Here is a 288358-nt window from a genome sequence, read left to right as displayed (position 1 = left end):
CAACTTTATTGTTTTTTTGGCTTTTTGTTTTTCTTTTTTTAAGCAAAAGACTAACCATTCATCTTTGAGAATATAGCTTTGCAAATTCATTAAACAAAGAAAAAACTGGTGCTTTTAAATGCGTGAGCTGACATTTGGTGGACACTTTCTGTAAACTCTAGCACACTGTCAAGCTGGGTGACCTTTCATGAGCATTGATGCAAGATGGGCTTCTTCCATAAAAAGAAGGCTACTCAGTATATTTTTAAAAATTCTGTTTAAATATTGCCAGACTCAATTCAATTAAAATAGTTCTTAAAATTAGAAGCTATATTCCTTCAAAAGGCAGAACTTTAATATATTATTTGGATGATTCATGAGAACAACACTATTATATATAAATGCAGTAGTGAATCTTTTACAGCCTAATGTTCTTGACTGTTTTTTGAGATAATTGAGTTTGCAGTTAGCTTCAGTCTTGATCTCATTTGAAAAATTACCACAACTGTTCAGAACTAGTTAGATAAAAGGTATGTTAATTTTTTCATTTAAGTTTGCAATATTATCCAGAATATCTAAAAACCAGTAACAACATTCTTAAACGAAGTATCAAATTTCTTTTTTCTGCTATATTTTAAAACCATTTTTCCTGGTTTTGGTTTGAACATATTAAGAGATTAATTCCTCACCAATGATTCAGATGGAATGCTTCTGGAGTAAAAGAAGGCCAAAGAGGAAGGATGTATTTAGTTTGAACTTTAAGTGAACTGGACTGCTGGCCTTTAAAAACAAAAATCTTGCGAGTGAACTTTTAAACTGAAGATTGGGGAAAAGCTGAGATGTATAAAAGAGCATGTCTTTCACACAGAACACCAAACAAATTGTACGACTTGTGAAGGATAAGAAAGAGTCCATTAAGAAATGACAGCATGCCATTTAAATGGGATGCTCAGAGGACCAAAACATGATTTTACAGCACTGCTAAAAATCTAGGAATTAAAAAAGCAGAAAAGGAAAGCTGAAAATGAATAAGCATGCTGCAAACTTGGTGCAATAAAAACACTGTCACTCAGGAATAATCAAAGTACAAAAAATTGAGAGAGTGGTCTGTGCTAGTGATGGAACCCTGTATCTTTACAAGGCTGTTCCTATTATGACAGGACAGAGTGTATCTTTGTGCTGCTTTATACCTCTACTAACATCTGAGTTTAAAATGAGAGAAGGGCTACAAGATACAGAGTGGCTGCTGGAGGAGAAAGAAGTAAATTGGGACTCTTTAAATTGGACAAATAACAATTTTGCACAATCAGAAGAGGTAGGAAGCATGTAATAGGATGGGCCAACTGTTTGCGCCCTCTTCAAGGACAAGAACTGAGAGCTAGCAGCCAGGTTCAAACTAGCAGAAAGATTAAATTCTTCATGCAACAGGATGTTAGATAGAGAATATGTAGGCTCATATTCACAGAAATAAATTATTAATAGCTACTGCGTAGATACAGATTACAACAAGGTAATAATTCCAGATGCCTATTAAATGAAACAGGTCTGCCTAATCTTACTTTTCCTCTCTGAGATGCTCATGACCTCAGTTAGAATACACTGTTAGAGTATTCTGACAGTGGGAGGGAGGGACATGATTGTTTGGTGCAGTCTAGTAGAGCTATTTTTCCAAGTGTGATTTGAGGAATATTTTATTCACAATTAAGTACTTGCTATGTGTTCTTCATAATTCACTTCACAGAGGGTATTGCCTCTGCTTAGCAGATATGGTTCAAACTTGAAGGGGTAAAAAGTTAAACCCTATGAAGTCTGCTTTTAAGCTCCAATTCAAGTATGACCACAAATATATGTGCATACATTACTATAAGCAAAAAATTGGTCCCAGAAGGAACAGATGTGCCCACAATGAGAAAAGAAATAAGTTTGTACACCTCTGGCATGTGTATTTTTTTAAGAAAGCCTTATTCTTTTGACATTTTGATCTGTTTCTATTCCTCTGAAACCTACTCCATGACAGCAAAGAGGGTGAAAAATAAACCAATCAGAAATAAATGCCATTTTCATTTGTACTAAAATTAATTTATTATCACTTGATATAAGAAAACTGGAATATAGAACCAAGTGACTGTCTTTGTCTTCACTCTTCCTGAGCCTATTTAACCTACACCTGATTTAGCAAAATCAGTGTTTATTACACTATTGGGCATTCCACACAATAGCTCAGATCTTTGAAGGATATAAAGGAAATTTGATTCTCTGAAGGCTGCATGAATCAGAAGAAAGTTGTTAAAATCTTCTCTTTTTTACAAAAAAATAGTTGTAATCTATAAGGTTCATGCAAAATTATTTGTCTCTTATTTTAGGATTAAATACAGACATCAATGATACAACAATTATCCTGTCAGAGATTGATTGTTTAATTTTACTGACTATATAAGTGACTCCCATAAAGGAGCTGCTAAAAGAGACATCAAGCATGCTCTTTATAGTCTCTAGGTGCCATATATTTAGGTAAATAGTATTATCTATAAGACTTGCAGAAGCACTAAATATTGACACCAAATATTATTATGGTCACAAGCCAAAACAATGTTGTTGTTTAGCCCCACACAGCAACCAAGGCCCATTCAGCTGCTCACTCACTCCCCTACCAGTGGGACTGGGGAGACAATCAGAAAGTGAAAAGTTTGAGAACTTGTGGGTTGAGATAATGGCAGTGAACTGACAGATAACACAGATAACTAACAGTTTAATAGGGAAAGCAACATCCACACACAAGCAAAGCAAATCAAGGAATTCACTGCTTCCCATGAGTAGGCACATGTTCAATCATCTCTAGGAGAGCAGCAGCACATGCAATGCTTACTTAGGAAGACAAGATCACTCCAAATGTCTTCCTTTTTCCTTCTTCTTCCCCCCACTTTATATACTGAGCATGATGTCACATGATCTGGGATATCCCTTAGGTCAACTTGTGTCACCAGTCCTGGCTGTGTCTCCTCCCAACCTCCCATGCATCCATGCCAGCCCCCTCAACAGTGTGGCAGTACAAAAAGCAGAAAAGGCCTTGGCTCTGTCTAAGCCTTGTTCAGCAATAACAAAAACATCTCTTTATCATCAACCCTGTGTTCAGCAAAAATCCAAAACATAGCACCATACTAACCAGTGCAAAGAAAACTAACTCCATGACAGCCAAATCCAGCACAAACACAAGAATCTCAAGGATTAAAATGATCCAACTTGAAGACTGGCAGCTGAGGTTAGATAGATCCCCTCTCTTGCATTTCCTTTATATTACAAGATAGTCTTTGATGTAAGAGGGTGTGTAGTCACAAGCCACAAGGTGTCAACTTCAACCTATCAAGAAAATATGCACATGAAAATAAAAGCATTAGGTGGTCAAAGGGTGAAAGAAAGTGATATATCAACTTTTTGGTCCTGAAGCTCCACTTGGAAAGTCCATATCTGCCACAATCCTGAAAGGTGGAGGAAGACTGTAGAGTTTTGAAAGGGTCATTTGGAAATATCAAGTAACATGAGAAACATCCTCACTGCATGTATGTCTGATACTGTTCTGCTTCTTTGAGTTTGCAACACCAGCAAAGAAAATTCATTAGTCTCCCTGAGACACCTTGAGGTGTACTGGTGTTTCCTGAAGCATTAAAAAAAAAAAAAAAATACATCCTTCCACACCATGACTGCAGATACTTTGTGTCAAGTGTCTCATTTACATGAAAACCAAACTATAACCCCCATCTTCTTTTTAGTTTGACTCCATCAATATTTCCTGACTAACTAACTCCCCTCCATAGACAACTAACTTGCTTGTTAGTTTTCCTAGATGAATTTAAACTTCTACAATCACAGGGAAGAAGGGATACAATTATCCCACTTATTATTTTCTCAGACTTTTCCGGAGTCCTTCCTTACAGGCATCCTTAAATCTTCCTTTCATCTGCCATTCATAGTTATTTGCTACAATCATGATGCCCTTCTAAATTTTAAAGAAAAATAATAACTCCAGCACAGTAAGTGCCAAGCTTTCCATCACAGGTCCAGCTACCCATATACCCCTGGTATGTTTTGATCATCATAAACCATAGTTAGTGTTGGTTTAACATCTATTCCCCTAGAAAACTATTTCTGAAGACACACCTGAAAGCCAAGAGAAATTGGTAGAACACTACGAATAGGAGGATTAAGATGGGCACTGAAATATAAACTGTACTAATAATGATACAAATCAAAATAATGCAATGCTGGCTTTGACACTGAAGTATTAAAAGGAGTAAATTCCCTCTAAGTTGCTATAATGGGGCGAATGCATCAACATCATCTTGCTTCTACTGTACAATCACCCACAGAAATAACTGCAGACAATTTACTTCTCCAACTCTTCTAACTCCTCAGTATAAATGCCCTGTGTTTTCACCCTTTTCAGACTCGGTTCTTGACTGCTGTTCTACAGATGACTTATTCCCTCTCTTTCTGTAACACAATCTTTTATTTATATGCAAGAGACTCTATTACAACAACTTGGAACAAAGCCTGATTTTGTCAAGTAGTTGATTTAAAGGATTTGCATTTCTAAACATTCTGTATGCATTTTAATGCACTTAAATAAGAAAACCATCTGTGCATTTCTTTCTTTATTTGAAACTATGCTTGGCAAACAATCATTACAATTATAAGCAGCATACCATTAAGCATATGGTTAAATGACAACGTATTTGCTTATTTCAAGATCAACTCTCTTGAAAGCACTGCTTTGCTTAATATTGAAATTCATAAATCAGAGTTTTATAATAATAAAAGACATGCACCTATAAAATAATGCTGCTTTGCCTCGGGAGTAAATACATGACCATTGTGTCTGTATTTTAGAGGTTTAGAGTTGTACATAAAGTTAGGTTGTTGACACAGTTCAACATCCCACTTGGCCTCCTGCTTGAGAAAACATTTGTTAAATTCTGACAATCTCAGATACAGGGCTTGCACAATATTTACCACTTTTATATGAACTTAAGGAGACCTCATCTGAGCTGCAATATGTATTACTGCAGTTCTTGCCAGCCCATAATGAAATGTCACAGTCCCCAAAAGAAAGATACTGTATGAATATTTGCAATATCCCTCTGCCTCACAGTCATCTTGGACTCTCAGGATACAAGACAAATAAAAGATAGGAGATCAAGCCTTATTTAAAAAAATGAACTCATACACAAAATTAAGCAATTTAGAGGCGTAGGTCCCCTTTAACATTTATTCCTTCCCACTTTTGCCATGGAAGATGGTAAAGTTTGCCTATGAATGCCCACATAAAAAACATAATTGCACATTATCTCTCAAGTAGTGAAAAAAACCTACTTTAATTTGAATTCAAAATGTAATTCCATGAAGCTGTTTGACCTGCTTTATGAAAGAGGCTGGGATGTGACATTTAGACTACTTTTTTTCTTGCTCCAGTAGCAGTCCCAGACTAATACTGAAAAATTTGAATGAAAAACAGAAAGTTTCCAATACATTGTCTCAACAATACATTTACTCAACTGAATGAACATGGAAAAATAAGGAAGCAAGAGAGCAAAACGGATATATGACTGTCTGGTCTCAATTACATGTATAGGATAGTGTTGTATTTTCTTAATTGCACTCTTTACATGTAAAAATTAAATTAACAAAATTATAAGCAGACAGTGTTACCTTTGGACAGTGCTGAAGAAATTCCTCTGTAAAACAGCTCATTCTGTTTTACCAGTGAAGGTGTGTAGTCACAAACCACAAGGTGTCAGCTTCAACCTGGCAAGAAAATATTTACCTGAAAATAAAAACATTAGATGGTCAAAGAGTAATATATCTGAGTTTTTTAGTCCTCAAAAACTCCAGTTTGAACATATATACCTGCCACAATTCTGAAAGGTGTTGGAAGTCTGTGTAGGGTCGTCTGGAGACATCAAGTAACATGAGAAACATGAGTATTTGTTTATTAGTTGCTAGAAATAAAAGCAGATTGGGTCCTGTTCTCTCTTTGTATAATTTGCCACAGGATAATGAGCAGCTGATGTAAAGCAGAGGTAATGCTCTGAACATTTAGGATTTAAAATCTAGTGTGGTGAAGGATAGTTACAGTTTTCCATCAACTCGATGAACAGGAGCAACATAGGGCACAAAGAGATCTTCTCTCATGAGGAGGTGTTTTGTGCACAGAAAGCAAGAGAAAACATTTTCTAAGATCAATGTATGAGAGGTTAGGAGAGCCAACTCTGCTCCTTCAAGGTAATCATGCAGCTTTTTTCCTTTTACTTTTTCTCTCCATGCTTTTCATCAGAACAGGTATTTCGGTCCTCTTCATTCCTGCTCTGAGCAATCTTTTAAACTTACTCCATAAGGAAAATGGATTTTTTGTTTGTCACAGGATGAAGCCAGGATATTGACTAAATCTATTTGTCCTCTGAAAATGCATTTATTTTTATCAGTGGAATACTCTCAGTAGGAGAGCTCAAAAACCACCCTCAAACTTTGCTATAACTACCAGATTAGAGCCTTACTCTCACATGCAAACCATGGGTTCAGACTCCTTATCAAAATCCACTAGACATCCTAATTAAAACAGAACTCCAGTATGATGGATGTTTAGAGCTCTATCTTATTAACACCTGCAAAAGGACAATAAATTAATTCTAAAATATTTGGCCTGTTTTCCCTGTAATTTTTTTCTCTTAACCCACTGTAGCCTAACAATTGTTCTATGCTGCTTTTCACAGCCCTGTCCACTTTTTTACCATAGCCTCTTTCATAAAACCTTAGAAGAAATACCATCTTAGTTCTGAAGTCTTGAAGTTTTTCATTAGTACTAAATTACTAAATACTTCTGCCTCACTGGTCACAAAATCATTCACAGGACTGCATACACAAGTAGTGTCATATGGCATATTTTTCCTGATCTCTCAAGTACATACCATGTAATGGTATGCTTTATCATTCCTTGCATCTTTTCTAATTCACTCCTGTGATGTTTTAATTTCTTTCTTCAGTGAATTCTCAGGGCTTTTTCACCTAAAAAATAGTCTTGTCTATGTTTCTATAGGTCTAATTTTAGTTCTCTTCTAATGCATTCTTCTTTTTATAGCATTCAGTATTTTGCTTAAATTCTTTTCATGATTTATGTCTTCTGTTGTTGCTTACACTGTTCACATAGCTGTTGACTTTTATTCTTGTCTAAATCGGTCTAGTGATTTTATACTATATTTAGTCAGGATTTTTCTTATGCTGAATAGATATTTATATAAACTAGGATATTTATTACTGAGTCCTTCATATTTCACTCAAGTTCATTTCAGTCCAATAAGAACTTTCAGGTGCTTGTTATGTAAAGGAAGTAAAGGAAGAATACTAATGCTTTGAATCCAGCAAATTATCTAGAGGTCCCATCTTCCCCATCCCAATTCTGTTTTCTTAGTATTCATCATTTCACTTTCTACTCTAAACTAATTTAAAATTTTTTCAACATTTATTGTTTCATCATCTCCAAGAGGGATAAATAGCAATATTGTGCCCTTTGGATGAGCCAGGCAGGACAAGTAGCCTTGAGAACTGTCTCTGACATAAGCTCAACTCTCTAATATAGGATGCAGGGAGCAGGAGATTTGTAACAATTCAAATGTTTCTTCTGCCTTTTGTGCCACGGGTATGATTATGGGGAACTTGGAGCCAACAAAGATGCTCCATGTCTAGAATTATTCTCTGCACAGCCAGAATAAAAGGTTTTTAAATGAACAATGGATCAGGCCTTGAGGGAAGATTTTATGTAAACTGTAAATTATAACAGTTTAGACTCCTTTAGGCTAATATTTGATGTTGACCATTAGTCCTTTTCTGCTGTAATGTGAGCCATAATAGTTTCATTCACTTTGCTGTTTTAATTATACACATCTAATGAATATTATGAGGCTTTGTTTCCCTGCTGTATTCTGTCTTTTTGAAATATCGTGTGACCCAAACTTAAGACCTAAATTATGGATCTTTAATGATCTGTAGGTAATGACCCTCATAACTTCCTCTTGCCAAATAAGCTTTCATTTCAGGCAATTTTATTACTCCTTAGCAATATAAACACAAGTACACCTTTTTTGTTTATGAAAGCTTTCATTCTTGGTGTTTTATCCATCCGTCCCCCATTTAATTTCTACAGCTATCACAGATTTTGCAGTTTAAATAAATACCCAGCTAGGACATCCATTAGGATACCCTATACAAAGAACAATTGAACTGGCTACTCACTGCTGTCTCATGCAGGGTATTCAGAAGCAAAGGGTATGTGGAGGATGATTTAAAGTGCTTAAAATCATCTTGCATTGAAATGATCATGTCTTAGCCAGTGTAAGGGTTTCTCTGCTCCCGAAGAAGAGCAAGGAGGACCTTCATTTACCTCTGCACATTGTGCACTTCTAAAGGTCTTTGCATGTCTCAGGCTGGGAAAGGCTAGTACCCTACTAGGGTCTCCTTTTTGCAGTTAGTTTGTTCCCTTTCCCATCCAAAGCATACACTGGTAACACAGGTCTTGGGAAGTTGGCTTCACCCTATCACCTTCCATTAACTGGGAAAAATTTGTGATTAGAACAGGCAGAGTATAAAAAAAAAACAAACAGAAGTCTCCTGCTGAGCCTAAGGCTGAACTACAGAGAGAGGAGGAAACATCAAGCATTTCTGTTGATTGACAATTTTAGTTAAGGCTGATAGGTGTGTTGAATATTCAGCAGGAAATCAGTGCTCCAGCCACACTGTGAGTCATAGGGATCGATACCATTCTATATTTGCAACAAGACTCACTGAGGCTTTTAATGATGCCAGACATTGGATCCATGCATCAGAGTAGAATATGTGGGCTCCCAGAATCATAGAATATAATCATAGAATATAATCAAAGAATAGTCCAGGTTGGAAGAGACCTTTAAGATCATCAAGTCAAACCACCAACCCAGCACCAGCACCGTAACCCCTAAATCACTAAACCAAACATCCAGCACCTCAAATGCCTCTTAAACCAGGAACAGCAACTCCACCACCTACCTGGGAAACCTATTCCAATGCCTGACCACCTTAACAGTGATTTTTTTTTTTGAGAGGATGATTTTCTCTGTCATTTCAACATAAACTAATGACACAAATGCAATTTCTGGTCCCAGCTGCAATATTCCATCTCACCTGCCCCAGGACATTAGCTTTTGTGGTTAACTTGTCCCATAGTCAGCTATACTACTGACAAAATATAATATCCACACTAACAGAACTTAGAATTTTTCTTTGCAGCTATTCTCTGCTATCATGCAAAAGAATTACAGGGTATACTCATAGCTTCTTAAAAGGGCAGAGAAGGTAATGACCAGCTATCTCTCTAAGTTCTATAAACAGATCTTTGAAAACAATAAAAGTCTCCCACAGTTCAATTACAGAAACAATCTTCAGTGAATGTATCTGTCCACAGAAACCTAAGAAAAGACTCAAGAATATTTGCAACAGCCCCCACTCTCTTTTCAATGGAAGATTGCAGTACTGACTTTCCTGAGCTTCAATATATGAATAATACAAAAAAAAAAAAGGGAGCAAAAAATGTAGAAATACTGCTGACTTGCTATTGCCAGATGTCAGATTTGTTCTACTAGATAGGGAACAAAGAAAACAAGCAGAAAAATGTCTTTGATATATCTCGATTGCTTAACAGTTTGTTCCTGTCAGCAACCTCTTAGAAACTTCATTGCAGTGAAGAAGCTGTACCCCAGGGATAGATGGTAATATGTTTATTTGGTTGGGAATCACAAAGATTTTTGTGCTGTAGCTATGTGCTGTCATCCATTAGAGGAACTGCAGGACTGTCACAACCTACTGTTTGCTCTGATTACACCTGCAGCCCTGATTCCAAAATGCTCTGCAGTATCTCCAACACAGCCTTCTTTCATCTATGCTGCTGTAGGAAGGTATAGAAGCATGGTAAAAATTTACACCAAAAAATGTATCAATACCCAGGGTATTGGTACAATCTGATACCAATACTTAAACTACTATGCTACCTTTTCTCCACACCCCTCTTTACTGTCTACTGCTTAATAAAGAAGTTTAGTAAACAAGAAACTCATTCTTAGACATTTAGGTGAACAAGTTCCTGGAGATATCATCAATCCAGTCAGGTAACTACAAAAAAGTTTGTGCATACTTTTAACTGATTGGATGAGAACATCCTTTCCCTTATCTCCAACATCAGCAGTATCACTCCATTCCACCTTACTTTAGGAACACATACTGGAAGCTGAAGCAATAAACACATTTAATCATTTGAATTTAGAGTCACCTCTTCTAGCAGACTCCAACAATTCATATGGCTAGGAATCAGACTCAGCCAGTTCAACCTCAACCCATTCAAAAGCTTTGTAAATAAACCTGAGATATTTACTCTGGGACTTATCCTCTGTGCAAGGCAAACATACAACTGAATATCACCACTCTCCTGAAAACATTACTCCTGTAGATTTCACATGAATTTTTACATTGCATATCAATCCCTGGAAGTGCTCAATGACAAACTGGATGGGGCCTTGAGCAACCTGGTCTAGTGGAAGTTGTACCTGCCAAGAGCAGGGAGGGTGGAACAAGATGACCTTCTAGGTTGCTTCCCTTTCAGATATTTATAGACAAAGATTTAAGAGAGAATAGTCACCATCTCCATCATTCCTCATTTTGTACCTGATGTTAAATATGTAGGTGTCCAGACTTCTTTCATTCAGTACTCTCAAATCTGATTTCAAAGTATTTTACTTCAGAGCTGTGTGCCCTCTCCTACTACTTACAACAGGATTAGTACAGAAATATATGTCATCTTTTACCACTTATCCCTATGAAATTCCTTTTCTTTACTGAAAAGTATTACTGGCACTTTGTCATTCTAGGAGATTATTCTCAAACATCACTGTCAGATCTCAGTTAAACAAAATAACCTTTGCAATTTGTGCTACCACAAAAAAAAAGTATATTCTGACATATTTTTAGTGAGATAAAAATGCAATATAATTTTTATAGATGACACAAAAGAAAGAGATTTCATTTAAAAGTTAAAGAAAAAATAAAAACATAAAACCTGTAACATAAAACCTGAAAAATTGAACAGCAGTGTCTTCAAAAACATAAATCTGGAATTAACAATACTTTTATTTGATCTTTCCAATTCACTTTTATGACGAATTTTTGAACCAGCAACTAGTGAAGTACAACAACTACTCTGATTACTTGCAGACATCATCTACTGGGAGATGTAGTGATTTTAATGAATGTTGTCTCATATGGAAAAGAGCATTCTTTTGACTGAACAGCCTCCTGTGAAAATCTTATTAAAATTTCTTTTCAAGATAACCCACTAAAATAATTGAGTATCTTGTATGGATAAAAAGAACTTAAATTGTCTAGAAAAACATTTTTCAACTATTAGCTGAATTGTTTCTTGCACATGAAAGTAAAGCTCTGGCCTGGATAATTTTACAGAATCAGAGAATGTTAATAGGTTGGAAGGGATCTTAAAGATCATTTAGTCCCAAATTCCCTGCAATGGTCTGAGACACACTTACTGGACCAGTTTGGCCTTATCCAATCTGGTTTTGAACTCTGCCAGAGCTGGGACATTTACAACCAGGGTAACTTGTTCCAGTGTTCCACCACCCTCACAGTAAAAAAATTTCTTCTTTATCTAACCTAAATTTCTCCTCTTTTAATTTGTACCCATTACTCCCTGTCCTATCACTTCTGTTCCTGATGAAGTGTCTCTCTCCAACTTCCCTGCAGGCTCTCTTCAAATACTGAAAAATTGCTATGAGGTCTCCACAAAACCTTCTCTTCTCCAGGCTGAACACTTTCTCAACCTGTTTTCATAGTGGAGGTGCTCCAGTGCTCTGGTCAACTTCACGGCCCTTCTCTCAATCTCCTCCTGCAGTTCGATGTCCTTCTTATGTTGGGAGCATCTTTTCAACTTTTTTGACTTTACATAGAGAACCTTGCATTACCTTACATACCTTTTGATCAGTATTTTCATAACCTCTGTTATACAAACCACAAGGCACAAGTGACCAATTTAATATTTCTACTTTAATCACGTATGGGAGAACCATTCACATATTGCTGCTGCTAAAAATTCAGTGTTCAGTATGAGTTTCTAGGCCAGCACAACCTGACATTTACACCTGCAATAAGACAGTTCAAGACAGCTTGGACACTGAAGGGATTAGGAGCCAAAAAGGACATTAGCTTAAGAAGTATTTCTGCTGCTTCTATTGTAGTAAGCATTGAAAATCCAGGACTTCCCCATAACCTTTATCTGTGCTGTTTGACAGCCCTCAGAGGTTGTCTGCCTTAAATTAAGAAGCAGGTCATAAAGTTGCTGAAAGGAAGCCATTGCAAAGTGCTCACTCCCTCCCATGAGAAACCAAAGAATTGCAAAAGAAGCTTCTTAAATTCTCTTTTCAAGCTGTAGACAGCTACAATCAGACCTGCACATGGAGGACAGAGAATGCAACAAAACCCCCAACAAATTCCATGTAAATTCAGAAATCCTCAGATTCTATTCCACCAGAGGATACAAAAGAAAACCCTAGTGACATGAATCTGCTCAGCTGTGCATGGATTGGCATGCTCTCACTGAAAACAAAACAATGGTAGGGAAAAGATTAATAGCTACTGAAAACTTTCAAAGCACTTAAGTCAGATCTAGCTTCATGGAGATGTCAAACCGTCCAATTGAAAGAGATAGGGGCAAGTTGAAAACATGAGACATATTTAGCTGTCAGTTTTTAAGTAATAAAAGTGGAATTTTCTTTATGTGCCCTTGGGAAACTGCTGATAGTTATTGAAGCACATTTTCTTTCCTGTGTAACTCACTTATACAGAAACACAATATGTGAAAATGCTCTGACAAAACTCTACTGCTTCACCAACATCCTTTTAGATTTAAAAGTTTTGTTAATTCATCAAACTGAGGATGTCAAGTTCAAACTACCCTTCAAAATCTGAAAAACCAACAGTGACATTTGTTCCTGCTCAGAGTAAGCTACCCCTCTGGAGCAGCAATTCATCTCATGCCCATAAAGTCTATGTTAATAATGATCATAATTGCCAACAAGAAAGCACAAGGGCTGTGCATTACTGACTTTCAGGCTTGCAACTCTTCTTTTATGAAAGACTAAGGTGCTGTTCAAACTGTTTCTCTGTGTATAAATTATTCCACCCTCCCTTTTGATGTAGAGATTTGATTCTCCTTTGCTTTCACAATTTCAAAACTCAAAATTGAGTTTAGAGACACTCCAGACAACAATGGTGCAAATATTCAAGGCCATGAGCTCCACAGTCGACATAAACCAAGCAAAAATAAAAACTAGAGAAACCTGCAGTGAGCTGTTGAATGTATAATGGTTGCAGTTTGCTGATGCCCTTTAACCGCTTCATTGAAAGAAAGAAAAGTTCCTGTAAAAATGCAAATTGCACCTTTCTTTTTGTTTCTTAATGCACTGGAACATCTGTATCCAAGGTATCAGTCTACAAGCAAAGACTCAATTGAATAATAAAGTGTCAGATCAGGAACATAAACCTGAGATTATTTAGAAGGTTGTCAGACCTGTGCTATGTCCGAGTTCAAAACTGTTTTAGCAGCAGTGTTTATTACTGTGAAATTGAAGCAGGTGGTATCTTCAGACAGAGATAAAAATATACAAAAACTGTTGATATCTACAAATTGGAAAATATATTTGTCATATAACATCCCCTGTTACATGATCTCAAGAGACATGCAAGCCCAAAACTGTTTCAAAGGTAGTAATGGCATAAAACATCATCCTGAGAGATGATTAATCAGAACATCTGATTCCTGTTCTAAGTATCACTCGTTATTCCTGATTTCATCACCAATGGAGACATCCATGTTTCCTCTCTAACTGCATGGTCCTGGGATTTTCAATCTTTTTTAAAACACTAGGTTTTCTCTGGGTTTGGGTGGGTTTTTTTAAATGTCTGGTTTTCAAATTCCTGTATTCCTAATGTTTAGTGTATTATGCTTTCCCGTCCTTTTTAAGAAGGACTGCTACAGAAGGCAGTAGCTGCAGGAGGGCAGTCCTGCCTATGATTTGCATAATGACAGCCTACCAGTCTGATTTTGACTTGTTGCTTTTTGTTATGTTTAGGCACCAAACTCATACAGGTAGTAATATATGTTATAAAGTAATTCATGCTTAAGAGGAGAATGTATAAAATAAAAATCGTAAAAAGACTCCAACATCCAATGAGCCTCTGACCACGAGCAACCGGGAGACAGATGATGACATTGGAATTATGAAACTCCTGGTGGCAGCAGGAGCACAATGCCCCATTTGCTAATAAAAGACGTGGCCAGCAAGGAGATGCGCTTCCTCTGGAGCCATCAGGGAACACCGAAGGGTAATCATCGCTTGGTAGATACCATCAATCAAGATAACGAGCCAAGGAACATACATCTGAATAGGCAACTTCCCCTGACATGATCAGCACCTGCCACTGCTCAGGAAACAGCAATTGTCCAGCCCTGCACAGTGAAAGAAGCCTTCATACATATGCAGGGTGACAAAAGAAGTTAGGGCACCTCTGCCTTAGGCATAAAAAACTGTATAAAATAGCCTCCCTGGAGGCGGCCCTCATGAACAGAGGGAGGTCCAACGTGATAGAGGTCAGATGCAGGTTCAGCCAGCGCAGATCCTGGGCTCAACACTGGCTGTGATTTTGAGGACTGTATTTTGGTCACGAAAATAAAATTTTTCGCATTTTTTAATTTGGATTTCTGGCTGATCATTTATAACAAGGTTGAGTCTGACCACCCTGTCAATAAGAGTGCATCTGTCCTCTAGGCTGCCCAAGGGACTGCAGCCTGGGCATGTATAACACATCTGTACCCATAGATGTGCAGTTTTGGGTAAGGAAAGGACAGTGGTACAGCAGAGGCTATAAAGCCCTCCTGAAAAGCCATGCACCTGTATATTTAGGCAATCAGGCTAGGCCTCACTGCTTCTAAGTGCACTTTGCTGGCTCATGTCCAGCCTCTCATCCACCAGCAGCCCCAAGTCCTTCTCAGCAGGGCTGCTGTTGATGCCCTAGGAAACTTACTGATGCTTAGGAACTTATCCCCCACACATATCAGGAGGATCCTGGACTGCCTATAGCTCACCATGACATTTTTCCAGTGGATATCAGGATGGTTGGAGTCCCCCAGCAGGACAGGAGCCTGTGAGGGCAATGCCTCCTGCAGCTGGAGCAGGATGGCTTCGTCAATAGGTCCCCTTTATCAGGGAGCCTGCAGCAGACAACAGTCACAAGGTTCCCTTTGTTATATCAGTCCCTGATTCTTACCCACAAGCTTTCAGCCCATTCATGGCTAGTCTTCAGACACATCCTCCCAACTGCCCATGCCCAAAACTCAGAAGAAACTCATCAGTGTTTGTACTGGAATTTCATTAGTTGTCCCCTTTGTGCTTCAAAAGATAACACTAACGACACACTGATACTGCGCATTTTTGCTTGCTTTGAATTAAGTTGAGACAGATAGGAAATGTCTGATTTTGTTTTGGTTTTGTACCTTTTGTATTCAAAGAGTAAGAGGTGTCATTTTCAAGAATAGAAGCACAATGGGGATACAAATTCTATTTTAAAAATGACAAAAAACTCCCTTCTTTTATATCATTGTTTTGAACTTCTGGTTTAGGAAGTCAGCCTTGATGATGCAATAATAAACAAAGACTTCAAGCTTAAAAGTTGTCTTCATCTTGTGTTACACAAAGCACAAACTGAATTTTAAAACAAAAGAGATGGGGAAATACAGTTGTATTGGCAACAAATCTAATTTCCAAGCTGCCCTTTGGCATCAACGCCAAAAGAATATTTGAAAGGACTGTGCAGGGGATTATTGTTTGATCTCTGTTTCAAGCTCAGAATTTGCACTGTGCTCCATTCTCTGATGATGAATATCTCAGCTTTCGTAGGCAAAGCCAGGCACTTTGCCTCACAACTCCAAATGCCTTCCTGGAGATTAGGTGAGCTCGCAAGGAGCAGGATGCAGCTCAGAGGATGTCAAGCCATGGAAGGGAAACAAAGAACACTTTTGTGCTATGGTTTTTGGGGTTTTTGTTTTGTTTTGTTTTTGTTGGTTTTGGTTTGTTTTTTTGTTTTTTTTTTTTTTTTGTGGGAGGAGGGTTTGTAACTAACATTATTTCAGCCAGAAGTACCATGGAGTTGAACATGTAATGTGAGAACAATAGCAAATCAGTTTACCTAACTTTCCTGCATTTAAAAATAGGGCAAATTTACATTCAGGGAAGGAGTGTCCGAGATGCATTATACCTAACTCCATGTCTTTGGGAGCTATTCGCTTTTGTATATTTTCTACTGTTCATAATATATGTCTATTACTTCCATTATACCTTTCACCTCTCTTTTGTATTCATCAGGAAATGAAATATTTCCTCTCCAAAACTGGTACAAAGGGAAGGGGAAGAAGTGGGGAGCTGGTGATCTTTGCAACACATAACACTGTTTTGGTTTTTTTGTGTAGAGGATTCTTTTAGTACTTCAATTTCAAATATTAGGGGAGACAGTGAAAAACTTTACAATTTTCAGATCAATCCCATGACAATAATTTTCAGAGGAACACCATTAGTTACAGAAAAAATAGAACACTAATGAGAAGTTAGACCTGTATAATTTTCATACACTGTGCATAAGCAATTTTCCAGAAAACGCACAAATTATTTTCCTTTTTCCTGCTTATTTTTAACAGTGGTTCATCATGTTTGGGGTTTTATATATTTTAATTTTACACATAATTTTGCTTTACACGTTTGAGATCTAGATTTAAACAGTGCTACTTTTTTGCCTTAGGAATTAATCTTAACAAGAGTAATCAATTAATTATTTTTGGTTGATGATTAAACTTGTTTCTGTAGTTTACTCCAGTACTTACCTGTATTGCAATTTGAACTCAGACACCTATGGATATTAAATCAAGATTTCAGGACTTAACATTTAAGAATGATGAGAAAAAGAATCCAGTGAATAATTTTCACCTTCCATATTATGTTTAAAATGGAAGTATATTAATTGGCCAGAGATTACCAAAATTGTCCCTTGTTCAGAAAAATAAGTTATATTTCAGGTTATATTTCAGCATTGTGCCATGCTGAGTCAAAAACCTAAAGGTTGTCTGTTCTCCCTAGCAGTATACAAACATTTTTGATTTATGCACACAAGCGTGCACAGACATGCATACACCCATTGTGAGCTCTATTGCTAACTGGAAGACAGAAGGGGAAGTAAAGACTTTAAAGACTGTTCTCAACTTTCACTTTAAACAGAAAATTCTCTCAGCAGCTGTTGCTACTCATTGAAAAACACTATTCATAGCAGTGAAAAGAAGTGCTGTTCTTTACTGGACATTCAAGAGAAATTCTTTGTAGAATACAGAATTGGCTTGTGACAAAAGGAGAAAGCTTACAGTGAACAGAAATGGTGAAAGCACAAGCAGGGTCTCCAGTAGCTTTCAGAGGCTTTAATGATTTAAATTATTTAAAATGACACATACTTTCTTCTACCCAAGTGAGCTAGGCCCAATAATTCTATGCTTACTGAGAAGATAGGCTTCATATTTTCATATCGTCCAAGAACAAGATAGGATTCCTATAATAATCCAACTTCATGACATAGAGAGGAAAAAATAATAGTCTGGACAGAAAAAATTCCTATATAAAAGGACTTTCAAAGCTAACATAAGCCTGCCTACAACAGATACAAACTCCACTGGCAACTCGAGGTGACAGTCACTGTAATTGAAGAGACACAGGTTAGAATCAGATTGAACTTTAAAGTGCTAATCAGAGCTTTAGTGCTCATCGATTTTGAACAATTTTAACCCTACTTATCAAATTATCTGGACTGACAATTAAGTAAAATGTTAAAATAATGAGTTCAGGAAGAAAGACATGGTATTGATTGGAGACTGGAAGACAGAACACATGAATTTCAGAAATGTTTATTTCTTAGGTGATGGAAATACAAGTTCATTACTGCCTAAATATGGACAATAAACAAAAGCTTAATTAGAAAAAAAAGCTGTATTAAGTATAGATGAGTGCTGTAACGGAAGAGAGGCAATGGGTATTATTAATCCTGAATGATGTATTCAGAATTAATAAATGTTTCTGTCTGAACGTAAATTATCCAAGAAGAGTGCATTCATACAGACATTAGCTAGATATTTTTAGACTCAGAAGTCTTTAAAACTCTGCAGTGATATTTTCATGAGTTTTTTGATATCTTTGACCACCTGTAGTTCACTGATCCTATCGGGCAAACACCATGCTTCTCTGCAAAGAGAACTCTGAGGACCAAGATCTGTCCAGAAAAACGTACTGCCATTTTGCATTACTGAAGTAGCTCTAAGCAACTGCAACCATAAAGAGAGGGAATTGCCTTGACTTCCATACCCAAGGGAAAAGTGTAAGTATGTTAAGCAAACATCTATCAGAGACAATACAAACAAGTAATGACATCTGAATGCACATGGAGAGAAGCTTAAACTAGAACCACTGAAACTGTTCAAGTGGTGAATGTGCAGATTAGGACACTTTCTGTCAAACTGATGCATGTCCACTTAACACAATGCCCTGACTGATGTTGTCCTTTCAAACAATAGGCTGTGAATACAAATAATCCCTAAATAGCAGCAGGTCTGGATTCTGGCACAGATTCTAAGTGCTTGCAAACTTAAGAATGAGGTTTAAAAATATAGCCTTAAGCCCAAATTAACACCCATGAGTCATCCCTGTCTGTTACAGCTAAAAACAGAAGCCACCAGCAGCTTTGAGGAAAAGATTTTTGAAATCTGCAGCAGCACTACCACACCATATGAATTGCATCATCCTAATAAAACTCATTTTACAGATGACCAGACCAGCTATTTGTGAACAAACACCAACACAACTGCACTTTTGTCATCATATATGTGAGAAAGATAAGAGGGGAACAAATGGTCCAACAGGCTATACTCTGAATGTTTCCTCTTGTTGCAGCTTCAGACTCTTGACTGCAGCACATATTGCTCTTGTTTATCTCTCTGAAATACAAACAGGCTCCAAACCACTCAATGCTTCTTCCACTTTCAGCTCTATTTTTTGCTGGCTTTGTAGGATAAAGCTCTTCATGGGAATGACAGAGCCTTTAATACACGCATCAGTTATTCTCTGGCTGCATCAGTAGAATCATCCCTGACCTACTTTCCTTTATTTCTTTGCATCTGCACTTTTGATTATGTTCCTATTTACAGGACTGCCACTTGATGCCTTCCATTTCCTCTTTGAAAATGTCTCACATATGGGAACAATTCTCCACTACTGACCTTTCCAGATTTGATTACTTTGAGACTTCCCTACCTGTTATGACAAATAATCATGCTGCTTAGGCTAGTGATTAATAGCAAACCAGAACAGGACAGCCCCATAACAGACTATCAAACAGAAACAGAAAATATACAGCTGAAAAGTTTGAAGATTTAGATATCAAGGCACAATAGAAATCATTCCCTTTAATATCCTATTTCAAAAGGAGGGGATTATAGCTTAATCAAATTGAATACTGTGGGCAGTTGTTCAGTATACCTCTGATGGTGAGAAATGTTCTGAAGCATCTAAAAAGAGACATTAGCCTAAAGAGCAGGAACTAGGGCAGATGCTGAATGGTAGTTTTCATAAATTGATGGTAAATATGCTTTCAGAATGAATGCCTTGTTTTTCTTTTTTCTTTCCCATATCATTGCAATTTTAAACCACAGAGTTCCTTTTCCAGAGTTCAGAAAACTTAATAAGTGCTCAAAAAAAAAAAAAAAACAACCAAAAAACCATTTTACAAAGTCAATAAAGGTAGATAGTCACTACAGACAGAATTTGGTTAAGTCAGTTTTTGCTTTCCAGTCCAAATTAATCATTTAGGCTTCCTTTAGAGATGACAGAAACATTCTACACCTTTCCAGAGGTTGATTAATCCTCCCTGTTTTATGATGGGAAGCAGGCATCTAGAGATACAATTTACTACAGAGAAAAATAGTGTAACTAAAAGAATTTGCATATTCAGAAAATAAGGCAAATAAAAGGGAGAGATCCATAGATTATACTGGCTGAAACAACAAACACACAAAAAAAAAAGCCCCAATGCAACAACACCCATGGGAAAAATAAATAACTTTAAGAGTATTGTTGGAATATGGCATAGCCAATAACAACATCCCAATTTTTGTTTGCATATTCATTTAACACATAATGCAAAATCATCAGCTGTTATAAACTATCATTTTCCCATTAAAGTCAATAAGACTTCATTAATTTACACTAATAGGATGTTTGCTTAATAAAATTTACAATCAAAGGAAAAATTAGAGCAGATGGGAGACAGAAACTAAGGGATTTTAAAGAAAGTAGAGAATATGAAGATGTAATGTGTTTATTCTTTGGAAAATAAACAAATGGACCTCATTCAGAAAATATTGAAGGAGCAGGGACAAATGTTTCAACATCATTAGAAAACTGTCACATGAAAGAACTCAGGGTATAGACTGAAACCTAAGGAAGGGTATAGACTGAAACCTAAAATCAGAAAAGCATACTTTCCTTCAGGGAGCCATGCAGAATACAAGTACATACTTGAGCAAGTATATACAAGTATATTCTTCAGCTGATTACCATAACCCATAATGTCCCTGTCCTTTTTGAACCCTGACATGACTGCTACTGTACTTTCATGGGACACGCTGGAATTTTATGTTGCTGTTTCAATACCAGGAGTATTTATTGAAGAACAATTGTACACTTCAGTATGATGCCCCTTAAAACTGGAGGAAACAAAGTCCTACACTGCCAAATAATCTTTACAAGCAAATTACTGTGCAAACTTTCAGGCTCTCAACCTGTCTTTATAAAAATTTGTACAGTAGGAACTATTTTACTTAAAGAACATAAGAGAGTATGAATCTGTGTATCAGGAAATATAAATAGTCCCAGGGTCAGCTGTTGGCATTCTTGAAATACTTGTAACTGCATTTACAAGAATAAAGCATTGTCACCTATATTTACAACTAGCTGTGATTTTGTGTACTCTAACAAAGCTCTGTGTGAAAATTTGCTTTGAAAGGCATATAAGAAAGTTAAAATATTAAAAGTGCTTTGCTCCCCTGGGGACATAGTCTGTTCTTTTCCATCTTAGCTGTAAATTACAGCAGTCAGCTTGTCAAATATTCTTCAGATATACCAGCAAAGTTTTTATACAGCTATGCATATCTGACAAACAAGAAGTGTCTTTGTCATCAGCCTATTATACCAGACTTTTCAAGGGATCACTGAAATACTGAGGAGTTTTAGTGATATGCATGTATGTATGTCTGGGGCACAGATGTGGGCATAGTTACACAAGTACTTTTCTGGTCCAACTCTGAAAAACTCAATAGACTTGATATTTGAAATTAATTTTAGGTTTTCTGTTTGTTATTACTCAGAAATATTGCCGATGATGCTAAAATTAGATGGACTTAGGCTATGCTGTATTTATCAGCCTTTGAATTTAAGCCATTGTGGACCCTCTTATTAAATCCCACAATACAGAAGGTAAAGGTTTTTGCATATCTCTATGCTTTTTAAATATATAACAGAATCATAGAATAAGCTGATTTGAAATCACACGGATCATCAAGTCCAACTCCTGGTCCTGCACAGCACCATCTTCCAATGTCATACCATGTGCCCAAGGGCATTGTCCAAGTGTTTCTTGAACTCCATCAGGCTGGTGCTGTCCTCACTTCCCTGGAGAGCCTGTCCCAGTGCCCAACCACCCTCTGAGGGAAGAACCTTTTTCTAATATCCAATCTAAACCTCCCTTGACACATTTTCTGGACCTATTATATCTTCCCTCTTTCTCATGCTCATTACTTACGTAATGTGTAAATATGTGTGTGTATATATATATATATATATATATATGAAATTTACACAAAGGCTTCATATATACACTTCTCTCCTACAAAGAAAAGCCCCCAACCTACAGTACTGGTCACACTAAGCTCCCCATGGTGCATGGCAAGTCTTCCACCTAGAGAAAGAGAGGAGTGTTGACCTCTGCAGATCATGAAATGTGTCAGGAATGAGGAGCAAAGAGAAACAGCATTCTCAGACCATTCCCTTTTTAAGTTCCTGAAAAGTGGGTGTATTCTGTCTTTAGTTTTCTTTAAACATTCCCAAAGTAAAGATAGCAACATAGCAATAATCACTCAAAACTGGGTCTCAAACTGCTTTGCCTTCACAGGTTTTCTTTGGGTCTCGCTTCCTGCTATCAGTTCTGTCTTCCTGAGTCTTCACATCTTCTCTGTTTGTTTGGCAAACAAGACAAGACAATACCATGTTTGTCTCTGTGTACTGGATAAAAGCTTTCCACTTCCCCTTCTGCCCAATGGTGATGTTGCTGCTCAAAAGACACTTTTAAGATGAAAAGCCCATAGAAAGCCAGCACACACTACAGAATTTCTGTTCTGTTGCTGACTACAAAATATAAGGCATAGCAAGTAGCGAGCTGCATGCAGAAGCTCTGCAGTTACAGAGACAGTTTCCCTTGCCAGATCATCTACCACAATAGCATTTTGTGGATCTGATTAAATTCAGCCAATTATTGTATACTCGGAATGTGCCAACAGCCCTGTAATGTATTCTTTAAGTGTTCAGAATTAATTGCCACTCCTTTTTTCATATGCAAAGAATCAAACTTTATTAACTACCTTAAGTAGTATTCCACACTGACAAACAGAAAATCTGAAGTAGAAAATGTCTCTATGCCTAAGAATTACTCATAGATGAGGCCAAAAAGAACCCAATGCAGTAAAACCTGCCAGTTGTAGGATAGGATTGTATGCCATATGACAAAGAATTGAAGAAATGGTTTAAAAGAAGATAAAGGCTCTCATTATTTGTAGATAGACTTTTCATTGACTGCTAGAAAGATGTATAAGAGAAATAAAGGAGGATTCTTCTGTTACCTATAAGGTTTCTTGAGAATATATAAAAGCACCTAAACTGACAAGACAGCTAGCTGAATGTTTATCAATTTATGCATTTGTCAGAACAGCTTGCAGGAGAAATAGGATATTCATCCATATTCTACCTTATAACTTTGTGGCCCAACCTGATGTCACATGGTTTCTTCCCTCTCTTTCATGATGAACTCTCAAGTGGCCTTTCCAGAATCAGATGCTTAGGCAAAAAGGAATCAGCAATTTCCATTATAGGAGCATCCCTCTACATCAGTGGTAGCAAAAACAGAGAAATATTTCATTTTGCAGAAAAGTATGGAACGCAAGTACAGAATGAATTTACAAGTCTTTGTGACATCTCTTTCCTCACCTTAGTATTCTCATAGTTTCTAAATACACTATTGGCAATACTGGGATAAGGCCTAAAAGCATATTTAAAATAATAATTTATTTAACATCAGAATATAGAAAAAAAAAATAAAGAAAAGTTTCTTTCTCACATTGAATCACTTCAAGAGGAAGAAATTATACCATTTAATAGAGCAACTGAGAACTGAGGAGCACACAGGCAACCCTTAATGCCAGAGGCATATCTGCTGCCAGCAGAGTTCTAATGAAAACATTTCCTGAGATTTTTCACTCCTTAACATTAGAGTTTCTTTGACTTCATTTAAAGGAATAAATGAGGAAAATACAACTATGTCTCAGTGTCTCTTCCTTTCCTAAGTACAGCTGTAAAGAGAAAATAAAGAGCAATGTTCAAAATTAGCCCAGAGGGAGGATGATTAGCTGAGCGAAAAAAATTACCACCACTAAAGCTGAGCTGAACTCATTCAGTTTGAAATTAAGAGACTTTCTTTGTCATGTTGTGGGTATGTAGCCTGACACCACTGGTGCATTTTATGAGAAATATTATGCTTTCAAGCAGTGCTATGGAATTTGTTAAAATTTAGAATTTTTTAGGCTTATCTTGGAGTTCAGGTATAAAATACTAATAATGCCCAGTGGTAGCTACTTGCATGTTACCATCACAAATATTTTTGTGAAAAGCTATCCTATGTTCACAGGGGGACAGCTGTTTGCAGCATCTCTTGTGTTCTTCCAGTAAGGGATAACACAGGAATTCTGTTAAGAAGATAGCACTGCTGAAAAGACTACTACTAATCAAGTATACTTGCACTCTTGCAAACCCTGAAAATTGTGGGGGCTTATGCAAGGAGGATTAAGCATTTCTGTAGGGATTTGATTGTTTTTTTTACTATTTTTGGTCCAAGTAATTCAGAGATGTGCAGCAGCAAATAGAGGAACAGCATGTATATTAGATTAACTTGTGTTCTATGAAAGTATAGGGCAGGGTCAGATCTTGTTCTGTAAAAACCATTATTTTGTCTTTACATGACAAAAAAAGTTACTCTATACATAAATATCACACCTTACAGTATAGCTGTGGCTTAAACTAGCAAGAGGAGAAAGAGAACTGTTTGCTGTATTTCATTTAACAGTCCCACAAAAGCATACTGTATATGACATTTAACATGCTCTTGCATTCAAACAAGCTTTCTGTTTGAATTCCTTTTGAATTCAGAAACACAGCTTATCACGGCATTAGGAGAACTGGACAGGAAAAAGCAATGGAACCAAATTAGAGAAAAAACAGCTTGCATTAGGTTGGGAAAAATTCACTATTAGTAGTTGAGTAAAAAGATGCAGTATCTGAAAATGCAGGCATGGAGCTAACCTTATGAATTCTCTTCATGCTTTTCTGCATGAAGAGAATTCATTCTGTGTGGGATTTATCATAAACAGCTTAATACTGCTAGACTTTAATACATGTACCATCAATATCCTGAAAATAACAGCATTTCTGTACCTCAAAAAGATATGAGAGCTGAATGCTGGGTGATAATGTGCTGAATCCTGGATTTTCTTTTACATCTCCTGTTTCCTTTATTCCTACGTTTGAACAGACCTGTTCTGACTGTAATTACTTGTGAAACAAGTAACACCCAGAGACTGCAGTTAATATCAGCCTTGCCCTAATATGATAACAACAAGCATGAAAAGATGAGCACACATGCCAAAGATAACTTTGCCAGTTCAGGAGATGTTTGCACTCCACCTAAAGCCTTCTCATGTAAAACTTTTCTGCATGCAAGTGCTGTCATTTTCCCTTGCCTGGGGCAGGTTGTAAGACAATTTTCTTCTTGTGTAGGCCCCCTCTTAAAGCATTTCCCTCCAGTTTTATTCAATAGTCTTTTGTAATAAATATCTTACCTATTCCTTGCTGTCATTGGTTCCTGTATTAAATGGCCATGCAAATAGAAATTATATGCCTCTAAAAAGGGCCTATGTCTGAATAAATCTGGCTGTCTGCAGAACCAAACTATACCTGGAGGTCCATTGGTCCATCTTCAGTTGTTATCTTTGTTTACACTCAGCTCTGAAGACCAAAGCAAAGCAATGGGAAGCCAAGGAGATTTGCTGAATTTGGTGTGCTGAAGTGGGGGCTTTGGGGCTCCTGATATCACCTTTTGGCCAATCATAGCCATGCAATAGCTCTTGGTTTTGCACATTTTTGAAATTTATGAGCATTGAATGGCTTCCATCCAGAAATTCATTAAAATAACAGAAAATTTAAAGTTGCTGGATCAACCTTTTGCCTATCAAAATAGAACTCCCCCCACCACACTTCTTTCAAGAACACACTAAAAGGATTGGAAAAAAATCCTAAATTTTTCAAGGGTCTGAAAGTGGGTGAAATAATTTGTAAAAGTCTATTTGGAACAATGTTTGCCCAAGATTGGATGAAAACATGGACAGACACCTTTGCTTTAGTGAGACAGTAATGTAGGAGCCTAACTGTCCCAAACTCCATATATTAGCAACAGACAGACAAACAGAGATGGGCCAAATCATTCCTGGGATGTGCTTATCTCTTCATATTAATTGCAAGACACTCTGTGGTAACCACACCTCTAACTCAAGCTTTATAGCTGACTGTGTCAAATTAGATTAGGGGAATCTGTGGCAGAGTGGGGAATGATGTCAGGTTTTCTGATATCACCAGACTAGTACACAATCAAGAGGCAGGTAGAAATCCATATCAAATGTTTCTGATGTGTGTAGTCATGTGGAGCACAGTCTCTGCTCCTGGTAATGAGCATCCTTTTGGTCAAGTGATTTAAAGCTGTACCAGCTGTGGAATACATAAGCATGTGTAGGGTGAATTTACGCTTTTCTTTGCACTAAAGATTACACAAAACTCCTTGGTCATGTAGCGAAGAGAGCATGTCTTTTTAGGAATGTGTTAGCACACATTTTAAATCTAATTTGAAATAGCATATGAGAATCAAATTTAAACAACAGGGAGAAAAGAGAATATAAAACAAAAAGAAAGGATTACTTTATCAGTCAACAAAACAAAGCACATATTTACCTTACTGATGTGTCACACTGCTTTTTGCTCTTGCATTAGGCTATGCGGTCTCAAATTCATTATTCAAGGACTGAAAATTTCAGTAAAACAAAAAAAGACAGAAAAGGTAAACATGTAAAATTCTTTCAGGACTCCTGCTGAAATCATCTTGAAGGTTAGGTCAGGTTTGACCCTCAAGCTGTCTCTTACGTACTGAGCTAAAATCCCTTAGTCTTGAGTTTCAAGATACAGCTATCCTCCTAGCTATTATGCACTAAAGGCAGAGCTCTTTATGGTTAGCTCATAATGCCTTCCATATCATACAAACTTCAATTCAAGTGTGTTTAGGTGATAGCAGCTCCCAGGGCAAGACATCCTTCTTTATTATTGTTTGGCCTATGAGTTCTGTCTAAAAATCCAATGAAAGAAAAAATCCTGTCCTCAGTCTTAAACTATGATTAACTCAGAAAGACTTTGTATTAACAAACAAGCCCATTTCTACTTTACAGCTAGGAGCTGTTTCCACTGAAATAGCTGCTAAAACTCCCACTGACTTGAAATATTCAGTATCTTGTTCTTCACAGGAATAAAAATTGCCATCCAGTTTCACAGACTTGGTGGAAGGCCAACCCATTTCAAAAGGACCAGGTTCACCTTCATCATTACAGGTACACATTCTCATGCCTGTGAATGAGAAGGTGACTCAAAACAAGCAGCATGGATTTACTAAGTGTAAATGGCACCTTACCAGCCTGGTTGTCTTCTATGTTAAAATCGCTGCAGCCACCATTTAGTCAGACTGCAACCAACACTCTGACACCGACAGGGTGTCAAGTTGTATTCTGACTCTGTCAGTGTTTTTTGTAATGCTGCATTTTATTTTAATTTTCGCATTAAATTATAGTTCTAACTTAATATCTCCCACTGGTCTGCTTTCAAACCAGCAGAGTGAACTAGTGGATCAATAAAAAATGTCTGAGTGATCAGGCTTAGAGTGCCACCGTTAATGGATGATATGGAGCCAGAAAGCCAGACAAAAGTTGTCATGGTTAAGGAATCTCCCAATTTAGTGCTGCCACTGAAACTGCTTCAGCACTCACTCTTCATTTGCCCTACAGTTGGAAGCAAAAAGTTAAAGATCACAGGTGAAGATAAGAATTTACTGGGAATAGCAATGAGATGAGAGAACAAACAGTAACAGCAACAATACTAATAGCAAAAGTGTACAAAGAGAGGGTGATTTACATGCAAAATGCTCACCAATTGCAGAACAATAAAAATAATGATGGACAGACTCTCTGCACTCCATGCTTTCTCTTCAATGGGAAAGGGTCACCCTTTCTTTCTGGAAAATAAAGAATCCTTTTCCCTGTCCCTGGCAATGATGTAAGGATGGTATAGAATAACATCAGGGTATTGGTCATGTTCACACAGCTCTGGGCTGTGGCTATGGGATGTAGTGCTGAAAGGAAAGCAGTGAAAATGTGAATTGCCTGCAGTGCTGAACCGACAGCTCCTATACAGACACTGCCACGGGGAAAGGAACAGCTGGGAATGACACCAACCTGGACAAAACTGTGGATCCCAGTGGAAGGAAGCTCAGCTGAACCCAGCTGAACTGACCAAAAGGAGTGCAGCAGAATGGAAAGCAGCAACAGCAGGACTGACCTCCGGCACAGCAGAGCCATAGAAACAGCAGCTGAGGACCCTGTGGAGACTGGAGCCCAGAGGAGTGGTAATGGGATCCAATTGGATGATCAGCTTTTGTGGGGTTCGTTTGTCACTGATTTTTCAGTGGCTAGTGGGTGGGAAACACTATCCATGGAAGCACCCTTGCCATCTTGTCTTTTCTCTCTACTGTCACATGGGTGGCACATGGGAACAATCACCCTATTTTCTTTATCTGGGGAAACCACTGGACATGACCTGCAGTGACCGTACATCATCTCGTTTTTGTTCCCAGTGAGGAATACTTTTCTGGGGATAAAACACCTCTCTTTGCAAACTTTTGGTATTATTTTTGTTGTTATTGTACACTTCTTATTCCATTGGTTTTTGTTTTAGTAAATTTTTACCTCAACCCATAGTCTCTGTTTTTGTCCCTCCCATATCAGAAGGAAGGAAATAGGAAGCAGCTTACTTGGAGTTTAATTTCCTGTTGGTATTAAACCACCACCTGGCTTCAGTGAGGAGGATATCCCAGTATCTATAGGGAGGTCATCCAGGAAACAAACCCAGGCTCTTGATGACAGTGTGTACTGCAAGGAAAAGACACATCAGGCACAAATTTAAATAAGAAAGGCTAAAACTGCCCATAAGGAAAAGCTTTTTCACAGTGAGAACACTCAGATGTTAGAGCAGGGTGTACAGAGAGGCTTTTCAAACTTCATCCCTGGAGGTTTTCAAGTCCTGACCAAAACAGTCTTAAGTAACCTGGCCTGACCTACCTGGTTCTGCTTTGATCAGGAGATTGGGCTGGAGATGTCCTGAGGTCTTTTTCAACACAAATTAGGTCCTGAAATATGGATGCAGAAAAACAAGAATAGATGAAGCAGGATAGGAGGAATTGCATGTCAAAATAAAGCAAAGTTAGAGCAGTGAAAATATAGCCAAGAAGGCATTATTAGACATTCTTTAGAAGTCAGGCATACAAGTCTCATCTTCATAGGCCATGTTTCAAAGTTTTCTCTCTTGCACACATGAAAGGCTTCCCCCTCCCAAACCTTCCTTCTTCCACTACCAGGGATGCCCCCTTGACAATCAAAGGATTACAGAAAGCCTAACAGCTGTGATTCTTACTGACAAATTGTCTTCCTACTGATATGCACAAATCAGTAATTTTATCAAAAGTTAGGTTTCTCATTATAGTAGGAACTGTCTTTCCAAATATTTCATGACAAAATCCCTTGATAACTATTCTGCAAGATCCCTGCATAGGATAGGCAGCAAATCAATTACACATAAAGCTACTATAAGAAAAACAGCTTTAAGGCATTAGACCTGAACAGTGCTTCCAAGCCTTACCTTTTTGAGGTTTGATCTCTGTTAACTCAATTCATACATGCAAGTGAAATTGCTGTCACAAAGGAACTGTCCTTTAATTCCTTGGTGCTTTGCTTTGCAATCATAAAACTGCTTCAAATGTGGAAGATAAACAAAGTCACAGAATAAATCAGCTTGGAAAGGACCACAGTGAAATCTGTGGTCCAGCCTCCCTGCTGAAGCAGGTTCTTCCCAGCACACATGTCACAGAATTGCGTCCAGACAGTTCTTGAATCTCCAGTGAGGGAGACTCCACAACCTCTCTGGACAATCTGCGCCAGTGCTTGGTCATCTGCACAGTAAAAAAAGTTCTACTTTATCTTCAGGTGAAACTTCCTGTGCATCATTTTCTGCCTGTTGCCTCCTGTCCTATTGCTTGGCGCCACTGAGCAGAGCCTGGATCCACACTCTTGACATATCTACCCCTCAGATACTGACAGACACTGATGAGGTCCCCTCACAGTCATCTCTTCTTGGGACTGCACAGCCCAAGTTCCCTCAGGCTCTCCTCAGAAAAGGGATGCTCCAGTCCCCCATTCATCTTTGTAGTCCTCTGCTGGACCGATTCAATGAACTCCATGTCTCTCTTGTCCTGAGGAGCCCATAACTGGACACAGAACTCCATATGTGGCCTCGTGGGGGCTGAGAAGAGGGGAAGGATCATCGCTCTTTACCTGTGGGGAATGCTCTTCTTATTGCACCCCAGTTCTTGCAGAGCTGGACTCTGCTGGAGCCAGTGAAGGTCCCAAGTGAAGGGATGGCCCTTGGGATCATCCCTGCTCATGTCTGTCTCACACACTGGAGGACAGAAGGACAATGCTATCAGACTTAACCCTGCAAGGACTCATGCAGCATCAGTCAGGCTTCATAGAATTTTTGTGAGTGCCATCTCTCTTAAAATACTTTGCTTATAGAGAACAGCAATAACCCTCTTGAAATGGACACGCAAGAGTGCATCCATGCCTGTCAGAATCGGTACTTTTCAGAGCAGACAGAAAATTACTCTTTTCTTAGCCATCTTGTCCCATTATGGAGGCAAGATACTTGAAAAACACTTTGACAGGGAAAGCAATTTCATATCTTGCAACTATCTTCAAGTTATTGGATCTTTTTTGATATTATCCTGCATTTTCTCTTTCATATGCTGGGATGGTTTAATTTCTAGTCTTTCAAAAGTTTATTTCTTTATTTATTTTCAAATCACTTCTACATACAGACTCCTATAAAAAACTTCACAATATTCTGTTTACTATAGAAACAGATAATTTTTTAAATTGAAATTGTAATGTATTATCCAAAAAGTTCTTTCAAGCTCCCACTCCACCTTTCTTCAATTCATCTCAGTTTTTTCAATTATTCTGTCTTGAAATTATGATCAATAAAATTCTCTTATAAAAAGTTTGAATTGCACTTCTAAGGTTTCTTTTCTTTTACAATAACAACAAGAAAATTCTCTTAAAAGTAGAATAGTCCATTTGATCATCTCTGAGATCAGGTTGTTTTCTATGTTATGTTTCTATGTGTGTTGCAATACAGTTCACTTAGTTGCTCCTTTACTATGTCTGTATGATACCCTTCACAAAGACTTTAGAGATGCAGCAAAAATATCTTCATCATCTACACAGCATAAGTGTTAAAGTTTGATGGCAAAGTTTCACAAATTCCAGATAGCTGTTGCAAAATAAAAAAATCATGGGGGACTTCCACGCCAAATATTGTTGAGTAACTTTGGCACATTTCAGATTCTAAGATCTGAAATTTAAGATTTGAAGAGAAAAGGTAGGTGTTTGGATGGAGTATGTAGGTAGTCAGAATTCAAGTGTTTTTGTTGGAGGGAATTAACCCATCTGAATATTTCCACAATGTTGTAGAAGTTTTTCAAAACACTGCTAAACCCAGGAAGGTGTTTTTATTTCAAGACATATCTAGGCATGAGGATGACTATTCTCTGAAATAAAGGTAATAAAAGCAAAGGAACAGCTCATTCCTTTATCCAATTCACATATGGAAACATAAAAAAGAATTGTGTCCATAACTATTGCAGATTATTTAACAGAGGGATCAATTTACCTTTTAAAGGTGTGAAGTAATTTTTTTAATCTCTAAAACTCTAAGCACAGGCAAGCAAAAATAAGTAAGTGCAAGTTCATATTCATCTCTCCTATGTAGACCTGAATTCTTCATACCTGTTGATGCCTAAATGCACCAAAACCCTTAATTGTATAAATCCCTAACAGGTAAAGTAGTGAGCCAGAGAAAGCTTACAGAAGGAGAGCCAGGAATCTGGTCTTCTAATCTGCGCACTCCGTGGCACTTTTTAAAGGTTGATGGAAATCTGCAGTTATGTTTATATCTTCAGAATATGATTCTTGATGTTATAATCATCAGGGAGTGATTCTCAAAATCATCACTCCAGCACATCTGAAAAGCCTTTTCTGGGCACAGTCTGTAGGCAGCAAGTTGATACATGAGCATGTACTTGATTATCAAAATTCACATGTACTTGATCATCAAAATTCAAGATGCTCAGTTTAGCTTTAATTAAGTCCCACATTTCATTGTAGCAGATGCAAATGTGTTGCTACTGGTCAGTGAGGGCAGAAAGAATTTCAGATTTGCTCTGATATGCTGGTGAAAAACCAGGAAGGATTTACTTTTCTAGTTCCTCACATGCCTTCAGTGTAACTACTGCGACCCTTGCTAGAATAACTGGAGAGAGGAAAAAAGAGCGTAAGGGGAGCTCTGATCTGATTTACTAAACCACTGGGAAAAAAAAAAGAAAATATGGTTTCACTTTCTATTGGAGGGCTGTCCACTACAAACTATGGTAAAAATAAGAATAAAATCACATTCCAAGAACACTGATGTCACTTTAAGCTATCTACAAGCAGCAATACTATCACTTATTTTCTGCAAATTTATAAAATACTTCCTTTTTCAATCACAGCTCAGCTGATAATCAATTATATGCGAAGCAAACTTTTGCCTTCAACTATAATCTTAAGATTCCAGGCATCTTCTTTTTTGAGAAGCCTGTTTTTTAAAATCAAGCATGAAAATATTTTTAAAAAACCCTCACACTCTTGTGAGGGTTGTCATTTTCATTGCAATCATTAAAGTAAACTCAAATTATGCCAACTTGATGAGGCTTTGGAACTCTGTGATGAACATTAACAGATCGAAGGTATTGGCAACTATCTTTAGCAAAAGTGGAAAAAAACCCCATTAACAACCCTGGTAGAACTGAAACTTTTATTTTAGTAAAAACACTTCAGACTGTGCCTTATTTGATGTCAAAATCAGAGTTCAGGAAAAAATTGCTAGTTGCCTTTTTTGTCAAGGTAATTGGTACATATTGTTTACAAAATATTTATCAATGCTTCCATTGCTCAGTGTACCATCATGAGAGAGAGAAAATACAAAATATAATATACATTACCAGCAATTTCAAGGAGTTGTGTTGGCACTAGATAAATAATGGGCTATTACACAACAGCAAAAGTATAATATATCAAAATCCCTGCCTACACCTCCTAATCTTCATAGCTACTGGAAAAACACAGCACCCAGACCTGACTCACTCAGAGGTCCAGCTGGGGAGGTAAAGCTATTCTTTGTGCAGCTGAAACACTTCACTCCCACTTTGCAGAAACTTTTCACTGGGGTACGCCCATTTGCACTTGGGCCTTGAACATCTCATTCCACTTGGGCATGCTGGCAGAGCTTAGAGGCTAAAAAAATATATAAAACACCTGAAATGTGATCCAAATAAACCCAAAGCTCAACTGTTTCCTATGATAAATAGTACAAATCTGCAGTAATGAAATCGCATCTGAAAGCGAAGGTAGTTCCACGCTTTATAATGTGGGTATTGCGCAGACAAAATGTTCTTTTGGCACTTTGTGAACAGCTTAAACACTACAGCCCACATTATCCTGTGACTGGTACAGATGAGCCATGTATTTAATTTCCATGAGCTCAGCTGACCAGAGAGGTCTCTGCATTTCAAATGAGAAGCAAAGCTCTCTCTCCAGGGTGCTGTGTGCTGAACATCTCAGCCTCTCACTCACTTCCACTCACTCTCTTCATATATCAAAAAGAGGGACAGCAAGTAAAGTAAAATTTTTAAAAGATATGCTCAGCTATTGCCTCAAACAACAAGAGAGCACCTAGAATACTTACCTACAGGATCTTCCTTAAGTAAAAAGGTATCCATTTTCCAGCTTGTCAAAAGCAATTGCCAGAAGAAGGCACTATTTCTGACAGCAAATATTCAAGCAGAACTAAGTTAATCCTATCTACAGCTACCTATATGCATACCAAAGAAATCAAGAGCCAGTCCTTTCTCTTTCAATAAGTTAAAAGAAAGGGCACTGGGCTGAATCATTGAAGTTTGTTGCAAAACTTTATTCAATATCACATAGTGGTAAAAAGGCTGAGCATGTACTTTTTTTGACCACAGATGAATTGCCTGATTTTAGTAAGTGCTAAACACCTGCAACTTTTATATAAGTGGAGATTGTCTCTGACAATAGATGCATAATTATCAAAACAGCAGCATATCTGGCATATAAACATGATGAGCTAAAATACTGCCCAATTTTAAGAAGCCACATTCACTTAATCATTGCTCTGTAAGTACATAAAAGGATTACAAAAATCGAGATGTTATTTACCCAGTAGATCCACTTCACTTATTGCTTCTGTGGCTCCTTAGCCCAAGCAGAGAAACAATAAATTGAAGGCATGTGAGCAATTTCCACTACTTCCAATAAAAAAATTTCTTCTTCTCACAACAATTCTTCTTTTATTTTCAGACTTTTCCAGTCTTCAACTTTATGTAAATGCAGAATTACTCCAGAGTTAGTAGCTATGAGTTCATATCAGGATAACTGAAAACTTTTCTGTTTTTCTTTTATAATCAGAATATATGGAAGTAAAATGTAGTTCCTTTTTTCCTATATAAGAAATACATAATTTTAAAAGCCCTGCACTTATGAAAAAATATGCAATTAAAATTATAATGAAAATACATAAAGAAAATGTATTCTCTGGCTTTGAAAAAAGTATGAGAGTCTGTAAGTATATTCAAGTAAGATGCCATTCATTATTACCCTGGATAATACACAAATATTGAGACCTATTTCGTCTAAGGCTTCTCATGCACCGATTTCAATCATTTCATTCAGAAAACTTCTAGGAAGCTAAGATATATCTTCTAGCAAAAACATATGCAGTATACAAATATATATAGAGGCTGCCTCCTAGAATGGCTGGAATTTCAGAAACCTTCACAAAATGAAAAAGAAATTAAAATATTTCAAATGAAAATTCTTATCATTTTAGCTGCATCAAGATTGCTGCCTTCCATTCCAGAAAGAATGGAAGGCAGCAAAAACCCCCCCCAAACCAGCAGAAAAGTCTTGACACATTCAGAGCCTATGTTAAGCTGGTCATTTGAACACAGATGGTAATTCAAGATGGAGAGAGATCAACAGCTTGGCTGATCCTTTACTCCTAATCATGGGACAGTCAGACAGCTTCTTTAGCCTATGGCCTTCTCTGACTCAAAAAATTACTATGGGCTTGGGGTGAAAGTTGAGCTCTGACCTAGAGAAGCTAGATTATATGATCAGAACAGTCTAAAAAACAGCCCACAGACTATGAACCTGGGGCAGCTTTGATCTCTTACTCTGAGGAGAGATTGGCTTCAGAAGCAGACAAAGGATGGGGTTTAATGTCTCTAGAATCTTGCATCATTCAAGATAACCATCCAAAGATGGATTAAAGCCTTCCTCATTCACAGAAACATTTTAAGTACATGTTAAATTCCAGACATGCATGAAATTCTCATTGATCTCAATGAGATTTAAGATTATTATTCAATGTTACTTTCAGTACTGTCTTCAGAGGGACATTTTCCTAACCTGGGATATGAAGTGACCAAGTGTCCTGGTTCTGGCCAGGAGAGGATTCATTTTTTGCAGTAACCAGGATGGGGGCATGCCAACGACACAGGTGTTGTTCTGTCCTCCCTCACTCATTTTCCAGGAAGGGGGGAAAGGGTTCAGGACCACGTGGCAGAGCGAGTGGTCAGGTACTGCAGGTGGTTTCTGCAGAGTAAGAAATAATATTTCTTTTCTTATACACTCAGTCATGAGTATTGTTGCTGTTACTGTTCATTTTCTTATCTCATTGCTGTTTCCAGTAAATTGCTCTTACCTTTTGTGCCCCTAGTTTCCCTCTCCAGCCTGCCACAAGGGAGTGGAGTGGAGTGGAGCGGAGTGGAGTGGAGTGGAGGCATGAGGTGAGAGCAGTGTGTGGTTCAAAGTGGCTTCAGTGGGAGCACTAAATTGGAGAATACAGTTCCTAACACTAAGTTAATCTTTAGGGGCAACACTGTATTCCTAGATACACTGCAGAGGAATATGCTTCTGTACAAAACTTTTGTTAGGTGTTAACAGTAATGCACTTTGGATAAGTAGCAACAGTAATAATTCTGGCTTTATCTTCTCAGAAAAACAACCCTAATTCCAGAATAGTTCAATCCTCAAATTAAGCTTCAAAAGCCTTCTTGACACCTAACCTGCCACAGATACCACAGATTTGATTTTGGAATAAAGTTTTGTTTTTATAAATAAGGGTACTAAGAAATAAATATTGAAATGTTAGTACATGAAAGTTATTAAGGATGTCCACCAAAAGTCTGGGCATCAGGAAAAGTCGTGTAGACTGAATTTCCAGTTCAAGGGAAAAACTCTGTTTACAGGGATGGTCCTGTCACTATAGCAGCTCTCACTCTGCAGCAGGAGTCACTGAGCACATGTCTGCACCCTATTCAGTATATCACTGCTTCACCCAGTCCTGGGGTGAGCTACAGTAAAATCAGAGCACTGGTATAAATGGACCTATTTTTGTTTGTTGCAAAAACAATAGCAAAGAAAACTGGGATGTAGCAGAGATATCAGCAAATATAATCCAGAAATAAACTGAAATTTTTACAAAGGGTTGGCACATCTTTAATTGTCAAGGGAGAATATAATTGCAAGGCAGAAGATATTATAACAAAACTACAAAAAGTTCACAAATATTGAAGTAAAATGTGCTATATACATGGAAGAGGGAACTATTAAAGAAATCTCCACATCTCACTGCACACTGGTTTTTCATGCCACCATTGTACCTGCGGTTGGGAGGTGCCACTGCTGCCTGACATCTTGTTGGTATATTTAGAAGAAATATTGCAAGGCAAGGGCCAAAACAGTTAACATGGAATGGCTGATAGTGGAAGTCTTGAAGTGGCTATGCCTGCGTACATAGACCAGGTGAAAGAAAAGAGGCACTGAGTTTCTTCCCACTTCACCTTCAGAAGAAGCAACTGCATATTGGAACTTGCCCTGCCTCTTGCTGACAGTGTTTTAAAGCACAAATAAAGCCTCTCATGGCAAGCTGGGAGAGACAGAATTCGAGCTCTCTGTACTGGGAAGCTCCTGCTACACGTGCTCTGCCTCCAAGAGCATTCCTCTAGCAAGGGCTGCTGCCACCTGCCCATCCACAGCTCCCCCTAAGCCTTAGGGGCAGGTGTCACCTCACATTGTCCTCAGACTGTGCATGAGTTGGCAGATGTCCTAGGCCAAGCATTTCCAAAGTTATCCTGCTCTTATTTATACAAAGCAGTGCCTAAAGTTTCCAAGAAAGACAAAGGAGAGCAGGAAAGAGAGAATTTAAATTATTTACCACCATGATGCTTGTGGTGCCTCATGAAAAACAGGCTTTTTCAGCACTGTAGAATTGTATTTAAAATTCATTGTACTGGCATTGTTGTTCACAAATCCCAGGAGGAGTCAGCCAGTAATATCAAACACACTAAGATGAGAATATTCCCCTAAATGTCTTTGATTTTCCAAAGCTACTGGCAGATTATAATTGAGACAAACATGCAAGTGGGCTAATCCACTTGGGTAAAACATCTTTTTGGCTGGGGGTCAGTTCTGTGAATAACCAAAATGAAATGCTGTGCTCACCAGAATGCATTATTTTATTCTAGAAATAGTTAATATGGCTGGACAGGGGGGACACTAGGGAAAATATTCTCTTATCTGGTATAGTACTTATTGCATATAATTTCTTTTTTTAGTTTTCTTTTTATTTTTTTCCTTAGGACAGAAAGATTTAGGTCAGGAAATATTTTTCGTGGAAAACAACTAGTTCATTTACAAATCCTCCTTGGAAGGCACATGCTCTTGGCAGGTTAACGTTTGCCTAAAGGGGTCTCTGATGAGGAGAAACAAGGACTTCTGGTTCCGTCAGAGCCAGCCCTTAGCAGTAGCCTAGATCAACACACAGTCGGCATTCAGAGATATGAAAACAAAAGCATCCCCTCAAAACCAGAAACAAAAAGGGAAGGGGGTGGGGAGGAGAAGGAGAAGAATGACGTTAGCGTATGTATGTGGGAGTAAAAAACAATAATTGGACAAAACATTACAAACGAACAAAATTCCTAAAACCAATGAAAAATATCACTTCAGTTTTGATTATGGTTTGTGTTTTGTTGGGGTATTTTTAATGGTGTATTAGTTTTATTTACCTGCATGGTAGGGTAGACTTCTACCCTAAGGATTCAACCTCCGAGTAAGCAGTTGCATTTTTGAGAACTTTTACCTTCTTGCTCCCTCTAGTGCTCCAAGAAACCCTGCACAATTTTACATAGTTCTAACAAGATTTTCCTCATTATTTTCTTTTCTATTGCAAGCAACCAAAGTAACTTGATAGGAAAGGACCAAGACTGAATTTATTTTGGAAATAATTTTAAATATAAGCCTTCATTTGGCATGCTGCTATGTAATCCAAATTGTAGTGAGGTCCTTTCCACTGCTCAGATTATTATGGTTTATCATTTGTAGACAAAGCAATATTCAGATTTGAGGTAAGAAGTACAAATATGCACATCCCTACAATTGCTTTTGAACACTTTTTGATGTTGATGGCATAGACCCAAGCTGGTAAACTTTTTGCAATTAAACTTTCCTATTACCAAAAGGAAAAAAATTGTCTGCACGTTGTACTTAGGAACCTGTCTGCATCATGGTGCAGAGCCATAAAGCTAGCCACTCTCAGCTTCAAGCAAACAAGTGAAATAAGTTTCTATGCTTAAAGGAAAAGCCAACCTCTACTAGCTGTCACCATGAATATTTGCCACCCTACAGACTGCTAGAGCTGGCAACAAGGCTGAACTACTTAATTATACGTGAGAAGCAGCACTGCTACATTTGCTCAGGACAGCAGGTAGCAAATTCATCCTATTCCCCAAACACCACTGCTTCTACATTTTAAGAAGTTCACCTTTTTTATTTTTAAGAGAAGTTATAAACTTTGGATCTGAAACATGAGCACAGCACAACACACTTACTGCCCATAACTGCAATTGGCCTAAGACAATGCTGCTTCCAGGCACCTCAGTGCTGCAAGTTAAAGTCTGAAATGCCAAGTTAGCAAGACAAGACAGAGATAATTAGCTTCCCAAGGAGTAGAAGTACTTACAGTATAGGCATCTACACAATCTGTTGTGGAAAACATTGTTCTGTGATCTAGACATGGGCAGAGCCCAGAAAACTACTACTTGTAGTTTTTCCAGTCTGACTTTTGCCAGTGGCAAGCTAGAAATTTTCTCACGGCAATAAAGCATAATGAGACCAATCTTCTGCTGCACCAGCACAATCCTCCTGCCACTGTGTAAATTAGAGATGGGGAACCACAAAGCCCTGGATTCTCTTAGTTATTAAAGACATTTTTTAAAGCTATTTTGGCTACACACAGGAATAGAATGGATCAGAACAATATTAAAATAAAACATTTTCTTCCTTTTTCTAAGATCTACAGATTACTGTGTCAAGCTTGTCATAGATAGCAATGGTCTTAATATATAAATATTGTTTCAAGTTCCCAAGTCAAATAAACTGTCATATTCCTTAATGATACATCAAGAAGCCAACATATTTTGCTTGCGTGACTTCAGTTGAAATTCTGTGTTCTTGCAATGTATGCAATGTACCCAAGTCCTTGAAGGAAGACTTAAGCCAACTGCTATGTAGAAGGAAAAACTATAATATGAATGAATACTGGAGAAAGTTTTAGTTACATGTCTAATGCTGATACAATGGCAGATGCATTTAAGTATCTGCCACAGGTGTACTTTTTGAGAAATCAGCTCAAAACATTTTAAATGGTACATATAATTCAAAGTCATACTCCTTTCTTTAGAAAATCAATTCAATGTGAACCAAGAAAATGAGTCATCCTTGTTTCTTCTAAGTCTTTAATGTTTCTGGCTGCTCAGAGTTCGGTTTCAGATCAAAGCAAGATAAAAGTGAATTAAAGATTCTTCTAATCTGTTATTCATATCTGTTTAAAATATATTTCCTTTTTCCTATTGCATAATACGTCATATATTTTGTTTTACTGTGTTTTGGCAAGAAAATGGAATACGATATGTTTGAGGAAAATGAAGTTTTATTTAAATTAGGAAATCCTTTATCTGCACTTGTATCAAAACATATAAAATCTCTATAGAGGTAAGTAAATAAGTTAGAATAATCATTAACATATCTGCTACCAAAATAAATGTTTATACTTAGTTGATCAAGGTTTGTATGGTAAAAAATAATAAAATTTTCAAAAGAATCTAAGTGATTTAATGACATTTAGGAAGCTGAAAAAAGAAAAGTATAGGCTTAAGATAATTTTAAAAGATCTACTATTTAATTTGAAAAATTTCAGAGCCAGAAGTATTTTCTTCATCCACTTCTGCTCCTGGCTATTAACTTTTCCATATGAAAAAAAGAAGATTAAAAATTCTACATAAATATTACACAAAAGAAAACATTTTGCTACCACCCAATTAAAAAAAAAAACCAAACGAAACAATAAAAACCCACAAATCAAAACAAAACAAAATAAACAATAAAGAAAAGACACACACACACAAGAAACCTCAAAAAATGGAAAGAGGAATAGCAAGCAAAACCAAGAAGAATTACTTGTATTTCCCTGGTCTCTTATCAAAGACTATTTGCTATTCTTAGTAAAAGATAACTGTTGATGCTTTTGAGTAGATAAAATTCCACAATTGCAGACAAGATGTCCCTATAAAAAGAACTTACTTTAACAGATGGAAAGTCCACGTAAGGATTTTTTGTTTCCCCAAACCAAACAATAGGGAAAAAGCTCTGTTGTTTCCTCAGTTACAGTACTATCTTTGCAATGCTGCCCTTTGACATAAGTGCTTCTGCTGGAAGAAACTGGATGAAAGGCCAGGTCCTTGCTTTCTCATGCTCTCTGGTACACTGCCATTGTTCTCAGGCATTCCTCTGTCTATGCTACACCTACCAGAGTGGCTTTTCTGGGCAGGTATTGTCTTTGAGATGGCTCTTGCCATTGACTTTGCCTTCATAGCATAATTGACTTGGACTGCTGCACCTATTCTGGCCTTCATTAATGCCAAAGGGCAAGATGTAAACATACTATCTGCTTTTATGTCACTTTAAATTATTGTGATCTAAATCAGTGTCATAACTGTTTTCTATGTTTCTATGCTTCTTGGCAACAGAGGCAGGAACTTCAAAACTGGGGTCACCTTGCAGAATTTTGTACATGTCTCCATGTTCCATTCGGTTCAGAGGAAAGAGTGGACCTGAGGACACCAGTCAGAAGTCAGACTGGCAACTGCAGCCTCACTATACTGGTATCAGAAGATTCAAACATTGAACAGAAAAAAAAATTGTATTGATTTCTCAACTCAGTTTGGACCCACTGAAAAAGCCCTAAAACCTGACCATTGCTTTTGAGACAGTTTTACTATTTGGACCCTTGATTGTGTCAACAAGGATTGTGTCAACACTTTTCACCACTTTCAAAATGACATGAAGAATGTGGTACAGCTTTCTTCAGTGGACATGGTAGTCAAGCTGATATTTTTCTCTAGCGCATGAGACTAACTAAAACTCTAATTTGTAGAGTCAATGAAAATTAGTTGCCAAAAGCCTTCCATAACTTTCTGCAATTACTGAGGAAACATGCTCCAACCTGTTCAAAACTGATTAGGCACATAGAGAAAATCTCACTCTCACCCTTGAATAATGAATGTTGGCCCAAATAGAATAAAAAATGCTTTCTTGATTATTATCTAATGTTTTAAGCAGTTGTTCTTGTGAATACAGCTGCTAGGAAACATTCTTTAATACACAGACCCCCCACACACATATTTTTGTAAGGGGTACAGAGTGTCTGTTTTCCTTAAGGCCTTCTTGAACCAAGTATTTTTCACCTGACACCTACTGATACACTCTCTGATGGAGGACATGGACCAAGTCCAGAGGAGATCCACAAAGTTGTTTAAAGGACTAGAGAATCTCCCCTACAAAGACAAGCTGTTCAGACTGCAGGAGAGAAAGTTGTGTGAAGACCTCATAGCAACTTTCCAGTATCTGAAGGGGCCTACAAGGGGCTACTCTTCATCAGGAAGTGGAATGATGGACTAAGAGGGAATGGTTTCAGACTGAAAGAATAAGTTTAGTTTAGGTATTCAGAAGAAATTCTTTATAATGAGGGTGGTGAGGCACTGGAATAGATTGCCCAAAGAAGCCACAGATCCCATCAGGTGTTCAAGGCCAGATTGGATAGGGCACTGAGCCATCTGGTCTAGTGAAAGGTGTCCCTGTCCATGGCAGGGGGGCTGGAACTAGATGATATTTAAGGTCTCTTCCAAATCATTCTACGATTCTAAGATGCCAGGTAAGTGCAAGTGTGAGTTCTGGTATCAAGCAGAATAGAGGGAAGTCATTGTTGGTGTCTTTGAACTCTCTGAGAGTAGTACATTTATTTAGAGAAATTGCTCTGATATTTTAGCACAAGTGAAACAGAAAATTTCCCAGCTTTCCAGTACTCTCCAAAGTGACAGTTTTAGGGAAGTTTTTCACACCCAAGATCTGGCAACCAATATAGTGAGCAAAAGATAAAACATCTACCAAGGGAAACATTTTCCTCAGACGCTAATTTTTTTTCTGCTGGGGTCTATTTAAAGACCTGTATAACACCACAGTATCAAAAAACCCACAAAGTCAGCTGTCACTTTACAACATAGGGTAAAAGCCAAAGCCTGAAAACACTGATGGCTAACTAAGAACACTAAAATCTACTAAAAGAAGAATAATCTCGAGCAAAGTCATAGCAAATGGAACCTTGGTACAGACAAAACTCTCATCCTTCCTGAAAACTTGAGGCAGTTTCTCTGCTACATATAGATGGGATGGATGGATGTGCAGTCACAGGTATTTATAAGGAAGGAAGGCTTGCAACAGGAAGATTTTTCAGTTCTTCCTGCAGTGAATACCATGAAGTGGTTAAAAAGAGGGGTCTTCACACTTTGCAGAGACATGCACCCTCCACTTACAGAGTTACAGAGTCTGTGGTCAGTCTCCATCCCTTATTTCAGACACATAGTACATCTTCAGTGCTTCTGCTCTTCTCAGCTCAAGGTTGTGGGTTAAAGCTAAATCTATCCATTTCACAATTAGAAGCATATAATTATGGACACCTTTATTTGCACCTAGATTTAAAGTAGAAATCTATATCATATATGCAAAGAAAAACTCAATATTCTCAAACATTTCTGCAAAGACTCTTCTCAAAATTTACTTAACATTTTATATATAGAAATACTTAAATACTTCTATTTTACCCAGTTCCTGGACACTCGGAAAATCTATTTTTAATTGCACAGCTTGCAAAGGCCTCAGAATGTAATTTTATGCATTAAATTTAATTGCCAGTTAGTCTACAACATGCAGGTAGTAAAAAAAATGAGACTACTAATTGATCAGCATGTAAACAGCCTCAGCTTTGGGCCACAAATAAGCATTTTCAGTGTGTAGCTGGCCACGGACAAGTGCCACTTCTAATCACTTAGTTAACTTTGAAAGGGAAAATAAACCCCAACAATACAACACTTCAACATGCTGTGTATGACCTTGATTCTTACCTTTCACATACTGCAAATACTCTTTTAGCTAGATTCAATCTGTTTTGTATTCACACATTGCTAACAGAATTATTTATGATAGCAGACTTCTAAGAAAACAATTTCAGGTTCTTCTTATTAGACAATTATCATTAGCTACAAAGTACCAGGTGACTACAACTCCTCAGCAAGAGCATTGCATGCATATTCCATTTGCTTCAGCATAAATGTCACATGCTCCTTCACTCACACACTCAGCTATAATTATATAAGTTTTAAGGACAAGCTCTCAAAAAACCTAAGGTAAAAAACTCCACAAGCTTTCACATTTTGTGAAAGTTGAATCACATTTCAAAATATTTTAGTCTGAGGGAAGCACTGAAGTTTTTTGGGGGTCTGGTTATTGCATTTAGTAACATAAGTAGAACAGGAATTAAGAATGATTTAAAAATGATATATGGAATAAAGTTTGCATTTCCCTGTTTCAGCACACGCTAAGAACAAAAGTGTTTCTGATACTTTTCTCAAATTACATGCATTGCACTTAATTATTAACCAGCATTTATTGCCTCAATAAGAGGGTTAGAAGATTCCTGTTTGATCTTACCTTAGGGGATCCTACATTTTTCTGCTGGACACCTCAGGGGATCCTACATTTTTCTGCTGGGCACATTAGTGGATCTTACATTTTTCTGCTGAGCACCTCATAGCCCATTAATCCCTAGGCACTTTCTAAATTGCCCATGGCATGCACAGGCAGTAAAATTATGTATGTGTAGTGTTCTATAGCTGGAATTAGTTGCACATGGAAATCTCACCTATTGGTTTTGCTTATATAGCCTATAGTTCTTCTTTCTCCACTTCTTTATCAGAGAAAGCAGATATGAGCCATGGTGCTTTGATCAGCCTAAGCTAAAGATGTGCATACACCTCTACAGTGCAGACTCTGATCATGGCTTCTACAGGGCCATTGTGAAAGGAGCAGAATTTATCCCAGCACATAGCTCCATGTAGCTATAAGCATGAGAGCACTGCTAGAACAGTATTAGTATGTGATAGAAAAATTTAGTAAAGAAGAAAGATGCTTTGATTTGTTTCAGTGACCCATATCATTATTCAGCATGGAGAACTCATCTGCTAAAACATTCAGCAGTACCCGGCCCGTTGATAGCAGCAGATTGCAGCTTTCTGTGCAAGAATGAGACAGCTGTGATTTCTGCTCTGTACCTGCTGCCCACCCTCATTGCACCGGCAACAGCACCAGTTCTACTTGTGATGTAAGGATCTAATACACAACTCAGGAAACATTTTCTCTTTAGCTGTTGTAGGTCTGAGCTAGTCAGCCCTCAATCACTTTAAGTAAGATCTTTTTGCTGCTGGCTTTGATCTCCCTATTCTTAAAAAAGAAAAATTGAAGGTGCTGACATAAAAAGATTAGATCATATTAAACTGAATCAAAGAAAGTGTCAGCTTTACTACTTACTAGGAAAAGACCAGGAAAGCAATATCCATACCTAAATTGGTTTTAGACAGATCTAGAAGTTGAGCAGCTCCAGTAAGAGTTCGATTCTGCTTCCAAATGTATATGATTTCAGACCCCAGTGATTCAAATTTCACAAGGACAAGCAAGCTCAAAAGTCACTCAATTCCTTTGCTGAAAATCATGTTATATGTCTTTCACTACCCTGGGCAAAATTTATCATCCGTGGTCATGACTGAACCAAACCAGAGAAATAAGTTCTTTCTTTCCAGAAGAAAAAAAATCTGTAATTTTGTAAGAAGAAAAAAATTCTATAATCAGAAATTTAATATGCAGCCATATTCAAAGAGGTAATTTGTGAGTTTTGACACCCTGTCTACTAATACTATCACCCTTCCACCCCCACTGAATTTGTGATACTTTGAATTAAAGTTCAGACCTACTGTTTATTTTGGTCACATCATTCTATTACTGTATGAAAATAAAAAGAGGGCCTGAAACAACCTGCTCAAAGGTTGGCCAAAGCCCTTCTTTTGACTTGGGCTGTGGAACAGTCCCTTAAAAATATGACTATCATCTTCTCAGTTTTAGTGTTGAGTATTTCAGTTATTCAGTTGATTTCATAACTTTGAGTTTAATTCTAGTTTATTGCTCAGGTAGAAAGGCTTGCTTTCACAGTCAGAGAAATTTCCAGCTGAAATAAAATGAAACTTTCCTAACAAGAATCACACGAGAGAAGTATTGTTAAAATCCTCAGCTGAGTTTGATTCCAAATCCAGAGGTGTTACGAGATATTTCTTCATGAATTATGAATTCAAGGATTCTTTCATCATTAGTGTATAATTGACCTTTTCTGTCCAGACTCCTAGTTTAGTGATTTATTTTGATAAATAAATAAATTAATGAAACAAAAATCTTTGAAATACTTTTGTTGAAACTTGCATACATTAGGAATGCCACAAGTTAAAGAAAGGGAAAATATCCTCTGAGACAGAACCTGGTACAATGGCACTCAATTAGATTTTGACCTTCTTTACCCATAAAGGATTGGTAGACAGACATTGTTTGCTACTTGCCTGAATTAAATTGGGTCTCCTGAGATGCATATGAAGTAATTTAAAAAAAGAAAAACACTGTTAACTGAATTTACTCAACCATCAGTCTGAAGCAAACCTTATTTACTGTATTCATCTATTAAACTAATATAATCTTTCATATTTTAATCAGAAAAAAGTGACATTTAATTAGTGTTACACAGCTAAGACTTGAAGAAGCTCCCCTATCTGAGCATTCAGCTAGGCTATCATTTTTCAGTCTCACCACAGTGAGTCTTGTGCTTTTATGCTTCCCTTGGTCAAAGCAAACTGCAGGACTGTTTTATTAATTCAGCTGCCTGACACCCTTCCTCAGCAGGAATAAGTGCTCGTTTCACAATTTCATACAATTCACATATTTTGGCTCAACTGCCTTACACTGCAAGGATTGGAACCATCTACTTTCCCAAATCCTTAAATTTCCTTGAGTATATTTCATCATTTTTTCAGGGACTTGTGGTGGTTGAGACAGAGATATTAGTTTATTAAAAAAAACCAAAAAAAACAAACAAACCCAAAGCAAATCAATCAGTAATAATATCAGCAATCTACATGTCTAGACACACCAACAAAAATAAAAGAAAAAAGCCAAAAACCCTGTGCACGTAACTGCCATACTTTCCCTTCTACTTTTTTCAATTAAGAGCTACAGAAATGTTCTGTTGAGTGGCTTCAGACTATGGCTCAGAGATCCTTGCTGTTCCTTGAATGCTCAGTTTCTTCCATCCTGAGATGCTGAAAGCATCTCAGAAGCAGGCTACTTCAATGATGGCATATTTCTATTTCTGCCAAAATTTCCTGCATCTGCCTTCCTTTTCCTTTCATGTCCACTACTTCTCTCATGCTCTGCTTTGTAAAATTGACTGTTTTTTGTTCTAACTGGGGACCTTAGAAACCTTCCACTCCCAGCCTCATGAAGAAATTAAATATAACTGTTTTCACATCAAATACGGACATCCCATTGTGCTGTGGCACTTCTACCAGGGTGGTGGCCATTGGGGTTTAATGGCTCCTAGGTGCTTTGGGTCTTGAGTAGCTTGGCAGAGTTCTAAAATTATACCAATCCATTCTAATGATAAAGCACTTTCATAAGCTCACTCACTCTGACCCATAAGCACATGCAGAAAAAGCCTCTAAATCTTTAGGATTTTATTTGTTTTTCAAGGACCTAATTTCATCTTTTTAAATAGGCAACCTGAATTCCTGATTTTAAAAAAGCATAATGGGCCAAAGCAACACGAACAAATCAAGCCTCAATAAACAGTCTTCTGAGTCAGCTTGCAAAGCATAAAACACAAATATATATATTTTTAATATTTTATCATTGTACAGCATGGGATTATAGCAGCAGCTCTGCAATACTGGCCATTTAAAATCAAATTCTCCCATCTCAAAGTGAACTTCCCTCACCACTGCACACCCAAAATCATATTGCAGCAAATAACTTCTAAGTCACAGGTTCTACAATTTCGGCTATTTGACAGTGTAGTTCAATAAAATGGCATGAGCTAATTTCATAGAAGCTTCAAAGATTTGTTTTGGATGAGGCAGCTATTTACTAAAAAAAAAAAAAAAAATCACACTTTTTTTCTCCAAGCACAATATACAAGGAGTTTTATCCATTAAATGTTCACTTATTTTACACAAGTACCAGCTGAAGACTGTGGCCTTGTCTGAAGTATCTAGCATCATAATATATTTATTGAGAAGTTTATTGATCACAGTCTGAATTTTTATCTTATTTTCCTTTAACATTCCCATTTAACAGCATTTTGACATTCTTTTTGATGAAAAAGGAAACAAAAAAATGAGAAAAACAAACTAGGTCATTAAAAAGGTACTTGAGAATACTTCCAGCAGCAACCCGCAGGCTTAGGCTCATTGTCAAGTATGATTTAAGAAAACTTGTTAAATTTACTTAAGATAACTGGGAGGCAGACTAGGCTAGTACACTAATAACCTCTTTAACATAAAGCCTTATGGAATACAGTGTATCCTTTTTCAATAAAAAGGTTAATTTAGCTTGTCACAACACAGAACTGAATTAACAGGGAAATTGAAAGGCTCTCAATTTGTGTGATTAAATAAAAATACTGGGTGATAGCCAAGCTATTGCTACCATTCAATTGTTTTTCTTGCCTTATCATGTAAAAATTAGATATTAAGTGTGCATGCAAGAAAGTACAATAGTCAAATGAATGCAGAGCTATCACAAAAAAAAAATCTACTACACACTGACGTTTCAGATCAGCCTTTTTTTTCCTACATTAATTAGGCTAGCTGTATTTTAAAATTCCAGTTAAATTAAGAAAACCTAATTTTTGGCAGATTTTTTGTTCCACATAATCAGTTTCTTGCTTAACCAAGCACTGGTACCAATTCCTTTGGGCCTACAGATAAAAACTCACCTCTGCTTCTACTATTTGTTTCTCATACACAAATTGTTCACAGTTGAAAATTTATTGCATGTAGCTTGTGTGTACGTATATGCTGACACACACACACACTCATATGTTATGGTGAAGCTGTGTCCTGTTCCAAGCCTAGACTGGGAGATGATCATGATGAACAACAGGAGATCCTTGTGAAGAATGCGGGACTCCTTGTTGCTGTGTCGCAAAATTAATGAATACCTGTAAGACATGATAAAAAGCCGGATTTTCAAAATAAAATTACTTGAATTCAGACTTTGGGGATATAGGTGATGGCATTTCTTAGCTGCTCTCCTTAGCTTTTTTTGACAAAATAATTAATAACTCATGTTGAGGGAACACCTCTAAAAATATGTTTATAAACTCTAGAAATAATCCCTCTTCCCCACTCCAGCTAAGACAGGGGTTGATAAATTATAAAAATTATGATAAAATAAGTTACCAGGATTTGAAAAAGGCATTTTATGCACAAGTAAATATGAAACAATATTTTAATTGTCTTTGAATGACATACCTAAAGAATCTGAGTCTGTTGTTTCTGCCAATAAATATTGCTGAGGAGGGTGCAAATATTTCAAGGTGAAAGCACACTTCTGATTCAAAAACTAATGTGCCTCCTTGAATTGATTTGGGTTTTTTTAAACACAGATCTTACTACCTAAAGACTTGTTTCATTTTTAACCACACAAGTATTTCACAGTAAGGCATGTAGAGGGGAAAATGGCTCTTCTTTACTCAAATGATCCTCTTCATATGCAAGCAAACTTGGGGTGCATTTAAAGTATGTTTGTTACCGTGAAGGACTATTTTCCTGTTTAAAACTGACAGTCAGGGAGAGGAAGCGGTGGTAGGTGACTGAGGTGACGCATCACCAGGCAAAGCGGAGAGGAAGTAAACCTCAGTGAACAATGCCTGAAGAAACAGGCTGAAATTACCTTATATGCAGTCACTCACTGAATAGATCATTTACAAGTAGTCAGTAGACCAGCACAGAGGAGAATACTTCAATAATGATTTGCACATGGCAAAAAGGAACAAATTCACGCTATCAATCACAGAAAATGAATATTTTGACTAGATGTGCCTCTCAGTTTGCAGAATGAATAACAAGCAGCTGCCTATGAAGATGATGTGACACACCACAGTCACCCAGAAATCCCATGCTTGCCATCAATGTGCTCTTTTTGTCACAATAAGATTTCACAATCTTTAGCAGTTGGGTCTCTTCTGTCTGTTTGTGCATTTAAAATTCTCAGAAAGAATGTTCTGAAGGTCTAAGGTTTACCACAATTTACAGAGACCAATTCAGCCTTTTCAAGGACATTGGTAAGATCCCAACTTTTGGACTGTGGAAGTGGAAGTTCACAGTCCTATTTTGTTGTCCCACACAGCTCCAGATACATCTAAGCAAAGATTATGTTTGCACAAACTACAAGTATGTGGCTTGCTGTGATGCCCTTACTATGCTCACCTCCAGCATAAAAGCAGTGTGGGACATGGAATCCCTGTGTGACCTGAGATGGCCTGAAACTGCTGGAGTATTGCATACATTTGGGTGACCCAGCAAATGACAGAATATTCTACTACATCAATAACTACAATACACAGCACATTTAGGCAAAAAAAAAATGGGGCAGGGAAAGAGAAGAAAGAGAAATTATAAAATACCTGCTCTAATGTAGTTTGGCTAATGGAGTAGTGTTTGATTTGGAGAAAAGTTTTGTGATTCTCTAGGACTCTGAAGAGCTCTGCTAAGCATCCCTGACTTCTTGGTACATGGTACTCAAGCAGGTTAAGATGTTGTCCCTGAAAACAAGCAAAAATTATAAAAACACATAAAAATGAATGTACTTTGTGATGAACCTACACTTTCTTACAATCAGTCTACCTTCAACAGGTTCTTATTGCAGATTAATCTGGAAAATATGAGCTTTTAAAAAATATTTTGTCTAAATTCATAGAACAAAGAGCGGCTAATACTAAGAGTGCAGATTTTGTGAGGTGACAGCTTGTTAATCTCATAAAAGATATAAAACTTTAGAACAATTTGAATCTAACAGACTAGGGCTGTTACAATGCAGTCTGGGAAAAGGCTGAACACAGATGCACAGCTGTCTGAGCACAATACAGACTTATACCCACAAAGAGGTTCATATCTAAGATAGACGTTGTTTCCCATGATTCTTTTCCTAAACACAGGTAAAGTAAAAGCCTTTGAGAGTGTTTATTGAAATGTAATTGCTATAAGTCTTTTATAAGGCTTTTTATTAAATCAAAGAATTGCAGTAAAGGCTGAGACTTATCAACTCTGGGCTTTGAAAGCAATCAAAGCAAACACTCTTAGTGATAACACTGTAGTCCTACTTCAGGTGAACACAGATTTGAGTTCAACTTCAATAATAAAAGCAAAAGGAAATTTTCAGTGAGAGAAAAGGCCTTTTTATTTACATTGCCTGAATGCCTGTTTGGAGCTGATTCAACCAACATCACAAGTCGAATTTTTATGAATTTCTTAATAGAAAAATGAAAGGTATATTCATATGTACTTTTCCCAAGAAGATAAATATATCCAAACACTTAAATATTCAAACATGTACATACTGTTCTTACAAGCCCCAAATTAATCTTGCCATATACTACAACATGGAGTTTTATCTGTACCTTAAACTGTGTTCCAGGAAAATGCATTTGCAGACAGTCCAAAATCATTCTTCCATAACTTATTTCTTTGCTAAGCCAAACCTTGACAGAATAACCCTCTCCAAACCTGGGAATGAGACACAGAAACATAAATTCATGAAGACACCATGAAGACAAGGAGAACATTTTGTTCAACTGATTTTCCTACAATTATAACAAATATCATGCATGCTTATTGCATTATCACTGGGATTTTACTATACTGCTATTGAACAAGAGAACTTCAATGAGAAAGTTTTAAAATTAATAATAACAGAGACAATAAACATGTTATGCCAAATTTTACTAACTAATGTGTTTCACTACTTAATATACCTGAACATTCATTAAGTAAACTATGCTTTAATTGCTACATTGCTTTGAGTGGTCAGTATAAAACTATGAAGATTACCAATCACATACACAGAAAAAGAAAAAAAAATTCTTCAACTTTTCTGATGAGAAAAATGGGCATGTAGCACTATTTTTCAAATCTGTTAACAAAGTGCACCTTCAAAGAAGATTTCAGCAGTGTGAGTACAATACTCTTTTAAAGATATGCAAAGGCAAGAGCAGGGATATTTAGGGAGATGGTGAAGTTAACAAATTTTCTTTGACTTCTACTTCTATGACCATTCAATCTCTCTCAGAATAATTTAGGAAATTAACTTCTCTTTCTCAACACAAGTGTGATAAAAGTTAAGTACAGGCAATCTAACCAACACTATCTTTTTTATTAGCTTTACTCACTGCTGATGGTTATTTGGGAAAGTTGCAATAAACCAGTGAATATTGAAATGACAACTATGTTCTTATGCACATTTCTTAAGCAATAGAGGTTGTGTTGCACTAGTCCCCAGACTGGAGTGCACAGACAGAGCTCAGCAGAGACATGGGACACAAAGGTGCTGTGCTGCACCCTTTTCCTCCCTTGCAGCTAGATGTCCTCCTTCCTTTGGGTTCTCCTTCTTGGTAAATTGCTAGGGAAAAACACCAGCAGGAGGCACAGCAGAAGAGCTTTCCACTGCCACAGCTCTTCCCTGATGCCAGTGAGCAAGGGAAAGGCAGAGATGAAAGGGAGACAGGGAGCTTGTGCAGCACTGCCCATGTCTCCTCAGAAATCTGTCACTTCCACTCACCACTAGTCCCACACGCTTCATTCCAGCATAACTCCCTTTTCTTCCTTCTCCAGTGTGGCAATTGCTCACTGCCAAACCCTTTATTACAGTGATTTAGTTCCTAGTGATTACCTCTGTAACATGCCCTTGTGCCAAAACCCTCCTCTCTCGTGCCTTTCCTGTGCGCAGCTCATGACTCAGGGCAGCCGCTGGCTTAATTGGGTCTGACTGGTGAGAGGCACATTGTCATGCCATCAAAGCAGAGCATATATCACAGCACACTCTACAATGCTGCCCTATATCAATACATTAAAAAATGTCTACAGATTATCAATCAAAAGGTAAAAATGATAGAAAGAACTATTTTGAGATAAATGTCCAGTTTAACCAGTGCATGAATGATTCCCAGCAAAATACCCCACATGAAACACCACATGTTCCTCACCTATAATAAGTACACAGCAATGTAAGGGCTTTAACTTTTATTTTGCATTGGGTCAGAAACTCTGTTGTTATAAAGGAAAAATCAGCATTGATTTAAGAGCAATGCAAGTTTCCACAATGAAAAAAATAGACTGCAGATTTGATTCTATTAAGAATTTCACATGAATTCAAAATACAATTTCTAATGATCTAAAACAAAAATCCTAACTTTTTATGTAGCACCAAACAGTGGCAGGTTTTGCATAAAAATGAAAAACACCATCACAGATAAATGAGCATAGGTTTTTTTAGCCTTTGGTTGTTTGTGGGGGTTTTTTGTGGGTTGTTTTTTTGCTGTTGGGTTTTTTCTTTGGTTGGGTTAATTTCTTGGAGTAAGAAACATCCTGATGCAGTGTCCTGTCTTTTGGTTCCTGAAGGATGTTTCATGAACTAAATTGTATTGAATCCAGACAGCAGGGTACTAAATATTTACTGGAGAGTGTAGCCTGACAGACAAGCAGTGCTGATTCATCAGAGATCCAGAATTAGGTGGAATCCAAAGCGTTGTCTGGCAGATTTGCTTTCCAAAGATTTACTATGTTTTAAATAGATCTCTAATTAAATGTTTAAATGCATAGCATCATCCCTGAAAAAAATACATGCGACAATAAAAAAAGTTGTTACAAAGATGGATATAGTTAACAAGGGTATTCAATTTAGTTGACAGCTAACCTGAGGCAACATTTTACAAGAGATCATTGATTCTGATCAGTTTTTTTGGCATTTCTATACAATGACCATTGAATTACAGTTTGAAAAATGCTGGTTTATGGAGACAGTCAAAAGTCTCATAAAATGAAACTGCTGTATGCAATGAAGTTTCCAAAGAAAATGAATCAAAATTCTGATTAGCAAAGACAGAGGAGTCTGTGCAACTTTGGTTTAGTTCTAAATTGTAAATGGCATAAGTGCCAGCATAGCACCAATAAAAACTTTAAAAGATTTTCTTCTTTTGGCTAGTCGAGTTATGATGCCTCTATACCTTGATTTTATACTTCATTTTAGTATGAGAGTTCCCCATATAGAGTGAGCTGATCAGCAATAAACATTTCCCCCTGCTATAATCAGCAAGCTGCTTTTGGCAGTGCACTGAGGAAATGGAAATTGAGTTGACCATTTTGTTCACTCTGTTTTGCTCTCCGATTCCGACAATTCAATTAATTCAGAAACACAAAGTGCAATTACAGAGGAAACCATAATCTGGTTTGATTAGCACTGTTAGCATCAAACCTTTAGCACCTGAGAGCTCAAGACCTAAAGAGGAAGAGATAATCATTAGAATGGCCTAGGTTGAGCCAGGAGATTCATTCAGCAGCCATCTGCTGCAAAATATTCATTTCTTCAAAGCTACTCAACAGAGAATGCATCATGTTACTTTAACTACACCTGTACATCTATTTTTATATAAACAAACACAAAACCACATATACTAACAAAATAAAATATTTTTCTTCTCTCTATCCTTCCACTTATTCCTCAGTCAAACTCCTAGTTCATGCTCGACTTTCACCTCATTAGTAGTTCTGGGAGTACAACTTATTGAGTGGTTTTTCTGTTAAAATGCCAACATGAGACTGAAGCTAAAATACAAATTCTCAAATTGACTGTAAACTAATTAACTTGACTATTTAGAGACAGCATCAGCTGCAGAAGCAAGAGCTTAGCAAAAACTATACGTCCATGCTTTACATAGGTCCTCAAGGTATCTGAGCACTCAGATAACAAGGGAGCAAAAGGAACATAAAAAGGTAGCAAGAAATGGAACTATTTCCATGCCAGGAATTACTAAATGGGCTAAAACTTTTCATCATGAAAGAAAGATGACGAGGCAGTCAAAAGGTATTTTTATGGAGCCCAGAATCATGACAATGAAAATAAGAAATAACTCTTCACTCATGTGTTTCTCATGCAAGAGCAGGGGTCATAGAGTTAAATTATAGGAAAAGAAACACCAAGTCAGTAAGATGAAGTAATCTTCCTTACACTATGTAGAGAAACTGTACAACTCATTGACATGGGATGTGATAGATGTCAGAACTTTACATGAGTTGAATAAGAGACCAGAAAAATTCATGGTGGGGATCCACTAAAATCACTTCTGACTTAAGAACCAGAAACTGCTGAAGGTTGTTGAGTAATGTGGTAAAGTAACTTCCTGTGCTTATCTTGTTCCTGTACTTTTCCCTTTTGATCACTCTCAGAGAGAGAATACTGTGCTAGCAGGTGTATAATCTGATCTCAGGCTTCTTTTAGTATAAATATCCCCAAGAGGAGGTCAGCCTGGGTAAATCACCCGAATGGTTCCTCGGTTCTTGGAAGTTTTGCAGCCCCACAGCCACACTACCTGCAGTACAAAAATAGTTTATGTAAATCGACTTCATATATGTGTCTACACAAGCTCCAGTCACACACTGAAATGAAATGTAACCAAATCTATACTGAGGAAGTCCCCTGGATGCTTTCCTGATCCTCTTTTAACCTTGCAATGGTAACGGAAGTGGGTTTAGTGGCCCAAAGGTTGAAAGTTCTCACAAAGATCAAGGAAAGGAGCTGCCACTTGGGGCAGGGTAACTGTTCCCTTCTGCCCATTCCTTGGGGGTCCTGGTTCAGAGGTTTCAATGGGGACAAGAGTTCCCATTGAAACACAGCTGAGCATGTATTTGGTCACAAGGAGTCCCTAGAAATTAACCCAATAGCTTTTCTTAAGCTTGACCCATGAAAACCTGTTTTATGTGAAGGGTGAAAAAGAAAGTACGTTATCATCAGACTTCTATTTGATTTGCTTAAAAAATAAAAAATCTGTATTTTCATTTTAAAGGCTTAAGAGTTTGCTCAAATGAACAAAACCAAACTTTGAAACCACTGTTTTAAGTTACAGCAGGTCCAGCATAAACAGCTCATCAAATCACACTCTTCCCAAAGCCTATTTACCAACTCTTCTATCCCCCAGTAAAATTTGCTGAATGTAAACTCGGGAAATGAACAACATGGCCCCATTTTCTAAACTTTGAGGAATAAGAAGAGCATCTAATCACCCATATGCTTCTCTTCCCCACTAATCAAAGAGTACATTTCCTGGACAATGTTGTGTTATATTTATACATATATTCACATCAAAAAATTGCAGCTCACAGAAAGTTTACTGATTGAAATATAATGTGCATACTTTGTGTATGCGCTAGTTCAATCAAAGGACTGCTTCAAAATAACATTTTTGGATAAAAAAATAAAAATAGTAAAGAGAACATTGGCACTTAATGTCTGCTAGGAACTGCATCTTTTAGAATATGTGCCATAAATCAAAGAGAGGGAATAATATTCTACTGTGCTGTTTATCCCTCTGCTTTGGTTTAATTTATTTGCAGGCAGATATGGTTCTCCTTTCCCTATCACAGAATCGTTTAAGCTAAAATAAGACTCATCTAGGCAAGGTAACTTAGTTACACCAGTATAATTGCTGAAGCACGGGATACACATCCAGGTCATTCCTCTCACAGCTTTAGACACAAATACAATTTACAAACAGAACAAATCTTGAACAACATTGAAAACAAAGCATTTTGAAAAACATTGTGAAAAAAGAAAATAAAATTTAAATAAAATTATTAAAACAAATCAATCACACTTTAAGATAATTTTAAATCACACAATGTATTTAATTGCTTCATCTATTAAAAAACAAGCAAAGTCAATACCAAGGAAAAAAGGTAATTAATTTTTAAATACTTTTATTTTTTAATGCTAAAAATTGTATTTGCAATTGTATTTACAATACAATGCTAATACTTGTATTTTAAAATGCTAAAATCAAATGCAAATACCCTGTCACTTTTAAAATGGGATTTCCTTCTGCATTTATTCAGAACCTCAGCCTTGCTGAACAGATAAACCTGATTAGATGCAAACAAATAGACATAAATAAATTATAAAGTCTCTCTTCCATGTACTATTCATAGAGTTTGTTTCATCATTTTTAAGTAATCGTGACTTTTCCAGGGTAACAATAGAAACACAAAAACAGTTATTAAAATGATGACTAACACTTGTTCAGGTATATTGTACATGAACTATTTGTTTACACACACTCAGGCTTTCATATCAAACCATCTGAAGTTAATTTCTGTATTCAATATTATAATTGTCATAACAGTGACAGTCCCAGATTATGAGCAGTGCAGGGTGCAAATTTGCCTTGCTCTCTGTGTGCTTGTAAAATCTTAGATGTGATTTCCAAATATGTGGTGAAACCCTAAAAAATCTCGATAACTGTTTAAACAGGTGCACACATAAATATCTCTCCATATTTGTGCTTGTTTGTCTGCACATACTGCCAAGTATCAGGGATTTTTGTATACTTGCATTATTTATATATTTCACTCCCAGAGAAACAGGAGCAGCAGTGCTGTAATCCTTTGTTAGGCTGATGGTACAGCCTATAAAGGACCCAAACTGTTTCCTCAAATCACCTTATGGGGCTCAACAGTGAAAAAGGCAGGAGTAAGTAACATTATCATTGTGTTTCTATGACTGAGTTTGCATGTACTGATTTTTAATAGCATGATAATCATGATACTACACACTAAAACGTCTACTAAAAGACCTTATCAACACCTCAGGGTCAAATCTCAAGCTAAAGATTGTTTAATGGAGAAAGGATTTAAAATGAAAATTTAAACCACAGTTATATTTGCTTTATGTAATGAACATCAATTACATCATCACACAGCACCTTGTAATGAAATCCCTATTGTGAATGCCTTACATAATACACTGGATGTACCTGCTCAGACAAGTAACCTTATTTACTGCAATGCCTAGAAAATGTTGCAAATAAGACAGCAGATTGATGAGGGAAGGGACGAGAAAGGGAAGAGAGTGCTTCATGGTTCTGGAACACCCTGGGGAACCAAATCTTGCCCTTTCATCCTCATATACCTGTGTGGTGTGCGGTGACTCACTTAGACCACACCTTCCTTTAGTGCTTTCCTGTCTTCCTAAGGGCCTACCTGGAAACCAAGGGCTCCAGTTGGCAGGGGGAATTCACAGTGCCTTCTGGAACACCCACAGCTACAGCTGAAGTTAATTGGAGTTTTGCTTTGAATGCAATGTTGAACAAATGTAAAATATTTAGTCATAAACTTCTCAGATGGACTGCCGAAACCCTTTTAACTTTAGCACCAAACTGTGGTCACTCCTCTATAAAATGGGAGTAATTATTTCAAATCAAGTTTCTCAGAAGTGCTGTGGAAAACATTGTTGGTGTTTGTGATGCCCTGATCCAATAAATGCTGATAATACTGTATTTAAGAACAGGTTTGAAAAACTCCTAGTAAAACACATATTAGGGAAAAAAGAGAATATGAAATCTTAAGTAGCTGCTGCTGATTTAATGATTTATTTAGAGATACAATGCAGCATCCTGTGAAAAACAGTATAAAATGACAAAAAAAAAAACCAACAAAAAACATTCTAATGGACATGCACAGTAGGGCTGAATAAATATTGTACAAAGTTTTAGGAAGTCAAAAGATATTGTTCATTCCTGAAATCTTAATCTGTGTGGTTTTTAAGTTTTAAGAACTCTTTCCTTCAAACTTTCCTCTTGGAAGACAAACTAATAGCTATGTTACATGATTACACATCCACTGCCTTAATGCATTTTTCATGTACAAAATAAAGCTTTTTTTTGGTCAAGAAGAATGAAAATTATTTAATTTTTTTATATTTTATAGATGCACAGAAGCTTATTGCTAGTATGTCAATTAATAACACTGTGTCCACCCAAGGCTGAAATATTGATAGGAACTTTTATATATAAGAAAACTACATGTGTAGGTTTGAGGAGAGCAATAAAATATTCTCAATCAGCCTTTAAAAAAAAGGGTAAAATATGAATAGTCTGCCAACATATTTTCCATTCTAAGTCTTTAAGTGCACAGATAAGATTTGCAGACCTCTTTAATCCTCCCTTGGGTGAAGGAAAGGATTGAGTGAGAACAGTTAGAGGAACAACATAAAGATACCATCGTCAGTGAAGAAAAAGTCAAGTCCCATATAGGAGGGATGATGAGATGCCTTGACTTTGGGGCTGAAATTCTCATGTAAAGCTATGTAGAAGAGTGTAGCTGACACATCAGACTCTTTTCCCCTGTAACTCATTGAAAGTATGGGGAGATGAAGTGTTCAAATTGTAGATATGAGAAAAGGCATCTATGCTAAAGTAAGCAGATATTGATGTCGCTGTGATCCCAAGAGATGTTTGAACAGAGAGAGCAAGAAGAATGATGAATGGGGAAAGATCTCTGTTCTCAGAAATGAAGGTGATCTCAGAAATAGATAAAGAGAACCTTCACTCTTGAAGAGCTCATCTTTAAAACAGAACCCCATAAGCTGACAGGGCCCATAAATGCAGCTGTGGGAAAGCTGTGAAAGATGGGAGGATCTTCACAATTTCAGATTTCCATGTGGCTGCTATTCGTGGAAACTAAAAGCCATGAGAGAACTGTTTTCTTGTGGAGAAGTCTCCATAAATTGACAAGAGGGACTCCTCTCCCTCTTCACTTGGGACTCCAAGCTGAATAAAAACTATTCGAGAGATGATACACTTGACTGAATTTTTTCTGTACATCATTAGAGGGAAAGAAAGAAGTTGGGGGGCGGAAGGGGAGGGGAAGTGTTCTGAAGATTTCATTCTAATTTTAATTATTTCTGTTTCTGTTAATAAAGTTCTCTTTGTATCCTTTTAAAGTTTTGAGTCTGCTTTGCCTTCTTCCTAATCCTATCTCACAGCAGGAAATGAATAAGTGTATTCTAGTGAGTGCCCTGTTGTTTGGCCAGCACTGAACCCACCACATTAATTGGTGCATTGGCCAGGAAATCTCAAATTGGCAAATCAAAACCACTACACAGCTATAGCAAATGAATTAATTGTTGAGTAATTTAATCAGATGGCTTGCTGATAAAATTTGAGAAAAACTTGATGTCCACCACCTGACAAATTGGTATGGGTTTTACCGATATGAGAAGTCTGTCCAGATGGCCCTAGAATGAAGGATAATATTCAAAATGTTGTTCTCAGAGAGCTGGCCAGCTGTATGTCACATGAAAATGCTTTTGTGAATTTTTTAAAAAAGCATTAAGTATAATGGAGAATACTGAAGAGAGCATTTAAATGTAATCCATTCACAATTTAGAGTAATTGACTCTGTTGGCAGGAGTTGTCTGAAATTAGGCTTTAATGGGCACAACTGTTAACACATCAGTCTCAGACAAACTACATCTAGAACTAAGAAGCTAACTTTTGAAAATTGCCCTTCAGTTTGTTCTTCTACCCAATGCATTTCTTGATATTTTTTATAAATTTGCCACCTACAATAAAAAAGCTTTTATATAGAAGTTTTACCCTTATTATTCTGCTGATAAACATCTGTAGATAGTTTAAATCTGTTTAAACATATATAAATATAGTCAAGGTTCAGCAGCTGGGAGCAGAAACCCAAACATCGACATTTGTAGTGAGAAGATATTTTGGGAACAGCATTTTCTGACAGGCTTGCAGAAGGCCTGGAAAAATGGAACAAGTCTCACACGTTAGAAGCAGCATCACTTTTTATATCCCTACGAAGCATTTATGTCTCACATTAGCATCTTCCTGGAGTTCACCCATACCATACCCTTCATGGCAGAATTTTGTCCTGCCATCTGACAAAGCTGTACTCAGTCCACAATTATGATCATTCACATCTGCCAAGGGCTGAAAGTGTAGCCAGAGAGAAAGAGCTGAATCCTTGAACTCCCCAGCATAGCAAAGAAGCAAATTTAACAGGGCCCCAATGAAGAACCATTAAACCTTCATCACATATCCGTCAAAAAGGTGATCGTAATCTGGACTCTATAGGCTGGAGTGGTACTAAAGAATAAACAAACGAAACAATTTTGAGGACTTCCAGCAAGACAGAATTCAACAAGAAGGGAAGAAAGAATGTCATTTTAGTATATGTGCCTACATTTAGAAGAGGAAGAAATTTCTTGAGATATAGTAATGGAATCATGTGTAATATCAAAATATACTTCTGTTTCTTACAGTACAGGATTTAGTCTTTTATAAATAAAAGCTGAATCAAAGTTTTCTTTGGTTTAAGTATTAATATAGTGTTTACATGTATCTCCTTGCAATCTTCAAAGCCAGATCAGGACATGTGTTGATTTCAAAATATTTCTTCACTTTGATTTGTAGAAACAAATTGAAAACAGACTTCAGATGTCAAGAACTGCTTATAAATAAGAACAATTTTTAAAAAACAAGCCGTAAAATCTAACAAAGAAACCATGATAATCTACAACTCTCACCCCATTAATTTATTTTAGTACCATTCTTTCCTGTTAATATGAATATGTATATTACTAGCCTGATTCATTCACACACAGCACAAAAAAAACACCATCCAAAAATACAAGCTTTTAGAGTATTGGTAATTAAATTAAAACAGATGCAACAAAATCAGTTTTGTTTATGCTTTCTTTATATTATTTCATGGAACATTTTTTTTAAACAAAATATAAGAGGTAATGGGTTTTTTTTACTGTGAGATGGTGCATGGCACAAATATAATAGACAGTGCTAATTGCAGGAAAACACTGAAACACTAGGAAAAGTTTGGTGATTATATCAGTAGAGCTGGCTGTTAAGGAAAACATCCTTCCTTCCAGGTAGATATTTCCTAACAGCAGCTTAGATTTACTAATCCTTGTGGTCTATCACTTTAGAAGAAACAGTATTTTGGTCTGTAGGGCAATGAGAGTGAAAGGGCTATTAAATCATAGGAAGGAAGGAATCACTCAATACTCTTCCAAGTCCTGGAATCTTTTCAGGATGTTCACAGGTGGAGCAGAAAGTGAGAAAATGAAGATTTTAAAATTATTTAAAGCTTAATTGTTTCAATGGATTTCTTTGGAATTCTGCTTCTCTGCCCCTTCCCCACCTCATGTAGATACAGGAATCGTCCAATGGTACAAGGTAGCATACCAGGAAATGTCTTCAAGTAAGTTTGGAACTTTAAAAACATTGTAGATTCTGTGCAATTAATCTCCTAACAATTACTTTAAGTGTTAGGTGTGTGATAGCCTGGGTTTTATGAAATAGGATCATGTTGGCAAGTGTTGGAGGGATGTTTGGAAGCTAGACTAAGCCTACAAAATAACAGTAGTACAGGAACAGTCATTGACATCTTCCTAGCACTTGTCAAAAGATTTCCAAAGAAAAAACAGAACTGCCTTTTCTGAAAGCTTTAGCAGCTGTGTGTGTGATGCTTTAAGACTGTGCTCTCTATAGTGGTTTTGTTTTTCCAGCCAAGGAAATGTATCAGGAAGTCAGAGAAAATTTAGAAAACAGTATGATTTTAATTAAATCCTTGATAAAGCTCACGGCTATTTTTTCTTAATAAAGGGTTCTAAAGTTTTAAAAACATTCAATAGGTTCCTGAATAGTTAGCATGGAGAATTTGGAGACCAAGTCAATCAATAAGCTAGGAGTTAAAGGGAATTTAGTCCTGCCTTAAATGAAAAATCTTCGTGCAGCTTGAGCTACACAGTTTGTGTAGAAATTCTCAGCAATATTGATCTCAAGCGCACATATTTTCCCATGTGAAGGTCACTGATGGACATATATTAAAAAACTGCCATGGAACACAAACCTGCTGACAGTATGAAATATTCTTAATATAGAGAAGGTGTGCTTTTTACAGAGTTACAACAATTTAAAAAAAATAATTGCTATGAACATGACGGCCAAATATTTTTATTATGACCTTGCTTTAGAGAATTTGAAAGAGGCACTCATAAAGCCTTGATTCTGGAATGGCTGATCTGTGACTATCTCTACAGTAATAACAGTACCAGTATCATCTCAATAAGAAGTAATATGATGACACTTCCAGCAGGATACTTCTGCATTGATTTACTAACTGTGATCTGAAAGAAGTTTATCTACAGAGGCAGTGCAGCAAATCGAGAAATAACTGCCTTATTTATATGAATACGGTGCATACTTATGTGTATGGTTTTGATGTCTTGTTTCCATAAGAGGGAAGATAAAAAGATGCTGCTAAAGGAAACATCAGAAGTATAAAAAAAAATTACAAAGTCACTGATAAGATAAAGGGGAACGTTCGCCTTTGTGGACTGTCTGATTTTTCCCTCTCAAGGTCAAGATGACAAGACAGAGACGTGTACTCAATCCAGAGGATCTGAAACGTGAAAACTCACATTCATCCCAGCTAACTCACATAAAAAGTGAAGACTCACACTCATCCCAGCTAACTTTATACACTCAACTGAAATGCCTAAGTAATACTATTTTTCCTGAGTGGGGGGACACTCAACTTCAAAAAGCATTTTCACCTGTCTAAGATCTGCACTGTCCTCTACATACTGAGTTACACTGTCCTCTATGTATGATCTGTTTCTCATACAAAAGAAATAAAGGATGCTGCCACACTCACTAATCTACTCCAGCCAGTGAGATAACAGGCCATTCTATGCTATGAAATTTGGGAAGAGACAAGATGGCAAAGGCAAAGACATAGATATGAAAGAAGAACAAACTGCTGCCAATCAATTGACTTCTCATGCCTGCAGAAATTGAAGCAAATAGGCAATGAAAGGTGTGCAAAGATGAAAAGAAGGCTACAATCACACAGAATCATCAGAATTAGAGATGCAGACATCAATGTTTTTCCCACTATCTGGTTTGTAATATCTCTAACTGAAAGTTTACCTTAATGAAAAAACTTGTAGGGAGGGAGCTAGTGTGAGTCAGGCCCATCTTGCTAATGCAGCTGTGGAGCAAGGATCTATGGTTCTACCCAAAGGGAAGGCCAGAAAGCCAAAAGCACTTCTTGTGCTTCTTATCACAGCACAAGAAGTTGTCCAAAGCACATAACTTCTGCCTTATAAGCATGGCAGACAGCAATTCCAAAGCATTTCTGTAGAGTTTATTCCCAATATCACGTGCATCTGCACTTAAGACAACTAAGTGCTGAGCTAGTACAAAGCAGTGTAGCTTTGCGGCTTGTAAATGAGCTGTATCATCTTACACAGCTGACTGTCTGTGTGTCCTAACAATTACATTTACAACTGAATGCAAATGTTCTAGCTATAAGTTGCAGCAACTTTCCCCTCAGCTTCCGATCCTGTTTCCTTTATGGTGGTTTGAGCACATCCTCTGAATTAAACATTCTCATTAATAGATATTAAATTAACTCGTGAGCAGAGTTCAAACAGAAAAGAGGCTTATGCACACCAGGGAAAGGATGTAGAAAACAGCATAAATATCTGCAATTGTCAGTGAATCTGGTAGGGAGCAGAGAGAGTTCAAAGTAGATGTTCATACTGGTTGCTGACCTGCTAAAATGCTTCTTTCTACTATGCAAAACCCTCAGAAGGAACCAAATTGTATTTCATTGCCATGTCGTAGTCTCACAATGTATTCTTAAGATTATGTGCAGAAGTGCTTCATTTTGGATGCAGATCTGTCTCTTTCAATTACCAATGCAGACTACAAAGCATTTTAGCACTGTCACATGTCAATTTAGCTTGCAAAGTTATCCTAATTGGCTCTTTTTAACATTCAGTGACAGCAGGAAAAAGATGTTCTTAGCAGTCATAAGTGCTTATGCCTTGGCACTACTAAAGCATCTAGCCAGCTCTCAGATTGAATAAAGATGCAGAAGATTTGATGTTGATGCATAATACCTGTTTTTAATGTGCTGGGGAGAGCCAAGACACTTGAAAGCTCCATTGACCATAATAGCAAGCCTTGTGCAGAGAGCTTCACATTCTTCCATACTGCAAAATAAATCGAGGGGAAAAAACCAAATAATTAGTAGTGAAAACAGAGAACATTTTTTATACCTAACTTTAGTTAAAGTGGAAGAATCTGAACAGACGCAAAACAGGTACACAAAACCTTTGGCTTCAAAGGGTGATAGTCAAAGTTATAACCCTAATCGGTATGTACCAAAAGCTGTTACCACATGACAGCTAGAAGAGAGCCTTAAACCATCATTTATATTTTAGTCCATACCTTATTGGACAATTCTGGTCAGAATATAAAGGTATCATTACCACAGGCAAACGCCTCATAAGCAATCTCAGGAATGCCACTGATGGAGTCATGAACTCTGTTATTCTCTTAAATATGTGTTCATGGTTATTCTGAGCTAAAGGATAAAGGGAGAAGGAAAAGCTTGCTCAGCCTTTCTTTTGCATAGCACATGGCCTTGAAAAAAAGTTATCCTTAGCCTGATTGCAGGATAGAAGCCAATCCAAATCGCTACAATCCAAACAGAATTCAGGAAATGGAAATGCATCTGAATAGAAAAGCAGGGTCCTTCTAGATGTGACTGCTTCAGATGATAAATAATAGCTTTGACTTGTAAAACTTATGGCAGATGGGCTGCTACTCTTCATATTATGCAGAATTGTGTGAGCAGCTCTTTCACAGGAGCATTTTAGACATAAGGAACCAGTCAGGACACACCCACCATCTCAAAGAGGACTCAGAGATGCTTGGTGTTCCTACAATTCACTGTGTGCCCTCCCCAACCCTTCTGAGAGAGCTAAACAAGAGATGTCTTGTGTGCCTCAGCCACGGGCCAGTCCAAATCAAAGTGATTTGACTGAAAAAACATTGGCAATTAAGTTCTGCCCTAGAACAATTTCTTTATAATGTGACAGGGCTGTGGTGCAAACTGCCAAACTGCTGTGCCTGAGACAGACAGGGAGAGAGCTGACACATCTTCCCACAAATCAGGAAGTTCACTGAATAACTCCTAATGCTCCTCTTGGCATAATGCTTCCCAGCCGTAGCAAAATTACACAAATTTAGGGCTCTAGGGACAGTTGACAAAGCCTCACTCCTCCCAGTTAAAACAGAAGTTTTGTCTCAGATTTGTAAGTAAAAAAATTGTCTCAAAAAAGTAGGTGAACAGCCCTCAAAACCTGATTCTTACATAGCAAACCTTCTCCATACCTTACACATGTATTTGCTGACATGTATGAAAGTTCACTTCATATGTAAAATTCCTGTACTTATACAAGTAAATAATCTCAAAGCCCCAATGGCCTTCAGAAAATAGTAGAAATAGTATAATATAATTTCTCCTTCCTTCACCCTGGCCCAACAATGTGAACAGTAACACAGTACCTAATGTCTGCTTCAAGTCATTCATTTGTAGAGCTAAATGTGTACTTCGTACGATTTGATGGATTTTGTTTCTTTACATCATACTAGTAATGAGATCACAGGTCTCTTCTATTTGGCTGGTGTTTGACAACTAAAAGTTCTTATACTGGGCTGACAAGTCAAAGCATGTTTTTTCCTGAAAATCACTGAGCTGAATTCACAATGTATAACCCACTTTTCCTAAATGAGTGTGCTGGTAAACACTTGGCCATCAAACACAGGCACATGAATTTTAAAATTCAGCTTCCATAAATAAAACACTAAAAATTTTTTTGTGAATTTTTCCATCAATAATGGACTAGGACAACAAATACATCTTAAGAATATCTAAAAAAATCTGAAAATAGGAAACATTGCAGGAAGTATGGCCGCATTCCTTTATTAATTCATCTATACTTCCAATCTCATTTGGTCAAATGTTTCATTGCTGTCCTGATTATTGAATTTTGTCTTCTCTGGACATGTTTTCATGATCTTTCCCTGATTTAAAGGAATTTTATATATAATTATGCATACCATATATATATACATTACCTGAGGGAAGATTTAATTTATTTCATTTCACTATAGATGTTACAAAATAGTGTTGATGCTTCCTCCATTAAACCAATATGCCAGTGACCATATCAGAGAACTGACAAGGTATTTAATGCAGATGGACTCTTCTAAGAGGATGGGGTCTCTCCTACCATTTCCAGTAATGCATAAGAGAATAGCTGATGCATTCATCTTCAGGATGCCATGGCTTACTCGTTTCCCATACTGATGCAAATCAGAAAATTAATAAAATCAGAAGGCTTTTGACTCAGGCCTCCTTTTGCAAGGATTTTTAAGGTAGCCAAATACAAAAAGTAACCTGATGTTCCAAGCAAGGAGAGATACTACAACACTGAGTAAAAAGAGCATGGAAAAATAATTCATTACATCATCTTTGCTGTGCCTGCAGCCCCTTGAGCAATACTCTATTTTTTAAAATTTAACTATGAAAAATATTTGGGATTTAAATAGGTTTCTTTTTCATGAATAGGAAGGAATTACCATAAAATTTAAAGAATTAATCTATGTTTCACAACAGAGTGAGCATGTTTTCAAAATATACTCCTCTGCAGCACAGGAATATGTTGGCTACTGGGATAAGGGTCTCACCTGTGGGATGTCAGCACAACTGCACAGCCATCCTGAACTTCCTTCAGGATAGCTTTCCAAAGGTAGCGTTTAGAGCAGGGATCCATCCCAGAGCTGGGCTCATCCTACAGGAAACATGAAAATGACACAGCAGCATGGAAAAAGCATACCACAGGTTCTACCCAGTGTGAAGAATTAACACAATTCACAATAAAATATATTTTTCTCTTTAAATGTCACATTTTCAGAGGGCCACTTAAGTGACACCCTGATCAATGTTTTGCTTTAACACATACAGTTTAATACGTAAATTTATGGAAGACACATTTTAGTAAAGAAGTATATATATATAAACAATATTTAAATATATTCTATGTGTGCTTATAAATGCTTATCATGTATATAAATTTTTATATATAGTATATGTATAGCTATAAGTATTTATTATATCTGTTTAACTATATGCATATACTCTTTTTTGATAAGAGAGACTTGCAAGTGGTTCTTCTCATTTTCTGGAAGGATTTGGTGACTGTTTCTGATCTGCATACACATCTGCTATGAGCACAAACAACTGGAGAAGTCCTATAGTTCCCAGATGTCTACACTGCACATCCCACATCCAGGTGTTTGATAAGATGTTTGGATTTGACATCTTATACCAGTTACTCCCACTGCCCTTTTAAGAGGAATTTTCAATCACAGAGGAGAGAATTCACAGGATAAAATAACATTAACTCAGTGCAAAGAAACTGGCAAACCCATTTCCCACTCGGATGGCTTTCATGAGAAAGACATGCTGCTACAAAATCTACATTGTCCCTTCCTATCTATTCCTCCTTTCCTCCCTAAATCAAATTTTTAAATTCGTCCATTCATATAAATATAAGGAATTATATTTGATTGATAAATCCAGTCTCTGTCACTACAAAACTAGGAAGAAGGAAACTCTTCCAGTTGCTTTTTATCCAGCGGAATTCCATGGGGAGTGTCAGCACGTGTTAGACGAGTAGGGCTTTGCCCAGAGTATTTTCAGCAAGGAATCCAAGCTGAAACCTGGAAGCAAAGTTTTCAAGAAACAAAGCAAACAAAACATCCAGTTTAAAGCTAATTTTAGTGCTTCACTACCAATGTCAGAGGTTAAAGAATTAAGTTCAGTCTCCCATTATCTGTGGATTGCTAACAAAGAAAACATAAAACACAATAAACATAAAGCAACCTACAATGTTGCTCAAATTAATAGCTATGATCCTGGATGCAATTTAAAAGCAGATTCAGTAGTTTATATTGCTGTCTTTGCTTTCAGAGAAAATAATTTAAAAAACCCTCCTTTTAAAATATTGAAAAACTCCTTTAGCTTTCTAAAGCCAGCAAATGTTTTAAAGAATTTTACATGTTTAGATATCTTTCTTTCCTCTTTTCATTCTATATGCAACAGTCTGTGCCCTGCAGCAAGTAGGCTGAAATGGATACTTGCTGTAGTATACTGTCATAAAGACATTCAAAACCAGTTGGAGCATTTCCTAAGATCAGGAAAAAAACACTGATTTAAGATAATCTCCTCCTTTTATTAGCTGAACCAGGGCCAGTTAAAACATAAAATGCAAATAAAACGTCTTCTCTTAGAAGTGAGGAAACAATAGGCAGTTAGAAGCAGCAAAATATGTCTAATCTTCTGAAACACAAACCCTAGAGAACACCTATTTTATCTGGTTCTGGTTTACCTGCGATCTTTTCCTGGAAGCCCAGGAATCCCCCTGAACTCTGAGGAGCAGCTTTCCTACCCCTGACTGTTTTGAAAGGTTTATTGCACTGATTTAACTCTTCCTAGCCAAGTTTTAAGAAATTGAGGTTCAATATTCTCTAGTGAAACAATAGGCAATGGTATGAAAGAGAATGCAGTGTTGTAGTGATGCAGTTCCCAAAGCTTTGTAGCTCCCTGATTTTCAATACAGAAGGCATTGTTTATGCTGGAATGGCCAGTGTCCGGCCTAAATGGGCAGTAGTATGCAAGAACCAAAACAACCTGGGATAAGTAATTCAAATTAATATAATTCAGAACTATTGCTTGATTGGGCGACTCTTAAATGCAACAAAATGTAAGAACTAGCCAGATTTATGAAATAAATACAGCCTAGTAAGAATTAGGAGTATACTGAAAGAACACCGGGTCAATTAAACACGTATTTGGACCATGGAATACCTCAATTGTATTTGTGTTGATGGCTTTTGTTTTCTGCTCACCCAATTGCTCCAAGGAAGAAAAAAATAGGAAAAGAAAAACAGTTTTACTTTCTATTTTTGGGAGCACTGGAGAGTAAAATTAAAGCCATTAATACAGCAGAACAAAGAAGACAGTTGTACATCAATCACTCACCGACTGATCAGGAAAATACCTGATTTTCTTTAGAGCAACATACACGGCAACAAAATTCAATGTAGCCCATTTTTCATAACCACAATATTACTCACCAGTAAAAGTATTTGGGGTTTACCAACTAAAGCCACAGCAGTAGAGAGCTTCCTCTTTGTGCCAGCACTGTACGTTCTCACCAGTTTGTCAGCATGGGTGCTGAGGTGTAACCTGTTAACAAGGTCCTCTGCAACCTGTGGTTTGCAAATTTGAAGGCCAACAATGATGAGACAGATTAGATAGCATGTGTGCATAGATTAAAAGACCATTCTGTTCATGCATGTTAAGAAAATGTACATGTTGTTTCCTTTTTTAGCCACACTTGCTGCACATTATTATTTTTGAATCTTAAACACAGGCAAAAAACTGCTCTGGGCCCCCTTCGTTCTTCAAAAATGACATGGATTTTCTCATATAGAAGTCTGGCTTTGTCACTGCTCAGCACAGTCATTTGTATTTGGTTTGTGTTCATGGGTCAATGATCTAAAATGTCTCTCATTTCAACTTATTCTCTACTATTTATGTGATCAAATACCTGAGTAATTGAAAATTCAGGAAAAAAAAGATCTACATCAGCTACAAAAAAAGATGAAAATGTCAGAAAACCAAGTCGCAGTTGTGGATTTAGAGCATCTTTAAGACAAAATGAAACAGGATTAAATTAATATAACTTTTTAATAACTGGGAGGGGTAAATTGATCCTATCTGGATTGGTTTTAATTGCTTTAACAAGAATTTATGATCCGAGCAAGCTGCGAAGGCAAGTGAACACAGCTGGAGACAACACTACACTCACGCTGTCCCCTATGGCCTTTTTTTTACCGTGTCAGATACTAAAATACTGGTGCTAGAGAATATGAAATGTAGCAATAATCTTAATCCATCTATATCAGCTACTACTGCTAGATTGTCCATGGAGATACAGCTCAAAACCATGAGGGACACAGGAAAAACTGTTCTGCTTGCTGCTGCCAAATGCACCCTGCAAAGCAGGGGGCGTTTGGCATAGACTCCTGGGGGGCTGTGTCATCAAGGAGTGATCAACTTTGTAACAGAGCAAGTGCATCTTCTAGGACAGCTGGAAGATTCTTGTAAAACAAGGAGTTGCATGGTGCTGTTATTGCCCAACATTAACTCCCAGAGCACCCCTGGCAGTATGGTTCATTCTCTTTGCTTCCTCTACATTACCTTCAGCAAAAAGCAAGGAGGGACTTGAAAGCTTAATTATATCACATGGACAGTCTCCACTGAATTTAAAATTCCAATTGAAAAAAAATTCAAAAAACAATATTGTGAATTATTATTCACTATCCATCATAAACAAACTGCCACAAGCATAATAATTCTTTCTGTAGAAGATTTTTATGCAAGCACCTTTGGAAATGATCAAGATATTCATGACCCTTTTAGCAAGATTTTTCAAGTTATAAAAGTAAGAGACATCTCTGAGAGAAATTTGTCTGTAAGAAGGAACAATGCTGCAGTGGTGAGAATCTGCAATATTCTTGTGATGATCTTGGACTGGTATCCATAGTCACTGTGTTTGGGGTACCTGGATGTATAACCTGACAGTAGTGCATGTTCTCATACGAAACCCACATTTCAGAAATATTGCTCTGCCTACTTTAGATGCAGAGAGGTTTTAAAAAAAAAAATCATAACTGTTAAATTAGCCACAGGTAATATTATACTGAAAAGTTCAAGGCTTTTGCTGTATCAAAGTTAATTCACAGTAACTTACTTCCAATTAGAGGTTATAGCTGTGGCTTTAAAAATGGTTAATCACCTAAGTTATATTCTAAGTTAAGACAGCTGAGCTTTGTTTCATTATGTAGATTTTTTTCACATTATACACCAAAGCAACACACAAAGTGAAGTCTTCTAAAGCATGTGGTAGACACCTTATTCTGTCTACGAAATTGACTTGATGGCTACCATTGGGAATGCATGAATGTTAGTGACTAAAGGATTATCCTCCTACATATTCACCAACAGTCACACAAATTAGATGGAACATCTCATAAGAATTTAAGACCAGAAAGTGAAAAAAATATGCAGCCCCATGTTTACATCAAATATACATTTTAAATTACAATAAGCTTCAAGAGTAATTAAAAAATAATCAAGAGAGGACCATGCATAACAGCTGAATAGTTAAGACTATTCTTTAGCTATGACTAGAACCATTCTTTCTGACTGCTTTGAAGTGTCATCTAAAGTCGGCAAAATGCCTTTTTTTTTTTTTTTTGAAGAGACAATGAATGCTGCATGGGGAAGAATTTGGAGGGTCAAGGAATAGTGCCAGAGAGAGAAGAAAGTAACTATTCAAGTTAGATGGGCTTCTTGTAGTCTGCAGCCCCCAAGGAGACTCAATCATGTCAGGTATGAATATAAAGCTCTTTGTAGGGAGCAGCATTAAAAAGAACGAACTTTGCAAAATTTGTAATTCCTCACATTGAATTCTCCTCTCTCTGGTGTGTGCTAAAGCATTCAGCATGACTCCACAGTCTCCTGTTTCCTACAAGGAGGTAAAGCCTGGCAAGCATCCTGCTATAGAAATTTTCAAGACAAGGTTTAAAAGCTAAATAGGTAAAAGGAGAGGGGTGGGAATAATTTCATAGTACCCAATTTGTCACTGCTTTAAATGTGGAGAGCTTCCAAGATAAACCTTGCAGATCATCACAGTACACAGCACAGTCTGACCTGATATCTAGATACACTTCTTTGGTGCAAAACATATCAAATTAGAACTGATTTAGAACTGAATCACATCAGCAACAAAAAGGCAGAAGGAAGAGCGAACTTCCTTATTCCTTAATATTTCCCAGTTTCACCTAAAAAAGTCTCCTGTTCCTGTTACCTCCCTCAAATCTTATATTTCAAAAGAGCACTGCAGAATATGGTTCAGCAAATATAAGAATATAGAGCTCAATCTTCTTTCAAGAGATGACCCCAAGACTTTTTTCTTTAATGCATATTATAAGATTTCCAGTAATCTTTCAGCTTCATCAATAATACCTAAGCAACAACAAAACAGTAATATGAATAAAATTAGAAATATTACATATTAGCTATATTCTAGAGGAGCCTGAATATCTCCATTACAACTTCATTTGTCTGTATAGTCAGTGGTTTATATCATAGTACACTGTAAATACAAAAATCCCTCTTGAACTACTTTAAATTAAAGTCAGAATTGCGCATGTGATCAATCTGCAGAAACAGATACACATATTTATGCAAGAGAATTACAGTTCTAATGATTTCCTTCCTGTAGTGAATGTGAGATATATATGCAAGCACCTTCTCTCCCTCTTTGTCATATTCACCGTGATGCTCTATTTGAATGATATTTTCATTCATCTTCAGCAGCAAAGAGTGAGGAAATACATCAATTTATTTACTAAGCTAGTAAGATTGAGGACAAATCAAAAGCTACAGAGTTATATGCAAATATATATATTGTAAGCACACTTGAACCGTGAAAATATTTAATGTCTATTCATGGCTATAATAATGTATTTAAACTTTCTCCTTCCTTCCTCCCTACACTATCAGTAAAAATTATAACAGACTTCACATCTAGCAGCTAGCTATTTCCCTATTTTCCAATATTTCTTAAAACTATTTACTGTTTTTCTTATCAGTTCTAATATATTTAGCAAAAGATTTTCCCCAAAATTAATTTGAGCTATTCCACCTAGCTGCAGAACAGGCATTGGAATGAGCCCTTCAATCTGTAGCATCTTAACAAAATCCCCCAATACTTTGTGGAGTTCCTGAAGACAACATTCATTCCAGAAGAGGCAGTAAGATAACTTTTTACACACATGCCATTATCTGTGGATGTAAAGGTCAAAACAGGCATGGCCTCCTCCATTCACCAGGGAACTAAGAGATCCATTCCATTGAAAAGCAGTAGTTGTGTAACCACTAATGCCTATGGGCTTCCACTCCCTTTAAAAATTACCTCCAATAGTCACGTAAAATATTAAGTGGTGCTAAGGACTTTCAGTGTGTGTGTCTTCCAGAAAAATTGGGAGTTATCAATCTATCGAAAGACTACAATCAATCTATTCAAAGACTAGAAACATCATCATGTGTCTATCTTGACTTGAAAGTGTATTATTTTTCATAATTTCTGACACAATAAATAAAATGGATAACTTCTTGCTTTAGTTAAACAAATCCTTGTAAAGCAAATCTGATCCAATACTGAAAATGTGTATCATACCCAGTTGAAATGATAATAAACATGGATTGAATTTTAAAGTCATCTGAAAAATAACTTTACATGTCCAAAGCAGTAATCCAAAGTTTGAGGTTCTGAGTAAGTGGATACAGCATAGTTTGAACATCCTAAACAGCAATTATTCATCAATTCCACACAAAACAGTATTTATTTGGCTTTCAAGTAAACTTAGAGTTGTTTGATTTCTTATATTTGGAAAGTGCATATCCATGGTCAAGTTTCTGGGGAAGAGTATTTTTTATCCCAAAATCTCATAAAACTGTACACACTAATTCTGCTTGGGGTCTGAAAATAAGTAAACATACAAAGAATATATGAATTTACAGATTCCCATTTTCAGCCACCTATAGAATATAACATGTAAGGAAATCATTGCGATTCTAGAATCAGACCAAAATCTTCTTGGAGAGTTATGAAAAGAGAGACCATACTGGCACTCCAAAAAAGTTACCTCAGAAGACCCAATAAAGCTTCTTTTGAGATTTGCAACAGAAGTTTTAATGCTAATGAGGGATGCCATTTGATGCTATGCTAATAATTTAAATTTTTTAACAAGATGAGTACTGTATTTTGGAACAAACTGAGATCTAGGAAGTTGATATATTAAAGAAATAAAAATTAAAAGTACTATGCTTAATCAATATCCTTCTAAATAACCTACAAGTTTTACTCTAATTTTTCCAATTTTGAACAAAAAGAAACTTTCCGAGCAGATTTGTGAAGTATAAGAACTTCACATTACATGTGAAGCTTAACACTTATAGTAAATGACCCATTTTTCTCCTCCTTTCCCATTCATTTAATTACTGTTTTGGAACATTAAGTGCACTCAACTTTATGTCAGGCACTTAACTCCTGCTGCTGATAAATTTGTCTAGCAAAGGATTTGGTCCTTGACATTAGTGCTTCAATAGACAACTTCAGCAGCAGCACAACCTGTGAGTCACCTTCCTGCTCACCAATTTCTTAAAAAACAAAGTGAATATATGTTTCTTTCATTATCAAACCAATGTACTCTCTAGACTATATGTGTCTGTGCATATTAGTGTAATTAGTCACTGGTAAATATTCAGAGGCAGGCTTGGAGTGCTGTATCATAGGCAGGAGGGAATGATGAGAAAATAACAGCTTACGTTTCCATACAGCTGCTCCTCTAAAGCATTCCAAAGCCTTATTTTCTTTATAGGCAGCTAAAATGGTCACTTTCTCCAGGCACCAGCCATTTCTGAGTTGAAGCACAGCAGCTGTTGAGTGCTTGACAGACATGCCACGCCATCAGGAGGGCCCACTGACAAAAACATTTGTTTTCCTCTGAGATAGCTGCATTTCAGTTTTTGGTGGAGGAAAACCAGAGCAGCTAAATATTACTTGCAGGAGCGCTTTGATGCCTTGATCGCAAGCATATGGCAACAAAGTCTGCTCTGCAATCCATGCAGGCAAAAAATTAAGACAACTGAAAAGAAGGATGATCTTTCTTTCACAAATGGGATGCTAAGGCACAGAAAGCTGACTACAAAGAATAGTCTAAGCCTATACCTAGATCATCTGAGGTCCAGGAAGGTTAATGTTTGTCTTCTCTCAGTGCACACAGTAACATAACTCATACCTAAATGAATGATTTTCATCCATTTGAAGAGGGAAGTGTATTTGATGTACCATACCACTTCAGGAACTCTTCCCTAACTGCTATGGAGGAGCTGACACTTCATGGAGAAAACAGGTAATTAATTATATTTGAGGGCTTCAGTGCAATAACAGCCAGGCCTTAATATATTTCTTTTAGATCAAGGGAAATAGTTTCAATACTCTGCTAGTATTGTTATAAGTTACTTACTTATAACTTACTCTGCTAGGAAGTTATGAAGGGTAAACAATCAAACAGAAGACTGTATGATAATTTCTGAGCAGTCTGCAAGTAACCTGTTAAAACATGTAAAAGTCCAGGCTTTGTCCTGGACAATGGATACCGCCAAAGACAAGGGGCAAAGGCTTGCAAGAATTACTTATTTTCCCCAGAAATACCCAAATTATCAGCTTAAAACAGTAAAAATTCAAAATATTGCCTGTCCTGATAAATACTCAATGTCCCTTACAGGAATCCTACTTTTTTCTGAAGTATCACCTTTCTGCTGAGAAAAAGAAAACAGACTACAGAGAATCAGAAAGCAGCCCTCTCACATACAGACAAGGAACTGGTTGCAAACCACTTATTAGACCCTGAGGCAACAGCCAGAAATGCACTGAGTAGTAAGAAAAAAAAAAAAGCTATTTCAGTTCATGCAGTTTTACTCCTGAAAAAATGAAGAAACAACAGGCACTATTTTGAAGGTTACAAGGGCAGTGCTAGAGCAATATCTACTACTTGGGACCAATCTATACAGCAGAAATTGAAAGATACCAATTTCACGTCACGCTACATGTTTTCTCATGTTAATAGAGATGCAATTAAGCAGACAAGACTGAGCAGCTTAAGTCAGGTCATATTGTAAACTTCCATCTGCTGATACAGGAAAAAAACCCAATTTTACACAGTGAAGCAGTCCTGTTGGAGAAAGATTGTCCTTCTTGGATGCCCTGGCCAGCTATCCAGCACCACTAGCAGTATGGGGGCACTATCCCAATCTCTGTGGTTCGGGACAGCACCTAAGGCAAACGCTCTGTGCTATGACAGCAGCGTGACATTTGTGGTAGGACGTGGCTTGGCTTATGGCTACAGTCAGCAGAAATAGGAGAGTGCTCTCCAGTTGTGGTAATCCAAGTTTATTAGGTCCCTGGGGCACCGACAGCTGAAGACAACAAGGGAGGAGTTGCAACAGCTTATAAGGAGGGAGGGACACAGGGGAGGAGTCAGTCCTAGGGTTTCAGAGGGGAGTGGGATACAAAAGATTGACTTAGGGAGAACACCAATGGGGATAACTTGAGGGTAGGGGCCCCGGCCCCTGAGCCAATCACTCAATGCTCTAGCTGGAAGTTTCTAGAGAGTTCTAGAGAGAAGGGTGGGAGCACCGAGTGACGGACAGGGCACTGGGGAGGGATTTGAGAAAGGGTACATTGATCTCCAAGGCAACTGGGGAGGAGTTGGGATAACTGGCAGCACAAGGGAGGGAGGAGGGAACCAGGGCAGAACCACCGCATGATAAGGGGGAACAGAACAGTCCAACTTATACAGACGCAACACAACAACACAGTATCTGTTTCGTGCTTAATTTCTGTATCAGCTGACTTGTTGCCTCATTACAGAAAACGTTCAGTCTGCTGATCAGCACAGCTACACCTCTATCTGTAAATCCAAGCTCCCAGTGATATTCCTAGATATTGTCAACTTGTATGCTAGTAAGTTCTCAAAGCATTTTCTTTGGCCTGTTCTCCCTGGACAACCCAAGCTTTGTGTGGCAGCTAGAGCATTTAAGAGACTGCTCCCATCTTGAGAAGTTTAAGACAGCAGAATGCTGACAGCTTCTATCCCAGCACCCAGGTGTTTCATTTATTTATACAGAATCATACAACAATTTTTAGTTCCTTCAAAGTTAAATGGTATCTCTGAAGAAAAGAGTTTTTCAGAGGTACAAGACTCAAAGCGTGGTGTTCTCTAACAGTTCCTCATGTGGGATAGTGAAGGCATTGAACCATTCATAAATCTAATTTCTTTTAGGGGTTTTGTGCCCAAGATTTCATTTGCAATAATGTTATTTTACTATCTGCAGGGATGTTATTGTGTTTTGAACTGCCATAACAGACAGAAAAAAATCCAAATTATTTAAATAAAATTGTGGTAATGAAAAACCTTATTACTGAAGTTGTTAAGATGAAATATTAGACAGTTTCTCATGTTCAAAAGGTACAATTGTTCTATAAACCCCACAGTCTAGCCAGGCAATAGCTCCCCCTGCAAATCTGTTCTGGATAGTTACCTTATGGATGTCTTGCTTTGGAATTCCACGCAGTGTGCAGTAATAATAAAGATGCTCCCAACCTGTTAAAAGTTCATCCAGGGCATCTTGTTGTGGACAATATCCAATAAGAATACCTTCAGAGCTAGCAGAGAGTATATCCATTTCAGAACTGTTCAAAGAAAAAGAAAAAGATTTGAATGTTGTTGAACACATCCCATGGCCCTAGGTTCCACACTTGGGATACAAGACAAACACACATAACCTGAAGTCTGTAGATAAAGGAGTTTGAGTCTCTTTGCCATGGTTACTTAGCGCAGCACCACCCACACACAATGCACACCTTTTGTCCCTTTTGGGTTAGCACAGCCACCAGCATGTCCCTGTTGTGACAGCATGTGTATCAAGGTCAAGAGACCAACACATGAAGAAGAGACGTCCATGAGAACTAATGCTCACCAGTTTTACTTCTCTTATCTTTTTGGTAGTACCTGCTCTAAAGAGACACATTTAAAACCATGCATTGCTCGTATTGGATATTATACTATATACAATATTATATTCATATCAATCTCATTGAATATTGAAGAGGAAGGACTTGAGAGAGAGGGAAATTTTTCTGGGTATTCTTTGTGTGTCTATGACCACACATACGCATGCATGCATTTTCTAAACAACAATAGCAAAACAAAACACAGGATATTAAAGCCTAGTAACTTAAAAGACAATACAGGAAAAAGTATAAAATTATCCTGATTTAAGAGACTTTGGCCTTCACTTTGTAGCTCTACAGCATTACTTGAAATTACATTCATTGCTAAGAAGCAAGCTTGATTGCAAGGGTGTCTCATTACCCATAATGACACTAAATCTATCCTATTTATTCCAACATCTAATTCAACACTCAACGATGCTGATTTACATGTACAGAAAGACCTATCAAAATGAAGATACTTAATAATAAAAAAATTTGAGCTTTGAAGGAAAAAAGTTTTCAAAAGATTCTGAGTAACAGAATATTTTTCCTCTAAGTGGTTTTCTACATTTCTGATTAAAAGAACATAATATATGATTAATCATTTAGACACAAAGTAAATGCATTAACTGCAGGATCTACAAATACTAGCACTAGTGAAAATATAAATATGTATCTCCTGTTAACAAGATTCAGGAGTCTGAGGCGAAAAAAAATCTGCATTTTTCATAATGAACCACAGCATGAAAATATATTTTAATGCTGTCAAAAGATAAATTAACATGATTATGACAAACCTTGCCATAGACTAATTAGAATGGTCCTTTGCTGTTAATGGCAAACTTACAAAATCAAGGTATCTTGGCTGGTTTGGATGGTGCTACATAAGTTATCTGCCTATAGACACCTCTCTAAATAAAGAGTTAGCAAAAAATAGAAGGTTATAGGGGAAAGAGGATAATAGGAGTGTTCCTCATTAATTTATATCCATCTATAGGACATTTTCAATGGAGTATATTCAGAATTTTTACTGTCTCAGTTTCCAATAATACATATGGCAAATTAAACCCTTTTTCTACAGTCATCTTTACCATAAGATGTTGATTGAATAATGCTGATCTTATATAACTAGTCAGAAGCAGTGGATTCCTTATTTAATTAATTCTAACATAGTGAAATACTATTCACAGTGAACTGTTAACTAGATGCTGTTGAACATAGAGAGATGTATCTGAGGTTTGTTGTGCTAGGAAAATTCATACACAGGGTATTCTTTTGGTGCAGCTGCTGTCTTTTGAGAAAAATAGTCTGGGCTTTTGATAATATGCCAAGTCCAGTCAGAAGAGAACAAATCGCACTCAGGGGTAATTTCAGGGACATTTACTCAGCATGAACCCTGGAGCTGGATAGAAACATCTTGTCTGCAATGGGCCCCTACCATGAAGAACAAAAAGTTAAATATGGACAGCTGCAAAAAAACAACAGACATCTAATGTTCTTTAGCCAGAACTATACTAGAGCATCCTTACCCTGTTTGCATCAGGAAATAAAAAGTGTCCTCAGTGCTAATTGTACACACAGGATTCTAGTGCTCTGCCCATCTAATGCACCCAGTCTTAGGTGAACAGCATCCTAGCCACTGACCTTTAGCTTTCATAAAGTGAGGGCAAAGTGAGAAGGCATCATTAAATATTCTTACTCAGTTTAGTCCCTTATCTTGTAACTTTATCCATTAGTGCTGACCCTGAACACTTCAAGACTTCCCATTAGTGCAGAGATTCTACTGCATTCACTAAAGAACTCATGGACCTTTCCACCTCACTCCTCCCTCTCATCTCTGTATCTGTCAACTCAAAAATAATCCAGCCAGAATACAAAAAAAACCAAAACATATTAGGATACTTTTTTTTTTAGTGTGCACTATAATGCCTCATCTTCCCTCATCAACATCACAGAGTAGATTTCCAAATCAAAATTCTCGACATTATCATTCAGTTTTGTTTAGCCTGATCCTACATTTTTTCTGAAGGTATAAACAATATAAATTTAAAAATAGATGGAAGAAAAACACATTATCATTTTTAATTATAGTAGATACTGTATGACAGAAAACAGCTCCTGTCTTAGCAAATTGATTTTCCTTGAAATTCAGTTAATCTCTCAGATTTCATTTTTATGGGTCTAAATTAAATGAACATTTCAAGTAGTGATGGCTTGATACCAGAAAATCTTCTCAGTAAATGATATACTGTAAATATTTTTCCCTTTTCTAAAAAATCTCTTATTCTATTCATTAAACTAATTATAATCTTCTTCCTTAACAAACATCATGATATATGCTATTATCAGAATCAAATTCAAAAGATATATTTTTAATATTTTCTAAAACATAGATTTGCATGCAGCAAAATGCTGATTCTTTTTATTCTCAAGCCAGAGAAAAACAGCCATTTTTTTCTGCCCTATTATTATCAGGATGCCATAATTTTTCACTAAACTATTCACATTAAAAACAAGACATACAGGAGGAAAAAATCAGCTCGTTTTATAAATATAGAAAAAGAACATGTAAGCATGAAATTCCAGCCCCTCTCAGGCTTTTGTCCATAGTACAGTAGACACAATGAAATCTAGTGTAATATCTAAAACTATGGGTAGTAAAACACTTTTACACTAAGCTTTTACACTACTACACAACTTTCTGTATCTTTATAATAACACAGCGTACTTGTTATCTCTAAATTCTGTTAGTAATTTTGATTATATCATCTGATCAAGATATAAAACACATTTTCTTCATTTTTCTACTTCATTTTTAGACTACATCCTTATGCTCAGTCAATACTTCCCCTCATTAGTTAAGCTTTCCTTTAGAGTGAACAGCTGCAACAAATGACATCACCGGAATATTTCCAGAAATCTTTATATTTTAAATATAGTTTTAAAGTTGCAGAATTGCATTTCTAGATCTCCTTTAGAAATGGTCAACAGAACATCTGGCATCTTCAAGAAAAATAGTGGAGTCTAGCACTTGAAGCATGGAAGATTTTCTATTCTATCCCTGTCTTAAGTATTTTGGTGAGAATCATGATATTTTGGTGCAAGACATCCTGAGAAAATATCCTGAACTCAATGAGACTTTCCTCACCATGGAGTGTTCACCTTATAGGTTTATACTATTGAGGAAATACATTTGCCAGATTTTCAAGATACTGAGATCATAAACCAAAATCAGAGTATAGAAAATTTTAGATTCAAAATTTTTCCTCCACAGACCATTGCAAGGCTTTTTACATTGATCTATTTATTCTGAGTACTTAAAGAAAGCCATGCAACCTGATTACAGATTATATGGGGGTGGCATGGGGCACTCCAGTCAGAAAGCCTTTGCTGACACTGAAAAGAGTCATAACCACTGGGATGAGTGACTATGATCTTGGACAAAACCTGTTTCCTTCCCCTGTATAAACAGGACCTGCAGTTTCCAGAAGGCAGGAGTGGCTATTGTAGAACTAGATTTGATCTTGTTTTTTACAATGGTTACTATCAACATTGCTTATAGGCGGTTGTGCGCTGTAATTCAAAGGTAAGCCTCAGTGCTGGGTTTCCAGAGACAACGCAGTCTCTGAAATCAGTCTTATGACTGGTTTTGGGAAAATTCTTTCGCTTTTGGCTCTGCTGTGCACTTTGTTTCACTTTTATATGCTTTTTCTGCAGTTTTTCAATGCAATAAAAAGCAGTGATATATTTGGTACTTACAATACCACATATATATATCTGCTTCTACAGAGTGATAAATTCCATTAATTAGTCAAAATGAAATATAAATTTACAAATTGCAAAAGTACTTAGACATTTCATTGTACTCATAACTGCACATTCAATTCAGTGCATACTAATGCGCAATTAACATTACAAAGAAATCAAGGTTAAAATATAATTAATGTAACTATAACTTCATTATAATTAGACTAATTATACTGATATACAGTGTAAAAACAGCCATTTCAGCCATTATATTTATGTAAATTTATTCTTCCTTTCAAGTTAAGCTATTTGAACTACATTTTAATTATTTATCAAGCTGAATATCATACCTATCAAAGAGTTGAAGTTCTAGCTATAAAGAAATATTTTACTTTTCCCTCTTTGTAGAGCAGTTCTTTGCTCCTATGACTTTGTAATACAACAGCTGAGATGACTGACACAATCCAAATAGGATGGGGAATTGCTGTCATGGAGGATCTCTGTGCAGAAGGAAGATGGAAATTCATGGGAGATAAATTAATTACACAAAGAAGACTGCCAAATGCTTCAGTCTTTGGTGGGGCAACTTATTCATAAGATGTTACCTGGTTTATGTACTTTTTTGCATAAGCATACCACTCTAAGTATGAAGTTAAAGTCATCTCTATTCAGCAAAGTACCACAGAAAAGATTGCAAAATAGAGGGCACCAAAAAGGCAAACAAACCACCAGTCACACTATTCATTATTTTACATTGACCTTGCCACAGCACTTCAAAGGATTTTGACACTTTCTCTTCAAAGCTGTGCTTAGTGCTCTTCACTTTAGAGAGGTTTTATGACACAGTCACTAAGGAGGGTTTAAACACAAGTATAGAAAGGGAAAGAAAACAAAGCTTGGCCAAATACACAAACACAAAAAAGTGGAACAGATGTACAGTATCTGCTGATACATTAGCCCAGCAGACATTCAAAGACTACGAAGACTCACTTTGTTCTCCTTTGTTATACCACTTTGTTAAGTGTCAGCTTTTCTTTGTACATATTTAATGCAGACCTTACTTCTTCAAGCTGTTTGACAGAAAAAGTAACTACAAAAATGTTTACAGTTTCATTCACTACCTTTCATTTAGACAGTTCCCACACTGGTGGCAATCTACTTATGGCAGTAGAGCCAAGCATGAGATAATTTTAGTGCATTTTTACTCTTGTAGAGCAACAGCTGTGCTACAGAGAACACAAAGAACTCTTCTAATTGTCAGGCAGATCATGCAGTTAATTATTAAACATATTTAAGCTTTGCAACTCTTTAAAAGCCTGTCAGTCTCTTAATGTCTTATAAAACCATACTTACTAAGTAGAAGTAAACAAATCTTATTCAAATATTCTACTGTCTTGTAGTTAGTGGTTTTGCTTTTGATATTTCCGTCCTTTATGAGAGATACTCCTGATACTTTGCTATCATTATTTTGTTTCCAAGCCTTCTGAAGTAACTGTTTCAATGCTGCTTGTTTCTTTGTCACTCTTCAATATTGAGGTGGCAAATATCCCTAATATGGAGACACACTCTCTAGAAGCTATTTTTCTGTTTCTTTTGCACAGATATGTCACTGATAACAGTGATATTAATGAGGTACACAAAACAATTAAAAAGTAAAATCCCCTGTGAAAGGCATTATATTCACATGATTGGCTGTGGTTGGTCATAAATTCCTATTACTTCTCTGACTATTTTAATCACATAACACTAACAACTAGAATGGGCCTACAAAGGTTATATAAGTTGCCTAAAACATTTTCTGCAGAGGGATATGAAAATTAGAAAAAAACAGGTTTTTTGTAGACTGCTCAGCTTGTATATTATAAATGTGCATTGGTCACACAAATTGTAAGATACACAGCTCAGGCATATAATGCATTTAAAATATCTACTTAATTTGTAGTGTGTCAAAAAGAGAAAACCCCAATTAAAACCGATCAGAAGCCTTCCCTCCCCCAAAATCATTTCCCCACCAAAGAAGTCTGTAAAAACCAATATGCAGAAAAGATTAAGTTGGCTTTAGTTTTTCACAAATATTCCCACTTAATGACACTCTGACTTATGAATCCCAGTGATACTGAAAATAACATACATAATACCTATCTTCTATGGATTTTATTAGCTTTTGTTATGAAAACAGACATAGATCTCTCTCAGATTCTTAGGAATAAGCTTTTTTTTTTTTGTTGGTATTAAGCATTCAGCAAACAACCAACCTAGCGGACAACAAATCTTTAAAAGTACTTGAAGATGTTGTGAATCTGCTCTTATGTCCTGTTAAAAAGGAAGTTATTTCTCAGAAGCATATTTTAAAAATTTCTTTGAGACTGTAGCAGAAGGTCCTTGAATACAAGTTGATTATTGGTGTTTGAGGCTTTTTCTCTATAAACCCCCGCACTTCTAAGATGTTTTAGGTCGACCTTTCAAAAATTCTTCTTTGTTTTCAACTTATACCTTTCAAAAATCCCATCTTCTATTTCTAGAATTCATGTTCTTCCAAGGTGCAATGGCTGTCTAATAAAATTCAAGGTCATTATCAGTGCACTGCCTCAAAAAGACACTCCTGACTTCATTTCAAATGCTGTATCAAGCAGGAAAAGGTATGCATGGATTTGTTTGGTTTTTTGTTTGGTTTCTTTGTTTTTTAATTTCTTTTTAAATCAAAAACTTTGAAGCATAGCTATTCAAGGAAATGGAATCTGTTATGAATTAAGGATTTTCTGCATGGAATAAAATTAGTTACGTTCTCCAATGTTTATAATAGTAATTTTACATACTCATTTAATTATTTGATCATGAAGAATACATCATCAAGGTAGGGTTAAATTAGATGTTAGCAAGAAATTCTTTACTATGAGGATGGTGAGTCACAGGAACAGGCTGCCCTGGGAAGCTGTGGATGCCGCATCCCTGGAACTGTTCAAGGTTAGATGTAGCTTTGATTAAGCGGGTCTAGTGAAAAGTGTCCCTACCCACAGAGAGGGGTTGGCACTATATGATCTTAAATGTCCCTTCCAAACCATTTTATGATTCTGTGAAGGATCCATCAAAGTACAATGTCTTGTCCTTTCACAGTGACAGAGGACAAAAGATGTATTCTTTCCAGTCAAACCCAAAAGAGGTGGGATCTATATCTATATTCATCAGGAATAGGTATCAGAGATAATGTTTTTATGAAATCTCCTTCATGACGTAAATTTTAAGCAAAAAATCTAATTCTGCTGACCAAGAAATGTTCTGCAGCTGCTTTCTTCTGCTGACTGTCGTCTCTGTGCCAGGAACACCAGACTTCTGAGTATACTTCCAGAATAAGAAAAGAAGCTTTCTTACCATACCTTCCTTCATTTATCTGAGTCATAAATGAAAATAAATTCACCTAAAATTCCCTGCAATCAGTAATTTTGGTCATTCTTAGCTGCTGAGGAATGGCTCTCCAGACCTGTTGTGGTTACCATCACACCTCTGGAAGAGCCAGCAAACTTGCCTCTTAGTGATTTTCAGGGGTACAGCAACACATTGCACCATGATCTGCTCAACAGCAGTTTCCAAAATAATGAAGCAAGGAACAAAGTCAGGAGGGACATACATTTCTTCTCACAGCCTCAAATCATTTGTTTCTCTAAGTTTAGCTACTGTGTAATAGCAGCTCTTACTGAAGGTTGCCTCCTTGAATTAGCATTAAGTTTTGAAATCTTGGGAATATGGGATTTACACTCACTTCAGCCCCTGCAAACACAAAAAATCCATAAACTCGATTGACACCACCATAATACAAGGCGATAATTAATGTTGTCAAGGGTATTTTGTACACTGAAATTCAATTGTCTAAGGCTTTCTCTCAAGCCTCCTAAAGTGTGTCAAATTTCATTACCTTTGATTTAGTATATGGTAAATAACATTGCATCTTAATATATGCTTTCATGTTGGATTTATAAAACACAATATGGGAAATGAAAGTGACACACACAATGTCCAGGGACAGCATTTAGCCTATTGTCAAAAGCCAGTAGCTGGCTAGTTAACCTCAGAAGAATTTTTAGCCATTTAACCACAGGTACATAGCAACACAACTGATAAAAGGAATCCAGGCATTGGTGAATTGCTTTGTAATTTTTTAAAATTATTTTAGGGGGTTCTAAAAAAACATGTAGCAGTCAGCAAACATACTGTAAGTGTCAATATATATAATAATGAATTGTATTCTTATAACTTTATATTTGCTTTCAAGTAGATGTTAAAATTTTGCAATTTTCCCACTGCATCAAATCGTTTGCCCAAATACAGACCTGAAACAACATTGCACAGGGATAGTCATATGTGATCCATGAATGCACAGGTGAGACCCAAGACAAGTCCTATTAAAATCTACAGCAAAATACTGCTCAGAATCAAAACAAAACATGGGAGCTTAAATATCCTGATGCCCTAATGGAGAAATTTTATTTTAAAAAAATATATTACAGATAATTTCATTTTTCCAAATCTCAAATCCTCTTCAGACTCATGCTATAAACTCCTGGCTTCCATCATATCATGTACCAGGAGGTAAAATGCTATTCCATCAGTTCCAAAGAATAACAAATGTTGATTTTTATCCAATTTTTAATCACTTCTCTTATTTTTAATTTTGATCAATATCTGAAAAATTTTGTCTTCTGTTTAAGACAAAAAATTATTTTAAAAATTCTGGAAAATTGTAAGTGAAAACAACCATCTAAAAGTCTCTCTAACCATTTTAAAGTCTTGCTCACACCACTTCTTCTCTTAAGAATACTTTTTTCAAAATCCGTTTTTAAAAATGTTTTTTAAAAATCATTTCTGCTTTATGATCTACATTTTGTATAATTTGCTATGAAAGATAATGAGAAAATACTTTGAATTTCAATTATGTTAATATTGGTGATATTGTCCATTTCAAAAGTGCAAATTTTCCAGAAAACTGAATTTTGCAATGACTGAAGCTACTTATCTTTGAAGTTAGATCTGATGATCATTATCTCCATAAAGAAGTAAGGAAACACTGACCTATGAAAGCATTTGATTTCTAGGCCAAAGAAATGTAACTTGCCATTTTGAAAATTCAAAAATGCATCCTTTAAAAATTTCTTAATGAAACTCTTGACCTGTCCTTGTCCAAAAAAGATTTTGAAATTTACATCATTTAGGAAAAGAAAAGAGCCCAAAAGCCATTTACGTATGTGTATATGCATATTTTCTACTTACTGAAAAAAATAACTTTCTTTTCCTTTCAATTTTGCTGGGAAAAATTAAAATTATTGGTTACATCTGACTTAAAGTCCATTATTCATTATCAGTCCATCAGAATGATAAATCTCACCAACACTACCTCTTATCCTAATACATTGCATATTGATCAAGTAATTAACTAATGACTCTGAAGTACATTAGTGTAAGAAAATATTTTAAAATTACCCACTTGAAGCACTGCTCATCTACCTAAGCCTGGAAAACTCTCAGTGCAGAACTTTTAGGGAGATATATGTCCATGCATTTTAATATATGTTAAGCTTTTTGAAAGGATGTATATTAAGTCTTCTTAGAGTTTCTCTTTTGCTAGTAGACAACTTTATTCTCAATTAACACAGCTGTCAAACAGAATTAAATAATGCTAAAAAGCTTTTCCACAGAGATTTAACAGCAACAAAGCAATATACATTTAAAAGAGAACAAAATAGATCCCTAGAGTACAGGATAAAGGACTGAAGACATGCTGAGTCTTTGATCATGTGCATTATCAATTAGCACTATTCTGATCAAACCCTGTGTTATTTACCCAGTAGGAGTCCTGATAACAGCACGTCCTGCAGATGGGATGATGTCTCCTGTCAGCATCTTGAATGTTGTGCTTTTCCCAGCTCCATTTGTTCCCAGGAGTCCAAAACACTATCAGAGGTATTGGGAAAAAAAAATCAATATGCTATACTGAAAAAATAAATATTACTTCTTCAAATTTCTCCCCTTTCCATGTTTCCTATTATATATCTATAAGAAACTATATATGGGTACAATGTGTGTGCTAATTACCAGAAGTGACTTATTTATCATTCTAGCCCTCCTCTTAAAACCCTGCCCAACAAATCAAACCCATTATTTATCCATATTATCAGTAAATGCTACATTTGAACAGGAGGATTTTAGGTCCTGCTTCCACACCCTGGATATCAGTCCATAGAGTGAATATTTCCAAGCTTGTCATGAGCTGCTTCATTGTGTATGTCTGAATACCAGACATCCAAGAGACACATTCATTTTGAACACTTATTTCAGGCCCCTAGCTGCAATAACTTAATGCTTAATCTAGGATAGGATTCATAATAAGTCTACACATAGCCCTTTATGATTTCTAAATACTTTTTTCATGAACTTTCTTACTGATTTATAGGCTTTAATCAACAATAATATCCTCCTGGTTACCTCAGTTACCCAACAGCTGATCAGTAAGTAGCAGGAACATCACTGCAGTCCATAGTTTGCTATTGAGTTGGGTATTTTGTTTTCTCTTTGAACACTAAACTGCTATGCTACCTTACTTATGTTAGCCTAAAGTAGAGTAATTTGGTAAAGATAAGTAAGAAGTAAAAAATTAAGACTCTGATGAATGTTTAACCAAAAAATAAATGAACAGTTCTTCTTCAGCACCACCAGAGTTTCTGCTTTTATCCAGTTTCCAATTTTCCAATTTCAAAAATTACTACAACTGAATCAACTGAATTTTTTCTGCTGCTATCTACAGGCCCTTCACTGTAGACACACTGAGTATGTCTCAACAATTGCTCAGAATAAAGTGATACTTTATAGAAGGGGAAAAAAAAAGACTCTTTTACCTCTCCCCTTGGTATGCCCAAGCTTATGTTTTCCACAGCTGTGTTCTTCTTACTGAAACCTCCATAACACTTCCTGAGGTTGTACAGAAGTAGGACATCATTACCAGTTCTTCCACCAAAGAGTCTCTGTCGCTCCATTTCTACATCAACATCTTCTGAAGGGCTGTCCATGCTGTTAACTGAGCAATGACCCCTACAACAGAGGATGATAATGAGTGATACATGGAAAATTGGTCATAATTTGCTGCATTCTGTATAACTCTTATTTTCCTGGTTGTAATCCCTTAGCACTTGGTGATCAATTCTCATCAGAACTCAAGGGGAAAACCACTACTTGTATTTTTTCTGTAGTTTACATCAATTCAGGTACACCATGTTATAAGAAGTATTTGTCTTCAGTTGTTTAAAGGAACGCACCATTTTCTTTCTCCAAAAATAAGTTCAGTGCCCACTGTGGCAGAATACAAATGATAACAAACCTTGATTTCCAGAGGAGATCCCAATGAAGGAAAAGACGTAGCAGAAGTAGTAGTGTTCCCTGGAGGGACATTGCCACAAAAATCCAGCCCAGGAAATCCATCTCAAAGGGGCTCACGTAAGAATCTATTCCAAAGTTCCTGGTCAGGTCAAACTTGATCTGATTGTATGAAAGCTCTATTAAGCCCTGGCCTAGGCAGAATTGTGGGAATATGATGAATGCCCATTTGAGGATATTGTAGATGTTGTGAAAACTCTGTATTAAGACATGGGAAGGATGAAGGAGAATAAAGATAAAAGGGAAAAAAAAATTAGTTTTCTCCAACAGCCTAATGAGCAGACTTGCAAAACTGGATACTGCATTCAAATCTCATTTGTGGTAAACTGAATTCTAAAGTGAACATATTGTGAACTATTTTGGGGTTCAGGGTTATATAACAGTGCATTTTAGACTTTCTACAGCCATGGCATTCTGATCTTAGTTGAAGTTCATAGACAGTATCAAAACACATGTAACCATGATTCTTCTATTTCCTTAACATTTCAATATTTGAATAATATCAAATTTAAATCATGAACTTAAACCCAAGTGAATACTGAATTTGCTTACATGCTTGCATGACAGATTATCCAGATTTGACTTTAAGCATCAAGTTTTTGACCTGTACATGAATAGAGTCATACTCATTCTGGAAGTCCTTTCCATCAAGTTGTTTAAATACTGTTATGACTAACTAAAAATACATACATGGAGTGAGAATGTGCTGTATAAATTACTATTCATACATTTCATTAGTGATCCTAGGAATATGCAGCTTATCTCTTATGTCAATATTATTCAAACACATTTTACAATGCATATAATCTATTTAATCGACCAGAACAGCTCCCATTATGTGCCAATTACAACTTAATGGTCTAGAAAATGTCAAAGTTTCAATTAACACTGTTTTTTTCATTATTACAGCATGCTTTTTTGGGTTATAGACAAGTTAAAATTTAAGATGGTAACAGTCAATATAGAAAAATCATGAATATATAAGAACCGCATGTTTTTCTTCAGGAGAAATATAATCTGTATAAATATATAAACACACATGAACATTCTCAAATACATATATATGCATGTATGTGTGTGTATACATGTCAGTTTTGAAAAAGGTAAAACAAAGATTTGATACTGACCTGCACTTTGGAAATTATAGCTAACAAGCGAGGTAAGAGAGTCACCAGCATGGTACACAGGCCAAACACAAAATTTAAGGAGATGTAGGAAATAAAAGCTACATCTGAACTTGAGAAGAATCTGGATGCAAGATACATCCAAGGTAAAGTTGCATATCTGAAAGTTTAAAGAAACAAAACTGTCACAAATAAGTTATTCTTTTGATCCCCAAAAAGTCAGTTATCACACTAGAAAAAAATCGTAACTACTGTTCCTTATTTTTAAGGCAGGCAAACAACTCTTCAGAACAAGTGATTTAAAAAAGGGACAAATTTGGGATACATATTCTTTAAAAAACTAGCTTATACTTCCATAGATATACACATATTTACTGCCATGTTATGTGTAGATATGATCCATTTCTGCATATATGAAGTGTAGATATTTACTTTGACTGTTCCAGACAGCTCACAATCCTGATTTCTGGATGATTGAAAATCCATGCATCTGACCAAGCCTCTAACACAGATATAGAATTAAAACCAAATATTTAAAGTTTAAATCGTGGATGCTGAGCAGTTATTTTTCTGAGAGGCTTTCATAGGAAGGAAAAAATAAAAGGAGATAGTCAGCAAAGAAAGAGAAGAAAAATAAGTAAAAACCAATAATTTCTGAATTGGAACTAGTGTTTGTGCTGGTGATATGTGAGAATTAAAAAATCCTGCGGACCATGTTATTACATTAAGCAGGTTGTCAGTAGAGTAATAGCAGTCAAAAATGAGTGCATATGAGGATAAGACAGCATGTCCATGATTACATCATCTTCAATCTTTAACGGAAGGAGGAAGGCACCTCCATCATGACAAATCAAACTATGCCTATCCAGAATGGAGCACACACACACACTTTTTATTTATAAAGAGATGTTTATAAAGGTTAAAATAAGGCCCAGGCAATCAGCATGTGCATGCCATGTAAAGAAAACTTATTTTCCATTCAACATAGTGCAAGATATATCTGTCAAACAAGCAGTACATAGACTGCAGGAGCATATGTATCAGCATACACTATTGTACATCAATAAGTATATATGTAATGTATATATAAATACTTCCTGTATAATATTAATATGTAAGTGGTTTAATAGTGAGCTCATTGCAAGAGCAACTAGCCAAAAGTCTGTGAATTCACTTCTTCATTGCCCTAAAGTGTAGTTTAGATTACTAAACTAAGTCATAAAAGTCATTTTGGTTAATGACTTTAGAATACTAAACTAAGTCATTCCCTTTTCGATTCAGTATTCTGTACTTTATAGATGAATCTTTTGCATTGAAGAATGCCAAAATCCTTTACCTTAAAAAACAAACTTGCAAACTCTGCTGGGAAGTAATATAAATGTTATCTTCAGTTTACAGGAAGATAAAGGTTAAATGACTCAATGTTTGTGTCTCAAATGAAATTGTAAGTATTCAAGATCCCACAATACTTTTCAGCATCCTTTTGCCAGTCTTAATCACACTATCTTTCCTTCCCTTGATGCACATACCAAAATCACTGTTCTCAGAATAACAATATCATAAATACAAGTCCATCCTTGGAAACAGTTCAGGAAAGAGACGATTTACAGTGCTACTGCTCTGCTGTAAATGAAAGCAAAATTTGATTTTTTTTGCTTATAACTGCTAAGAAATGAGTAAGACTTTCAGATTCCTAAAGTTATATGATGTTCAAATGCAGTCTTTAAAGTTGGGGCCAGTTACACCTACATTTCTGTCCTCTTTCTCTTCCCTCAGCTGCAGTTGCAATTTAGTATTTTCTAAGTATAAAAGACAGAACAGTTTGGACTGCTTAAGCATTTAGACTAGAAAACACCTCTGCAATCATCTAAAAGAGAAAAAGATGCAGTTTAGTTTTATTTTTAAAGAAAGTCACTTTTAAAGTAGCACACTAAGAAACTTGATTATTCTTTCGAACACACCCTCTTCTCTTTAACTTTTTTGTATAACTGGGCTATTTTTATCTTTGTTCTAGATCCAAAAATCCACACAAGTGTATCCTGAAGGGAAAAATAAAATTTTAAAGGAAAAAAACACAGATGGTGATGGCATGCAGATGAAAGAGGATTATATGCACAGTATTGGGGAAGAATAAAATGGCCACAATAGGCTTCATCATATTTTTGGTGTAGTTAGGCTGAATAAAGGGTAGATTAGGAAGAGTGGAAACTGTGAAGTTTATCAATGTCCTTGAGACACATTAAACTTACAGACAGCTATTGGATCTTTAATATATGTTAATACACAGTGAATACACAGATTTTCTTGTTAAAAATCACTGCAACATCTGTTATGTCAGCCAATGCCGAACAGTACAGTAGGGATTATATTGAGCTGATTAAGCTGCATCTGCAGCCAACAAAATAAGACCCATTTTCATTCACTGACTTTTTTTTTCTGAAATATTCAAAGTTTAACTCAACTCTTTGGTTAAAACAATGCCAATATAACTGGCACTTGATACAGTGCCGCAGTACACTGTGGGCAGGGCCAAAGCCCATGGCACACCAGAAAAAACCCTGTCATGACTTCAGTAGACATACAGCTCTGTACTGTGTGCTTCAATTGCTGCTTGGCTAAGGTTTCTATAGAAGCCTATGCCTCACTATATGACAGCAACTGGATCACAAGAGGATTCAGTGGTTGTAAAGCTAATAAAAAAAAGGTGTGAGAATTCAAAGTGTAAAATCTTTGCACTAAGACTGGTTAGAATTTGTGCCCTTAACTTGAAGGAATCACTTGATGGAAGTGCAGAAGAAGGGAAATGAGGGTGGTACACAAGAAAGATTCAGAGAGGAGAAAATTATGAACTTTGGATGTTTCATACAAGTTATTTACAAAATCCTAGCATCATGACCTCTAGAATAGTTCATGCTGGTTTGGCTATTCACATCCAGGAAATAGGAGCTCAAACGGGAATTATAAGGAAAAATGATAAATAGAATATGCAAGGAATTGGAGGTTTTAAGGTTTTACAAGAGAGGATTTGGCTTGTTTTGGCTTGAGAAAGGCATTTGATGAAGGACAATTATGAAGTATGGTTCTGAATAAACTTAGGCTAGAATTTCCAAGAAAAAAAATCCAGATTTGAGGATACCTAAACAGTTTCTAAAAAATGAGTTTCTGGAGGCACAAAACCTTGAAAACAGTTTTCAAGGAGCAATATAGTAAATTGGGGGGTTTTTTGAAGGGTTTTTCTGAGACTCTTCTGGAATAGAACATGACATGATCTCGTAGAAGGTCCTTTCTTCTTTCCTTGCCTACCATTCTCTCATTCAGATATTTCATTATCTAAACATCTGTCCTGTAAGATATGCACTCACCCCTACAAGGGTAGCAACAATTAGTTGCTTGAAATAAGTAATAAAATTCTGAGAAGCCTTTTCCTTTAACAATTCATCTTCAGCATTTCTAACATCACCTAAGTCAGCACATGGGAAGAGTTGTGAGTCCCACTATGAGTTGAGTTCCAGTATGTTTCAACAGACCTGGGGCTTCTGTGTTTATATAAATAAATAACTTCAAAATCAAACTCTGTCAGAAATCTTACCCTGAAATCATGGTGTATTACAGAAGCTGTACATGTACAGCAAAACAACTTTAATTCTGCCCCTCAAGTGACACAACAGAACACAGTGTTAATATAATTGATCCCAGGGCTGAACAGACTTACTTTTATAGAGATATCAATTCTTTATTGAAACAGCTATTTTAACCTTCTATTACAGGATTGCTTTTGGTTGGTTTTTTTTGGTATTGTTTTTGTTTTCCCCTGTTTGTTGCTTGGGGGTTTTTAAGGGTTTGATTTTTTGTTTTTTGGGGGTTTTTGTGGGTTTTTTGGTTGTTTTCTGTTGAGTTTGGTGGGTTTTGTGGTTTTTTTGTTGGGGTTTTTTGGTTTGGTTTTTTTTGTGGTTTTTTTTTGTTGCTGTTTTTTTTGTTTGGTTGGGTTTTTTTTGTTGCTGTTGTTTTTCACAGGAAACTAAGCAGGAGTGTAGCATGGTAGAACTTTCCTCTCTCACAGTACTATTGGGAGACAAAACTCCATCCACCCCAGTACTTCACATTAGACAGACTTCTCATTGGAAATATAAACTCCTGGAGCTATGTTGAATTACAGAAAATTGTTAGAGCTGTAATAAAACTGTTTCTTACCTTCTTGATGATATTCTGCACAGCTAAGCACTGAAATTCTGACCTATGTTAATATTCCCTCATTTTCTGGAAGATAACATACAATCAGTTTCTAACAGTAAACTACTGTTATACAGGCTGAGTATCTTCTAAGATGTCTGCACTCCTTTTTTTTTTTTTTAATGTGTGAGTAAGTCTCCCTCCACTTTTTTTGTTTAATTTTCAAACTCGCATTTCAGCCTGTTTTCTCACTATGCTTTGGTGAATGATAATCAGTTACAAAGTCAGAAAACCATGCATCCAGCAGCAGGTGCAAGCTACATCTAAAGATTTATGTTTGTTTCTTGGAACCTGTAATTCCATAGTAGCATTTCCAATCACATACCCAAAGAGTATCAGCAGGAGAACAGTGGCTGCCAAGTTCTTTCGGAAAGTGAAGGCTGATAGCTGGAAGGCACTAATAACACCAATACACAGAGTGACTGGAATCATGTAAAACAGCTAGAAACAGAAGGAAAAAAATTGAGCAGGTGAGCATCTCTTACTGGTCTTACCAAAATTGCATAGGAGGGTTTTACAAATTAACTTCTCCATACTTTCAATACAATTGTACAATTGGAGATTTGATAGTCTGCACTTGCTGTGAAACTGCCCTCTACACATGAAACAACCTGACAAGATAAAATCTGACTACAGAATATCCCCCTTAATCCTATTTTTATTGACCTTTCCAATACATCCATTTAACAAGCTAACTCTTCCAGATAATGAGTCCGTGTGGGGCCATTGCTCCAAAACATCAAATTACACTGTGAATACATAGGCTTGGTTTCAGAAATAGCAGTTTCACTGACTGGTGCTACATTCATGTGGGAGAATAATAATGATGCAATTTTAAAAGAGATTTTAATGAAGGACCATGTGTGCTGATGAAGCAAATTACATATTTTATTGGGAATGTTAAAAATATGTAAAAGCATTACAGCCATTAGGCAACAGGGAAAGCAGTTTCTCTCTTTAGTCTCTTGAAGTAATGGCAACCAATTCTTAGGGGTGGCAAGTAGGGATTGGTACAGGAGATTCATTTCCAAGTATTCAAGAGAGAGGGGTTCTGCTTGCAAATAGCAATGTCAGGATGTGAAGACCTGTTCTCAGCTCCATTTTCAGTGTCTGCCTGCTCTGTGCACTGAACCTGAGCTCACTAGGTGCTGACTGCCTCCATCTCTGCTTATGTAATATTTAGCTTTATAGATTTAACCTAATAGAACTAAGATTCTGAGATACAACTGCAATAGAGGCAACAAATCAAGGTCTAGCTAAATATTCAGTGTAGAAGAACAACATACTATTAAAATTAGACTTTCATACTGAAGTTCAGGGAAAACCTGTTCCAAATTAAACCAGAGACCATCATGTCTTTGCTACTGGGAGAACATACTTTTTTTTAAGAGAAGGAAATGGAATAAAATGTAGATGGATGCAATGTTCTCATTCACAGTGTACCTTTTCTTTGCCATAAACAAGTATCACAGCATACCACCCATAGATATATGTTTCAGTTATCCTGAAGCTGTTTAAAAATATTTTAGAGAGGTCAAAATGGATTTGAGTCCCAGTATTTTTCAATAGGCCTGGGGCTTCTGTCGAGAAATAACTCAATAACTTTAAAATCAAATTCTATTGGAAATCTTACCCTGAAATCATGGTATATTACAGAAGTTGTGCATGTACAACAAAACAGCTTTAAACAGCATTAATTTTGCCCCTCTAGTGACACAAGCTTAATCTGAACAAAATGTCTTTATTTCTCTTTACATTTTCCTAGCACTTACACTTTTTCCATTTGTTGAACATAGTAATGAATATCATTCATGCCTATAAAGACAGTAAGAACAGCCTTCTTCCCATGAGAGCAATTTCATAAATCAAATACTTCTGCAGACCTAGTAAAGATTCTGCTACCAGTAATACAGGACACAGCCTGTAATATTTAAAATACGTAGAGGGATTTAAAATTTGACAGTTCATATATTCATGTGTTCAGTGTCCCTAAATGATCTGTAGCACAATTAGCATTTAAAGCAGTGTCTATTCTTTCCCACATCATGATTGATCATGCAGTACTGTCTTGAATTTGTGAGAACATTTTGAGAGATTGGCAGAAAATAATGAGGAGTTGACTTTGCTCACAAGGAGAAACCAAATGATGGACTGTTTTTAACCAAGCCTTCTTATCTGAAGCAGCAGCAAAACGAAATACCAAGACTGACTGCCCAAGTAAATAACATTTGGAAAAATGTGCTCTTACCACAAGGTTGCTCAAGTGTGAAAATTCTGATTTCAAGCATGTATGGGTGAAGATCTAATGTTTCAGAATTAGAACAGTCGAAATGAAAACAGTGTTCCAAAAAAAGGACCTTAAGAACATCAGGTCCAGCCATTAATCCAGCACTGCCAAGTCCACCACTAAATCATGTCTCTCAGTGCCATATCTACATGGCTTTTAAATGCCTCCAGTGATGGTGACTCCACCACTTCCTTGAGCTGCCTCTTCCAGTGTTTGACAAAAATAAAAGGTACTAATCATAAGTATCTCTCATATTATCCACAACAACACATAACACAATTATGCCTTGAAGTAGCTGACTACTGTTTTCAGTTTTCTCCACTAATTTGTCAGGTTTTGCCAGTGCAAGGCAAAATTCAAAGCATAGAAATTCCTGCTATGAGCTGCTATGTGGAAGATTCTTTCTGTCTAGGCTGATTAGCCAATTTCCTTTTATTTGTATAATAGTGCACATAGCTAAAGCTAGCAAATAATTTACAATTCAATTTTGGGAAGCAAGGAACACAATCCCTGCTCACCTTAAAGTAGGAATGGTGACTTAATGTTTGTTAGCATGTCAGCCAAGAGCTATCACTGTGCAATTCAAATCTCATTCATTATCCTGTGACTCCTTTTGCTCATTTATAAGAAACTAGCCTAAAGTGCATACCTGAGCACATGCTGCCTCACCCAATACATACCATATCACAGCAGAAGTTAGCAAGCCAGTAAGTTTTGTAACCCAGGCCTGTGATGTGTTGCAAGCGTTTTGTCCCAGATACTCTGTCCTTCACTATGGCAGTTCCAATGGATGCAGTAAGGATGGAGAAACCCAGCATGACACACAGTGCTACCCCACACTGACGAACATTCTCCATTCTAGGGTAAAAAGCAAATAGTGCACTGAAAACATAATGGGGGAAAACCCCTCAAATGCTAGCATTTTTCAGGCCAACCTCTCACCAAAACACTAGACAATAGGACCTTAATCCTGATTGCAAACACCATAGAATCACAGAGTGGTATGGATTGGAAGGGACCTTAAAGGTCATCTAGTTCTAACACCCTGCAATGAGCAGGGACACAATGTCTCTTCACTGTCAACATCTCAATAAAGAACAGGAACAAGATGCGTTAAGTTACAAAACTGTAGGTGAGTTACAGAGCACAGCATGTGTCTGAGTTGTCAAGTGAAGCTTACGCAAATATTTCCCCTTTACAGAAAACTAAAATTTAAACCCTCAAAATCATTTGAAACAGTAACCCTGTTTAAAACTTATGACACAACCAGCATAAATTCAGTATTTTTCTTTACAAAATACTGCAACTATTTTTGGTATAAACAGTGGACTTTACAGACCGACCACACTAAAAAATTCTTCCCTCAGTAGAACTGAATTGTGTCTTTCAATTCACAACATCTATTCCAGGTAACATATATTCTTATTTAATTGATAGTTTTGATTGTCTGCTGATTGCTGCTGTGAAACTTTTTAAGAGTTTGCTCACATTTTGTCCTCATCCAACAAGGCTCCTCCATATGGTTGGCTGTAGAGTGTTATCCCTGTGAAAAGAAAAATAAATCATGAAATAGTAAATCTTATTAAGGACTTCAAATTCTGGAGTACACTGTTAACACTTGTTACATGTATGAATAAAAAGGCTAAATATTTAGTAATCAACAGAAAGAGGTCAAATACCAGTCTGCAAAACCAAACACTGTCTCCCATGGAGTGATTTCCAGAGTCTGGAACCACTAAAAACTAATGAATAAACAGAAGTAGTAGTGCTTTCCTGTGTTCTGAAGCTGAGAAATTTGTTCAACAGTGTTGTATATTGCTACAGAATCTACACCACAGAAGAGACCAAATACAAAACCTAAAGTAGAATTTGTTCATATACCTAATCTTCTGGGGTAGGGTAGATTATTACTGCAATTTATACACTTGGTTTAGATTTTAGATTAGATCTTTCAGCAATTTTTAGATTACTGATGTTTTGCTGAGAAAAACTGTTAAGCTAAACTCACAAAAGGGAAAAAAAGTCACACCTTTGATTGAAACTGTGGAGCTCTACATTAAAAACGTGCCTAGTTTGGGAGTCCTGAGCAGGCAATGAATTCTTAGGCTTATTTTGGTTCTTGGTGCAACCAACCTGTAGCAATCTAGCAAAATGAACTTTGGAATTGGAAGGTAGTTTATGAACAAACACTGTGTCTTTTTGCTTCTTTTCAAGAAAAAGAAGAAAAATTGTGAGGGGTGAAGGTGCAAAAACATTGTCACTGCAGAAGTTGCTGTTCCACTGGACTTGATGCTGCTTGTGACTTATCTCTGCAGGTGTGCCTGACAGATGTGCCAGCTGTGCTGCTTTTGTGCTGGATGGAAATAATTTTCTCCATAGTAGCTGGTATGGGGGTACGTTTTAGATTTGTGCTGGAAAAAATGTAGATAACACAGGGATGTTTGTGCTGCTATTGCTGAGCAGCACTTGAATCCAAAACAATTTCTGCTCCTCCCCCATTCCACCAGTGAGGAGACTGGGGGTGCACAGGGAGTTGGGAGGGGTGACAGTGGGACAGCTGACCCTGACTGACCAAAGGGACATTCCATACTATATGGCATCATGCTCACCCTGTAACATGGGGAAAGAATGAGGAATGGGAGGGATGTTTGGAGTGATGACATTTGCTTTCCTAAATCAGTGTTAGGCATGATGAGGCCCTGCTCTCCTGGGAATGGCTGAACACCTTCCTGCCCACAGGAAAGGGTGAATTAATTCCTTGCTTTGCTTGTGTGTGTGTGGCTTTTTTTCTACTTATTAAACTGCCTTTATCTCAACCCATGAGTTTTATCACTTCTAATATTCTCTCTAACACACCACTGGGGGAGACTGAGGACGTGGCTGTGTAAGTGGGCCTTAAGATAAACTACGACATCAACATTATTTGATCAGTGTCTGAATAAATCTATGCTGTTCCAAATTAAAACAAAGAAACAAACTTAATCCTAACAGCAATAATAATTTTTCCAGTAACTTTGGTAAAGATATCAATTATTGGTAGCCTTACATTGACTCTGAGGTGCACCACTTAATTGAATTTATTAAAGTCCAGTTGCATAAAGACAAAAAAAAAAAATCTTCATTCTACTAACAGGTGAAATTTAACTAAGCATGCATTTATTTTGCCCTTTTAATTTTTCATTTCTCATCTTCAAGCCAAAGTAATCTAAACATCACTAAGTCACTGCATGGTAAAAAGCTGAAAAACAGGATGATGATTAACTCACACATAAAATTTGTACAAGGTAAAGATTTTTCAAATAACAGCTAAATGCAGTACACTGAAGCCCAATGGTAGTTAGAAAAACAAAAGAAGATTCAAGGCAATAACATTTTGATGTATCACTAATAGGTATCTTGCTATTTGTAGAAGTCTTTCATGTCATGTACCTTCAGGGACTGTTTAAAATTTTCCTTTGTTTTTCTTTTAAAGCATTAATTTTTTAAACAATTGCTGCTATTTGTGCTGAAGCAAAACGGGCATATCAAAGAAAATATTTTTTCCCACTGGAACCATGGAATTTCCATTTATGTAAAGGAGAAGTAGCATGACAGGAAAAAATGTTTAGTTTAGTTTCCAGAAAGTTTTTCTAGGTTTTTCTAAAGCTTGAATAAAAGTGGGCATATTAGAAGACTCATAGAATATGCAGAATTGGATGGGACCCACCAGGATCATCAGATCCAACTCCTGACCCTACACAGGACACCCCAAGAGTCACACCATGTGCCTGAGCATTGTCCAAACACTTCTTGAACTCTCTCAGGCTGCTGCTGTGACCACTTCCCTGGGGAGCCTGTTCAGTGCCCACCCACTCTCTTTTCCTTTAGGATATCCAACCTAAACCTCTCCTGGGTCAATTTCAGACAATTCCTCAAGTCCTGTCACTGGTCACAAGAGTGAAGGGATCAGTACCTGCCTCTCCACTTCCCCTTGTGAGCATACTGAAGACTGCAATGAGGTCTCCCTTCAGTTTTCTCTTCTCCAGGCTGAGCAAACCAAGTGACCTCATCTGGTTCTCATAACGCATCCTCTCCAAGCCCTTCACCATCCTTGTGGCCCTCCTTTGGGTGCTCTCTAACAGCTTAATGTCTTTTTGGTGGCACCCAAAACTGTATACATCGTTTAAGGTGAGGCCATTCTAGTGCAGAGCAGAGCGGGACAATTCCCTTCCTTGCCTGGCAGCAAGATCTCAGGGGGGAACTAACAAAACTTTCAGATTACTGCATCGGTATTAAACAAAAGTCTACAGCAGCTGACTTGGGTTCCATATGCAGAACTGCACTGCTTTAACTTCCTTTTCTATTAACATACAGAATAAAGGGAAACTGTGAAAAAGAGGTAATTGCAGGGGAAAATAAAAATCCATGACATTAAATAGTATAATGCTCCTTGCAGTATTGTATCATACAATACTAATCAAAAGTCTGTTACACTGAATTAATTTCTTTCTATGGAATAGTCACAAAAACTAATCACACATCTTAAGAGCAGCAAACATTTTTGACAGTCAATTTACATTCAAATCATGTAGATGAAAGAAAGGATTACATTTTCTTTTAATTTATACTCACAACTGAAATTAAATTTCACAAGGTTCTGGCTACAAGTAAGAAAAGTATGACTGTGCTAAACTAAGTTCAGTTGTGTTTAGAATTCAAAATTCTACCACTGTATTAAATGTAATTCTTGCCTTTCATTCAGTATTTTAAGTTTCTTCAATTAGTCTGGGGCACGAAAATCTCTGAATTTGATACCTTTTTAGTATAATGATTTCTTCACCCCGTTGGCAAAAAAAGGATGATTTTTGAACAAAGCCAACAAACTGGCCTGTAATTCATGGAGCAAAAAAAGTTCCCTTGAACTCAAGAAAGAAGTTATAATTTATCTTCAAATACCAGAACAAACCAACAGAATTAATATATTGGCTAGTATATATATATTTTTATTTAAAAAACTTTTCCATGTACTTTTATAACCTCTATTTCTTCCTACATTTCTTCTAACCACCTAGACCATCTTTTTTTACACATATCTCTGTCCCAATACAGCTGTTAAAATGATGCAAAATGTACTTATTGATACTTTCTTGGCTTTATATGCCTTCTTACTATGCGAAGCTGCTATAATGAGGCTCATTAAGTTGAAAACTATCTGCCATGTTTGAGGACTTAAAAAATATAAATGACAGATAAACTAAGAAGTTCTAAATTATAAAGCTACTATTAAACAGATGCTTCTGGTGTTTATGCAAGAATTTTTTTAAGGACTGTACTTGCAAGCCTTGTGTGAACAGCCCTCAGGGAAAATTTTACCATATCAGTATTCACTAGGGAAAAGCAACCCAGGTCATAACACCAAATATGATATGATTCACCACTTAGTCTGTCTGCTCCTTTTCATAAATTTCTCAGTATAAAAATCATTACTTCCACAACTGCAGATTGCCATTATATTCTCCTGACTTAATCACAACAAAAACATTCTTTATCATCCTAAAACATCCTTCATCTATGTCCTCAGCATGCAGTTGGTCACATTCTTTTTACGGTGATCACTTAGGCTTTTTTATGGGCAGAGGTGAAAAATTGTAACAGACATACATTCCAACTTTTCCAATACCAAGCAAAAGTAATTCAGGAATGGGAATATATTTTTTCAGCTTTTTTTCAGCTGTGAAGCTTCTCTTTCTTTCTTTTCTCTGTTGTTTTGCCTATAGTTAACTATATTTTTGGTGTGTCTTTCTTTTTTCCTCATTTTTGTCTTTCATTAATTTAAACGGCCCAGTTGTCATCTCTTGTATTGCTTGATGAAAGACTTTGTTTTTTATACAACTGAGAACAAGGACATTTTTATCAGTCCTGCAAGTCACATTACTATGGAAAAAAGAGATGGGAAGTAGTCAGAATTTTACAGTTTAATTAAATTTCAGGAGTAGCACAGCTGGGACCTAGGCAGGAGAGTGTATTTACTTCAAAAATGACACTAGGAGTCCCATGCTACATGTTTAACAGTAGAAGAAGCAGTAAACTATTCATTGTACCCCCTTCAGCTTCTCTGTGATTTCCCTTTTGTATTCCCCCTTCCAGGTGGAACAATCCTCCTCCTTTCCTTACCTTGTTCTTGCTTAAACAAATTTTAGATTCTAATTTGTTAAAAAGACATTCCTAACCTAGTGAAATAAATTCTTCATAAAATATTAGAAGGATTATAACATTTTGTACAATAAAATAATATACTTCATTCTGGATAGGAATGCTCACAGGAAAAAGGAAAATGAGTTCACATTAGACAATCTTGCTGTGAACATTCTGCATCCTGCCCTGTTGCAATTCAGGAGCTGCACAACTCAGGGCACCTTCCCCTGTACCAACATCTTACTAATAGTCTTCAATCTGTGCCTTCAAGAGAAAGTGCTCCAGATCTTTTACCTCACATCCTCACCCGCTGGCCCTCTGTCAGAAAATAAAGACATGCACAATTTGGCATAACTTTAGAGTTGGATGTTTCCATACTGTACATGATAAAGAACAGAAGATATTGGTAGTCGAGTCCATCCCACTTGGGTGCAACTTTCTACATAAATAGACTTCAAAATCTGTGGTTTTTCAGTAAAAATGAGGAAAGTGATATGAACTCAGCAATACTTTTTCAGTATCACTTGGAGAAATCTAGATGAAAAAAACCCTAAACGTCTTCAAGATTGTATGCCATCATTGTAGATTAGTCAGAGTTGTCCTTAGGTGTATTTTCTGGTTCTGCACTGTATTTTGGGTGTGTCTCTTGGCACTTCTTTGTAAATTGTCTGTAACGTCAAACTGAATCTTGGGTACATAGATCAGCTTAGATCTGTGCTACTGATTCTAAATATCATGATTGTGGCAGACTTGAATAGAAGACCAATCTAGCTTTCCTTATGCAAGACATTTTATTTCAGATTAAATATTATGCATTAGAAAAATTGAGGTAGTATATATATATATATATATATCTGAAAATTACAATTTATATGGAGAATTTCACAGGCAGCACCATCATTAATGGTTTCTATTTTAGTTTCCCCCACTAACTAGACATGGTTAAGAATGCTCCATCCAAAGGCCATTTCACAGTTTCCTTTGTAATAAGGTTTAAAGTTATAATTTGCAAAGCATTCAGGAAACTATACAGCCACTTTCCACCAAAATTCAGCTGAAAATGATTCGCTTGATCCCTTCTTCTCTTTTGAAGAATTGAATCTGAAATAAATGAGGATGCTACATGAAAGCAACAATGAATCCTAGTATGAAAGCTTTTTTAAAAAATCAATGACTTCAGTATGAATCCTAAGATGGGGCAGCTGAATTGCAAAAGCCCCTTCTACACTGAGACATTTTTGTTCTTTGAACAATGATATATGAACTTTTTTGACCACTCTGCTTTACAGTCAAAATTATAGTCGACAACTATTCCTTTTTTTCTTTATATAGCCTTACCCTAAGAGTGAGATTATAGTCCTTCTCCTATACTCCAGCATAATAGCCCCATTCTGACTCAATATTATACAATTAGGTGTAAAAAATAACATTTTTACTTGATCAAAATTTCTATCTTAAGCTTAATCAAAAACTATTGCCTTTTAGCTTTTTATTCTTCTTACTTCATTATGGCATTTTTATTTGCTCACAATTGCATTACTTTGTTGCAAGAATGCAGCATTTCAGAAAAAGATTAGAAAACATCATTCATATAAGCTTGAATAACAGAGGTAAAGGGTTTGGACAAAAATCCAGCATATCTTACTTTCATTGTTGAAGAGTTTTACTAATTTTTTTAAAAACTATTTATTAACATATTCATTTTTATCATCTGTCACTAAATTTATAACCCTCTAGGAAACAGAATGCATTTGATTTCTTCCACAGTTGAGACAGATGACTTTTTCCCACAATGGGATCAAAGACTTACATGATGATGAAAGTAGGGGTGAATATCCACATGATAGAGAAAATGACATATTTTTATACAAGAAGTATCACTGAACTGCTGTTCCAAAAGAGACATCTGATCCATTTACTACACTAAACTGACATAAACTGATTGGGCCAATTTGTTGCTCCATCTAGTTACGGGCACCTCCAGCTGGGCACACACATTTTCTTCAACAGACACATCACTATCTACATGAAAATTACAAGAAACAAACATTGTAACTTTCCAAGCATCCTCACAGAGAAATTTACCAATAATCCCAAATTGTTAAGAGACAGGGGTGAGGAGAAATCTCTATACTTGCAGAGAAAGTATTTGAAGATCAGATTACACAATAGCAAAAAAGACCGATTTTTTTAATCACGAAATAGATATCATTTCCTGCTGCTGCATGCTGAAGACTCAGTAACTTGGACAGACAGAACAAAAAGTAATAATTTTTTTCAAAGCTTTTTGAACAGATATAAATCCCTGGAGATATAAACCAGTGCAAGGCAGCATATGTCCTCTATGCTCTTGGGTAAAATTTTTTCCTTCAAACTTTCATATCAAATCATAAGTCTATATTCTCTGTATCCTCATGACTGCAGAAAATACATTAGACAAAAGCAATTAGCCTCCTGTTCAGCTCCTTTTTATCAAAACCTTTCACAAATTTGGACTAGTGCCACTGATCTCCATTAAAAGTTACTGGATCTGTCCTTGTGGGCAAAGCAGGTAGAACTCAGTATGTGGTCTGTAATGGCTCTTCCCTCCTCCAAAGATCTTGGGAGAACTCCTACTGGGTTCATGTTCAAGAAATACACACAGGATATCCCTGCAAAGTGAAAGTGTTTCTTAGCTTTTGAATGAGCACTTAAACAAGTGGTTGATCTTGTTGACCTTACTCAATGTTGTTTCAATATCAGAGTTGCTGCTATTGTTTACATCCACGGCAATGCTCTATTGTAGTAAGCGTCTTTCTGTAAAGCAATATTATTTTTTTGGTGAAGGAAGAAAGGACTTTGTCCTTACAGTCCCTTTTAAAGCACCAAATTATTTTTATATCACTTAAAAGTAATGTAGAAGCATTCTGTTGACAGGAAAATGTTGTTCTGTGAAATAACATGTCATTAATGCGAAGCAGAACTACAAAGCCATGTCTCTGCAGCATCTTAACAAACTTCCTCACAGCAATTTCCAACAATATTCTAGAACTGACCTTGCCAATAAACAGAGTTTGGAAGAAGGAAAAAAAAAATCAAAAAGAATAGATTTCAGTCTTGGAGCACAGTTAGTGGTCTTCTGACTGCTGGCTTACAGGACTGCATATAACAATTTGAATAACAAAAGCATATGAATAGATCTTCTCTGTTAGAACAGTATCCTTAAATAAGAGAAAGTTAAACATCAGAGTGAACTGAGTTCAGATGGTCCATACAGCACTGGAAAACTGGTTTTTAGAAATAAAATATACATATATATTGGTCTCCCCAAACATATACATGTGTGTTCGCACACAAACAAATATATATATATACAGACATCTAGGTAGGCAACTTGACCTATCTTCCCAAGATTTCTGTCACACCTCCCTCCAGATTATGCCTCCAGAGCATGAACAGTCCATCTTTATTGCACTTCTCCAATAGATGAAAAAAAAAATAAATTGGTTTCTAGTTCTTAAGTAGAGCTTAAGAAAGCTCTTTGCAGGCAGCTAACACATTCTGCCACAAGATTATACAATAAACACACACTTGTACTGTCAGTACCAGACTTGCATTTCTTAAGCGCTGTTGTTCTTGCTGTGTTTCTGTGTCATGAAATACCAAAAAATAAATCATTCCCACAAATCTTTGGGAAAGTTATCATTTTCTCTGAGTGTAGGCAGGACAGCAAACCCTGATTCTCCATGATAGATATAAAAGTAAGGGTACACAAACATTTAAGTTCCAAAATGAGATATCTAATGGTATAGAAAAAAAGCTAGCATCAGTAAGACTCATGAAGTGCAGGGAAAGTTGATTAAAAATTGGTTTCTATTAAAAATTTTCATTAAAATATCTGATTTCATTCCATTCAAACTTTCTGTGTAAACATATTACCTTTGTTCCATTCTCATAATTCATTTAGAAAAAATGAAAGCCCAGCCATTGTGAAAGCAAGACATTACTCTTTTTTCTTGGACATGCCACAAAGCTTTCTTAATGAATCTCTGATTTTAGATTCTCAGGACTCCTTCCCCATTTTCATTGATTTCGTCTTCTTTCGTCATTATAAAAACACTTAAAATCTTTCCACTACAGAAAACCAACCTAATTTTACAAGAACTCTTAAAAATTGGTCAAAAGCTCTTTTTAAGTTTCCCTAAACCAAATTCCAATTTAACAGAATTTTTAAGAATGAAAGGAACTAGAATGAATAGAAATTAACATGAATTTGTGAAGTTAATCAAGCCCAGACTTCAAACTAGATTTCCACACCCACATCATCTGTGTTAACAGCTGAGTCTTTGGCAGCAGTCATTTTTATAGATGTCAGTTCATAAAATTTTTACTTTAACAATTTTTTATAAAGTTCAGGATATCTGAATCAGAGAATTCATATGCCAGATATATTAATTGCTCTTTTGTTTTGTACAATAATAATATACAGTAGCCTTTCCTGTTCCTTGAGTAACAGAATGATGTGAAACATCACATTGGTCTGTGAATTTACAGGCTAATCTGGATTTACTCTGGATATTTATATAAGGAGATATAGCAAAGTGCCAAAGAAATTATAAATCCATAGTCTGTTGTGCCTTAGTCATGCCATTTCAGTAAGCCCTAGCAGCAGATTCAGAGGGACTAACATCCCAAACAAATTTACACTTACTTATTCCACAGAATGTCTTTGTAAGGAACTCATATGACATGTTGAGCTTTAAATTCAAATTTTACCTTACTGTGTACTATATTCTCCACAAAAACTTTGTAAAGTTTTCATTTTACAGTCATCCAGAGAAATTGAACCCTGAAATCCTACTGTAAACCAAAAATTTTCATACTTAAAATTATTATAGTTTATTTAAAAACTACTTTCCAAAACATATGAAAATATACAAAAAAAAAAAAAACCTATTACCATACTGTCTCCAATCCACATTAGAAGGTAAATTCAGCCACAGAATGAAGTTATTGAGTTCATTTAAGTACGATGGCAGTGAATGGAAACCTTTTTGGTTATACCACACCTAGAAGAAAGAATGGAAAATGTCAATCAAAAATTAGTTCAATCTGCATGCTGATCTGAAAGTTCACATACCTTTAAGAATTGCATGAAGGATATCTAATTCTTTTGTTATGACATTTATTTATAGAAGAAAGTCAACCAGGCAGAACAGAATTGGTTGATTTGCATAAGTCTTTCAACAGCATGCAGCAGTTTTCTATTGTTGGAGCTGTACACATATGTTTATTACTAAATTGAGATTCTCTGACTTAATGGAACACTATGTCTCCCTTCCTTTACACACATGTGGTTGAAGAAATAGAGGGATAAAAATGTGAAAATAACACCTGCCAGTTTGATTAAAAATGCAAATAGATGAGCAAAACTATTGCTCAAATTGGAAGAATCATTGAAATCCCAAAGAGACTTTTCTAAATAATACCTACATATGACACACAGCATAAAGTATCTAGGAACAGAATATTCTAGAAAGAGGGGGAAAGAAAGAATCAAGGAAGCACTGTTTACAAGGTATGAAGCTGTTCCATAGACAAAGCTGCTCACTTTGTATCAGTGGCTTGTTAAACATGGAGGAAATTGATGCAGACAAACCTTAAGGCAGACAAGCCAGACTCTCTGAGGAACACAGGGAAACACTTCTCTTGTAACATATACTTTATCTTCAGATCATGCAGATCATCCTGACTTGATAAAGTACTCTTAGTCCACACTTCTACTTGCTAAAACCATTGCTGAGGACTTGATATGTCCCAAAACCAAATATACTGAGGTTTGAGTTTCCTCTGTAGTTAGAAACTGATTCTTATCACCCATTACTGTTAATCATAGTGCCTTAGAATATATATTATCCATAATGAAAATGAAGTCAAATTATTATGGATGTTTATTTTCAGTCTCAGTGACATTTAAAACCATTTGATTACTAACCATGTCTCACATCATAGCACCCTTTCCTCTCCCCTCTTTTTTAAACAGTTGAAAAACTCCTAACCTTTCTGTCTTTGATATCAACTGTTTATACTCTGTATTTTGTACATCATAGGTAGGACAATTCTCATTGTCTCTCTGTACTCTGAATAATAATGCAAAGTGAACAGGGTTTAATATACATCTTTTTTGTCTTAACACTCCCAAGTCATCAGTTTTCCTAATTTCATCATTTCTAGAACTGCCACCTATACAGTTACATCTTAGGAACTTCTCTAAAGATTCTCTAATCATTCCTTGATGCTGTTCTCATTTACTTGCAGATGTTTCTGCCTTTTTTTTTCTTTTTTCTTATGCTATCCAACTACAATCCTTACATGGACTCTAGTTCCAGACTCTGACTGTTTTTTCTGACACATTCTCCTCTATATTTCCCAGTGTAGGCTGCCTTACCTTCAATTCTGTTTCCCTCTCTTAATAATTTTCTTCAGATTAGTTCTCCTGACTACCTACTTGTTTGAATCTCCACATTTTTGTGAGGTGAGGTTTACAGTACTCTGAGTCTGTTTTATTTCTTCCCATCTATCCTAGATCATAATTCCAAGAACCACTCTGAGGTCCACTGTCATTTCTTCTCTCACCATTTAATCTTTGCCACAAGCTCTGTTAGCCATTTTGTAAAAAATTAACAGCTTTGATCTGCCATTATGTTTGTCTGCATTATCTTTCACATTTTATACTCTTATGTGGTATTCCAAACTGCTTGAAATCTCAACAGCATCATCAAATCATCAAGGTTAGAAGAGACCTTTAACATCACCAAGTCCAACCACTAACCCAGTACTACCACTGTAACTCCTAGAACACTAAACAACATCACCCAGCATCAGATCCAAACACTTCTTAAACACCTCCAGAGATGACTCCACCAACTCCCTGGGAAAACTATTCCAATTCCTGACCCCCATATTTTTTTTCCCAATATCTAATCTACATCTCGCCTGTTTCAGCTCAAGACAGTTTTCTCTTGTTCTCTCTGCAGGTACAGCAGAAGAGACCAGCCACTACCTCACTACAGCCTTCCTTCAAGGAGTTGTATAGAGGAATGAGGTGCTCCCTGAGCTTCTTGTTCTCAAGACAAAACAAACCCATCTCCCTCAGCCATTACTCATGAGACATGTTCTCTAGACCCTTCCACAAGCCTTGCTGCCCTTCTTTGGATACGCTTCAGCACCTCAGTGTTATTTTCAAGTGAGGTGCCCAGAACTGAGCACAGTACTTGAGGTACTACCTCAGCAATGCTGAATATAAGGTGAAAATCACTGCCCTGGTCCTGCTGGCTAGGCTACCCTCATCCTGTAGGCCAAGATGTCACTACCTGGGCACACATTGGCTCATATTCAGCTGGTGGTCAACCAGGACCCTCAGATCCCTTTTCTGCCAAAAAGCTCTCAAGCCACTTCTTCCCCTGCCTGTAACACTGCATGGGGCTGCTGGGACACAAGTTCTGGACACAGCATTTCACCTTATGGAACCTCATGCAGTTATCCTCCGTCCAATGACTGAGTCTGTCCAAGTCTTTCTGAAAAGCATTCCTACCTTCAAGCAGATCAACACCCACCCCCATACAGCTTAGTGTCATCTGCATATTTACTGAGGGTGCACTCAATCCCCACATCCAGATCATCAACAAGGATGTTAAGTAGGACCAGCCCCAAAACAGAGCCCTGGGGAACACAGCTAGTGACCAGCCACCAAGAGGATGTAGCACCATAACTCTCTTGCCCAGCCATATACTCAGTTTTTTAGCCATAAGAGTCAGCTATCCAAGCCACAAGAAAACCAGTTTTAGAAGGAGCATGCTGTAGGAGACAGTGTCAAATGCTTCACTGAAATCTGGATAGACAACATCCACAGCCTTTCCCTCATCTGGTAAGCAGGTCACTTTGTCATAGAAGGGCAGGTTGGTCACGCAGGACCTGCCTTTCATAAATCCACATAGGCTGTGCCTGATCCCCTGGATATCTTCCATGCGCCATGTAATGTAATGGCACATGGTACTCAAATGTCTCAAACCCCTATATCCCAACATTTACGAAAAGAAAAAAGAACAAAACCTAACGTCTTCTCCTCTTTGCAAAGTCATGAAATTCCTTTGTTCTTCTCCAGTTCAATTCCCACAAATTATTCCACAAAATAAATCCCCCATTCATTAATCAACAAGAGCAGTCTTTAACAAAAGGTAGTGAAAGAAAATCTAAGATTCATGAGGAAAACTGAAAATCTTTGCATTGCAGCACCCCCTGTGCAAGTAGCAATCAGGACAAAAAGAAGCAAGTGGTCAAGGGTAACCTGTCTTTTTCTCAGCCCCATACACCCACCTCCAATTCTATAATTTTTTGAAAGGTTTTACATACATACATAATGAAACTCCACTGCAAGTGTGTCTGTTGCATTGGAAAAAAAAAAGGCAATTAAAAGAAAAAACAAAGCAAAATTCTGACAACACATCCTCATTTAATTTAGGCAAGGGAAAACCAGCAAATATTCAGAGAGCACCTTTGAAATAAATTAATGCAACCAGTATTGAAATGAATACCACAATAGAGCATTGTGTGTAACAACATATTTCAATATCCAACATGTTAATTGGAATTATCCTCCAAGCTGCATTATGTAACTGAATCAAATCGTGAGGAAATAACCAAATGGATATTTAATTTATTATAAACAGGAAAAAGAGACATTTAAGGTTGTTCATTTCACCAGAAGTTATATTTAAGGTCTTTTTTCTAAAGACTTGTTTCTTATTCAAAATTATTAGCAAAGGTAAAATATAATAAGAGGAAATGTACTCGCTCTAGCTGAAACATCTTTCATATTTCTTTTGTGCCACACAGGTAATTATTTACAGAGGGCAGAAAAGAGCTGAGGAATAGAAAACCATATGCATCAATAAAATTAATTTTTACTTTATTCATAGTTAGGAAAATTCTTTCCCAAGGAAAAACACAACCCCTCACCACATCAGATTGAAGTTCTATGAAAACATGTTTTACATTATTACATAATCTTTTACTTGCCATTAATATTCCAGAATAAAGCTAGACTTACATTTCACCTAACATATGCCTATCAAGAAAAAAGGATGAGAAGGAGCAGAGAAGTCCCTCAGCATTGCTGGACCAGATTAATGACTGATATTAAACAAGGAAGATGTAATTTTTTCCTCTGGACACTTATACAATAACTGTACTGTAAAGCCTCAAGTCCCAACCTTTGGGATTGGAAAAATATACTCTTCCAAAGGACATGTGAACAGAATAATTTGCCTTTCGGCAGTATTTTAAATTACCACATGTTCTTCCTATATTTCATTATGCTATAAAAACAGCAGCTCTGAAGCTATTGTGGAACAATTTTTTGGCCATATTACCAAAGGAAGCCAAAAAATATACAGTCAGGAAAATACAAAAAATTTGAGAAATTGTGCTTTTGCTAGCTAGCACTGATCACCAATGAATGCCAATAAACAATGTTTCTAATCAGCCCTATTTGTCATGCCACAGATATATTCTCTCTCTTATATGCATATATACTTCATGTGCATGCAATATACCATATATGTAATATATACAGCACAGTATGATTAGGTACAGTAAAATGGTTACTAAATAAATATTTTTAATTTGAACAAGAAAAATTGTTGGCTTTTCAAGCACTGGAAAAGAACGTATAAAGATTCAGAAATTTTCTAAAATGAAGTGAATCATACAGTAATTCTCTTCAAATGCAAATTCCTCATTTTCTTTCATATCAGGCTATGTAAATGGTACATTCACTGTCTCATGAACAGACCTGAAAGGTCAAAGTAAAAATCTGGTCATTAGTTACTGAAAGGTTAATGCAATAACTTGACATTGCATCCCTTGAAAGACATTTCCAGGAGATGCTTTAGATAACACAGTGCCCTTTATAAATTTACTCCACTATTTGCTTTGGGTCTGAAATATGAAGTTTATTCACTAAGAATAAAACTATAATTTATCACTGTCCTGATGGCAGGTTGTGCTCTATACCAAACACACTAAAAAAAAAAGAACCACTGTGCAAGCATGTCAAAACAAGAATCTAAAATGATTAAAGATACACAGGAAAAATGGGAAGTCAGAAAAAAAATATTGCTGAAAACTTTCAGGTTTCTCATGAAGGAATGATGGAACTGGAGTTCAAACCTATAAAATATCTGGGTATAAAAGAGAGATTACAAATTACCAAAATGAAAATCTGTATATGCTCAGATTTGTATATAAAATAGGAATTTTTCTAAAAAATTATATGGAACAAACATTAGAAACAGGAAGTTATTTTGCAAAACTAAGCATGAAATTACATTGGACTGGAGAAAATCTGTATTTTTTCCTTACACTTTGTCTCAAAATGGATTTTGGTATGGAGCTTACTTATGCTGTTCCTTGTTTTCCTTTTTAAAGCCCAAATAAAATCTATATTTACATTAAAATATTTAAAGGCAGAAACATCTTTCTTTCATATCCTAATCTAGAATCTGGAAAATGCACATCTTCCTCTTAACAAATCTTGTTTGCCTCAAATTCAAAGACAGAGACTTATCACTGATATGCATCAATACTTCTCCAAGGCTGCTCCTCTTCTACTTGTAATGCATCTATATTTGAATGAATCCCAAAAATCAAAGAAGGATTATTCTAAGCACAATTGAAATAATGGGTTTTTCCTTAGGGCCTTTTGGTATGCAGTGGCCCTGAGAGGTACAGTATCTCCATATTGTGAAAACTTGGGATGAGACCTGGAGGCTAACAGGCACTTACCAATGCAGGAGATTTTATTTCCCTTGGAACATTTTAGAAAGGTTCTTTTGAGAAAAGAATAGTATGTTTGTTATGCAGAAGGAGCTGCTCCTGGAAGATGTCTTTACTCTTAGGGGGAGGGTGGTAAGAGAAATGAAGCAAAGAAAAGTATCCCTTGTAGGCATGAAAAGCATCAACAGCAACCCATTACTGTGGTGTTCAATGCACTTTGGCCAATTCTGACATTGGCTTTTTGCAGAATACAAAAAAAAAATATTATTTGGCTGACTATCTAAAAGCAAGTTTTAAACTTAGATTTTAAAATGAGTTCACTGGGAGAAAAAAAAAAAGTATATCATTTGACTCATTTAAAACAGTTTATCAAACACAGGAGATTATTTCAAGGATTATGAACAGAGTTAGATGATAAAAGACAAAGGATTTTTTCCCAATTATTTAAGTGCAAGGATTTCATGAAATGATTTTTTATTTGCTAAGTGCTATGATTTTGGAAGCGTGAAAAGGTAATCAATACATACATACAGATGTGCAAACATACTTGCAACTCTTACCTTAGCCAGAGGCAGAGATTTGGTGTTATTCAATTTTTTATCTTGAAGTTCAAATGTTTTCATCCCTCCAAAAGACCAACCACCATATCTGATAGTAGAAATTAAAGTAACAAAAAGTTATCTGCCTTAAGCTCTGCAGTTTTCTTGCAAGGGTAAAGTTGAGATACCTGCAGTAATGCTTTATTTTTCAACTGAAAGTAAAACTTCACCCCTCACAAATGCCTTCCTTTTTAAAAAGAGGGACAATGCAGTTTTTAATCAGGTGAATATTATTGTTTTTTTTCTAGCAAAGGTATTCCCTTAGATAAGAATTTTTTCTTTCTGAAAGCTGAAATCTTTGAGCAGCAGGAAGGGTTGTGAGCAAGTGAGAAGCATCTTAAACAGCTTTATTTCTGCCTACATCATTCATATATTAGCTCAAATCTTTCATCCAAAGATGCTTACCTCTATTTATATCAAATCAGATGCACCTTCTTTTAATATATAAATGGCTAACACTCTCTTCACCTCAATAAAATCATACATGGTCTAATATTTCCACTTACATTATCAGCAGCGGTTGAGTTGTAAAGGCATATAAATAAACTTCAAAATACAGCAGATAACCTCTGTTGCAGATATCACAGAATATGAAGTATTGCCAGGGGCACACCAGCCCTTTTTACTTCAAAGAAAATATTAATTGGAGCATGTCCACCTCTGTTTGATTGAGTCTCTGAGGAATGGAAATTATTTTGTTCACCTGGTTTAGATATGCATCTCTGAGATGCTGAAATAACTCACTACCTGGAAGAAACTCCAGAATAGAGTTGATCATCCTCCAGCCTAGAGGTGATCATCATGCAGCTGCTGGAGGAAGTTCTGAGATGTGACCATTGAGGGTGTTTCGTGTTACCTTGAATTGCAGCCTAACTCTACACCTTGATAACAATCACCAGATAAAGACAATGACCCTCTATATTCTCAGTGACAAATGTCTATGCTTTGGATCAGGAAGGACTGTAGGGTTTATACACAAAGGATAAACAAAAGCTAGACATTCTAAGGTTACCTTGTTTTGTTGGAAGACCTCACTAAATACTCTTCCACAGGAAACCCTGAAAGATTATACAAAATATGTCCTTTCTTATTCTTCACATAGGGAGCAGAGGTATTGAAAGCTGGGCACATCTGAAAAAAAAGTACACATAAAGTAAGTAAAGCACTTTTTAAAAGCAGTGGCACTACATTTAGCCTTATTTTTGGATTTTGATGTAGATTTTATAGCATTTCTTTTTAACTCTATTTGCCTTTCCCAGCTTTAACATATTTTCAATAAATTATGAATATTTTTATGTTTATAAGGCAACTCAAATGATTGTGCCACCTACACATTAGAAATCCCTTTGATTTCTCTTGCAGCCCTGTCAGTCAGCTTGTTTTGAAAACATCAAAACTTGTATATAAGCTTAGGAATGTTTACAGCATTGAAAAAGGCAAGACTGCTTTTTATTTGTTTTTCCTGAGAAGAAACACAAAATAGGCACCAGATAAATATGAGATGAAAGCAAAATTCTAATTAATGTTATAAGCTTCTAAAAATTTCATTGATGAGCTGAAGAGAAGAATAAAGGAAGATGTCTTCTAATGATTCAGTGGGACATTCTCACAACCAAAGAAAAGGTGACAGATATTATACTCAATTATCTCAGAAGTTTTACAAAGTACTGTATGCCAATCAACTGAAAAATTTTAATGCTTGACATCTCAAATCTACAAAAAAATAAAAATTCACTCTCAAACACTGCTCTTACATAGCTCACAGAAAGTTCTGCCTCCACTGTCAAGTGACTTTCAGTTTTCATGGTTAACAGACCTCCCACTGTGAAAGTTCCCATTTGTATTTAAGTCTCTTGAGTATTAGAGGCAAACTTCTTCCTCATCCAGAAAAGTAAAAAATAAGTTTCCTCCTTCAATTTTTCCCAAAACCGCATTGCTATATTTCATATGCAACTCTTATTCTTATAAAGTTTCTTATAAATAAAAGAAACTTTTTTTGTAGGATATTCCTTTTTGGGGAAATACATTTGTCACTGCAGACACAGCTTCATATTTTTGTTTATTACTCAACTTAGAGCAAGTCAGCAGGAAAAATAATTTGTTAAGAAGGTCAGAAATTCATTATGTTTTTCAAAATCCTTCATTTCTTGAAGCCTGTTGTATTTTGAAATCCAAGATCCAAACCAAAGCAAACTCTAACAATTAAATCTCATTCATGTGTAAATTCCCTGGTAGGTTCTACAAGCTAGGTTCACCCACCCTTCCCTCTGAAAGTAGGTAGTCTTCCAGATGTTATGGAAGTGTTATGTTTTAACTTTGTTTTACATGGAGGTTTTACTTAATCAGAGTCCTATAACATATTTAAAGTAAGTTACATTTGCTGAAAATAGTTCAGCTGTCTCTGATCCTGTTATTTCAGATCAATCTATAGCCATTTCTAGTGCACATATATGTTCATATATATATAAACAAGAAAATTGTGTACAATTTGATTAGGTGAAAGAGAAGTAAACCTCCAATCATAACAAAGTCAGACCTGTGAGGATTTATTTCCTCATGACTTTCACCAGCCCTTCAAAAACAGCAGCCAAGGAATTAGAAGCAATATACACACATACATTTTTTACATATGTAAGTAAATACATACCTCTTGTTCAGACACACATCTGCATGAATCCTGAGGTGACATAGATTCTGTCTGCCAGCATGAATTATTTTTTCTAATAGGAATAAATGTAATAAAAATTATAACTAGGAAATGAGAGGAATATGTCACTTAAGAGAAGAAATCCAGAGAGTAATGAGACCTGGCATGCTAACACCTTCTTAGCATTTGATCACAGCAGCAGCTGTGTCAGGAGTGATACAAATTTTACTCACTTTTATCAAAGCTGGTTTATTAAAAATATTTATATAGGTGTCAAATGAGCTTCATGTCTCATATTTGCAGCAATTATTAAAGCATTGTCACCACTTCATTCCTGAATTTGGAAATCTAGAATGCGTCCTAACAAATATTTTCTTTACTGTCTATTCATCCTTCATATGGACACCAGGCTTGATCAAAATCATCCTGAAATTAATCAGAAAAGTGCCACTGACTTTTAAGATGTATGGATCAGACCTTTAACAGTAAAGCCTACTTTGTTCTTCACCTCAATGCCAGCTCCTTTATCAGTAATGATTTGTCACTAACTCCATGCTGCCAAAAAAAGGCTAAGATAATCCATTACAAAGAAAGAAAAAAAAATGAAATATTCGATATTTAAATTAAGGAAATAGTTACATTAGTTACAATTACCCATGTTGTGAATGCATGCATCTGTGGTCCCAATCAGAGAAATATCCCAGTAGAACCTGAGAAAGTTTTCCTAGGTTATCATCTTCAGTGCTGTTCAAGAGGACCATAGGCGTATAAGGAGTGAAGGGGAAAGAAAAATAAAAAAAGAAAAGAAATAAAACTTGTTAATATGGCTGGCTCTATTAGCCTTCAGTCTCAAGGTCCTATGTATTTTCCAAGAAATTAAAGGACTATAAAATCCATGCATAGGAAACATACCACAATAATCTCACTTCAAAATACTCTATGTGAACATGTAAAGAAAGTTCATTACAATTATGGCTAAACAAATCTCAACATCTACCCATGGGCATCCTTCTCCTTATAGTCATGCATTTCTAACTATTGGCATTGCTAAAGTGTTTTTATGCTTATAAAATAAATTTATATCATATCTATAAATTCAAACAGCATCTTGCTATCTTCATCTGTATATTTGCACCTATATATGTGATTAGCACTCTATATTGATTGATTCTATCGATACTGCACATTAAATATAAATAAATAAACAAATAATCTAGTTGGTTTCGAAGCTGAACATATAAAAATTAGGTTGAGTAAGAAGAACAGCAGCCTTTGTAAATACTGTGTGGTATTTTCAAACCCAAGGATTGTTTCAAGAAAATAACTTCAGACCTAAGAATTTTTTTTAAAATGAAGCATGCAAAGGCTTGTTTAAATACGCTTGTTCATTTACATATAAATGGTCATGGCTGGTATTGATTTGAGTTCAATCTTCTCCAAAGTCTTTGCTCTTTCCTCCAGAAAATCCTTCACACATAGCTTTTCTAATTTTATCTTTCACTTATAATAATCTAGACAAGTGTACTAAAGATCTAAAAAACCCACCACATAACTATTGTAAAAAGTAACCTATCATTCTTTCTAGAATACAAGAAGGTCTTTACAATAAGAGAACTCAAGGGTAAGGGTCCCAGAGCCCTGGATGTTGATGATGATGGATGAGCCCTTTACCTAAAGAAGGATTCTGCATTGCCATAAAGTCTTGGTGTCAGCTGGAGAGAAGGATAATCGATAGCCAGCGGCTTCACACTAAACAAAGCCATTGCCAGTGCAACAAAGAGGACGGGCAGCAGAACATTTGACAGGCTTCCTCTCCAGTCTCGCCTTGTGTGGTGAAACCTCTTCATCACAAGGGCAACAATCTGTGTGAGAACAAGGTGGGCTCCACGCACACTCGAGGCTCCCGCAAGTGAAATACCTAAGTGAGACAAAGAAAACAACCCATTGACAAACAAGGAAAACCAAACTGAACTTTCACGTTATGCTGTCAAATGTAGAACGTGACAGTGTTTTAGTTCTAATAAAATCAAACTACACAAGCCTAGCATGCTCTCCTGAATGGAATAGTGCAACCCCATACCACATCACTTCCAAGCATAAGCAATTAACTAATTAACTCTTCCTATGATGGAAAACAGATATTCAGTTAACACATCTCTATAGGTTCCCATGCACAGGTAATGGTTTACTGAACACTATTTTCCCTAGGTACTCCCTGCGATCCTGCACTGGTTCGACCACTCCTTGTGCATTGTCACCTTTGACCCTGGACAAATTTCTCTGACAAACATGGCCTGTATTCACACTAATGTCTTGATCTACCTTGACTGGAATCAACGGCAACTTTTCCACAGAAATTTCAATGGATCCTCTTCAGAGCATCACAGCACATGGATTCTCATAAAAGCATTCCCTTCATTTCCCTGCTCATATGGGACTGATAAAATTGTCATATTTGTTCGTCAATTCAGTTTTCAGAGCTCATGGGCTGTCCTTCAGATTCACATGGGAGCGTGTCCACAGCTTATTCAATCATTTTCCCGATAGACCCTCCCTTAATTTTATTTGATCATTCTCTGTCAGACACTTGTGAATCACACCAATCACTCTTCCTCCATTTTAGCCCCTAATGCCTTCTAGGTGTGTGCAGGCTCTTATCAAACCCTCTTGCCTGTGGCCTTCCCCAGTTAAATGTCCTTCAACCTCCTTACTTCATAACAGCAAAGCAGAGCGTCTGACAGATTTACCACCACGGGTATTTGTACCGTAGCAAGACTGAATAGCCTGTTTATTACAGTGATCAAAGTCATGCTATATTTTATCAACACTTCTGGTTTGCCTCTTTATTACCTTCCCTTCTGCTTATTGACAGGATTCTAACCAGGATTTCCACATTCCATGTTTAAACAGTTACGTGTATGGAAGTTCTCCAGTAACCTCCAATTAATTGTCCTTAGAACAGTTTTTTTTCTGAGTTAACAGAATTTTAATCCCAGACCCTTTGCATTGTTCTAACAGTATTTTTAGCCAAGAAGTGAGGCAAAGAGGGAGAAAAATTAATCAGATAATAAGCCAAACCTCTGACCATGGTCATCGAACAAACAGCTAAAATTCTGCACTCATTACTACAGGTAAATACAGGTTAATCACCCTCAGTGCCTGGGAAGGTCACATGTCAAATTCTCCAGAAAATTACTCCCAGGATATGAAAAACAAGTAATGACCAGGAATATACCTGATACGTTTGAGCTGTGTCACTTGAGACTCATCATGAATACAGGACTGGTTTGGTGAATGAAGTGAGCAGAGTGTGCTGTTTATTTTGATTTAACAAAGCCTGTGATATGATGTCCCACAGTTGTATGGGCTGTGGAGGACAAGGCGCACTGGCTGGACTGACAGGTACGACCCTGTAGGCTGGGAACAGGGATACTGATCCAACTGAGGAGCAGGTGATTAGCTGGGATGTCCCCTGGGGTCAAAGATGAGCAAAACACTGGCTAACAGTACCTGTTAACACAGACATGTGTGCATACCTGCACCTGGAGGGGATCCACCCTGTTTGGAATTATTTTTCTGTAAGGCACTGGGGACAAGGAGAAACTCCTGGCAGCAGGAGCAACTCTCTGGCAGCATCTAAGAACCATAGTGATATAAGGGAGCAAAATCTCTGCTCAGGGTAAGGACAAGCTACAACAGGCACCAGCTGCTACTTGGAAAATTCTGATATCATAAATCAGAAAAAGAAATTTCACTGTGAAGAAAACAATCAAAGCTCAAGACTGGCCTGGACATGGCACTAAGTAACTTGCTCTTGACCTGCTTGACCTGCATTCTCAACATTAATATTCTCTGATTTTAACAGACTACAATTAATTAATTTGGGGGTTATTTTGGGGGGAGGGCAAGGGGGGAAACTCCAGTATTTGTTACTTTAACTTCGCAACAGAATTTTATATCCTTTTTCCCCAGAAAATCCCATTGAGCAGAAATTCTCTCTTTAAGACATTCTAATCAGCCATAGCTTGATAATTTGACAGTTAACACAAATGGAATTGAAGGTTTTGAACCTGCGGAGAGAAAAAGTACCTTCTGAATTCAGATTCTGATTCAACTTTCAAGTGCTCTGATCAAGAAGGGTTACATTTTAGGCTTGGAATTTTTTGTTCTGTAAATTGGAGTAGGAGGAGGAGACACTCTTGTTAAGAAAATTTTTTTTTGAAGGAAACTTCTTAAGAATGTATTAAGTTCTTCATATTATCATGGTAAGATAATATCATAAGATAAGTTTTAAGACTCCCAATAGTTGGTACAACACAGAAATTGAGACAGTCAGAGGCAGAAAAATTTTCAAGGTAAGAGTGTTTTTAGACTAAAACACACCCAGTAAGTGCTTCCAGCTCAACATCTCTGAAATTGTAAAGTGTTCCATCTCTCATTCATCTAAGTAGCGAAATGCCAGAATATAAGCACAGAATTTGATATTTTCTGTAGTCCCAGACATCATTAACATGATATGTGAATGAAAGAGTCTTCAATATATTTGACCCTTTGAATCTCTAAAAGGCAACAATGACATCTACTTTCTGGAGACAGAAAGGGAAATCAGAGCTGTCAACCATTCTTTTTTTCTTGACAAACAGAGCAGAGATAAATTATAACAACTTAATTCAGATTGCCAAAGGAATGGAAACTGTCACCCTGAATATAAATAATTGTCTATTTTGTGCAATATCCTGACTCTTACTCAATATTCATAATGCCAATGAGCCAAGACACACCACAAGAAGATGTAATAAACCATTATAAGTGGAAGTATATGTTTGACTATTTAACTGAGGCACTTTAAAGTGATTTATCCTTTCTAAAACCTCATATGTTTATTGTTTAAAATTCGAATTGGAAAGGGTGCCAAATACCTTTCTGAATTATCTTAAATTTCCATCTTTGCAACCTTGAATTTTGTCATTTCTTTGTGTCTCAGGTACAAAACAAAATTCCTGTATACTTGTTTTGAATTTTTTCCATTTGATGATACTGGATGGGCTCTTAAATCTTTCTTTAGAAGACAGGTTATAGAAGTTTTCAATCCATTTTCTGCATAAATAATCCCATCCTTTCACTCTCCTCTTATAAAAATCTTTATACTCCTAATCAACCTTGCTGCTTGTCTCAAGATATAATGTGTTCAATGCAGCTGCCTATCAGATGTGGAAACATTCCTGATTTATATGTTATTATTATATATGCCTGTACTGGTCAACTTGTTTTCTTTATGCATCGTACCACTTCATCTGATGGCAGCCACACTGTGAATAGTAGCCTGCATTGGGCTTTCCATAATAGACTCAATAAGGCTTTCAAGATTCCCAAGGTATTAAATCACTCTTTCAACTAGAACCTACAGTATTAATTTTTGCTTCGTAAATCTTCTAAGTAATTCACCACCTACATCTGGTATGTATGTCAGGATGCATGAAAACAGTGTACATTTATGGGAAAACAGCTTCTGATTATCACTGAAAATGATAAAGGCTAGAAGACAAGACCAGCTGACCTCTCTGTTATGAAGTCAATTTTTATGCAGAAAGCTTATGAAAATATCCTCGTTAATAATTTAGATCACAGAATTAAAAACCTGACCCAAGTGTTAGAAACTGTCTTGCTTGACTTACAATTGCAATTATCCACCAGAAGTGCAATTATGTTCACAATTAACTTGTACTTCCCAATTCATCCAGACTCTCCTTTGTATTATAGACAAGACTGATGCTACTGTCCAATATATATAGGTTAATATGAGGTACAGGGAAACAGAATAAGGCCTAAAATCCAGAAACAAAAATTATCTAAATCCTTGCCTACAGACTACTCTAGAATTAGGAGCAGAAACAATTAATATAAAAGTCTCTAACTTGGTATTAGATGATCCTTTTCTCCTGTATTTTTCACTTCTAGAAAACAATGTAATTCTAATGTTTTTTCATAGTGCAGAAGGAAAGATGGGCTATGCAATAGATAAACTAACAGCCAGGAGCATACATTTTCAATTCTACTTCTGTAACTTTGGCATTTAGGCAAGTCATTTAGAGGAGGTCCAGATTTTGGGAAGGTAATACTTGGAGCTACAATATCTTGGCAAAACAGGTGAGCTAGCTCACATGAAACTGGTTGCATTCGGAGGCTGCACATATTTATTGGTTTATCAGAAGTTTTTTGCCAACAAGTAGTTCTAAGCTGAGCAAGTGAACTGACATCACTCTGCATTTCAGCCCACACCAGAGGCAGTGCTAGCCCACCAATCTGTGCACAGCCTCTCATTAGAAGATGTAAAAATGTCCTTCCTCTTCTTGCACATTTTTTTACTCATTATAAAAAAAAATTATTGTATTGATTTTGTTTCCAGGAGGATTTTGAAGACAAATTTTCATGTGGGGAATGTGAATAAAAGGCACTTTGATGGTGTAAAGTACAAAGGGAATGCATCTAGTCTGTGTTTCATACAGTGACTGATTCTTGCTTATACCCAATGGAGTAATGAGTTGTCTCTATCCAAAGCTGATCAGAAAAATATTTATTTTGGGGGGGAATTTCACAAGAGAAGTTCCCTTGGGGCATTTTTAGATATAAATCCTCCTATTCCTCCCCTCAGGCTATTTTTAATTTTAGGCATTGTGAATATTTCTTCTAAAACATTGATTCAAATTGTTTCCATCTTAAGAATTTCCTGTCTAAGAGTTTCTCCCTGCTCCATACGTATTGATTAATCCAATTAAGTAACATTTTTGAAGGCAAAACATGTAGGGTTTAAAGTAAAAATTTAGCTTTCCATTCTGAGTGCCAGATCCCAAAATACTATTCTGCATAGGCCTGAAGAGTTCATCAGTAGAATTAACATGTTTTAAAGCCAAGGAATTGGTGTCTGTCGCTCCCCAACCTTGTAAAGAACTCCCTTCACAACTCAGATCTCCCAAGCCCTTTTCCTCAAGCCAGACAGTTGACTGATTAGACAATTTCCTTCCTTTATCTAAGATATTATTCTTGTTCAAGATCTGACACACTTAATATTTTATCACACTGAAGACCAGTGAAAGGACAGTTTGAACAACACATCTGATTCCTATTGAAAAATCAAGAACCAGCATAACCAGAAAAATGTGCTGCATACTCTCACTGAAGAAACTCCAATACCCAAATCTCATAATCTAAAAACCTGCCCCTAGAAAAACTACTAGCAAACTTGTATAGGTGCCTCGTTAATCTCTTTATTAGTTTTTATATCCTTGAATAAGGGATATGAACGAAAGTTCATTTGTACACAAAAAGCTTAGGGAAAGAATGTAACAAAGTCCTTTCCAATTTGTCATTGTATTTAAAAGAAATACATCCTAAAATCAGACCTAAGCAGAGTAGGAATTATCTATTCCCAGCAATGCGTAAGGGGGGGAAGAACTGGTAGGATACAATTGCACTTAAATCTCAGAGGGAGAAAGGCTTTACAGTACCCTCACACTTGACATGGAGAGGAGATATATCTGACTTTCACTAGTTAAAGGAAAGACAGAAGTGTAAAGTGAGTTTGCGCAAATGAAAAGTTAAAACATCCAGGTGTTAGAGAGCAAAAAGCCTTCATCCATAAAATAATTTTCTTTACTCTGATTTGCTGCATTGTTATTGAAGCAGTGACAGAGGTGTATCTAAGCAAGAGCATTTGATCCTGGACATCACTCTGCAGCCAAGATTTTCATCCAGGTTTGTCACAGGGTGTAAACACATTGTACAAATAACATAAGGCACATAATTAAGTGGCAATGGAAAATACATGTCCAAAGAAGGACAATGAATCTGATGAAGGGCCTGGAGCACAAGTCTTATGCAAAGTGTCTGAGGGATCTGGGGTTGCTTAACCTGCAGAAAAGGAGGCTCAGGGGGGACCTTATAATTCTCTACAACTCTGTTAAAGGGGGGTGTAACCAGGTTGGGGTCAATCTCTTCTCCCAAGAAACCAGTGACAGGACAAGAGGAGTCTTAAGCTGCACTAGGGGAGGTTTAGGTTGGACATTAGGAAGAATTTCTTCACAAAAAGTGTGATGCAACATTGGAATAGGGCTGCCCAAGGAGGTTGTGGAGTGACTGCCCTGGAGGTGTTTAAGAAAAGACTGGATGTGGCACTCAGAGCCATGGTCTAATTGATATGGTGGTGTTAGGTCATGGGTTGGATTTCATGATCTCAGAGGTCTTTTCCTACCTAAGTGATTCTGTGATTCTGATTCTGTAAATTTGTTAACCAAAACATGAGATCCACTCTTTTTTTATTATTTTGTTGGGAGAGGAGGAATTGTTAAAACAAGGAATTTTCAGCTTGAAGTTTCATAAGAAATATGACCCATACAAACACTTCAAGCACCAATCTAAAATACTCTACTCATCTTGGACCTTAACCCTACTATGGAAGAGTTTTTGGATAGGTAACTAGCAGACTTGGAAATAATTAAAATTAGGACTAATTTTTGACTACTGAATAACCCAATTGAAGAGAATACATTAGGATACAGAACTAGATAGCTCTCAAAATAACCTGAATAGAGTACATCACCTAGATTCTCAAGAGCTCATTAAATGCAGCAAATTACTACCTGTCCCCCAAACTCTCCAACTTTTGTAGAGTTTACTAGGTGAATTTGATCAGAATCCCTACCTGAATCTACTTTTTCAACATCCAACCACCATCACACTATGCTGCTGCAAAGATCTACAAAATAGAACACATTTTAAGTGTAAAAAAGAGTACAAGTCAAGGTCTTTATTTTGTCTCCCGGCATAGCATACCCTCATTTACATTATGAATATCATCCTTTAATTTCAAGAACTTGCATTTTCTCAAAGTTAGAGCATATTAGAGGTATGAACAATAGATAAAGAGATGAGCACCACTGAATGCAAGGAAAATATTTCTTCACAATTATACAAAATAGATTAAAACTAAAAATTAGATTCTAGTTTTTCCTTCCTTTATATGTTCACAATCACAACTACTTATAGTCAATATTATAATTCTATCTTATGAAATATGAATTTAAGTATCTGAAATGCCCATTCAAGACAGAAAGAAGGTAAGCCAGCCTCTTTAATTAATACACAACTAATATATACCTACAGAATTTCCTGACTGTTTTAACCCTCTATTTAATGCAAGAATATTCAATCTCATATCAATGCCAAAAAAAAAATTAAGCCTTATCATCACTCATATTAAGTAGCAGAAAATCTTCTAAAAGTGCCACACCATGTATCACATGTGGGGTAGTAGATAAAAACTTTAAAACAGATGTGCATCACAACCACACTCTAAATGTAAATTTGAGGAAGCAAGAACGTCCAAATGGTGTTTAGCAAATAAATTTAGCAAATAAATAAAATAGTCAGAAAAACAATGTTCTGAGACCTCTGCTGTGGACCTGCTTTATACTCATGCCTTCTCAAACCTATTTTTCTCTTTTATCTACTCATTGCATTCAGTCTTAAAATTAGACTGCAAGTTGTCAGAGGTGGTAAGGACCTGGGTTTTTTATTCTTACTATTAGTCTGTAGGGTGTCTGGAACAACAGGGCATGACTTCAGATTGGGTTTCCAAGGCACCGTGGCTCATACAATAAACAATAGCTGCCACTAGGAAAAACCTAGGAAAAAACAACACCTTTGTGTTGTTTTTTGTTGCTGCTCAAGTGTGAGCTTGTGTCAAAACACCCCTTGTTGCTTTACTAGTGTGGAAATGGGCAGGGATGTAGCCATAGCAGAAACTTGACTGAGCATACATTTATTTGGGAATATAACACTTCCAGGTTATAAAAGCACTGTCATTACTTTTAATGAAGGGAATTAGTTTTCTAGCGCAGAATACTCTGTTTCTTTACCTTCTCCAGCCATAAGAACACAGACAGTACATGAGCATAGAGAAATGGGAAACAATGGTGCTGTCTTCCTATCCATCACCCTACAGATGCTGCGGAGAGCCAAATACAGTTGGTACACTGACAGCCAAGCTAATGTGGTGAATGGCCACCTAAGCTAGTCTGGGCCTGGTGGAAAAGGAGGACACACTACTGAATGCACTGTTACAATAATTCATAAATAGAGGGTTTCAACTGTTTCTACATTTGTGATGCCTAAAACAATCCCATTTGATCAATTTTTATGGTTTTTTCCCACTTTGCCATAATTTATATCTCTTCATCCTAGTTGGCATTTTTGTCAGCTTAAAGCATGCTGAAAAAGAAGTTTGAAAAGTTTGAATTAAACATCAAGTATTTTTATTAGACTTGTGTGACTCTACGGTGGCCAGGACAACTTCATCATTTTGGGAGGCGACTATTTGAAAATTAAAAACAAAAACAAAAAACAAAAACAACAACAAAACAAAAACAAAAAAAAAAAAAACAACAAAAAGAAAAAAAACATTACTACAGATTTGAAACCCCTAAGTCTCTGATTTTGGTTTCTGCATGGTCAACTTGCAACATTAACAACTAGGCTAATTTCAATTTCCAGGAGATAATTTTGCAAATAGATACCCTTTTATTGCAGTACTATATCCCCTGCAGTGATGCACCTGCAATGAATTGCCACGTAGAGGAGGAGACAAGTTAAGAAGAGCTGAAAAACGAGCATGGACTGTGGCTACAACATGGAAACCTAGTTTCACCTTCTGTTTGTACTCTTTGAAGGTACAACAGTAGAAGAGAAGCACAGACTGTTAGAATTGCAAAAAATATCCCAATCCATTTAATATATGTCATATCTATGTCAGACTTGGCCAAGAGAAAGAATACATTTGTGCATGCAGAGGTAAACAACCATCAGATATATCTTGTGCACGAGAATATACCCTTTTATGACAATCAGCACACACTTATTGAGGTTGGTTCTTCTTCTTTCTAGAACTGTAAATCAGTACTCAGAAGGTCGTTAGAATTTAACCCATTGAATACAACCTATAGACTCAAGTTACAACATTTCAAGATTGAATCCGATGCAGACCGTAGGGCTGCACCCCACAGTAGTTTTACTGTGTTTGGTGAAAAACTGGTAAAAGGGCAGGATGGCAATAAAATCTGAACTTTGCTCTACCACTTCCTATAACATTATGTGTGAGACTTAATGCTAAGTACCTTAGCATTTCCAACTAGACAGATTAAATAGAGCAACAGAAGAAACAACTATATATTCTAACCACTTCCCACTGGTTACTGCCAGAAAGGGAACTTTTAAACAACAACTGTCCATTGTTGTACTGCAGATGGCTTCTGTCATGCAGCTGCTCAGTTAGCCACGAGTGGCCTTTGAAAACACTGTGTACAGCACTCAGGAAGAAGACTCTTGGAATTGCTCAGAGAAAACTCAGACATTAAACAGAGGAAACAGCAGGGCCCAGATTTCACCATGACGGGCAAGGACATTCTTACTCACTTGAACTTTCAGAATTTTTGCAAGTATTATCTTAATACAAACAAAGGACTTGGTCTAAAATACTGCAGCTCCCATTATCAGGAATATTTTAGACCATATCTCTACTGGAGTTATTCTATTAATACAAAAATCATATCAAAGTTTGTGCAGGTAAACAATTCAAAACTGAAAGTTCTGCAAGAGACATGTTTTATTCAGACCTGAAGCTATAGCAAACTATTGAAAAAATGTGTTTGATGAAGAATCTCATTCCTCAGGCATTCAGGTATCTCATAAATAGTAGTATTAAACAACTTCAAGGATCTGGATTAGCAGAAACAACAGCTTCATTTTTTCTAATGTCTCCAATGAATATGGTAACCTAAATAAACTGTAAAAGAGATTTAGAGACAGATAGAAAAAAATTACATGGCTAAAAAATTCCACCTATACAGAAGTCCAACACCAGGTCTACTATAATGAAGTCCCACTTATATTTCAAATGAGGAATTGGCTAGCAACAGTATAATAAACATCTTGTATCATCCTGTAACAAGTTTACCATATGAAAAGTTGGCCAAAAAAGGGTATCCTAAGTGCTCCACATACTGCCCTTCATACTGAAGCTACTTTACACGTTGTCCCTGTAACTCCTAAATCAGTTTTGGTTTGTTTTTTTTTTAGTTTTGAGGAAAACAAACAAACAAATGAAAAAAACACAAACAAAAACCATGTAGTACTGCTGAATGTTGCTAGTATTGAGAAAAAAAAAAGTGTGAATATTGCTGAAGCCTTTGTGGGCTTTTGGTGCACAAAAGGAATGTTTTAGCAACAGAGCAGAGACAACAACTTCACCAAAGGAGATTCTTTTGAGAAGGAACTGGACAGGTGAAAATCTAGTTTCATGAAGAAGCATCAGCCTCAAAGAGAGTCTTACTAGCACAACTAAGATAAGCAGCACACCTTCTACATATCTAGGGTATTTACTCAATAAATGGGGCAAGATGTTAGGAAGATTTCATGAAGCCCCTTCCCTAAGCAATGTTCTGTTTCAGAATGAAAAGTAAACATCTTACTCTTGATAAGCATTTCTTTTAAACATTGGTCATTTACACTACTTACATAATTGAAGTTAAAATATCTGTGTTGCTAGTGCAACAGCATTAATAAAGCAAAACTGTTTCAAAATACTTGTAGGCATGTGTGTACATACACACACACTTTCTTCATCTGTAAAAATATAAATACACAAAAAGATCTATAAAATATATACTCCACTTGTAAGCTCAAGCAAGGCAAGAAACCATCAGAATTTACTTTCCATATAAAACCTTAAGACTAGCTATTAGCAACAAATGCTTTCTGACACCATATGTATGACTTTGTGTTGATTATCAAAGTGAAAATTTTGTCCAACACATAGACTCCATATTGCGAGGGAGAGAAATAATAGTTTATGTGGAATATGAGGTGTGAGGAAGGCAGGTAGGGTTAAACTAACTTCATGTCTCTGAAATAGTAAGTTATAAACAGACACTGATGCTTCATGTCTACAATATTCATCTCATAAATCAAATTACATTTTGCAAGATGGAGTACTGAAGTAATTCCTAGGTTCTTTTATGCAAATTTTAGAGGGAATTGAAAGAAGGTAGCTCCATTTAAAAATGGATGTTAAAATATAACTTCAAGGATATTGTAAAAATCACTGTCAAGCCTTTTCATTTTTAATTACAGTTAACTCAATTAGTCATATTTGATTAAAATATCCTGTTTAAGAATAGAAGAAACCACTTGATCATTTACCAAAAGACATCAAATTCCACTCTGCTGCTCATGTGCAGAAATCAATAACACCCTTTACTATAGCATATTTTCTGCAAAGATCCAAGTCTTGTGCAAAATGCACCAGGAGAAGCAGCACACTTCCCTGGGTAGATAAAGTCCAACTGCTAATTAACACTTGCCTGTCTTTAGATTACAGCTATTTGCTTACTTTTTTTCTTCCTTTATTTAATTTCTCTCTTCTGCTTAAATAAAAGGTAGAATTATACTTTAACAGATGCATTCTCCATGGACTAAAAAAAAAATAGGATCTTTAAGCAAACCACATCTCTATCTTATTTTTGATAAACTACATAAAAGGAGCCCTGATGGTGCCTTTATAAGGACTTCACTGCCAACCTACAAATATTAATTCTTCTCTGCTCACTTTCTGAATTCTCAATTTCTTCCTAAAGTCATTCAAACTTAAAAGTGTGGACAAAAAGATTGTACTAGTATTGTAGCATCAGTCTCATCAATTTGGAATGGATAGTCTAAATGACCTCTTCGCAACATTTTGTACACTCAGATCAAATATAAATCACCTCAGCTGTCTTAAAATGCTTCTCAACCAGGATCAGCAGATAACTCAGTCAGTGTTTTCCAGGATATTACTCCCCACCACACAGACATGCCTAGCATTTGGCTTAATTAAAATACCCTTTATTTAAAATGGATTCAGCTTTGCAAGTGATCTAAGTCAGTCCTTAGGACTGGTCTCACTTATCACCTTTTAGCAGTTGTCTTTCTTTTTCATCAGCAAGGTTATGTTTACTCCAGCATCATTCATGAAGATAATTAAAAGGCAGAGTTGAAACCCAGCTGAAATTTACAAAAGCTCTTGATTTTGATATTTCACTATTAAGAACTGCTTTTTTGTCAGCTAGAATTTCGTAGTAAATTAGCTTTTAGCTGAGCTTTATGAGTACTGTATATTGTTGATTTCATCAATCCTCCAACAGGAGCAACATCACATTTGGCCCAATATGGTTCAAAATGGCTAACACCAGCTGCTTCAGAGAAAGGGTAAAGCAACATTAAAAGGTAGTTATGTATCACCCTTCTTCCACACCCACACTTTCAGAGGCTAATTTATCCAAGATGTCCAGAGGCATGTAAGCCTTAATAGCACTACTGTTACTATATGTGTTCATATTATACATCCATTAATAACCATTCTTTGGCTTTTGAAAACGTAATGCAATATTCTAAGTCTCTGTAATATTATATGGCAAGAAAATTCAAATGTTACGTGTTACTCTGTGCAAAAATATAACTAATCAATTTTGAATTTTCTACAGTATAGTTTCATTTTACCTCAAGGGTTCCAACTGTAGTTTACTGCCAGATGGGACTAGATCCAAAGTTGGTATGTCCCAGAAATTTCTAAGACAATAAATGCTACAAAATTAAATAATTTGGCTCTTCAGCAAAACATCTGAGTATCTTAATTCAACAAGATTGGTCCCTGAATGAGCCAGTGAGACTGCTCACTAGCCTATTACCTGCTTTTGCATATGTTCAGATTCTTTTGTCATTTATCCATGGTTAGCTACTGACCTTTTGGACTTGCTCTTAGCTCTCCTGATTATTTCTGTATATATACTGCCTGCTGTGGATTATGTAATTTTATTGGCCTCCATAGAGTTGGTTTCTCCATTTCTCTAGGCTATTTGGCTTCAATGATCTTGTCAAACAGTCATTGCAAGCTCAGTCTAACCATTTTTCTGCATGCTCTGTATACATCTACAACACAATAATCACTGTATGTTCCAACTGTGTATAAATTAATAATGCATGACTGTACTATAATATATCCATGTACTATGTCTGCACACAGTAATCCCTGACTTAAAAAAATTCTAACTCTTTTCACAAAAAGTTAATTTTAGCCCAAGGTTTTTTCACTGGAATAAAACTAAAAATTTAGAGAAAACCATTCACAATGGAAACAAACTACTATATATTACAGCGTGCTTTGCATCTTTAAAATTACCAGTGTTAAAACTGTTACAATTAATTTAATTAATGGACTGTTAATTAACTATAACATTTTCATTTAAAAATGCATAAATAATTCTGAGTTTGTTTTACATTATTTTCATTGCTGACCTTCAGCAGCAGCAAAGCACCAAACAGTTGCTCACCCATACTCCCCCTCCTCCATCAGGATGGGGAAGAGAATAGGAAAAGAGCAAGCAAGAAAAATTGTTGGTCAGGACACAGGCAGTTTCAGCAGTAAAGGAAAAAGAAAGAAAAATAAACCCAAAAGAAACAAACTAAAACCAAAAAAAATCCAACCCAGATAATGCAAAGGCAAACAGTCACCACCTCCCACAAGTAGGCATGCTCAGCCACTGGTAGCAACAGCTAACTCCTCAAAAAAGCTTTTGTTGTCAAGAATGGCACTCTGTAGCATTAAATAACTCTCTGGCAAATTTAGCTCCTCTGTCCAGCTTGTGTCCTCTCACATCCTTTTTCCCATCCTCAGCTTACTCATAGCAGGGACATGGGAAAAGAGAGCCTTGGCACCACTAATACTACTCAGTGATAGCCAAAACACTAGCATGTTATCAATACTGTTTCAGTCACAAATCCAAAACACAGCATCATAGAGGCTGCTATGAAGAAATGTAACTCAATTCCAATAAGACACAGTACACTAAGACACTGTAAAACATAACTAGAAATTATCTCAGCTCTAACTTCAGTGAGATACTGTCATATTTTGCTGAAATAATGTCTCTTGTGTGTTTTTGGCATTGGTGGTCAGCCTAAATCAAATACTGATTTTCTGCAGTTTCATTTAAGAAGAGACATACACACCTCTCTGCTAAGCCTCCTTGTCCAGGAGACATTAGACAACATTTTGATTTCTGCACAATCCTGACACCTCAAGAGCTCAGCAGCATTAAAGGATAGCCAACACCCCTGCTTGAGCTCAGATCTGTGCTTTGTGAAAGCATCTCTCTAGCCTAAATTCTTTTACAAATCAAATAGCAGCATCCTGTGATCTCCTCAATAATCCCAGCTGCTTGCTCTAAGGGGTTTTGAAAATTCATTTGACTACTCTGACAAAAGAAAGTTTGACTGCCTTTGAACCTGCTTTCAAAGACAAAGTTATACAAGTCAAGCTATTGCCCATGGAGTATTCTGGTTAACTTTGACAATGATGGATACCTTTCATGACCATTTCCCAGATCCCTTATGCCTACATTTCACAACTGTCCTTAATGATGAATGACAGTCATCTGCAATGAATGACAATTTTCCAGTACTCTCATCCCCAAAGAAATGGCATTATCATCACATATTCTTGCTATAATTTATCAGGGTGAAAAAATACAGAGTCTCTGATTACTCAATTCTTTATTAATGTAATAACTTAAACAAATACTTCTTTATACATTTTGAGATGAAGATAGGAAAGTATATCAAGTTCTTCAGTAGAATATACTGTCTTCATTACTTTAGGAACTGTAAATCTTACTCTTTAATGAAAATGTAATGTGGAAAAGATAGATTGTTATGATTTGAAACTAGTTCAGATGTCCTAGCTGAATCTTGAATAAATAAATTGACCCTTATAAAATAAGAGATATTCAAAACTGTGTTTTGAAGAGAAGTCTCATTCTCACCATTGAAAAAGTGGCAATTTTATTTGCTTAGTGTGGTTGTTTGAGTTTTATACACTTACATCTTCACTGATTCAAGATGGAATAGCCCAGCAAACATACCCTGTGGAAAAAGTCAACTATTCAAGCTTGCACTTTGTGAGAAAAGGTCTCACCTTAGACCACCATTTTTGGCAATGATTACTTATTACTGGCAGATTCAATTGAATTTATCTCAACAAATAAAGAAAGCTTGGCTGAAAATTGTTATTTCTGTTACAGTAACATTAAGGGTCCACAGATCAGGGCTTTCCTATGTCTGTACTTTATAAAAACAAAATGAAAAGTATTGCACATAGAACAAAGTTCTTGACATCTAACCAAAGAAAACTATAATCTAAATGTCAATCTTCAAATAGAAACAGGGTAAGTATAGAAGCATGAAAATCCCAGAACCAATGTGAAAACATTTATCAACTTGATGGGCACTGACATTAGAGAACTTGAGTCTTGGATTTTATAATGGCATCACCTTATGATCATTAGTGATGATTAGTCATTCTTCTTATGAAGAGAATTTTTAAAAGAGAAAAATCTTCCTGCATTTTCAGAAGCACTTGGAAGGACCTCCTCCCAGGCTTGCAGGGCAAAAAAAGAGAAATATGAAGGGTTTTTCCTTAAAACAAGATGTAAAGGAACCTAAAATAACATGGGACTTAAGAAGATGAATTATCTACTCCAAGGGGAACCAGCTTTTTATTTCTTCCTTTGAATTGTATGTGGATGAACATGAATGTACTTTTCTTAGAGTGTAGAGATTTTATACCTGTGGTATATGTCTGTAATATTTATCCATTTTCAGTATGAGACAAAGGGGATAATTAGTTTCCAGGGACTGGTACAAAGCAGTAAGTCAATGCTGCTGCAGTGAGAGAACGCATGTGTCCACAAAAGGGTGGGAAGATGACTGTGAAGAGATAGAGGTAAATCACAGCAGACACAGAAAAACTACTTCCCGAGGCAGACACACAAAAAAGAAATTACCAGATGGCAGCAAGAAGTATTCTCCATTTGCTTGCGCATTCCTCACTTTTGGGAACTTTGTGTGTGTTTACATTTGTGGTTTTGATCTCTATAAATCTAGTTGCTTCAGAAGGCACATCATTGTGTACTTACGGACTGGTTCAGCACCATTTGTATGGTCTAGGTGTGCTGCCTGTGGAACATAGGGCATCTTCTCCGAGTCCTGCAGCAGCTTCAGAAAAACCTTTCATGAAAGTAGAAAAAAGTACTTTAGAAAAAGTACTTTAGAATCAATTGATTTTCTAAAACTATTTTACATATATATATATATATATATATATTCTAAACCATCCAGACTGTCAGAAATTATTACTGACTGCTGTAAACACCTTACTAGAATATTACTATAAAATTAGTCAAGCGCTCCAGTTAAAATCTTGGGGATAAGGAAAATGAAATAAATGTCAATAGATGCAAAAATCCATGCAAAACATTGCTGACCTATGAACACTTTTATCTGCAAAGATTTTTCAATAGACTGTCTGCCCTTGATTGGCTTTTTATGCCCCTAAGCCTTGGTACATTTTGGAGCTCAGTTACTGCAGTTTCTACCAAGGAAACAGCTTAACTCTCTTCTGATTCTCCAGCTAGAAATCTATGGGCACAACTAGAACTGTTACCAAAGAGTTCTAGTTGTACTAGAGCATCTAAATCTAATGTACAAAATCCTACAGAGCTGAGAACCTACAGATTCCAGGGAATTCACAATGTCTAGGGACACTCAGAAAACGTGCCAGATATGTGCAAGCACATGGACAATAACGTTACTGAAAGACATATAAAGGACAAGGCAATCATCAGAGACAGCCAAGGTGAACAAAGTCTTGTAAAACTAATATTGCAGAGGAGACTGGGCAACAATGTGAGTTTAGTAGCAAAACATTAGCTTGCAAACCCCAAATTGGATAGAGATTATAGGATCCTGTTACCTAAAATCGCCATGAGAAAAACTGAAATTACTTTTCTATAAAAGCAACAATCTAAAACTATGCACTAGCTTGAAATTGAAAGGATTGATTTTTCTAAAGTAGGAGAATGCATGTCAGAAGGGACTTATAGTTAAAATTATAAAAACCCAGCAGAATTCACCAACTTCATAATCATGAGGTCTATTTAAATGCTATATACACTTTCCCTAACAGATGTGTGTCCAACCTACTATTTCTTCCTTAAACGTGTTTCACAGTTCTGTCCACATAAAGCCTGTTGAATTTCATAGACATGCATTCCATTTATCCGTACCTCAGCCTTGCAGAAGCTTTCATAATGAGCCTTATTCACACACTCCCCACTTCTTGTAAGCTCAAAATAAAAACACAAGTAACATTTTCTTATCTTAACCTGAACTGCAATTTAAATAGTGATCTAAGAACCTCAAGTAAAAAGAAAAAAAAATAAAAATTTACAGAAAATACAGGTACCATGAGCATCTCAAAGTAAACAGAAAAAGAACAACCAAATTTTTTTCTTTGTCTTGATCAAAGTTTTCTTTTGCTCTTACCTCTCTGTTTGGGTGGAGCTGCAAGACAGATTATACCCAGAGTGCAACTTTCAGAAATCATTAAGAAACCATTTATTTCTTCCCACAAAAGAATCTGATCTCAGCTATAACAAAGAATTCCTTGTTTCCAAGGAGCTCATACAATAGACAATAAAAACCAGTCAATGTGAAGTACTTTATAGCTCTTGAAAGATATTTCTTGACTTTCTAACGTCTGACTGTTACAAAAACCATATTTTGCTTAGTCAATATAATTGCCATTTAACAGTGGTTATTGATTGCATTTGTTACCTGCCAGCTTTCAGGGAGCAACTTTGGCCATTAACAACTGCAAGACCAGAAATTTCTGGCCTGATATTTCTGTATTAGACCCTGGAGGCAGATCCTGACAGTCTAAAGCCACATTCTAATTTGTTTTCTTGGACCTGTTTGATGACAGCTATGAACACCAATTCTGTCAAACAAACCAAACTAAACTGCAACAACTGAATCACAGAATCACTGAAAGCCCTGTGTTTGAAGGGATCTTCAAAATCGTCTATTTTCAACTCCTCTGCCACGGACAAGAACATATTCCAGTGGACCAGATTCCTCAGAACTGCATACAGCCTAGTCTTGAACAGTTCCAAGGATGGGACATCCAGAGCTTCTCTGGACAACCCAATACACTGCCTCACCACCTTCACAAAATAGAATTTCTTCCTAATGTCTAATTTAAACCTACTGCCCCATGTCCGGTCACTGCATGCTCTTGTGAAAAGTCCCTCTCTGTCTCATAGGCTCCCTTCAGGTACAGAAGGTCACAATTAGGTCACCTCAAAGCCCTCTCCTCTCCCAGCTGAACAATCCTAACTCTCTCAAGCCTTTCCTCAGGGGAGAGGTTCTCCATCCATCTATTCACCTTGGTGGCCTCCTCTGGACTCGTTCCAACAGGTCCCTGTCCCTCATGTGCTGGGTACCCCAGAGCTGGGTGCAGCGCTGCAGGTGGGGTCTCACCAGGGCAAAGCAGAGGGGCAGAATCCCCTCCCTCACCCTGCTGGCCATGCTGCTTTGGATGCAGCTCAGGACACCTTTGGCTTTCTGGACTCTGAGTCACATTGCTGGGCCATGTTCAATCTCTCATCCACCGGCACTCCAAAATCTTCTGGGCAGGGCTGTTCTGACGTGTTCATCCCCAGCCTGTGTTGGTACTGGGGGTTGCCCCGACCCAGGGGCAGCACCTTGAACTTGGTCTTGTTAAACCTCAAGAGATTCCCACGGGCCCAATTCTTGATCCTGTCTAGCTCCCTCCAGATGGCATCGTGTCCTTCAGGTGTGTCAGCCACTTGGTGAAACCACAAACTACATATCTGTGGCTAGGACAGCGCCTACACTACAGAATGTTGCCTGCATATTTTTACTTCAGTGCTAAAATAGCTGCAGACACATTTGCTTATTTAATCTCATTAAGTCACTGTAGAGAGGATGTAGTTAGACCTTAAAAAAATTAAACAAACCCACCAAATGCTTTTCTAATACATTCTCTGTCTGTTGTAGCTTCATTGACAGATACTCTGATAGAGCTATAAAGGCAGAGGGCCACCTGCATTGCCCATTCCTCCCATGGTATCCAGTTTTCAAATATCCTCTTAAGAATAGGAATCATTAGGAACTACATTGTACAGAAGATATGATAATTTACCTGATGTTGAACCAGATATTGTGAACAGAAGTGGCGTTAGCCTAACAATGTTATAAACAGAGTGAGTACCTACTGAAACACACAGGTATGGAAAAGTCAGGATTAGGCACCATGACAAAGAGACAGTGTGTTCTTGCTACATCTAAATGAAGGCATATTCTAGACCTCAGCAGAGCATCTTCTCCCCACATGCCCTAGAAATTCCTGCTTGCTCAGTTAGTCAGAGCATGGTGTTAATGACAGCAAGGTTGTGGGGTGAATCCCCATGTGGGCCATTCTCTTAAGACCTGGACTTGATGACCCTTTTGGGTCCCTTCTAACCCAGAATATTCTGTAAAATTCTGTAATGTAGCCATGATATTTTCTGAAAATCCTTAGGATTTTTTCTCCTGAGAAGCCTCAGGAACGAAATGTAAACAATGGTTATCTGCTACTGTGGAATGCAACAGGTGCATCTGTGATTGGTCTCATGCAGTTGTTTCTACCCAGTCAGCTGGCTCAGACTCTCTGTCCGAGACACAAGCCTTTGTTTTCATTCCTTCTTTTTCTATTCTTAGCTAGCCTTCTGATGAAATCCTTGCTTCTATTCTTTTAGTATAGTTTTAATATAATATATATCATAAAATAATAAATCAGGCCTTCTGAAACATGGAGTCAGATCCTCATCTCTTCCCTCATCCTCATACCCCTGCGAACACTGTCACACTGTAATTCTCTGAATTAAATTCTATTTAATTTCTGTTTTGACTAGCAAGTCTATATCTGACTAAGGACTTGTCAAGGACAAAAAGTGCTTTCTGTCCTCGAGGAAACAAGTCTAGCCAAATGACAATATTACAGTGAAATAGATTAATGTGGTTGTGCCATCACCAGAACGTGTTGGAGCACCCTGCATCTCACTAGAAGGTGCACATCATTTCAAGGAGGTATATGCCTTTCCCTGGAATGTTTTGATGCAAACTCTCAGATAATTTCAAAAGAAAATAATTTAAAATCAGTACTCAATTAAAAAATTTTGAAACATCTTGTTTTGAAAAGAAGTTACAATTGTTTTGTTCTCCCCTCAAAGAAAAGCAAGAAAGCAATAACCTTTGAAATCTCCAGAGTTGCCAGAAAGTGAAAAAGCATCCTCCAGAGAGCTCTTAGTATATGCTTAATTTAATTAACTAGCCTTCTACTCTCCTTTTGGTTCTACCAACACTTTGGAGTACAAATATTATAAAATATACAAATACAAATGGTTGGAAAAGATATCTAAAGCCTAAATAAGAGCAAATTTAAATTAGTGATATTTAAAGGTGTCAGAAACTGTTAGCACTTTAAGATTCCGTTGAAATATGAATGGAAGTCTATTTTCCCTCAGTGAATGCAATTTTTAGAGAGTGTGAGTGTCCCTCAAAATTAAAAACAATAATGGTGAGTGTATAAGAGGACAAAAAGAAAGAACAAAAAAAATTATAATACATTTCTTCCTTTAAGACCAAGGTTCTTCATTTCCAGATTGAATTGTTTGAATAAATAGTGCTATTATGTGCTATCCTTTTAGTTCCCAATGCAAAGTGGCTTTTGATAAGATAATAGAGAATTTAGGTTGTAATGACAATTAATGATGAGATGCAGAGATGACAGAAATCAACCCAAATTAATGCATTAAATCTTCAAGCTGAAGAATGATACATTAATATCTAATACACATTTACAGATGTTTTAAACTTCCCCTTCACAAAACAGCCAAAAGCAAGCTCTCAACTGAGTCATAGATTCAGCTCACTGAAGAATCATCCTCATATCATGACAACTTCACATTTACTTTATACATGTCAGCTCTGGAAAGTCTTGTGTTATCTCGTGGGGATGTAACCCAAAAGTATTCTTAATATATACATTACCTCCAAATCTATAATGTTGGCAGTGAACAATATTATTACTTATACCATCTTAATCATCCATCTTCTATATGAAAATAAAAACTTTTCAATATTTTTTTACTTGCCTCATAGAATTGTATCACAATGAACCTAATTTACTTCATAAGATTAAATAAAATGTTTATTAAAGTTGTAAATTATGTATGCTAGGAGACATTAGCCTCCTATCATCACTTGAAGTGAAAAAAAATTATTCTAAAGGATCTATAGTACAGTACTTGGATAGTGGTGGTTTAGGGAATCTTGTCATTTCGAAATTATAAATAGGGTAAAAAAAAGTCAAAAAGAAATAACCACTTGCTGACATGGCTATTTACACAGAGCTAAATTCAGAATTATGAAGATGCATAACAGACTCTCTTCCTCTGATCCATTTAGTATATACACACATATACATGTACATATATGTGTGTATATATGTTGATGTATACTTATATCAAAGACTTTGTCTCCCAGTATACACAAAAAATATTCTTTAGGTACTTCATCATACAGTTTGGCTAAGATCTAAGCTTCAGAACTAGTAAGTTGAAATGTATTCTTAGCATTTTTTTTTCAGTCCAAAGAGTCACCTGAGCTGAATCACCAGACTTGAAAGCCCAAAGTTTGTTCCAATGCTATGGGCTTAGGACAACACTGCTTCTCAATGTCAACGACACGTTACATTTCCCTTAAGTTAATGCAGAAAAAAACATTTAAGGGTTACACAGTTCATCAGTCTTCACATTAGATTCTTAGAAGAAAAAAATATGCCATAGTAGAGTGGGTGCTGAAATTAAGAGCAAAGCAAAACTACACAGTATAGATTTTAACTGATTTGGGAGGTTTTGTTTGTTTGTTTGCTTGTGTTTGTTTTTTGGGTTTTTTTGAAAATGTGCTTCTCACAAGAAATTGTGCAATATAAAAGATACAATCAAGATTCTCTAACCAAGAAAATGTCATTACACAGAAAAACTACAAGTACCTCTTCCAAAGTTGTGTCAGAAATGCCATAGCCAGTCACATGTAGATGCTGAAGGCTTTGATCTAAAGCTTGGAAAAGACCTTTAAAAGAGGTCTTATCTGCCCTTTCTGGGATCACATAGGTCAGCTCAGTCCCACTGTTATCTTTCAAGAAGGCTTCTGGAATGTGGGTCTGTACCAGAGAAGTGACCTGAACAATGTGCTTAGGGTCCTGGATTTCAAACACAGAGGGCTATAAAGAAAGAAAGATAATAATGCAGAAAAAATTAAATATTACCAGAAGTATTGGTCTCAATATTAGAATTCATACAGGAAAAAGTCCACTAATGAAACTGCATCACAGCTGGGATACAGAGACTACCTCTCAGGAATAAAGGGCAGTGAGACAAGGTATCAGTATTTAGCTGAAACTGGGCATTTTCAAAGATGCTGTTGCATCCATCTGAATAGCAATAATAATACCATCCACCCAAAACAACCAAGGAAGCCAATAAAAACATGTTTTGCTGGTTCTCTAATAATCCTATTACTAAACATATTACTTCCTTGCAGGGACATACATCTCCCTTAAACTGTACTTGATAGGCACTCTCGAGTTCAGTACAGTACATTTTTAACTTACCTTTTTTATGAGTGTTAGACTGTGTCCCTGGCCATATGTCTCCCTCAGATAAGAGGGAGAGCCACAGCACCTCAGCTGGCCTCGCTGCAGGATGGCAATGCGATCACTGAGCACCTCGGCCTCATCGAGATGGTGAGTGGTAAAGATCAGAGTGCAACCTGCATGACAAAGATTGGTACATGTCTACAAAACCTGGTTTCCAGAGAAACCCCTCACAAGGGTCCTTTAGCCTTGGGGCAACATATTTTCAGGACTCTTTAAAATCTTTACTACACAAACAAAATATGCTGTCAGAATTACAAATTGAGTTACATTCAGTTCTAAACTTTGCCCTGTTTTATCCTTAGCGAAGAGTATTAAGGCTTTAGAACCTCCAGCTGTTCTAAAAGCTTAAGAAATTCCTTAAAATGACATAACAGCAGTGTCTCTTTCAATGGATCACTTGATGTGAGTTACTACAGCTAATTGATTGCTCACTAGCTGAAGAGTTTGCTTCCGACCATCAATTTTAGAATTAGTGTAGCAGACTGACAATGAATATATTTTTATTAGAAGTATATAAGCATCTATATACAGGTATATGCAAAACAGGAAATGGAAACCAGAAAGCAATTTTGGGAAGCTGAAGAAAGGGGAGAAACATCAGGACAGGACTTAGGACTAAGCTCAGTCTTTAAGATTGGGCGTCTTTCTGTGCAATAGTGGATAATTCTTGTAATACCATTTGACTTGCCTTAAAGTTACCAAAATCAACTTAATGTTTCCTCAGAAATGAATGTATTTAGCTTTTGATAATATTTTGAGTACACTTTGACTATCCAGTTTAAATTTATTGAAAAAAAAATACAGAAAAGAAAATAAGAAGCAAACGATGTGCATGAACTTTGTACCAGTTTTGTACTTCAGAAGAACATCCCAGATACTACGGCGAGAACACGGATCTATGCCACTGGTGGGCTCATCCAGAACAACTGTCTTTGAGTTTCCAATAAAGGAGATGGCAATTGACAACCTCCTTTTCATTCCCCCAGAAAGGGCTCCAACAGGTTTGTACTGATGCTGGGATAAATCCACATCTTCCAGAGCTCTTAAATAGGAATACAGAAACAGGACCAATTTGAAAATGCTTTCTAGTCACATTCTGTCCACTCAGAGAACAAGTACTGAAAATTCATTGTAAATGGAAAGCAATAAAATTGCTACCTCTGTCTGATGATATACTTTGGTATCAAAAACAAATAGGAAAAAAAAATCTACCTACAAAGCATAAATGCTTATCATCCTCAGATGCACAGATTTTAAATAATATTGAAAAGGAAAATTTTAAATTAAAGATAATAAAATTAATACTAATTTGTCCAACAACTTCAGCAAACTACAGATTATAACCCCTCTAAATAATAATAAAGACTGCTACTTTTGGGAAATAAACTGATTAGAGATCCCTGAGTAGAATAATATTATGTAGCCAAATTTAATCTAATTCCTATGTTAAGGACTGGGAGATATCTTACAGATGTTTCCAATTCAGCCTTTGCCCTTGCAAGATGCTGGTCTTGCATCTGAGCATGGTATGGAAACATGATTAATAAAGGCAACACTATAAGACCTTTAACTTATTTTTCATCACACTGAGAATACAGTCACTGACCTAAGAGCTTTCAGCTGCTATAAGCTTGGCAAGCAAGACATAGAAGGCTCAACAGTCCTAAGCTAAACTCCTGAATCATTTCAGTGAATATGCAGTCTGTAAGCAATGACATTTACCCTGAGAGTAAATGTCTCATTTTTAAGAGAAATTTTTAAGAGAAATTTCATTAAGAGAAATTTCTCATTTTTAAGAAAACACATTTCAATAGCTGTTCTATAGATATATAGTGAGAAAAATTATTCTTAATCTCTTTAGAAGCCTGCTCTTTTAGCTAATAAAATGAAGCTCTTTTGCTTCATTCTTTTGTTGCCTTTCCAATTTCTCTGAAGTCTTTTAAAAATAATTTTTCTTACTAGCAAGGTCTGCAGAGTTCTGAGTGTTCTCATGTGCCATTAGTACGACGGACTGCTGCTAGAATTACAATTCTGCAGTTTAAGTACATTAAGATACAGAACATTATTTTGCATCAATTTTAAACCATTTACTAAGTTTGTTTTGTCTCTGTAATTCTAGAGAATTCCTTCTGTTGTTTCTGGAGAGAACAGGGTGTCCACACCTGAGTTTGTTCAGATCCAAATTTAAAAGTAACAGCCTTTTGTGATTGCTACCAAAAAGGAAAGCCGCTCTGCCGCAAATGCCTCTACATATGCCTGATTGTACAGCTAAGGAAGAGTCTCATCAACTTGACATTTTTTTCCATTGAAGCATGGAAATGCCCAGCCCTTCTCAGAGTCTAGCATGAGTCAGAAGGTAAATACAGACTTTTTACACTTCCACACTGTTTGAAAAGCATACCTTTTATTTCTGAAGTAGAATAAATGCAGTTTGCTATTAATGAACCAGATTTCAGCTTGTAGAGTTTACTAGTTACTTTAATATACACTAGAAAAAATTAATATCTAGGACTTCAATATAGGACTAAAAAATAGTCCTATATTGAAGAAGTATCAGCACAAAAACACTAGCAAATGTTTTTCACCTGACAACTGGTAAATCCTCTGAGTTCATGTCAGAGCTCTGACTTATTTTTGCTATTGTATTTTTCATTTTTAAACCTCATCATTTCTTAAAAACATTTCAAGGCTGGATTTGGCAAAGGAAAATGAGGTGGCTTATTTAAAAATATTTGTAGCAATCACTGCCTTTACCTGGATTTTCTGGTTTTCTAACCTTTCTTCTGCTGCAGGTGAAGGAATACAGGATAATGAATATATAAAGTAATTTTGTTGATTTATTTAAAAACTCGGGGTAAGCACTGCAGTTTTTTTTCTATCTGCTTCTCCATCAAGGATAGAAGTAAGGCAGACAGCATGAGGTGGAACCCCTGCAACTTTTACAAGGCTAAGCACCTCCACTCCAGTGAAAACATCATTATTTGATGGTTCTGTATACCAGGTTTTTAACAGTTGACAGTTTTAACAATTGACAGTTCCCTCTACAAATATATTCAAGTAATAGTTAGGCACCAGGAAATTTATTTTCAAGTCATGATTTCAGAACATGAAATGTGACAAAAACTCACAAAACCCTGCAGCTTCCATTGTTTTTCCCTTGTAAGTTTTGCATTTTCTCTTTTTTATTTGGGTGGCTTGCAACAGTCATTACCAATTACTTGACAGATTTCAAGAAAAGGAAGGAAAACTCACCCACTGACTTGCTCATCCAACTGTTCTTTTGTCCACCCGGGTGCCTTCACTGAGCCGTAAAGCAGGAGATGCTCTCGCACCGTAAGCGTGTTGAATAGGACATCGTACTGGGGACAAACACCCAGCTCTGCCCTGATGGCAGCCAGCTCTGTCCGTATGTCCTTCCCATCAACAATAATGGTGCCAGAGCTCGGTGGATACAGACCAGTCAACAGGGATCTGATATAAGAAAAGAAAAAAAATCAGCAAGATAACATGCAATTAGTTCATCGCTTAGATATCCTGAGGCATCCTTAGAGTAACACCAATTCAATCAAGTATAGTTGTAGAGACATCACTAATGTTTTGGGTTTGGATTTAGCTACTTTTTTATTTTGGTGGCTTTTTGGGTTTGGAGATTTTTTTGGTTGGTTTGTTTGTTGGTGTGTTTTTTGTTTTGTTTTTTGAACATGATCTCAAGAGTTCTTAATTTCCCTTCTTCCAGAGCAAAATCTTTTTTTTTTTCCCCCAATCAAATATAACAGGTGGTTGTTTCCTTTTCTACATGGGTATTCTGTGAGGACTATTTCCCAGTTAGGTCCCATTCTGTGTCACTGGCTTGATGAAAGCTGATTATAGCTAACAGAAAGGTAAAAACATAAGCTTCTTAGTTGAGACATTTCTAAGGTCATTTTTCATTTTATTACTGTCATTTTTGGTCAACTTCCAAGAAAGTCCCCTGCAACTTCTAGGGACAAAAACACCATAAAATTCCACACTCTTCATGAGATGAGTAAATATAGGTTGCCAAAAAAGAACACTCCTTCAAGATGTCTGGACACATCTCCAACCAGACATGCCCAAGTCCTGCTTAAGCAGTTCCTGGGGTATCATATTATGGTTCTGGTGGCACAGAGGACTCAGTTCTCTACTCATTACATTCCTTTCGTCATAGATATGTACAACCTTCACTTTCCATGTGCTTTGGGGAGTTTATCAAATATTTATTTGGGGGGGAAAAAAAAAGCATAGCAAACAGTTCACAAAATTTTAAACTGAAAAAGCATAGCAGAGATCAGAGTAATAGCATTAAAAGTCAGGCTTACATAACTGTTGTCTTTCCAGCTCCATTAGGTCCCAGGAGTGCTGTTATCTGGCCCTTATGGAAAGTGAGGTTGAGATCTTTAACAGCAGCCTTTTGACCATCCATGTGCTCTTTGGTGAGGGACAGCAGCACAACACCAATGGTGGTGGCTCCTTCAGTGCAAGGGACTTTCCATCCCTGAGGTGCTGGGTCTGCGTGGGGAAGAGTAGCAGAACAAGCAGGTTGCTGAATCTAAACATGTGTTTGTGCATAAAAGGAATAACAAAATTAGTTAACTTCTGCTATCATTTACCAAGGCCTAGAACAGACATTCAAATTGACTGAACTGACACAAACTACACTGAAATGAAAGATACCATGCCAATTAATATTCGCTAAGAATTTGGCCCATTTGTTACGCCGAGTTATGTGCATGTCTATATATATCTTGATAAAGTCATAAAATGGTTGCTATATTTTATTTCTAGTAAAAAAATACTTATAATAACATTACTTGAATCATTTTTTATGTCCATAAGCATTAGAATATTCTAACTGTGTAAGCTACTTCATATATGTCATCCAGTTTCAGGCACACAATATTGACATAATAGTCACAGGCACAGGCAGTTAATCTCCTCAATCCCCCTCAGTCAACTAAGCAAAGCAGATCTCTGAAACTATTCAGAGCAGCAGCCTAGTCCAAGCATAATTCAAGGTGCTCAAGGCAAGCAGATATCCAACAGTGTTCTTGCTGTGAGGTAATATCCTCAGCAAATTGAGATGCCATGTGACACCAATGAAGTTGCCTTCCTTTCCATGTCAGGTTTGCACTACTTTCCAAACAAGAGCACAGTCAACCAGCAGCCCCATTACATTATTCATGTTTAATATTTTATTGACTCATTACTACTTAGAGATCTGGCAGTGAGTTGGTTTATTTTATTTTTAAGCAAAGGCAAGCCAGATTGCAATGTTAATCCAAAGAAACAAACTTTTATGCCTGAGAATTATGAGAAGAGAGAATTATTCTATGCATATACATACACATAAGATATTTATGGTTTATAGTTATATTCTTTGCAATACTTTTACGTAAATAAAATGCAAACATTACAAGAAGAGAGAATTAACCTCTACATGAAAAGCTTGAATAATATAAATCAAATTATAAATTTTAAAAAACATAATTATTTCAAAGATTGGTTTGTTTACGCTGTGAATGAAGAAGTTGTTTTGCTGCTTTCACACTCAATTTTAAGCTTCTGGCAAAAATTCATTCTAAACTTGAGGTCACTTGCTAGCAAGATACTACCAGCAGTTGTGACACTACTAAGATCTCCTACCCATGCACCTCTCTTCTAGGAACCTCTCTGCTGTTTCCTAAATTTGCATCCTTTAAATTAACAAAAAAGCATTCAAGAGCAGAGGGGCGTCAGACAATGCAGCTCAGGAAAGACTCAAGAAAGAGAGCTCCAAGTTACTTGCAGCACTGAACTGATTACCCTGAGACTTCTCCAAAGGGGAGCTCCAAGTGGGAACACAGCACCCTGGTCACTGCCAGCCCTGTTGCAGTTGTAGTTCCAGCTGGTAGGACCTACACTCCCAGCTCTTCCCTCACACACCTCCGATTTCCTAAATGTTCTCCATGCCCCTGGGACCAGCTCTTACCTGGGCTGTATGGAACAAGGGAAGAAATTGCCTGGAAACAAGTCACTTTGCTCTTCCTAGAAAATCCTTCATGGCTGCATTTATCCTATTGTCGGTACAACGGCACACAATTCTTTTAAAGGACAGCAAGCTCCTTTGCTGCAGACAGTGTTACCATTCACACACAGTTTGCTATCAACCACATGGCATGAGGAAATTGCTTAAATAACTTGAGCCAGAAACCACACTAAAACTGGTCAGGCAGAGAAGTTTACATCTTTGTTTTCTGCACATTATGTGGTGAACCCAGGAAACACGGGAAAGCTTCATTTTATGTAAGAACCAAACACAATTGTGTTAACGAAATGGACTTGTTCCAAATTGCAGAAATTCAGACAAAACTCATACAAATAATTTTTCCACAAGTGTTAAAAATGAACCTCAAGACATTTTGAAGTCTGCTCCAATCTAGGAGACACCTGTATGTAAAAGCGCTGAGTTATTCAGCTTCTTCACCTATGCTACAGACAACTGAATAATTTCTAAGACATTGGAACTCCCAAAATAAGCACAACAACCCATCATGTTGTTCTAAGGCCCAAGATGGAATGCAGGTGAGAGTGACTTACTCCTTCATTTCCAAAACCTAAACTAAATGTGGGAACATCCTTAAAGGAACTGGAGAGGGGGGGAAAAGGTTAAAAAATCTGAATTAATTGTAAGCAAGTGAACATACATAGAAGAGCAGTGAAATTATCTCTATGCTGGAAAAAAATTAGGTACAATAACAGCTTTCTAGACAAATGGCTAAGAAGCAGAGACAGAAAGAACAGTGATTATAAAAGAGGGAAATTAGAAACAGAAGGGAAAGAAATGAACAAAGTTAATTTTTCCACTGAAACAAGAAGCAAATTTTAAAAAAAGTTAATAAAGTCCAGCACATTTGGGATTCATTGAGAGTATGAAAGGGTTCAGTGGCTTCCAAAAGATCCAAACAATGCAAAGTGGCAATACACTGGGAGAGGATGAACCCAAGAGATACTTATTTGACATCTTTCAAAGAGTTTTCTTAAATATTTCTGTACAATAGTTTTCACAGAATAAATCAATCATTACAGGGGGTAGCAAAGTGAAACACTTACTATATAATATTCACAGTATATATTATATAATGAAAGAGAGAAAGGGATAAGCTCTAAACATATAATACAGGACCAAGCAATGATAAAAGCAGATTGACTATGACTAGTACATCATTCAGAAAAAAAAGCCATTGTTCAAATTCTATTACTACAAACCTTTTTCTTGGAAGTTTTGATTGAAGAAAAACATATTAGAATTCAGATAATGTCTCTTGCTTCTCTCTGTACCACACAGGTTCTTCCAGTAGGAAAGAGTAAAGGGAAAGTACCACCGGTTCTTCAATCCAAATTTTCCTATATTAGAATTATGATATAAACTGTTGAAAAGTTTATAGTCATTTTGCATCTGTTTGTAGACTAAAGTGTCCTATTATTGCTTACAATGAGTTGGTTACACCATTTAATTAGCCCAAATACTTTTCTTTACTTAAAAATGTTAATAAAGTGTAAAAAAGTCATTTGGTCATAAAACCAGGTCCTTCCATAAACTAATCAGGCCTCAGTGATGTTTTACCCCATCTCCAAATCAGCTTCAAAGTGTAACAGAATCATAGACCTATCATAATCTTGCAACCCATAGGGAAGAAAATGCACCAAATAGCCTGCCAAGAGAAAGAGCCTTTTTTTTATTATAAAAATAGTCCGTTGCACCACTTCTTCCATTAATATCTGCAACACACAAACAAATCAGGCACCAAAAGAAACACTTATTGTGGCACATAAACAAAAAGGGCAAAAACACAGTCCTATGTACAAACTAATCTTTGGCAGTGCCTGATCTTTTCAGGCATTACATACCCATCGCACAATACACACGCTCTCTGTTTGGAGTGTCATTACATGGACACTGAAGGGCAAGTGTCAATTCAAGATAAAGATTTTTAAATTCAGTTGCATATTCCACCCACCCCTATCTTTCAAGGCAAAATTTAATTTTAATTTAATAAACAAAAAATACAAAGTAGCCAGAAGAAAAAGTGACATATGCAAATCAGAGGAAAGATATATCATCAGAGGAAAGGTAAAACATACAGTGAGGCATGAGGCCATGATTCAAAATACATCAACCAACTCAATAAGACTTATAAAACTTGGTTAATGAAAAAATTTAAATAACCACACCACTACTTTCTGAAAATATACTTGAAAATCAATTTGTTTTCTCTATACACTGGACTATGGACTGATTGGGAACAAGATACAGTTACTGTGCTGTCTGAAATTTTTTTGATCTGAAACATGCTGTTGTTCATGGGTTTCAGCCCAGGTACTGAGAGGAGATTCACCATTTTTCCAGGAAATTTTGCTTCTAGACTAAGCTCTCTTACTGTGAAGATCCAATAAATTCCTAATTCTATCAAATATTTGTCATACCCATCTGCAAACGAAAGATATTTCATGCCTGGCTACAAATTCTAGTCCATGTGTTAGCACTAGTCAGTATTTATATATTTAGGAAGATGTTGTTTCCCAGTCCCTAAAGAAAGACAGTTTTGCAGAACAGAACCATAACTCAGAAAAATACATATTTTTGTTTTATCTGCATAAAACCAAGAAAGACAATGCCACAATAAGTGTTTCCTATGGTGACTGAATGTTTACATTGTGAAGACATTAATGGATGAATAATATTAAATAAATTCTTCAAAAACATGAAATAAGAACAAGCCCATGGTCTTACCAGGAAAAATATTGCTGAAATACCAGCCACCAACAAAATATAAAATGGAGTCAAAAAACATCATCCAGCACATCCATCCAAAGGTCATGTATCCTCCTTGTGCCGTTGACTGGTGCACATTATCCCACTGAATTCCTGGTAGTAATAATAATGATTTTTTTAAAGGTCAAAGCTAGATCAACACAGCATTAAAGAGCACAAACACATCAACAAAACACAACTGGCACAAACACACTTCTGGGCATTTAAGCACTGGCACAAGACAAACCATAGTTAATAATAGAAATCCTAATGAACAGAAAAAAATTACTATGCCTCTATAAGCCTGTGTTTAGAACAGCAGGTGACAGTGCTGCTGGGATAATGTAGAGAAGATGTTGAAAGGGTTGTTTATGAAGTTTTAGCTGGCCCTTAATTTGGCAAAAGAAAAAGAACTACAACACTGACAAAATGAATCAGGCTTTGAGCCACTCTACTAATATAAAGAAAAGGATTACACAAAGTTTAATATCATTTCTACAATGCTAAATCTGAAGATTTAAATCTGTGAATTCTAACTAAGAAGCATAGTGTACATTTACTGCATTTAGAGGTAAACATGAATGAACTCACTGAATAATTGCTTCATAAGATTATTACATTGCAGAAGACACTAAAGGAAAAAAGAAGGTGCAAACACCAGTGCTACAGAAAGCTACCATTCTGCTAAATTGAAAACAAGAGCAACAAAGTTGTAAATTTATTTTAAAAATTGCATTTTTTAAACTGCAAATGCCACTTTGTTTGCAGTACAGTGGATCATGATATTCCTTCTACAATTCTTTTTCCGCAGTTGTCAAGGAAAGTTGTTTCTCCCAAAACACATTTTGCCCTTCCTTCAAAAAAGATGGGTCATTTTGATGAAGCATCTGGTGGGAAATTTAAGTAATATATTCTGCAACTGTCTCTTCCACTCTTACAAACTGTTGTACCATTATGACAATTTTTCAATAGTTTGAAACATCCACTGTTATGAATATTGTTCTTGCCGTAATACTAAAAAAAAGGATTGCATCCATTAATATAATACCTGAACTTGTTCCAGCTTATTAATTTATTAGAGATTTTTTCAGAACAGATTGAAAAACATTTCCAACTGTAGTTTTTGAAATAATAATTACAAAACTTTTCTCCTAACCAAAGACCTTACCTATTTCTTGGCCCTCAAAATATGTAATGAAAAATATTCCTTGCCCAAAGGCTGTTGTAGACAGAAGACACTGCAATATCACAGAAAGAGTAGGTAAACATCAAATAAAAACATGCTCTTATCAAGTTCCATGAAATAAAATATATTGTGATAATCATGCACAAACTAAATAGACCTTTTTTTTCCTCCACACAGGTTAATGGTTGCTATTTCATTTTATGTTTTAACCATACTTCCCCATAAACCTTAGTAGTATTTGCTCCACCTAACAGAGCTCCACTGACCTAGTTATTAATACTGGAAAGCGTTACTTTATCTGACCAACTGAGACTGAAAAAATGAGCATTTTTTAACAATGTATGAATTATTCCACCAGCCTAATTTAGTGAGTTATTTTGAAATAGTGAAGCCATAATGTGTGAAATATGGTTTTCTTTATATGATGGTGATACTTTATGTCACTTTCAGGGATGTGGTATTTTAGGACAGTACAAAGACATAAAACAGGCTATGGAATACATAGAACAGGAAAAGACCTGAAAGAACCTACACCAAAGAAACACATACCTCAGATTATATGGTTGGACAAATTTCTGATCTATTCTCCAATTATATTAACAGAAAATCAATCACTAGTTTTTTTCCCAACAAATAATGACTTTGAGAAGTGAAATGTCATCAGCTGATCTTGAAAACTCACTAACGTTACAAATATTTTGAAGTCAAGACATTAAGAGAACTCATGGGTATGAGGAATGAAACGTCCTGATATGTTCTGTAGATTTACAAAATTACCCTGGCACATTATTTTTCATTCTTTTCTACCTTCTAAATTTTTTCTCAGTTGGAGATTTATTAGTGTGATTTATTTCCAATAATCACAAAAGCAAACAGAAACATGGGAAAAAAGAAATACATTATGGTCTGAAGTTTTGAAACTACAGAAATTCACAACATAGTTGGAGGAGAAAAATTAGAAAAGAAGACATATTTACCATTATAATCTGGTTGGTGAAACTCAGCTGGTTCTGCAAGACCAACAAAACTATGTAGGGTAAAAAGCTGATCATATAGACAAGGCTGGCACACAGAGCTGCTGTATCGGCACTGCTGAAAAACGCTCCCAAAAAGTAGCTTAACATGATGACTGTAACTCCAAATTCCAGGAGAAAAAGGAAGATAAGGAAGCCATTGCTATAAACAAAGATACCACTTGCTTTTAAAATGATGGCCAGAGCACAGCTGCTTACTGTGAGCACAATGACATTCTCCAAAAACCAAGCAAAGAAATGAATGGCCGGATACACACCCATTGTCTTCATATACTGCAAGACAACAGAGCAAAGAGAGTTAGAATCAGGAAACAAACTTTCTTTTCCTTTTTCTGTTTTAAACAAAACATTTTGTCACTGAGACACTATCAGCTTCTCAAAGGATGTCATCTTCCCCTTAAATTTCTTGTTTCTTTGCCCTTGTGCTGTGCTCTCTCCTGGATCAGACATGTTATTGAGCAGATCAGGCTCTGAGGTCATCACACATGAGCAGAAGGAATCACCAGGCTCAGCAAAACTCTCTTTTGCATAGGGTTTCAAAAACAGATGTCAGATTACTTCCAGCTAGGGAAGGATTTTGCCTTTTTATACTCTAAAAAGTACTGAGAATATCCACAGCAATATATATACAAATATATTTTCCTCAGCCTAAAAGAGGCATATAGTTTGTAACCTTTATGTATTACCAGGCAAATAATAATTTACCCAGGTATGAAGTACATCCCTCTTTTTCTAAAAAAATGCTTTTGGATACAATCTAATAAAACCTTTGAAGCAGTTCTCATAAGATCATCAAAATTATTATTAAGTTGATTTAATATTTTGGAGCATTAGAAAAGTTTACAGTACAACAGGAAGATTAGAGAAATTAAATAATTCCTTAATAATTCCACAAATTAAAAATCTTACTCAAGAAGTAATTCTGCTGATACAGTGAAATCAGTGTAATTCTTTAAAAAGTGTATTTTTCCCTAAAGAAAATGTACCACAAAGACCCCATCCTTCCAAATGCTCAGCACCTGTGAAGACTAGCTGTTGATAGAAGCAAATTGTCTCCTTATTTTTGGTTTGCAATTTCCCTTTTATTTCTGGTAATAACACAGTTCATAACAAATTTTTAACTTATTTTAGGTAGCTTTATCATGGCTGACTACATAGAGCAAAATATGAAAAAGAATCCAAAACAAAAATCATTCTAATCACAAGGTCTTCCCAAATAACACTTTCCAGCTTCAACTTTTGCTTGTTGCTTTTTGTCTCATGGACAATATTTGCATACTGATGCTCAAATAATGTTTTGAAACTGAGTTGGCAGCTAGAACTAGAGCCTAATGCCCAGAGGAAACAAGTGAAAACAAAGCCATCTGGATTATGAGTACCTAAAAGTACCTCACAAGTTTTGTATTTCAGTGCACCTAAATGAATAAATTTTCTTTTTAGAGGTTAATCTGCCTCTTACCTCTTCAAGATGAATTTCCCTTTCATAAACCAGTTTGCGAACCATGCCAGCAACTGAAACCATCCATGTTAACATCATCATAAGTGGGAAAAAAAACCCTATGTTGTTCAAGAATCTATGAAAGAAGAAATTTGAAGAGTTGTCAGCCCACAAAGGTAAACTATTTTCTAGCAGAATGTTAATATGTTAATACTGGAACTGTTCTCAAAATAAGATCTGACATGAACAATAAGATTTATTCCTGACCTGGTTAGAATTACTTTTTTTTAATGTAACAATCTAAATGTATGTACTAGTACAATATTATTGTAGTAATTTTATATATTATAGTATTTTAACATACAGCTGATATAATTACTCTTTAGGGCTTCATTCAAAGTCAAACAAAATTCAGATATCTGTCAATGGCAAAGTAATATATTTGAACATCAAGGAATAACATGACCCAGTCAATTTTCACTCCACTTTAACAAATTTGTTACCATTGACTAATTTCAAAATCTAATAGTTGGGATGTTTTGGTGGTTTTACAGAGAACAACCTTACCCTTTTGCCTCATCAACTTCACCCTTCAAGGGACCAATTAACAGTTTGTATATAGAACAACTAAGGATTTAAAAGGGATCTCTTACAATAATTTAAGCTAATTGCACAATATGTTGACACGGCCACTGTTCAGCAGACTACATCACACTATGACTGCAAACATTTTGTAAGGGGTCACTTGACAAACAATGTACAACATGTTATGTTAAACACAGCTGTTGGGCAATATTTGCTATACTGTAATACTCTGGTATTGAATATTCCTGTTCAAGACTGTGCAGAGATATACATTCAGCCACTGAAAAGTGGGAACCTAGTAGGATCCCAAGTTCTGTAGAACTAATCTAACAAGGATAATACATCAAATTAAAAAGCTGAAATTTTACTTACAGATCACTGGTATGGCAAGGGTAAGGCATGGCTTGCACCTGAATTGCTATCTCTGAGGTGTCTGTCCCAGTCTGTGCTGAAATAATTGCCCTTTCAATCATATCTTGAAGAGGAATAAAGACATGGTTGTATTTAAACCCATCAGCTGGCAACTTTTGGGGATGGGATTTCCATGTTGGATTTTTAATCAAATCTGTTCTCATGCTGTAGAGAACACTGGTTCTAATTGTATATGAAATATGTCTTGGAAGGAGATTGCTAGAATCTTGCTTCTTGTCCTCTGGTGTACTGAAGATGATACCTGACACAAGAAGAAAGGAAGCTTCATAACTAAGCTTATATAATTTATGCTATTTCCATAGCTAACTCATGGCTAATTACCATGTGATATAGGATGCATTAATCTGTCAGGGCAGGCCTCCAAACTTTCTTGATTCCAAGCCCAAAAATGGCAGGTTTCAGAGACACATTTTTCATGTTCATGAATATGAAAAGTAAAAGATGATTCACATGATAAATGAGTCCGTAAAAATCATTTTTATCTGAGGTGATTTTTCTTTTTTTGAGCTGCAGTTTTTTCTTTGCTTCCACATTTAGCTCTTTTTGGGGGACTGATATCAGTTCCACAGTAGAAGCAGCAGCCATAAAATTTGTGCATCAAAGCATCAGCAGCTTTCATAAGCAGATGATAAAGTAAAGAGCACCAACCCACTAAAATTTATTCTGATATTAATCTTCAAGTCAATTGCAGAAGTTCTAGTTTAGCACAGCAGAATTTGCATGTTTGTTTTCTCTAGCTGTGTATAAAGGAAAGGAAACCCCAAACAAGCAGATGAAAGCTTAATATGTAGCTGTAAAGTTGAAGCCAAATAAATGGAACTGCTTGTGTTCTCTTTTTGTGTTATCCAGACTTTTAGGACTTCCTGATAAATGCTAGATGTTGCCCCTTTCTTCCTTGGGAAAAGGGAGCGATATCTGACCTACCAGCTGGTTCTCCGAAAGATAATAAAATAGAAAATACTGTCACAGACATATTTTATGATAAATCCTTTCTTTAGGATCTTTCCTCCTGAGAAGCTAAGAAGCTTCAGCTTCTCCATGTTTAGCTGCTTTGGAATGTGATTTGGAGAATTGTTTACTCAGCATGTGAAATTGTTTTTACTCGATGACCGATGACAGCCACCTGTGTCGAGGCTGTGAGCAGTCACAAGATTTTATTATCATTCCTTTCTATTCCTTGCTAGCCTTCTGATGAAATATTTTCTTCTATTCTTTTAGTATAGTTTTAATATATATATATTAAAATATATATATTAAATATATATAATATATATATTATATAAATATATATTATTATATAAATATATATTAAATTTATATATATATTTTATTTATATATATTATTATATAAATATATATTAATTATATATTATATAAATATATATTAAATATATTAATATATATATTAATATATATATATTAAAATATATAGTTTTTCTTTTAATACAATATATATCATAAAATAATAAATCAGCCTTCTGAAACATGGAGTCAAGATTCCCATCTCTTCCCATGTTGGGGTTGCCTGCAAATTCAACAGAATACTTTACTGCAAACCTGATTTCTTTCAACCGGCCAATCTCATTTTTCCATTTAAATAAACAGTTGATGTTCTAAGACATTTCATGAAGCTATGAAGGCTCTGAAGACCACAAAAAAAGAAAGGAGAATTCTATTCCAGTTTAACATCTTTCTATGGAAAGGAATGTATGCCGTCATCAGACCACGTAACATTGACACGTTGGACACATTATGTTCCTTAGAATGCCATCTTCTTGATCTCTAATAATGTGAGGAGATAATAAGGCCAAAGTACTGAAAAATACACAAAATGTCTTGACTTATATTAGAATATGACCCTTCCCTGGGTAAGTGGAAGAAAAATGAAACTATAATTTGATCATTCAGTTTTCTGAGGGCCAAGACTTATCTGTCCTTTTCTTTCCTTAAAAAGAGACAAACACTTTGCCTTCTCCAAAGTACTCCTGAGCAACTTTCCTTGTCTCAAAGTATAGCCTGTTTGTTTCATATTGATAGAGGGTAGAAATTGCCAGGGTACTGTGCAGATCACAAAACAAGCATGAGATTCCAGACTGAACAGTTTCCTTCTTTACAATTGCTTTCTCATATCTTCTGTTATACACTTACAGGCATAAGGGAGACAAAAAACCCAAAAAAGACAGAGAGAAAATGTTGTGGAACACTTTTTATAGACTTAAGGGGGCCTGTCTTTTGGAAACACTACATGCAATCTACAGCATTTTCTGCAAGACAAGTGCATATGTTAAGGGAAAATGTTCTTGCCTTTTAATCTTTTGTAAAATTAATTGATTCTCAGCAATAAGCATATAATGCAGGAAAAAGAGAAAAAGTGTAATCCCAAGGAAGAAAATAAATTCCTAAAGAACTTATTTACTCTTAATAAACAAGCTAATTTCTCTGAGGGATTTAAGAGTAAATCTTAACAAATCCCCTTCCTTTCCTCCTTTTTAAAAAGTCCAGAATATAAAAAAAAAATTTTGAAAGGATGTAAACTAGATGACCTTGCCATCTTAAGTTTCCTCAGTATTCCACATTTTTTTATCTTTTTATTTTAATATTTATGACCATTCTTTTAAAAATTTTGATAGAAATAAGAGACTCCAAGGACTCATTCATTTGGCCATTCCACAGTTAAAACAAGATAATTAGTCTTTCCAGCTTACATTACAGCATTCAAATGCGCTTTATGTTGACTGTTTTATATGTGATTTAATGCATGCTTTAAAACTGTGTAATCTTTACCTACCTTATCAATAAACACAGACAACAAATACAAAGTCTGAAATTTTCTGTAAAAATACATTTCACATAAGGTACTTACTAGCCAAAAGATTATTTTCCTGCATGAGTTCATGAGCCTTCTCCTCCAATTTCTCTATAGAGTTAAAAGGCTGGAAACGGTCCAGTAACACACAGGAAGAGATATTTACAACAAGCTGTGTCAACAGGTCAATCTGTTTACTTGCTGAGCTGTTAAGCATCTTGTTCGTCATAGTTTCTAAGATAGGGAAACAAAGTGGACTTGCTTAGTTTTAATGATCAGAACAGAAAGGTGTGTTGTCACTTGCACATCCTATAAGAGTAAATCCTCATTATATTTAAAAAAAAAAGAATTTTAAAAGACATAGAAATTTTAGTGTGAACTTGTGGAAGTGCAGTTCATGTTTCAGTGGCTTTTACAAGCCCTCAGCTATTCTTCCCTTCCATTTCAGGGGAATAAAAATGTAACAAATTCTAGCAAAGTTCTAGAAAGAGCCCACAACCTTGAACTTTTTGTTATGTTTCCATAACTACTTCCACAAATACAAGGGAATTACTGTACTTCAGATATCATAATAGATATTAATCTCTCATTTAGCAACATATTATCCAGTTCTTTTCTCCTTGATAGTGTGAATATTTCAAGAACCATGTTAAATAGAGCATAAGCATTTTGACAGGAGTCCTACATTTAAAAGAATCTGAAAAATCCTGCTAGTCTCTTAATTTTTACTTTATCTATGGATCCAGGAGCAACATATACCTCAATCAAAACCTTGTTTCTAAAAAAACGCAACCTTTGGAGGAATTCAGGTCGTCATCTGTTGGTAGAGAATGTAGGGATAATGCTATATCCTTATGTTTGAGAGAATAATCATGAGCTAGAAACATGCTATCTAGATTTAATAAAACATCTGAATTTCTCAGGCAATAAACAAGGCTATAAAACATTCAACACAATTTTCCATCTTGAATTTTTCAACACTCACTTGATGATATAATCTTTTAAAAAGGATAGGTGATGATCTCCTATGATAAGAGTGGTGACAGACAAATCCTGGATCATAGACATTACTCAGCATCAACACAGGAAATATTACAATAGGAAGGCAGATAAGTGGAAAATGTATGAAGCAGTCTGAAGAAGAAGCATGATTAACATGTGAGAAGGGTAAAGTGCACAAGGAGAAAAAGCAGAGGAACTGACAGTCTAGAATTCAAAAGATAGGCAAACAATGACAGGGTGAATTCATAGGTTGACAGAAACCAGAACAGAATAGAGATAATAAATGTCTTATTTATGGCTATCCTTGAGGAGGACAATAAAGGAAACACCCATGCTACCCCTTTTTTTTTACAGCATTAGAGAGAAGAGAATATTCCTAACCTTCAACCCAAATGTCAGGGTTTTCATAGATTTTTATATAAGTGTATGTAATTATACAGAACCCTATATGCATTATTTTGTATGAAGACAGGCTGAGAGGGTTGGGGTTGCTCAACCTGGAGAAGACAAAGCTCCAGACAGACCTTAAAGCACCTTCCAGATCTTATTGTAACCTGAAAGGGGCCTACAAAAAAGCCAGGGACAGACTTTTTACAATGGCATATACTAGGAGGACAAGTGGGAATGGCTTTAAACTGTAAGAGAGTAGATTTAGATTGGAACAGGTTGCCCAGAGAAGCTGTGAATGCCCCAAGCCCGGAAGTGTTCAGGGCAAGACTGGATGGGGCTCTGATCAACCTGGTCTAGCAGAAGGTGGCCCCATGGCAGAGGGATTGGAACTGTATCATCCTTAAGGTCCCCTCCTACTGAAAGCATTCTATCATTGAGTGATATATGCACACACAAAATCCTAATTTGAAATCAATAATTAGGTAAGAAAAGCTTCTCTCATGAGTTAAATTATGGAATATTTTAGCATAAGAAATAACATCTATATTGCTGTTGGCTTGGAGTGTGGTATACATAAATATATCTTGAAAAAATATTGTCTTAATGTGCTTAATTGTCTTAATGAACTTCTGTACTCCATTTTAGAAATACCACATATATGAAAAATGCAATCTACATGAAAATTTTAAAATCAAGATCTATAGAGCTGAAGACCTTGTTTTTTCCCATTTATAAATGTAGCAATTATGAATGAAAGACTTGGTAAATCTGTGTTCACTATTATCTTCATATTTCATTAAAAAAAATCAAGTCAGCCCTCATCTTCCGCTCAGCTTGTTTAACCTATCATTAAGTAACTGGGAGAAATTACAAATGGTTTAAAATGGTTTGAAACCATTGGGTAGAAGTGCTGTTTAAGTAAAAATAAAAAGTTGCTGGAAGAATAAATTAGAATAAATCAGGAATAAATACATTTAGGTCAGAAATTAGAAAAAAAGTCTCTCGGATCAGAAGATTTGGTTTTGGGCGCTGTTTTCAGTGATGGCACTATAGCTATTTGTTCCCTACCTTATAAATACCCACAAAGCTATATCATTACAATGAGGGCAGCAGAGGGGTAGCACAAAGGAAAGCTGCTTGTTTTGGTCATGTTTTTTATTGCCCTGGCTGTTATACAGAGTGTCATATGTAGCCCTCTTTAAGGAGAGCCCTTGATAGTGAAAAAGGAAAATTCATATCTGGAAGAAACCACAGAAGAAGGACAAGAGAGAGACTCAGCAAGTAAGAATTTAAAAGAGGAACTTGCAGCACAAATGCCTCCCAGTGCTTCCTGAGGGTTTGTAAGGACTGTGCCCAGCAAGGAGCTCACAAGTGCTAGTGGGTCAGGTTTTATATAAGATCAGTAGAAAATTATTCCAAGTTGCTGGGCTGCAAAGCAAGCATAGATTAAAACAACTGCTGTGCCCACTCTCAGCTAGCTTAGAAAGTAAAGGGATTAAAAGGAAAACCACAAGATTTTAGCCCTCAGCCTAATTATTTACCTTGCTCCACCTGAGTAAATATGACACAGTAATCCTGCTAAATAACAGTTTTGGAAATTGATAACTTGTGAGGTCTTGCAGCATGATGATTTTATAGAGACATTGGAAGAGGTCTACATCTATCCACTCTGTCCATGACACTTTGCAGCAGGAGTAGCACAGAAAAAAACATCACTAAGTCTGTCAACATTTTTTAATATCATTGTAGAGAAATAAAAAAAAAAACGATACCAAGACAAGCACCTTGTATTTGAAGATAATTAAAAGTCATCTGTATGTGAGTATAGAGGTGATAAAAGAAGATATTTGCTTTAGTTAGAAGATATAATCACAGAGATCAGGAGATTTTAAAAAGCCGAAGCTTTGGATGAAAATTAAAAAGATTGTGAGTGGTAAAACCATTAACATGGATATATTCAAGGCTTTAATTGGATGCAAACAAGGTAATTACAGGACTGAACAGCTGATACAATATAAGATTGATGAAAATTTTAAAAAACAAAGAACAGGTTTACAGTTAAGTTACACATGATTATGGTCCAATAAAATAAACAAAGAGTACACAAGCTAAGATAAAAATAAGAGTGCATATCATTTTTCAAGAAGTAAAACAACCAAATGAATCTATACAAAGAGGCATAATAAATGCAGAGGAGTGCCCTAGTGCTTTGGAGAGATCAGGTTCACAGAGGCATAAATGCTCTTGTGATCTATAGCCCCTATTGATTTTCTTCAGTTTTTATATAATGCTAATTTTACCAACTCTAGTCCCTTAAAATAAGGAAATCCTAGTTTCACAAACCACTCAAACCATACTTTGTCTTGACCATCCAAGCTATTAACCATTTATTACATATCATTAAGCGTCCTTAGCTCTGTTAAAAAGCTATAGCTTGAGAAACACAGGTACAGATTTCTTTGATGTTGTCTGCATCAGTGAAGATGGATCTGATAATTCCAGAGATCATGATATCTATTTAATGGAATATTGTTTGTCCATAACCTATCTTGTAGCTCTCAGTGTTAGGTCCACACAAACAAAATCCAGCTATTACTGAACTAATAGATTTAGATAGCTATGTTTCCAGCACTCCCTGGAGCTTAAGAGACTTGCTCTTTCCTCCATCCTATCTTTCCAACATTGTGATTCTGTGGGCTTGGTTTTTAGCTTTATTATGATCCATCTTCACCTCGAGTGGTGTGCTGTGCCCAACCCAGACTAAGCAGCAGTTTATTGAAGAAAATCATCTGAAGAGAAAGATTTGAATTTGAGTCCCTTGCCTACAGAGGACACAGAGCCCAGATTCTTTCCAGTTTGAATTTCAGACTCTGTTTGCCATTTTTCTTACTGAAAAAGTGCACAGGATGTCCTAGTCTTCAAAGAAAGCCTTCAATTTCAACTAAAATCCACAATTTCAACTAAATCTCACAACCTGTCTGCTAAAGAAAAGCCACACCAGCTTAGACCAACTATGACTGCACCAGCTCAGGGCAGTAGTACAAGACTGAGAGCACACTTCATTTACAAGCTCTCAGGAGCCTCCATGGATTTTGTCCATCTCCTGCCTAGAGGCAGATTCTGAAAACCAATAAAAAGTGTATTTCGGGTGCATTTATTTATTTTAGCTGCAGTCTTCATTCTTTGACTGTTAAGCAGACTTAATTACTTACATTTCTGTAAAGTGAATTTTTTAAAACCAGTGGGGGTCACAAAGATCCTCTGTGGGGGTACCTGAGAGCTGATCACTGCCCTCCTCCAGAAAGCAACTGGAACAGATTTTGGTTTGGCTCATAATGATCCTAACAGGCAGTGACCTGAAACCACACAGATCTGTCCTTTCTACCACAATCCTCCTCTGGGAAGTACTCTGCTCCTTTTGTCCATGATGTCACACTGTCTGTTATTGCATTTTATCCCACTTTTGTCTCTTTCTGATTCTCAAAATCATGAACTTTTCTCAAATGACACTGGAATCTGCTTCAATACAGAGTTTTTCTTCTGGAACATGCTGGAGAGCATTTTAATGATCATGCACCTACCTTACTAAAACCTGGATATACTGAATTTTTTCCAGTTATCAAATTCTTATAAAATTGTTAAGTAACATAAATTTACAGCACAATCCTTTCTCTTCTCTACTTAAATACTTGAATATCCCAAATTAGTCAAAATAATAATTCCCCTTCTCCTCCATTAGGAACCATCCCCCTTGGGCTATCTATCTAAACCTGGAGGCTCTCTGTTTGCCTGCCGGGGGTCACTACCAAGGCAGAAAGGGAGCAGCCAGGAATGGCTGTGCCCAGGGGGAGACTGCCAGGCAGACCAGTGAACCAGGGCCACTCCTTTCCCACCAGAGCTGCACAAAGCTGGGACTGGGCCTGGACCTGCTCCAGGCTGCAGCTCCCACCATTTCACAGCTGGTTGTGGACCTGGGCCCACACTGCTTCCCATGGGGTGGTGTTCTGCCCTCAGCATCATTCCCATCCCCAGGGCTGGGACTGACCCAGGTTGCTTCCTACTGACAGTGCAGCTCCCTGGTTATAACCCTCTCTCAGGCTTTTCTGAGGGTCAAGGACATGCCACACAACTCATTCTGAATAAACAGAAAACATAAATACAAAGAGTTTTTTATCAAACACACTGTGTCCAATCTCATTTTCTATTTATTTCCTTCAAAATATACTACAAAAATATACTTCTGCCTAATGGAATTGTGACTACTGTGGCCTTTTAAGTATGGATGATATGTTTGAGACTCTCCCACGACACTTTCCCACTTCTGACTTTTTACCAATATTGTTTCAATATTTGAAATTCAAATTATCCAGTCACACAAAAGAAAAGAGACAATTACATTTGAGACTAACTCAAGAGGGTAAAGTCTATTATTACGTTACTCAAGTATCACTGACGTAAGTAAAATATTCAATTCCAACTAGATGTAGTTCTAAGTTGAAGTCTAACAAGGCTAACCATTACATGTACTTTCATATACGCACCATATGCTTTCATTTTTTTGAGGAGTTTTTCCATGTTGATATCCAAATTACTTTCTATGAAATGCTTTACAAAATTGTTTTGCAGTGCTTCCTGAAATGAGAAGTGATAGATGTTACCTTAGGCTTATCTTCTCTAAGAAAATACAAAATATACATATGTATTAATGTTCAATTCCATTACCAAGATTTATTCCATTACCAAGATTTCCTGCATGACACTGCAGAAGTCATTTAGCTTGTCCATGTCTTTCCCTCTTAACAGGTAAGCACTACACATTTCAAATAAATGGCAGGGGGGCAGGGAAGAGATTTAGAAGTGACAGAGGAAAGCACAAATATGTACAATGGAAAAACCCAAGTAAGAAGAATGCTTTTCTTTTATAGTCCATATTTCCCTCATCTGTTTTTTTCATCGGTTTCACATCTTCCTGGCAAACATAAGCAATGAACAAACAAGTACCAAAACCATTTTATTTCCCCTGTTTTTCATTGATACTGGAGCAATACTGGAGATAGTGAGGCAACATTCCTTTTAAGTATTTTCATGTCAGAAGTTTCTCAGCATCAGTTTCTAGGTTCATAACCTAAAGCTAATCTGCCTCTTTTTCGGCTCTTTTTAAATCTGAAATCAGATATATGGGTGGTTTTGCACGTATAGAAATACTGTCTAGATCAAACTGCAAAAAAGTTGGAAAATTGAAAGATCCCCCACAGTTCACCAACCTGCAGCCGTGAGACTGTGAGGACATTTCCACTGGTTTTGAAAACCTCAGACATTCTAAGCCATGTCTCAGAATAACTCTTCAAGTTTTCCACAAAACCAAAAGTGAAATTAGCCTAGGGAAAAAAAAAATACATGGAAACAGATGAAGTGAAACATGTGCACAATAAATTTTAAGAAATAGAAAAAACTGGAATGCTTTAGATCTTGTGCAACTCCTTTCCATTCCATTTTGATAGTCAGCAGTAAGAATATCCATGTTTTCTTTTTTTTACCTAAGAAATTAAACATTTTTTTTCTATACCAAGCAAATCAAAGTTTTCCTGTGCTCTGTAGGTTTCCCACCTGAAGTATCAACAAAGACTTCTTTATTTTATAGTGTCTCTTTCATAGAGAATATCATGGGGGTGCTTGAGAAAGACAGAAAAAATAAATAAAGTTGGGACATATTCAAAAGAAAGCCTCTCAGTTGTGGGTCTTTTATTCAAACTAGTTTGACTGAGTACATAATAAAACTGAAATTTGGCAGCACAGTTTGGACAATAAATATAACTGATCAATCAATCTCTTTCAAAATACTCTCACAGGGAAAGACTTGAGTAAAGCAAAATATTTTCTGTCCCAGTCAAACACAGGTTACAATTTCTCTCTTAGTAAACAACCTGCAATTTTTTTCCAGCCTGTTTTAAACAGATCATAAGTATACTCAAGACTGGAAAATATTGCAGTATCTTTTTCTTTAAATTGGTGTTATCAGTCACAGAAGTGCATTTAAGAACAATCCAGCATAGTTGTTATGATAAAAATTGTGACATTTTCCAGCAAAGAGTGTCTGCAGTGAGTTGTAAACTCCAATTTGGGACCATGCTTTTTGCAATAATTCCTGTTGAAAGTGTACAATTTCTACCATAGTATCTTAAGTGTCTTTTTCAAAATCTCACTCTTAGCACAACAAGAGAAAACAATTTCTGGTGGCTCTTTCTTCCTCTTTGTAACACAGAACACTCTAAAGAGAACGTGCACGTAATTTTGTTTACTTGAAAAACATTATGCATTTAACTTCTATGAGAATCCCTATTCCACTTTAAAGAGTGATCGTTCATAAGGATTAAAGACAAAGTGATCCTAAATGTTAAACTAAATCCTGCTGTCAAGTAAACTAACTAAGTTCTTCTGATCAGAAATAACACAAAAGCCTCATGGACTGAAACCCCCAGACCAGGCACAATGGTGACAAGATGAAGGAGACCGGAAGGCTGCAAGGGTGGCAAGCAGGCAGTCTGGGAGATTGCTTTCTCCCCAGGACAGAGCAACTACAGTTCACACCAGAACACAAGGAGGTCAAACTTTCAGACACCACTAGTATACCAAGCGGCTTGTAAGATCTGGGCTCAGTAGAGCTTAGTGCTTCTTAACTTGATTCTGTATAGCACAAAGGAATAAAAATTAATAATAATAACAATAATAATAATAATAATAATAATAATAGGAGTTCACTTAAAAGTAGTTTTGCTTTTTCATTCATTCATTGATGACTGTAGGCATTTGGGAAGTTCTTGTGTCAGATGCCTTCCCTACACAGACCACTTTGGAGACTCTGTCTCTTATCAAAGCAGCACTAAGAAATAAAGTCCTACAACTTAACGAAGTGGATGATAAGCAGTTTCCAGGAAAAGATAATGTCCAGCCAAGAATTTCAAAAGTACTCAAGGATTAAATAGCTGAACTACTCACTGTAGTGTAACTTCCTGATTAAAATTCCCTTGTTATGAGGGAAGTGGAAAATAACAAATGCAAAGTTATAAATAAAGATGTTACTAATGCACACCAATAATTCTGAAATCTAAGAAAGTTTCAATTTTTTATATTAATAATAAATTACAATAAAGAGCAGTAGTAAATAGAGAATAGAAATAACTATAGCTGGGAGATAAAAATATAGAGCATTAAAATAGAAGGTGCCACAGCCTGAAGTGGAAGAACAAGCAAGTGAAGAAGAAGTGGTTGATGCAGAACTCACCACAGGCACAATAAATACTAGGAATTTATATAACCCAAAAAGCAAGTAGACAAATTATAGCAGCAAAGTCCTGGCAAGCCTGACCCCAACATTTTTTGGAAATAGCAGAAAATTATTCAAAAATGATTGTTGAATATAAGATCAACTCTGAAAATCTTCTGAAATAAGAAATACTTCCATAAGATCAGTTCATCAGTGGCAAAAAACTTGGTTGTGAAAGCAAAGATCAAAGACATAACATGAGGCCTTCGAAGTCCTGGATGCCAGATGGCACAGAACTCTTTTACCCTCAGTCATCACCACAGCCTGTTCCTGTGGCTATCACCACCATCACTCCACACAGTGGAATTGCTGCCTTCTCTGAAACTCAAACCCAGCAACCTCACAATTTATCAAAGAATGGTCAATTACATGCTCTCAAATTTATTTGTCCATGTGGAAAACTTAGAGAATATGTTGGAGTATACAAACATCAGTATTCTTCAAAGCTGTAATCTGATACTTTTTCTCTAGTAAATAGATGACATGTGGCCACACAGTCTAAAGGAAGTCAGAACTGTTCCAATTTCAGTAGGAGATCAGGCTTGTAAGGGCTATAGGGTTGGGGTTTAGTAGTAACATTTGAGCATTTGAGACACTGGGGACAGTATTTTGAATTTAAATTTTGTTTGTGTTCAAGCAATAGCTGAGAGATTTCTGTAATAAAAACAAGAAAATTTTCTACTAGTTTCATATTTACACATAAGTAGATACCCATTCATAACTGCATGTTAGATTTACAGGAGTGGGAAGAGGGGCAAGAGTGTATTTACAGAGATTTCTGAATAAGCTCATAGAACTTTTGCGAGCCTAAGAATATATAAGTAGAATAAGAGTTTCTACCAGAATCTTTGTATTGTTCCAGAGGACTAAATCCCACCCCCCCAAAAAACCCCAATCAACCAGAAAAACCAAAAACCAACCCTAAAGCCAGCTTCTTTCTGAACTGTATTACTCAGTCCAGATTTCACTAAAAGTTCTGTGGGGGAATATATTGTATGTGAAGGTATTCATCTTTCCCACAGATGTTTTTAAGAATGGAGGTTTAGCATATTAACTGGCAAAATAATGTGGAAATATTTTAAGTGGTATATTCTAAATGTCATTGTAACATAGAATATAAGTTCAAAAATATAAGTAATATTTATCATTTTTTACAACTCATTTTTTACAGAATTTCCATCTAGAAAGATCAAGAACAGCTTTATCTTTAACTGACTAGAAATTTTAAATTAATTACACTGTGCTCTAGAGCGATAACTGATATTCCACAAATTAAGTTATTTAACTGCAAAGCATGACATTACTCAAGCCTTTTTTCCAATTCAGAGCAGAAACTATAAAGCTACATAGTATCTGCTATCTACAGTGGGGTTTTTGGCTTAGTTTTTTGCTATATTTTTAAAACGCAATTCATAATACCACAAAGTTTTCAATTTAAAGAGAATATAGTTACCACCACATTTAAAGTTATTATGGTCTTTTTGTGTACCACTTACAAGCAGCAATTTCTTTTTTCCAAATTTCCATCCTTACAATAACTAACATTGCAGGTTAAAAGTCATATATTTAGAAGATGAATGCAAAATTTGCAGAGAAATCTAAAACAAGTCATAAACCCTTCTCTTACAGAAGTGCCTCTAGGCTAGGCATGAAGAAACATGTCATTGTCAATAACCCCACTCAAGAAAGAAAATCAACCATAGCAGAACTGCAGAGATAGTACAACTCTTGAATACCATCATCAGCATCCGCACTTACAGCACCTCAGTTATGACTGATCACTCAGCTACTGGTGTCAGAAACAATCAATGAGGATGAACTACTGATTACTTAAGTTCTTTTCTTTTTAATTCAGCTCAGTGACTCCCTAAGAACAGGCTTTTATTTTTCCCTGGGGCCATCCCTTCCCACAGGTCTTTATGCAGCCCCATTACAGTTCCCATGATAAGAAAGTGTTAAAGGCAAAAGCTTCCCTAGAATATGAGCACCCTACACCTCAATTCAGCATGCTAACCTGTTCTTTTTAATCTTTCTATACGCGCTTTAAAGGACTTTGAGAAAAGTCTGCTTTTCACACTGAGTTTGAACCACTGTAACAAGTAGGATAAAAGTTAAGAGAAGCATTAAGTTTAAAGTTGGAAACAGGTAAGGGCTCAGGGGGCAGGTTGGATCTATTTTTCTGAAAGGCAATTATCCAATTGCTTCTGCCTACCCTGAAAGAAGTGGACCTTTAAAACAAATTGCAAGGACAAAATCAATACACAGAAATAGTGACATTTTTTGATACTCACCTTCTCCATCACCAGGTCAATCATGCTGATGTTTGAATTGTACAGTATCTTCCCATGTAATAAAGGTTTCAGGAAAGTCCATAGCAAAGCCCCATTAGGAGCCTGCAAAATCTCTTGATAAAGCTTCAAGCAAAAAGGAGCTGCAAAAACAAAGACAGATTCACATTTAAGATTGACATTTTTTTATTCAAATAAAAGCTCAAGTCTTATTTTAGAGTCTACCACAGCACCATGCCAAAAAACTTTTATGAGTGTTTGGGTAACAACACCACGCAACTGCCACTAAGTAATCATTAGAGGTTCCTATAGAAATTGTTTAAACAAAGTCTATGATAGTGTTGAGGATGCAGAACTCTAAACACTGAATAGGAAAAAAATCAGAATCTAAAGAGTTCCTCGCATTTCTGAAAAGCAGCCTGTGAATCCTATCTGTCCTAAGTGTAACATTAGTGCATTTTAGAGCAGAAGGACATACGCAAGACCTCTGCCCATGCAAGTGAATTCAGAGGGAAAAGTCACCTTAAAAGAGAAAAAAAAATTCCTTCCACACCCTCCATTGTTCTGCAGCTTTAGATTCCTACATAAGAAAGAAGCAGGAATATACAAAATCCTTCAGAAATACAGACTTTCATTTTTGTATAATCTTACAAGAACCTGCCAAAAAAACATCAAAAAATTATCATGACACTCAACTTCTTGATCTAATCAATTTTCTTTTCCATTCCTCAATAAAAAACCATATTCCTACATCATATGGAGCTACTAATGCATTAGGGTGTATATCCTTCAGAACTAGGATCTAAGGAATAGTTTCCATATATCCCACTGCATTTGTACTCACATAAAGGCAATGAGTTCCTATAAGAAACATTTAGATTTTTATACCCAACTCATGTGTTTGGGGGTTTTATTATTTATTACAAGTGTTTTCAAAATATCCTGTTTCTAGTGCTCTGAATAAATATTAAATAATATGAATGAACTCCTCAAGGAAGACAAATCATCTACATGATGGAAAACTGGGCCAAAACCATTTAAACTCCTGACAAAATTTAAAGAAAGAAGTGTCAGAAATGTTTCATCAAGAAACAGTTCTTTGCTCAAATTTTTACTTTCTTAAATGAAACAATCATTACTAAACACAATCCTTGCTAAACAATAGCAAAGAATTAAGAGCCTAGAAGTTGGCCAGACATAAATGACTAAGGACACTGAAGACTTGCTAATCTGGGTTTGCTGTGATCTTCAGAAAGTCATTAGGAAGTGTTTGGTATACACAAAATACACATAAGTTAATCACTGTGAAGCAGTATGAAACAAGTTTCTGTGGCTTCAATTTTTTTTTTAATTTTCATTTTCCATTGCCCCAATTACAAATTAATAAAATACGGGCAACAGTACTAATTCACTTGTGGAAAAGCTGGAACTAACTGATGTCTTAAATATTGCAGAGTCCCATGGTAAAAAGCACAGAAGAGTTGTCACAACTTGAAAAAAAAAAATCAAGAAAGAGTGCTTCTGGCCTAAACAGCTTTTGAAGAGACTAAGTTCCAAACAATCTGTCTAATCAGCCATCCAAGCTGACTTCATTCTTCCAACAGGAAAGAAAAGCAGAGCAGCCTGCTTACCACTACATGCCACACATATAAGTGAAAAGGCCGAAGCAGAGCTCTGGCTCCCTCCCAAGGGTCCCAGCCAAGCCAGGAGCAATTTCTGCCTGTAGAAACCAATAGATGACAGAGGCTTCCCTAGTGACACTCTGTCACTGTATTCTTCTCTTGCACAGGGCCACCTGAGGCACTAACAAGGTTATTAGCAATATTAAAATTAATCAGGGTAAGTCAAATGTGTATTGAAGAAAGGGAGCAAAGGTGAAACTATATGAGAGCTAAGGGATTTTTCTGAGCACTTGACAAACAGAATAGGAATATCAACCATTAAAAAACTCATTCTATCCAGAAGGTTTGTATATTTTACTGCTCAATAATACCACAGCTTTGTGTTCACCGAAGAAAGGTAAGCAGGAAGAAATTCTCAATCCAGTATCTCAAAATATGTTTTTAATACCAAGTGCTTTAAAAATGTTAACAAAATATTTCAAAGACAGGAACACTCTTATTTACTGTTTGCAAAGATAGAAAAAACAGAATCTCTTCTGTCTCACACACAATTATCTCATAGCCACTTAACTTTTATTGATCAACACTTAGTGTTCAAGACGACAGTGTCAATTGAGATGTCAGTGAGTATATAAATATTTCCATTTAAGTGGAAAAAACTACTCTTAACTCTGAATTCATACTGCAACTTGTTGGATTTTTTTTCTTACTTGAGTCTTCAGGAATGCCATATTTTGCCATATTTTCCTCCAAAAGTCCCATGATTCTGGGCATGTCTATGAACAGGTTTGCATTGCTGAAAAATGAAGATTCTTCTTTACATACTGCCTTGATTACAGAATCCAGGGATCCAACAGCCGAACTTCTGAACTGCCCACCCGGCAAAAACTAGAACAAATGAACAAAAAACACAGATGAATCAAAGTTGCTTTAAGTAGCTTCAAGGACTAGCCCTGGTGATCTGTCAATATTGATGTCTAAGGAGATTGACAAAATTAGACTGTTGAAAGAGCCTGTTAGGATGAGGTCCTGCTGTGTTCATTTCTATTCTTCTGATCACCATTATTGTGAGGAAAGGTAATGTAGTTTTAATTGTCAGGATACTCAATGAAAGACAGCAGCATAATGTACCACACTGAAACTAGAAAAACACTGTGCAGCAGTTCGGCAGAAAAGGACTGAAAACATCAAGACAACTAGACGACAGATACACTGATTCCAATGCCAATTTTCACAAAATGTGCTCCTCTGGTAGATTATTCCTGTGTCACAAAGGCAGCAGAAACAACCAAAGCCATTTTGCTATGAACATTTACAATGAAGACAGTTGCTAATAAGAAAAAAAAAAATATTCAGAGGCCCTAAAAGTCTATTTTTCAAGTACATCTTTTAACTTGTTAGATGTGCTTACAGTTTTTGCACATCTTGAGTCATACCAGCATTTATTATTGCCATTTGTTCATGACTAGCATACATCTAATGAGGAGAGAGAGCAATCTGACTGCTTTTATGGCTTAAGCACCATCATTCACCACATTCAAAAAGGAAGAAGAACAACAATAGTCTCATCCTCTGTGCAGCTCCACTTTTCAAATAATGGGCTTGGATTGTAAGTGATATCTCATGGAAGTCTGTACAGGTGCACAGCTCTAAGAGGACACAACTGCAAGGCATCTTTCTGCTGTGGTGCAAATGAAGAGTGCACTGGCTCGCCTGATACTCATTACTGCAGCAGATGCTTGTCAAGAAAGGCATAACTAGACTATCAGACATCATTTCAAGACTCCACAACTGGCAAGTAGAAAAAACACTGTGGTATGTCAAACACACACATTCGACACAAGAAAAAATTAGCATTTTATTGCTGGAATTTTTTTAAACAGAAGAGTCAATTTTCAAAGTAATACAGCACTTTACATAAAGACATAATCACAGACAGTTTGGAAATTGCGCTGTTAGAAACAGTTTATCCTGATCAATGCACTTATTGAAGTGCCAGGTGCTTCTTTAGTAATCCTAGAGGAATATTAGTAAGTGTTGCTTAAAACTCAGTGTTAGCTGCTCCCAAAATCTTACTTTTAGCATACAGTTTCAGCACAGAGGAAAGTAAATAAGTAATACCCATATTTCATAATAAAATCATGCACAGCCCTTGAATGAATCTGCTGGCATGGACTTCACTGGAGAAATAAACTTTATTTATGCACAATGCTGTATAAAATTGGTTATGAATCTTTATTAGTGACTATTTGCACTAGAGGGATAAATGAGGCTTATTTCAGTCAAAGAGCACAAACGTACTAATTAATTCCAGTTCCAATCAAAATAATTTGAAACTGAAATAATGAATATTTATGCGGTAAGCTGCCACTAACAGGCTGGATCTACTTACTGTCTTTCAACTAAATATCCATTGACTCAAAAAAATATGTTTCTTAAAATTTGGCTTTGATAAAGTATGAGGAATATATAGTATGGCTCTCACCAAAATAAAAAAAAAGAGTTATCTTTGATCTAGTTTAAACTGTACAAAGTAGGGCTGTAATCAAGACTGATAAATCCAAACAACCAGCCTCTCCTACAAACTAATCAGTTAAACAAGCCACTGTAGCAAAGTCATGGAAGAGGAAAGCTGGTATGGAAGATTAAAAGGTTATCTGGAACTGGATTTTCAAATGGAGGCAAAACCTTCATAGCATAGGAGCTTCTGACCTAATAGAACAGCTGTATGCCAAAAAACATTATTAGTAAAAACAAATTCACGTGGAATAGAAATACCAGTTATTAATAAAAAGAGACTTCAAAGTCATACTGGGCTACAGAGCTTGCAAAAAATAAATCTAAAATACATTCTGAATCATTATATTAGAGAGAAAGAAAGAGAGAGAAAAAATAATGCAATTTTCTGGAAAACTACAAGGAGCTTAAAGATAATTCAAAATTTGATGAAACCATAGGGCTAAAGGCAATAAATTCAGACAAATAGATAATCCTAATTCTTGGGAAAAAACATAAACAGAACAAAGTCTTTTTCATCCTGAAATTGACAGAATCAGGGGAATAATAGCAAAATTGCTGATTTGATTAAACAGTTTTCAGAAGCCTATCAAATTTAGATGGCACTATTTGAAAAGTACAAAAATCATGTATACTCAAGAATGAGAAGTATAATGATCCAGGAAATAATTGATATCTGTTTCTGATGTTTATTAGAGCAAGATATACAGTGAAATTTAAGGGGAGAACATTAAAGACAAAAAATATTTGAGAAGTAAAATTTAATGCATTCTCAAGTTATCATGCCTGACCAACACAACACATTTACGTGGGAGGGCAATTCCTTTCTCAACAAAGTGTTACCAGTTGACTCAAGTTTAGGAGAACTCTAGCAACCAATTAATGTTCATGCTCCAGAAAATATTAAGCATCAATTAATCAAACCGATTAATCAGACGATTAATAGCGGGGAAAAAAATGGTGTTAAGACAATATTGCAGGGAGCCTGTTAACAGGAAAGAAAGCACAGGATTACAAAGAAGTTGTTAGTGTTTTTCCTGTGAGTCCTGAAAGAAGCAAATTGCCTACATTTGCCTATCATTTAATATTGGAAGGCATTGCAGGAGAAAAGAAGATGAGAACCCAGTGTGGCAAAAAAACATATGCCTAATTCAAAGCAAGTTGAATAGAAAGATAACCAGTACAAAATCTTATTTATCAACTGAAATAATGAGATGTTGCTATAAAATGGAGGTCATCTCAGTATATCACTTATTCTTAATCATCTAAGAGACAGAACTGTGCGCAGCTTATGAAAAAGTTGAATGCAAGTTTAGGAAAGTCATTTTAGTAGGCATAAATAAGAATGAGCAGGCTACAAGAGTCATCAGTTGAAATTCCCCTCAAACACTGCACACATTTCTTCTTCCAGGCATTCAGGATTAGCCTTAAACCAGCATGCAAAAACAATGCTAGGCTGTCTTAAGCAACTGAGAGCCTGATAGAAAAAGCTAAAGCAAAAAACAGAGAAGTTAAAAATGCCACAGAACATTTTTGATATAAGAATAAACATAGTAGCCACAAATAAACCTAAGTCAGAATTTTGTTCATTTAAAACCCCAACAGGTTGTTCTACAATGATAGGTTCAACAGGGAATTTGTTCAAGTTAGTGGAAGGATTACAGAGTGAGGCCACCACTCACAATTAACAGCATTTAGCAACTCAGGAAGTCCCCTGCAGCTTATGTGTTGATGAGTGACAAGCATCCAAAATATTAGGTATGAAAATATAAGTGAATAATTTCAAACAGCAAAACACAAGCAAAAATCATTATTGAAACTAGCATGTGTTTTTCTTCAGGGAGTTATCCATTCACTCAGTGTTTTTAAAAGTAGAACCTGGCACCATATTCCAGTTAATACTGATAGATTTTACATCATCTTTTTATTAAAATACATGTACCTTTTCAATTCTACTTCACATTTTACAGATATATTGAAGTTATTTCTTCCTTTCCAGTTTTTCTTTCAGACAGAAATCCATGTTGATTAGTATGCATAGTTGACAATTACTTTATTACCTCTTTCATTATAGAAGTATTTTTTAATTAGCTTCAATGTCTTTCTGACAAAGGTCAACATATTTTACCCCAAAAACATTTACATTCTTTATCTGATAATCTTTCAATATCACTGAAATACTTTGCTCTTGGTAATCATGAAAACAAAAATCCATAAGGATGGGCTCTTTTGGAAATTGAAGAAAACATTTAAGGAGGGAAGTGTATAAGCAATATATGCACTTCAGGGGAGCACTTATTCAATAGTACATGTTTGGTCACCATAGAAAAGAAGCAAAAAATAATCAATAATTAACACTTATTGCAAAGTATAAAAATTATTGGAAAATATAAAAATTATTGGAAAGTATAAAAAATCATTTAAAGAAAAAAAAAGGAAACTTCTACTAGTCTTCAAAATTAAAAAAAAAAGTTATGGAGACAGAAGAGCCCTTGAAATCAAAAATGTAACTTATTAATAAAAGAAATAGGCACTGATTATTTTAATCTTCCACAAATTATTAGGTGACCAATAAGCCCCAGCAATTTCACAAGTAAAAGGGATTTAGCAAAACATTAGAAAATAAAGATTGTGGGAAAAAAAAAGTGATCAAAAAAGGTTAGAAGTAAAAAAGAACAAAAATTATTCCAAGGTTAAATCTATGGTAAATTATGGGATAATAGGGGAGGCCATCGAGCATAGCTTAAAACTGTGAGCAGAGGGCCCTCTGCTGTTCCATTTGTTCCTTTGCAAACTTTTTTTGAGCAGCACCTTTTGAGAGGTTCTTCTATCAAATAAGGAACTTCGGGGTTTTAGTCCATAAGGAATATTTCATTTGCTGGAAGGAAAGTCTGACACAAATGGAGCTAATTTAAGGAAAGTAGAAAAAAATGCAAATGTCTGGTGAAAGTCACCATTAATTGCAGCAGCCAAAGAGCTACCCCAAAAAGAGAGGCTCAAAACTGATACATGCACCACAGCAGCATTTTTCAACATGTCTCTATCACACCGATTAGAAGTTCTTGAAAAATGTATCACTAAGGAAAATAGTACTTAGGGCAGGGTTTACTCTGTACTCTAGCAATAAACCAGATTGCACCATCAATCACTATGGGATCTTTCAGAGGTTTGCAATTTTAAAACAGATTCAATCCTCAGGTTTCCACAAAGGACAACAAACCCAAAGAGTAATACCATGAGGGTCAGCATGTCTTCCTATGGAATTGGAACCTGCTTAGAGACAGAAATCCTTCTGATGATTCATTTAACACTAGATCCACCAGCATGCTAGCTGTGCATACAGCAACTGCCCTTAAAGGCAGAGACAAAAGAAATACCCTCACTCACACCTCATGCCACTTTTTATAATGTCAAGCAGAGCCATCACACAAACCCCTTAGGTGACATGAACAGAAACACAAGGCAGATAGAAGAACTGCATAGGCTCTCTTGAACTCATATTCCTTAAAAAAGCAAATATATTTCTTGTTAAAAAAGTAATGGTCTGCTCTTAAAAAACAAACAAAAACACGCTATTAGCAGAAAGCACCTGCCTAGCTATCTCCAAATCACAGAGTGATAATGTTAGTCAGTTGACAAACACTGAGGTAACTTAGACTAGAATCTCATAAATTAAGAAAAAAAGAGATGACAGAAACATCACAACACTAGTTTTAGAATTACCAGACTGCTTGAAAGAGACAAAATGAATCTTCCTAGTATTTATGGACTCTTCTTAGCATTCCCTACTTTCTAGGAAATAATTTCTATTAGTGTGCCTCCTTCCTAAGCACATATCCTTACCTAATCACCTCACAAGGGGAATTAATTTTGCATATTGAAATCTTACACATACCTGCTGCAATGCAGAGATGTCAAGCACACCAATATTTTGAATTCCTTGGAGGAACACTGGAAGCTTTTCCATGACATGTTGGACTTTATTGAGAAGTGAACTGATACTAGAAACCACATCCAGTAGTAGATTTAATACATTGCCTACCTCAGGTGGTATTTGGACCTTGGAAAAGAAGGAAAAAAAAACACAACAGGAAATTCCAGTTAGAAACAAATTTTAACCTTTCAATGAAGCGTGCAAAATATTCAGTCTTTTTCTAAAACTGATAATACAACGTTCCTACAAACCATGTTTAACAAAACTCCTTTTGATATAACTCCCCAGTTACTCTCAGATTAAGCTGAAGAGAAGTTCTCCGTAATTTAATGTTAGATCTGACTTATGACAAAACAGAAATTAATATTCAGAAAACATGTTTACAACTGCCAAGTTGAAGAGAGCTTTCCAACCCAAGATGCTAATGGGATCTGCAACATTCTATCCTTTTAGAATTCAGTGTTAATAAAAACTTTTCTTTTACCACTTTAAAAATGTTCAATGCAATAATTTCATATTTTAAAAATAATTTGTAAATTAAGTTAAATTTAGAAACCACTTTTATTGCTTAATATAACCCCTAAAGTAACTAACTTTCCTGCCACACTCTTCCTGTCTTTGAATTTTTCATGCCGAAAATAATTGTGTGCATTTTATTACCTACTTGACCCAAGTTCAATTGGCTGTTTGCTATTTCCACCATGCAAATTTGTCATTATGGATTTTCTCTCTGTTCCCTTTGCTTTTGGGGATTAGTTAGATGATATGATAATACAAACTGATTCATTGTTACCTGTCTATGCAAAATAATAAAACCAATATAATCTCATTATATAGTTTCAGTGCTCCCTCTGATTATATATTTTATCCACCTTTGTCTTCCTACTATAATGTCTGTACTTGATTTTCTTCTCAGTCTTACACAGTTAAGAGAAAAAACTGAAAGACACCCATTTAAAAAAATCTTATTTTGCTAAAAAAGTAGTGAACTTCCACCATAATTTAGGATGAGCTGACAATATTTTTTACTCTTTGCTAGAATTTGATTAGGTGTCTGTAGAGTTCAGTAGAAACAGTCATCAGAATAAGCACTGGTTTATTTTATTCTATTTTTTTCCCTAGGTTTGCAGATAATTCAGGAAGTAAAGTCTTTTCTTTCCCCTCAGGCATCTTTACCCACAATGGGAAATTGTCTTGCTTTTAAAATTCTATATTTATCTGCTTAACTGAGCATGCAGCATCCAGAATAAAACATGAAACATCCAGAATACAACCAGAGTCCTAGGGCTTTAGAACAAGCCATTCTTCCTCACAATGTTATAAGGATATTTCAGCTATTCATGCTCACATTTTATGTTCTGTCAATCAATTACTCCCAAAAGAACTGAAATAAATGTCTTCTAACTACCCCATTCAATAATTCTGCTCTTACAGATAAAACCATTATCTCACTGAATATCCACGCTAGATTCCAGATTATCTACAGTTATACAGATAACACAGTTGTGCTGTAGACACCTCCATCCACAGTGCTATGAATTCTTCCTAGAAAATAGTTTTGTCATTCTTGTGATGCGAGCACCTATGCTGGTTTTAGTTCAAATATTGTCAGATCAGTCTTCCAGTCTTACAAATAATGAAGTGACTAATTGCATGAACTGCAAACTCTGCTAAAGATTATTAAAACAATGTCTTTGACCTCCTGTGTTTTTTGCAAAGCTTTTGTAATTAACTCCTCAGTGATAATTTTCTTGAGGAGGCATCTATCAAACCTATTTTCAACTGCTCTATTTGGGGAGCAAAACAAAGACAAAAAGTACCATATGTCTTCTGTTTGCTTTCATGGAGAAAGAACATCTGAAGAAAAAACATAATTATTAATCTATCTACCTGTATGTTTCATATTACCTTCCAAAAAAAAAATCTTACCTGGTAAATGATGTGACGGACATTCAAATTTTGTATAATCAATACAAACATAGTATACAAGTCCAGTGCTGGTAAAGAGCATAATTCTTCCACTACCAGGGAAGTTCTATTGTTTTCAGGGAGCTCTAGCAGCAGGCTAAGTACTTCTTCATCACATCTTCCAGTTAAAGCTACCACAAAGGCACTGTAAAGAACCTATCACAATATATGTGTATTAAAAATTTTTCTCTCTGAAATGCATCACCTTTTTTTATAGTCAATAAGGTGAAAATTAGTGTCACAGTAGCACGATAATTTGCAGGCACCAACAGACCTGAAATAATAAACCATACAGCTTTATATCAGATTGCTATGTTCCTACTTTATGCTCCTTGTACATATAAAAAGATGAAGTATATTTGTTATAAGGATTTGCTTTCATTTCTCACAGGTCAATCATTCATTCCTGAGCATTCATACCATAAGCAGGCATATTTACAATGCTGAGTATACTCCTCCTAGCAGATATACACCTCTGCTGCAGAAACACCTGAAGATCAAAATCTAGGTGTGTGAATCACTAACATGAAACAAAATGGTCTTTCCTTATTTCAAAGGACACAAATGAACACTTGGGGATGCCTATGTAGCATAATATCTACTCTGAGCCAGCTCACATTTCTCAGTTAAACACTGCTTAAAGTATTATTTAATAGCAGATAAAGGGACAAATGCCTAAGCAGACCCTGGGTGAGACTATAATAAAACATTCTTGGATAATGGTTTGAAGTGCTTGAAGCCCAGGTATCTCAGGAGCTCTTAGCTACCCTTTCTCAACAAGTCCAGAAAAATTGCAAGTGTTTTAGGAGCCTTTAGGAGCCACAGAACAGGGCTCCATTGTACTGCTTAGGACAAAATCTGCCTCTACTACCTCCACTGAATGCACCTCTTGCTGCTAGCAGCACCCAGTCAGGGAGAGGATATGCAAGACAGTCAGGATATGCAATTTAACTCTTTAATTCCTATGAACATTTTATTTTTCAACTTAATAATTAGATTTTTTGATTTTTATTCTGGAACAGAATTTTTCCTTTGTGATTCTACAAGGTTTTCTATGTATTTAAAGATTCACTTTTTTGTGTGTGCATTCAAGGAACACAATACCAACATAATTCTGCAAGCAGCGTAAGATGATACTGATTTGGACTTCTTGCTGGGGAGGAAGTTTGACTGTGATGCAACTGGAAATTTATTTCAAATGTGCCTCAAATCTATAGCACCATTTCAGTGCAGTTTTAACACATTCTATGTTTTATCCCCTGGGTTAAGTTCCTCTGAAATTTCCTTGCAGCTCTCTGAGGGCCAGAGCTAATCCACACTCAGTAAATGAACGCTTATAGTCTTCAGGTTACAGGTTTTAAGTGATTTCAAGTCATTTCATCACTTGGCAATGAGCACGGCCAGCACAAAACATTGTGGCAGAAATTATGGGTAAATAAAATAAGCACAAAAAATTCCCAGGGTTACTCTTACTGTTCCAGAGGAAAGCACAGTAGTAGTATATAATCACAGAAATATAGGGCTACAATGGGCCTATAGCTATCATTAGGTTATCAGACAGTGGCTTTATAGACAATAAACATAATGGGCATGCCTAAAATACAGCTCTAGAAAGTACTTGTGCAGCTTTCATAATTAGTAAGAGACACGGGCCTTTAATGCTCCAGTTGGACTGGGGGAGGATTTAAGCACTAAGCAAACAAAAAATTCTTTACCATTATCCAAATGTGAGATGTGTGTATATATCTAAGCTCTACATAAGACTGGCAAAAAGTAATGATGGAAAGTAATTTGACAATTCAGCTAATTAGCATTATTATTCCAAAGGATCAAAGGTGCACTGAATCCCATTTAACTGAATTGCTTTCAGATGATTTCTCTCGTTACCATTTAGTGGTATCACAATAACAAGCTAACAATAAAGGCAGTCACACTGCCACAGAAGCAAAAGAACAAATCATCTATAAGTAGTTATGATGGTCTGAAATGCCTTTTTAATGCTGCACTTTTCACGAACAGAGCTTGAGGCGGTTTCTGCAAGCGGAGCATCACTGACACCCAGTGGCTGCTTGACTGAGCTGATCAATTTTCATCAAATGTACCCCCAGCTCTTCAACAGACACTCACAGCAGAGAGAACCTGTTAGGCAGCTGGCATTTCTCATGATTTCGACTGATCACTGGGATCACAGGAAAAAAGCAATGGTCCTTTCCCTCAGAAAATTACTCAAAAGTCAACATCTCAAAGTGAAAGTAAAGCAATACTGTGGTAAAACAATGTAAGAACAGTGAGGAACAGACAAAGGAATTTTTAAAAAATATATACATAAGACAACTCCATACCACAAGGAGCAGAGGTGGTAAGATACAAAATGATATCTCCAGAAACCCTCATCTTTTCCACAATACCAAGACAGCAAAGCTCCAATTCTGCATCAGCACAAGAGGGTAAAACATTGGTGAAAGTAATGAAGCAGTGCCATTTAGACCAGAGGAATAGCGCTACTATAAACTGACCTCTTAATGCATCACAATATTATTTTAAAGTCCTAAAACTCCCAAAGTATTTCATGTAGAAATATTAGATTCCACACAAACAACATGATTTGTTTTGCTTCAGCTGGCACACCATGCTATAGATTAACCCACTAATTTGACACCTCTTTTTGATCTTTTACCTCTGAATGAGAGACACTGGCTTCCAAAAGGGTATTGACAGTTTCTTCAGAAATATTGACAGAAGAAACAATATCCAGCCTCAACTGAGTAATATTCTGCACAAGATCTTTGACTTTCACATCTGGAAGAGAAAGAAAATAGTACCAACAGCACCAAATTTATTAATTAGATTTCCTACAGATTGTATCCTTTCAATTCAATTCACTGTGCGTGACAAAATTGCCTTATGTCAATAGTAGGAGTGTAGTAATAAATAGTATCCCTTTGAAGTTGGAAAAAAAAAAGAAACAGTTATTTTCCTACAAAATTACACTTATAGAAAAAGTGAAGAAAGCTGGAACCCACCATTCACAAGATTAAAATTGTTGAAGAAAGCCGCCGCTGGGTTTTCCGACAATTGTAGCTCCAAATTTTCAGTCACCCTGGAATGATAGCCTTAGTTTCACAAGGTATCAGAACCAAGTCATTAGCATTTAGATGTATAAAGACAAACATGAACAGTGAAACAGGACTAAAAGAGGCAATAGGGTCCCACTGTGCTCTTTGTGCACACATTGTGCACACAGTCAGCACCTCTGCAGACCTTCTCATGCAGCATTTACATGGTGCAGTGGTCATCATATTTCATGCCTAAATGAGGCTGCATATGTAGAGATACACGTGTGCAACTCTACATATATACATATGTAGAGATAGATTCCCATAATGGCTAAGGGCCCTAGCAAACAGTAGCTTATAGAGAAGGACAGGTCTAGCAATATCTCACTTCCATGTTTCTCACTGAACATACATTTTAAAAACCTAGAAATACAAATCACTGCAGTTCAGGATGAAAAGAAATCTATCTAACTATAATTTAAGTAATAAAGTGTATGCACTCATTAGATATGGTTTTCTCTTCAAAAGTGGACATGAGCCCATGGTGTTTAGGAGCAGCATCTAGGCTCAAGTTCTTCTGTATTATTATTGTAATTCACAGACACCATTCAAGCCTGTTATGAAAACAATCCAACAGTCAAACCAGTATAGCAATAATTATAACGTTATCTACTTCTAGCTGATTGCAAATTTGAAACACTCTGTAGTAGCAGCTTTACCTAAAATCTAATGGCTTTCGCCATGCAAATAACTATGAGAAGTTGTTTGGACTTCAATCCCATCAGTTTACAATCGCACTACTGTATTTTTAACTCTTTGAACTGCTGAACTGATCTGAATGCTTAATATTTCACAAAAAGATATTCAGATTTTGAGAGGAAAAGCTATATCAAAAGAGCTATAAATAAAAAAATTTGGTATCAAAATTTTGACCTAACTTGAGTCACAGGAAATTGAAAATTTTCTTAGTTGTGATCCAAAGCATTCGGCTGGTGGAGCAGCAAGATCTGCTGCAAGTCCTTGGCAAAAAAATTGAAGGGTTTTTAGGAATATTCAGTTATTCTAAATTACTTAAATAATTTCTATATTTTATCCACTCAGTTTGAAGTTAAATTAACAAAGCTTAAAAAGACAGTATCTCTCCTGTAATCACTTAGTTTAGAACACAGACATATGCACAGAATAACATCACTAATGATGAGGAACCATTTGAGGTACCAAAATGTGAAAGGCTTTACATTTGCAGTCGTCTCTGGACATTCCCCAACATTAGCTGGCATTCACAGCTGTCACTGCTGGTATTCTGCAAGGCTCCCACAAAGCTCTCCAAAGCATTGGAAAGTTTTTGGTTTATATATACCATACTCTCACAATCTCCCTTGTTGAAAGCGGTCAAGTATCTTCCAACATCCTGCAGAACACAGTGATCACATGGTTAGTAAATTCATGAAATTGTGTTACAGCTAGAAGTGGCAGCTCTCAGCAACTAGATGATTTGTAGCTTCAAATGAGAATTTGGGTAAAATAATATTCTTGTAGTTATTGTATGATTAACCAAAACTGGAATAAATGTTTTCAAGAAGCAAGGAATTTTCAAATATTTGAGTTTTGGAGACAATCAGATTGGGAATTTGAACTAGCCTGTCATGGACAGTCATCAACCAATAGAAATGCCAGCCTTTTAAAATTTGTTTCAAATTAAATGAGCTGTTCTTTTTCCTTTTTTTATTTTAGTCTGACCATTTTATCTTTTCCACTTGTTTTGAACATCTGTTTTGATTCAACAATCCAAATATCTGGATCCTCATACCCAAAGTTTTTCACGTATTATGCTCTGCATAGTATGCACTTCTATGTTTTCTGCTGAATATTTACAATGTTAATTTTGCAAAGCTTTTAATATTTTCAGAAGTAGGTCATAGAAGGGTGGTGACTACACAACACATTTGGCCTGCAAAAGTCTGCTTTGAGTGATGCCACTTGTCATGTGTTTAACACATTGCTGTTCATATCAGAAAAATGTCCAGGTAGACACAGCAGAAGAGCTATTTAATAAAGAGAAGACAGATTCTATACTAAAAAGTATGACTTTAGTATTTTATCTGTGTACAGCACACTTGCCTGTTTACACACATGTGTGCTACCCAAAGGCCTGCTTTCAACTCTGGATGAGCCTCTATGTGCCAAATATTACTCTCACTTGCTAGCAATGTCATGTTAAAGAAAAACAGACTGAACCCAACTGGTAATCATAACTGTTATTTTAGCCTTAATTATTCTGGCTAAGAAGTTTATTTGTTTCTCGCTTAATTTCACAAATGTTCCTGTGAAGATTTTAAAGTATAAATATACTATAACTCATTAAATTAGCAGAATGATGGAATTTAAGAAATTAAAAATGGGCTGCTGTTTGACATTGATTGACAATCCAACTATCCTAGTTATAGGATTTCTAATAATTCAATGTCATACTTTGTAAAGCTCACCAATGCTTATTTAAGGAATTTCTTCTGGGTATCTCTATCAAAATTATCAGAGCTATACCTATTTAAACCTCAGGTTTGTATAGCCACTGCGGAAACTTGTCATTCAGACAGTGGGGAAAAAAGAAAACTTTCATTTTTCTGAAGTTTGTTTCTGAAGTTTAATGCATGCTGTAAAGTACACTTGTAGGTGAGGGAATCATTCAGACCTGATAATGATCTTGAACCACAGCAATCCCTTCAAAGACAGCAAAGAGCAAGTGACTCATTAATCCATCTTTACACTTGGAAATGGCACAGAAAATGTTGCTAAAGACAATGGGTTCTTCTGTAAGAGAAAATGTCCAGATTTAATCAGATAAAAAACCAACTGGAAATCAAATTTAAAGTTGGCCAACAAGTAAGGGAGAGAAATTTTGTTAAAAGGAAGGAACATTTGATGTGCTAAGGCACAGAGAAATATTTCTAAGTAAATGTATGTATAATTTCTGAGGACAAGAAAGGCTGGTTTGATTCAATTTCAGTTAGTCTTCTCCTTTACATTTTTATGATCAGGAATAAGAGCATCCCTACCTGCTACAGACCCAGAGAAGACCATTTCCTTTTTGCTCTTCATGAGCAAGAGCTCATGACTGTGAGAAGCTGAGTATATTAACCACATCTATCTTTTTTTCGGGCAGGCTCCCCTAATGCTATTTCCCTCTAGGAACACCTGGGTGTTAGTAACCCTCCAGTGAGCAGTAACTTTCAAGCCCAAACTACAAGGGGAGAAAAACAGCATTACATAGGTATTAACCATATCTTGGGATAATGAAACCATACAGGGTGATAGTATTACCCCCTGGTCATCCATGGAGAGTCTTTCTCCCCAAGCTTGCAGCCACCATATCCTTGGAAAAAGCCTCCTTTCTGCTGTCTGCAGTGGGTTTGTACATGGGATAGTAGTGAAGGAATTTGACTTGACTGCTGCATTCTCATTCAATATCAAGGCAATTTTTTGAATTATGTTTTTTTTTTCCCTTAAGTTTGTTTCTTAAGTCAAGTAGGAAGAATAATAAACATTAAACACTGCTTCTAAAACAAGCAAACCTTGATCTTGGTCATAGAAGTAATAAAATACTGTTCTTGAAATCAAACCAAATCAAGCAGTTTTCATTTTTTCTCATTAGGTTTCATAATATTTTCTGTAACAAATGAAACATTTTGAAACATTTCCACAAACAGAGGATTGAAATGACAATGACAGAAATTTAGTTCCCTAATCTCAGTTCTCTCAATAAAAAGACTGTTCTTCAGAGGTCAAGGACAGAACACAGGTACCTGGCTACACAATTGCAGTATCACTTATCCTAGCTCAACAGCACTACTGTTTTACTCTTTGGAACTACATCCCTCACAGGAGAGTGGAAAAGACAGTCAAAACTGGGTTGTAATCACATCTTACACTCTTTTGGAAATTAATTTGGCATAAGACATTACAGATTTTGTCCCTTGCCCTAGAAGGGCAGGTTAATGTCTCCTAATTGCTCTTTACAAACAATTCGGGGCATAGTTGGCTAAAATATGAGCTCTGAAAAGCACTGGCTTTTGTTTCCCAAAGAAATAATATTATGAATTTATACTCAGGTCAATATCTATATTGAAAGGTTTTTGCCTTTCTTAAATGCACAACTTGAGAGCATATACATAAGGAATAAAACAAGGTAACACATTAAAATTTGAACAATTTGTTGAAGGTGAAGGTTTTCAGCTACAGGTAGCCAATTCACTGGTGTGACAAGGCCAGAAGTGAGAGGCTACTTCCTTTAAATACTTGCCCCATTCTTCCTTACTGTCAAATACACACTACCCTGTGGCAAGTCTGCCTCATTAAAAAAAACCCTGTGACCTGACTCAGCTCACTAGCTGAGGAGGAGCAGCAAGCTTCCTGCTTTCCCTGGGATTTTAAGTCTACATGAACACTCCAGAAAGGAATGTTTCTTTTGTGTGATCTGTATCAGATTTCTTCATGTGCCTCTGTTGGTTTAATTTCCAGGCATCAGTATGCTTGGTGTGCTTGGCATCACCCAAATTACCTTATTTGTACAAAAGTTTGCTTAGAGTAAAGCCTTAACTTAACAGCACTAACACATAGGTCCTAGAGTCACTACTGTGGCAACCAACCTGAAAAGATTTTGAGAATATTCAAAATGGTAAATTGTAATTTCTGCAATAGTACGACACTATCAGGGTATAAACGTTCCTGAAGAATGTTGCAGATTTTAGATGCTCTGTAGAAATATCAATAAGAAAACATTATTTTCATTCCAAGGGTATACCACAGAAAAATTTCAAGAAGTGACAATGCACAAATACAGTCTTCAATGAACCACTCAAGGATTTCAGTATTAACAGTTATTACATTTGTTTGAACTATTTCAAAATCAGAATATAATCCTTCCATGTTAAAAAACATACCCTAGGAGTGCAAGAAAACACCTTCACAAAATAAGCAAAATCATAATAGCTTCAGAAATACTAAGAGACCACAGAATAGGTTGACTTGATGGTAAAGAGCAGATAACCAGCATGTAGGGAAAATAAACCACTTTTCTAGCACTTGCTTTTGATATTTTTCAACAGATTAGGTTAATACTTGGCCCTGATGGACAATGGTTTCATGTATCAACTTTACAATGCCATTTCTCAGCTGGTTTATGTCAGTAGGGCCAGTAGCTCCACCAGCAAGATACCCTAGAGCTGTTTGGAGCAACCAACTTGTGTCTCATTCAATTTTGTTTAAATGCAGCAAATGCAGACCAGCAGCCTTTTTATTAAGTAAACCATCAGTAAATCTGAAGCGGTTTCCTCTGCTTCTGAATTATATCTGATCTGAGTATCAGGCAAATATGACTGTGGACTCAAGATTCCTTCAGACACTGCATTTATTAAACTGAACAACTTAACTCAATAGCCATAAGACATCAACAAATTTAAGTTAAAGAAACTTTGTATAGCTCTATTTAGATGTAGGAAAACACCACCACTCATGTCACAAAGAATTAGCCCAAGCATTCCTTAACATTTAGCTCCAAAGGCAAAAATGACTGCTGCCTACCAATTAAGTGGGGGCTCAGTATTCAGACTTGTAAGGATTTTAAAACACAAGTATCTTCAAATAATTGTTTCTATAATAGCTCCAAAGAAACCAATTCAAGTATCAACACATATGGCTAAACGCATATTGTAAACATAAACTAAACACAATAATCTAGTCCATACAATGTGTTCTGATACCAAATACAGCTGGTCTGAACAACATAAGTTGGAACAAATCTGAAATGAAACACTAATTAACTTAATAAAATTTTGATTGAGCTGTTCATAAACAGAGAGCCCTTCTGTCATTTTCAGCACACTTCCCAAAATGAGTACATGGAAAACACTTACCTCAGTTCTGCCATTACATCCTTATGCAAATTCATTAATAAGAGTTTTATTTTATCCCTGTCATGTTCTGCAGTGGACTGAAATATTATTTGCAAAATCTCTTCCATGATCTCCAGAGTTCTGCTTTGGGACTGAGTAGAAGTGTCTCTATACAGTGCATTATGAAAAAATGAATCAATAAAGTCAACTTTATGAAGCTCAGTATTGTTTGTATGCAAAGTTTCTTCTACAACATCAAGATCAGCAATTATGTGAAGGAGGCTGTTCAGCAAAACTGAAACAGCAGGGTGAGTATTATTCAATTTCTCTTTGATAAAATGACTGTCCCCAAACCACATACCAGTATAGTCCTTCTTAGGCTTATTTTGAAATAGCTCCAGAAAGGCAATAATATTTTTGACTGCCAGCAGTAGGTCATTTGATGAACTTTCATTAGTCATAAGGAGAATTAGAGCACGCATTATTTTAGAATAATTTTTATCGTTACACTCACATAGAATGATATTCACAATGTCTTGTAGATCTTCAAAATTTCTTGATATGGCTTCTACAGACAATGTCTTAAACTGCTTTAGTGAAACATCAGGAGCCATTGAAGAGGACTGTCCAGTGGCCAACTTTAGTAATTGAAACCCTTGATCTACCACCACAAGTAAGTGTCTAACACTAAAATTCACCAATAAATTTTCTATGCTTGTAACTACGGGAAATAAGAAGTTCTCAAAGTTGTCAGTTATATTGATGTTCCCACTTAAAGTTGATATTGTCATAAGCATTGTATGTGTCTGGTTTCCAACAGATGAGAGCGTCATTAAATGCTGAATTACAGAAAGAAAAGAAAGAACAGCTTCAGTATTCAGGAGTCTGGAAACTTCACTGGTCATATTCTTAACATTAATAAGAACATTCTTAAGTGATGGTCTTGACTCTCTGTTCCAGCTTAGGCCACCATAAAGATTATCCAGCTGTTCAAGAAGCCTTTTGGCCATCTCTATTTCTGATACTGAAATGCTGCCCAGAGTTTCTATGATTTGTAAAGCCATTTGGCTCTTTGGTGTGGAGGAACAATTGATTGCATGTGTATTATTCACCTGCAGTGGCACAGCATAAAGGGATAGCTCATTCCAAAAATCTAGCAGCTCTTTGAGAACTGAGCTATTTATATGATGGAGCTCAGAAAACTTCAAAATTATAGAGTTCCATTCTTTAATCTGATGAAAAAAGCAAGTCAGATTACGAATTATATCCATCTGAAGGTCCTCCATAGAACAAGTGAAACTGTCATCCAAAGCGATGAGTTTAAGCTCCTTAATGACTTCAATGACTGCATTGTAATGAAGAGTAGAATTGGCATGCACCATGTCACAAGGTTTAACAGTGCTATCACTCTGAGGTGTTGCTGTTGTGAGAGTCCAGCAGAATGCTGCAGAAAAACAAACAAAGGCCTCTCCAGGTTCATCAGAGGTGTCTGCCAACATCTCCAGCAATGTTAGAAGATCTTCTACTTGGTTAGAGAGCTCCTCATCAGTAAACATTGGCATTTTTTCTTCCTGAGTTAGTATGAAAGCATATATTTCCGTTAATGCTTCTGTAACATTTCCATGAGCCAATCTTTCTGTAAGGCTGATGACATCAAAGAGGAGGTTGAACACATCTTCTGTGTTGTAGAGCTCATTATGTTCAAAAAGCTGTGTTATTTGGCGTACACCAGTCAGGTTCCAGTAACATGATATGTTCTCAAATGCATCCCACCAGTCTGTTAAGATACCTAACCCAGAGTTCTCAAGGTTAAAAGGTTTGATATTTTTAAAGAAACTTTCTAGGTTCTCCTGGATCTGTTTGAATCTACTTATCAAAAACTCAACATCCATGTTTCTCATGATTTGTACCAAGGCAACCATGTGATTTAGAAGCTCCTTTTCATCTCTTAATGGAAAGTCAACAAAAGTAGGTGACTTGAAAAGTTCAAGTGCCTTCCTTACCAGTTCAATATTCAGACCTGCTGTTTCTATCAGTTTCTGAGGAAATGTTTTATGTTCATTCTGCAAGTTTGAGTCAAGTTTTCCAATCATATGTTGAAAGAACTCCATCAGCAAACTCCTATTTTTTCCATGCAAGAAAGGTTCAATCTCATTGTCCAGATGAGAGGAGCTGTTTTCTTGGAAGTCAAAAGTTTTATTTTTCAGAAGACTTTGGATTTCTGACAAGAGTTCCACTGATATAAGAGAAATGTGGTGAAAAGGATTAAGGAGCATTCTTGAAGTTCGGTTGAAACCACGGGTCGACTGACTAAAACGGGTCTTATTTGACATATACAATGAGCTCCCAACTAAATCACTGATAACTGTTTGTATTTGCTCTCCAGAATCATTTAAAAGTTTAAAAATAAATTCAAGCACATTTATGTCATGTTTGACATAAAGATCGGGGAGAATAAATTTCAAAGTTTTTGCTATGATATTGAAATAAACACTTGCACAAATCACATTAGAACCACCTAGGGAACATTCAGGGAGCGTCAAATTAAAAACCAAATTAACAAAGTCCATCACATTCATTAGCTTAGCATCTGTCTCAGCATTTCCCAGAGATTGCAGAAGAAATAAAATATGTTTTGCACTTTCAAGGTGGGAAGGTGACTTGTTTTCTTCAGTGTGATTTCTTAATCCATATATCCACATGTTACAATCCTCTGCTTCATCCATTATACTATGAAAGTTTAGAAAGGAGTTAAGAAGAGATGAAAAATTTGTTTGCAAGTAGCTTATGTCTTTCAGACTATTACCCAAAATTAGTTTGGTAATATTCTGGAAAATGCTGATACAAGCCATATATTTGTCTTGAGGTACACTTTTTAAAAAAGCAGATGTGGCATTTATCTCAGTGAGAATAATTTCAAGTTCTCTTGGGAGAGCTTAAGAATAGTAGAAAGGGAATTTTCAATGGAAAATACACCAGCACTCATATCTTCTCCCTCAGATGCTCCTGAGATGAAAGCATCTAGCCAAGAATTCAAAAACTCTTCATTAACAATCTTCAGTATAGATTTCTGAATTTTAGTTATCACAGCTCCTATTGTCTCTAAAACACTTTCTAAACAGCTATCTTTAAGCAAGTTTGTGACTTCAAATGCATTGTTAATTACACTTTGAAAATTAACAAGGAAAGCCTCAAAATCTTTCAAGTCATTTAAATTGCCATGTTCCTGAAAAACAGCTTTTAAAAGCTTCATTGCTGCTCCTGTAGCTTCAACAATAGCCATAGCTGTATTATTGCACAGTTCATCTTGAGTTACATTTAAAAGGTTTTCAGAGAGATATGCCAAATCATCTCTTAGGCAGACAAAAAAGGTTGAATTCAAATTTAAGATTTCCGATGCTTCTTCAAAAATCTCAGTCCATGCCTGAAGCCATGTAAAAGTGCAGTGCAAAGCAGAAGGCACGCTTACCTTATCTCCCCAGTTTGTTACATCAGACAGGACACTGTCCAATGGAAGCAGAAGTAAGTCATAAACCTCTGCTGAATACTCTACTGAACTCATGTTTGCTAGATAGAAATCAGTGCATCCATTATTTACCAGGCAATCTGGAGGGAGATCAAGAAACTCTTCCAAATAACATAAGACAGCTGTTTGCAGCTCTTCATCTATAAATAAAGTTTTAAGGCTGCTCAGAATGTCATAAACAACTTGTATATCTTTTTTTCCATTCTGTGCAAGAAACTGTGCTTGAAACTCTGTATAGTTGTAAATTAATAGTAATTTTTCACAGAGAGACTTACTGGTGAGATTCCAGAGAAGATCAAAAGTTTCAAACAGGAAATCAAAAACTAGTTCCTTATTTTGCAAATCATGCCATACTTGAGAAGATGACATACTTTTTGAAGCCTCATAAAGAAGTTTTAACAGAGTGTTATTGCTCTTAATATTTAAAACCAGATCATCCTTCTGGTACAGAGAGAAAATTTTTGGAACAAGTGAGGCCACAATAGTACTGTTTAATTTTTGGATATTTTTGAGGAAATCATGCACGATTTCTCCTAATTCTTGTACCTTATACGTAAAAGTTGGATTGGAGAGCAATAAAGAAGAGGTATTACTCACTCCAGGAATTGTGCTAAATGAGACATTGACATGATCACCAGACAATGATCCAACTTCATAGAGATTTCTTCGAAAGTGTTCACTAAAATGTTTTAAATGGTCCAAAGCAGTAATATTTAACTCTGGCCAATCAGTCAGGATCTTTTTGAGCAACACCGTAGTTCTGTTATAGATTTTATTTTCTGTAATGGAAGATAAAATTCTAGATAGGGTCTCAATTAGCTCTGCCTCTTCTACTTGACTCAGAGAAAGCCTAGAATCTAGTTCATGGAGTACAATTTCCACAATAGGCCAGAAAAGTTCTGTCTTCATTTTTGTCCAAATGCTCTGAAGAGGCTGGAAATTTTTTTGCAGGTCATTATGGAGTCCAGAAACTGCAAGTGAGAAATTGGTGGCAGATTCCCTCCCCTCAGCAAAATTTTTTACCCATATAATTGCATTATTCAAGGCATTTTCAATTAGAGACTTGTCTGAAGAAACTGAGAAATCAAACATTATAATCTTTTCTATGACTTCTACAAGGTGAAAAAGATGATCCATTTTGTTTTCATCAGAAATCCTTAAGTTTTCTTCTGTCTTCAAAAACTCTTTGAAAGACGTCAAAATCCTGAAAAATTAATCAATTGTGAGGTTTTTTTCTTGTTAGTTATCTAGCAGGCAGCCAAGGTTTTTTAACTATATATTATTTAAATTTTAGAATCTAGGTTTATTTACTTAATTCAAGGAAATTCCAAATATAATTTAAATAGCAGTCACAAATTAACCACAAAATCTGAATTAGCAAAACTTGACAATTGTTTTGGGTTTCAAAAAATATGGAAAAAAAACTCTACTGGAAAGTCATAACCTCATTCAAATCAAAACCTGAATGCAGACAGCAGTTAAAGAATTGTGCATTTATCAGTACTTATAATCAAGCTTGGAAGCCAGAGAGTCCAATACCTTTGAGTGCATCACATTTTCAGCTGCCGAAAAGAACAAAGATTTCATGTTCCACAGACTAACTATTTTACAGAAAGGAATGTGTCAATAAAATCGATCAAAACATCTAATTTTCCATAAATTCTAAATAATTTTTTGTTTTCTCATAATTGTTGAAAGTTAAAACATTCCAACTGACTGCCTGGTAGCTGAACACTGTTATTTTAGTATCTACAAAAACGTGAAATCACAGTGAAAATTGGAATGCACCCTCTGATGTTTCTATTGTGTCAGTATTATTTGTCAAAAGAAAAAACAACTACTAGCTCTGTAAGATTGGTCAAGAGGAGGTGCATGGAAAAAAGAGTCTTTGAATGTAGAGGCTTCAGGCTGAAAATATCTTCTCCTTAAATATATTTCCTTTCTCTCCAGACTCTGCAATCAACAGAGGTAGAGCACAAAAACATTGTGTGCTGCAAACAAAAGGATAAAACTGCTAAAAAATACATTGTTGTTGCTTACAACTGCAGCAGCACAGCAGTTTCCTTTTATAAATTAGAACCAAATTTCAAAACACCCTACTAAATTCTTAAACAATTTGACTGCAATCTCTCTCTTACTAATTGATAAGGGAATCTCTCTCTTACTAGTTGACAAGTAATTACAAGCAATGAGAAATTGAGGTCAATATTATAACTCCTGGAAGCAATGCAAGTCATTCCATATTTGGAATTTCCTTTCTAACATGCCGCTGGAAAGAGGGAACTATCAGTTCCTGTGCTCTGCCATAGACCTTTCTTGAGCCTCTGCCAACTCTGACAAACATATCTCCCTTTATGTACAGCTTAACTCCTCTGTAGAACCTTCCAGAGCAGGAATATTTGAACAGCTTGACAAAGCATATCATTCCTAATAAGTCCAGGGCTTGCAGCCAAATCTTCACATAAAGTGTTTACATTTGCATTGTCATGAACCAAACAGAGAACTTGAAACTGTAAAGAAAGCTCAAAAACATCAAAAGAAATCACAGAGTGCCCTAGATGAGATTGCAAATTACATATGTACAACTAATTCTATATGCTTAAAATTCTGTTTTCCATAGGCTGTAGCTGTTGATGAAGGCTTCTGTTACAAGATCCCCTGCACAACTGGGCTGACCTCTACAATAAAAATTCTAAATATTTCAGATGTGCCGGACTTGCTATACATGAGAAGTACTACTGTGTCACACCAACTACTTGTGGGAATTCAACTTTGTTTGCAGAACATATAAGATAACAAATTCATGTCCTAGTTCAAAATGCCAATTATCCACAGCTGCTGATTCCTGTGAGTCCTGATCATGTAGTAGTCATGTCCTCTGCTGAACCTGTAGGAAGCTACATTCTGAAGCCCTTAATTTCTTTTCCAGAATATGTAAGGATCGGCACAATTATTTGACTGTATACAGGGTTTTGAACTACAGAATAAAAAATAAAATCACAAAACAGACAAAAGCAGAAATCAATTAAATGCAAAGTAAAACGAATATTCAGGTTGATCTCATTTTATAAGACAAGTTTCAGAAAGATAAGTATAACTTACCAATGAGATGGAACATATCCTTCTGAAAAATAGGCATCTGATTTCTCATTCCATTGCTGGATCAGGGTATTTATCTCTGAAAAAAGTTTTCTGTCTTCCCTGTCATCTAGAAATTGAGATATTAAATCAGCCACGATTCTTCTAAGTTCCAAAAGGAAATTTTGAGAGAGACTGCTGCTGTCGAGCCATTGCTCAAGTACCTAGTGGATTGAATGCAAAACAGAACATCTCATTAATCAAAGCTTTCTTACTTAGGCAGTACACAGAATTTGCATGTCGTTAAAAAATTCACACAATCAACAATGATACCAAAATTTCTCCCTGATAACCTGTCTAGACTCTGAAATTACTGACGTGACAAACTTGACTTTTAATACAGTTTTGACTGACATGCAAGTCAGCAATGTAACAGGCTACAGCACACAAACAACTGACATCCTATGTGGTGCTGATCTTGTCTAAAGACCCAGGAAAGGAAAAAAGATGAACTGAGGCTGAAATCAACCAAAAGCTGACCTCCACCACCAATTACTCAGGCTTCTTTTACCAGACTTCTGCCTACACTGCCAATATGATGGAAGATAGCAGCCTTAACATTTTTGGAACCCCATAACACAGCAATGATGAAGAAGCCTGCATGCTTCCCAATGTGTAGTCCAGAAACAAGTATAAAAAGGCCTGGCCAAAACTACTGACTGCTCTCCTTTTCTTCACCATTACTTTTCTTTTAAATATCAAGTGAATATAACTGATTTACTCTAAGAGATATTCTGTTCACCAAGATAATTCACAGTGGCCAGCAGCTTACATATTTCTGGTTCCCATAATAAGAACATCAACCCATGCTAAGAGTTTTAAGATCATGACTGAAATTATTACTGGGTTTTCCTACACAGAAATCAGTGCATTAGTTTTGGCAGTCACATTGAATTATTACCTCCTACTTCATACTTTGTCATATAGCAGGGAAACCTCAAAGATTCCATTTTTGAGGAAATACACAGGAAGATCTACATCTTTTCTTTACATAATATTGCAAACATCTCCAGAGCAGCTTGATACATTCTTCTTTTTTTAATGGAGAAAAATACAATGTTTCAGTATAAAAACAAATACCAGTGTTAAGGCAGCTAGGTGTTTTTCTTAGGAAATACCTGATATTTAATTCTTTTGTCCATGCAACTACCCATACGTCATTACAGAGAATGCATGGCAAGCTATTCTGCCAGATGAGAAATTTAAGATGCTCTACTGGAGGTTTACTTTTATCTTGCTTCAGTCACCATTGCCAGAGACAGTGAGGGGAAAAAATAAATTAATTAATTGTATACCAGTGGAGGTGTCTAGTCAATTTTCAGTTTTGTTCAACATTCAATCTCAGGTGGAACAGTAAACAGTTTCCTCTGACAGGTCTCTGCACTGCAGCATATTTCATCACATTCCCTATTACATTTCAAATCTGAATCTCCATTAATGAGAAAATTTGATTAAGTGGACACATGATAGATTATACTTCCACTATAATGATTCTTTATAAGGATTATTTCATTTTATTAGCAAGAAAGTTCATTAAAACAATTTTATTGATAACTTAGATTTTTTAACTGAGTTACTGCTGACAACCTGCATGCAAAAATTAGGAATTCAAACTATTAACTTATTAAAGTTACCCGTGCATAGAGTTTGAACTTGCTGACAGCATGAACAAGATACAGTTTGGCCTCATGCTGTGCAGAATTACAGCCCTCTCCATTATTGTCCTTATTTGCTTCATCTTCTGGGACAACAGCCAGAGCAGAGCACACAAACTGCTCCAGTGTCTCTCCTGTGGGAATCTGGCAAGGACACAAGAAATTGATGAGTATTTCAAGAGCGTTGCTGAGTGTTAGCTCTCCTATCAACTTACTTATCTAGTGAAAATAAGAATAACACATGGCCTCTTCAGCAAGAACAAAGCCCATTTAACCCAACCTCACGTTCCCAGGCACATACTACAAAGTACTCCACTTGCAGGTTGCTGTATAAAATATCAATGGCCCCATTAAGGTGCTCATACAACAGGCAGAATAATGGGACTTGTATATGCAAGGAATTTTCACCTTGTAGCTACACTCGTCTTGCTACTTCTACAGTAATTTGCAGGCTGGCACTGAACTAACTTGACTATGATACAGTACCCTTACAGTAGAATAACTATATTGAAACAACTTCACAAGTACAAAAATTACTGACATAAAAAAGCACTTAGTACAATGATGGATCTCCACCAGTCATTACATATAGCAAACTAGCTTTAAATTGAGGTTGGTGGGTTTCAAGAGAGTGGCCAAGACAACAAAATTTTTTCCTCATAGACTAATTTTTAAATTCTGTGATGAATGATTTCATATTCCCAAGCCAATAAATTGTGATGAATAATTAAATATTCCCAAGCCTATAATTATTAAAGCTTACAGAAATAATGCAACACATTTTAATTCTGGTATTGCCTTTCTGAGATACTTTGCATCCTTGCTCCTTTCAACTTTGACCAGAGAATTCATAAAATATTTTGCTGGTGTTTTGACACCAAACAAAATGGGGAGCTACATACAGAATTGAAGTGCTCCAAACAAGTATTATCCAGGCTTCCATATTTGCTTTCATAGTTTTTGATGGTCTTCAATGTTCTGACACAAGCCCAAAATATTGAGATACTAGTTTAAATAGTTACCAAGTGAGTAGCCTGGGATTTCACAGCCAACCACAGCTACCAAGCTGCAGTGGAATACAGCTCCTTTGCTCAAACAAGCCATCATGGTATTTCATTAAAAGGCCATTCAAAAGTCAAGTTTTTTTTTCTTTTTATAATTTATCCATTTGTTTAAATCTGCTATTTTTACAATGAGCTCTTCTGGACTATAACCCTAAACTGTACTGCTCTACAAAGAACAAACAGATTTCACATAAATACCAACATGTTCTATTAAAGAAACTGTGGACTTAAGCACAAATTCAAAAGTTGTTTCCAGTTTTCTGCAGTCAAACTAGACCACCGCAACAGACAACTTTGGTCTAGAGGGTAGGTTGCCCTATCTGAAGAAAGGGATTTTCTTCTAGATGTGATGCATCTCCAGGATATTTGATTAAGCACCACTGAGACAACTCATTGTAGAATATTCATATCAAGATTGCACAACTGAGAAGAAAGGACTCTTGGTCTGCCCTTAATTTACATACAGAAGAGACAGGCATTCTTTGTCCGGCAAATAAGATGAAAAGTGCTGCCAGACAAGCTAATCCTGTCAGATTCAAATCAAGGATTTGGTTTAAAAGCTTAGTGGAGCAACCCTCAGAGTTCTCTACAGGATAATAAACACAGGACTCTGTCATACACAGCTGTGACTTGAGAGAAGCATAAATTCATTAGTGCATAAAACTAGACCTATCAGTATCTTCACGTGCAGAGATTTCAGCTCAAGCTAGACGTTTGTTTGATGGGAATGAAGCCAGGCTATTTAACAACCTTGTTGCTGCTTCACAAAACCAAGCTTCTGTAATGCAGGAAAATACATTCAGTACAAATAAAAAAAATATTGAAGAGTTAGACACAGAAATTTTCAACTGATTTACCTCTGTTAATTGTGCTGTATAACTTAGTAGCTTCTCAACATGAGGGCCATCAAAACCAAACCTGGATTCAAGTTCTGCTTTCACAGCAAGCGGATTCCACAAAACATCCCCAAAAGAAAGATTGTATTGAAAACCTGAAAGAAATGAAATCTTTTGTTTATGTAATCTATTCTTTTTATTCATGTTGTTTCTTGGTGGTTCTCACTTGCTGAGATCCAAGTACCATGTTCCCAGCTTTTTTGGGGACAGCAGGATGTGTGCACCTGAACACAAACTTACAGAGGAGAAAACCCATGATTGCACTAACGGTAAAGTCAATTAATGTGATGGCATTTCAGCAGTTGATATGCTGATGGTGGGATGCCCCTGCATAGCAATTGCCAGCAAACTCAGTAGGGTGCCATTCTGAACTGCACAGAGGCAATGCAAGGTGTGGTATGGACTGGATGTGAATCACTAGTGAGAGTGAGAGCAACGGGAGAACACCACAAATTCCAGAGAAATCAAGGTCATCCTCTGTACAAAGGCTCCAGCACATCACCTTTGTCCCACATCAGCCTTCACTTTTGCAGGTGTAGTAGGATTTAGACTTCATATTACTCTTAGCCTGACTTCCACACCAAGCAGACAGCTGCACCTATCCATTGTGTTCTTCAGTTTGCCCATGAAACTTGCTCCTGACCTTTGCTTGTTTTCCTGGGGCCAGCCTACCTTCTCCAATTAAACTCATATTCCATGGTGAAGCAGCAGATGGAGAAATTTAACCTTTCAGCTGACGGCAGAATTTATGAGAACAGAAAAATGAAGCTTAAAGTAAACCAGTCATAATGCTTAACATGCATGTCCAAAAAAGAATTGCTGTCCTTCTGTTAAATGGAAGAAACTGTCCCTTGCATTGGTTTAGTCTGTCACCAAAATTCATTGCTAAGCCATGATCATTCTAAACACTATGTATTAGACCAGTTTATCTGATACTTCGTTTATCTGATAGTTGCCAGAGTCTGATAAAATTTAGTAATCAGTATTGGTATTTAAAAAGCAGATGAGTAAAGTAGGTTAGCAGTACAGCAATATAGTTTAGTCTCTGCACATCAGGAACTCAGCAGAAGGTCCAGCAGTTACTGTCCTATATTTCCAGCATGCTTATTAGGTAGTTCAAAGAAAATCTGAAGCAAATTTCTTACCTTCAAAGCTCCTATCCTGTACTGATGCAACAGTCAAATTCAGTGCCATTTTCACCACTTCATAGAAACTTTTGCCCAGTGGCATCATAGCTAAATCCTTCAGTGATGCTAAGGTACTGAAAGTGGAAAATAAAATGAAAAGCCAAGCTCTCTATACACCCAAAACCCTGAAAGGACTTGCTGGAAAGAGACAACCTTCAAGCAACCGAATAATAAAATGCTTTTTTTACTGCTGAAAAACTGATGTTTTATGAAATTAGAGTTTAACCGAACAAAACACAAATTGAGATTTTACAGTTAGAGTATCAGTCAATTTCCATTAAGGAAATGTGTCCTGAGAGGACCAATGTCCTCTTTAAAAAAAAAAAAAAGGGATGAGGAAAAATAAGGGCAAAATTATCACAAACATTCTCTGTTATCTCCATAATAAGGCAGGATCAACACAGAATACTTACATTTTACTTCCCAGCAATCTGCAGGGAAAAAAAATTTAAAGCAACATAATACTTATTCTCAGAAGAGGTTAAACAAAGTGCATTACAGAATGCATTGATAAAAATATATCTATTGAATTTCTAACAACTCTCTGTCACCTTACCTGTGAAAAAAATTTCTGTTAATATAACTTAAAATTTATGTCGAATTTGCCAGTTATTTCCTACCAAGTAATCCTTTCTTATTATGCAAATGAGAATCCAGCTTTTCAGAGTGGATCATCAGTTTCCAACATTCATGAAAAGAAAAACAAACAAACAAAAAAAAAAGAAACCACCCCTGCCACAAAAACCCAAAGCCAGTCACATAGATGTGAAAAGTTCTGTTAAGTAGCTCTGAGAGACACAGCAAAACATGGTACAGACCTGAAAGTGGGAAATGTAAATAAAGAACCTTTCTACTGGCTTAATTCTGCCTTAGAAAGGACCACTAGAATGTAGTGTAATAATACAAAACTAGTTAAGAAACAAGCATTGGGTTCTGTGGTTTGCTTTCCAAATTGCATTAATGAGGGTAAATTTGGTCACTGAAGGGCACAGAAAGCTTAAAAAACCAAGCAAATGAAAACACCAAAACCCATATGTAAACATCTGAGTCTCCTATGTAGTTTTGCATGTTAGTAGCTCAGAGAACAAGCTGAAATAAGTCTACAAATTACTCAGGCATAAGGGAAAAATAATTAAATTTTAAAAAAGCACCAATATAGGTGCAATCACATATTGTAAGAGAAATTTGTTTCCCAGTTTGAAAAAGAGCTATGTCATCATATCCTTCTTATGTGGGTGGGGAGCTATTTTTGTTGTTTGTCTTTGGTTTGGGTTTGTTTTTTTTTTTAATTTAAGAGAAAAAGACAGTGGGATGATAAAGGGTGGCAGAATAGCACAGTAATTTCTCATTCATGATCTTTGAGCCCCTGCTTCCCCATGGCCTAAGGCTTGTGAGGTACCTGGCCAGTCTAGCACAAGCACCCAGGTTCAGAGGGCTTCTCTTGCTTTATGACTGTGTTATTTGACTACAATGATAATTGCATATCAACCTACTACAGCAAACTGCCTACCCTGGCAAACACATATCTGACTGTCACCTAATAATTACCTTATTTTACTGAAAATTCTGGTAGATCTATGCCTTGGTCTATGCTTTAATTCTATGTCTTCCTCTGAACCCAGCTGTCCTTTACCTGATTCAGAACACAGTCTCTGGGGTGTTTTCCTTACTGCTTCACTTCTTGCAAAAGAACACCTAAAGCTATTTTGATGGCAAGAGGCTTAAGAAACAAAATTGAGTAATTTTCCTGATACTGAGCAAGTGCTACATACATTCAGATCTGATTAGGATCAAAACTATTCTTTTCTTATATTCAAATGTATGTGTTCTGTCTTTCAAAGACCCCCAAAATACACTACAAGGTTCAAAGCCATATTACATGATGGGCTAATTTCAGGCACTCATAACATAGAGCTGCTTAACAAAGACTCTGAGGGCATCTGAGTTTAGCAGAGATGCAAAACACAGTTGCAAAGGAATCAGTGTGGGTGAAAATTCCTAAGAAGTTTTATAAAAGCAAAATCTGGTAAGGAGAAGAAAATTTTGGCCTCTTTACAATGTAAAGGATGTCTATTTTATTAAGTAGACAGTGAGAAGAACAAGAATGGCAGATAAAATTTTAAAACAGAGCACTTTCAAGAATGTGAAAGTACTTACTTTTGAATAACTTTTAGAAATTGTCTTATGGTAGCTAACTCATCTTCTGTATAAAAGCTGTTCAGTTCAAGATGAGGGAGTGAATGCAGAAGGTTCCAGAAATATGGTTGCTTGTACAGATTTTCTGCTCTAGAAATAATTTTTTCTGCTTCATTCAAATCCATCTTTAGGTGGAAAAAAATAAAAATTACATGCAACACTTCCAATAACAAAAGAAAAATTAAAAAAAAAAAAGCAGGTACCTCTTATTTCCCTGACTCTCTTGAAGTTTAAAGCATTCACAATATATTTCTGCATAGTGAAAACATACCTCCATATTTGGCAATATACCACATTATTTTGGTGGTATTTTGAACTCATGGAGGCTTTGTTTCTGATATGTCTCTCTGCTCTGATGGAGAAATGGAGCTGGAAGTAAAGCTAAGGCATCTCTTTCTGCTCAGAGGTGTAACCAAGGGAAGGATTATCTTGGAGCTCTCAAGCCCTGCAATGAATGGGACTGCCCAGGCCTTGCCATCCTTGCCTCACAGCTCTTTGCAAGGCTGGTGGGGGTCTCAGATAAACTTATAAGAATGGCTCCTTAAAGGTGAACTGCCTGGGATAAAACAACTTCTTTCATAGGACTACACGATATGATGCCTTGCAAAACAAGCTTTTATCACATTTTTTTATTATTCATTCTTTGCTACTCTAAATTAATGTCTCACTAAGGCTTTTTTTTGTATAATGGTGACATGAGCATGCCTTATACAAAAAGAAGCTTGTGTATACAAGTTCTGTTTCTAATAATGATCATCTACTGTCAACTTAATATTTTCTTAATGTTGAGAAATACATTCTTTCTACTCTATATTGCATTCCAGAAATGAAATTTCATATTGATATGGCTCCTTTCAATCAATGAGATCTTATGAGCAATTAAAAATTGCCATCTCATTTGAAATTATAAACTGGAAATCTAAGTTTCATGAAGTAGAAGTAACAATCAATCAAATATGGAAAAAATACATCTGATGGATGCACTTTCAAATTGCTCCTAATAAACAAAGACCCTTCAAATAGTTGTGGATTTTAGCTACTAACAATCTACACTGGTTTAAATAAGTAATCTAGAAACCATTGAACATCTATCAAATTTACAAGACACCATTTTTTCCTTCAAACATCTTTTTTTTTAAGATAGTCTACTTAAACTTGACAGGATACAAATTTCTAACCATTATTATAAAGTTCTTCAAACCCCAGAGCTATAATCTCAAAACAGACTGTAAAAAATACTTACAGTAAGAAAAGTGGTGATGTTATGGAGCCCTGTAAAATTAAATATTTTCCTTTAAATAGAAACATTATTAGCTTTAGAAGGATCAATATTATAAGCCAGAGCAAACAGTGCACAAAGGGTGTTTCTAGATAAGTAAAGGCACACGAAGCAACTAATACCCAAAGATAGTGGTCCATTTGATTTTCTGTGCTTCACAATACTTTTACTGAAATCACAAAAACAATTTAAAAGACATTGCTTACTGCTTAATTTTTTAGTGAGGCAAAAGCATCATGTCAACACTATATGAATGTCCTAGTTATCAGACAGCCAGGCATGCAAACTGCCATTTCCCCTGAATATTTCTGCTTGAGAACTCAGCCAGAGACACAGGGTAGTGGGAGGAGCTCAGTGCCCCCTGGTACAGCAACAAGGCTGTGCAGTGTGCATGGAAATGGAACAGGAGACCCCGACCCTGCTACTTCCAGTCTCACTTTTTCTGTGCAAGACTGAAGGTCACCTAAGGTCACCAGGTGTGAGATACTGCTGTTTTCCATTCCCATACTCTTTGTTACAACAGAAAAATACAGGGAGGGAGAGCTACATCCTCATAAACTACTTTTGAACGCACGTTAGAAAAAGTAATCTTGTACTCTGATTATAATCCTTATCTTTTAAACTTTCCTCTCATTGTTTTCATAACTCTCAAGTATACAAGGGCACAGTTTTAGAAAGCTAAATTTTTTCTCTGATAGTTTTGATGGCCACAGTGTTGCTAATCATAAAAGTGGCTCTTTTTTAGATCCGCTAAAATATCAGTTGCCTAGTTTTATTTTTAAGACCAAACTATTCTTTTATTTGATGGCTATCACTATCCAATAGGCAAAGAAATTAATTTTTAGAAAAATCACAGCTTACCTGAGAGCCTTGAGTTTTCTTCCCATAGCTTTTCTAAGGCCATGGCCTTCTCTGTAGTATCAATAAATTCCTTTGCAAGTTCTTCTAGCTCTTCCATGAAGTCTAGATCAGGTCCAGTGGCTCTCTCTGGACCACTTTGGGGGCTTGCACTATTTTTTGACAGAAAAAAGAGGGATAGGTGACATAACACACTGAAATTAAGTAGCTGAAAAATGTGTATATACTCACAGCAGTATTCTGATTTTTTTTTAACAAATATGTATTTATACAATTTCTGTTTAGCTAAATTCATTAACATGCAAGTTGCAGCACTGGGTCTCAAAACCTCAGGAAAGTGGGCAATGAAAAATTGCTGAGGTCACCTCTGCCAATTCTGGCAGCAGCCAAGAACAGACATGTCCAAAATGTCTTTAATATTTCTGAACACACTCAACTTTTCTCCCCTGGATTATCATGTGTCCTGGTGGCAGTTCTTTGATGAGAAAGTTCAAGCTTTCCTGTTGCATCTAAGGTAACAGTTTCTTTCTTTCAAATACACACAGCAATGGATAAAAAGAGTATTTTATTCTTACTACTGGCTTTTTCCTTATTTTACCCAGCAGACATACCACTAGTAAATGTTATCTCTGTTATCCCTATCACATTGCTATCTGGTGACTACTCAACAGCACAATTTTCTGACAATACTTTTAAATGAAACCAGGAGTCAGAGCCATTTAAATGCCTCTTTACAGGACAAAATTATTTAGTCTCTCCTAAAACACCATAAACAAGGGAATAATTCTATTTAGCATGTTACTAGGCAGTTGCATTCTGTTTTATCTAATAGGAGATTCAAATTATCTTAAAAGCTACAATCTGTCTAGCAAAAACATTGCTATTTTGCATCAAAAACACAATTAGCTGTCACAGAATCACAAAATGGGTCAAATTGGAAGAGACCACAGTGGTCATCTGGTCCAACCTCCCTGCTCAAGCAGGATCATCCTAGAGCACATGGCACAGGATTGTGTCCAGATGGTTCTTGACTATCTGCAGTGAGGCAGACTCCACAACCTCTCTGGGCAACCTGTCCCAGTGCTCAGTCCCCTACACAGTAAAGTTCTTCCAAATATTGCAGTGCAACTTCTAGTCTGTCAGTTCTGCCCATTGCTTCTTGTCCTGTCCCATTTACAAAATATAATAAAGAGTTACATTCCTTTCACATCGAGCTTATATGCCAATACTTGCTTTCACCACAATTTTTACTTATTGAAAGAAAAGCCTAATGAGATCAATTCACAAACCAAAGAAGGCTTTCAGTCTCCACTTTCTCATTCTCTTATTTCTCTTTCCATCCCTCTCTGATGCTCATTTGTTCAGACACTCACAGAGCTGTTTGCAGCTTCAGATTAAGGGAAACAAAGAAAATTTCATCTTAAAACAATCAAGTTCTTAATTGTTTCAGTACAGCTTATTTTGATCCCAACTTAGCCAACAGACAGCAGGATTTTGGAAAACTCTTTCACCAGCCTCAAACTTCAGTGGGCTAAAGGCAGAAAATTTCCTCAACATATATTTCTATATGTATATATAGAAATATATGTTATATTTATATCTATAGTTCCCTTTTAAATGGAGTTTTAAAAAGCAGCTTTCTGTTGTTCAGAAGGTGGCTTTTTGAGTGACTAGAAGTTGCACTTTAGCTGTTGTCTTTGAAAAATCACCGCATAAATTCCAATATTACTGAAACTCCCAGTGCCCAAAATTTCAACAGCTGAGAATACTCGTGTTTAGCAAAGAACAAAAATTTTCCTAGCACTCCGCTTTTTGAGATAAACAAGAAGCCAGCACTTGACCAGAATAACAGCAGCCACAGTCAGAATGTTAACAAATACCAAAACTCTAGCTCAGTTTCCATGGGATTTTTCACAGGTTTTGGTTGTCTTTGTTTTTTTGTGGGGTTTGGAGGGAGTGATGGTGTTGGGTTTTTTCCCAATAGTAGCCGAACGTAAAATTGAAAACTAAACTCTCCTAAGAAGGTCACTTAAAATTAAAAGTGTTCAGAGGAGTGCAGTATTTCAACCCACATTGTTTGTCCCCCAAACTAGACCCAAGTCTTGCATCCTCATCTACAAACCTCCTGGTTTTAGTAACATTGCAAACAACAATGCACTGGGGAAAAAGGCCTTAATCACATAGGAGCACACAGCAGGACTCAATGCTGTCTCCAGGGGCTGCTGGGGCTGCCTGGCCTGTCTACCAGCTGCAGGGGGCACAGATAGCAGTGATGGAAGCAATCAGTAATTCTTTCCACTCTATCCCCATCACCAACTCTCCTGCACCTTTGATCTGCAAAGCTTGGGTTGATAAACAGCAGGGAAACAATATAAAAGCATCCTCTTGGCATCTAATTTTATGTGTTTTAGCCACTTGTTTGTCCACAGGAGAAGGACATTAGATAACACAGGTGTATCACTTGGTGAGAAATTTATGTTTTGGGATTTTCAGTATGTTGTGGATGGAAGAAAGATGGATGGCACAGGGTGTCATCCTGGGTTTCTTCTTCATGCTTCTTCCTCCTTCTTCCTGGGTTTGGGTGGCATTTTGTAATTAGGCAGAAAAGTCCACATTGTGGACTCTTTGGGATCAGTTATTGGGTTAAAAGGGAAAATAATCTAGGTGTCAGTTCTTAATTGGATAGTTTAGTCTTAAAAGACCTCGTAACAAGAAATTGTTAGCCATTTTGTGCCTTCTAATGGAAAGCTGCCAAACTCACAGTAATGAGACCGCTTTACTGATAAGAAATAATAAACACCTGAGTCCAAACACAAATTACTGTCTCAAGTGCCTTCAACCCAGGCCCAGATAAACTGAAAACTGGTACCCCTACAAGGTCCCACAGAGCACATGGGGACAGGGAAAGGAGACTAGGAAGATACAGACTAGCACTTGGAGCATGCATTGTTCTTCTATTTCTAGAGTCTTATATTGTTGTTGTCAGATTTCTAAAGTCCATACCTCCTCAGTGTGTTCTTGTGGCTGCAGATCTTCACAGCACAGACTCCTTCTTCTGCATGCTGCTCTCTCTCGGGTCAGAGCTCCTCCAAGGCTCTCCCTGACTGGCTAACCCACCCCCTTTTATCCCAGTCATCTTCATTGGTCGCAGCTGCAGCCCATCAAGGACAACCGGGACCTCCCGGGGCAAAGCCTCTATACAGATATTCAGGTACAATACATTTCCTCTACTATAAGTGTGGTGGCTCTGAAGAGCTACTGGGCAAAGTGCAGGGAAATAATGTTGATGGTGAAAGTGGAGACGGAGATGAGAAACTCTAGGGGGATGTAGATATTTAGGGCATGGCAAAAGGAGCAAATCCAAGGCATAAGGCCTAGCTATTAAAGGCTTCTCAAGCACATGAAAGACCCACAGATATGCCCCTTTCCTAAGCACAAGCCTCTCAGCAGTCCAAGAGCAGCTGTTTGCACACGCTGTCTGTGAGCTGTGTGAGCTATTAACTTTGTGGGGATTTCCAGGCCAGCTGCCATGTCAGCTAGCTGCCATTTGTGACCCTCTTTGGCCATCATTGCCACAGACCTGCCTCTTGCTATCCTTGGATCCGAGCACAGCCGCTTTATGAAGGGGAAATGGCAACAGACATGACACTGGTTATCAGGCTCAGTGTTATGAAACAGATTAAATTATTACAGAGGTCTTAATTGCTGAATATCTGTGCTAAGATTAAAGGATTTTATATATTTTCAGCATGGTAATAGAGGACTACATTTATCTTCTAATAAGAGTGCTACAAATTACTACCAATCTCTTAATTCAGCACAGGTTACACAAAATTGCAGGAAGATGTCAGCATCTTGCCAGAAAGATAAGAAACTACACTTTAAAACCAACTACAGAGATAGTCAAAGCAAACAATTTTCAGTGAGTGTGCCAATAAAAGTACTTAATTGTGTAACTGCTACTCTCCCAAAGAGCCTTCAAAGCATGCTTTCTGGAGCAGAAGGCGGCACTAATGCATTTGTGTGTGAATGTGTAAAGGAAGTCCAGCAGCCATTCCAAGGAAATTCCTAGCAGCAGTTGCTAGGAACAGTAAAGAGAGGAAGCAAGGGATAATGAAAAAGACAAAAGGAGGAAGCAGTAATTTGTAGGAGAGGACATACATAATTAGAACTGGGGTCTTAGAAGAAGGGGTTGAGGAATGTATATATAAAATTTCATTATCGTCCATGGAAGCTCTTCCCTCAACCGTACATTTCCACAAAGTTCATGAGAACAGAAATCAAACTAAAGACACACATTGGTACAAAGTTTGATTTTGACAAAATACTGCAAAAGAGCAAAAAGATTGCATCTCTTTGAGCATGTAAAAGCAATTGTTATTTCCTAAAGCCATGACTCAGAAACATTAATTCTGTCCAATTTACTCAGTTACTCAGGATAACAATAAGAACATTTCAGAGTTCATCTGAGAACTCAGCTTTGATGTGAAATGCCTTTTAGACTCATGATTTTCTTAAGCATCTCAGCAAACTCGTCTCAACCTCACCCCTGTCACCACATTAATAATTTCTCTCTAAAATTGCAAAGCCCCAGCTGGCTTTCATTCTGCACTTTATCAGAATTATAAGCCTGGAGACATCAATACCAATACACAAGCTGGACAATAACATACTGTGTGTCTCTCACAGAAAGATCTTTCTCTTCCATGTAGACACAATTATAACCTTCCTAAAATGCAATGGACTAAAATATATAACAAACTAAAAAATATATTCTTCTTAATTTGCTCTTAAATTAGGAAAACACATTTCAATTTCCTTTTCTCCCCAACTCTGGCAATCTATAAGCAAGGTCACAAAAACTGCTTCTGTTTTTCAGCTACACAGCCTGCAACTACAAAAGTTAGCCCAGACCACAGAGTTAATATTGCAGAAAGTTGCTGCAGCCATTAGCTATCTTGAAGAGCTATTTCTCATTTGAAGATATAGGTCACTAAAGAAAAATCTGACCCTTTAAGCAATTCTTACACAAGGACTTTTGCTGATGCTTAGACCTTCCTTGATTTTATTCTTCCCCACCTGCTGTTGTACATGAGCTCTTCCACTGGAGAACATAGGCCCAGTATTAATAAAGGAAAAGGTTTAGAACAGTAAGAAGAAAGGGGCTGGCATGAGCAGGGCTGCTCCAGGAGGGGGCCAAGCTAGGAGCTGGGACAAACCTGGAACAGTCCATGCCCTCACCAGTGAGACACTGTCCCCCAGGCTGCCTGAGGCAGACACAGGAATGTGTTACAGGCTCCAGAGACAGCCCCAACAAGGCAGGGTGAGCCCAGGAGCCCAGTCAGGTGCAAAAGGAGACAGAGCTACTGTGTGGGTATGAGTGGCACATCCAGAAGAGATGCCAGAGACAGACCCAGGCTTCTACCACATTGACTGGGTCAGGCTGCGCAGGCTGCTACCACTTGTAGCCGAATGTGCCTAGAGAAATAAACTAATTAATAAACTAATGTGCTTAGAAATGACATTTTAGAGTCTTGCTTTAATGATATTTGTGGTTCCAAGTCTGAGAATGGCTTAATTTTCTTTTAGGTCCTCGAAAAGTCTAACTAACATAGATCTAGGAGTCTAGACTGCAAGGGCAAATCCCGCCATGTTCTGCAAGATTTGCCAGGGAATCCAGAGTACTGGGAAATCATGATGTTGCCATGCACATTCATGGAATGTATGGGTGTAAAGCCACAGGACCCCTGGGCTGTGTGGTTTTTGTCTTATTTTCATGCTCTCAGTTTTACACTGTGCTCCACTAAGATGAGGTGGGGAGTGGAACACTCTGGAAAGAGCAGGGAAAAATGTCCTTTGCCATGGGAGCTCCTGAATACTTCCTTGTTCCTCTGCTCTGAGAGGGGAGGGTGTATCAGGCTAGGGAATCATATCAGCTGCTGCCAGTCAGCAGCTTTTGCAGTGGCTGAAAAGAGGAGCAAGGAGGAAGCCACAGAGCTCTTGCAACTGGATGCTTTCTGAAGCATCAGAGGAGGTGGCAGATCTTGCTGAAAATCAAAGTTAATGTGGTTGTAGGCTCATCTTCTCACCATACCACAGGCTGTTGCCTGAAGGGACAGGGACACATCTGTGAGGGCATGGCCTGCACCAGAATAACTTCACCCTGGGCTCAACCCCCCCTTTGGGGGTGCTGCTCACTGACAAATGGCTATTTGTGGTTTATGGATTCCATGGAGGTTCCAACAGTAGTCGCAGAACTGCTTCCTCCCAAAGACAACTACTACATTTCAAAGTGAATAGCACAAAAGTGTTACATACTGTGAAACAAATGGTCAAGTGTCCATGCAAACTGTGAAGTCTCTGACTCACTCTTAATAAACACAATATTATTGACATAAAAAAATATTCCCTTATCAGACTTATGGTTTGATATAAATCCTTGAAGGGAAGATAATTGCTATTACTGCTCCTATGACACCCCATCTCTCCAGTCAACAGGGACTGGATTCAGTTATGTTTGACTGATCAGACTGACAGTCTCTATTCCTAAGGCTGTTGGCAGCCAGCATAAGTCAGAGCAGCCCTGAGGTTGATTTAATTTGTATTGATGGACCTGGTGTAACAGGCTGACCTCAGAATGAACTTCATCCTACCTTTTTAGTTTTTTTCCTTACCTATGCTATATGCTACTCAGTGCAGCCTATTGAGTGCATAAATATGGATACATGCATGCATTTTATTTTTCAGTTGAATAATTGAAAGCCACTGAATAATTTCCCAGATTCTTAAGTAGGTCTAAGACTGCCTCCAGGAAATTCTTTCCTGATTTTATATTGAGCTGGAACATAATTTGGGCAGTTCAGTCAAAACAGTGTAAATAATCATGCAGAGCAGTCAATATAGTTCATAGTTTCTAGAGATTCAACACATTTAGATGGCATCTGAACTAGTGATGTAAATAAAAGCTATACTTTTAGGGAACATTTTTTTTAAAAGGCTAGAGTTAGGGTAACTCTTTAACCCAGTAATGTAGAATTGCTACTGCAAGTGAGAGGCTACAGGCTTTGTACTGAGTTTGAAAGACCACCACACAGGGACTGGCCACCTTTGGTTTGCCTGAACTTGTTTTCATTTTGACTTGTGTTCACTTTACCTTTCTTTTAATTTTCCTGGCCAGAAAACTCTGGCAATTTGCTCTGTTTTCACTTGTGATTGCATAACACCATCATAGTTTTATACAGATAGAAGTAGCAAGTGACCATTCAGGGCAAAATGAGATGTTTATGGCTAACAAGGCGATGCAGAAGAACACAGGCCCAGTATAATAGGTGAGGCCTTGAGAGGTGGGGACAGAGATGAACTGAACTGGAATATAATACTGGAGTATCTGGGTTGATCAGAGGTGGGGCACAGGCTGGCTCTGAGGGCCATAAACAAGTCACCAGTGTTTAGTTAAAATTCAGAACTGTAGCTGGACAAAGCCAATTTCTAAGCATCAAGAAAAAACAACACATAGCTAATATTTATAAAAGATACCATATACATTCAGGTGTACCACATAAATTTGAATGTCTCCCAGAGCTGCAGACCATGGAAATAAGCAAAGTATAAAAGCACACTAGCAAACACAAGTGACCCCAAGTGTACCCTCAAGTGAAAAAAGAAGCCATCAACACCACATTCCTTCAGGTAAAGTACTGTATATCATTACTTGCCATAACAACCCCATCTTCATCCATCTGCAGCTGTTTACATGACCCAGAGCACCAGTGGAAAGGTGAGCATAACCCCAGAGAAAGGACTGGAAACTCAGTGGTCATGTAAAAATTTTAACTGTATTAGTGGGAGGAGGAGGAGGTGGAAGAGAACTTTAATAGGGGTATTTTTGTCTGTATCTTGTGTAATAATGCATCTTGACTAGTACTGCCTTAAATTGTTAATATTTCAATTCTAGAAACAAATTCTACTTTACGCAGAATGTGTTTGCCCATAAACAAAGTTTGTTTTGTACAGTCTTATGTTCAATCAACAGTTCTCTACATGTACAAATAACTGAAGCAGACCATATAGATCAATAGATGAGTATGGCCTGTTACTATGATACTGAAGCTTTCCAACTTGTTGTATGCTGAATTTATTGCTACCTATAAACCTCTACAATAATAAACCATAAATATTTAATGCTCTAACACACCTGGCTCAGCCCTCTAAGATCTTTTGGTAGATATTATCAATTTTCTAGGAATAAACATACAGATATATTCTGATTAGCTGACCCTATTTTGACTTTATTGTTATATATTTTGAAAGGCTGTTTATGACCATACCCTTCAGCCAGTTTGCATAAGTGTCTTTGCATCTCAAGCATTTTTGGAGTAGATTAAATTACTGCATTTAGTAATGAAAAATTCCACATTGAAATCAATTGCATTCTAGGATCTGTGACAAGGACTTCTAATGGATAACATCTTCCAAGTTCTTTGTTATTACAGAACTTCTGCTATTCTTTGCTGGCTCTTACATGAAAATTATTCTTGTTTCACTTTTCTGGGTTTACTTCTCCCATCACGTATGCTCCCAAACTATTCAATGTTTAAATCCACATATAATTTTGGTGCTCTGCTACACTCACATGTCATAAAAGACTCTCTGGTAAAGGATAAAAGTATGCTCTGACATGGTAGCAGCGAAAGGGAAAGAATATGACAAGGTAACTCTACAATTTCACCCCCACAGAGTGTTCAGTATCCAAAACCAGCATGAAATGCCAAGAAACATAAACAAAAATTAGCAAGAGGTACAACTAAGGCCTTAGACCTTTTACAATCATAAGAACACCAAAGGAAACTTTTAGCACAGAATAACATTGCTCATATTTTTCCTGTCTGCAAGGCAGCAAGAACCTTTTCTGTAAAAGAAGATGCACTGCGGTGAGGGCAGCTCTGTCACACCGACATAACTCACCCAGAGCGGCTGTGTCTCTGCGCTGTGTAACTGGCATTCCTGCACCTCGAGCCCACGTTACAGAAAAGGCTCCGCAGGAAGGGATAAAGGCCCCGACTCGGTAAATCACGAGCTTCTAAGTAACCTGAAACCAAGCAGCAGCAGAAATAGGACCAGTAATATTGCATTTGCAAGCTGTACCATCACGTTTGTGTTCCCTTATCCTAAAAAGCCTCTTTGTCACCTGCAAGCAATGAAGTTGTATCAATGTCAGGTATCTCATTTAAGAAAAACTCAGTCATCACAGAAAATGAGTAACCTCTGTGTCAGATTGTGTCAACAAGCTACATGTGACATTTGAGAGCTTTGAAAAACTGATTTTCCTGGTAGCAACATTATTGCAGTATCACATGGTTGCTAGCCCCAAAATCATGTGACCTGGATTGGAATATAAACTTCTGCACAAAGTGGTATTTCCTCTTTTCTCAAAGGCTTTCAAAAAATGAAGGAATTGGTGTTCAGCAATGTCTGGACACGCATCAATCAAGACTATTTAAACAGCCATTTTTCCCTATCTCTGGAATTATCCACAGCTCTCCATAAAGTAAATATATATAATGCAGGCTACATTCTCTCCAGATAAGTCACTATACAGATCTAGAATTGTTTTACCAAACTTATTTTTAATGTAGCTAAAGCTGGTTTATCCCCATTTTACTGGCATTGGCAAATAACAGAATAATAAACTGAATAGATTATAATAAATAATTCTTTTCTAAATGAAGTTATATTTTGACAAGATAAAAGCAAAAATAGCTTTATAAGGTGGAGGGAGTAATAAATTTTGAAGTGTTAAAGGAAATGGAAGAATTTAACAAAATATAAATTCTCAATCCCAGGAAATGAGTAGGGAAGGTTTGTCTTGTCTAATTGTAAATATCCACCTCTGAGGCAGTCATCTAAACTCCATTACTGAATAGAAACCAATAAATACAACTAAAACCCAAATAATCTCCCTTACTCCAAAACTTATGTTTAAAAGCTGTCTTACCAAACTTAGCATTTCTTTCCCACATAAATACAGCTTCCTCGGATCTGTAGCTGGACAAGATTGAATCCCACTGTGGGATTCTTTCCATTGACTCCACTACATTTAAGTCCCCCCTTCTAGGATGTGTTTAGTGTTTGCTAAATACTTCTACAAGTAGAGGCAACCAAAACAGAACACACAAAAAAACAAAACATACAGTTTTCCTTGTATTTTGGGGGCTCCTGGAAGCGGATGGCAGCTAGAATCAAGAAAAGTACACATGGCCACAGTATTTCAGTGAGAGAGAGGACCTGAAAAAGGAAAACAGAACATCAGTCTATAGCGAATAGGCTTTGGGAACAAATCATTAAAATTCATATGTCATTTACTTTAAAATAAAAACATTAAATATCCTCCCCACAACTATCTAAGGAAAAACAAGACCATTAAAGCAAGCTAACAACTGACACTTCTATTTTAAATCCTTATAACTCTGTGAAATGCACTTCTTTCAGAACAGAAAAGTAGTTTTCATTTCAGTTTATATTGTTTGTAGATACTTTCCTCAGGTCAAGACAAAGAGTGGCAAGGTGATGATAGTGACCTTCAACTTTCCCATACCTGAGCTTCCTAAGAAGCCAGCAGCATCCTGCACCTTGGTGAAATTCTTCATGCTCCCCGGAGCCCTTCCTGGTGGCATACCTCCCTGTCCTTCCCTGACTCCCTGGCTGCTGCCATTACACCCTTTCTGTCACCTGCACTCAAACACTCACCAAAAGCCACCTGCACTCAAATGCTCTTCATTCAAAACTCACCCTTGCCATCTCCAGGAGGGAAGACCATGTGAGACCAAGCTAACAGGCCTGAGGCTGCCCCCAGCCACACTTCTCTTATCCCAGTGTTCCCATTTCCAGAGCCACAATGACAAGGTACACAAGCCAATATGCAGCAGGACTCAGATTTTGAGTGTGTCTTCTCTGAGCAGATTGCACATACACAGAGCACATTCATGCCTCTGCAGAGAGGGCACAAACTCTCAAATGGATTGGAAGGAAGAAAAATAAACACCAAGAAGAGCAATTGTGCCAGTTTTCAGCAGCACAAAGGAAGAAACAGCCACTCAGCCCAGTTTCAAAAGGCTGTTAGACTCACTGGTAACAGCATTAGGAAAGTGTGAATAGGGACAGAAACACAGTAGAAATTACAGGCATGCTGAAGGTCTCCCACTAGGGCTGTTAACTTCTCTGGAGCACACAGGGGATTTTATTTCTAAACTGTCAGAGTTTAACCAAATCCCATCACAGAAGTAAACTTGGGCATGTCAGAAAAATGCCTAACAACCATAACATAATGCTTAAGAACAAACTCCAGTGGCAGATTCTTCCCTGTGGAGAAGGACATCTGTGCTGAACAAGACACAAGGAACTAAAGGTTTCCTGAAATTTAGGGAAATCACCATTTCTCTAAACTGATCGGCCTTAAAACAGTACAGAAGCCAATCTAATAAAAGTGGGGATGGTTATTTCAATCTTTTAGGGATCACCAAGGGCCAGCTGCTCCCCAGGGTGCAGGGATCTGTGTGTAACAGTGCCACCCAGCAGGGCAGGAGACCCGTCCCAGGGAGCCCAGAAGGGCAGCAGGATAAGGCCTGCTATCACAGCCAGCCTCAGCCAGGAGTCCAAATCCTCGGTCAGTGTCACAGCAGGTCAAGCCAAACAGTGGCCAAGCACAAGGGCTGAGCTGGAGAGCAGTATGGCTCTGACTTCTCCCAGGCAGGAGGGCACAGAAGCCCAGTTCTGGCTTGGGTTGCTCAGAGTCATTAAACTTAGCAGAGGCCCAGAAGCCTGACAGCATCCTCTCCTCCTCGGCATATTCATCCCCATTCCTCCTGCCTGGGGTCAGATGGAGGCCTTGCTGTGGAGCAGAGCCATTGCTGCAGAGTATCCCTGGGCTCTCTGTGGGGAATGGAGCCAGCTGCAGCAGCTGAGGGAAGGGCCACTGCGGAGGACACTTGGGAGGGGATGTCTCCAGGCTGCCCAGCAGGGTCCAGCTGTCCCTGGGTGACACACACCACCACCATAAGAGCCCACAGTCAGTGGCTGGGGGAAGGGCCAACAAGAAGTTCAGGGGGTGGGAGACCAGAGCTCGAGGGGTTTACAGGGGAAGGCCCTGGACAGCCACAAGCTGGGCTCCCTGGTGCCCCCTCAGGGCTGAGGACAAGCCCAGCTGGCAGGGCACAGCAGGAGCCAGCTGCTCCTGAAGGGCAGGGAGCCAGGAGGGTGCCAGGGCAGCAGGGCCCCTGTCAGGAAGGGCCTGGCAGGCAGTGCCCCGGGAAAGCAGCAGGCTCTGCTGGGAGCCTGGATCTCTGGGTGAGCCAGGGCTAAGTCTGAGCCAAGAATGAGGGTCAAACACAGCCCTGCCATCTCTGGCATAGTCCATGGGAGGAGGGTTCAGCTTGGATAGGAACTGCTGCTCCTGCTGACAGGAATTTGGGATAAGAACTGATAAGGCAGCTGCAGAGGAAACAACAGGTTGGAGGACACAATGAACCATCAGCATGCTGCAAGCATTAAGCATGCAAAACTGATCTTAACAAGTAAGTTATTTGTTGTAAACATGGCAAAATAATGCTGCTGTAAAAGGCTTACTTGTGTTCAAATAGGACAAGTACCCACAGAAGGTCCAAGGAAAGAGTATTCATGCCATTGCAGGATTGCAGCCCTTGGACGGCTGCTTTGCCCAGGCCGAGGAGAGCTGGAGACTGAGAGCTCATGACATTCTGGGGAGATGCACCTTGGAGGAATGGTGAATTTTGGTAACAGAGCTGATTAAAATCAGCTGATTTTAATTCCAATTGTCCTCTAAATTAGGACATCAGAATTTGGGAATCACATTTCATCCTTTACCTAGCTACAAATTTGGATGGTAATAAACATTATTTAAACAGTAGTTAAGAAATGCAGTGATAGAAAACTAAAGTAGTATATTTGCCTGGTAGTGTGTATCTCCTGACCTTCTAGAATCTGTAGTCCTGAAGTAAGAACTTCTGAAAAAAGAAATGAGAATGTGTCTTTGGCACAACTGCAATTTCAAACTTCAACAAGTGAAAATGTACAAAAGAACCTGTCCTGCCTTTGAATCATGTTGATAGAAGGTGCTGATGCCAATCTGAATTTCAGTCAAAAGACCTGTTCCTTACAGAACTCTCACATCTGTCACAGTCCCTGCACCCTTCACTGTGTAATATTGACTAATGTCACATGGCACTCAGGACACTTTGCTAGTTCAACAGCCCTCTCTTCTCTTCCAGCTCTAACTGCTGATAAATAGCCATGAGGAGAAAATTGTCTTATACAGACAGATCTATATGATATGGAACAGAGCTGAAGCACATCAGATCTTTCAGGAGGTGCTTCTCTCTTCAGATTCACAAGGGTCTCACCACCTCTGCACAGGTGGACGGTGCACCTGGATTTCTCCTCCCGTACTGCAGATGGAGCTCCTTCACAGCTCAGTGCTTGCACAACAGCACACAAGGAGGTTGTGCAAGTTCCCCAGGGCAGCTTCTGCCTCTCAACAGGCAGAACGAAGTTTGCTTTTGATCACCCTTGTGATTCCTGGCTTGGAGAAGTCTGCTTCTCAGTGAGTCCTCTATTCAGGAAATCTACCGATTAGACAAACTTACAACTTACATGAATTAAGATTTTTTTTTTTCCTTCAGAAATATATGAGGGAACACCACACAGAACAAGAGGAGAAATAGATCCACATGCAGGAAAACAGGAGATACAGAGAAGCCACTTGATGCACCCCTATTGAACATAAGAACTCTTCAGGCATGGAGAATATGACCAACAACATCCTTCCCCCAAAAGTATATTTTATATTAGAAAACATCACTTTCATTAATTTGGGGAAGAAATCCCTCTCTAAATCACTATTTTATTGAGGCTAAATATTTCGGAAACTGAAAGCTGTGTGCTTATTTAATTGAAAGTATCCTATCCAAAGCAGACAACATGCCTCACTGCAAATCCCCACATCATTATAGACTAGTGAAATCTGTGTGAAACTATTAATTGAAGTGACCTTTTTTCCCCACAAAAATGTTCTCTCACTTGAGAAAATTCACTTCCTTCTATCCTAAAAGATTGATTCTGTCACAGTTAAGGTAAAAGACATCTAATTTTCATCATTTTAATTTTTACTTCTGTTGAAGCAGCTGCCACATAATTTTGCATATTGGAATTGGAAAGGTTAAATTAGGCTTTGGAGAGCAGATAAGAAAGGAAATTTAGAGGTTTATACAATTTTTAATACACAATACATTCCCTGTATCTAGACTTTGATCACAGTCATGCAAGCTTTCTTACATTACCTATAAGCACCTGTAATGTGAAGAAAATTGATTTTTTCCCTTGCCACTGCTAACAAGCACTGCTAGTATCTAATGTTATTTAAAAGATAAGAAGTGGCTCTTCAAAACTTTTATGACATTTGTCTCATTTTCAAATTGGAGCATTTCTGTATTCAGCCATTTTAGAACTAAAACAACACATTCTCTACTTCGGTTTTTAGGTGACAAGAGGCAAAACAAGAACCACTTGCAGCCAGCCTGTCCTTAACAATCTGCAGGGAATAGGGAAAATCAATAGACACACTCTCTCCAATACTAAATACTAATAGTAATATTTCCAGGTACTAAAAAATTTAAAATATTCCTTTTTTAATTATTTCCAAACACTCACCGGTTGCCTCACACGGCAGAGCCAATTTTTCCAAAACAGAGCCTTGAATTGGTGTATAGCGTTCCCCATATCGTCTTTTCTTTCCTTCAGCCACTTGCAGAGTGGGCTTTCTAACTCAGAATCATCTCACCAAGCAGTCCAAATGTATTATTCCGAAGCTGATTAATTCCAGCACTAGTGAATAGTGCAGGAGATTTGCCTGCTTCCTCAGAAAAGATGAGATTATGTTTCTGCCTCTTGTTTTGCTTTCATGGAGGAATCTCATCTTTCTGTTTTTCTTCTCAGTGCAATGAACAGTAAGGGGATGGGTTCATAGAAATGCCTTCAGGCTGCTTTACTCCACAGCATACATTCTGCACTCGTTTCTACTTTTCTGGAATAAAAATGGATGCAAAAAATGAAGGGGTGGGGAAAGAATATGTAACACACATTTATCTTTTTGTAAAGTTTTGTGACATTTTTTCACTTTAGTGTTTATGTCTGTTCATTTGCAGATGCTTATATTTTTGAAAAAAATAACAGTAGGAAAATAAATAGAAAAATAACTCTGTTTCATGACATAGCCCTAAAAATGTCAGTTTGCTTCTAGAACATCCTTATAAGTACACATCTAGCACTGTAGTGGTCCCAGTGCATCATCACATGACTGTTGAATTTTCTCTTGTGGAGAATGTATGTCTGATATTTCGTTCCCCTTTACCTACATAGAGGGGGAATATTCCAACAATAAAAAACTCTGTTAATTAATTGCCACATGCCACCTGGGATGAAAATCAGTCTTACAGCAGCAGTTCCTTCAGCAAAGAGGTGGGAGAGCAATTCCTTCTGCAGAAGGAGAGAGTGTGCAGACCTGTGGTAGCAGAGGCAGTGGGAGACCCAGCAGGAATCTGGTGGTGCAGAGGATGACCACCCTACCCACCAGGAATGACACTGTGAGCAGAGGAATAAACTTTCAGGTTTTTTTTTTTGTTCTACACAAATGAATTGCATAAGAATCTGATCCCCAAAAGCTCTCTCTTATGGTCAATAGAGACATATAATACAGCCATTATATAAGGTAATTCAAACCACCTAGAATTTCAGTCATCATTCTCACACACACACAGAGGACAGCATGATGCCTGTACAAATATTCTTTATTTCTTATTATTGCTGAGTAAATTGCATCATTGCCCTTTCTACAAATGTATTCCTATTGAATGAAAGACACACCCTAACATCCATGGCTATTTTTCTCCATTAAGATTGAAATCTGCCAGAATATATAAATTTTTTGGATACAGAAGTCATCAAAGAGGAATCCAACTTCCATTAGATTTACGCCAAGGCAGTGATTTTAAAAGCTAATAAATCTGCTACTTCTGCAATGAACAACTCCACATCTGCAGGTCTAATTAATTGTGCCTGTTTCTATGAGATGAGGATCAGCTAGTGTTGGGGGTGCCTTAGCTTCTCTTTCCCAGGCTTTGGATTTGGGTCACCCAGCATCTGTTTTGGCCCTTCAGAGCACATTCGAAACTTAGTTACTCCACTTCCTGGGAAACTGACTGATTAGTCTGTTAAAATGTCTCTATTTGAAATGGTGCAAATTTCTGTTTTAATTTTTACCTTTTCTATGGCTCAAGGAATAGAGAAAAAAAAACCAGACTAAGTAGGTGTCATGAATTCATCAATTTTACATACTGGTAAAAATCCCTTCCCAAAGAGCAGAAATCACAGATGAAGTCATGGCAGAATACAACACCTTCATTTCTCAAATATGGTGGGATTGCCTTTTATATTCTCTGCTCTGAGACTGAAAAATTACTGAAGTAATAATTTAGTTCAAATAGAAATGTGAAAGTCCTCAGGACATACTAAAAAACTAAGTGGTTTAATGTTTACCTGAATGACGTTAAGCACATAAGTACCTTTGAGTGAGGATTAAGTAACACCTTACCAAGGAGCTCCACCTCACACTTGGGTGGCACTTCTGCTTTCAGTCAAGCAGTGCTAAAATGCCTGCTATTTCAAAGCATGGACAGTCATTCTTCTTGCTAGGATCAAAGGTGACATTCTGTGATAGCATGATGCAGATTCTGTGCACAGCAGAAGTATGCATTTTTAAACAAATACTTTCAGAAACTAAAATTGAAATACTGTTAATTGTTAATATGTGTGGGATCACACAGCCATTCTGGAAAGCCAGGCAACAGACTCTATAGAATGTGATTTGTAGGAAGTTATAAATTACTCAGCATAATGAATTACAAGCAGTTACTTATCAAAGCACCTGATATGGAAGACAGTTCCTATCTGTAAGGGTGTGAGCTAAAGCAGCTCGCATGAACCATCTGCCAAATTATTTTGAACAAGCCTTTCTGCAAAATCTCTGCCCATCCAACTGTGATGTGTTAATTTATTATGCTCTATATAATTACATTCTTATAAATGTGGCATACTATTTTCACAGAACCAACTATTTGGTATGCAATTAGTGCCCCAGTACTAATGAACTACTGACTCCCCATTCTGCTATATAAGAAACTCAACAAACACCTTTCACCATCAAATTACGTTGACTTCATTTGTCTCTTACTTCATTAGAGAAGTCTCTCACTTCCTATAGAAATTCAATCTTGCCTCTTTTGGTGTCCTCCAGTGGCAGACCTGTTTTTTCTAGAATGAAATTCAGGAGGGCAAAAGATATCCATTCCACCAAGAACAATCGCTGCAGTGACATTCTGGGAAATTTCTTCTAAAAGTAATTTTAGAAGACACAGATTCTATGAGCTTGATTGTATTATTTTGAATGTCATAGAAATATGAGAATTATTTAATCAAACCATCACCCCCCAACCCCAAACTAAACCCTTGGCACAAAAGATATATTATGAAAATGAAACACAGAGGCAGGAAAATCAAATGAGTAATGAATATTTTTGGAAAGATGCATCAGCTATATTGCTGCCATCCTGGAAGCTCTTTCGAGGCCCCAGGTTTCATCAGGAGAGCATCAAGCAGTATCCTGTGCAACTATCAGCCTTAAATATCTATATTAACAACATAATTATTTTGCTATAAACAACAGGTATATTAACTGAATGTTTTCAGGGTTCCTTGACAAATTGGCTGTAGTCAACAGCAACATCTTGAGTATTGCAGGGCAAATTAGAAAGGCGTGGATTTCATCATGTGTTCCACTCACTCCTTCTGGAATGGAAACAAAAACAGGCTCAGAATTGGGTCTTTGAGTAAGGACAAGACAGGGTGACCTGCCCTTTTTTTTGCTTCTGCTTAGCTTTAGCAGGTTTTGCCTCAGTTTTAACTCAAAACTTTTCTTTTATAATATACAAGTTATCCAAAATCACTGGGGCTGAAAAGGCAGAAAAGCTCCTGCCAGCATCTAGCTCTGTTTTTAAAACTTGACTGCTTTATAATATGATACCATCAACACGCCACGTCTAGCCTAGAGTTTTAATACAATGTAATTAGAGTAGGCTGGCAAGCACTTTCAAAGAAACATAATTTCATATGTTAAATAGGTTGAAGCCTGGGAGCCAGCAATACTGTTTGGTATGGACAGGAATGCAGTCAAATCATGTGAGAATGATGGCTGGGAATCTGGCAAATGCACCTATTTTCCTATCACCACCCACCACTTCTTTCACAAGGTTAATTAAGTGATCACAAGGCTTTCCTTTTAACATTAATAGGAATACTACTTGTAAATATTTACATGGGCCAGACCTGTGTTCAGACAAACAGTGCCTGCAGGATGACATCAATTAGTAGCATCTTTCCTGGGAGATGCCTTGTGTGTGCAAAGTTAGGGCCTGGTGAAAAATGTTAGTTGTGGGCCAGGTCAAATAATGGGGCTGATTAAAACGGAGCTATGTGTTAAACCAACAAAACAGACCCAATCTCCCAAGGAGGCTGGTAGTTTGTTTGAGCTTCCGGGGAGCTCTAGGAAGTTTACTCTCATAAAATGACAGACTGATAGGAAATTGAAAATTTTCTCACAGCTACAAGCTCAGCACCAAGAAGAATCGTCTGGAATCAGGCTCATGTGTCATGTAACACCAGTTCTTGTCTCTTTTGCTGCTGCTTCACTTTGTTTGTAGCCTAAGCAAAAGCACTGTACCTGTCAGCATTACTCTTTCTTCTATTATTGTACAACAGAGTTTCAGATTTTATGTTGCTCTGTTCAGCAACCTCATTTCTCTTCAGCAGAAGACTTTCTTTAATCCATACTCTGGAGTATAATATTAAATGGTAATTATTTTAGAAAGATAAAATGTTACTTTTAGTCACTCAAAGACTGAGAAACTTTCAGGAAAAGCAAAGCTCAACATTTTTTAGCAAACCATAATAGTAACATCAAATCACACTACTGTGCCTTCTTGTATTCAGTTGTTGCACACAGATCCAATCCTCAAAGCCCAGTTTGCTGCTTTGGTTTTCTTTCACCTGTCTTGTCAATTAAAACCACCCCTGATTCGATGATATAACATTTTATTTAGGAGTATATATTGAGATCCTGACTTGAAAAAAATCCAGTTCTGTTACACAATGCACTGAAAATCCTTTACAAAGAAGAATGTTAAAAAAACATGTTGTTTATTACAAGCATATATTTTCAAGAAATACTGAAATTATCAATTCACTTGGTTTTTAAAGGACAGATAAAAAATAATTGTCTAACCACTTCTGGACATAGGTCATTCCATAATGTTCTTTTTCAGGATTTCTCACATCTTCCATTAAAGATAATCCTTCTCTGAAACATATCAAGATGCCAAAAATAAAAATCCTTTGATTCAAGTCACTGTCTGAGTTCCTGCTCTTTTTCAGTCTCTTGCAAATCTAAAACCATTGCATTATAGCCTGTCTTCATTATGGTCTCAACCACTTCTTTAACAAAATGGTAGGAATAGGCCAAGACACCATGAATCACAGAACAAACCATTGGTAGGAACCGCTTTTTTTCTCCCTTCCTGCTTCTACTCTATTCATATCTTATGCATTCCTTCTTTGTTTGTATCCCTTCTGACCCCTGGATTAAATGGTTTGTATAGTATTTTGCTAGGTACAGGATGGCACAGAGAACCACAGCAGGCTCTTGATTGAAATGAGTTTCTGGAATTTGCAGGATTTGTAAATCTACTAGGAGACACTGCATTATGTAATATTGAACATATATGTAATACCATATATGTTTTTTAAAATATCACCACTCCAAATCCTGACTCATGTTCTACAGAAAGAATGATAAGGGGCATACTGAACAATTGACTTGTATATAAGACCTGTAAATATTGTATAACTCTCTGTAAAGCCTACAGGAAGGTAACTTCTAGGCCGGATGCACACAAGTGACTCACTTCTTTATCTCCATGTCCAGTTGCAGTCATAAGGGAAAATGCAATTGTTCTTATCAGGGTAACATTCTGAAGTCAGGAAACTTTCCTCTGAATTCAGGAAAGGTACTTTATTGCATGTCAGATGTGTCTGTAGAGTGACCTCTTGCATTAGGAACACAGCATCAGAGGAGGGGGAAGAGCAGAAACAGGAGGATACTTGGTATCCTTTGACTTCTAATTTTAAGATTTCATATGCCCCTTTACTCCACCTGGTCAGGATGGGAAGCCCAGAAGTAAATCTTCTAGCAGAAAGAAATGTACAATATCCTAAGGAACAGTGGGAAGGAGGAAGGACATACAGGGAAAAGGTTAATGGCTCATCTTTCAGAGGCTTCTGCCAGGGTCTTGGCTATTGATTTAATACAATAGTTGCCTCATCCCACGAATGCATGACCCTTATCTCCAGCTTGGCCAGGCCACAAGACCATTTATATTTTAGCAACCAGTACATAAGAGTTTTCATATGAGTTCTCAGAATAGAAGTGCCTATATTATTTGACTGTAAATACAAAAACTTTTTGGTTTCAATTGACAGCGCACACTATTAAAATAATTCTTTTTAACAAATTTCCAAATTAATTCTGTCCTTCCTTTAAAAAGACAGATCACATCATTTTAGATTCATACCTCCAGGACAACTGTAGTAACATGCTTCCCCTGAGCTTCACAGAGTCACATTAAATGTTTGTTTTCTAGGTAAAGCTTTTTTTTTTTGTCTCTTTAGGTACTTCTTATTAAGAATTTCTTATACAACAGCAAACTGTTAATCCAAACCCATGCCAGTCAATCTGGTGTAAGACTTCCTTCATCATAAAGTGCAGCATGCGCTGACGTGATCTCATTTTTGTCTCCTTGTTGCTGAACAGGACCTTGAAGAGAAAAGATGTACTTTGTTGCATGTTTCCCAAAGGGCCTCACAGACTTCACACAATGCCTAGGCAAGCACGACACATAGTTAAACACAGATTTTTTTTTTTTTTTTAATAAAGGAGAAACTGTTCAAACACAATGTGGAGCCAGTCCCACTTCTCTCCTTGCCTTAGGAGAAAAAAATATTTTCTCTGAAAAATTACCTTCACTGTAAGTCCTGATTATAAATAAGAAAATGTGGCTTTAAAATTAACTGAAGCTTAGATTGTAACTTTGTAAGAGTTACTAATGTTTTCCAGCTTAAAGACTCATCAAATTTAGGGAGACTGATCTTCACTGGCAATTTCCTGTTCATGAGTCACCCTTTTTTTGATGTTTTCATCACATTGTTTCCAGTCTCTGTCACTTGGTGACTGTGCCTACTACTAACGTCCCTCTCTTACAGTTCTAAATCTTGTGCTTGTTAACAGCATTGCAGACTGCAATCCTCGCAGAGAAAATCTCATTTTCCTGGGTCAGCCACAGCTGTTCTGAGAGCTTATTCAGACTTTTTGACCCATGAGCCCTGCTAGGACTGGACCCTCCCCCACTGCAGTAGAAAGAAGGAAAATAAAAAAAGAAAAAAAAGAAAAAAAAAGAAGAAGAGATAAACACATTTTCATTAACTGATCAGGTACTTACACTCAAACCACAGCAGTAAACGAGCAAGGAGTATGATTAAAAAAAAAAATCTCAAACAGTTAGGCCAATGTTAGTGGAAAAAACTGCAATTGCAGAAGGGGTTTTGATGGCAGGTACCACTAAGAGGTACACTCCAGTTCTTCAGAAAAACTGGGAACCATTGCAACAGTCAGTGTTACATCCTGAGAATGGAGATGAATACCAATTCAAAAAAAAAAAAAAAAGAAAGAAACAAAGTAAAAGCAAGAAAAGAAAAGGGCTACCACAATACAGGCCTGTGAATGTGCTGTACATCTCCTGAATGCCTTCGGTTCCTCTTCATAAGCAGGAGTCTTGTTTCAGTAAAAGATTACTAGTACCTCAATGCAAAATTACTTAATGCATAAATATTTCCTGGGTATTGATTCAATTCTTTAGTTAAAATATTGCTGGATTGATATCGAGGCAGTACAGCTATTCAATTCAACAGCTCAGTGTCAAGTCCTTAATGCTTAGAAATGTCAGTCCCACACTTTGCAATTTCATGAAATTTTAATATATGAAAATAATATTGTTTATTTGTCAAATTCTGCAAAAAAAATAAACAGCATTCACTTTAAGTTTTATTTACAAGTGAAGCAACAAAGACAATTATAACATATAATTTTTTATAACAACAAGAAAATTATTCCAGTTTTTAAGTTAATTTGCTGGTATACATGTACTTGGCCATAAAGTTTGATTTTCTCTCTAGTTTTTCCTTTGCAGCAGAGATAAATAGTTTTTCTATGTATTATCACAGCCTTGTCCTTCACAACAGATCCACTTTCCAATTCACAGAAAAGTGAGTTTTCTATCCAGCAATGCATAACTAAACAAACCTTAAGTGAAGTCCTTCAGCACATTCAGTTCCCAAAGAGCAGTGACATAAATGATTAACTTCCACTGACACATGGAATGCTGTAAGTTACTCTGAGGCAAAAGACCTGTAATGCACAGAAGTCATAACTGTGACCAGATCTGTACAAGGGCCTTCTCCTTCTCTGAAACATGAGATGGATATTTCATACTTTCCCGAGACTTTTCTTAATGAAATATCCCACTAACTTCTGCGGCCTCTGCTGGTACTCCACAAGGACATCATGTGGGCTGCTGATCTGATCCCCTTCAAGTCGATTCAGAAGAGTGACACACACTACAGCAGCTAGAAATTAAAAGACAGCATTAGTTAGGACACTTTTACATTTTACAATCCAAAAGCATAAACATTTGAACAAACCACTAAAAGAACAGAAATACAAGAGGAAACAAACCCCAAAAAAGAGTGTGCAGTACCATGAGATGCTAGGGGACTAGGATGCTGTGGATGATACAAGGTAGAAATAGTTTAAGGGAACTGCTTGCTACACTAATAAAGCCAGAGCTCTCAGGCAGCTACAGACACTTACTGTTATATCATGATTCCTATGTTTTCCTTGATAGGAAGTATATTTCACAAGTACCCAGGACATGCCTGGTAGGAAGTGCCTGACAGAAGGTTCTAGCAGAGCCAGAGTCCTGCACTGAGTGCCTGTGCTGTAGTGCCATCCCACAGGAAGGAGCAGATAAGCTGCCTCCACATTCATGGACAGGGAACACTGCAAGCACATGAGGACCCCAAGGATCATCTCAGGTTCATATGCTGCCTTTCAGTCATCACAGCCCCAAAGGCAAAACCCCTCCTTTCACTCAAGCTCAGGTCTGTCACCCAACCCTATAACTCTGCTCTGTCTGGGGTTTCTGCCAGTGGCAATTTGCAGAGCACAAACAGTAAATACATATTAGAGACCTACAAAGCAGAGACAGCCAAAGGCCTCCTGAATTGCTCAGGGATAGTACTGGTTGAGTTTTTAATCCCTTTCAAGCCAGTAAGAACTCAATGTGTTTGATATAACCGTTGGCCTTTTTGCTTATATTTCATCATTTGACTTCCTTGAGCTTCAAGGAGTTTGGGAAACATCAGTGTTTTAAATTGACATATTCCTTGCTAAGGAAAGTGAGAGAAGACAGTTAATATGATAAGAAGAAAGACACTGTATTACATTATTTTTAATTTCCCTTTTTTATTTAGCATGCATTAAAAAAATTTAACTCATTTTATTATTTGAACAGTTTATTCATGATGCTACTAAAAATCCTCAACTGTTTAAGAATCATAGTTTTAAGTGTACAGAAAATAATTTTATGTTCCATTTGATATGAAAGTATGGAAACTGAGTATAGTTACATATATATAGATCTGAGAATCACCTGATTGCTTGAACTAAGCACTTGCTTTCTGTAAACTTCAAAAGCTAACTGGAAAAAACAAATTAATGCCATAGGGTAATTAGGTACTTTAATGATTTACATGGTTGCCATGGGCTGGAATAGCAAATGACAGAAGAAAACTGTGTAAAAACTGAAGGAGAAATTATGATAAATTGTGACAAAAGTGACGCAAATCAAAAAGTGATAGCAACAAAACTATGAGCAGAAATATCTTTTATATATATATCTATAAGTGCAAAAGGTATGTTAACATTCCTTTGCAGTTTTTAGCCACAAACCCCCGTAATACAGGAAATTTCCTATAGCTAGGATAAAGTAACTAAGTTAGTTACCTTTGACACCACTGAGATTACACATTGCAGCAAATACAGAAGACTCCATCTCGATGTTTCTCACACCAGACTCATAAGCATTCTTCAAATATTGCAGCTTTTCTTCTTCATCATATAAGCAGATTGCACCATCCAACCTGCCCTGTCCTAGAAAGTAATTTCAGAGGGATGAAATCACAGATCAAATTCAATTTTGAAAACACCCAGTTACCTTACAGTTTCCTCCATACAGTACTCAGCTTTTACTACTACTCTTTATTTTTGTGCATAAGACAAATAGGATAAAGTGATTCTTAGCTATTGCTAGAGTGTATACATATTATTTGTATTCTTTATAATCATGGTAACTTAGTGGTAATTGGTGAATCATGGTAACTTAATTAGTCTTCTTCAGCTTCAATTCTCAAATTCACAAACAGGAAAATGTATGTTGTACATTCCCACACATACAACAAGTACCAAAATTCCACAAGAAACTTTAAGTTTCATGGAAGAGCTGCATTTTTAATATGTTTAATCACTGTCTAAAAAAACCACCAGGCTTAAAAATGGTTTCCTGTTTCTACCTTAAAAGGATGAACATTTTATTACTTACAGACTTCCCAAGGGAAGAGATGTACAGTCTCTTAAAGCTAACTAGCTAATACTGTTGTACATTTTGAGAAAAAAATTTACTCAAATGATTCAAGATCACCTACAGACAAGACAGCAGCAGGCTAAGTACAGAAGAGTTGAAATACACTGTATTTTACTCAGTCTCTTCTTGGGTTTGGGAGATGTACTCCTAAATTTTGGGCCTCAATCCTGTTCTCAGCTTTTGCTGTATGAGTTGAAAACATCACTGACACTTTTTTTGGTGTTGCCTGCACCTCTGGCTGGTGCCTGAGATACACAAACTGACAGTGTGTGTTTCTGCCCAAGCTGGGGCACTACGATGAAGATCATTTGTCACCTACTCAGCAACAGACAGAGAAAGTGGGATGAGGTGCCACTTACATTCTGTTCTCACAAGGTTTGAAAGATGCTTCTGAATGAACATCTAGATTTGGGAGATCAGAAAAGCACCTGAATGCCTGTATGTTTATCCAAAATAGGCCTTGTCCATTTGTGTTTCCTACATAGCTGCACTGACACAACTCAGCAACTTATCTTTGGTTGTCTGATCACCGCTTTGCTCAAACTGAAATAAGCTCCAGCTCTTTTTTCATAAAATATTTGTTTTAGGTACTTAACCAGTGCAAAGAAAACCAACCCTAAACAAGTCACAAGTAATTCCCACTCCTCTATTCCCCTAGGATGCTTCAACAAATCACATAAATTTTGTGGCAAATATACCTGACAAGCACATGAGGAGTGTGTAGTAGACTATATGTACTTCAGAGGATCTATTAAAGCTGAGGAGAAATCTCCACAAAATTAAAAGTTTGATACAGCCAAGTACAATGCTTGATTTTACATAGAAGAAAAATGGCTTAATTGAGATTTGTGAGACAAACCAGAGTAGGGAACACATTCTGTTAGTGAACTGGAAGCTTAATGTGATAAATTATTCAATGTTTATCTATTGCTGCTTACCAATACTCTTCTGTTAGTCTATCACCAGGCTTACCTTCATAAAAATCCAAAGTGCACATGGTGTTTCCAATGACTGTATTGAACTGACTGATTTCTTTACTGCACTGCATCAGCTCCTGAGCCAGCTGTTCATCCAGGTTGGTGCTGCGAATTACAGTCTTTCCCAGAACAACCTGTTCCAGCTGAGGCTTGAAGGTGGCATCTACAGATTGCCTAGTTATAACCACTGAGCCTGGCTCCAGACCTGCAGCAAAAGGAAATAGATATACCTTCACAATGCAGTTAACTAGTGGTTTCCAGACACATAAAACATACATCTTGACCCAACACTGCTTCTCTTAAAGGTGGGGATTTTGCCTCTGAATCCACCAAGAGAATTTTTTGTCCATGCCTAGCTGCTTCAGTTTATTATTACAAATAATTTCTGAAATAATGAAATTTTCCCCTTTTCACTTATTTCTTATATTTTCCATACAGGACAGGAATGTCCTTCTTCTGACATTGTCAGATCTTTAAGTGCATTTTCCCTATGCAAAAGCAGATGTTGCCTTTACTTTCAAAATTAAGAAGAAAAATGATGCATCTCCTGTGGAAAACTGTTCTGACCATAAGTATCTTACATGCAGAGAGATGCCTTGCTCTCCTGCAAAGACACTTTGGTTTGCAGAAAGGAAGAAAGAAATCAAGAGGCGAAATACCTATTCCACCAGAGGTGCCAATGCGAATGATGGTTATGTCAGAACACTTGGCATGATACAACAGTTTGATCAGCTCGTGCAACATGATTGAAATAGAAGGAATGCCCATGCCGTGCTGAAAAGGAAACACAAATTAATATTCCACATTTACACAGACAACACAAAATATATATGGAAGAAGCAGCTGGACATTATCTCCTGCCTGATACTGTTTTCCCAAATACCACCTAACTCACTCCCAAAAAAACCCCAACCTTTGGGTCTACAGAAGGATACTGAAAAGGCCTACAAATAGACTCCCACTAGCTTTGGCAGACTGTGGATGAAATACAGTATTTCCAAAAATCATGAATTACAGAACATTTACATTCTCAAAAGTATAGAGTGTCCTTTCCCAATAGCTGACTAAAGCACTTCATCACGGAGGATTTCCTAAACACAAGAAAAACTCCACTCTGATTTTCCACCAACCTGAAGTGCTAGTGAATAGTTAAGCTAATTTCTTCAAAACACAGACACCATGGTTTAGTCTTGACATTCAGCAAATATAAATCCACATTAGCTTACACAATATTCTGATAATTACAGCTTACAAGAAAGGGTGTGAAATAATACTACAGTTTTGCAATTGCAATTGAAGCATATAATTCTATCTACAAATTGAAGCTATGAATTTCTTTAAAATGCATACATGGGTTGGCAGCACCAGTCCCATGGAATGCTACTCTTAAGCACATTTGACAGTGCCATTGCAAATACATAAATCAGGGTGTGATACAGACATTTCCCAATACCCCACATGCACCAAGTGACTTTTTCCCCCATTTCAGGGTACAGAAGAAGGATGAGACAACAGTAACTGCTCAAAAAATATGTGAGGCCATTCCTGCAACACCTCAGTGGTACGCCGAGGAAAGAGGGATGCAAGAAGGAGCAAGGGTATTGGAGATTTTACCTCTTAAAAAAACAGCTAAAAAGGAATCCTTAATTAGCTGACTGCACTATTTTGAGCAGACTGTTTAGGACTGTGAAGTATTTAAAAGAAACATGCATTCAAATTTTCTGCTAGGAACAGCACCAAAACTGGCCCATGTCCCGTGTCAGAGGAGGGAGGAACTTACGCTGACGGACAGCACGGGCCCCACTTTGTACATGGCGTAGCGGTCGGTGCCCGCGCAGATGTTGGGGTAGTCACACCCGGGGCTCCCGAGCCCCAGCTCCTCTGCTATGTAGGCAATGAAAGCTTTCATCCGGGAAGGGCTTCCTCCAACACACACAAACTGGGGTGGACAGGGTTCAACAAAACAAAATCAGTTGAGTGATTCCATGTGTCAAAGAACATGCAAAGAACAACGCGAGTATGCAAATGCCTTCGGTTAGCACAGATTTATCCCCAGATATGGTGCTTCTCATAATCATTCTAAAATGCCATGAAGAAGAATTATGGAAAAAACTCAGCTGTCTACAGCACTCAACTGCCTTTGCCCTGTTTACTAGTGAAAGACAAATATTGATATGAAGACCCAACAAACAGAAGTGGTATCTGAATAGACCCTACAGCATTTGCCTTTTTACTGGATGAAAAGAGACAGTCAAAAACAATTACCATCAGCTTTGTTGGATAGCAAAAGTGACAAGAACCCACAAAATTTTTCCCCTTTTGCATGTACTCCTACATGGCTGGTAGGCTGACACATTTAGTCTTATTCTGAAGACAGCTACACTTTCACCTTCTGCAGAAAAGCTCAGGCTTGCTGAACAAAGCAAAGCATCTCACCTTTACATCCCCAAACAATGCCGGAAAATCATGGGTACCGGTCCCAAGAGCAAAATGGTATAGGATGTCTTCTTTCATTTTCTCCAGGTGAGGGTTGCAGAGACGAATAAAATTCTCTCTACCAAGAGAACAGCATTGTGAAACATATAGAATATATGCAAATATATGTATAGAATATATACAAACATTGAACAGATGGCAATTCTTCAAAGTCAAGCAATCAAAAGTTGGGAAATGCCACACATACAAATTATTTTATATTTTTTTCTTGTGTATTGTGTAAAGAAACCCTAAATCCAGAAACACAGGATGAAATTGCTGTAGAAAAGCCCAGATGTTCAGATGCATTTGCAACAGTGCAATCTTTATCTAATTTTTATCTTATTTTCTTAAATAGTATTAAAGCTGGGTACCATAGTGGGTCTTTATGGTGAGCAGAGCAATGGGAGCAGGACAAGGGAATGGTCAATAGCCCACCATATTATACAGGCAATCTATAGCAAAGCTGAAAAGCAAAACTTGACCTCTGTTTTGACTGAAACTCTGCCAGCCACCTGAGAAGGAGGGGATGATTTCGGCTTTATGGACAAGCACAAACTAGATTTCTGGCACTTCGTCTTACTCTGTCATACAGACAGGAGAAAAAAAACCCTATGGCATGAGACTGATAACAAGGGTACAGAGGATCTGAAAAACAAAAGAGAAAAGTGGAGATCTGAAGCAAGGAGAAAACCATAGAAGTGGAAAAAAAAAATTCAAGAAAAGGGAAAAGAGAGGAAGAGGCAAAAATAGTTCACTTCTTTTTAAGAGCCTCTTGTAAAGAAATGACACATCTTAAAAGAAAAATAAAAATTAATCTGTCTGAAGAGACCGCAAATGACAGGACAAGGAGGGAAACCTGAACTACTTGGCTGTGGGATCACATTCATGGAAAATTCAATAGTGGACTAACTAAACAAGCTGAATGATTTATGAAACGTCTTTTTTCTGTGCTTGATGTTTTAAGTTGAATTGAAACAGGTAGGAAAGACTAGTCAACATGCTTAAGCAGAACACTGGCCAGTACTTCAAAGTAATTTCTGAGAGATGGAATCAAGCAGTAAATAGCTTCCAGACACAAGAAGATGACTTAATAGTTTAATGAAGGCTCAGTGGAGGCACAGCATGGCTCAGCAAATTCAAACTGCTTTGTCAGAGGAGATAAACAAAAGACTTCACCTGGACTTCATTCAAAAAATCATTAGGACAACTTAGGAACAACTCTGAAGCCTAAACAGAAGTGTTTAGCACTATTTTAGATGGTCAAGGTCACAAAGTTATCTTATCTGCCTTCTAATGTCTCTCCAGAAAGGAGATAAGGCAGAAAGAACCTATGCTTTCTATTACTTCCTATGCCTTATCTACCTATCCAGGATGAAGGAAGTCTACATTTGCCAAGATGCCTGCGCTGAGGTCACTGAACTGTTCCTCGGAAACCAAATAGTTCCAACTCAGATATTCTGAGTACAGCAATTTCTTCTGTTCCTGATGGTCTCTCTCCAGCATCATTAATTATCCAGTAACAGCTGTACAACCAAGGAAAGAGGTGTCATCCCAACCCACCCTATCTGTCCCTGCCCACCACAGACAATCACCCTCAGCAACCGAGGGAGCCAGTCCATTCACCCCTTCAGTAGGAATTCCCTTCCATCTCCCATGGTCTCCATTTGTCTCTCTTCGTACAAATCCTGCCTGAGGTGGAACCAAAGGCTTTGGCTGCCTTTGTTCTTCCTTCCAAGAGATCTGCTTGACTCTGGGAGAACTAAAGAGCAGGTTTATGGCTTGTCATGAAGACCCAGAAAACCTAGGAATTCACCAGCTCATATTAGCAGAATTTCTACACTGCCTCCCCTGAATTATTCCTGTTCAGTTTTGTGGGACTCTCTACATTTGTTTACTGGGCCACTCACTAATGCAGATCCAATATCTGGCTGTGCTGATGTCCATTGGCATGGTCACATACAAATAGGATAGGCTATGATTTGAAATCATTTTACAATCTATCCTCAGGCAAGAATTTTTTTTTTTTTTTTATTAACAGTGGCAATAAAAGCCTCTCTCCAGGAAATAAATCAGGGAAAGGCAAGGCCTCTAATAAGAGTTCAAGGAAATTAATGAGATATGTGCCAACACCACTGTTCTCATGCCTGGCCAAAGCACAAGCTCCTTCCTCATCAGTAGCTATATTCCACCTTTTTCATCTCACAGCCCACCAATAGCATTCTCTGACCCACAGCCTCAACACAGTGAGGGGCTGTTACCAGCTTGCTCAGTTTATCCACGCATCTGATTGCAGACTTGGACCCTGGGGTAAAATGAGCAATAAAAACTAGCATATTGATATGTGTACGTAGGATCAATGCCATGGATTTACAGGAGAGGCAAAGGTTGCTTGATAAAAATCCTTGGCACTCAAAGCTCACGAGCAGGAAATTTATTTCCCTAAAGCTGTTGTAAAGCACCTACAACTGCTAAGGGTGTAAGTAAAATACAAATCCAAAGACAAAAGAAGCATGTAGCCGGTTTTAGTAAAATAAGCTTAAAGTAAGGATTAGAGAAAGCCACTGAAATATTTGCTTGAACTCTTGAAGCAGCAGCCAAAATCAACCTTTCAGCAGCTCATTGGATTAAAATAAAAATAAATAAAAACAAAATCCTGCTTTGAAGTATTCACTGTTGAGAGAAGTTCAAATGGCTTGCCAGCAAAGTCGTCTGTATGGGTGTGGTAAAGCAATAAAGCATGCAATTGTCAAAAGACATGCTACGGGATACTTGGCATATCATAAAATTTATCTTAAACTAAATGAGTGTGTAATGAGTTTGGGGAGGAAGTTTAAGTGTAAACTTGGACAAAATAATTCATTTGTCAATCTTACTTTGAAGCCTGTCCATCATCAGTTTTCTTCTCGTTTGAGGAACCAGGAGCCATGTATGTCTTAAACCTAGAATTATATTTAAAAAAAATATATATATGTAAGTGCATCAGAATAGTCCCATCTGTAAAGCTGGAAGCATTAGCAGAGAAAGAAACCTTGTATTGATGATAACTAACATGAATATTAAATTCCCCAAATAATCCAGCCACACTACAGCTTTTATAACTGGAGCAAAAGGAGCAAAATTATCATCTACAATTTTTACAGCTGAGCATCACCACTTTCAAACCTTCAAGCCTAAATTAATTCCTTGCTATTGCAACTCCCACCTCACCACTACCTCTGTTCTGTGGGGTGAACAGCTGCAGGTTCACTGGCCACAGAGGGGCAAGTCTCATTGCTAGCTCACTCACCCTCTTTCCTCCATACCTCCCAACAACAGTGACTGCTGAACCAGCTTCACTCCCCTTCCACCTCTGGCTCCAGGTCTCCAAAGCTCAGCTCAGGCTGGCAGACACCTGAAACCCAAGTCCAGGCAGCATCTTACTCATAATATCCTCCTCATTAAACTCCTCCTACTGACATTAAGAGCACTTCTTTCTCCAGCATAAAGCAAGGAGCAGGAAACTAAAACACAGCTTCAAAAAGCCACAGCTCTCAGCTTATCATATATCCTGAATACCTTCTTTTCTGATCCATTACCTTAACCTACATGCAAAACCTTCTCCCTGCTGCATTCTTCTTTACATTTAAATAGACAAATGTATCACTGAGGCTTTCATGCTGGTCCGAGGACAGAATTATAATTATAGGATGATTAATTCATTATTATTTTCAGAAGTGACTAAGGCTACGTGCCGAAGCTGGTACTTTCTGGGGATGCCCTTATGGGAAGTATTGAATCATAACATTTTGCTCTACCCTCCATTAAGAAGGGCCTGACAGCACAGAGATTATAACAGAGACAGGACTGTAATCCCTAAAAACCCCAGGATTACACCACAAGGAAGCAGGAAGAAATCGATCTTGCAACAGAATTACATCATATGTGATTTTCTAATGAAGTGCACAGCCTAAAAAAATAAACAAGAGACCTGCCTGTTAAAAGCCACTGAGTAATGGAAATGTATTAAAATTTATAAGGACAATTCATTTTCTTCATTGAAAATATCAACCTTTATTAAGTAGACCCAAATTTGCAGGCACTAGGTATACTAAAAGTATGCAACCATCTATGATCAAGGAGGGGAAGTATAAAAGTTGCATTTATAGTCAACTACACTTCCTTATGGTGGTATGAAGTACAGTCAGCTACTACAGGGCAAAACCACATACCACACACATTACAGGAAAAATACATCATTTCTTCTACAGTGCCACGAGTCCTGATAAAGAGGAGTTAGAAGCTAGGAAGAAGAAACAGAAAAGTAATTTTTATGTAGTAAGAAGAAAAATGGCTGCAAATAAACCAAGGATATTCATTCATCTCTTGTTCACAGTATTAAGCATCCACAAGATTTTTAATTGTTCTGGGTTCTGATCCCCTAAGTAATCACAGGTACACAAGGTACACAGGCACTCAAGTGAATACACTTAAAAAAAGCTGAGAACAAAGTTCTGACAGTCCAAAGGTCCAGCTTACCCCCTCAAGAGCACCCAGCTGGAGGTGCCTTGGCAGGAACTGAAGGAAGGAGTGAGCATAAAGCAGCTTTCCCATGGCAGACCCTGACAGCAATCAGGTAGTTGTTGACAAGCTACCAGTTAATATGAAACCACAAAACTCTCACGCTGTCTAACCAAATGGAAATTTTTACAGACATGTCAAAAGTTTCTGCAGTCTTCTTCAGCCAAAGTTAAAACTGACGTTCAACAATAATGTGCTCCCAGCAGGACTCAGATAAAGAAAGGGCACAGCCTGCTTTAAGGTGTGTGCACATCCTAGAATGGTTTGGGTTGGGAGGAACCCTAAAGATCACCTGGTTCCACCCCTTCTCCCAAGGGCAGGGGCACCTTTCACTAGACCAGATTGCTCAGAGCTTCATCTAGTCTGTCCTTTAACACTGCCAGGGACGGGCATCCACAACTTCCCTGGGCAACCTGTTTCAGTGTCTCACCGTACTCAGTGAGACAGTGAGTGAAGGATTTCTTCCTGATATCTCATCTAAGCATCTAAATCCTCAGGCTGGTGCTTTAAACCCACGCAGAATCCACTATAATTACCACCTCTCATTTCCCCCCACCACCCCCCCACCCACCATCCCTCATTTTTGAAGGAAGCCCACAGCCAATGGTTTCTGCAAGGAAAAACTCTTGTTCGGTGTTCGTCCATCATCAGCAAAAGCTGAAGTTGCTGCAAAATCGATTTTACCCTGCCGGTCCCCTCGCTGCTGGCGGAGCGCTCCCCCGGCTCCGCAGACGAAGTCAAGCGGCCCCATCCGCCGGACGCCGCGGCACGGCCGAAACGAGCGCTCGCCCGGACCCGCGCCCGCCGCCCCCGCTTCCCTACCCACTCTCCGCCCCCGCTGTCCCGCGACCGGGGCTGGGAGACACGGCAGGCATCCCACCATCCGCCCGGGAGCGGGCCGCGGGCTGCCGGAGCGCACGGCGGGACGCGGTTCTCACCGGGACAGCGGGATCCGCCGCTGGGAAACGAGGAGAGCGGCTCGCTGTTCCCGGGCGGGCTGCGGGGCGCCCGGCCGAGCCACATCCCGCCAGCGGCGGCACCGCCCCGCCCCGGGCCCGGTTAACTCCCTGCGCGCCGGGGAGGCTGCGGGAAGCGCCGCGTTCCGGGGCGGGCACAGGGAGCAGCTGTGATGCCGGGAGCGGTGGGGATGCAGCCCGGGGCTCCGGGCATCGGCGGGAGAGCTGCTGCCAAGGGCACGGGCCTTCGGGAGGACCTTATCATGGAGATTACAGATACAGATACAGATGATACAGATACAGATGTAATATATGTTAGAAATAATTCATCCTATTAAAGATTGCATGTTATAAAGATTGTAAAATCCGACACGTGTCTCTGACCACATACAGCCCGAGAGCAGATGTCTATTCAGATTCCAAAGAATTCCCGGACACGGCTAAGATAACGATCGACGCTTTAGCGTAAGAATAAACGCTTCCAGGACGATGATCGCCGGTATCTCGAATTTTCGGAAACTGCCCAAGAGCGATCGTCGCCCTGCAGATTACATCAATCAAGATAGCCAGCGATGCCAGAGCTATACATCTGAATACACGGCCTCCCCGGAGCCCATCAACGCTGACTATCCACCTGGAGACGATCTTTGTCCAGCTCTGCACACTGAAAGAAACAGCGATGAATGTGAAGAGTTACAAAAGAAATTGGGACTCCTTCGCCTCGGGCACAATAAACTGTATAAAACCTCGCCGCAAAAAGCGGCTGTCGTGAACGGGATAGGGTCCGATGCATAGAGGTCGGATCCAGGTTCACCCAGTGCTGATCCTGGGCTCGACGCTGTCTCTTTGGCTGTGGTGGTTTCGAAGACCGTAATTCGGTCACGCAGAAAGATTAATAAGTCTTTTTGCAATTTTTGATCATTTGGCTTACGATTAATCATTTATAACACAGATGATACAGATACAGACGCAGGTGTCGGCCGAGGATGGCAGTCGGCTCGGTGCCTGTGTCTGCCCTCCTGTGTGTGTCGGTCGGTGCGCACACACCGCGTTCCCGCTCTCATGGGCATGTGGGCACGGCAAACGCGGTGTGAGAAAAGAGCAGAGGTGGTTTTGTCTAGTGGAAGCGTAAATTTAACATTGTCATTGTTTCAGTAACTGAAAACACCAAACCCACAATCCTGCAATGCAATTTTAAAAGTAAGTTTTCCCACCAGAACCACACTGTAGTTTGTCATAGTAGAGAATACTTGGGAGACGGAGCAACTAAAATCTTCATGGTAGAGAACTTTCTGTGCCTCAGGACATAGAAGGCACAGTAAACACATTAGGCACAAGGAATTGCTGAGATGTATTTATTACAAAATCATGTCTTGGGTATTTAGAGTAAAATTTATTCATATCCTGTCTCATACCAAAGGACTTTGTATGGGAATATAAGTGAGAGAGAGATCCCTTGCACAGATACATTTTTAGGTATAAACAACATGCAAGAGGAATTGCTTAACAAACTCAGAAAAACATCACCTGTTCAGCTTGTTTAGATTTCTAGTGGGTGAAACAGGACAGGTTCCTAATTCGTCTTCCACTTTCCTGTTCTTTAAATATTTATCAAGACTCCCGAGCTACAGTAGTGCACAAACACCGTAGAAGAGTGTTTAATTCTGTGGAAGAAAGTTTTCCTTTAAACAGGAATATTATCTACCCTGTCATCTTAGGATCCAGTGAAAAGTCTGCTTTAGCTTTCAGGTAATTTTCCATTCAGCTATATATTAAGAAAATCAATGTAAATTACTTTTTTGTATATAATAAGGTTACCATAGTTAACCTTGTCTGAAATGTTCAATAAATTATGCATTTCTATGAGTCTAATAATTGGTAGTAACCTTTGCTCTCAGTTATCAGTAAAAATCTTTAAATCTCCTTTTAGCTTCCTGGTTTTGTAGTGTAGTGTTTGGGTTTTCATTCCATTTTGTATTTTAGTGGGAAGGATACTAATGTCATTTAGAAGGGTGAAAAATACACAGCCACATACTGGGGTAATAACAACAATATGCAACTGGTGTCCGTTTTCAGGTTTTTATATTGCACGGGTGAAAATTTGAGCTATGGAAAATACGGCTGTCTGTCATAATCAAATGTATTCTCCCTTGTGCTCACCATAAACCATTTTCAAAGTCAATTGGTCAAATAATTCAGTGCAGCTGTTTTACCCACTTCATTTTGATTTTTCAGATATTCTGGATGTTTTGTATCATGACAATTATTAATAGAAGGACAAAATGTGCTAAGACTGAACTTCTTTATTTATATTTCTAGCTTTTTCTCCCACACTATAGCATAATATATAACTACATTCTGAAAAAATATCTGCAGGGAAGAGCAAGAATATGAAGCTATTTATTTACAGAAAGAAATTGGGCTTCATCCTACATCTTTTTCAACTCAGCCTGCATATTCAGCACAGATAATAGTATTTAAGAAATAGATAAGCCTAAATCAAGGGAATTTTAGATGTTTCAGAAGCATCTAAAATGGGGCAATTGAATTTTTGTTTGTACTGCTACACAAAGAAAGTTAATGAATATGGACCCTTGATCTTTGGAGGCATGTTTATATTGTAGTCTAGTCCAAAAAGACAGAAGTGGTTAGAATTGTGTATTAGATATATATTATACTTCACTACAGTGAAATGGCTGTATATAAAAGGAAAATTACTCTCCAGTCACTAAACTGACAAGTTATTGTTAAATCTTTATCTGGAATTCTCTTTTAGAAACATTCACATACTCAGTATCTTGGATGCAATTCATAAAATGTAACTGCACTTTTGTTTTATCTTTGGGCTTGCAAAGCAATCAGTATTCAAAAAAAAAAAAAGAAAAAATCTCACTACTTAAAGGCATTCAGTGCAGAAATAGAGCACAAGACAATGAAACAAATGTTTCAGCATTTAAAACAATAAGGCAAGATTTTGTAATAAATACCCAGCTTTTGACTTTGGCAGTTCTCTGGAAAACAGAAATGGAAAACCAGAAGCTTCCACCACTTTTACATGGAACTGCTGATGACTTTGAAAACTGCCAGCTGCATGACTGCATTGACTGAGAAGCAAATAGAACAGCGAGATTACTGCGATAAGGTGAATTCAAGCAGCACACTTCCACCCTTGGGTTCAGCTGGAGCTTTTCGATTTGTTACACCACTTTGACTTCATGTCCCTTGGAGAACAGGCAGGTTATGTGTCTGGAGCAGCTCTCTGTTATTCTGAATGCACAGATTCCAGAATCATCCTCCTGTTCTTGTGAAGAGAAATCTCAGGCTGTTAATACTCTACCTTGTAGTATTCAAACTGTGATCCATTCAGATTCAGTTGACCAACAGTGCATTTCAAACCTCTCCTTGGCTTGACGAAGGAAAGCTGAATACACATTAATGACCATCATTTAAATTGGAAAAGGCCACCATGATCATCAAGTCCGACCTCAGCTGAGCACCACCTAGCACTGTCATATATGGCTGCTTCTTGAACATTTCCAAGGATGGTGACTCCACCACTTCCCTGGACAGCCCATTCCAATGCTTAACCCTCCTTTCAGTGAAGAAATTCTCCCTGGTGTCCAACCTCAATCTCCCCCGGCTGTTTCCTCTCATTTTGTCAGCAGTTGGCTGGGAGAAACCTACATCCACCTGGCTACAAACTCCTTTTAGGCACTTGGTGGTCAGGTTACCCCTGAGGCTCCTTTTCTGCAGCCTAAACAACCCCAGCTCCCTCAGCTGATCCTCACTGGACTTTCTTTCTCAAACCTTCACCAGCTCTTGTTGCCCTTTACTGGAGTCACTCCTACAAGTTCTGTTCCACCTTATTTTCTCTCCCCTGTTGGGCTGGGAAGGGGAGTGATAGAGAGGCTTGGCAGGCACCTGGTGTCCAGCCAAGGTCAACACACCACAACTGGTCAGGTTTTAATGCTATGAGCTCCAACTCTGGCATCCCCTGATAAGGGTAGCCTAGAAAACTGGATTTCCTCAAAAGCTCTGCTTTCACTGCAAAATTAATGTATCTGGACATAATTCACAACACAAATTGTAAGTGAAAACAGATACAAGGTAAGTAATCTCACACACCACTAAAGTTACAGCTTGATGCAAGCTTTTCTTATATTTAGAAAAATTTGCTGAGCAGACAATAACTGTACATTTAAGCATTTGCATATGTCTTAGCCTTTTATTTTTTTAAATACAATTTCGTTGAATTGTTCAAAATAATGGATAGCAAAGATGGACTCAGGTGCTAGGTCTAACAACATCAACAGCAAAATTTCTACAGTTTGCTGAAAATTTTGAGGGTTCAGATTAGCAATGGTTTACCTATTTCCGATCAATTTTTGCAGCAAGGTTCTAAAGGAGCAGTATTAAACCAAATACTCTAAACATTCTGTTCAAAGAAATCTATATTTATTAATACATTTTAGAACCTTCAGGACTTGGATTCAAAGGTGTAAAATGTACTGAATGTAATCTGAAGAGGAAATTATAAAAATGAAGAGTTTGCTTTTCATGGTATTAGCAAAAAACATGGTAATGAAATTGCACCCACTTTCTAGTGGACTTTATAATCAATATTTAATTATTAATTAGATTTCAGGGATATATCCTAATCCAAATAGATAAAATAGCAAGTGTTGAAATATCAGTGTATCTTAACTTTTTCAAAATATTAAAGTACAACATTTATACATTGCTATTTCAAAGTACAAACTTCTGCTTGTGCGAATAAACAGTGATCTAGCATATAATATTTTTGCTGCAGTCAAGACTTCAGGATAGATAATTTTTTTATCTAACAGCTGAAAGTGCTGACATCATAGATAGCTGAGTCCATAGAACTGTTAAGCAATGATTCAGCTTCTATACAACGAGACTATACCAGGAAATGCCACCAGATCTTTAATTATGTGGCTGAACACTATGACTGATCAACTAGCTCTTGTCTGTTCAAAGTAAATGAGCTTTTGGGATGAAGAAGCACTCTTTTCTGAAGGTTTGACTTTTTTACTGCAAGTATCCACACCAGTTCAGTTCTTTCTAGCTACATTTCATCCCATACCATACAGGTCCCCTTCACCTTTCTTTGTGGCATAATTCATGAGTACAGCTGTGCTTAACTAAAGAAACTTGTTGATTTGAACACATCAATAGCATGCCTGTGTCTAGTCAAGTCAGCAGCAATATGGTAATCCTCTTTGAGAACAGCAAAGCAGCAGGAGTCTTGTGCAGGGGAAAACCTCAGCTTAGCTTTGTTAATTATATTAAGAAAAGGTCTATAAGTAAGCACTGGCAGCTGTTGTCTGTTCTTCAAAATTTGCTGCAATTATGCCCAACGAAGTTCATCCATCTCACAAACATCTCAATCAGGGATGCATTAAGTTACAAAAATAATCTAGCCAACATGTAAATAGTGGGCTATATAAGCAATACAAAGCTTTAGTTTCCCCAAGAATCTTTCAAGTTACTTGTTACATCCCTGAAACGGTGGCTTCTAACTCATTGCTTGCAGGTGGTGATTCAGAGCCTTCTGAATCTGCAAAAGGAAAAAAATATTAAAGTTCACAGAATAATTTCAACCATAATAATAAAAGGTCATCTAAAATTTTTGGTTTCTTCCTCATGTCAAAATACACATAAATTCCACTACTTTTAATTTTGAATTAACAAGATAAACAAGCTACCTAAGAAATTTGCAAATCTGTACCTACGCCAAAACAAAGAGATTATAGATTTACAAATGGAATGGATTGTATCTCCTTCCTGATGTGTCTAGGGCTTATTCTGTGCAAGTAAGAACAGAGAAAGCTCCATCTCAAAAGGGAGCTGCAAGGTGCTCATGCTGCCAATTGCTTTGGATGAACAGAAAAAAGTACACAAGTGGGGAAAAAAAGTAAAAGCACTACCATCAGCAATCACTTAAAAGAATCAAAAGGACAAGGTCAAAACTGAAGGAAGACACACATCTGGATGAAACGATATTGTTAAGAGCATTAAAAGCAATCTCTTTTTACACTGTGATACAGAACCAATCTCTATTGGAATAGCTATGATTGCAAACAAAGGCAATAGAAGTAAAGCAGGTATCACACTATCGAAAAAAATGAAAAATAAAAGCAACTCAAAAATTAGATGTATCTATATGTCAACCTATGCAGTACACTGACTTTTCAGTAGCCTTTATAGTGTACCCATATTTTCTTCTCTTTTGCCTAAGTGGTATAACCAAACCAATTTCATGCTTACTCCAAAAAATTTTCAAGTTTTCTTTGTATCTCAGATGTCTCATTAGAGGCACACATATTAAAGAAATCAACTAGCACCAAATTAAGGAAATTGAGATTTTGAAATCCCCTTTAATTTTACTCAGAGTAATGGGAAAGAAAAATGTCAGCAAACAGGACAGTTGAATAGAATCTGAAAACAAAGAAGAACATTCAAGGTTTTCTTTTATGATGAGGAAGAGCACTTTTAGGCTTCATGGTTGACATGCTGGGTCACTGAACCTCTCAAAGCAACATCCTCTGCATGATCAGAGTTTGGATACTTAAGTTAACTTGAAAAGTGGCTTCTAATGTTAACCATTCTCCTTCAGATCCAGACCGAGATCTGGCTTCATCCCTCAGTTTTATGACATTTTTTCTTCTGAACAAAACCACACAACTTCTAGTTCTCTGTTTTCTCCTGATACTCACCTGGAGGAAGAGGTTTTGCACACACACAAAAAAAAAATTAAAAAAAAATACACTGTAGCTACATTAATGGAAGACACAAAAATTAATTCAGACAGAGCTGAAGTGTCAGAAAAATTAAAATACCTGGCCTCTAAGACTTTCATACATTAACATATCAAGCCAAGGGATACAAAAGGATTCCCTGACACAACTTTAAAAAAAAAATTCCAGTGCAGGGAATGGGAGGTCCAATAGCATTTCCAAACATTGCTATAGAAAACTGATAGAGCCAGCATGGTTACCAAAGCAAAAGGTCTTTGACAGAAGTAAGAGAAATTTTCCCACCCTTTAACCTTTATATTTGTTTCCAAATGAAGTATTCGTAGCTATTACTACTGTGAATGATAAAGTAAGGTTTGAAAGCATGACACTGGATAACTTTTTTCTCTTAAACTGCTGAAATTCCACTGCCTTCAACAATGGGCATATATTTATTTTGACAAATTTCTACAAGCAGTGCTCTACTTCTTAAACATGAGTATCAATGACACTTGTGACAGAAGTTTTCGGAAAAATATTAGGAGCAAAAGAATATTCATACCAACAAGGCAACAAATATTTTACAGTCTGCTTAAATTTAGGCAGGATGGCTGTGTCTCTGCAGCATTTTATGGAAACACACCACAGAGAAGCCCCTGGATCAGAACACAGAAGCCCCTGGATTGGAACAGAGCATACTGCAATTGTAGAGATGAAAAAAGTCCATGAAAGCGCCTGCCTTCACTAACTACAAACAGGAGCACTCCTTTCTTTAGCTGGTTATAGGGTATTGTAAACTAAGCACAATAATTCAGTGTGTCTCACCATATTCAGAGAGCCACACAAATACTAAGGCTGCCCTCTGCTGTTACCTTGAGAGCTCAGCTCATTTTAAAAGAAAGCTTTCAATAACGTTACCTTCAGAGTGCTCACTATTTTCTGATGTCTCTTCAATCTTTTTTTCCCATCCAGTAGACTGCTGCAACCAGTCAGTCCCATAACCACTGCTTATTAATTTGCTAAAATTTACTGCTCCACTTTTTCTCTGAGCAGGCCTGTAAATACAAATATATTAAAGGAAAACAAAAGCAAAAGTAAACAGAAATGGGGGCTACATGGAAAAATAATATTTTGCACAGAAAAGGCCTTATATTAGAATTTATTTCTAATTATAATACCAATTTTAAAATATAACCATTTCTAGCCTTATAATTTATTTATAAATAACAAAACATATATTCTACATGTAATCATCTAAGAAGAAAAACCAAAAATAAACAAAAGCACAGAACTATGCCTGATTTAGTATTGTGCAAATTTACATGAGAAGAGACATCTGTTTCATTGGAATTTCACATTTATAATGCTTACACAGTTCTGGTCTTAAAGACAAAAAGTGCAAAATAATATGTAAGTGAAAAAGACTGACAGTACTCATTCTGTGGTGCACAAAAGTTAAATTATGTTACAAATTTTTTCTTAAATTCATTTGACAGTTTAATCACTTATTTGGCAGCATTAACATAGTTCTAAAACATACTAGGACTACTGATGACTGAGCAATAAATTTTTCAGACAAAATATGCTGAAACAATTCAGCTGTGCACACAACTGATGATGTGGTTACATCACATCACAAATGACATAAAAATTTGCTTACAATTCCTCTTTCAGGTGTGCATCAGAGTATTTTTGCTCTGTATAAAGGCTTCTAAAGGCTTCTAAAGGCTACAGTTTATGTCTTTCCTTAAAGTGTCAGTCCTACTTGTTTCTCTGTAACCTACACTAACAGAACTAACAATGTAGATTATCATTTTCACCTGTTCACTGGTATTAAGAAAAAAAAGCAGTCTAGAATAACAAAAAATTCTGCTACATGATGATATGCCACTCTATGTTTAGTTTTCTTAACACAAAGTTATATTGAATAATTTTCTATGAGTTAAAGTACTGTTATTTTAGTTGCTTTAGACACTTTTAAAATTATTTTAGCATCACATATGATAACAAATTTAACAGCAATAAAGATCCACAAGGACCATACACATATCAGCTAATTCCTGCACTTTCACAAGGAACAATTTTACTTGTACACATGAATAGTTGCAGGCTTAGGTGTTCAATGATTTTCATAAATGCACTACTTACATGGGTGGGAAGGAAAGCTTATTTTCTCCACTAAATTCCTGATTTGTAGAAACAGTTGGCATTCTGCTTGGATATTTAGGGCTTATAGGTGGAAGCTTTACCTGTGTTAGAGAAATCTTGGCTCAACAAAAAAGGAGTTATGAAAAAAATAAGAAGATAACACAATAGCATAGCCTTCAAAAGTGAGGGTGATATTAAAGGCCTAACTGTGTTCAAATTTCCATGTCTTATCTACATTATTTCCATAAGTACAAGTAATGGATTATTGAGAAATAACAAAAGATAAAGCAGCCCCTTAGTTAGTTATTCTACATGAGATTCGCTGTTTCTCTCTCCACAGTGTCCTCTACACAAGCCTTTCCCTCACGGTACACTTTAAATTAAGCTTCAAATTCAAACTTATCCATAGCAACTTCTCATCTTGGACCATTTCTCTTTTTGCAGAATATGAAAACAGACCAGTCTTACTAAACTCAGGAAAACTAGAAATTAACTCACGGTTTAATTGCTACTTCTTTTTTAGTTTGTTTGGTTTTCGTTTTTAATAAAAAGCATAAAACATCCTATATAATAAGAAAACTGTTGTGGTATATTAATAAGAGGTTTGATATTCAAACAAATACATATATATTGGGGGAAGCCTACAACAGAAAAATGTATTTTACTTTTATCATCTTTCCAATGACAGGTAAAGAAACTCAGTGTTGACTAGAAGACTGAAACATGACACCTAGAAAGCCAGAGAAAGACAACACACACCCCAGAACTGAAAGTGGGAAAACCAATAAGTAGTGGAGAAACATGAGCAACACATACCAAAGCTCTTTATTTTAACTTTGATCAAAATAACAGCTGCTAAAGGGTCACCTCACCTCCCTCTCAAATAAAAGCATGAAATTAAATACCCTTAACAACTCCCAGATATTTTTCACTAATAGTTGCTAAGAAATTCTGAGTTAAAAAAAACCAAAACATCTTTAAAAACTACTTACAGCTTCCATCATTGCACAAAGAAAAGTGGACAAGGGGGAAGTCCTGAAGATAGCACAGAATTTTCAAAGCTTATTAACAAAGTTTTTGTGTTACACTAAAATATCCTTTGAGTTAGAACCTACATATTATTTGACTATTTTATTTTTTAAACATGCAACACAGGAGAGTGCCCCATGGAATAAGAGATGTTATTTGCAGGTTATTTACAAAAAAATCAGGACAGAGTAACTAAAAGTGAAATATATTGTTCTGTAAATTTACAAGTACATTAAGGCTGACAATACTTTCCACGTATGTGAACATAGATACTGCAATACAGTTAACGAGTAAAAATTATGAAGTGCAAAAATTAGATGCATGAACAGCAGTCACACTAGGATTGCAGATGCTACAAAACACCCATGAAAACTTCTATAAGGAGAAGATTCCAAAATGTAAACACACCAAGGACTTCTCAAGGAGCTTGTGCACAGTGAGTATGGAAAGAGCAAACAAAAGCATAATAGCCTTTGAATACATCTAAACAATGAACTAATTAGGAAGCCTCAAAGAAAAAGCAGATCTGAATGTTCAGAGAATGTAAGTTCTTTTATTATCTCAAAGAAAGTGAAACCTGGGACAGACAGTTGTACTGATTCTGAGCCAGGATGTCAATGCAAACACGTGTAAAGTCAGTGCTGAAACCCCTTCAGACTTCAGTGGAGTCAGACTGGGCCATTTGTCAAAGAGGAGAGATGAGATCAGCAAGAGCATGCAGTGATATCAGAGACAGCTATGTGAGATGAAAAGGAGGGTCTTTGTCCAACCTGGAGGTTAAAAACCACATTAGCTGCTTAGAACTGCTTCTCAAGTTTGCTCACACTGCTTGCTGAAGCAGCCTACTTGTGCTTTACATTTCAGAAATGCCATCCCATTGCGCAGAAATGCTAGCACTGCCTTCCCTCTATCACTGGACCACTTCAGATTTGACCTGCAAGTTTCAGATCCAGGACACAATTACCTACAGTTTCAACTGACAAAAACAACCTCGGGTGACATTTGTCACATGCTGAAGGCAGGATGGCACGAAGGGCAACACAGAAACACAACTCAATTCGATAGTCAGGATAAACAAATAGCAGATGGAGAGAGAGATTTCCCTCTTGGCATCAAACAGGAGCACAAGGAAAGGAGGTCTAGTAATTAAAGGGTTAATTAAAGGACAAAGGGAGAGTAGAAGTAGAGAGACTTCGACTAGAGACAGAAAAAGGTTCAAACTGTCCAAAATAAAGTCAAGAAAAAGGGGACAGGAAAGACAAAGAGAAAAGTCTTGAAGGCTGTGAGCAAGAGCATCGTTTTAAATGTTGCCTTTCTTGGCATTAAATGAGAGGCCAGCTTATACTGCAGGGATCAAACCCCTCCTCGCTGTTCAAGTAAACTAATTAATGACAAAAGTAGCAATGGAACGGATCAGAATTTGGCTTTGGGGGGCACCTGCAATCCATTCAGGTGCTATTTGTTACTTTGCTGCACAAATTCAGCATTAAAAGCAGACTCTTGTGCCACTATACTTCAGTGATTATAGCTGAGGGGGCTTTTTCCCTTTGACAAGTCTCTATTTAGTAACAGCCACCAATTTTCCCACATAAAACAAACTGCACAGGGCATTTTTTTTTTACAAACAAACTACACAGGACATGTTCTTGATTTAAAGTGTTTTCTCCCTCTGTGAAGAGATGGTTACAATATACTCTAAAAATTACTATGTTTATTATAAATACACATTTATTAATCTTGGATTCAAGAAACATGACCTAGAATATGTACTGCATCTGGCTAGCATATGAAGAACAATGGATACCTGCAGCCAGATAAAAGATAAGAGATAAAAGCCTTTAGATTAAATCCTGGCTCCTGTGTGATCAAGGACAAAATTTCAAATCTCTCTCTGTGGTAAAATCCTGGCCTCAGATGAGCAACCATTTTGCATCAGCACATACATACCTAAATACATATGCATCTATACACAGACATTTCAGACAAGTGCCTGAAAGAGAGGACTTCAGAGATGAAAGAATAATCTTACCAGTGCCACAGGGATATTGCCAAATACTGATGCAAACTCTGATGACACCTCCAACTGACCTCTCACCCCTACAGGCCTTCCTCCTTCTTAAAGCCACAGCTTTTTCAACCCAACCCAGCTGGGCCATAAGATGCACAGGCAAAAGGATCACTGAATCACAGAATGGTTTGGCTTAAAGGGTCCTTAAAGATCATCAAGTTCCACCTCCCTTGCCACAGGGACATCTTTCACTAGACCAGGTAGCTCAGAGCTCCATCCAGCCTGACTTTCAAGACTTCCAGAGATGGGGCATCCACAATTTCACTGGGCAAGTTGTGCCAGTGCCTCATCACTCTGACAGTAAAGAATTTTTTCCTAACATCTAGTCTAACCCAACTCTCTTTGAGTTGAAATCCATTCTCCTTTGTCCTGTCACTACATGCCCTTGTGAAAGGTCCCACTCTATCTTTCTCACAGGGTCCCTTCAGATACTAGGAAAGTCATAACTAGGTCACCCCAAAGCCTTCTCTTCTCTTCTCTTGGATGAACAATCCCAAATCTCTCAGCCTTTCTTCATAGGAGAGCTGCTCTATTCCTCTGATCATCTTTGTGCCTTCCTCTGGACTCGCTCCCACATTTCCCTGTCCCTCCCTATGCTGTGGTCCCAGATCTGGATGCAGCACTGCAGTGGGGTCTCACCAGAGCAGAGCAGAGGGGCAGAATCCCCTCCCTCCCCTGCTGCCCACGCTGCTTTGGATGCAGCCCAGGACACGTTTGGCTCTCTGGGCTGTGAGTGCCCATGGCTGGGTCCTGTCCAGCCTCTCACCCACAGCACCCCCAAGTCCTTCTGGGCAGGGCTGCTCTGATCTGTTCATCCTCCAGCCTGTGCTGATAACAGTTGTCCCAGCACAGGTGCAGGACCCTGGACTTGGTCTTATTAAGCCTTGTGAGACTTCCATGGGCTGCTTCTCCCTGCGCCAGAAGTCCATTACTCTGCCATGAGCACAAAGGCTAAATCCTTCATCCACTCTTTGCTGATTTGCAAAATTCTCATGTAATGGTCCCCCGGATCTCCAGTCCTCCTCTACACAGCAAAAACCACAAGGACCAGCAGAGATTGTAATACTTAGAACAAAGCAGCAGAAAGGCTTTAAACCCTCAGAGCAAAGGCCCACTTGGGAGCAATGTTTTCCAAACCAAGCAGAAGAGGTACCCTTAGGGGTTAAATGGTTTTGCACTTGTTCCTAAGTGCGCCCTTTGGGATTTAACTCCACAGTTGCATCATGCATGTCTCTTCTGAATAACTGCTTAGTCATACTGGACTGAAAAATATTTTCAATACATCCAGTTTTTGTATGTATTGAATACTACCAGAAATACTTGAGGTAGTTTGCTGCTGCAGTGTGATCATGAAGTCAAATAAATAAGAAATTTAGAAATTTGCCTGTGGTGTTTTGGAATACATTATTCTTACCTTTCAACAAACAAGTTGTATGGTAAAAAACTAAAATTGAGACTCTTTGGTAGGGTTAGTTCCATTGTCTCACTTGGAAGACTCTTTGGGAAGATACTCTAAGAGCATGGGATAGAAACTTCTCAAAAGAGGATATTCAAGAAGTAGCTGTGAAAGAAGCACCATGTGACATTTCAAGATACATTATACACTTTTCAGTGTACTGTGAGGCACAGCCAAATTAGAGTTGGTGGTGTGGAGGTAGAGCTAAACGTACCAACACAAAATCTGTCTTCCCAGGCACCTAATCTTACAGAGAAAGACTTGGTAGATTTAGAACCTTAGGCAAAACATAACTTCAGCTTCCAGGAGAATAGTGTAAATTGTATATGAGGGCCTCAGCATATTCACGATCTGAGCTGAATATATAACATTTATTAATTTTGTATTTAGTCCTAAATAAAGCATATGACTGAATGAAACTATGTCTCAACCAAACTCCACCAAAACTGAAATGAATCTCAGTTTCACTTTACAAGTCACCACATGGGTTTGAACTACTAATATCAAAGTTAAGTTTGACTCTTAGGGCACTGAACATAATTGGTTCTTAAGTAAGGCAGTGAGGAACAGCACTTCCTTTCAGTCCTAGTTGAATTCCTTTAAGAGGCACAGCAGCAAGTCAAGTTTTTATTTTCAGTGCCTTAAATCTATGATAGAAAAAAAAAGAAGCTTTGCCTACAAGCATCAGGCAAATTACAGTTTAAACATATGTTGCTTGTTTGCCTGTTGCCACAGACTCACTAGACATTCCCAACCCTATTCAGTAATGAGCTGTTCCCATTTACAGAAGACATCATTCTGAATTTTCACTAGTTACTCATCTCAGCAAAGGCTGAGGACTTTTTTTCCTAAAATGCCCAACATCTACCCTTCTGTTGAAGAAGGGAGGTACTAATGTTCAAGTACATCAAATGCCTTTCCAGGTATACCCCAAAGGCCTATGGAGGATACAGCAACTGAGTTTACAAAGGATATTTAAAAAGCATGAGGCTTCAGCATCTAAATTGGGCAGGGGCAGGGAGGATGAAAGAGGGAGGATAGCAGAAAGGTCTCCAAGACAAAACACAGGTGTCAATACAGAAAGATTTGTCTGGGGCATAGCTTGTTCTATACTTACTTTGTCTTGGATACATCTTTCATTCAAAGACAGCCAACACAGTATCTCTGGGAACACTCTTGCATTTCAAACTAAATTAAACTCCTTTGTCAGAATAGTCTTCTGTTCTCCTCTTCTTTCTTCCTCACCCAAGATTACTAAACAAGATGTCTCTTCCCCAAGAATGAATTGCAGGGGAAATAAAGTATAAGATAGAAACTAACTACTGCTTTTTATTTATACTGATGTATATATACCATGTAATGGGAAACTGCATTTCTGGTTCTCACACTACATCTGCAGCACTTAAGAAAACATGGCTTTCTTTTTGTTCTCTAACTGCAATATAAAAATTGATTCTGGAATACCGAAACATGGATTGCAGCTTCCCTCCTGTAAGAAGCAACAGAGATGTTTTCACAAACTCTACAAACAAAGCATAGTCACAGCATACCTCTCCATCCTACCTTCTTTTTCTCTGCATTTTCTTTGTCCTCAGCTTCCCGCTGCCAAACACTTTTTGTATCAAACTCAAAAGGCCCTCTTCTTCTCTCATAACTCTTACCATGATGGTCATCAGCCATAAACTCTCTGTGAACCATATAATCTGGTAGAGAGGAAACACAGCTCCTGCAGGCAAAGATTTAATGCTTCTTTGTACAAGGTATACAAATCCTGCACTTCAGTGCAGAAGCAATCAGAAATGTTAATAGGTGAAGAGGGAGGCCAAGATGTGTTGGGCCTTAGCAATCTTACCGTGGTTTCTCAATCCCTGCAGGATTGGCACAGTGTGTGAACCAGTCAGGTGCAGCATATGCTGCTGGAGGGGACTTCATTACCACAGGCGTGTAGTGCTTCAGTAAGTCTGGAGAGAAAAAGACAAAAGCCAGTACTTTTCTGACTTCTTATCTAGTTGCAAAAGCACTACCATTGTTCTCAGATTGCTGTTTTGTCAGGTGTAAATTAATTTCCTCATTTTTTCCACAAGTTTATTTCAAAAGTCCAGAGGATCCTTCTGTAGCATCTACAAGCACTTTACACTGCACTCAAGCAAAACCAAAGAAAACAAAGGAAAACCAAAGAAGCAGATATAAACAGATGCTCACCAGGTCGGCCTCCTTGCTTTGCCAGCCTCACATAGGCTGAATCAGTCTCTTTGATCCTCTTCCCGTGGCACCCAGGCAGTGGCACTTCATGGGGAGCTCTCGAAAGGTCACTGAGACCCAGAATCTGGGAGGGAAGTGGGCTCTTCTCTGGTTGTTTCAGTGGCATAGGGTATTGCTGTCCTGCAATAATGGAAAATATTTATGGTAAAAGTTAACTGATATCATCCCTTTTTCAGGCAACTTAACAAATTGAGCCCACCCGGAACATGAACAAGATGCTACATTTCATAGTGAAGACAAAAGACCAGGCTTGCTCATTCTGGGGGATATAGCACAAGCAATTTCTAGAGAATCAGATGCAAAACACTTTTGTTTCAGATCTGAGACAACATTCAAGTTTTCCTGTAAAGTGCTCTTTACGGGATCCTTTAAAGAGGATCATGCCTCTTCATTCAGAAAACTATTTCCAAGGACACATCAAAAGCAGTGAAAAGTACACGAGACAGCAGAAAACACTTCAGCCTTTGGTTTCCTTTCCTTCACATACACTAACTAAAAGCAAAGTCAGTAGCTATCCATTAGCAGGCCTTTATTTGTAAAACCAAACCCGATCCTCAAATAAAAAAAAAAAATAAAATCCAACACCAAACGCCCTACTTCTCCATACATTACTTTCTCAACTTCTAGTGAGCAAAAGAAAATATAAACAAATCCTTCTAAATGGGAAAATGAACGGCAGATAAATAAGAAAAGGCCAGTACTAGGTACTGTGCCACAACAGATGCACAGGCACTTACCGGCGCGACTCCAGCCGCAGCTGATGCCGTTCGTCGCTGTAAGGACACCGCTTCCAGGAGCAGCTCGCTGAGGAGCTCCTGGCACGCACACACACGCTCTGGCTGTGCCCCAACCCCAAGAACAAGGCAAAGCGCTGCCGCTCCCCGGGGTCAGGACGCGGAGGCACCAGGACGCGGAGGCACCAGCCCGCTCCCGCTGCCGCCTCAGGGCGGGTCCGTCCCCGGGCGCTGTCCCGCTGCCGCTGCCCGGGGTCCCCGCTGCCGCCGTGCCGGCAGCTCGGAGAGCCGAGGGCGATTCCCCGAGGGGCGACCCGCCCCCCCGGGAAACGGGCGCGGCGGAGCCCGAAGGGGAGAGGCGGGCGGAGCCGGAGCCGGAGCCGCCGGGGGCGGAGCGGGACAGCCTGCGGTGCCCCCCTCCCTCTTCCATTTCTTCTGCCGGGCTGAAACTGGGCCCCTTGCCCGCCGCCGCCAGCAGCAGCAGGGGCGCAGAGCAGAGTGGGGGCCGCTCCCGGCTCGGGAGCTGTGCCAAGAGGCCTTCCTCCCAAAGAGGGAAAGACGCTCTCCCACTGTGACGCCCGCCCGGACCTTGCCCCTACTGAGAAATTCCATCCCAGCTGAAACAAAAAAATCTATCCTATGTTCCATGGCATTTACCCTTCTGTACTATTTCATTTTTGCCTTCTGGCCGGTCCATATACTGAAAGCCTGCTGGTACCCTTTTGGGTCCTTGAAATACCCTGCTTTGAGATTTTCTTTGTGTTCCTGGAGCTGGCAAGCCACCTTATCCACCAATGCTGCTTCTTCATCTTTCCATGTCTGGGACCTGGAGAACATGGAAGGATGATGGGATATAGTGGGAGAACGCGGAGGGTTGGGGAGACATAAGAAAATAGCGGGGTGATGGAACATGAAGAATATAGTGAGACATAGAGGAGATGGAGGGCCAGAGAGGTGGTGGAATGGGGGGATGATGAGTCATGAAGATGTTGGGATGTGGAGAGAATGGACAGATAGTGGGACATGGAGATTGTGGGATGTGTAGGGACATAGAGGAAATGGAGTGGTAGAGAAAAACATATAGGGATGGTGGGATACGATGAGACAATGGCCCATGGAGGAGATGGAGGGCCAGTGAGAAATGGAAGGTAACAAGTTGGAGGAGACAGGGCTGTTGGGCCAAGGGGTGGTGGAACGATTGATGGAAAAGCCAGACATCTGAAAGCATTTGGGACAGAAGGACAGTGGAACACAGTGGAAATGGAACATGGTGGGCAGTGGGACAGAGCAGTTGGTGGCTAGGGGAACACTGAGGCCAGAAGCAGCACAAGCTGCAAGCTCAGGAACCAGGAGATCCCTGAAGGGCTCACCCAGGCTCTGTGCTACATGTGGAGGTACCAGATGCTGCCTGTCACCTCCTGGGGACCATCCCTCCTCAGTCCCATATGTGCCCCCCGGCACATCTCTTCCCACACACAGACATGGATTGGTGTGAGGCAGGTTGAGATACCCCGTGAGGCAGTCTGAGGTCAAGGTATACCCCATGGGTGAAATCATATTGCATTGTGGGGTGGGCTGCAACATCCTGTGGGGTGCCCCAGGTCCACACGGGTTGGCAGTCCACAAAATTTTTAGGGCTGGAAGGAACCTCAGAAGATCATCCAGTCCAACTCCCCTGCCAAGGCAGGGTGACCTAGAGAATTTACACAGGAACATGTCCAGTTGAGTTTTGAATGTCTGCAGACAGGGACACTCCACAGTCTCCCTGGGCAGCCTGTTCCTGTGCTCTGCCACCCTCAATGTAAAGAAATTCTTCTTCAGGTTGAGGTGGAACTTCTTGTGTTTTAGTTTATGACCATTGCTTCTTGTCCTGTCTCTGAACACCACTGAAAAGTCGAGCACTATCCTCTGGACACCCGCCTTTGACATGCATTGATGAGATCCCCTCTGAGTTTTCTCTAGACTTAGGCCCAGCTCCCTCAGTCTCTTTCCCTGGGGAGATGCTCCAGATCCCAAATCATCTTCCTGGCCTCCTGGACCCTCTCCAGTAGCTCCTTGTCTTTCTTGTGCTGAGTAGCCCAGAACTGGAACCACAGCAGATGTGGCCTCACTATGACTGAATAGTTGAGATAGAGGGGCAGGATCATCTCCTTTGACCCTCTGGTCACACACTTCCCAATGCACTCAGGAGACTATTGGCCCTCCTGGCCCCAAGGACACACTGCCAGCTCAGCTTGTTATCCACCAAGACTCCCAGGTCCTTCTCCATAGAGGTGCTCTCTCATCTGATTCAGCAGTGGCCTCATATTTTCTCTAATCTTCCTTTTGCTGCTGATATACCTGTAAAAGCCCTTCTTGTTTTCCATGTTATCCCTTGCCAGATTCAATTCCAAGGTGACTTTGGCCTTCCTCGCTGCATCCCTGAATGCTCTGACAATGCTCCCACGTGGCTTGTCCCTTTTTCCACATCCCATAAATTTTTTCTTCATAAATTTCAGATTTACTAGAAACTTGTATGGGCTCCATCCATATTACAGGTGCCATACAATGGGATAACCACACCCTCCCCACACAAATCCAACCCCACACAAACGGCTGCTGCTCAATGTTTTTTATTGGCTTTCCAAGCTTGGGGGGCTAGGGGGAGTTGGGCACTTGGAAGTCTAAATGGGACAGCTGCAGGTTCAGGTAGGATACTTGGGGATCCGGATCTTCACTCTTCATTGAGTCCCTTCTGAGGGAAGAGAAAAAGGGGATGTTGGGGGGTAGCCATGGGGCAGCCCATGAGGCACCTGTGGGCAGGGGAAAGTCCCACCTTGGCTCCAATGTCACGGCTCTTGGCCCGCAGCTTGTTGACCTGGGACTCGGCAATGTCGGCACGCTCCTCTGCCTCATCCAGCTCGTGCTGCGCCTTGCGGAACTTGGCCAGGTTGGTGTTGGCCTGTTCCTCCTGAGGGTGCAGGGACACCAGTGAGGCTCCCACACAGCTCTGTCTGGCCTCCTGCCACCCCCTCTGCTCCCCATAAATCTGACTTTTTTATTGCTCCATCTGGCCCACAATAGAAACACCTGTTATGTTTCTTCAGACATTCTATTTTTGAACAACCCAACCATCTATTCAATGATCTGTGCATCCATCCATCCATCCATCCATCCATCCATCCATCCATCCATCCATCCATCCATCCATCCATCCATCCATTTAATCTTCCACCCACATAAGCTTCGAGCCAGCCTTCCTTCCTTCCTTCCTTCCTTCCTTCCTTCCTTCCTTCCTTCCTTCCTTCCTTCCTTCCTTCCTTCCTTCCTTCCTTCCTTCCTTCCTTCCTTCCGCCACTTCCGCCACTTCCGCCACTTCCGCCACTTCCGCCACTTCCCACATCCAACCATCATCTCTCAATCCCATCACCAACCCACCCTCCTCACCCCCTAATACCCCAATACCCCACCCCTTGATCACCTCGCCTCAAGGTCTCCTGCTACTCCCCACATCCTCTCTCACATCCTAAACCCACACTGTCCCCTCCAGGGCGGGGAAGGGGGGGTGATCCCATGGCTGCCTGCCCAGTGCTCACCGCCTCCTCTGCCTGTCTCTTGTAGGCCTTGACCTTCAGCTGGAGCTTGTCCACGAGGTCTTGGAGCCGGATCATATTTTTACGGTCTTCCTCCGTCTGTAGGGTGAGACACACATGGATCAGAACTTGACCCTACCTGCGCTTGTAATCACCACCCAAGCTACGAGGGTCAGGAGACAGTTACTGATGTTCTTGGGGATTGGAGCCTCTCTAGGTCTGTGGGTGGCCTCAGCTCTGGGAGCAGGAGGTGGATGTCTTCTTTCCCCTGATGAGGTCAGGGGATGGAACATGGAGAGACTCCATGGATGCTGGGACACTGAGAGATGACCTGGGTGCCTCATGACCCAGACAATGTTCTGGATCCCACTGCAGTATCAGACATACATGCAGTGGGTAGTCTAGTATCAAATCTAGACAGCCTGTATCTCTCTGGCCAGCAGGTCAGCCATGTTCTAGATCATGTCCAGCATGAGATATGAGGCTCTATGTCCAAGGGGCAGGAATTGACCTCGGTCATCCCAGGAACCCCACCTGGTAGCTGAGTTCCTTGACACGACGCTCGGACTTGCGGAGACCCTTAATGCTCTCAGCATTGCGCTTCTGCTCAGCCTCCAGCTCATTCTCCAGCTCCCGCACACGAGCCTCCAGCTTCTGCAGCTGCTTCTTGCCCCCTTTGAGGGCCAGCTGCTCGGCCTCATCCAGCCTCATCTGCAGGTCCTTGATGGTCTGCTCCATGTTCTTCTTCATCCGTTCCAGATGGGCACTGGTGTCCTGCTCCTTCTTCAGCTCCTCTGCCATCATGGCCGCCTGCCCAAGGAGAGAAGCAAGCAGGGAAGGAGGACCAAAGCATGCTCTCCTTCACCCTTCAGTGGAAGTTGTCCTAGACATAGGTCCCACCATGGCACTCACATCAGTGATGGCTTTCTTGGCCTTCTCCTCAGCATTCCTGCACTCCTGGATGGCCTCTTCCACCTCTGTCTGCAGCTGGGAGATGTCAGCCTCCATCTTCTTCTTCTGGTTGATGAGGCTGGTGTTCTGGAGTTAGAGGAGAGGATCTCAGGAGGTGTCTCTTGAACTGCTGACCCATCCTTCTTCAGCCACCCAGTACTTAATGCCCCCCCAACTCCCTTCCAACTCTGCAGGCTTAAAGGTAACTCAACCCATTAGAAGCCCATATCCATTGGATGGAGGTGACCTCTATGCTTGAAAGTGTGTGATGTCTCACCTGTGAGTGGAGAAGCTGGACCCTCTCGCTGGCCTCAATCAGCTCCTGCTCAGCCAACTTGCGGGCCCTCTCAGTCTGTTCCACCACTGCCTGCATCTCCTCCAGCTCTGACTGCAGAAGGTTGTTTCTCCTCTCCACGATGGCAATATTCTCCTTCAGGTCCTCATTGGCTCTTACCACATCATCCAGCTGCAGTTGGGTGTCCTGTTGGGATATACAGAATGGACATCAGCCAGCAGCTCAGGGAGCTAGGAAGACCTCCTTATAGGTGGGTAATCCCACCTTGAGGTGAGCCTGGGCTCCTTTCAGGTGGGACTGAGCTTCAGCAGCCACGCGATTGGCATGGCTGAGCTGAATCTCCATCTCATTGAGGTCACCCTCCATCTTCTTCTTCAGCCTCAGGGCCTCGTTGCGGCTCCGGGTCTCAGCATCCAGCGAGGTCTGCAGTGAGTCCACCACCCGCAGGTGATTGCGCTTGGCCTGCTCCATCTCCTCATCCTTCTCGGCCAGCTTGCGCTCATAATCTGCCTTGACCTGGTTGAACTCCAGTTGGGCCCTCAGGATCTTTCCCTCCTCATGCTCCAGAGAGGCCTGGTGGAGACAGAGAGAAATTAGAGGGACACAGAGAAGACTTGGACAACTTGGGACTCATGGAGATGTGATTTGGCTCACCTCAGCCTCCTCTAATGCAGCTTGGAGCTCCAGTTTCTCAGCATCCAGCTGCTTCCGGACCTTCTCCAGTTCGTGGATGGTCTTGTGGCTGCCACCCAGCTGCTCCGTCAGGTCCGAGATCTCCTCTGCCCAGATGATAACCAATCAGACTTGGTGGAAAGTGGTGGAATACAAAAAGATGGGCAGGGGGAGTACCATGGTCTCACCTTGGAGGTTCTTGTTCTCCCGTTTGAATGTCTCCAGGTGCTCAAGTGATTCCTCATAGGCATTCTTCAGCTTGAAGAGCTCAGTGCTGAGGGACCTGGCCTCTTTCTGTGATGCCTCTAACTCCATCTGTGACTCTTCAAACTTCTGCTTCCACTCAGACAAGATCTGAAACAAAGCTAGGTGTCACTCTCTGTCCCTGTGTCTCCCGTCTGCTCCTGTCTCACCACTGCGTCCTCCTACTTTGTCAAAGTTTCTCTGCTTCTTGTCCAACGCAGCTGCTGCTGCATTTGACCGCTCCACATCTGCCATCAGGTCCTCAATCTCATTTTGCAGACGGTGTTTGGTCTTCTCCAGGGAGGAACACTTGGCATTGACCGCCTCCACTGCCTCCTCAGCCTCCTGCAGCCTCTGGGCCAGCTTCTTCCTGTTGTGGGAGAAAACCTAGCTGTGGTGACCAAGTGGGCCAACTCAAACCTTATTCGACCTATTCATTGGCTGAGGCTCTGGATTTCTACCAACTCCAGATCCCTATACCTTCTCCAGATTCTTCTACAATGGAAGGGTGTGCCCTCTTCCCTGCCCCACAGAAGCTCCCTTCATGGGGAGATGACTCACTTGGCCTCCTCCAGTTCCTCAGTGCGCTGGATGGCATCTGTCTCATACTTGGTCCTCCACTGTGCCACCTCAGAGTTGGCCTTGGAGAGTGAGCGCTGGAGCTCAGCCTTGGCCTCTGTCTCCTCCTCATACTGCTCCCTCAGAAGGTCGCAGTCATGCCGGGCTGACTGCAGGGCATGGGCCAGTGCATTCTTGGCCTGGGAGGAAGAGGCAAGGAGTAGGTGAAGTTGACCTATGTGTAGGTCCTCAAACTCAGTAAGCACTGGTATTTCTCAATCAAACATTCTCTAGATCATTCCACCCAAATTCAGCACATCTAGACACAGAACGATGTAAAGATGGGTACATCTAGGCTGGCCCAGTTTGACTTCCCCATATCCTGTGCCACCCAATCACTCCTAGACCAACCCAGCTGCTTCAGAACTGACCTGCCCAGCCCAACCTCTCAGCTGTTAGACCAATGCAACCCAACTCAACCACTCTTAGATGCAACCACCCCACTGAACTGGCCTGAACTTTAATTCTACGTGGTGCTACAACCATAAGGTTGAAGGAGACCCTATTAGCCATCCTACAAACCTCACCTTCATCTCCTCCTCCAGCTGCCTCTTCAAGTCCTCCATCTGCTGGGTGTATGACTGCTTGCCCCTAGTTAATTGAGAGACAAGGGCCTCCTTTTCCTCCAGCTGGCGGGACAGCTCTCCTGCAGAGGTAGGGCAGGTTTTCAAGGTGTGGCAGGGATTGAAGATATGGGACAAGGGCTGAGGATGTGGAGTGAGGGGTATGGTGGGTCAGGGTTTGCACCATTCTCAGTCTGGAGCTTCGCCCGTTGGGTACTGGTGTCATTGAGGACTCGTTGTGTCTCCTCCAGCTTGGCCCGGTGTTCAGCTGCCTGATCCTCCATGGTGCGAGAGATCTTCTCCATGCCCACCTTGGAGGAGAAAAGTATGGAGGGAAGGAATGAAGTAGGAGAATGATGCCCATGGTGGAGATAAGATGTCCACCTTGGCCTCTTTCTACCTTGGCTTTTATGAGTTGCTCCATGTTGGAGCTGAGGTCATCCAGCTCCAGCTTGAGCTCACTCTTCTCCTTCTCCAGCTTCTGCTTGACACGCTGTAAGTTGTCGATCTGCTCGCTGAGCTCGGCCACACTGTCGGCGTGCTTCTTGCGCAGTGCAGCAGCCGTGGCCTCATGCTGCAGCGTGGCCTCCTCCAGGTCCCGCCGCATCTTCTGGAACTCTGCCTCCCGCTTCTTGTTGAGCTCAATCTGCACTGAAGTGACACCACCTGCCTCCTCCAGCCGCTCGCTGATCTCCTCTAGCTCTCGTGACAGGTCTGAGCGCAGCTTCTCCACCTTGGCTCTGCCTGTCCGCTCTGCTTCCAGCTCCTCCTCCAGCTCCTCAATCCGTGCCTGTGCTCCAGGGATGGAGCTGATGTCAGCAGACTTGGCTCCACCTAACTCCTCCACTCAACTCAACCAATTGAGCTGGAGACTTTTCAACCCAACTCACCCCAATAAGCTGAAAACACTTCAGCTCATGCCAGACATCTGAACATTTGTCAGCCAACTGAAAACTCCTAAACTCAGCCTAACCAGATAGAGACTCTTCAGCTCAACCCAACCAGCCAGAAACTCTCCAGGCCAGCCCAAATAAGCAGAGAATAGATCCCTCACCTGCAGCTCTTTCAGCTTCTTCTGGAGCTGCAGAGCCAGAGCCTGCTCATCCTCAATTTTGCTGTTCTGCTGGTTGATCTCAAACTCCTTCCTGAAAATGAAAGCAGTTACCAGTAAGGTCCTGCCCTTGCCCCCAGTTTAGATTGAGGAAAGAGGTCTATTTTTACTTCTTGAGCTTCTCCTCCAGCTGCTGCTTGTCATTCTCCAGGTCCATGATATTCTCCTGGGTTAGCTTCAAGTCACCTTCCAGCTTCCTTTTGGCCCGTTCCAGGTCCATCCGGACCTTCTTCTCCTGTTCCAGGGAGCCTTCAAGCTGTGTGGAAACATGGAAATGGGGAGAACCTCAGTTTTCTGTCGTATCTGCCCCAGAAAGCTCCTTAGCACTATTCATGGTAGGACCAGACCACACTCACATCATCCACTTGCTGTTCCATCTTGAGTTTGGCCTTTGTCAGGGTGTTGACTTTGTCTTCCTCTGCCTGCAGGTCATCCAGTGTCTGCTGGTGAGATTCTTGCAGGGCCTTCTTTTCCTTTGTTAGTTTTGCAATGGTTTCATCCAGCCCAGCCATCTCCTCTGTGAGGTTCTTGACCTGAAGGAGGAGAAACACTAGGTCTCCAGCTTGGTACCAGAGGTAGGACAAAGCTGTGTGATATTGCTGTTGTCCTTGGCCAATGAGGCAACTGCAGTGGTAGAGAACCCAAAGGATGTTGAGTCTTCATGTAGCCCAGATCAACTAGCCCTGGATCTCCTCAACCCCACACAACCAGATTGTGTTGATCCAAATCCCCACAACTTAAGGTCAAGGCTTGTCTCCACCCTCACCTTGTTCTCAGTGGCATGTTTCTCCTTCTCCACCTTGGCCAGAGTCAGCTCTAGATCATCAATATCCTTTTTCAGCTCTGAACACTCATCCTCCAGCTTCCTCTTCCTAGCTGTCAGCTCTGCATTCATCTCTTCCTCATCCTCCAGTCTCTCTGTCAGCTCCTTCACCTTGGCCTCCAGCTGGATTTTGTTCTTGATCAGCTGGTCACAGCGCTCCTCAGCATCATTGAGGTTGTCCTGCTCCTGTGTCAGAGTGGTAGAGGAAGTAGGGTGGCCCTGGAGGGCTGCTGGTCACCCCCCCGACATAGTTTTTTGAGGCAGTCTCACTTACGGCCTGCACTTGGAGCTGAAGGTCATTCTTCTCCTGCAGCATGGAGACCATCTTCTCCTCCAGCTCCTTGCGCCGGGTCTCCGACTTCTCCAGGGCCTCCTTCAGCCGCCCAAACTCTTCCTTCATGTTCTAAACAAGAACCCAGGAGACCAGTAGCCACATCCAATCCCCTCCATCCATCCACCCCACCTAATCCATTTTGGATCCCAAGCTGCCCGTCTCATCACCTCCTCCCACCTGCATCTCCTTCTCTGTCTCAGCACTCTTTAACAAGGGCTTGATCTTGAAGTAGAGCTTCATCCAAGGCCAGTTCTTCACCCCCATGAAGGCCCTGATGTTCCACTGGATCACCAGCAGTGAGTCCCTAGAATGGTGACACAGATGCCACTACTCCACCAATCTGGTGACCCACCAGACATCCCTTCTCAAGGAGAAAGACCCTTCCCCTCTCACCGGCGTTCCAGGATCTTTTTGAACTCAATGCGCATGAGCTGCCCTCGGGCCTGAGCCTGGATGCGGGTGATGATGCGGGAGAGGCGCTCATCCCGCATCTCCTCCAGAAGTCCTAGCAGCCCAGCCTTGAAGAAGACCTGATGGATGAAGGAGGCAAGTGAAAGGGTGAATTGGTTGGGAAGAGTTCATGGACAGATAAATGGCTTGATGGGTTGTTGGGGGAATGAAGCAACTGATAGTGGGGTGGATAGAGAGGTAGACACATCAGTGGTAAGACCATGGGGTCACATGACCCCAGGGGTGGTAGGACCATGGAGACACCATGTGCCCTTACCTTGGTGTGTCCAAATTTGTACTGGTTATGGTCAATGTCAATGGATCCCAGGAGCTTTTCAGCACCCTTGCGACTGTCAATGAACTGTCCCTCAGGGATGGCAGCAGGGTTCAGGATGCGGTACCTGGTGACCAGAGAGGACAGGAAAAGCCTGAGGTCAGGCCCCAGTGGGGCTGTCCACACCATCCCCACATTTTCTCCTCTGTGCCTACCGCTGTCGGAAGTCCCCATAGAGGATGCGATTGGGAAGCCCTTGCGGCAGATGCGGATGCCCTCTAGCACTCCATTGCAGCGAAGCTGGTGCATTACCAGGGGATTGTCCATCACACCTGGCAGTGGGTCAAGGGGTTGTCTCAGCCACAAGCCACACCTTCCACCCTTTTCCCTGCCCTCAGCCCTGCCCTGTGCTCACCCGGCTCCTTCCGCTCATTGGGGATGATGCAGCGGACAAAGTGAGGGTGGGTAGTCTTAAGGTTGGCCATCAGCTTGTTTAGGTTCTCCTGTTGAGGGAGGGAGGAGAGAAGAAGCTGACTAATGAGAGAGCAAGAGAGGGTCTGTGGGACTGAAGGGGTCTTCCACCGCTCAGGAGATTGTCCTCCCATTGCCCCAAACTGGATCCTCTATGTAGGTCACTCACCCGATGCAGTGCTGAGACGGTCTGAAAGGAGGAACCTTTCTTCTTGGCTCCTTTCCCCTTCCCTCCATCACCACCTGGAGAGAAGAGGGAGAGGGTAACAGAGGAAAGAGGCTGACTAGTGGACAGTAGTCTTCTCCATCAACTCATTGCTCCATCACCCTATCATCCATTCACCCACCAGCATCTGCCCCAGCGTAGTTGGAGAAGAGGTTGGCCAAGAGCTTCAGGGCTGATTTCTGGTAGAGCCCCACCACTGTCTCATTGAGGGGGTCCTTGTTCTTCTCCAGCCACCCGATGATATTGTAGTCCACTGTGCCAGCATAGTGGACAAGAGAGAAATGGGCCTCTGGCTTCCCCTTGACATTGCGTGGCTTCCCAAAGTTGGCTGACTTGCCCAGGTGATTATCAAAGAGCTTGGCCTTGAAGGTCATGTCTGAGGCTTTGGGAAACATGCACTCTTCCTCCAGGATGGACATGATCCCCATAGGCTAGGAAGAAAAGTGGTGGTGGAGGACACCAAGCACAACCCAGCTGATCAACTTTGGGGCTCTTGGCAGGCTTCAACTGAAAGGGCCCTTCCCCCAAAGTCCTTTCAGCCCACACAAGACCCTGAGGGAGGTGATACCTTCTCAATGAGGTCAATGCAGGCCTGGAGGTCCATGCCAAAGTCAATGAACTCCCACTCAATGCCCTCCTTCTTGTATTCCTCCTGCTCCAGTACGAACATGTGGTGGTTGAAAAACTGCTGCAGCTTCTCATTGGTGAAGTTGATGCAGAGCTGCTCAAAGCTGTTGAACTGGGGAAGAAGAGAGAAGATGAGGTTAACTGGCATTCAACAGAATGTCTGATAGGTGAACCTGAGCCCCAGCTGGGTCAACAGAATGCCCAGTAGTGTCAATGAAGTCAACTCAACACCCAAGAGGCCCCACACAACCCCCAAGAGGACAAACACCCTGCCACCCCCTCAGTCCTCACATCAAAGATCTCAAATCCAGCGATGTCTAGCACACCAATGAAGTACTGCCTTGGCTGCTTAGTGTCCAGGGAGTTGTTGATCCTCACCACCATCCAGTTGAACATCTTCTCATATACAGCCTTGGCCAAGGCCCCAATGGAGTAGTACACCTGCTGGACATTCTGCCCCTTGGTGACATACTCATTGCCCACCTTTACCCGGGGGTGACACAACCCCTTGAGAAGATCAGCTGAGTTCAGCCCCATCAAGTAGGCTGACTTGTCAGCATCTGCAGAGCATCAAGAAAAAGACGTGCTGTCAGATTCCACGTAACCTGGTGATCCCAAGACCCATGTCATCCTGTACCCACTCACCTTCAGTACCATCTGGTTCTGCCTGCTCTTCCCGTTGCTTCTGCTTGAACTTCATGTTGCCAAAGTGCATGATGGCGCCCGTCAGCTTGTAGACACCAGCCTTCTCCTCGGCCGTGAAGCCCAGGACATCAAAAGCGCTCTGGGTGATAGGGAGAGGGCCTTGCCACCAGCTGTGGTCATGGCTTTCTGCTGGCCACTATTTGTGTCTCTCTGCCCTTCTGGATCATCAACGCCTCTGTCCATCTGCTGACTCATCCACCCATGGACTTTCCCATTATGGATTCACCCATCCATACATGTGAGGACTCATGTCTCCATGGATCTAGCTGTCCATCCATACATGGATACATCCATCCATCTATCCGAGGACTACATTCATCCATTTACCTATCCATGGACTCTTCTAACCATTCATCCATCCATAGACTCATCCATTTATGGAGTCATCCATCCATGGAGTCATCCATTCACCATTAACTCCATCCATACATCCATGGACTCATCTATCTGTTTAAGGACTTGTTCACCCATGGACACATCTGTTCACCTAAGTACTCCACCACCTAAGTACGGTTTTTATCTCCATCCAAAGCCTCCTCCACTCCCTGCCTCCTGTCCTACCTCCTATCCCTCACCCCACATCATCCCATTCACCAACGCACCATCTTCCACCCTTCCTATCTTCCACCTCTCATCCCTATGTTCCTCCTCTCCTCCACCCATCCATTTTCTACAATCTCAACCATCCACATGGCACTTCACCCTCAATTCATCACGGGGATGTTCACCTGCCCACCCCACCACTTACGTCAGTTGCCAACAGCTCCTCAGAGTCATCGATGGAGGCCACAGTCACCTCTCCTTGGGAGACATAACTGTAGTCATAGGGGTTGTTCGTGATGAGAAGCATCTCTGTTCCGTGGGGCCAGGATAGAGAGAAAAACTGAGCATTTGCACTGGCTAAACAGCCTCAAATCATCCTCAATTGCCCCAGGAAGGAGCGGAGAATTGGAGAAGAGGAGGTAGAAGACTCAAGGACAAGCATCCTACTCACCCAGAAGCTCTGGCTTCTTGTTGGAAAGGATCTGGTAAAAGATGTGGTAGTTCCTCTCAGCCTTCAGCTGGAAAATGACACGGGACTTCTCCAGGAGGTCTGAGGTGGATATGGAGAGAAGGGGGATAGAGGTTGGGGTGAGGAGATGGATTGAGATATGGAGAGATGGATGGTGGGATGAGGAGACGGAGGAAGAGAGAGGAAAATGGAAGGTCAGATGGATAGAGGGATGAGATGATGGATCCATCAACCATGAAGACAGATGAAGGGATGGACATGGGTGAAGGGGAGGCAAGCAAGGAAAGAGGGAGGTAGACACAAGATGGAGGGACAAAGAATTGGAGATGGAGGGTCAGGTCAGGGGTGGGATAAGGAGATGGAGATGAAGAGGTGACTGGATTGAGGGAAGAAGGGAGGTATGTGTGGATGAATGGAGCTCCTGGGTGGATGGATGAAGTTCATGGGTGGATGGAGGAGTCCATACATGGATGAGTCCTAGGATGGATGAATAAATCCATGGATGGATAATGGACTACAAGACAGCTTCTCACTGAGCTCTTAACCCACTCACAGGTCTCAATGTCAGCTGATGCCAACTTCCCGGTGGCCCCGAAATGGATCCGGATGAACTTTCCCTGGGAAAGCAGCAGCAGGAGGTGGAGGTGGCTGCCTTCACACACCAGATCCCACACCATAGATCCTGTCCCACAAACTGTCCCACAGACCCTTCCTGATACAACCCACCCCCATCACTCACAAATCGGGAGGAGTTGTCATTGCGGAGGGTCTTGGCATTGCCGAAGGCCTCCAAGGCAGGGTTGGCCTGGATGATTTGGTCTTCCAGGGTGCCCTGGATGGGGTGGGACAATGCTGGGTGTGGATACCACTGGGGTACACTCTCTGCCAAGGGTACATGGACTGAGGAACTCACCTTGCTGCTATTGGTCACCTCCTTCTTGCGGTCGCCAATGGCAGCAATGCTGGCGAAGTATTGGATGACCCTCTTGGTGTTGACTGTCTTCCCCGCCCCGGATTCTCCACTGGGGGACCAACAGTGAGATATTGGAAAACATCCTGGTGGGTCCTTCATCCCACCCCACTGCTCTGGGGCAGGGCTGGACAAAGCAGGGCCTTACGTGATGAGGATGGACTGGTTCTCTCGGTCTGCCAAGAAAAAAGAGGAGTCAGGTGGGATGAAGCTGGGAAACATACTTGCGGTCTTGGGGTTGAGGCTGAGGTTCTCCATCCTCCCAGGTGAGAACAAGTTCTAAGTCAGGAGCCATTTATTGGAGGGGGTCTTCTAGTTTGAGGTCCTCACAGGACATCCTTACCTGTCAGCATGTTCTGGTAGGCATTGTCAGAGATGGAGAAGATGTGGGGCGGAGCTTCACTCCGCTTCTTTCCCCGGTAGGCAGCCACCACCTCGGCATTGTAGACGGGCAACCACTTGTAGGGGTTGACAGTCACACAGAAGAGCCCCGAGTAGGTCTGAAGAAAAGGGCAGGCAGGTCAGAGCCAGGAGGTGCCACCCCACCTGGTGGGGACATCCTAGGTCTGGGTGGCCCAAGGGATGTGGTGACGGGACGTCCTGATCTTGGTTGTCTGAAAAGGGGCTGGAGATGGGACATCTTGGATCTGGGTGGTCCACAACATGCAGAGGGCTGGGACAGAGATGGGACACCTCTTGTCAGGGGCCCAAGGGGTCTGGGGATGGAACATATTATATCCTATCAAGGGAGCTATTGAAGTGACATCTTGGATCTCTGGTGGCCACAGGGGTCAGGTGATGCAACATCTCAGGTCTTGGTGGCTGAGGCAGTCTAGAAATGGGATATTTTTGGTCTGGGTGGCCCAAGGGGGCTGGAGAAAGGACCATCAGGTTCTAGGTGTCCCAAAGTCTGTGAAAAAGCCACACCAGGTTTTAGGCGGCCCATAGATATTCTGGAAGCCCCATCTAGTACTAGGTATCCCAAGAGCTTTAGGGAAGGGTCACTAGTTTCCATCCATCCCATAGGCTGTAGGGAAGGCCTGGCCTACTTCCCAGGTGCTCCAGGGGCTTGTGAGAAGGCTCACATAGATCAGCCAAGAGGCATAGCGCTCCTTGAGGTTGTAGAGGACAGCAGGCTCATGGAGGAAGGTCAGCATTGCCATGTCCTCAATCTTGTCAAATTTGGGGGGTTCTGCTGGTGAATGTCAGCTTCCTTCACGGTCACCGTCTGGAGGGAATGGGAAGATGTGGGGGTGGGGGTTGGGAGATATCCATGGCTTGGGGGTAGGGGGTGCTCCATTGGTAGGATTTCTTCCATGGGTTGAGAGGGCTCTCCTATGGTTTGGGAGGTACCTCCCATCGGTTGCGAGACTTCAATGGTCAGGGCCCCCACCACTATCAAATGGTTTCTACCTCCTCCATTTGCTTTCCCCCAAACCTTCAACCCCCCTCCCTCCTTTAACCCCTCCCCCATAAATTTCATCCCACTAATCCCTCCCTCCTTGACTCTTCACTCCCCTACTTCCCACCAACTCCTCATCCCCCATGATGCCCAATCCCCTCTTTTTTCCCCCACCAGTTACCCCCTATGCCCCATCTGCCATCAACCCTTGCCATCCTTATCCCCTCCCTCCATTACCCCCTCATCCTCATTAACCCTTTGCCCCACATGGCCCCTTGCCCCCCTCCCCTCCCCCTCCCCCCCCATCCCCCATTCCGCAGTTGCCCACCTCTCCCAGCTCAGTCTGGACGGTGGCCTCCCCTCCTTGCCGCCCCGTCACCCGTCCCCGCACGAACTCCTCCCGGGGGTGGGGGACGAAGCACTCGCTGCGCGGGTCGAAGGGTCTGGTCTGCGCTGCCAGCCGCTCCCGCTCCCCCGGCCGCAGGAACGGCGCTGCCGCCCCCAGCGCTGCCAGCACCGCGTCCGCCATCCTGCCCCGCACAGACACGGACCCTGTATCACCTGGGGGCTGTCAGTCTGTGGCCACAGGGTCCTGCCCCCTGTCCCATGGCCCCACACAGCCCCACTGGCCAGAGCCCATTGCCATGCCAGACCCCTATGGCTGTGGCAGACCCCCAGAGCCAGACACAGAGCTTTGCAGCTGTGCACAGCCCCACGCATGGGTCCCGACAGATGTGCAGGGAGCCCTATAGCCCTTTGCACACCCACGTCGTCTGCCCCCTGCACAGACTCCTGCAGTGATTCAGGGACTCCCTGCAGGGACCCCTATAACCATTAAAGGACTCCTAATGGTGATGTACAGGACTTCATAGGTGTGTATGGCCCCATGCACAGAATCCTATAGCCATTCATGACCCCATGTATTGAGCCCTACACAGTGCACGGACTCCCTGTAGCTGTGGGCAGACCCCTATAGTCATGCAGGGACCCCAATCCCATGCACAGCCCCAAGCACAGACTCCTGTACTGATGCAGGCACCCCCACAACCCTGGAATGATGCATGGCCCCCTGCAGCACAAAGACCCCTATAGCCACACACAGACCCCCATAATGATTCAGGCATCCCTACAGTGATGCACAGAGACCCATAGCAGTGCAGGAACCCCTATAACAACGCAGGGAACCTTAGAATCCTGCACAGCCCTACATGCAGACTCCCACAGCAAAGTATGGATCCCCTATAGTGATGTGCAGACCCTATAGCAACACACACACCCTATAGCAGCATAGCCCCACCACTCCCCCCACCCAAAGCACCCATCCCCATGCTGCCCCACAGCATCACCCTCACCTGGAGTCTGTGGATCTAGCAGGTAAGATGAAGGAAGCTGGAAGAACATGCAGAGGGTGAGTAGGGCTACACCTCTTGCCCCCTATAGACCCTCTTTGCCCTATATACCCCTTTATGCCCCATAGATCACTTTGCCACATAGACCCCATGTGCCCCATAGCCCTGCTTGTGCCACATAGGCACCCTGGGTGCCCCACAGACCATCAGTGTCCCCTAGATTGCTGTGCCTCCATGAATCTCTTTCCCCTACAGTTCCTCTCAGTGTTTCTTATACCTTCTTGCTTCATAACCCCATGTGTACCCCACAGGTCCCCACACCCCAGAGAACCCCTATGTGTCCCATAAGCCCTTTGTCCCCCATATTCCCCCACAGATTCCTGTGTCCCATAGATCCCCATATGTCCCATAACCCTCCTGTGCACCCCATAGCCCCCCATTTCCTCCCCCAGCCCTTCATATCCACATCCCTTATTCCCACTTTGTCCCCCACCCTCTCCCTCTCTGCCCCACGCCGACACCTCTGCCAGCCCCGCAGCCCCAAGGCCTTTATAGACCATCATGGGATGGGGAGGAGCATTCCTGGGGAGGGGGTGGCTGATAAAGGAGGAGGGGGGCACCTCCCCCCGCTTCCCCAGCCACAAGGTGGCATCTCTCCAGTGACTCGGGCATCCAGGACCCACATATTCACCCCACAGAATGATCTATGGGGCAGAGCTCTAGGGGTGAGCAAGGGCTGTCCAGACCTCTTGTAGGGGTGGGATGTGGGGTGGGCTAGGGGGCCTGGATGCCTGGGTCCCTTGTGTAGGAGGTGTCTGTGGAGCCTAGATGTCTGGATCTCTGGTGTGGGGGGCCGGGGGGGCGGAGGGCACTAGGGAGCCCAGGTGCCAGGATCCCTTGTGTGTGTGTGAGTCATCTCTGGGACCAGGGCGCTTTGGTGGCGTTTGTGATGATTCTATGGGTCTCAGATGCCTGGCTTTCTTGTGTGCGTGGGATCTGTGGAGCCCAGATGCACCCCTGGGTTCTTTGTGCATGGAGGGGATCTATGGGGCTGGGACTCCGGGGACCTGTGTGGAGGGGGTGCCTATGGGGCCGGGATGCCTGGGTCCCTGGCCAATGTCCTGTCATCCGTGGGGTGGTGACAGCTCTACCCTGCCAGGTCTATATTGGGACACGACTGGAGAGGGGGGGAGATTGTTATCTCGTCCCCCCCCATCCAGTGAGGCGCCGTGGGGCCGCCAGGGGTCTGAGGGACGGGGCGGGAGGGGGGGTCTGGCTGCAGTCCCCGAACACCGTGTCCACTTTGTCATCAAGGAGGTGACAAGTGTTCCCGCGAGGTGACACATTCCCGCGGGCGGGGAGGTCCCCACCTCCCCATTGTGCCCCACAGATCCCCCTCTCCTGCCCCACAGACCACCTCCGCTGCCCCACAGAGCCCTTACAGAGCCCCATAATTGCTCCACGGAGCCACAGAAAGTCTCCACAGATCCCCATAGAGTCTTTTTAGCGCCCTATAGAGTCCCCATAGGGCCCCACAGAGACATTACCACATTACCCCACCCTCCCCCGGCCCGAGTTCGCCGGGGGAGGGGAGCCGCCCGCACGCCGGGGTCCCCTGGGGTCCATCCTGCGGCGCCGCCAGGACCGGGAGGGATGGGGCAGCGACAGATGGACGGCGAGAGGGAGGGTGAGGGGGGAAGGGGGGAGGGACAGGGGATTTGGTGGGAAGGGACATGCAGGAGACAGAGGGACAATGGGACAGAGAACTTGCAGGGACCAGGGGGACATGGAGAAGGCAGAAGGACTGTGGGAGATGGAGGACACGGGGCTGGTGGGCAAAGAGGTGGTGGGGTGATGGATGGCAAGTCCAGAGCAATGGAGGGACAGGTCAGTAGGGAATGGGAGGCTGTGAGACATGGGGTGCGGTGGGATGGAGCAGCAGATGGCTAGGGGAACACTGACCAGGCCAGGACAGAGGGACCCCAGCACCTGCAGCAAGAGACGGTGCAACCTCAGGAACCAAAACATGCCTGAGGGGCTCTGCCCCACATATGGGGATCCCAGATTCTGTCTCAGATGTGGTCCCCCCTTCCCCACCCCCACATCTGCCCCCAGATGTGTGTCTCCCCCCACAGGGATCTAGGCTGCTGTGGAGCAGGCTGAGGTTACACAACACCATGGGGCAGAGAGAGTATCTGCCCCACAGCAGATACACTGTGAGGCAGCCCAAGGTCGAGCTCATGGCTCACATCACATTGCACTGTGGGTCTGGTTGCATCACGCTGTGGGGCACACGGTGCTGCACACTGGTTGGTGATCTTGTGTGGGCTACAGACATCTTTTTGTGTGCCATGCCATGGGGAAACCCCACCCTCCCCACACAAACACAGCCCCACAAAAACTGATGCTGCTCAATGCTTTTTATTGGCTGACCAAGGTTAGGGGGCTGGGAGGGGGGGTGGGCCACTTGATGGTCCAGGGAATATTGTTGGAGGTCCAGAGCTTCACTCTTCATTGAGTCCCTTCTGATGGAGAATGAGAAAAATGGACTGTGAGCATGAGGAAGTTATGGGGCTGACATGGGGCAGCTGGAGGGCAGGGGAAAGTCCCACCTTGGCTCCAATGTCACGGCTCTTGGCCCGCAGCTTGTTGACCTGGGACTCGGCAATGTCGGCACGCTCCTCTGCCTCATCCAGCTCGTGCTGCGCCTTGCGGAACTTGGCCAGGTTGGTGTTGGCCTGTTCCTCCTGAGGGTGCAGGGACACCAGTGAGGCTCCCACACAGCTGTCTGGCCTCCTGCCACCCTGCCAGCTGTCCCTCCATCCTATCTTCTTATTGCTCCATCTGGCCCATCATGGACGCACCTGTCCTTCCAGACATCCCATCTTCCAGCCACCCAACCATCTCCTCAACAAACCATCCATCTAACATCCATCCATCCATCCATCCATCCATCCATCCATCCATCCATCCATCCATCCATCCATCCATCCATCCAGCCCACCACCATCTCCACATGTCACGACCCACCCACTTTCTCTTGACCTACTCTCCTCACCCCCTGATACCCCACCCCGTGACCACCCCAAGGTCCCCTACTACTCCCCACATCCTCTCCCCCACCCCAATCCCAAAGTGTCCCCTGCTGGGGGGTGGTCCCACAGATGTCCCTCCAGTGCTCACCGCCTCCTCTGCCTGTCGCTTGTAGGCCTTGACCTTCATTTGGAGCTTGTCCACAAGGTCTTGGAGCCGGACCAGGTTCTTGCGGTCCTCTTCTGTCTGTGGGGTGAGAACATGTGGGTCAGGACAAGATCCTACCTGTGCTTTGAATCACCACGAGAGCAGTGAGGGTCAGGAGACAGTTAATGATGTTCTTGGGGAGTGGAGCCTCTCTAGATCTGTGGGTGGCCTCAACTGTGGGGCAGAAAGTGGGTTGTCTCCTTTTGTGAAGGTATCTTCTTGCCCCTGATGAGGTCCCACCTGAGGGCCTGGATCATGCAGAGACCCCATGCATGCTGGGACACTGAGAGGTGGCCTGGGTGGTTCAGGACCCAGACAATATTCTAGGTGCCACTACATATCAACAGTAGACAGTACACAGTATCAGACATACACACAGTGGGTAGTCTAGTTTACCCATGTCTGTCTGGCCAGCAGGTCAGCCATGTTCTAAGTCATGTTCAGCATGGGACATAAGGCCCTGGGGCCACAGGGAGAGTGGATGACCTCCAGGACCAGCTCAGACAACTCACCTGGTAGCTGAGTTCCTTGACACGACGCTCGGACTTGCGGAGACCCTTGACACTCTCGGCATGGCGCTTCTGCTCAGCCTCCAGCTCATTCTCCAGCTCCCGCACACGAGCCTCCAGCTTCTGCAGCTGCTTCTTGCCCCCTTTGAGGGCCAGCTGCTCGGCCTCATCCAGCCTCATCTGCAGGTCCTTGATGGTCTGCTCCATGTTCTTCTTCATCCGTTCCAGATGGGCACTGGTGTCCTGCTCCTTCTTCAGCTCCTCTGCCATCATGGCCGCCTGCCCAAGGAGAGAAGCAAGCAGGGAAGGAGGACCAAAGCATGCTCTCCTTCACCCTTCAGTGGAAGATGTCCTAGACATAGGTCCCACCATGGCACTCACATCAGTGATGGCTTTCTTGGCCTTCTCCTCAGCATTCCTGCACTCCTGGATGGCCTCTTCCACCTCTGTCTGCAGCTGGGAGATGTCAGCCTCCATCTTCTTCTTCTGGTTGATGAGGCTGGTGTTCTGGAGTTAGAGGAGAGGATCTCAGGAGGTGTCTCTTGAACTGCTGACCCATCCTTCTTCAACCCCCCAGTACTTAATGCTCCCCAACTCCCTTCCAACTCTGCAGGCTTAAAGGATCTGGAGATCTTGGTAACTCAACCCATTAGAAGCCCACATGCATTGGATGGAGGTGACCTCTATGCTTGAAGGTGTGTGATGTCTCACCTGTGAGTGGAGAAGCTGGACCCTCTCGCTGGCCTCAATCAGCTCCTGCTCAGCCAACTTGCGGGCCCTCTCAGTCTGTTCCACCACTGCCCGCAGCTCCTCCAGCTCTGACTGCAGAAGGTTGTTTCTCCTCTCCACGATGGCAATATTCTCCTTCAGGTCCTCATTGACCCGTACCATGTCATCCAGCTGCAGTTGGGTGTCCTACAAGGTGGCATGGGGGAAGAGGGTGAGTGGGGATGGTGGGGAAGTGACTCAAGGTCTACTTTCTTCCGCTCTGGGGTGGTGGGACCTACTACATGTCAACATGCTTATGGGATAGAAGTGTGATGGGTACCTTGAGGCAGCCCTGCAGTGTCTTGACTTGCTTCTGAGCCTCAGCAGCCACGCGATTGGCATGGCTGAGCTGAATCTCCATCTCATTGAGGTCACCCTCCATCTTCTTCTTCAGCCTCAGGGCCTCGTTGCGGCTCCGGGTCTCAGCATCCAGCGAGGTCTGCAGTGAGTCCACCACCCGCAGGTGATTGCGCTTGGCCTGCTCCATCTCCTCATCCTTCTCGGCCAGCTTGCGCTCATAATCTGCCTTGACCTGGTTGAACTCCAGTTGGGCCCTCAGGATCTTTCCCTCCTCATGCTCCAGAGAGGCCTGGTGGAGACAGAGAGAAATTAGAGGGACACAGAGAAGACTTGGACAACGTGGGACTCATGGAGATGTGATTTGGCTCACCTCAGCCTCCTCTAATGCAGCTTGGAGCTCCAGTTTCTCAGCATCCAGCTGCTTCCGGACCTTCTCCAGTTCGTGGATGGTCTTGTGGCTGCCACCCAGCTGCTCCGTCAGGTCCGAGATCTCCTCTGCCCAGATGATAACCAATCAGACTTGGTGGAAAGTGGTGGAATACAAAAAGGTGGGCAGGGAAAGCCCACGGTCTCACCTTGGAGATTCTTGTTTTCCCTCTTTAAAGTCTCTAAGTGATCAAGTGACTCCTCATAAGCGTTTTTCAGCTTGAAGAGCTCAGTGCTGAGGGACCTGGCCTCTTTCTGCGATGCTTCCAACTCCACCTGTGACTCTTCAAACTTCTGCTTCCACTCAGACAAGATCTATGAAGACATCACCTGCTCAGCTGCTGCTTTGCCCTTGAAGAACCCCCTTTCCATCCTCTTCCTCCTTTCCCCAATTCTCTCCTGAAAGAGACTTGAGGCTCTGCTAAAGCATGGCCCTTGAAAGCTGTTCAGATTTCTTTTTGACTTCTCCTGCCTTTTTTTGATTCACACATTTCTCTACCCCCTTCCCACCCTTCTCCTTCCATCATTTCTTGGTCCTCTCACCTTGTCAAAGTTTCTCTGCTTCTTGTCTAATGCAGCTGCTGCTGCATTTGACCGCTCCAGGTCTGCCATGAGATCTTCAATCTCATTTTGCAGTCGGTGTTTGGTCTTCTCCAGGGAGGAACACTTGGCATTGACCGCCTCTACCGCCTCCTCAGCCTCCTGTAGCCGCTGGGCCAGCTTCTTCCTGACGTGGGAGAAAACCTGGCTGTGGTGACCCATGGACTAAGTGGGCTAACTCAAAACTTCTTCCACCCACTGGTTAGCTGAGGCTCTGCTCTGGTTCTCCTCTACTATCTCCAGATTATTATACTTTCTCCAGATCCTTGTACTGTAGAAGAGTCTCCACTTCCCCGTGCCCCACAGAAGCTCCCTTCATGGGGAGATGACTCACTTGGCCTCCTCCAGTTCCTCAGTGCGCTGGATGGCATCTGTCTCATACTTGGTCCTCCACTGTGCCACCTCAGAGTTGGCCTTGGAGAGTGAGCGCTGGAGCTCAGCCTTGGCCTCTGTCTCCTCCTCATACTGCTCCCTCAGAAGGTCGCAGTCATGCCGGGCTGACTGCAGGGCATGGGCCAGTGCATTCTTGGCCTGGGAGGGGAGACAGTTACAAGGTGAGGAGAAGTTGGGTCCATATCAAGTTGAGCTATACTGGCATTCTCCAACTCCAACTGCCTAGTTACCAACCAACCAACCCAACCCAACCCAACCCAACCAACCTCCCTGTAATTCACCAGCACTACTGAATTTCTGAGGACCCTCGATTCATTTTCTCCTACTATGAGGGTAGGCTCATGATGCACTTCTCAATCCCAGACCAACCACATCCTTGGCACTGGAGGTGCCTTTCAGCCTCACTGACCCCCCAACAAAGCCCTACCTTCACTTCTTCCTCTAGCTGCCTCTTGAGGTCCTCCAGCTGTTGGGTGTAGGTGAGTTTCCCTCGTGTCATCTGGTTGATGAAGGCTTCCTTCTCCTCCAGCTGCCTAGAAAGCTCACCTGTCAGGTGGAAAGGCAGATAATCAGTTTCAAGACACACCCCAAAGCCACCCCACTGGCAAGAGTTAGGCAGTTGAGTTAGGAAGAGCAAGACCCTCACCATTCTCAGTCTGGAGCTTGGCTCGTTGAGTGGTGAGGTCATTGACCATGCGTTGAGCCTCTTCGGACTTGGTCCGGTGCTCATTCATCTGATCTTCCATGGTGCGGCACATCTTCTCCAGGTTGGCCTACAAGCAGGAAGGGCAGAAAGATGAAAGGGAACATTGAGAGGGCAGTGGAAGTGTTCTTCCTTCATGGCTGGAGGCCTGTTTCCTACCTTGGCTTTTATCAGTTGCTCCATGTTGGAGCCGACATCATCCAGCTCCAGCTTGAGCTCACTCTTCTCCTTCTCCAGCTTCTGCTTGACGCGCTGTAAGTTGTCGATCTGCTCGCTGAGCTCGGCCACGCTGTCGGCGTGCTTCTTGCGCAGTGCAGCAGCTGTGGCCTCATGCTGCAGCGTGGCCTCCTCCAGGTCCCGCCGCATCTTCTGGAACTCTGCCTCCCGCTTCTTGTTGAGCTCGATCTGCACTGATGTGGCACCACCTGCCTCCTCCAGCCGCTCGCTGATCTCCTCTAGCTCTCGTGACAGGTCTGAGCGCAGCTTCTCCACCTTGGCTCTGCCTGTCCGCTCTGCTTCCAGCTCCTCCTCCAGCTCCTCAATCCGTGCCTGTGTTCCAGGGATGAACATGTTTTCAGTGGGCTTGGTTTCACTCAACTCCTCCACTCAACTCAGCCAATCAAGCTGGAGAGTGTTTAAGTCAATTCAAGTCAACCCAACCACCTGTAGACTCTTCAGCTCAACCCAGACAGCTGTAGACCCTTCACCTCTATCAGTCTCAATCCCATCCAGTTCTTTTCAACCTAGTCAAGATCTGAGCTCTCCAGATCAACCTGGCCTTGTTTGAAGACACTCCACCTTCTCAAATTACCTTGAGGTTCTTCAACTCAACTGGTCTTGAGGACATTCCAATTGATCCATTCTAATTGGACTAACAGACAACTCAGCACAAACTTCTCTAGGGACATTGGAATGAATGTGACTCAACCCAGGTGGTCTGCTCAGCTCAGAAGATTCTACCCAAGATGCTCCCTACACCCCAAGCACTCCAAACCCATGGGTTCAGCTCAACCCCCATGAGGGCCAACCTGTCTAGGAGCCCATGAGTCATTTCAAAGCAATAAATGACAGGGAGGTTCTGGGACAAGGGATATGCCATGGGCTTCCAACCTCAGGTGGATGGCATACTGGTTTAGGTTCTTCTCAAAAAATATGAAGAAGATAATGGGGAGGACCAGTTCCTCCTTCTGCTTGACCCCCAAGCTGAAGCCCACCTCACCTGAAGTTCTTTGAGCTTCTTCTGGAGCTGGGCTGCAACTGCTTGCTCATCCTCAATTCTGGCGTTGAGGGCATTGAGCTCAAAGTCTTTCCTAGGTGTGGGGAGAAACACCAGTAAGTCATCCTTCTGAGTGCTCAGCAGAGGTGTTAGAGGTAAAGAACAAGAAAGTGTGCAGGCCCTTACTTTTTCAGCCTCTCGTCCAGTTGTTGCTTGTCATTCTCCAGGTCCATGATATTCTCCTGAGCCAACTTCAAATCACCTTCCAGCTTCCTTTTGGCCCGTTCCAGGTCCATCCGAATCTTCTTCTCTTGCTCCAGTGAACTCTCCAGCTGCAAGTGAGGAAGAGACACACCCATCAGCCCCCAGAAACTCACACTCCAGAAGGACTTCCACACCCCAAGGGACCAGTTATGTGCCTGTCATGGACTATACTCACGTCATCCACTTGCTGTTCCAGCTTGACTTTGGCCTTTGTCAATGTGTTGACCTTGTCTTCCTCTGCCTGCAGGTCATCCAGTGCTTGCTGGTGAGATTCTTGCAGGGCTTTCTTCTCCTTTGTTAGCTTGACGATGGTTTCATCCAGCCCAGCCATCTCCTCTGTGAGGTTCTTGACCTGCAGGAGGAGAAATATCAGGCCTCCAGCTTGGTACCAGAGGTAGGACAAGAGACAGGAGGTTGTTTTTGCTCTTTGTGAAGCTGGGTCTGAGTCAGGAGATGCAGGAAAACACAACCAGCCTTGGTTCTTGGTGATGCAATCCAACCAGTCTTACATTATCACAATCCAACCCAAGAAGTTTTGGGTCTTCATGACCCTCCAGCCTTGAATTTGGCAGCCCAAACAGCCTTGATTCTTGGCAACTCAGCCCAGCCAGCCTTGGGTCTTCACCAGACTCTATGCACTTTGGCTTGAGTCAGCTCAGTTCCCCACAGTTTGAGGTCAAGATGTCTCCCCACCCTCACCTTGTTCTCAGTGGCGTGTTTCTCCTTTTCCACTTTGGCCAATGACAACTCCAGGTCATCAATGTCCTTCTTCAGCTCTGAGCATTCATCCTCCAGCTTCCTTTTCTTTGCTGTCAACTCAGCATTCATCTCCTCCTCATCCTCCATCCGCTCAGTCATCTCCTTCACCTTGGCCTCCAGCTGGATCTTGTTCTTGATCAGCTGGTCACAGCGCTCCTCAGCATCAGCCAGGTTGTCTTGCTCCTGGAAGGGATAAGCTTGGTTTGAGATGAATGAAAAAGGAGCATGGGGCTGGGATATCTAGGTCACTCACAGCCTGCACTTGGAGCTGAAGGTCATTCTTCTCCTGCAGCATGGAGACCATCTTCTCCTCTAGCTCCTTCCGCCGGGCTTCTGACTTCTCTAAGGCCTCCTTCAGCCGCCCAAACTCTTCTTTCATGTTCTGTGGGAGGCACAAAGGTGCCACGTAAATCTCATTTCTCCTTTTTTGTCCCCACCTACCATTTACTCTCTCCATCCACCCACCCACCTTCCCTACCCATGGCCCTGTCCTACCTGCATCTCTTTCTCCGTCTCGGCACTCTTCAACAAGGGCTTGATCTTGAAGTAGAGTTTCATCCAAGGCCAGTTCTTCACCCCCATGAAGGCCCTGATGTTCCACTGGATCACCAGCAATGAGTCTCTGGAGAAGCCACATCAAGAAGTGGATCACCAGGGGCTTCCATTCAACATGGATGCAACACCATCTCCATCTCACCACCTACCTGCGCTCTAGGATCTTCTTGAACTCCTGACGGGACAGGAAACCACGGACTTGGGCTTGCAAGCGGGTCATGATCCGGGCCAGGCGCTCATCCCTCATCTCCTCCAGCAGCCCCAGCAGCCCAGCCTTGAAGAAGACCTTTGAGGAAAGATGAAGATAAGTGCTGCTGGCATTTGAAGGCATGATGGAGGGATGGGTAGTGGTGTGGATGGAAGGACCTCAGATGGGCACGTGGACAAGCAGATGATGGGACCACAGAGTCCATCTCGTCCCACCATGAAAACCTGGTGGATGATGGGACCACCAGAACTGAGATCAAGTGACCTCACCTTGGTGTGTCCAAATTTGTACTGGTTGTGGTCAATATCAAGGGATCCCAGGAGCTTCTCAGCGCCCTTGCGACTGTCAATGAACTGTCCCTCAGGGATGGCAGCAGGGTTCAGGATGCGGTACCTGGTGACCAGAAAGGACAGGAAACGTCTGAATTCAGTCCCAGTGGGGCTGTCCATCACATTCCCACATTTTCTCCTCTGTGCCTACCGCTGTCGGAAGTCCCCATAGAGGATGCGATTGGGGAAGCCCTTGCGGCAGATGCGGATGCCCTCTAGCACTCCATTGCAGCGAAGCTGGTGCATTACCAGGGGGTTGTTCATCACACCTGGTGGGTCATCAAGACTGGTGAGTCAAGGCCTGCCCCAGAGCACTGCAGCACTGCTCCCCACCACCACCTTTGGCTAGAGCCCAGCAGTATCCTCTGGATCAACCCTCAGGGATTGGCTCACCAGGAGACTTAGTCTCATTGGGGATGATGCAGCGGACGAAATGAGGGTGGGTAGACCGCAGGTTGGTCATCAACTTGTTGAGATTCTCCTGAACAATGGAGGAGGAGATGATGAAGGGAATGAAGACACCCCCCACCCTGTCCCACCAAGGGTTATCCCTTGCCCTGGTACATGTTTTCCAGGCTCACACACCCTGGAATCCACCAATAACCCTTGAATGCTCACCCGATGCAGGGCAGAGACAGTTTGGAAGGAGGAACCTTTCTTCTTAGCTCCTTTCCCCTTCTCCACAGCTGTTGGAGAAGAAGAGAGGATGAGATAGGACAGGGACAGGGTGGAAAGAACCCCAGATGCTGAGGAAAGGGGTTCCTCTTACGTGCATCAGCCCCAGCATAGTTGGCAAAGAGGTTGGCCAAGAGCTTCAGGGCTGATTTCTGGTAGAGCCCCACCACTGTCTCATTGAGGGGGTCCTTGTTCTTCTGCAGCCACCCGATGATGTTGTAGTCCACTGTGCCAGCATAGTGAATAAGGGCAAAGTGGGCCTCTGGCTTCCCCTTGATGTTTCGTGGCTTCCCAAAGTTGGCTGACTTGCCCAGGTGATTATCAAAGAGCTTGGCCTTGAAGGTCATGTCCGTGGCCTTGGGAAACATGCACTCCTCCTCCAGGATGGACATAATCCCCATGGGCTAGGAATAAGAGACCTTGTTGGCTACAGTGAACAACAAGTACAACCCAACTGGTCAAAGAACTTTGGGGTTCCTGCCAAGCTGCAACAAAAAGGGCCCTTCCCCAGCCCACACAAGACCCTGGGGGAGGTGGTACCTTCTCAATGAGGTCAATGCAGGCCTGGAGATCCATGCCAAAGTCAATGAACTCCCACTCAATGCCCTCCTTCTTGTATTCCTCCTGCTCCAGCACGAACATGTGGTGGTTGAAAAACTGCTGCAGCTTCTCATTGGTGAAGTTGATGCAGAGCTGCTCAAAGCTGTTGAACTGGGGAAGGAGAGAGGAGATAGCCAGTGGGATTAACAGTACAACTAATATGTTCAGCGGGTCAACCTGAGCCCCAGCAGGGTCAACACAAGTGAAAACAAAGTCATCTGACCATCCAGTATGATTAAATCTACATCCAATGGAGTCAACACAACACAGTCAACCAGGGCTTACATCAAAGATTTCAAAGCCAGCAATGTCCAGCACACCAATGAAGTACTGCCGTGGCTGCTTGGTCTCCAGTGAATTGTTGATCCTGGTTACCATCCAGTTGAACATCTTCTCATACACGGCTTTGGCCAAGGCTCCGACAGCATAAATCACCTGGAAGAAGGATGCTCCACCAGTAAGAGGGCCTCTTGGTGTTCTCCTTGCTGGAGATGGCACCATGTCGCCCCAAAAGGAAGACATTTTGTGTCATACTCACCTGCTGGACATTCTGCCCCTTGGTGACATACTCATTGCCCACCTTGACCCGAGGATGGCACAACCCCTTGAGAAGATCAGCTGAGTTCAGCCCCATTAGGTAAGCTGACTTGTCTGCCTCTGAGGATGAAGAAGTGAAAATATGAACCTGAAAGGATCGTGGAGTTCACCTGAGTTTCCACCTCAACCTTGGTTGTACCCAACCTTCTGTGCCATCTGGTTCTGCCTGCTCTTCCCGTTGTTTCTGCTTGAACTTCATGTTGCCGAAGTGCATGATGGCTCCTGTCAGTTTATAGATGGAGTTCTTCTCCTCTGGAGTGAATCCCAGGACATCAAAGGCACTCTGTGGGGCAAAAATGTGTTCAAGATCTTCTACAGCCCACAGAGACACATACACACTGCCTGATGGCCTCCCATCTCACATCCGTGGCCAGCAGCTCCTCCCCATCATCAATGGATGGAACTGTGGTCTCTCCTTGGGAGATGAAGGCATAGTCGTAGGGGTTGTTGGTCACCAGCATCATGTCTGAAAGGAGAAAAAGAGGTTGGGACAGGCAGGTCCCAAAAGGGGTGAGGGATCAGGTATTTATGGGATCAGGTTGGCAGCATAGCTCACCCAGCAGCTCTGGCTTCTTATTGGAGAGGATCTGGTAGTAAATGTGGTAGTTTCTTTCAGCCTTCAGCTGGAAGATCACACGGGACTTCTCCAGGAGGTCTGGGATGGGAATGAAGAGAAGATGAGTGGAATTTGGGATGAGGAGATAGAGGGTGAGATGGATGAATGGAGGGAGGCTTGAGGACGTGGAAGGGTAGATGAATGGTGGCATGAGGAGAAGGATGGACAGGTGGATGGAGAGATAGAGGAAGGCATGGTGGACAACAAGATGTCCTCTCATGGAGCCCTCAGCCTACTCACAGGTCTCAATGTCAGCTGATGCCAACTTCCCAGTGGCCCCAAAATGGATCCGGATAAACTTTCCCTGGAAGAATAGTGGAAGGAGGTGGAGATAGCCACCTTTTCCCAGAACACCCCAACCCACAGACTCTTCCCCACAGACTCCACCCCCTAGACTCTTCCTTACAGACACCACCCCCAACACTCACAAATCGGGATGAGTTGTCATTCCGGACAGTTTTGGCATTGCCAAAGGCTTCCAAGGCAGGGTTGGCCTGGATGATTTGGTCCTCCAGGGTGCCCTGGATGGAGTGGGACAGTGTCAGGGGGCTTCTCACAGTAAGATGCAGGGGATGAAGGGTGTGAGGTTTAAATGGATGGGAGAACACAGTGAAGGTTTTAGCAGGTGGTCAGGTTGGTGGACAGAGATGTGTGTTGATGCCGTGAGTGGATGGAGAGACAGTTAGTTGGTTGGATGGGGGTGAGACAGATGAATGGAAGGTTGGTTGGTTGGTTGGTTGGTTGGTTGGTTGGTTGGTTGGTTGGTTGGTTTGTTGGATTTTTGGGTGTTTGGTTTGGTAATTGTTTGGGTGGTTGATTGTGTCATTGGTTGGACAGACAGGCAGCAGAATGTTGCCACACCCCAGGGTGTCATGCCCCACCTACTGCCCTTACCTTGCCCGGGGCCCCCGCCTCCTTCTTGCCACGGTCACCAATGGCAGCGATGACAGCAAAGTACTGGATGACCCTCTTGGTGTTCACAGTCTTCCCCGCCCCGGATTCTCCGCTGAAGGTAGCCAAGGAGAGCAATGGTTGGGTACTGGTGGTATGGTGCTGGGGGTGGGAACTCACTGGGGAGGGATGGATAATGGACCTCCCCAAACAAGTCCATGTAGTAATAAAGGGTTGGCCAGTGGGGATGACTTCAAGAGGGAAGGGGAGGGGCTGTGTGCCAGGTGGGGGGGTCTTAGCTGTGAGCAGGATTAAGAGAGCGTTTACAGATGAGATTACTCACGTGATGAGGATGGATTGGTTCTCCCGGTCTGGTGGGATAAAGAGAAGAAACATGAGGTTCTGAAGCCCACCTTGGCTCTGCTCCACCTCTCCTGCTCCTCAAAAAGGACCAGGGAATATGGTTATGGGGTCCCTGCAGAAGGTCCCTACCTGTCAGCATGTTCTGGTAGGCATTGTCAGAGATGGAGAAGATGTGGGGTGGAGCTTCACTCCGCTTCTTTCCCCTGTAGGCAGCCACCACCTCGGCATTGTAGACAGGCAACCACTTGTAGGGGTTGACAGTCACACAGAAGAGCCCTGAGTAAGTCTGGAGAAAGGAGCAGGTTGGTCAGAGTCAGAAGGTGCTATCCCACCAGGTGGTCCAAGGGACATCTTGTGGCTAGGCAATGTCTTGGGTTTAGATCACCCCTGTGGTCTGGAGATGGGACCTTCAGGTCTGGAGATGGGACATCTTGGATATGGGGGACCAAAGAGGTCTGGAGAGAGGATGTCCCAATTCTGGGTGGCCCATGTGATCTGGAGAAGGGACATTGTGGTTTTTAGTGGCCCAAAGGGTCGGGGATATCTTGGATCTGGGTGGCTCAAGGGGTGTATAGAAGGATCATCCCAGTTATAGGTGGACCATGAGATCTGGAGAAGGGACAATTTGCACCTATGTGGCCCACGGGGTCTACAGAAGGGGTGTCTGAGTTCTGGATGGGGTCTGAAGAACCTCATGGGCTCACAACTCACATAGATCATCCAAGATGCGTAGCGGTCCTTGAGGTTGTAAAGGACGGCGGGCTCATGGAGGAACGTCAGCATGGCCATGTCCTCAATCTTGTCGAACTTGGGGGGGTTCTGCTGCATGATCTGGTCCTCCTTGACCGTCACTGTCTGCTCAAGGTAAGCAGGACCCCATGGAGCAGGAACACAGGGCAAGGAGTTGCCCCAGTTGTTCCCTCCCAAAGGGCTGGGAGCTGGGCATCTTAGTGCTCACTTGAGAGCCAGAGGAGGTCTAGGTGTCCCTCAAGTGGTATAGAAGATGTTTTGGGGTCTGGGTGTCTCTGGGATAATAGAGGAGGTTGGATGGGGTCTAACTGTGCAGTGGGTTCTGGGAAAGGTGGAGCAGGGTCTGGGTATTTCCTGGGTTCTAGAGAAGATGCTGTGGAATCTGAGCATCCAGTGGGTGCTGGAGAAGGCACGTCGGGGTCTAGATGTTTCTTGGGTTCTAGAGAAGGTGGATTGGGTTCTTTGTGTCCCATGTGGGTATTCTGGTGTCCCAGGTGTAGCTGGGGTCCCCCCACCTTGCCATGTTCAGTCTCAGCAGTGATCTTGGAGCCCTCACGGCTGACAATGGTGGCCTTGACAAATTCCTCCTTTTCATCAGGGACGAAGATGTCCTTCTTCAGGTCGAAGGGGCGGGTCTGGGCAGCCAGCCGTTCCTTCTCCGACTTGCGGAGATAGGGGGCAGCCTCCCCAAATTCAGCCATCTCCACATCAGGCATGGTGGCGTTGGACAGGGCTGTGTGGGGTAGGAAGGATCAGACCCTCCAAGTGCTACCAGTTGACCACCCAAGCTCTTTCCTTGGTGAACCCATCATTCCCTGTTCTTCTCCACATCTACCACTTCCACCTGGTCAACCCAACTCCTTCATTCCTCCCCCGTGCTCCCAGTTCCTCTCCAATGGCCCCACTCCTCCCAGCTGGCCTATCCCAAGTCCATCTTCAGTGCTTCCATTATCTAGAGTTCCCTCTCAATGCTTCCAGTTCCTCTCCAGTGTTCCCAGTCAGCCCCATCCAAAGTCCATCCTTGGTGATCTCATCTTCTCCCGTTCTTCTCCAGTGCTCCCAGTTCCTTTACAGTGCTCCTAGTTCCTGCCAGTCCTCATCTCCATCCCAAGTTCCTTCTTGGAAGTACCAGTGCCCTCCCCAGTTCTCCCTGTTCCTTGCAGTGCCTCACACTGCCTGCCCTTTATCCCACCCCAACACCTTCCAGTACCCCCCAGTACTCCTGCGTCCCTCCCAGTCCTTTCCAATTCCCTACAGACCCTCCCGGTATCATCCCAGACCCTCCCAGACACCCCCAGTCTCCCCAGTCACCCCTCAGTTCCTTCCACTACTCAGCCCCACCTCTCTCTGTGGTCTCCGAGTCAGGGGGTGACAGTGCAGACTCAGGGCGGTTCTGGTCCTGCTCCGGGACACAACAACCCCCCCACAGTATGTCCCAGTATGTCCCAGTATATCCCAATATGTCCAATTACATCCCAGCATCCCTGCCCAGCCCCACCAGTACTTCTCTAGTACACCATCACACAGACAGACAGACAGACAGACACACACACACACACACACAGAGTACTGCTCAGTAAGTTCCAGTACCCCCCTAGGATTTATCCAGTACCCTCCCTCCTCCCCCAGTATCACTCCAGTCCCTCCCAGTTACCACATGAACTCTCCCAGCATCATCCCAGTCCCACCCTGTTTCCCTACAGATGCTCCCAGTATCATCCCAGTCTCCTGCAAAGACCCTCCCAGTTCCTTCCTAGATCCTCCCAGTCCCTCCCAGTTCCCCTATAGACCCTCCCAGTATAATCCCAGTCCCTCCCAGTTCCCCTATAGACCCTCCCAGTATAATCCCAGTCCCTCCCAGTTCACCCATAGACCCTCCCAGTTCTCCTATAGACCCTCCCAGTCCCTCCCAGTTCACCCACAGACCCTCCCAGTTCCCTCCCAGTTCCTCCCTGTTCTTCCCCAGTCCCTTCCAGTTGCCCCTAGTTCCCCCATAACCCCCTCCCAGACCCTCACGGTGCTCCAAGTGCCCCCTACCCCACCTGCCCCTGGGTCTGCAGGCACTGGCTGGGGGACCCCCCCTTATATCCCCCCCTCCCCCCTGCAGCTGCGTCACCAGGGGAGGGGGGGGGGCATGTACAGACGGGTGACCTCAGGGCCACCTTACTGCCCTATAGGGACACGGTGACCCCTGTGGATCTACAGTACACTCCCCAAATCCATAGGGCCCTCCCTCTGCTCTGTAGTCCCATAGGACCTTCACCACCCCATAGGTCCAGTGACCCCTATGGACCCATAAAGCTCCACTGGTCCCATGGGACCCCCATATCTCACACCCACAAGGACCCTATAGCTGCCCCCTACCTCATAGGACCTACTTCCAGCTCCACAGGACTCCCCCAGCCCCATAAGACATCACTCCAGCCCTATAGGACGTGTGTAGAACCCTTCTCAGCCCCACAGGGCTCCCATTATTTCCTTTCAATAGGATCCCTCTAAGTGC

The 288358-nt window shown here is 39.0% G+C and overlaps 5 protein-coding genes across 7 annotated transcripts; all 5 read right to left on the bottom strand.

The window, feature by feature from the left end:
* Nucleotides 1-48674: 48674 nt before the first annotated feature.
* Nucleotides 48675-218860, bottom strand: ABCA13 (ATP binding cassette subfamily A member 13). The gene is given in 56 exon segments (XM_054515921.1): nt 48675-48764; nt 50232-50369; nt 51225-51330; nt 64595-64687; nt 67233-67336; nt 69684-69818; nt 77788-77938; nt 87822-87931; nt 88873-89065; nt 89352-89605; nt 90535-90691; nt 95087-95202; nt 97729-97906; nt 98537-98591; nt 108162-108270; nt 114598-114685; nt 115649-115767; nt 117284-117356; nt 117938-118027; nt 118955-119201; nt 135343-135433; nt 141324-141554; nt 141945-142102; nt 142835-143031; nt 145242-145460; nt 146327-146516; nt 149253-149390; nt 150778-150912; nt 151967-152036; nt 152962-153291; nt 154478-154592; nt 155414-155714; nt 158337-158513; nt 164213-164303; nt 164936-165049; nt 169287-169426; nt 171616-171793; nt 177318-177482; nt 179286-179480; nt 182002-182123; nt 182348-182424; nt 183619-183791; nt 185073-185191; nt 187027-187133; nt 188293-191197; nt 191200-193001; nt 194900-195099; nt 196570-196734; nt 198512-198645; nt 199696-199811; nt 201895-202058; nt 203177-203205; nt 204074-204222; nt 213035-213158; nt 214261-214354; nt 218792-218860. Coding segments are annotated over 56 exon segments (12390 nt in total).
* Nucleotides 218861-226283: 7423 nt separating this feature from the next.
* UPP1 (uridine phosphorylase 1) lies at nt 226284-238035 on the bottom strand. 2 transcript variants are annotated; one of them, XM_036406331.2, is made up of 8 exons: nt 237953-238035; nt 235331-235396; nt 232416-232533; nt 231760-231918; nt 230639-230753; nt 229975-230184; nt 228366-228512; nt 226284-226927 (listed from the first exon to the last, which is right to left on the bottom strand). In XM_036406331.2, the coding sequence occupies exons 2-8, from the start codon at nt 235381-235383 to the stop codon at nt 226788-226790; spliced, it is 942 nt and encodes a 313-aa protein (XP_036262224.1). In that variant the 5' UTR covers nt 235384-235396; nt 237953-238035; the 3' UTR covers nt 226284-226787. The 2 variants fall into 2 exon arrangements, with proteins under 2 accessions (XP_036262224.1, XP_036262225.1); XM_036406332.2 differs by lacking the exon at nt 237953-238035 and adding an exon at nt 235760-236148.
* A 4126-nt stretch (nt 238036-242161) lies between these two features.
* Nucleotides 242162-254552, bottom strand: C1H7orf57 (chromosome 1 C7orf57 homolog). Its single transcript, XM_036406475.2, has 7 exons — nt 254429-254552; nt 253632-253811; nt 253282-253390; nt 252993-253155; nt 246877-246977; nt 245647-245783; nt 242162-243551 (listed from the first exon to the last, which is right to left on the bottom strand). The coding sequence occupies exons 2-7, from the start codon at nt 253795-253797 to the stop codon at nt 243487-243489; spliced, it is 741 nt and encodes a 246-aa protein (XP_036262368.1). The 5' UTR covers nt 253798-253811; nt 254429-254552; the 3' UTR covers nt 242162-243486.
* A 2586-nt stretch (nt 254553-257138) lies between these two features.
* LOC118683976 (myosin-6-like) lies at nt 257139-270273 on the bottom strand. Its single transcript, XM_036378619.1, is given in 40 exon segments — nt 257139-257159; nt 257241-257375; nt 258001-258096; nt 258532-258807; nt 258910-259035; nt 259226-259429; nt 259508-259816; nt 259898-260022; nt 260104-260269; nt 260345-260528; nt 260720-260916; nt 261304-261422; nt 261524-261650; nt 261740-262129; nt 262394-262484; nt 262561-262706; nt 262807-262983; nt 263217-263459; nt 263548-263676; nt 263785-263911; nt 264001-264137; nt 264335-264458; nt 264547-264583; nt 264586-264663; nt 264747-264834; nt 264972-265045; nt 265150-265459; nt 265597-265767; nt 265947-266215; nt 266301-266439; nt 267109-267212; nt 267355-267453; nt 267926-267989; nt 268112-268204; nt 268286-268394; nt 268491-268518; nt 268686-268842; nt 269428-269525; nt 269528-269570; nt 270073-270273. Coding segments are annotated over 40 exon segments (5811 nt in total).
* A 3324-nt stretch (nt 270274-273597) lies between these two features.
* On the bottom strand, nt 273598-286571 carry LOC118683977 (myosin-7). Of its 2 annotated transcripts, none has more exons than XM_036378620.1 (39): nt 286371-286571; nt 285817-285960; nt 285235-285391; nt 285086-285113; nt 284746-284857; nt 284280-284372; nt 284092-284155; nt 283792-283890; nt 283598-283701; nt 283380-283518; nt 283177-283295; nt 282924-283073; nt 282579-282749; nt 282133-282442; nt 281982-282049; nt 281757-281844; nt 281515-281632; nt 281304-281427; nt 280976-281112; nt 280767-280893; nt 280525-280653; nt 280212-280454; nt 279688-279864; nt 279435-279580; nt 279252-279342; nt 278192-278581; nt 277976-278102; nt 277757-277875; nt 277271-277467; nt 276880-277063; nt 276486-276651; nt 276281-276405; nt 275891-276199; nt 275554-275757; nt 275224-275349; nt 274846-275121; nt 274277-274372; nt 273706-273840; nt 273598-273618 (listed from the first exon to the last, which is right to left on the bottom strand). In XM_036378620.1, exons 1-39 carry the CDS (start codon nt 286569-286571, stop codon nt 273598-273600), a joined length of 5814 nt encoding a protein of 1937 aa, XP_036234513.1. The 2 variants fall into 2 exon arrangements, with proteins under 2 accessions (XP_036234513.1, XP_036234514.1); XM_036378621.1 differs by having other exon boundaries at nt 273598-273615.
* Nucleotides 286572-288358: the final 1787 nt, after the last annotated feature.

Source organism: Molothrus ater, chromosome 1 (genome assembly GCF_012460135.2).
Source record: "Molothrus ater isolate BHLD 08-10-18 breed brown headed cowbird chromosome 1, BPBGC_Mater_1.1, whole genome shotgun sequence".
Lineage (NCBI taxonomy): Eukaryota > Metazoa > Chordata > Aves > Passeriformes > Icteridae > Molothrus > Molothrus ater.
This window is presented reverse-complemented; position numbering and strand designations above follow the sequence as displayed.

What these genes read in the sequence shown, in the direction of transcription:
- LOC118683977 (XM_036378620.1), bottom strand. Translation starts at nt 286,571, where the DNA reads ATGCCTGATGTGGAGATGGCTGAATTTGGGGAGGCTGCCCCCTATCTC. An exon ending in TCCAGCTTCTCCACTCACAG is followed by an intron (nt 275,350 to 275,553) that starts GTGAGACATCAC and finishes CTCTAACTCCAG; the next exon opens with AACACCAGCCTCATCAACCA. An exon ending in AGCGACAGGCAGAGGAGGCG is followed by an intron (nt 273,841 to 274,276) that starts GTGAGCACTGGA and finishes CTGCACCCTCAG; the next exon opens with GAGGAACAGGCCAACACCAA.
- C1H7orf57 (XM_036406475.2), bottom strand. Translation starts at nt 253,797, where the DNA reads ATGCCACTGAAACAACCAGAGAAGAGCCCACTTCCCTCCCAGATTCTG. An exon ending in AAAGCAAGGAGGCCGACCTG is followed by an intron (nt 253,391 to 253,631) that starts GTGAGCATCTGT and finishes TTTTCTCTCCAG; the next exon opens with ACTTACTGAAGCACTACACG. An exon ending in AAAATGCAGAGAAAAAGAAG is followed by an intron (nt 246,978 to 252,992) that starts GTAGGATGGAGA and finishes TCTCTAACACAG; the next exon opens with GTAAAGCTTCCACCTATAAG.
- UPP1 (XM_036406331.2), bottom strand. Translation starts at nt 235,383, where the DNA reads ATGGCTCCTGGTTCCTCAAACGAGAAGAAAACTGATGATGGACAGGCT. An exon ending in GATGATGGACAGGCTTCAAA is followed by an intron (nt 232,534 to 235,330) that starts GTAAGATTGACA and finishes TTCTCTTGGTAG; the next exon opens with AGAGAATTTTATTCGTCTCT. An exon ending in TAATCTCAGTGGTGTCAAAG is followed by an intron (nt 226,928 to 228,365) that starts GTAACTAACTTA and finishes TTTAATTTCTAG; the next exon opens with CTGCTGTAGTGTGTGTCACT.